Below are 288,358 nucleotides of genomic sequence, written 5' to 3' on the forward strand. Positions count from 1 at the left end.
GGGAGAAAAAAAACCAGAGGACATGGGTTAAGGGTGAGGGGGGAAAAGTTTAAAGGGAACATTAGGGGGGGCTTCTTCACACAGAGAGTGGTGGGAGTATGGAATGAGCTAACAGACGAGGTGGTAAATGCGTGTTCTTTTTTAACATTTAAGAATAAATTGGACAGATACATGGATGGGAGGTGTATGGAGGGATATGGTCTGCGTGCAGGTCAGTGGGACTAGGCAGAAAATGGTTCGGCACAGCCAAGAAGGGCCAAAAGGCCTGTTTCTGTGCTGTAGTTTCTATGGTTTCTATGGATCTCAGGATGTGACGAGATCACTGCTGGATAGTGTGAACACACCCATGGACCCTGGGTTGGACTGAATTGAAAATGAGGAATGGGAGTTGGGATCCACATGGGATGCAGAACAAGACGTGGATGTGGGAGCAGATTTTGGTCTAAAGCTTATTGAAGACAAGGGAAAGAGAAACTACTGAGGGTAAGCGAAGCACAGGAGACAGATGGAAAACCCATGAAGGGAGAACTTCAAAGTTGGCCTTCTGAGAAGTGACAGTCAGTATAATTGTAAATCAAAGAAAATCTACAGGTGTGGGCCATCCAAGATAAAAACAAAACTGAGGCAGCCCTCGTGGTGCTGGTTTAGATCAAGGCCAATGTTTTCGATTAGAGACCCTTTATCAGAATTGGGAAAGGGTAAAGGAGCAGAGAAGAGGGATGGACAAGGCCAATAATATCTGTGACAGGCAGGGCCAGGTTAATAGAGGCAGTTTGCAGGTGATTGTGCCTTTATTGCATTTTATCCGTGGTATGTCACAGCCATGTGGAGCAGATAGATCAAAGTAAATTTACATACGTCACCATATACGACCCCAAGATTCATTTTATTGCGGGTATGCATAGAAAATCCAGGAAACACGATAGAATCAATGAAAGACCTCATCCAACAGGACGGACAACAACCAATTTGCTAAAGACAATAAGCTGTGCAAACACAAAAGAAAAAAATTTAATAAATAGAGACTGAGTTGAAGATGGGGCAAGTGAAAGTTGATTGAAGTTATCACCTTAGGTTCAAGAACCTGATGGTTGACAGGTAATAACTATTCCTGAATTTGGTGGTGTGGGTCCTGAGGCTCCTGTACCTTCTTCCTGTTGGCAGCAGCGAGAACACAGCGTGCATGGATGGTGGGTAACATTGGTAATGGACGCTGCTTTCCTGTGACAGCACTCCATGTAGATGTGCTTAATGGTGGAGAGGGCTTTACCTGTGATGGACTGGGCCGCATTAAAAAGGAGAGAAAACCTGGACTCACATTACAGACGGAGAACTTGGGAGAAGAAATGGCAAATTTAAGTACAGGCAGAAAAAAACAAGTTGGAGGACTGTATTTGGAAGGAATGCTGGAGCCTATGAAATGATAACAGGTCCTTTTAAAAATAGGATCAGACAACATCAACATGGATTTAACATGCACTTTCTTTGGTTTAATATCAGACTAAGAGCAAAACCATTTGATGCAGTATTTGGTCATTCAGGTTTTCAAACTAAAAATTAAACCCATTTAGAGATAAGGGAGCAGGGTGCAATTCTCTCACCGGTTCAGAGCTGCAGGGATCTGTGTGGGATCTAATCTAGATCAAGGATTCGGATGAGGAAACGGTGTCATATCTCCAAGTATGCCGATGAAACAGAATTGGGAGCTGGTATGGGTTGTGAATAGTGTACAGGACTACTGGGTATATCGAGAGAAGGTGGCAAGTGGAATAAGGTGGGAAAGTTGGAGCTCAATCCTTTCAGTAGAAAAAATAGAAAGGTCCTTTTTTTTAAAAAAATGGTGAGAGGCTGGAAAGTATTGGTATTCAAAGGGATTTGAATTACTTGAACACGAATCAAAGCCCACATTGAATTGACTTTATTTCTTACATCCTTCACATACATGGAGTAAAAATCTTTACACGTTACATCTCCATCTAAATGTGAAATCATAGTAATTTATAATAAATATAACAGTCAATGTAACATAGAAATACACTCAAATAAGCGTGAGTTAATCAGTCTGTGGCCCTAGTGGAAGGAGTCTGCTGGTCCTGGCTTTTCCCGTTTGGTAGCAGCTGGAATAGATTGTGGTCGGGATGGTTTGGGTCCCCAGTGATCCTTCGGGCCCTTTTCACACACCTGTCCTTGCAAATGTCCTGAATCATGGGAAGTTCATATCTACAGATGTGCTGGACTGTCCACACCACTCCCTGCAGAGTCCTGCGATTAGGGAGGTACAGTTCCCATACCAGGCAGTGATGCAGCCAGTCAGGATGTTCTCAACTGTGCCCCTCGAGAAAGTTCCTGGGAGTTGGGGACCCATACCAAACTTCCTCAACCACCTGAAGTGAAAGAAGCACTGTTGTGCCTTTTCACTACACAGCTGGTGTGTACAGACCACGTGAGGTCCTCGGTGATGTGGGTGCTGAGGAACTTGAAGCTGTTTACCCTCTCAACCCCAGATCCATTGATGTCAACAACCAGGTCCTCTGTTTTTGTGACATTGAGGGAGAGGTTGTTTTCCTGACACCACTATGTCAGAGAGATGACTTCTTCCCTGTAGGCCACCTCATTATTGTTTGAGATTAGACCAATCAATGTAGTGTTGTCAGCAAGTTTATTTAGCAGATTACAGCTGTGGGTGAAATTTTTAAAAAATTCAAATACGAAAACTTGTTTTTATACAATTCCAATAATGTAAACAACCCAGCCCCCATTTCTGTGAAATCGGGTCCAAATTCCAGCTATGCACAACTTGTTTGTTTTGCTGTTTATGAGAGTCTTAATTTCAAAGCAATGACCCTGCGTTGCCTGACCCCTTCAATATAACCCCCTTTTGATTTGCTGTTCACCACTCCTTCCACACCACACCCAACCTCACTATCAAACCCACAGACAAGGGCAGTGCAGTGCCATTGTAGTTTGGCAGACTGACAGAGGCCACGCAGCAGCTCTTGGATATCTCATCGTAGCTACCCCTAGTCCTGCACTCCAGTGGGAATCAGGCCACTGTCTTTTTCATCACTGACCTGCAGAGATCTCCCCAGTAGCATTATTCCCCAACCCCACAACACCCATTTTTATCTTTTTCCCTCTGTAGCTTTGTACTTCTTTCTGCAAATTGTCTCCAGGCTGTGGGCCTGCTTCAGGCTCTGGCCTTCGTGCCTATGGACTTACTTTCGCTCTAAATGCCGTTTGCACGATTTTTTCCCTCTGCTCATTGGGTGTTTGTTGGATTTTTTTTAAAATTGGGTTCTTTTGGGTTTCTCGTTTTGTGGCTGTCTGTGCAAGGAGACAAATCTCAAGGTTATACTTTGCTGACAGACATACTTCAGAATGTATGAAGGGTGCAGGCAGCAGATCTTTCTGCATGAAGTTACACAGCCACAACAGTACGTTGCTGTTTTAACCACCTGCCTCTCGGATGCTAACTGACAAAGGCACTTGGATTACGAATCTGGATCTGGGGACACCCCACTCCTTCCTCACCACTGTGGCTCTCTCACAGCCTCACCCCACATTTTTATAGAGCCTGTAAAAGATCGGAGAGACAGATTTGGTTTATTGTGAAAGTGATTTAATTTATTGGTCTGTAGTGTTTGCAGTGGCATCTCATTACATTCTCAATGACACAATTGGCTACAAAAATAGGCTCCAAGGGAGCACCTTTGCTCACTAAAACCATCTGTTAAGTATGAAAATATTTCCTCAATGTTTACTACAATGTAAAACGATAACAGCAGCCACCAGAAACTAAATTATACATATATTAAATATCACTAAATGTTCTGTAATTTAAAAAACATTCTAAATTTTCATTTTCATTCAAAGTTTAACTCCCTTAGAAATATCTAAAACCATATAAAAGTCATTAAGTGGTATAAAGCTCCCCCATTAAAACTATTCGTACCCAGGAAATTATTTAAAATCCATCATTTTCCAGTGACTGTGCAAAGAGACAGGGAAAAGAAATGAGGAAAGTATTCCAGAGGGCTGAAGCGTAGTGAATTAGGCACTAAACGAGCTGGCATCTCCCCACATCGCAGTCTGGTTCCAGGAGCTGCCTTCTCCCCCAACAGCCGTCCCTTGTCCAATGGTATAACGTGTAGTGTTATGGCACAAAGCACTCCAACTGCTCCCATCAGTATTTGTCAGCTTAATCTGACGAGGAGGAGTAATACAGTTAAAAACAAAGCACAATAAGCATTTACATCAAACTGCTAACAAAATGCAGGAAACACCATTGGGCTGGGGATAGAACATGTGTGACTGTCACCTTGCTGAAATGGAGCAAAAGTGGCCTTTTGGGGACCCCTTGTGAGAATGAGGGGGAAGATGCAATGGGTAGATGGAGGCACAGGCATGAGGGGGAAGATGCAATAGATGACACGTGGTGAAGTAACTTTGTGGGGCTGAACTATGGCGTGGTGGCACAGCGGCTAGCACATCGCTTTGCAGTGCCAGTGATCACCAGTTGGGGTTTGATTCCCACTGCTGTCTGCAAGGAGTTTGCACGTTCCCACAGTCCAAAGGCACAGGGTCAGGGATGTGCGCCGTGGCCTTGCTATGTCGTCACTGGAAGTGTGACAACACCTGTGGGTTGTCCCCTCCAAAATCCTGTTGGTCTTGGCTGCTAATGACATTTCACCATGTTTCAATGAACATGTGACAAATAAAATCTGGAAACATTTTTGCCAGGTGGATCTGGACAAGGCGAATGTACGCAGTACAAAAATGCCAAAGTTTCTAAAGTGGAGCCTGTAGTAACTGTGGGACTAGGTAAATGCTGGTCTGTAAGGGGAAACAATTAAAATCCAGGAACATGATCCAACTGAAACAGACAGCAGATTACGTGGGTGGGCGGGGGAGAGGGTAGGAGGTGTTTCTAAAAGATGGGCTAGACTACAGCTGGAGGACTGTGTGCAGGTGAACCTCACCTGGATGGAGTGTCTCAGTAATGAGGCAAGAGTGATGTGTATCGTTGGTACCGAGGCTGAGGGATACATGACAGAGGTGTACAAAATTACAAGATGTAGATAGGGTGAACTGTAGGAACCTTTGACTACAGCCGAAGTGAATATGACCAGAGGGAATAGCTTGGAGTTAAGCAGCAAGGGGTTTGGAGGGAACTTGAGCAAGAATCTCTTCACCCCACATATCCAACGAGAGAGTGGTTGGAATCTGGTTCACACTGCCTGAGGGGGTGGTGGAAGCTGAGAATTAAGTACAGAACTTCAGAGTTTAAAAAAAACACCCATCTGGATGAGCATTTGAATCACTATGGCACAGAAGACCACGTGTTGGTGAATGGGATCAACATAGATAGGCACTTGATACCAGCAAAGACGAGCGGAAGGTAGGGATTGTTTCTGTATTGTATGATTCAAAGGCCAAGGGTAGCAAGTACACATAAATACCAGACCTTTCCAAAGAACACCTAATCTGTAAATATGTTACTATTCCTACATCAATACCCAGTTCAAGTGCTGGAACTCCCAGTCTAACAATGCAGCAGAGGGGCAGGTACAAATCAGTGTGGCAGCTCAGCACCACCACTTCTAGAGATGGACAACAAACACCAGCCTGCCCAGATTCTCCCACACCGAATTAAGATACTACTTGATTATCCGGGGAGGCTGTGTTCAATAACTTTGAGAGGGTTTGAGGCCATCCTCCTCACTGGGCTCAGGAGTGGTGACAAGTCACATTTTTGAACTCAGCACCATCACCATCTAATTGGTGATGGTGCCGTGTGGTTCACAGTTCTGAGGTCGTCATCAGCAATCACTAGCAGTCGAGTATAATTCTTCTCTTGATGGCTGATCTGGTCACTTGTGGGTCTTGAGATGACTGAAGAGGCCGATTCGGATCCGCAGTGTTGGCAGGTGTAGACGGTGGTGGATGGAGCCGTTTGGGCCTTTCCCAGTCTCTCCTTGCATTTAGTCTCAGCGACACAGTGGAGGTATTCTTCGAGCTGTGCAGTTCCCTCGTAGACAACCCTCCTGCAGCTTCCTTATCCTGTGCTAATTTCTCCCATCCATTCAGGATGATGTGGCACCTCCTCAGGTGGGTCGTGATATTGTCCTTGAACTGCTTTTCCTGCCCTCCAGGAATGTGCGTTGCATCCTTGAGTTGGCTGAACAGGAGGTGTTTTGGGAGGTGGGAGTCGGAAATCAGGCATATAGACGATGTGGCCGACCCATTACATTTACGAGCGGGGCCAATGAAAGGGAACTTGCAGAGATATTGTACATGCCTGCTACCTGTTTACCTCCTACCCACAGAGGAGAAGCTTTGGCAAGTTGGTGCAGCACTGAGAGAGGTAAATATTACTATGGATGCGACCGAGTGTCCGGTTGTGTAACTGGGCGGGCGGGTGAGCTGGGGCTGTGTAACCGGGTGGGTGACCTGGGCTCAGCCTTGGCTGGCAGCCAGCCTAGAAGGACAACTCGGATTCGAAGCCCGGGTAGATGGGATTCATTAACCTTGTCAGGCAGTCTGTCTAGGAGAAGGAAAACTGATACTCAACCTACAGCCTTGTGGCCTCAGCTCAATTCTTCATGCTCACCAATCCTCACTATAGACCTATGCAGTGCAGAAGGAAAGAAAAGTCCTACAGGGATGGAGAAGGGGCCAAAATTCCCCCTTGATCTTCACAAGCGAAGAACCAGCCATCATCATCATACATTGCTACCAAGCAATACACGTGGAGGAAAAGCATAATCAAATTGCCAGCTTTGGCAGGTTCAATCATCAGGGCTGCACCCATCCAGCCTCAGGAGAAAGCATTCTCCCACAAGCTTGACTTGCACCTGTTGATGACAGAAAGACAAAGACAAGTACCCCAGCAACCAATTATCCAGATAGTTTTCACCTGTCCCAGATGTATCTAGTCAATTGGGACTTGCAGAGGTCAATGCTGGAGTGGGGGCGATTGGATTATGTCAAGGGGAGGTGTTAGACTCCAGTGCCTATTGGGAAACAGTTTAACACTTAACTCACCTTCATAATGTGTGCAAAGAGATATATTGATGGTACCCACCTCCATTGATCATTCTTTGGCCCTGGGATTGTACCCCAACCACATTCTTAGAGTTCCTGTTTAGATGTCCAAAGCTCCTGTAACAGAGTTATACTAATCAATTCTACTTCCATGGTGACACATGCAGTACCAATTAAAGTATCATCAGGACGTTGCCCAGCACCCCTACATACAAAGCTACAACAATGTCGAGAACCTTGTTAATTACAATCCCTGCCTCTGACCGTCACCAGTGCTCTCAGCCCTCCCCCCTCACCACCCCAGCAATACCTACAGTCTATCAGCTGAGGTGGATTCCGACTCCAGTGTGCTCTGAATCTCCAGCAGAACTCCTGAAAATGAGTCGAGAGAGATCAAATTCAACAGCCAGCCACATGTTCTAGAGGCACATTCACACCCTTCCCCACAGCCCACTCTCGGAGGCACATTTTACATGCAGACACCAGTAACGGCTGGATGACTGTACGACAGTACTCACTCTCATCATTGAGTAATGCATGCTCCATGATCTCCACTGTCTTCTTTCCTGTAAGATGTTAATACCAGATCAGTCTGAGCTACCAGACACCCTCTGCAACATCACTCACCATTTTCCAGCCCACAGCCTCAGAAACCTGGCTCCAATCCCAACCCGAGGTACATCATCTTCCCATGAACTCTTTGGGGTGTAGAAGGATATCTCTCTTTACGTTTATGAATGAACTTCAGATGAACTTACCACTGCCCTCACTCCCAGTACTAGCCAGCTCACTTAATCCGCACTTCTGTTGTGATTGCACTGGTTCCCTGTGAATGAACAGTATAACAGCATCCTATTAAAAAGCAACCATCTTCCAACAGATATATTTGGCAGATTTAGTGGGGATGGGTATATCAGAACACAGGCAGGAGTTACCTGGCTACAGGTACAAGTTGCTCATGGCATATTGAACTGTAAATACCTTGCATTTAAGCAACTTTCTCAACATCATCATGTTCCACAGAACCTTACAGCCAATCATACAAATACACAGCAGAGATGAACGGCTAGCTAGTGCTGACTCAAGAATCATCTTTGTGATCCTTGCAATGTACTGAGAGCTCTACCCTACTGTGCTGTTTAATTAGCGGCCAACAAGCCCAGCAGCAGAAAGTCAGGGTCTCAGCAGGATAACAAATCAGATGGAGCACAGTCTCTGGATGGTGTCTCCTCAATCAGGTTAGACAGCACCATGAAAAGTCGACAATGATCCATCAGGACGAATGAGACCCTCCATCAGAAAACACAGCATTGTGTGTTGCTCGAGATTTCCAGCATCATTTGTGTGACACAGCACAACACCCAACAGGCTCTCACACCTGTTGCTGTTCCCCTGGAAATACAACCGCATAATGAGAGGGCAAGGAGTCTGAACAATTCAGTAAGTTACGAAGACAATGTTTTTTGGCCAGGCACACAAAGCTTACGTTGAGTTGGGCGTAGTGACAGGTCCATCTTGTGGAATTCTCTGTTGAGAAGTCCTGGTTCCCAATCCCTCATCAATGTCAATGACGCACCTTGGTTCCACCACAAACTTAGAGGAAACAGAGAACCTCTCAAATTCAGAAGGAGAGATGAGATAAAAACCTGAAAACAGCAAGTTAGATTTGGTCAGAAGGACATTTACTTCCAGCTGTAGGTGATCTCAGCAAGATCAGGGGTGATGGGGAGCTTGCTGAACTCAGGAGGAAGAGACAAGAATCAGTATGGTGAGGCAAGTTGCGTGGATTCACTCAAGGGTTCAGGTTAGGATGCACACCGCAGCTTTACGCAAATAGTTTATAGATTACTTATTAACTTCTAATTTTCAAAGTAACATTTAATTAGAAATTAATCTTTAGTTCAACAAGGACTGAGGTTTTTCTATTTTTACCTTAAAAATATCACCCCAGAGCTAACAATTCCATAAGGAATTAGAAGGAAAATGTCAAGATAATTATGGGGGATTTTAATATGAAAGTGGATTGGGAAAGTCAGGAAGGTACTGGATCTCAGGAGAGGGAGTTTGTAGAATGCCTACAGGATGGCTTTTTGGAGCAGCTTGTCCAGAAGCCCACCAGGGGACCGGCTGTTTTGGATCGGGTGCTGTGTAATGAACCTGAGGCAATTAGGGAGCTGGAGGTAAAGGAACCCCTTGGAAGTAGTGATCATAATATGATTGAGTTCAGTTTCAAATTTGAAAAGGAGAAGCTGGTATCAGGTGTATCGATATTTCAGTGGAACAAAGGAAATTACAGTGGTATGAGAGAGGAACTGGCCCATGTAGATTGGAAAAGTAAGCGAGATAGAGGGACGGTAGAGCAGAATTGGATGAAATTCCTACAAGAAATAAGGAAAGTTCAGGAAAAATATATCCCAAGAAAAAAGAAAATCATGAATGGAAAAATGGCACAAATGTGGCTAATACGAGAGGTTAAGGCTAAAATAAAAGCAAAAGAGATGGCTTACAAGGAAGCAAAAATTAGTGGGAAAACTGAGGACTGGACGACTTTTAAAAACTTACAGAAGGAAACTAAGAAAGTCATTAGGAAAGAAAAGATGAATTATGAAAGGAAGTTGGCGATTAACATAAAAAAGGATACTAAGTTTTTTTTAAAATATATGAAGAGTAAAAGAGTGACAAGGGTAGATACGGGACCGATTGAAAATGATACTGGAGAAATTATAATGGGTAACAAAGAGATGGCGGAGGAACTAAATGAGTATTTTGCATCAGTCTTCACAGTGGAAGACATTAGCAACATACCTGATAGCCAGAGGTCTCAGGGAATAGAATTAGGTACAGTCAAGATTACTAGAAAGTGCTTGGGAAGCTAAATGGACTAAGAATAGATAAGTGTCCCAGACTGGATGAGGTGCACCCATGGGTTCTGAAGGAGGTGGCTTTGGAGATTGTGGAGGCATTGGAAATGATCTTCTAGGGATCAATAGACTCTGGCATGGTTCCGGAGGACTGGAAGGTAGCAAACGTAATTCTGCTGTTTAAGAAAGGAGGGAGGCAGCAAAAATAAAATCACAGACCTATTAGTCTGACATCAGTAGTTGGAAAGTTATTAGAGTCAATCCTCAAGGACGAGGTTATGAAATACCTCCAAGTGCATGACAACATAGGCCCAAGCCAGCATGGCTTCATGAAGGGAAGATCCTGCCTCACCAACCTATTGGAATTTTTTGAGGTAATCTCGAATAAGATTGACAAGGGAGAGGCTGTGGATGTTGTGTATTTGGATTTTCAAAAGGCCTTCGATAAGGTGCCGCATATGAGGCTGCTTAATAAGATGAGAGTCCATGGAATTATAGGAAAGATATTGGAATGGGTGGAGCATTGGCTGATAGGCAGAAAGCAAAGGGTGGGAATAAAGGGATCCTATTCTGATTGGTTGCCGGTTACTAGTGGTGTTCCGCAGGGGTCGGTGTTGGGGCCGCTTCTTTTTACAATGTATATCGATGACTTAGATCATGGATTAAATGGTTTTGTGGCTAAGTTTGTGGATGACACCAAGATAGGTGGAGGAGCAGGAAGTGTTGAAGAAATGGGAAGGTTGCAGAGAGACTTGGTCAGTTTAGGAGAATGGGCAAAGAAATGGCAGATGAGATACAATGTTGAGAAATGTACGGTTGTACATTTTGGAAGAAGAAATAATTGGGTAGATTATTATTTAGATGGGGAGAAAATTCAAAATTCGAAAGTGCAAAGGGACTTGGGGGTCCTCGTGCAGGATGCCCTAAAGGTTAACCACCAGGTTGGATCAGCAGTAAGGAAAGCGAATGCAATGTTGGCATTCATTTCAAGGGGAATAGTGTATAAGAGTAAGGAGGTGTTGATGAGGCTCTGTGGGGCACTGGTGAGACCTCATTTGGAATTGTGTGCGCAGTTTTGGGCACCCCATCTTAGAAGGGATGTTCTGATGTTGGAGAGAGTTCAGAGAAGATTTATGAGGATGATTCCTGGAATACAGGAGCGTTTGTCAGCTCTTGGACTGTATTCATTAGAGTATAGAAGAATGAGAGGGGATCTCATAAAAACATTTCGAATATTGAAAGGGTTGGACAGAGTAGATGTGGAAAGGCTGTTTCCCTTGGTGGGTGAGTCCAGGACAAGAGGCCACAGTCTTAGAATTAGAGGGTACCCATTTAAAACAGAGACGAGGAGAAATTTTTTTAGCCAGAGGGTCATGGATTTATGGAATTCGTTGCCACATACAGCTGTGGAGGCCCGATCATTGAGGGTGTTTAAGCAGGAGATTGATAGGTATCTAATTAGTCAGGGTATCAAGGGATATGGGGAAAAAGCCAGAAATTGGAACTAGATGGGAGAATAGTTTAGCTCATGGTGGAGAGGCAGAGCAGACTCAATGGGCCAAATGGCCTACTTCTGCTCCTTTGTCTTGTGATCTTGTGAAGATATTGTGCTTCCTTGCAACAACTATAAGTTTCCAGCTTGGTTGAACTATTATACAATAATAAGAACCTTACTCATCTCACTGACAATTCCAATATTTGTGCCCAATGTGTAGACTGCTCCAGCGCACTACAGAAAGCAGCTGGTACTCCAACCCCTACCTTGGCCAGACTTTGTGAAGACGCAGGATGCAATTCCGCTCACATCCTCTTTCCTGATGCACTCATACCGAACTTGATTTCTAAGGGTCGGGAGAGAGATGACCTGGACATCACCAAGGTTTGTGAGCACCAGGAGCCCATTTTCATTGTAATCATCTGCTCGACTGCTGCTGAAATTGGCCACCGACACTTTCCGCACCCGGGACCCTTCCACTGCCGTCAGCTTCAGCTTGGTTTTCGTGCTGACTTTTGGTAGTGTGAATATCTGTCAAGAGAACAGAGCAGAGATACAGTACCTCATGACAGAACCGACCTTGACCACGTATGGTATGGAGCAGGGGTAGAGTTGTTTAAGTCACTGTAGAATGCAGGGAACGTAGCTCATACCCAGAACACTGCCAAACATAAAAGAAAAAAAACAGTTCCAGATCTGGAAAACATTGTTATTCCAGCCACATTGTCTCCAGCTTAGTCTGAGATAAATGTGACATCCAAAGGATGGGAATGGAGGTGGATCCAGGGATAACATTTTATTCCTCCCCCTGGATATGTGGTCGTTGCCTTAGGTCACACGTATTGCCCATCCCATTTACCAATCAAAATGAGTTACTTGGTCCTGGATCGTGTTGCGGTGCTCATGATGGTTGAGTTGCACTCAGAGACAGTCATGCAAATGTCACACCACTCTTTAAGGAGGGAGGAAGGCAAAAGAAAGGAAATTATAACCTCAGTGGTTGGGAAAATGTTATTAAGGATGAGGTATCAGGATACAAGTCAAAGTCAGCATGGTTTCTGTAAAGGGAAATTTTACCTGACAAATCTGTTAGAGTTCTTCGAGGAAGTAACAAGCAGGGTGGACAAAGAAGAGGCAGTGGATGTCATTTACTTAGATTTTTAGAAAGTGCGAGGCTGCTTAACAAGATAAACTATTATGGCATTGCAGGAAAGATACTGGCATGGATAGAGGAATGGCTGACAGGTAGGAGGCAGTGAGTGGAAATAAAATGGGCCTTTTCTGGTTGGCTGCCAGTGACTAGTGGTGTTACTCTGGGGTCAGTATTGGGACCACTACTTTTCACATTGTTTGTCGATGATTTAGATAATGGGATTGATGGCTTTGTGGCAAAGTTTGCGGATGATACGATGATAGGTGGAGGGGTAGGTAGTGCTGAAAAAGCAAGGCAATTACAACAGGACTTAGACAAAATGGAAGAATGGGCAAAAAAAGTGGCAGATGGAATACGGTGCTGGGAAATGTATGGTAATGATTTTAGTAGAAGGAATAGTGCAGACTAATATCTAAATGGTAGAAAACTCAAACATCAGAGGTGCAGAGGGACTTGGGAGGTCTTGTGCAAGACTCCCAGAAGGTTAATTTACAGGTTGAGTCTGTGGTAAAGAAGGCAAATGCAATGTTGGCATTTATTTCAGGTGGAATAGAATATAAAAGCAAGGAGATAATGCTGAGCCTTTATAAAACACCAGTCAGCAATATCGTCAACAGTTTTGGGCCCCATATCTCAGAAAGGATGTGTTATCATTAAAGAGTCCAGAGGAAGTTCACAAGGATGATTCTGGGAATGAAGGAGTTAATATATGAGGAGCATTTGGCAGCTTTGGGCCTGTACTCACTGGAATTTAGAAGAATGCAGGGGATCTGATTGAAACATACCAAATGTTGAAAGGACTAGATAGAGTAGATGTGGAGAAAATGTTTCCTGTGGTGGGGTGTCCAGAACTATCGGGCACAGCCTCAAAATTGAGAGGGATCTTTTAGAACAGAGGTCAAGAGGACAATTTTTAGTCAGAGAGAAGCTCTGAGGAATGCTGTGCCACAGACTGCGGCAGAGGCCAAGTCCTTGGGTATATTTAAGGTGGAAATTGATAGTTTCCTGGTTGATCAGGGCCTCAAAGGATATGTTCAGAAGGCAGGTGTGTGGGGTTGAGTGGGATCTGGGATCAGCCATGATGGAATGGCGGAACAGACTCGATGGGCTGAATGGCCTAATTCTGCTCCCATGTCTAATGGAGTCAGAGAACCACAGCATGGGTAGAGTCCCTTTGGTCCATTTAAGGCATACTAACTATTGACCACACATATACACGGAAACTAATCCCATTAAAAACTCTCTCCACATTCTTGTCAACTTTCCCCATTTTATCATTTGCCTAAACACTAGAGGCCAATTTACCTACAGACCTGCATGACTTTGGGACGTACCTAGGGCAGACCCACAGTCACAGGCAGAAGGTACAAACTCCATGATGAACCTGATCATCTTTACTAACATTCCACCACATTCCTGACTTGTAGCTCATACCTCATTGGCACACAAGTGATGTGGGGAGAGCGAGATGGATAACCAAATCACCGCCAAGCGCAATTTGGTCAAATGCTCAAAGTTCCTGTAGGTCCTTGCTCAAGTCATATAGGAAATGCCCAGCAGTGGAACGCCAACATCCTGCAGCTTCCCAACTGAAGCTGGATACTCTGGGTACTGAACATATGCTGGTTCTTACAAGCTACAAACTCAGTTCCATGCGGTGTCAGGACAGCAAGAAATGGCCAAATGGAGATAGGTAGGATTTGGGTAATTTAACAGCCAATTAACAATGCTTCCTGAATGAGGGGGGTCTTATTGAAACCTTGATGGAGTGGATGTGGAGAGGATATTTCCTATAGTGGGAGAGTCTAGGGACCAGAGGACAACTATTTACAAACTTAGAACAGAGATGAGGAGAAATTTCTTGAGCCTGAGGGTGGTGAATCTGTGGAATTCATGGCCACAGATGGCTGTGGAGGCCAAGTCATTGAAGCCCTGACTAAACAAGAGCCTATCAACCTCTGCTTTAAATATACTTAAAGGTTACAGGGAGAAGACAGGAAAATTGGGTTGAGAGAGATGATGGAGAGGAGCAGACTCGACAGGCTGAATGGCCTAATTCTGCCCCTATGTCTAATGGTGCAGTTTGTTGCAATCATTGAAAATGTATGGCATGTGAAGAGGCCATTCATCCCACGAACATCCAAAGAGCCTGCTGCTCAAATATACGTCAAGGGCTTTACGTGGCAAGGATTTCTGCTACTTCCACTCTATCCTTATACCATTTATATTAAATCTAAGCATGTTTATTGACCCCTCAGCAATGGGAAATAAAATAGTACAGATGAGTTTGGGGTTCCTCATTCAAGTCTGTTCCAAAGAGAACAGCCTTTGCTTTTCCAATTTTCCCTCATAGCTACAACTTTCCAGTTCTGGTGACCTTTTCATTTTTAGATAAATTGGTCATACCTCAGTTAGAACCTTAGTTTCCACCTTTTTCCCTAATTATTCCAATGACAACCAGAATATGATCAAACCCCTCCTCACAGAAGTGCTCTCCACTCTGCCCAATATTCCCAAAATCAACTCCATAGTCCCCTTCCCAACCTTTATTTTTATGTTAGGCTTGCTGTACACTGGCTGAACAGTTCTGGATACAATTTAGGGATTCTGTAGCCTGTATATTGACTGTACTCTGCCAATACTTAGGAAATTAAAATTCCCCATCATCTGTGCCCTAATGTTAATTCATTTTCAGGAATTTGAGGTTAAATTTCTCTTACACAGGCACGAGACCACCTTTTTTGCTCTTTACTTCAACCAAATGGCCTGAGTTTACAATCTTTTTAACACATTAGCCATTTCACAATTCTGATTAATGAGGCGATAGAGCCATCTCTCCTTCATCCTATCATCTCATATGAAGAGCCTACCTGGGGATATGAAGCTGACATCCCCACGCTGTAACTGCTAAAGCACACTTCCACATGTCCAATGCACGCAAGCACCATATTTATTTTGGTTTATGTTCCAACATTTGTCAGCCGTCTTCCAATCTCATGAGAAATAGCAGGAGTAGGCCACTGGGCCGTTAAGCTTACTTCATTATTCAGTAAGATCTTGATTCATCTGGCCACGGACGGCTCCCCTTACCTGCCTTTTTCCCCATAATCCCTAATTTCCCTACTACGTAAAAATCTAACTTTTCTACTTAAGGAGGAAGCCTCTATTGCTTTTTTTTTTGCCCAAAACATTGACTATTTCTCTCCATAGACGCTGCCTGATCTGCTGAGTTCCTCCAGCATTTTGTGTGTTGCTAGAGAATTCCACCTCACCTTCATCCTAAATCTACTCCCCTACATCTTGAGGTTACGTCCCCTAGTTCTAGCCTCACCTATCAGCAGAAACAAGTTCCCTGTCTCTATCTAGTCTGTACCCTTCAAAGTTTTGTTTCTATGAAATCCTCTCATATTCTTATGAATTCCAGTGAGTGTAGATCCAGGCAACTCAATCTCTACTCAAAAGCTAACCCCCTCTTTAAAACCCTTTTATGTTCATATCCGCATTTCTCTCCTCCAATCTTCCATAAGGCTTCCCATCCACTATAAACCAGTTTAAATTCTTCCCCACAGCACTAAAAAGCCTGAGACCTAGCAAGCCTCAGTTCTGTAGATGTGCAACCAGACGAGCACTTTCTAGTTCCAGAATTGGTGCTAGCTCATTAAATTCTACCGCTGCATCTCACCCTTTAGATGCTCTTACCACTGGAGCACTCACAACATCCTTGCCTGTCAATACCAGTAAGGCACCCCGTGGCTATATCTTGAGCACCACTCTTGTATATTGGGGATTCAGATAAATTGTCTCCACCTCAACATATAGTATCTGACCTGGTTTTGTAATCACAATCCAAGGCTGAATATTGAAAGGGCTGGATAGAGTGGATGTGGAGAGGATGTTTCCAGTAATGGGAGAGTCTAGGTTCTGGGGCAAAGCCTCAGAATATAAGGATGTCCCTTTAGTACAGAAATTGAAAAGGAATTTCTTTAGCTAGAGGGTGGTGAATCTGAGGACGACTGTACAGGCCAAGTGATTGGGTATATTTAAAGAGGAGGTTGATAGATTCTTGATTAGCAAGGGTTTTGAAGGTTACCAGGAGAAGGCAGGAGAATGGGGTTGAGAGGGAAAATAAATCAGCCGTGATCAAATGGCGGAATAGAGTCAGAGGGCTGAACGGCCTCATTCTGCTCCTGTCCTGTGGCTTAAGGCTCAATCAGTTAATTTTCAAGTCATTGATACAGGTTGACCATAGGGGAAAGTTAGTGATGGGTGAGTTTTCAAGTTTCAAAGGGTGGTAGTTACTCCTGTGTAGGTTTCGGTCATCTGCAAGCACTTGGACTGTGTCACTGCCACCGTCAGGCCACACCTCAAAGTTGCTTCAACATACTGTCAGTACAGATTACAGTGGACTGCAGACCGATATGACTCATCTTTCTCATGGGATTACTGACAAAGCTGTGATGCAGTACACGCAATTCCGGTTTAAGTAGATACAACACAGATTCCTTAATTTGAGATTCTGAAATAAATCTTCAAAATTTGCTCAAAAGCCAAATTTAACAATTTTTACCAGAAACCCAGATAATAAGGAAATCAGAGTTCTGTGATATTATATTAAATAAAGACTACATTTTTTTTTGTCAATAACTCTGAAATGGAAACTTTTGCATCTGCAGTAGTATTGAAGGCTGGAAGAACATCAAGACAGACCCAGACTGTTCTCTGAATTTGCTGGATAGATTGAACAATTACCTTGAACTGTTCTTCAGATATGACCAACAGCATGTGGTTCCCATGCATGTCAGGGCTTCTGGAAAGGTCATGAGCTGCTTCTAGAGGTTCAGGTAGAAAAATCCCCCGAGCATCCAGAATAAAGATACCAACCACAGGGGCTCTGTGCATTAGCTGAATTTCCTTTGCTGTGAAGACATTAGAATACGTTGATCAGAACTGAAATAATTCAAAATTTCTGCAGCTTGTTTGCAAAGGTCAAAGAATTAATATTAATGCAATATTTTTTCCAAAAAAAGGGATTGTGTATTATGATTGTGTATATATGTATTAATATTACTATATTCTTCCATTTATTCTTTGATAATCCAGTAGTTGAATCAAGCAGTACTGTTTGATTTATCAGGGAACTAGATCCTGCAAAGATTGTTATCACAAGCAGCTCAAGGGATGATTGAGGACAAGGTGGTTGCCAGGAGATTTGTGAGCACAGTTCACGCTACAAATTCTATTAAGCTCAGGTAATGAACTGAAAGCAGACAGCCAATAGCACTGTGCTCATTCAGTAACCATTTTCTATGGTTCCTTAAAGATTAGGATTAGAAATAAAATGGCTTTGTTCGAAAGTCTTAAGCAGTTCAACAGCATTAGGACAGGGTGGCACCACTCGTGGCATTAATCACCTGTCACAGCTTTGGCAACCTGTCCACTCTTCTTGGATGAGATTAGACTGCACGTGTGTGTGTGAGAGATGGATATTTGACAACATCATGATGACACACAGTAAAAGTGAGAATCAAAAGTAGTCTAATCAGCATTGATAAAGTTGGAGGCACTAAGCTACAGGCTCAGGGCTATAACATAGTATCACACATCCTACAAGGGATGGCAGTGTTCAGCTTACTCACCCTGTGTTGCAGTGACTGGCTCTTCCATTCTCCTCTCGACTGGAGGGACGTGAATAGCATAAGCAAATACAGTTCCACCGTTGGTACCAGCCCATAGTGATGGCTCATGATAGGAACCTGCAGAACCAAAGTAAAGTCCACTCAGCTTCAAGAAATGCAGCTCAGTTTCTAGTCCAGCCACTGTTGTGTTGATTACAGTAACAAAAACAAAATTTACACACGAGATGAGCAGAACAAAAAGATGCACAAGATACTGGAGATAGTCTTCAACAATGACAGTTTGTCTGTTCAACAGGAGATACTGGAGAGGGATAGAAGATATACTCCGCGTGATAAATAGGCATTACTCAAAATCCAGTCGAGATGCCAGAATTGATTTATTAAAAAACAACTATTATTTCATAACAAGTTGTTTTACAGAATAGAATGTTATACTTTTAAATGTGTAAAGTAGGATGCACAGTAAGTGGAATATCGATAGACAGAGCTTACAGGGGAACATTTATTGATGTGATTGTCCAAAAGCCACAAAGGATCGTGGAATCCCACATTCCACTACGTCCAATATCTGTACCTGGCCAGATCACCCATGAATCATATGGGCAAAATCTAACACAGAAGACAACAGTGCTGAATTTATTAATAGTTCTTTTGCATTGAAGACTCCAGCCCATGTACAATAAACTCCAGGAGGTGGAAAGGAGCGGTTTAGTTCCAGACACAACCCACTAAACTTGAAATATTAAACCTCACTGACATATTGATCGAGGCATGAACTATCTTTTGTGTGACAACTCCCCAGGATCAACAGCTCAATAAGCAATTTTCCCTCACCATCTCTTACAAAGGAATCTGCAAAGTAAAGTGATCGGACAAATCCAGTGAAGGAGTCATCAGCAGAACGAGCCTCAATCCTGCGCTGCACGGGTGCTAGCTCCATTTCATTCAGTGCTTCTCGATCCATCCTGGCATTAGCCTCCTGCACCTGGAGGCACAGAATGATCACATTACATCAGTGGTAGGACAGGCACAGTAACAGACCACCTAGAACTTCCGTTTGTCAGTTAATGAGGTTTTACTTAAGCAAATTATGTTTTACAAATCCGAATCTTTAAGAAGGTGCAAAGACAATGTAGATAAGATGGAAATGAGTGGATAGTGTGCTACAATTTTCAAAAGTAATTTCATAAAGTGCATCACAAAACAGGTTCATAAAATAAAACGGCTTGTGCATCTTTTCTAGGATGGGGCTGAGATATCAGTGAGGAGAGGTGTAGGGGAAAGTAGGAATAAATGGTTCCTTTTCATGCAGATAGACAGGAACAAAAGGATGCCATAGGATTCAGTTCTGAGCCCTTAGTATTTACTATGATAACTTTAATGAATACAGTGAAACACGTCCAAGTTTGCTGATGATAAAAGGTAGGTGGGAGAGCGAGTTGTGAGGAAGTCTACACAAGGTCTAATAAACAGATGAAATAAGAAGATGGGAACATAATGTGGGAAACATGAGGTTATGCACTCAGATAGGAAAACAAAAACTAGCAATAACATTTATTAATATTATTCAGAAACTAATAGAATGAATGGAAAACAAATCCTAGTGTGCTGATCCAAAAGATGCACAAAGTGATGTGAGTACTTAGAGAAATTAAAGTGGCAAATGACTTGTTCTTCATTGCATGGAGAACAGAGTACGCAAGGAGATCTGCACTACTGTGTGTGGTTTTATTATTTGTATTAAGTGTTGGAACCAGTACAAGGGAGATTCTCCAGACCAATCCAGGAGAAAGTGCTTGTTCTACAGGGAAAATTTAAGTTGACTTATGCTCCCTAGAGTTAAGGAAATGAACAGATGGTATTGAAACATAAGAGGAGTCTCAGATATTGCCAGGATTACGTGATGAAGTGAAAGGCTCATCAGATTGAAATGAAGAAACCCCTAGAGGGATTCTACATTCTAGAGGGCTTTAGGTGTCTAATCGTTTAGATGTACTCAATTCCAAAATTAATATTTAACTTAAAAGTCAAAGAGATACTGCAACAATTCATTATCACAACATAGAAGACCACTCAGATCATTAAGTCTATAACACCTCACAGTATTCCCAGTCCTCCACTCTGCACACCACACACACTTCCACGCTGGAGCCTATTCTCCATCAATCATCTCCACTCTGATATGTGTGATTTGAGAGGGGTGGATGGAAGACGATGGCGGTGATGGTGGGACTGGTTTACTTACAGAATTGAGGCCTGTAGAATTGAAGAGTCATTCACAACATGGACAGGAAATCAGTTCACAAGCAAAACAAGCAACAGTAATAAACTTGCCATTGCCAGCATACATCAGAATTCCTGCACCTGTCCTGCAGTCTGATCAGCTGCAGTTAACCAGCCCCAGCACCACTTGCATCACTTCTATAATATTCAGCTCTGATGCCAGCTCATGGGTTTGAAGCAGGGACTGCCACATCATTTTATGTTTCACTGCAATTACTAAAAAAAAATTAAGATTGTCAAGCTTTACTTTTTTTTTCTCTCAATGTAGAGGAAATCTAGTCAAAGTAGACTGATTTTTTTTAAGCAGCAATGAAGGACTGAAGGATTGGGTGGGAAGGAACGTGGAGATACTAAACTAGCTATAACATGGAGCAGGACTCAGCAGCCATGCGGACTACTCCTGCATAGCTTGCACTACTGCAGTAAAAGGCGGGTGTAGAGTGACACTACGTTCACATCAAAGGAATATCAGCTGTTCAGCAACTCTGACACAAGCACGAACACACCTCCATCACCTTGTAATCCTTCAGATATCGAGTAGGTACAGAACATTTTCAATCGCTGAGATGCACACAGAACTCCCACCCTCAAACCCAATCAAAGATGCAGACCTCCTCTAACCTTAGCTGCACCGTTCCCAGGTACCGGCCGCTTCCTTCCAGACGTTCTGGTGCCCCGGATCCGACGGAAGGATTGCCGCAGTGATTTCTTAATCGACTTTACTCGTGACAGGGGACCTTCGAGTGCCAACTGGTCACTGGGGTGCAGTGTGCATCTACAGCAGGACAGAAGGATAGCTGTCTTTGAACCTGGTAAAATGTGCTTGAAAACTTTTATATCTTCTGCATGATGGGGGGCGGTGGGTAGGAGAGAGAATGGGTGGAATCTTTGATTATGCTGGCTGCTTTCCTCAAGCAGCAAGAACCGTAGGCAGAATTCATAGAGCGGAGGCTAATACACTTCATATAGATTTCTGAGGCATTTGAGCAAGTTCTACATTAGTAAGCTTGTAAAAACTGGATCTCATTGAACTAAAAAAAGATCTGGTTAGGCAGTAGAAGATGGCATTCGCAATGGAAACAAATGATTCTTGTGTGAGTATTCTGTGAATTTGATAGACAAACACTCAAAGTGGAAACAAAAGACTGGAAATATAAATAGTATAAATTCTTAATTTATTTAAATAAGAGCCAAATAATCAAATTTGTTTTCATGAAAATTTCTGAATATTTACAAGGGAGGGCTGAATTATAGGGAGAGGAGGGGCAGGTTAGGACTCCCTTATTTACATATAGCGTGGAATAGGCCCTTCAAGCTGCATTATTTAATCCTAGCCCAATCATAGGACAATTAACAGTAACCTATTAACCTACTAACTAGTAGGGAGGAAGCCCGAGCAGCCACTGACAAAATGTACAGGCAGTGGAGGGAATTGAACCCAGGTCGCTAGTATTGTAAAGCGTTGTGCTAACCACTACACTACTGTGCCGCCCTAACTCAGAATATTGGAGACTGAGGGATGATCAATAGGATGTAAAAAAAAAATGGTCCATGGTACGATGAATGTACAGTCTTATTCCAAAGAAAGGGGATTAAGAAACTAAAGGACATAGGTTAAAGGTGAAAAGTGAAAGATTTCAAAGGGACCTAAGCAACAGCTCCTTCATGCATAGAGGGATGAGCTGCTAGTTAAAGTGGTTGAGGCACATACAATAATCTTATGAGAATAGGTTTAGTGAACTCAGCCTTTTCTCCTTGGAGCGACGGAGGATGAGAAGTGACCTGATAGAGGTGTACAAGATGATGAGAGGCATTGATCGTGTGGATAGTCAGAGACTTTTTCCCAGGGCTGAAATAGCTAATACGAGAGGGCACAGTTTTAAGGTGCTTGGAAGTAGGTACAGAGGAGATGTCTGGGGTGAGTTAATTGTTTTTTTTAAAAAACGCGGAGAGTGGTGAGTGTGTGGAATGGGCTGCCAGTGGCGGCGGAAACAATAGGGTCTTTTAAGAGACTCCTGGACAGGTATATGGAGTTTAGAAAAATAGAGGGCTATGGGTAACCCTAGGTAATTTCTAAATTAAGTACATGTTCAGCACAGCATCGTGGGCTGAATAGCCTTTTTTTTTTTTTAGGTTTTCTATGTTTCTAATAATATTTAAAAGACAATTTGAAGAAAGGGGTCTAGAAGGATAGGTTGGCGGTTTGAGGGACCCATTTCCACACTCTATTGATGTACGTCTCTAAACTGATGTACATAGGACCAAAAAAAAAAATGAACGGATTTCACTGCAGTTTAGTGCCTGGTCTTCCATATTGTATCAACAAGTAATAGATCAGAATATCATTTAAGTGAACAGCCAAAGGCAGCAGGAGCTTCAAGGATATTCATCAGTTTTCATCTACGAATCACTGAAAAAGTTAGAAGGCAATTAAATATTAATTATACTCCAGTTATAAACGGAGGAAGTTTTGATATACCTATACTGAGAGCTAGTTGTTAGATGTTTACTGGCTGCTGGTCTTGCTAAGAGTACAGTGTGTTCATTGTAGACCCTGTTGATTATGGGGGATGATTACATAAACTATGGGTTGCATTCCACAGAACGTGTAGTATTAAGAAATATGATGAACATGCCTTGGGCTGTGAAGCATTCAGGCACCATGCCTTCACACAGTAGAGGCTAGAGCTGAACTCTCTCCCACAGAGTAAACGTTGGCTCAATTCCAATTCCAAGGTTGATAAGTTGTTGATAGACAAGTTGTCAGGCCAAGTGCTGGAATTCAGAAACAGATCAGCCTTCCTCTCAATAAATGCCAAAAGTGCTGAACAGCCCACTCGTTCCCATTTCCCTTAACACGAACATAGGAGAATAGGAGGAAGAGGACAGCACCCCCCTCGGCCTGTCCTGCTATTCAATACAATTATGGCCAATCTCCTCTTCTGTACCAATTCCCAATCATCCTGAATTCATTCACCTCTCAAAGGTTTACCTACCTCTTCAAATACCTTCCATGATTTACTCTCCACAATTCTCCGGGGTGGAAAATTCCAGAGAATCACCCTGCAAGAAACTCTTACAGCTTTAAATAACCATTTCCTGATTTTGTAACCATGTCCCCTCATTTCAGGGACTCCCAGTTGTACAGACATTTCAGTATTTACTCTATTATATCCTCTTAGGACCTTGTACGCTTTCAAATAATATTACCACCGATTATTCTAAACTCCAAAGGATACAACATCTTCTCTAACTGCTCAATGTAGGGCAACCCTCTGATTCAGAGGTAAGTGGGAACGGGAAGTGTGATCCCCAATGTGCCTGATTCACACTGGGAAGTCACTCCCAGCTACAGCCTTGCATGATGGATGACCTGACGCAGCGAATTGATGCTGTGTTCTTTCTTAAGGAGACTATAACTGTACACAGTATGTACACCCTACACAATTGGAAAAATACTTCATTTCCCAACTCCAGCCTTCTCAGTAAAAACCAAAATGCCCTTTGCTTTCCAAACTATTTGCTGTATGTGCCTGGTAACTGATTCATGCACAAGGACACTGAGATCCCTCAAATTATTTCCAATCTACAATAGTCTGTTTTTTAAAATGATTTTAGAAAGCGCACAACCTCACTTTCCCACATTAACCTTCAGTTGCCAAGATTTTGCCCACTCACTCATCTACATCCTTTTGCAGTCAAAATCTCCTCACTGCAACCTATCTTTCCAACTATTTTTAATATCGTTGGCACACTTGTATCGCTTACAGTCTGCCCAGTTCTCCAGTACATTACATACAAACTTCAACTTTCTAACGTTGTTTAATTGGCAACCAATGTGCAAATTAGAGGTGAGAGGGTGTTTCAGTTTGAGATGAAACAGGGCAAAAAAAAAAAAAAAAAGCAGATCCAATGGAAACTCAGATTAAAGTTTGCATTACAACTGTGGAATTCCCTGTCACATGGAATATGAGGAAATGATTTCAGGGACAAGATGGATGAACAAGGAACAGGATAATGCGGATGGGATTTCATGAAAGAAATCAGAGAAGGTTGGTGCACATTATAAATGCAAGCATTTGCCAAAAAGCCTTTCTTTATGCTGTAAGTGCTCAACTTAGACAAAACACAAGATTCAAAGAAAAATTGCTGCAGCCACACAGGACTGAGTATCAATTTAAAATGGGATCCAAACTAAAGAGCAGAGTGAATGTCATGCCCCAACTCGATAGGACAGACCATTTCTTCAACTGACCTGACCATGACAGTACGTTTTTGTTGATAGTCATAGAGGCCAAAGCCATGACTTGTGCCAAACGTTACCAGCTTCCATTCTGAGTGCAGGGCAAGCGACGTGACAACAGCTGGAGGCTGGCACTGCACGAGGGCAAAAGGCTGGAAGCCAGCGGGAAAGTGAACCAAGTCCTCGTGTGGGTTCAACCGCTCATGCCCTTTCCACTTGAAAGTGTCCTGGTCCTGCAAAATGTCGACCAGAGTGCAGGCCACTGTCTGGTCCACAGCCTCATCGTTCAGCTCCATGACCAAAACCTGCCAGAGGAAAACAAGGTCATCAGTGTGACAGGACCAGCAAGAGCCCACCTCCACACCAACATTCTGCAGCCACGCAAGCAGGTTCTGACAGACACTTGATACACATCTACACAGTACAGGATTTGACTCTCGTAACAGAGGCTTGTAGCAAAGGGGCTCTTCTATTTAGGAATATAGTCAAACAAAATTTATGTGGTTTGTTAATCGAGTAGGCCAAAAACTTGTAGTGAAACAGTAATAAAATGTGACAAGACATAGCAAACCATGTGTGAAGGTCAGACTGGTACACACAGACTGATAATAGGGTACACACAGATAAAGTATAGACGATAAGCTTCAGCAGATGGCCAGAAACAACATCAAATGCACAAGGGCAGCAAGGACATGGGAAATCTCAAGGCTAAAAAAAAAATGATAGATGTAGAAGCTCAGTATTGGAGAGAAAAAATAAACAGGCTTTCAGGAACTTAAACACAACTAGAGGAAGCACAAGAGATTCTGCAGATGCTGAAGTCAAGAGCTACAGACGCTAATAAAGGAATCTGACTTAGGAGACTATACATGTCCTAACTGACTTTGAATTTGCAAAACAAAAAAAACCAAAAACAGACCAAGGTTAATAATGACAGGCACAACTCAGTTACAGAGTGTTTACAAGCACAGGCCTGACAGAGCAAAAATGAATAACAGAAGGCTGAGAGTTGTTCAGAGCATAAACCCAGAAGAGGGTGCACCGAGATGGGAACTCGATGCAAGTTATTAGCTTCTCTTTGAATAAGTATTGTTGCATCTCTTATACATCTTCCAATATCAATTTTAAGTACAAAATTTTGGTAACAGACTCAGGAGGAAAGACGGAGTGGTGGGCATGAAGGGATTGTGGAGGTGTTGGAACCATCAGAAATATATAGCTTTTGTGTTACAGTTTTTGAAAATTTATCTTGGTATTGATACACTTCCATTAATTAGGTGTGTGTGTGGGGGGGGGGAGGGGGAGGGGGAGGGGGAGGGGGAGAGGGAGAGGGAGAGGGAGAGGGAGAGGGAGAGGGAGAGGGAGAGGGAGAGGGAGAGGGAGAGGGAGAGGGAGAGGGAGAGGGAGAGGGAGAGGGAGAGGGAGAGGGAGAGGGAGAGGGAGAGGGAGAGGGAGAGGGAGAGGGAAAAAGAAAAACAGGAGGGTCCCTGGGAGAAGAGTAATTTACAGGGGATCACTGGGGAGGTTCTGAAATGCTGAAGGTTCTCAGAATGGTTGGAGATGTGAAGATCACCGGTGCTCACTTGTCCTGCTGTGCCGGCTACTGCCAAGTGGCTGCTGTACTTGCACAAGTGAATCTTCTGGATGCCCAGCCTGGGATCATCACTGTATGGATCAAAGCAGCCTACCTGTAAAAACAAACACAGTCTTAACCAATCTACTGCACACAGCTAATGGAAAACCTCCAGACCTGGCGTGGTCCTGACCTCAATATAGCTGGATGTCTCGTGCACTTGAAATACTGCCACTTACTCAGACAAAAGTAAACCCCGTTTCAGAGCCATTGCAGATTTAACTGCACTCCATAAAATTACTGAGAAGACAGACACCCTTGCCTCTTAGGCAAGCTGATAAACAATGTACTCATTTTTCAGTATTTTAATGCTGGTTAGAGCAGCTTTTTTTTTGCCCATTCTTGATTGCCCTTAAGATGCTGGTGGTAGTAGTCTTCCATCTTGAACTACAGGAGTTCAGGTAAAGGTAGTCCCTGACTGTTGGTGAACAAGTTCCAATATTTAGACAATGGACCAGCAATATACGACTTCCAAATTGGAGGGGAGTCTGCAGGTACTGATGCTCCGTGCACCTGTTGCTCAGCTTTCATGGTGGAGTTGATAGGTTCATGAGGTGCTGGTGAACTCAGTAACATCGTTCGTCACGTTTTGCAAATGTTTGGTGAAGGTGCTGATGGTGGGCAGGATACTGGGAAAACGGTGATGTTTACAGTAAATAGGGACAGTAGGAATGACGCAAAAATTTCACATTGACATTCAGCGAGATGATGGTGTGAGTAGGAAAGTTTGTGCTCCACTTCACATTTAGTACGTGCATCCAAAACAAAAGGAGTGGCAGAACCTGAGGCTTCGGAACCATCCAGCCCCCTGGGGTAGATCCATCCGGCCCCCCCGGGGTAGATCCATCCGGCCCCCTGGGGTAGATCCACCCCGCCCCCGCCCCCCGGGGTAGAACCATCCAGCCCCCCCCCGGGGTAGAACCACCCAGCCCCCTGGGGTAGATCCACCCAGGCCCCCCCCCCCCCCGGGGTAGATTCAATGTGCAGGGCTGTGCTCTTCCTGAATCAGGTCTGGGTTTTACTGATGGGCAGGCTTAGAGTTCCCTGCATTGCTGCTGATCCCTAGTTACAGATGCTCCACGTTTTAGTGCAAACAGACAGCTCATACCTTCCTCAGGGGCGGCCACTCATCCTCTGAAGAGTGATTGAGGTTGTCGTTGTGATCGGCATCTGTGACAAATACATTGACTGTGCTGAGTTTATACAAAGGCTTTAGACACACGCCTGATGCATCCCAGAAACGAATCGTCCCATCTTCATGCCTGCAGTGGAAGAGCAAATGACAACACAGACAGTGATGCAGGACAAGTAATTCCAAGAATAGTCATAGTCATACTTTATTGATCCCGGGGGAAATTGGTTTTCGTTACAGCTGCACCTTAAATAATATAGTAATAAAACCATAAATAGTTAAATAGTAATATGTAAATTATGCCAGGAAATAAGTCCAGGACCAGCTTATTGGCTCGGGGTGTCTGACCCTCCACGGGAGGAGTTGTAAAGTTTGATGGCCACAGGCAGGAATGACTTCCTATGACGCTCCGTGTTGCATCTCAGTGGAATGAGTCTCTGGCTGAACGTACTCCTGTGATGAAATTCCATTTTGATCCATGCGGTGACTTGAAAAACGTCAGGTTAGGCATGAAACTACCTATGAGCTCGAGTTGTAACATCTATCCCATATCCTGGGCTGATCCAGCCAGCAATGGCAGAACACTGTCCTCTACCAACAAACTCCAGTCATAAAGCCAACCCAAACATGTGAACTAAAACTGGCTTCTTACCTCACACACTTCCAATGGAGCCTCTATTTAGCACCCAAACCCTTTCTCTCAGCAATTCAAGCAGAGCTCAGACACACTGTCACCATGTGGTATTTGGCTTTGGAGAAAACATTTGAAGGAAGAGTGTTCCCTTCACTTCAATAATAAAAAGCCCACAGGTTCATAGAATTTAGTTTTGCCACTTGTCTATTTTAAATAAGAAAATAAAAGCGCCTTAGGGACAAGACCCAGTGTTTGTAGCTATGCCTAGAAAGTGTCGTCAGAATCACACAGCAAGTGTGTGCTTGGAAATACACATTTCTGTGAGCTTAGGCAGGCTCTACAGACTAACGCAACAAGCTGCCAGATAGAGCTTTTGCCTTTTACATGAGAAGTCACAGCTAGGTCTGACCTGCAGCTGGAGAGAAGTCCATGCGTTCACATTACTAACTTACCAAGTATTCCACTCACTTGCTTGGAGACATTACTGTACACACACTGGTTGCTGTGCCTGTTTATTCAATGGGAGCAGAGTGGCGCAGCCAGTAGGGCTGCTGCCTCAGTGCCAGAGAGCAGGTTTGATCCTGACCTTGGGTACGGGGTACGAGTCTGCTCGTTCTCCCTGCAATCTCATGGGTTTCCTCTGGGACCTCTAGTCTCCTCCCACATGTGGTAGGCTAAATCACTACTGTCAATTGCTCCTAGTGTGTAAGCTGTGTGATAGAACCTGTGGAAAACTTTGAGAATGTTGTGACAATGACCAAGTGTTTAATATGGGATTTGCGTAAATGACTGACTAGTGGTTGGCACTGACTCAGTAAGTCACTGGGCTTTTAGTTCTGATGGAAGTTATATACAAGCCTCCAAACAGTAGTCAGGATGTGGGATACAAATTACAATGGGAGACAGAAAACACACATAAAAAGGACATTATTATAATAATGGGGGATTTGCAGGTAGATTGGGAAAATCAGGTAGGTGCTGAATCCCAAAAGAAATATGTAGAATGCCTACAAAATGGCTTTTTAGAGCAGCTTGTGGTTGAGCCCACTAGGGAAAAGGTGACTCCTGATTGGGTGTTCAGAGGGGACACTAGCAAGGATGACAACAGAACAGCAATGGCTGGAGTTTCTGGGAGAAATTCAGAAGGCACAAGGTAGACACATGCTAAAGAAGCATTCTTAAACGGAGGATGAGGATTACTGTGACTTACAAGGAAAGTCAAAGACAGCATAAAAGTAAAAGAAAAGGCATATAACATAGCAAAAATTAGTGAGAAGCTAGAGGATTGGGAAGCTTATAAAAACCACGAGAAGGCAACTAAAAAGCAACAAGGAGAGAAAAAAAAATTAAATATGAAGGCAAACTACTCTAATATAAAAGAGACATCAAAAGGTTTTTTTGAGATATACATGAAGAGTATAAGGAGAAAGAGAGTGGCTATCTGACCACTGAAAAATGACACTGGAAAGCTAGCAATGGGGGATAAAGAAATGGATGAACTTAAATATTATGCATTAGTCTTTACTGTGGAAGACACCAGCAATATGCCAGAAATTTGAGAATGTGGGGGGACAAAAGTGAAAGTGAAAAGTGAATGCCATTAATAAGGAGAAAAGTCCTTCGGAAGCTGAAAGGTCTGAGGTAGATAAGTCACCTGGACCAGATGGACTGCACACCATTGTTAAAGAGGTAGACTGAAGAAATTGTGGAGGGCATGAGTAGTGATCTTTCAAGAATCACTAAATTCAAATGGTTCCAGAGGACTAGAAAATTGCAAATGTTACTCGACTCTAAGGAAAGCAACGGACAGGAAGCTATAGGTCAGTTAGACTGACTTCAGTGGTGTGGTTGGCAAGATGTTGGAGTTGACTGTTAAAGAGGTGGTTTCTGGGTACTTGGGAGTCACATGATAATATAGGCCAACATCAGCATGGTTTCCTTAAGAGGAAATCTTGCCTGACAAATCTGTTGTATTTCTTTGAGGAAGTAACAGGTAGGATAGGCAAAGGAGAATTAGTGGATGTTAACACGAGGAAGTCTGCAGATGCTGGAATTTCAAGCAATGCTGGTGAACGCAGCAGCCCAGGCAGCATATCTAGGAAGAGGTACAGTCGACATTTCGGGCTGAGACCCTTCGCCAGGACTAACTGAAAGAAGAGCTAGTAAGAGATTTGAAAGTGGGAGGGGGAGAGGGAGATCCAAAATGATAGGAGAAGACAGGAGGGAGAGGGATGAGCTAAGAGCTGGACAGGTGATTGGCAAAAGGGATATGAGAGGATCATGGGACAGGAGGCCTAGGGAGAAAGAAAGGGGGAGGGGGGAACCAGAGGATGGGCAAGGGGTCTAGTGAGGGGGACAGAGGGAGAAGGAGGAGAGAGAGAAAAAGAGTGCATATAAATAAATAAATAACGGATGGGGTACGGTGGGGGTGTGTCTAGGGAGAAAGAAGAGGGGAGGGAACCAGGGGATGGGCAAGGGGTATAGTGGGGGGGAAAGAAGGATGTTGTTTACTTTGATTTTCTGAAGGCCTTTGACAGGGTGCCACATGAGGCTGCTTAACAAGTCAGGAAGTATTACAGGAAAGATGCAGCATCGATAGAAGATCAGCTGAATGACAGGAGGCAAAGAGTGGGAATTAAGGAAGCTTTTTCTGGTTGGCTACCAGTGACCAGTGGTGCTTTGTAGAGGTCAGTGATGGGACTGCTTCTTTGCATGTTATTTGTCAATGACCTGGATGATGGCTTTGTGGCTAAGTTTATGGATGATACAAAGATAAGTAGAGGGGCAAGTAATATTGAGGAAGTGCAGAGGCTACAGAAGGACAGACAGATTGGGAGAATGGGCAAAGAAATGGCAGATGGAATACAGTGTCAGGACGTATATAGTCACGCACTTTGGTAGAAGGAATAAGGACAGACTATACTCTAAATGGGGAGCAAATTCAAATATGGGAGGTGCAAAGGGACGTCCTCATGCTGGATTCCCTAAAGGTTAATAATAATAATAATAATAATACTACTTTGTCCCGATAGTATATCTACAATTGGCATCATCCCAAAGTCACCGCACAATAACACTAAACAATTAGGACTATACAGAGATATTTATGTAAATCTTCAGAAAGCCACAATACTGAACACCAATACAATAGTCTGAAAGTTTCCAGTAATTGAGAAATGAATGTGCTTAGCTATGCCCATGCCTCAGGTTTTCCCAGCATGAGCTGAGAAAAAGACAACAACTTTAATTATAGAGCATTTTCCATACAGATGCTGTAGTTCAATGTGCTTTACAATGGGATAAAAGTACAAACATGAAAATTTTATTATCATGTTTTTTAAAAAAAAAAATCAAAAGATGTTAGTTAAAAGCAAGGTTAAATAAATAGTTGGCATTTAAAATTGTCAACTGAGTCTGCATCCCTTACAGTTTGAATTCAGTTTAGGAGCGTAGTTCGAAAAAGCTGACTTGCCAATTATCTTTTGAGGGAGACTGTTTAAATTTTAGAGACAGGTGGAAGACAACCTGAGAGCTTGTGCAGGATTATAAAACAAAAACAATTGTGAGATGTACTCCAGTCCCAGAGCATTAAGAGCTTTAAAAACAACTTAAAATCAAATCTAAGAGAATCAGAATCAGGTTTATTGTCACCGGCAGGTGACGTAAAATTTGTTAACTTAGCAGCAGTTCAATGCAATACATAATATAGAAGAAAAAAAAAGTAAATCAATTACTGTATATATTGAATAGATTAAAAATCATGCAAAAAAACCCCCCAGAAATAATATATATTAAAAAGTGAGGTAGTGTTCACTGGTTCAATGTCCATTTAGGAATCAGATGGCAGAGGGGAAGAAGCTGTTCCTGAATCGCTGAGTGTGTGCCTTCAGGCTTCTGTACCTCCTACCTGATGGTAGCAGTGAGAAAAGGACATGCCCTGGGTGCTGGAGGTCCTTAATAATGGATGCTGCCTTTCTGAGACACCTCTCCTTGAAGATGTCCTGAGTACTTTGTAGGCTAGTACTCAAGATGGAGCTGACTAGATTTACAACCTTCTGCAGCTTCTTTCAGTTCTGTACAGTAGCCGCCCACCCTGTACCAGACAGTGATGCAGCCTGTAGGAATGCTCTCCACGGTACATCAATAGAAGTTTCTGAGTGTTATTTGTTGACACACCAAATCTCTTCAAATTCCTAATGAAATGTAGTCGCTGTCTTGCCTTCTTTATAACTGCATCGATATATTGATAGGTATTAAATGTTGAGCTATAGTTGATGAAATGCTTCATGACATAGACCACCTGGACAACATATACACCCAAGGCCTTGTGAAGAGCAACTGAGATTGCATCTGTTATTAACCTATTGTGGCAATAGGCAAATTGCAATGGGTCCAGGTTCTTGCTGAGGCAGGAGGTCAGTCTAGTCATGACCAACCTCTCAAAGCATTTCATCACTGTAGGTGTGAGTGCCACCAGCGAAGTCATTAAGACAGCTTACGTTATTCTTCTTAGGCACTGGTATAATTGTTGCCTTTTTGAAGCAAGTGGGAACTTCCGCCCATAGCAGTGAGAGGTTGAAAATGTCCTTGAATACTCCCGCCAGTTAGTTGGCACAGGTTTTCAGAGCTTTACCAGGTACTCCATCGGGACCTTCTGTCCTACAAGGGTTCACTCTCTTTAAAGACAGTCTAACATTGGCCTCTGAGACGGAGATCACAGGGTCATCAGGTGCAGCAGGGATCTTCACAGCTGTAGTTATATTCTCCCTTTCAAAGAGGGTATAGAAGTGTTGAGTTCATCTGGTAGTGAAACATCATTGCTATTCATGCTATTAGGTTTCGCTCTGTAGGAATTAATGTCTTGTAAAGCCTTCAAGAGTTGTCATACATCTGATGTCGCCTCCAACTTTGTTCGAAGTTGTCTCTTCGCCCTTGAAATAGCCCTCCACAAATCATACCTGGTTTTCTGGTACAGACTGGGTCACCAGACTTGAATGCCACAGATCTAGCCTCCAGCAGACGACGTACCTCCTGGTTCATCCATGGCTTTTGGTTTGGGAATGTACAGTAAGAGATACAGGAAGCCAAATCAGAGCAGCTGGGATGGGAGTGATATGTTCCTTCATCCTGGTTTCAGTTAAAAGTCTAGCAGGGATGGTCTGAATGAGTTGAAGTTTGTCAATAGATTGCTTTGGAAGGCCAGTAAAAAGAGCATTGCAGTAATCTAGTCTATTCGATATAAAGGCATGAATTAGTTTTTCAGCATGACAGAAATGGATGCACCTTTGCAATATTTCCTAAGTGTAAAAATGCTGTTCTGGTCAGTTTCTTTATAGGGATTTAAAATTCAGATCTGAATCAAAGATAATACTGAAGCTAGCTAATGCCCCACCTCCCCCTCGTACACCATCCGTTATTTATTTTTATACACACATTCTTTCTCTCATTCTCCTTTTTCTCCCTCTGACTATACCCCTTGCCCATCCTCTGGGTTCCCCCCCACCTTGTCTTTCTCCCCAGACCTCCTGTCCCATGATCCTCTCATATCCCCTTTGCCAATCACCTGTCCAGCTCTTGGCTCCATCCTTCCCCCTCCTGTCTTCTCCTATCATTTTGGATCTCCCCCTCCCCCTCTCAAATTTCTTACTAGCTCTTCCTTCAGTTAGTCCTGACGAAGGGTCTCGGCCCGAAACGTCGACTGTACCTCTTCCTAGAGATGCTGCCTGGCCTGCTGCGTTCACCAGCAACTTTGATGTGTGTTGACTGAAGCTAGCTACTGATTTTACAAGGGGAGCCAGGTTCCCAAGTTTATCGATAAGTTTATCCCTTTTAGCTTTGGGATCAACTAGAAGTATTTCAGTTTTATCTTCATTTGGTTTTAGGAAATTACAATAAACAAATGAATGAGCAGTAGTTATACCAGAAGTCAGAGAAGATGGGGTGTTATCATCAGGCTCAGAGATATACAAATGTGTGTCATCTACATCAGTGGTCCCCAACCTTTTGCGTACCGCGGACCAGTTTAATATTGACAATACTTGACAATATTCTTGTGGACCGGCCGACGGGGGGGGCGGCGGGGTGTTCAAGTTCAACAGTGGGCGTGACAGGGAGTGAGGAAAGGTAAAGCTGACTCATGTTGTTTCCTCGCGGCCCGGTGGTCGGGGACCACTGATCTACATACTGTGGAAATCAAGTTGAGATGGTGGTAAGGAAGACAAAAGAAACCCTAGCATTAATTTCAAGAGGACTGGAACGTAAGAGCAAGGTTTGTAATGCTGAGGCTTTAACAAGGCATTGGTCAGGCCACACGGCATATTGTGAGCAGTTCTGCACCATTTATCTAAGAAGGGGTGTGGTGGCATTGGAGAGGACCCACAGGAGGTTCATGCGAATGATCCCGGGAAGGAAAGGATTAGCGTCTGAGGAACACTTGTCGGCGCTGGGAAATGATCCCGGGAAGGTTCATGCGAATGATCCCGGGAAGGAAAGGATTAGCATCTGAGGAACACTTGTTGGCTCTGGATGCGTACATGCTGCAGCTAAGAATGAGGGGGAGCTCACTGAAACCTAAATATTGGAAGGCCTAGATAGAGTGAACATGGAGAGGATGTTTCCCAAGGCACAGGAATCTAAGACCAGAGGACACAGCCTTAGAATAGGAGGACATCCTCTTAGAACAGATGAGGAGAAATTTCATTAGCCAGGGGATGATGAATCTGTAGGATTCATTGCCAGAGATGGCAGTTAAGGCCAAGTTATTGGGCATATTTAAAACAGAATTTGATAGGTTCTTGATCAGTCCGGGAGGGCGTCAGGGAGAAGGCAGGAGAATGGGTTTGAGAGGGATAATGAATCTGCCGTGATCAAATGGTGGAGCTGGCCAATTCCACTCAGCCTTGTGGTCTTATATCTGTGTTGCATCCCTTTAACATGTACTGAGCTTTCAAATACCTCACAGGAACGAACTTCAATGAAAAAGACGTAATCTAGGCACATTAGACTCAGCATCACTGTGCAAGGTCCCATTCAGCTGAAGACCTTTGATAGTCTGGCCTTACCCTGTGAGGAGGAGGTCCCTTTGCAGAGGTTCAGGAGCAGTGCTGTACCCACCATCGATAGGCCACGGCTGGAAAGACAATAGAAACGAGCAGCAATAATTCAAGCATCTTCCTGACACCTACTTTCATGTGGATTTTACGAACAATTTCACCATGTCACACTACAGAGAGTGGAAGGCACAGCTCAGCACATCACAGAAACCCGTCTCCCCTCCATGGGCTGATCCTGCTGGCTGCTTCATGAGGCAGTGAGAAATGTAGACAAAGACCACGTCCACCCCAGATATTCTCTCTTCACTGGGCTGGAGATACAAATGCCTGAAAACGTGGCCCACCAGGCTCAAAGACAGTTCAACCCACTGTTATAAGACTATTTAATGGTTCTGTAGTTTAATACCTTGACTTCAGCCTCACAATTTACCTTGTTATGATATTGCACCTTATTGTCTACCTACACTATGCTTTCTTTGTAGCTATTGCACTTTATTCTGTACGCTTTTATTGTTTTGCCTTGCACCATCTCAATGCACTATGTAATGAACTGATCTGTATGAACAGGATGTAGGACAAGCTTTTCACTACATCAGTACACGTACATTAACAATAATAAACCAATTCCAATGTCGGCAGTGACCTCCTTCACCAGCAGAGGGCTCTTTGCCCAGATTCCCCAGTCTAAGCATTGCCTGTGCTTAACCTGCATTCACATGCCCCTAATTTACACACTGCCCTTTTAGACATGCCCAGCAAATTAATTAGATGAAACTAGAGTTTTATCCTATATAAACCTGGCCCCACAAACCCACCAGTTCCCCTACACAACTACATCATCACCAGCCTAAATTAGTGTTAAAACCTCCACATCCCACTCATCATGACACCACGCAGCTCCTCTTTATTGCCTCCAAAGTCCACATTCTCTCCAGGCCAACTATCACACTCACCTCAGCACAAACTAATCCCAACACCAAACCCCTTTGCAGTAGCTCCTCGCCAGCCAAATGCCCCATGATTTCTCCCTAACACAGCCTCTCTCCCCCATTTGGTGCTCTGTGAGGACATATCAATTACCTGTTCTGGGACCTCACTTCTCTTAAATGTTAAAATCAAACACTTGTGCTGGCAGGTCGTTTCACACTCTCACCACCCTGAGTGAAAAGTTCCCCTCATTTTCCCCTTAAACATTTCATCTTTCATCCTTAACCCAAAGCCTCTAATTGTAGTCTTAACCAACCTCAGTGAAAAAAGCACATCCTATCTATACCCCTCAATTTTGTATAGATCTATCAAATCTCCCCTCAGTTTTTTATGCTCTAGGGAATAAAGTCCGAACCTATTCAGCCTTTCCCTATAACTCAGGTCCTCATGTCCCAGATACATCCTTGTAAATAACGATGAGTGAGTGCAGAGAAAATTTACATCTTTCCTGTAAGCAGGTGACCAAAACTGCACATAGTACTCCAAATTAGTCCTCACCAATGTCTTGTACAACTTCAATACAATATCCTATTTGCTGTTTTCAATACATTGATTTATCAAGGCCAATGTTCCAAAAGCTTTCTTTATAACCCTATCTATCTATGAAGCCACTTTCAATGAATTATGGATCTGTACTCCCAGATCCCTCTGTCCTACTGCTCGCCGTCTATGACCCATGTTTGGACCTCCGAAAGTGCAACACCTTACACTTATTTGCATTAAATTCTATTCGCCATTTTTCCAGCTGGTCCAGATCTTTGACCGTCTTTCCCGCTGTCCACTGCATCCCCAATCTTGGTGTCATCCACAAATGTGCTGATCCACTTTACCACATTATCATCCAGATCGTTGATATAGATGGCAACCAACAGTGAATCCAGCAGCACACCACCAATCACATCCTGAATGTCAATTGACTGAACCTTCTTGACCAACTTCCCATGCAAGACCTTGTCAAAGGCATTACTAAAGTCCACGTAGACAACATAAACCGCCTCGCCTTCATGAACTTTCCTGGAAACTTCCTTGAAAAACTCTAAAATTGGATAGACACAACCTGCCACGCACAAAGCCATGTTGACTATCGAGAACCGGGAGCTGGAGTCCCCAGGGCAGTAATACATTGAGCTCAATGCTGACTGGCAACCCCTGCAACTCTGCTGGTACAAAATTATATCTGTCTCTGCCATTCCTTTGGATTCATCAGCTGCATGGAGAGGGGAAGCCTGTAGCATGGGCAACAACTTGCTCTCTATCTAGCTTGTGTATCATATAAACAGTTGGCAAGCAACATCCATGGTTGACCCTGACCAATGAAGAGAAAAGACCTTCCAATAGCTTTCCCACTACTGATGTCAGGTGCACAGGCCTTTAATTTCCTGGCTTATTTTTAGAGCCTTTCTTAAACAACGGAACAACATTGAAAACCTCCCACCCGCCGGCACCTCACCTGTGGCTAAGGATATTTTAACTCTCTCTGTTAAAGCCCCTGCAGTTTTTGCACTAGCCTTCCACAGGATCTGAGGGAACAGCTTGCTAGGTCCTGGGGAATTATCCATCCCAACTAGCTTCAAGATAGCAGACAGCATCTCCCTGGTAATCCATGACATCACTGCTTCACTGCCTCACATCCAGAGAATGTTTCTATCGCTCGAGTAAATACAGACGCAAAAAAATCCATTCAAGATCTCTTTGCCCCCACCCCCCATGTCTTTTGGCTCCACACATAATTACCACTTTGATCTTCCAATGGACCAATTTTGTCCCTTGTAATACATTTGCTCTTAATGTATCTGTAGAAGCTCTTAGGATCTTCCTTCACCTTATCTGCTAGAGCAATCCAATGCCTCCTTTTAGACCTGATTTTCTTAAGCGTTCTGGTGCATTTCTTATTCTCCAGAACCTCATTTGTTCCTGCCTGCCTAGACCTGCTGTATACTTTTTTCTTAACCCAGGCCTCAATATCTGTCAAAAAAAAAAAACAAGGGTCCTTAAAACTGTTATCCTTGCCTTTTATTCCAATGGGAACATACAAACTCTTGTACTGCCAAAATTTCTGGCACAGACTTAATCATCCCACTACCAAGTACACCCTTACCAGATCCCTTCTGATACCATCAAAATTGGCCTTTCTTCAATTTAGAATTTCAACCCAAGGATCAGACCTATCCTTTTCCATAACTACCTCGAGACTAATGGCATTATGATCATATGGTGCAAAGTGTTTCCCTGCACAAACCTCAGCCACCCACCCTGTCGCATTCCCTAATAGGAGATCCAGTATCACACTTTCTAGTTGGGACTTCTATGTACTGATTAATGAAACTTTCCTGAACACATTTGACAAACTCTTTCCCATCTAGCCCTTTTACAGTATGGTAGTTTCAGTCAATATGTGAAAAGTTAAAATCACTTACTATAACAACCATCTGTTTCTTGCAACAGTCTGCAATCTCTCTACGACTTTGCTCTAAATCCCGTGGTCTGTTAGATGGTCTATAATATAATTCTGTTAACCTTTCTTATTCCTCAGTTCTATCCATAAAGCCTCACCAGACGAGCTCGCCAGTCTGTTCTAACCAAACACTGCTGTGACATTTTCTCTGACTAGTAATGCCATCCCTCTTGCTCTTTCATGTCTAAAACAATGAAACCCCAGAATACTGAGCCACCAATCCTGCCCTTTCTGCAATCACGTCTCACTAGCGGCTACAATGTCATAACCCACATGCCAATCCACACCCTTAGCTTATCTGCCTTTCCTACAATATTCCTTGTATTGAAATTGCCACTCATCATGTTTAAAGCATTACTCATCCATAAAAAATGATCATCCCCGTGCATATAGTGTACACATACATACATATAGTGTATACACTCACAATAGTAAACACCAAACCATAGGTTATCAAAATACCTTTCAAGCATTTGCAATCCCCTTCCACTGAATTATTTACCCATCTGCACCAGTTGTCTCCAATTCCAGACTAAGGATTTTGGTTCCTCTAAGTTTCTCTTTTTTTGACATTCTCCAACTTTCAGCTTCCAGTTTTCTGTGTCAAGACTCTCAATGGTTCAGTGGTAAGCTCTTATTTGATTACACCCCCCCTTGCCCGAAAGACCTTCGTCAACAGCTCAGTATTGTCTACAAAGGCTAGTGGGTGCATTAGCTGGCAGTTTCAGTTAAATGACCACAGAAGAGCCTCCTTTTCTTGAAGTACCACTATCACTCCTTCCTCCCCAAAAGGGTATGCCATGAAGCTGTACCTTGCTGGAGTAGTGGGTGGTCTGTTTGCTGCCTGCAGCAATAATTCTCTCCCAGAGTTTAATGGGAATGTTGGAGACATGGTGGGAACAGGTTATTGCTGAGCAGTGGAGAGGTATCAGGTATGGAGACTGTATCACTGGCCATGAAGGCGTCTTTAGGTCGATGGCTACCAGCTCCTCCTCTGCTAGAACCAGCAGAGCACTTGGGTCATCGCAATCTAGGAAAAACAAGATGGAGATTTCAAGGAGAAGCACATTCTCATGATATCAACAATAATAGTGGGACTAAATAAACCATCACCACCCTCCATATGTACAGCAATAGAAACATCGATTGCGGCAACTAAAGAATTGAAATCACTAGCCATTTCTGTAAGTCCATTGGAATAAACATCAGGGGTGACCATTACCTGGAGCTCAGGCAAAGCTGAACATGGAACTTTGGGAGCATTTGGACAACAGGTCTTTCATACCACATCTTTCAACTGTGAATACCAGTCACTAACTTGCAGGGATAAATCTAATATGAAGTCAAGGCAAAGGGAGTGGTCTTAGTGACCTCGAAACTGCCAGCTACAACATTTTCAATGGATTAACTTGGCATAATCTGCCCACCTGTTTCATTACCCCAATGTTACAAGAGAACCTATTTCAGCAGAGACAAACAATTTCTAAAGTTTCTACATACCCTGGTTTCAACCTGTTCATTTACACTCACTACATTAAATGATGTCTTTGTCTTTTAAACAAAGCAAATTTAAACCTCTGTAACACACACAAAATGTTAGTAGAACACAGCAGGCCAGACAGCATCCATAGAAAGAAGCACAGTTGACGTTTCGAGACCCTTTGTCAGGACTAACTGAAAGAAGAGATAGTAAGAGATTTGAAAGTGTGGGGGGATGGGGGGGGAGACTCAAAACGATAGAGGACAGGAGGGGGAGGGATAGAGCCAGGAGCTGGAAAGTTGATTGGCAAAAGGGATACAAGGTTGGAGAAGGGAGAGGATCATGGGACGGGAGGCCCAGGGAGAAAGAAAGGGGGAGGGGAGTGCCAGAGGAAGACGGAGAGCAGCAAGGAGTAATTGTGAGAGGGACAGAGAGAGAAAAAAAAGAGGAAAAGGAAAAAATAAAAAATAATAAATAAATAAGGGATGAGGCAAGAACGGGAGGAGGGGCATCAACAGAAGCCAGAGAAGTCAATGTTCATGCCATCAGGCTGGAGGCCACCTAGACGGAATATAAGGTGTTGTTCCTCCAACCTGAGTGTGGCTTCATCTTTACAGTAGAGGAGGCCATGGATAACCTCTGCAGGTTTAACTAATGTGGCAAAATTAAGGGCTATAACAATACTTGGTTTTACATAAGCAAATGCTAACATTTACAGCTGTCAAAAACAAGTATGAAGATAACCAAGTATTGTGAAGACCTAACTAGCAAGAAACAATTTTCTTCATTTGAGGCACACAAACTAATGGGGAGAATTAACCTGTAGTCTTGCTTGCTTGTGACAAAACAAAGAACCATATAACAAGTACAGCACGGAAACAGGCCATCTCGGCCCTTCTAGTCTGTGCCGAACTCTTACTCTCACCTAGTCCCACCGACCTGCACTCAGCCCATAACCCTCCATTCCTTTCCTGTCCATATATCTATCCAATTTAACTTTAAATGACAACATTGAACCTGCCTCAACCACTTCTGCTGGAAACTCGTTCCACACAGATACCACTCTCTGAGTAAAGAAGTTCCCCCTCATGTTATCCCTAAACTTTTGGCCTTTAACTCTCATGTCCTCTTGTTTGAATCTCTCCTATTCTGAATGGAAAAAGCCTATCCACGTCAACTCTATCTATCCCCCTCATACTTTTAAATACCTCTATCAAGTCCTTCCTCAACCTTCTACGCTCCAAAGAATAAAGACCCAACTTGTTCAACCTTTCTCTGTAACTTAGGTGCTGAAATCCAGGTAACATTCTAGTAAATCTTCTCTGTACTCTCTCTATTTTGTTGACATCTTTCCTATAATTCAGTGACCAGAACTGTACACAATACTCCAAATTTGGCCTTACCAATGCCTTGTACAATTTTAACATTACATCCCAACTCCTATACTCAATGCTCTGATTAATAAAGGCCAGCAAACCAAAAGCTTTCTTCACCACCCTGTCCACATGAGATTCCACCTTCAGGGAACTATGCACCATTATTCCTAGATCCCTCTGTTCTACTGCATTCTTCAATGCCCTACCATTTACCATGTATGTCCTATTTTGATTAGTCGTACCAAAATGTAGCACCCCACATTTATCAGCATTAAACTCCATCTGCCATCTTTCAGCCCACTCTTCTAACTGGCCTAAATCTCGGGGCGGCTGGAGACACTCGCTAAAAGAGAGAGCGCATGGTCTCCAGAATGAAACAGACGCTGTATATGTTTGTATTTTTTTTAATCAACAGTTTTCACCATATGATGTTACTGTGGAAGAATGCACAGTAAATGGTTAACTTTACTACGACTGTCTTATTGGCTCCGGTTTAACTTGGTGTTTAGTAAGAGTTTCAACTCACTGCACGAGAACACTACAGTATAGAACAATAGAACAAAGAACAACAAACAACACTATAGAACAACGGAAAAAGGCAGCAAACCCAATACAAGCAGTTGAGAGTGTTTATATAGTGATTTCCTTCGGGAAAGACTCTGTGTCTTGAGGATGTTCGGATTTGAGCTGCCACCTGTTCTGTGGTCTATCGGCAGCGCTAATGTTACTGACGGCTCAGCTACTCGGAGTGGATCTTTTATATTTCCTCATTCAGAGTGGCTCCAAAGGAGATTCAGCAGAAGGCACTTAACAAGTACAAGTTAAATCATATTATAGACTAATTAAGGAGGACAAAACAAAACTTTGCCACTGATTTGTATATAGACAAGCAAGGCCACTTACCAGATTCTGATCCACCTTCATCAACAACAAAGAAATCAATAACTCGAGAGGTGAAGTCAAATGCAATCTGCTTGGACCCATGTAAAACAGAAACACAGTGCCGGTCACCGTAGCTGGCACGAGGCATTCCTCCTTTGAAAATGACGAATGGAGCCCTGTAAAAAATATTTCCTCCTGCTCATGAATCTACTTCAGTGCTACATTACAAGACAGCAGTGACCATGGCACAGACTTACTACAATGCATCTCACCCCACTACCACAAGCAATGTTCTGTTTAAAATATCTGTACTATCACTGTCTGTTCAATCCCACACGCTTTTTACAAGGAACATTTTGTTTATTCTTCATTTTCCCAAAAACCTTAATATTGTCATCAAGTTTTGTCTCAGTACCTCTCTCAGTCATTCGACAGACTGCCGAAAAGCTGTTCGGGATACTCCTCTTAGGGAAAAAAGTATCATTCACAATTTTCAGGTACTTCAGTAGGATCGAAAAATTCTGACCAGAACCTCCACAAAAGCCACCCTTACATATTCATGTTACAAGCCACCAGGAGCATAGGACAAAGTGATTTTCATACCTTCAGCAGGTACTGAGTTAAGTACCTCCAGCAGTTTGTAAATCTATCTGGCATTATTACTTTTCCATCCTGTCCTACTTTTTGATGATCTGAAATCAAAGGAATTTGGAGGAAATGCTGGAAATTTGGAATGAAAATGTTGGAAGTGGCTATTATCTGATTTGTTAAACACTTACATTAAGGCCCAAAGGTTGTAATGTGCCTTGCTGGATGATTGTGTGCTCTCATTGGGCTCGGTTCAAATAGTTTAGAACGGGCAGGCAGTGTGAAACTGACTGGGGCAAGTGACAACAGTCAGAAGTATAGGGATTATATGAACAGAAATAATATTTAAAACAGCAACTTGCTCCGTAAGAGGTGAAATACCACATCTAAGGTAGCACATTTAAATTACTGGTTCATGCAGGAAGTGCTGGGGGATCGCGATGGTGAGCAGACAGCAGATAGAAGCAGAGATTCTGTAGTTACATGGGATGCTATGTTATCTACCCCTAGGGTTCATATTTTCTGTGCACTGTCACTTTAAAATGTTGGGAGAATGAAACTGACTTTTGGACACTGTTTGCAGGGGGGGGAGGGGGGAGGGAGATGGAGTTATTTGATGGAAAATAATGCTATGGTTTCTCTGCAGCTTGTTTTGAATATACAAGGACACACAGGCACACACAGTTAGAGTTAAGATGGATTTGGTCAATGGAAGACACCGGTGAGTCGGTCGCTGGTTTAAACTTTCAGCAGCCCAAAAGGGGTGAGTTGAGATCGATCCTGAGTATTGATAAATGACTCTCACAAGTTTTCTGCAACTAGAACAAGTTTGTAGGAAGAGAAGAGAGGAGAGATAGGTTTGAAACAGAAGAAACCTAGGGACAAAGAGATCACTGTTTGGACTCTCTCTCTAAGTAGCCCATGAGGGTGAGGTAGTTTCCATTCGACTACAAAAGTGTGATTGTCACATAGTTAATCCACAGCAGTGGGTTCTCTGGTGAGGGGGAAACCTTTGTGAATACCACTGGTGTATTTACCCTTTGCCTGGGTGTGGTAGTTCACTGAAGAAGGCACCCGTGGCAAATCACTGTTGGAGCTATTTCATATGTTGTGGAACTGGATAAGTGGCTATCACGTTGTGTGTTTGGGGAATCCTTGTGGAATCTACCAGTGGGTCGACCCTTGCCTGGGTGGGGGTTCCCTTGAACAGGGTCCCCTTTGTGATAAGCTACTGTTGGTGATAATCCATACGTGGATTTTGTTTGAGTGTCCTGTGGCCACCACTTTGAGATGTCCCGTAGCTGAATTCGGGGGTGGTACCACTTGTGTTGAAAGGATATTCGTTGAAGATCACTGTTGTTGATATTTCGTGTGTGAAGTGGACAACTTCAGAGATAAAACCTACTACTATTGTTATCTTGTATTGCTGTCATGGAATCTGTGGAATATCGATGTAATTGCCTTCCCACAACATTCGCCTTTGGATTACAAACATCTCGCATTAATTAACCTGTGCATCTGAACTGAACCTTCGTAAGGCTGCATCACTTACCACCTAAGCTTGAAGGAGTTTGGGTTTTATATTTCCACACCTATATATGCATAAACTCTGCTAACCTGTTTGATTTATCTGGTTTTATGTTACTTTATCACGTAGTTACTAATAAAATACAATTAGTTAACAGCAAAAGCAGACTCCAGGTGTGTTGCATTTCTGCCGGTTCTTTTAGCCCGTTACGGGGTACGCAACATGCTATTTAATACTTAGTGATACAGCTAAGTGGGAGGTGGGGTGGAGGCAAGTCTCTGCCAAAGGGGGAGTAAGGTGCTCCTCGACTCCACTAGCCTGCAGGGTGCAGCATGCCCGGCTTAGGGTCACATGAAGCATGGGAGGTGGTGCTGGATGGTCATATGAGCAGCTGGTTATGTGATCACTGACACCAGGCAGACAATCTCTGAAGGAGTATTGTTAATGGTTGGGGTCACCTACTTGTAAAGACACTGGCCAGAGAAGGCAATGGCAAACCATTTCTGTAGAAAAATTTGTCAAGAACATTCATAGTCATGGATAGAAACCATGATTGATTGCCTACATCATATGACATAGCACGTAGTGGAAATGAGCTGAGTAACCCCTTAGAGCCACAACACCCCAGCAATCTCGGACAAACCTGATTAACCCTAACCTAATCACGGGACAATTTACAATGACCCTTCCTGGTACGTCTTTGACCGTGGGAGGAAACAGGAGGACTGGAGAAAACCCATGCATTCCACTGGGAGGATGTACAGAGACTTCTTATAGAATGGCACCAGAATTGAGCTCTGTAGGCCCTGGAGCTGTAATAGTGACACGCTAACCGCTACACTACAGTGGTGCCCATGGAGTGGAGCAGGTATTGATAGAGATCCAGAGAATCTGGTTGAGAGAGGGAAGAAGGGGGCGAGGAATTCAGACTGGAGGACCTTCTCCACCTGCTTAAATTTTAAAACCGGTCCTCTTTATTTCCATTCCTGAACAAAGGTCATCCACCCAAAAACCATCTTTCCAAAACCCATTCTGACAAATTATGCCAAGAGTTCAATTTTTTATTTATTTTAGGTTTCCAATTGGGTGGAGTGGGGACAGGGAGGGAAGGAAGTAGTATATGTTGTTCGTCCATTGTTGATGTCGATGAAGACCTTGTCGATGAAGGTCCTGACGAAGGGTCTCGGCCCGAAATGTCGACTGTACCTCTTCCTAGAGATGCTGCCTGGCCTGCTGCATTCACCAGCAACTTTGATGTGTGTTGCTTGCCACCATTAGTCACTTTGAGACTGGATGCAGTGTGTCTGAAGATGACTGGTCAGGCCGATTCGGGCACGGAATGTCCTGGCACATGTTGGGCAGACGTGTGTAGGCACTGCAGTTGTTGCGCTGGTGGCTCTGGACTTGCGCAGCTCGCGCTTATGTTGTGCTTCAGCAATGTGCATTACTTCGTAAGCTTGACAGCCCTTGTCGATGAGGCCGCGCCAGGTCGGGCGGTTTTGTGCCAGCATTTCCCAGGTGGTCATGTTTATCTCAAGCGACTTCAGGGAGGCCTTTAGTGTGTCTTTGTAATGTTTCTTCTGCCCTCCATGCGAGTGTCTTCCAGCAGACAGTTCCCCAAAATGTAGCTGCTTGGGTATGCGCTCGTCCGGCATGCGGATGACATGACCATTCCACCGGGTCTGTGCTCTCATCAGCAGTGTGTGGACTGATGGTAGACTTGCTCCAGAGAGAACTTCAGTATCTGGTACTTTATCTTGCCACCTGATGCCTGATATTCTGCGAAGACAAGTCATGTGGAAATGGTTGAGCTGTCTTGCATGCTTTCGATACACAGTCCACGTTTCACAGGCATACAAGAGGGTAGTGAGTACCACGGCTCTGTAGACCTTCAGTTTTGTTGCTAGGCTGATTCCTTGGCGTTCCCATACAGTGGAGTGCAGTATACCGAAAGCAGAAATTGCCTTCGCTATTCTGCAGTTAACTTCTGTATCAATAGTCACTGCTTGGGAGAGGGTGTTGCCAAGGTAAGTAAACTGGTCAACTGCCTGTAGCTTCTGTCCTTTGATCTGTGTACGGTGCACGACTTCAGTCTTTTTGATGTTGATGGTGAGTCCATGGAGAATTTGTCCATATTGACTTGTGTCTCTGGCTCCGAGCCAGCATACAGGGTGCAGTCATCGGCAAAGAGGAAGTCTCTCAGAACAGTCTCCTTCACATTGGTAATAGCTTGAAGTCTCCTCAGGTTGAAGAGCTTCCCATCCACTCTGTACCTGAGGCTGATTCCAGCATCACTGTCCTGGAAGACATCATTCAGCATGGCAGAAAACATCATGCTGAACAGTGTGGGTGCGAGCACACAGCCCTGTTTGACACCATTGGTGACTGGGAACGCCTTAGAGGGTTCTCCACCGTCCAGCACTCTGGCCATCATGGAACTGGCGTACCATCTGAATGAATTTGGTGGGGCAGCTGTACTTTGACATGATCCTCCACAGGCCTTGTCAGCAGACAGTGTCGAAGGCTTTCATGAGGTCAACAAAAGTTGTGTAGAGTTCACGATTCTGCTCTTGACACTTCTCCTGAAGTTGGCGCGCAGCAAAAGTTATGTCAATAGTCCTACGACCTATGCTAAAGCCACACTGTTACTCTGGCAGCAGGCCCAGCTCCAGATGAGTGTCCAGGCGATTTAGCTGGACTCTTGCAAGGGTTTTTCCTGCGATGGAGAGCAGTGAGATTCCTCAGTGATTGTCGCATACTTGTTCATTGCCCTTCCTCTTGTAGAGGTGTACGATGGATGCATCTTTCAGTTCCTGAGGAATGGATCCTTGCTTCCAAAAAGACTGGAACAACTCAGTGAGCTTCCCTATAAGTACAGGACCACTGTCTTTGTAGATCTCTGTAGGTATGGCGTCTGCCCCTGGGGCTTTGCCACTGGATAGCTGGCTGACAGCTCCGTGACTTCGGCTACTACGGTGGGTCATCCATGGTACTGTTGATGTCGACCTGGGGAATCCTGTCCATCGCCTCATTGTTAATAGATGACGGTCGGCTGAGGATGGCTTCGAAGTGTTCAGCCCATCTCTGCAGGATCTGAGCCTTCTCTGTAATGAGAGCTGTACCATCTGTGCTCAGGAGGGGGGAACTCCCGAGAGACTGAGGTCCGTACAGTGTGTTGAGGGCTTCATAGAATCATCTCAAGTCGTCTCTGTCAACGTATCCCTGTATTTCATCTGCCTTGGCACTCAGCCAGGCATCTTGCGTTTTACACAGTTTATTCGGGACTGTCCTGCGAGCACTGGTAAAGGCGTTTTTCTTGGCAGCTGATGATGGGTCGTTCTGGGCACGATGAAGATGGTGCTTTTCAACAAGTAGAGCCTGTATCTCCTCATTATTCCCATCGAACCAGTCATGCTGCTTGCGGGTAGAGAGCCCTAGCATCTTCAGTGCAGATGAATGGACAGCATCCCTGAAGCGATCCCAGTCGTCCACAGCGCTGCCTGCAAGGTGTAGGTCAGCAAACTCGGTTTCTAAATCTTCAGCCAACGCTGAAGCAATGCTGGGGTTCTTCAGCCTGGCCACATTGATTCTTTTCATAGCCTTGCTTCCTTGTGGTCGCCTCTTGGGTCTGATACGAAGCTTCATTTTGGAGACAATGAGCCTGTGATCTGTCCAGCAGTCAGCGTCACACATGGCCTTGGTCACTCTGACATCCCGCCTGTCTTTTCTCCTGACAATGACATAGTCGATAAGATGCCAATGCTTAGAGTGGGGGTGCATCCAGGAGGTCTTGTTACGAGTAGGCAGGCAGAAAGTTGTGTTGGTGATGAGGAGGTCGTGTGCTGCACAGGTCTTCAGTAAGAGTAGGCCGTTACTGTTACACTTGCCCACTCCATGTCTCCTAACGACTCCCTGCCAGGCTGCAGAGTCACACCCTACTCTTGCATTGAAGTTGCCGAGCAAGATCAGCTTGTCGGTGTGATAAAGTTTAAGGAAATAGGGGATTCTCAGATCCCTGTAAACAATGGATTAAGTACTAACTATGTCTGTGACTGCAGTGTGTTTGAATAATGCCTCACAGCTGCCTTCTTTGGAGCAAGATAATTAAGTCTGCCCAGATCCACACAAGATATCTCTGGGCTTTTCACACCTTTTGATTTTGACAAAAAGCAGTACCTGATGGAAATTAGACAGAACATTCCTTTCTTAATTAAAGCATAAATTTGACGGATGTTCTTATCTTTGTCATTAAGTTGTGGCTCCAGCAAACCAGGTAGGACATTCTTTTCTTTAATTAAGGTGGCTGGACTGTCTAACAAACTGATTGTCCTTTTGTATCAATAGTCCATTGACTTGACCATAACGGTTATCAAACTGATTGTTCTCTGTATCAATAGTCCATTGACTTGACCAGAACGGTTATCAAACTGATTGTTCTTTTGTATCGGTGGCCTTATAACTTCCGACAATTCTGACATCGGGCAGTGAACTTGTAGAACCACCGGGGAGATGAGAAAGGCTCTCTCCCTGATGTCGGGTCCGAGTTCACTAACCGGCTGAGCTCGAAGAAATAAACAGGTGAAAAGATAAGTAATGATCTTTTTATGCTGTCGTTATTTGATCCAGCAAAGTTACATTTACAGGTGCTGCTCACTGCTGATAGCAGGGCGTCTAGTTCTTCTTTTGTCACGTCTGGGTTGGTTATTGTGGGGGCACAGGCACTGATCAGAGTGGCTTGACTTCTGTTCTGTAGCAGAAGCTGTAGTGTCATGAGCCGGTCATCCACACCCTTGGGGAGACTGGCAAGTTTCCGAACAAGGTGACTCCTGACAGCGAATCCAACTCCAGCATCACGACGCTCATCGCTGCCACGATCGCTCCAGAAAAAGTGTATCTGCCTCCAGTTTTAGTCAGTTGTCCCTATGTTGGCAAGACAAGTCTCACTCAGGGCTGCAATGACAATGTTGTATCTTGCAAGCTCTCTGGCAACTAAGGCTGTTCTTCTCTCCGGTCTGTTTGCTGTAGGGTTGTTCAATAGCGTGTGAACGTTCCAAGTGTCAATGGTGAGCAGTGTCACCTTGCGGTTTGTGTTTGTTTGACCGCCAAGGTAGGATCCCCACCAGCCGCGGTAAACTGGCCAGGGTGTAATGAAGCAGGCAATGTTTAGGGCACCTTTTCTAGCCCCTTCCTCATACTATGGAGGTAAGCAGAGCGTTCCTAAAGAGGGCTGCTCAGTCGCCCAGGTAGATGCCAAGTTTCACTGCTGCTTCGGTCAGCGAAAAACGACCATTAGACCTGAGCCGTCTGCGTGCAGGTTCGTGACTACAACTCTCAGAGTATCCACACCTGCTGCTTCGTCCCTCGCCCATCGCCACAGGACTTCAAAGGTTAGAGGGTGGTGATGGTGTTAAGACAAGTGCTTGATTTGGATTTAAGTGAGGGAGAGCTGCGCAGCGTCAGCCTCACTCTCTCCTCCCAACTCCCATCTGGATCCTGTGGCAAGACAAAAGTCAAGACGGCTGGAGATGAGACTAGACGCAGTGGATGACCAGGATAACTTTTGTGTCTTCTTGTGCTCTACACGTTCCACAATGCTCGCAGAGACCACCTTCTCCAGGGGTGTATGGGGTGTCAGGGAGGGGTAGCGCCTCTGGTGGAGTAACATGTTGCATCCTTTTCAAGGCGGTTAGTCCACCTTTGGTCCTCACCTGACACTCAGCTCTCACCTATGGCTCCCCGCACCTGTTTCCATGTGACAGCGGCCACACCCCGGGCAACGGCTTCCACAAGCCGGCTAAACCAGGTGAGGGTAGCCAACAGGTCTAAACCCTCGGTGAGATAGTGAGTTGTCTATCCCAGCATGTGAAGGCAGACTCTGGTGGGGACGAGACCAACGGAAGGTCCAACAGAAGTAGTATAAGGTGGTAGGTGATAGGTGAAACCAGGAGAGGGGGAGGGGTGGTAGGGAGCTGGGAAGCTGATAGGTGAAAGTGGTAAAGAAGGGAAAAGGGGCTGGAGAAGGGGCAATGTGATAGCAGAGGGCAGAAGACCATGGAAGAAAGGGAAGGGGAAGGAGGTGACGGGCAGCTGAGATGAAATGAGGTGAGAGGGAAAATGAAGTGGGAAGGGTGAAGGGGGTGTGGGGGCAGGGGAGGGCAATTACCCAAAGTTCGAGAAATCAACGTTCATGCCATCTGGTTGGAGGCTGCCTAGACAGAATGCAAGGTGTTGTTCCTCCAACCTGAGTGTGGCCTCATTGTGGCAGTAGAGGCCATGGACTGGCATGTCAGAATGGGAATGGGATTGGGAAGTAGAATTGAAGTGGGTGGCCACCAGGAGATCCCGTTTTTTCAGGCAGATGGAGTGTAGGTGCTCAGCGAAGTGGGCTTTCCTTCCTCCACCAGCAACACTGCCCTCACTTGCATCTCTTCCACTTTGTGCAAGTCTGCTCTCATCCCATCTTCCCGCCACCTGACCAGGGATAGGGTTCCTCTTGTCCTCACCTACCACCCCAGTAGCCTCCACGTACAGCACAATTCTCCATAACTTCTGCCACCTCCAACAGGATCCCACCACCAAGCACATTTTTCCCTCTTGTCCCCCCTTCCCCCACACTTTCTGCAGGGATCGCTCCCTACATGACTCCCTTGTCCATTCGTCACTTCCCAACGATCTCCCTCTCCTGGTACTTGTGCTTACAAGCAGAACCAGTGACATATGGGCCTGTACATCACCCCCCTCACTACCATTTAGGACTCCAAACAGTCCTTCCAGGTGAGGTGACACTTCACCTGAGAGTCCGTTGGGGCCATTGACTGTATCTGGTGCTCCGTGTGGTCTCCTGTATATCGGTGAGACCTGATGTAGATTGGGAGAGCATTTTGCCGAGTACCTAGGCTCCGTCTGCCAGAAAAAACAGGATTTCCTAGTGGCCACCCACTTCAATTCTACTTTCCATTACAACAAGTCAATCCGTGGCCTGATGAGGCCACATTCAGGTTGGAGGAGCAACATCTTATATTACATCTGGGTAGTCTCCAACCTGATGGCATGAACATCGACTTCTCAAACTTCTGGTAATTTCTTTGCTCCTTGCATTCCCGTTTCCCTCTCTCACACATCTCCTTATCCACCTACCACCTCCCTCTGGTGCTCCTCCCCTTCTCTTTCTTCCATGGTTTTTTACCCTCTATCAGATTCCCCCTTCTCCAGTCTTGTATCTCTTTCACCTATCAGCTTTCCAAGGACAGAACTGCCTAGGAGAAATTCTTTGGGAGTAGCGGTCAAAGGAAAAGCAAGTTTCTTTCACTTATGTGGATTTTCTTTACCGTTGGCAGTTAGACTTTGGTTTTTTCCCCTTCACTTTCACCCTATAAACTGCTATCAACACTATGGTCAAGTGGGTCAATTTCCCTCGTCATGATTCCTACACATTCGGTGTGATGACAGAAACTTTGAGTAGGAAAAGAGTCGAGTACTTATACAGACTGACCTAGCGCCCGGGATGCATGAAAGACGTGCACAAATATGTTGGTGTAAATGTCGGGGACACTTACACAGGTCAACCTAACATCTGGGAAGCATGAACATTTTCTGAGGTAATATGAGAAAGAAAATTAGTAAACTATCCAATAATGAAAGGGTGTCAGAGACACTGGGCGATGGAACTAAATACTAAAATTTGTTAAACCCTATAGGATGCTGTAGTGAAATCTGTCAAGTTGATAGAATACTGGTAAACATAGAGAACAAAATAAGGATAAGGTAAAAGATGGGGCAGGCAGTGTCTTTCCCTGATCCAGAAAGAGAAATCAGCACATGAAAATAAAAGTAACACTGGGAAATCATACAAAGTGCTTAAAGCAGATATAAAAGTTGCAGGGCCAGCTTGCTGCACAGAGGAATATGTGCTTTTGGATCTGAAAGAGGGAGAGAAGATGAATATGGAATTACAGATTGGAATAAGTTAGCAGATGAGGTGACCAGATATGGTTGTGACGAAGAGCCCCCTCTTGAGGATTTCCTCCACTGATTTACAACCAAAAGGAGCCTGTGCTACAGGCTGCACAATTGGCCCCCCTTACTTACCATCAGAGACGGAGAAGCCAGGGCAGGAAATCAAAACCAAAATATAACATGCACTACCCTGATCGGGGTACAGTAGCTCAGGATATCTGGATACATGTACCAGTGGATGATTCTGGAGAGTTGTTCCAAGTCAATAGTTACTATCGAGAGCACCCTGGCTGGCTGTGTCACCACCCGGTAGGGAAATTGTTCTACCCTCAATCGCAGGCACTGCAGAGAGTGGTGTGGACAGCCCAGTGCATCTGTGGATGGGAACTCTCCTCTATTCAGGACATTTACATAAGCAGGTATGCAAAAAGGGCCTAGAGAACCATCAGGGGCTCCAGCCATCCCAACAACGAACTGCTTCAGCTGCTTCCATCTGTCAAACAGTACTGCAACAGGCTCCGGGACAGCTTCTTTCACCAGGCCAACAGATTTACCAACACTCATTTATCTGTTTGCATATCTGACTGTACATTGTATTTGATTGTACACGCTTATACAAAACAATTATGTATACAATCTTGGTGTTTAGGTAATATCCTCCCACATTTCCCTTCCTTATTGCTTGTACATAGCAACGCAGATGCAACATAAAGATTTTTACTCCCTCATGTTGTGAGACAGATGTCAAAAAATACTCTAATTCTAATTCAGAGAGCAACACAGTCTCAGTGATAAATGATAAAAGGAGATTGGTTATAATGTGCTTGCATCTGAACATACACATCACTTTGTCAGAAACACAGCAACATGCTATGGGAATAAATGAGGAATTAAAGAATATAATACTGGCTGTTCTGGGTAATAACAATAGGGATCCCAAAAGATGAGTTACCTAAATGTTACCGGGGAAAGGAGAGCACCCTGCTGCATTATAAACGGTGAATGGCGTTCCAAGGATCAACAACAAATCTAGAATATTTACAGTCAGCATCCACAAATAGACAGTTAAGAATATTAGTGTCTCATAGCACCAACAAATCTAGAAAGATGTGGGAACTGCTTGATCCCAGTGACCCTACACATACCGAGGCACGGGTACTTAGGAAAGTGATTAGAGCATAGGAAAAGGAAGTGCAGGAGTTAATTCTAATTTTAGGAATGCCTCAGAGGCAGCTGAAGTGTTTTCCCTTTGAGAAAATACACAGGACATCTTGTGGGGAAATGCAGGGCTAGGGAGAAGCCAGCAGAGCAACTGTAGAAAGGAAGTAACACAGTGCTGGGGTGTGCCTTCACCCAGTCAGGGAAGCCATTGTCAGGAGCAGTACAGCGCTCAGATCTGCTGTTTCATCCATTATGCCTGGAACTGTACTGCAAGCAGTTCATACAATTCAAAACCTAACAAAAATGAGATTGGAGTCCACGATTATAATATGTTAGTTAATGCGGGAATTTCATGCTTTAAACTTGTTGAATGTTGTTTCCTTGTGCATGATGAATAACTTCCAACATTTCTTTGTTTTAAAGTCTTAGAGTAACACATTTCCTCAAAGTTGTTGAATTGTAACTGAATATTGTTGTAATGGTTTAACACTTAGGAGCAAGAGATTTTCTGAAATAAGTGTGAATGGTTTGCATGTTTCTAATGTGTAAAGTGTAGCCACACTAACTTTATTTGAGGTAGTGTATGTGTTTGAGAGAGAGAGGCAGAGAGGGTTGGAGATAGCGAACAAAGGCTTTTTTTTAAGATACTGTGCCTTTAACAGGTTGCAATGTGTTAATGTGTCAGGGGCCTCCACCTAGCAGTCCCCCCACCCTCTTCTTCGGTTCTTTGAAAAATGTGTGAAAGCTTTCCATAGTGGGAGTTAACCGTCAATTTTAATTTTTTCAGCTACTTGTGAGGAAGAACAATGCAGGCATTTTTTGTTTGTTTTGTCTTGTCCGTTGGTTTCATTTTTGTTTCTTTTTTCCATGGATTTGATTTTGGATAACCTCAGATTCCATACTGGCCAGATGTAATCTGGGGTGAGGTGAAAACTTGTGCATCTGTATTCCAGATATGAGATGCCTACATTTCTGAGGGAAATGACCATTTGGGGGAAATTGCTCATTGGTAGATGATTAAATTCTGAATTTGAAATTAACAATTTTGGAAAGATTCGAATACTTTTGGGAACAATTCTAAAAGTTGCTTTACTAATAAGACTTTCTTTTTTAAAGAACATAAAAGATGTTCTCCGAGGCCTATGCCATATTGATTTTGAGTTTGAGATTACTTGAAAAATAGCTTTGACGCAATCAGTTTTTTGTCATGTAAAATACAAATGGAAGGTGGTAAAGAGTTTCCCCAGGGGGGTCCACTCTAATACAGTACATGGATAACCTCCTGTTGACCTTCCCAAGCAAGAAAATTTGTGAGCAGGACTCCCTCTACCTTTTACATAAACTAGCTAAGAAAGGTCAGAGTACCAAAGCAGAAACTACAGTTTGTAGAAGCTGAAGTTACTTATCTGGGACAAACCCTATCCCAGAAGACAAGGTCATTGAAGCAATAATTAAAGCACCACGGCCAATGGCTCAGGGAAATGAAGCATTTCCTGGGGATGACTGGGTATTGCAGACAGTAGATTTTAGATTACGTCACTTCTGTCCGTCCCCTCCAGAAAAGACCTTTTCCTAGCCAACCAGATCTGTTATGCTGGACCCCGGAAGCTGAGGAAGCAGTTAAAAGAAGCAATGATATCCACCTCAGTTTTGGGCCTCCCAGACTATGGTCAGTATGACAGGAGCCTAAACAGACTGTGATTATTAAATGTGCAGCACATACTGGGGAGTTGGATGAGCTCTCCAAGGCCAATAAAGCAGCAGATTGTTTCAAAAGAGGCAGCAATTAGGCCACCCTTTGTTGTGCCAGAAACAAGCACCCCAAGCAGTTGGCCCTGATGACATCTCCACTGTGGAGGACATATGAGCATACCAGTCCACTGCTCCATCCGACAAGAGGGTTGTAAGCAGCACGATGGCATGTGGCTTCACCCTGATGAACTCACTGTGGCCCCAGGTAAACTGGTACCATGGGTTGCCTGATGTGTTCACAAGTTCACACATGCAGGCAAGAGGGGAATGACTAATCAAATAAACTAAAGTTGGTATGCCCCTGGAGTATCTCAAGTTGCAGAGCAAATCTGTAGACCATGTGTGACATGTGCTTTACATAAACTGGGAAAATGGTACAAGTAACAGGGGCTCATACCCCGCCATCAGATGGCTCTTTTGTACACTTTCAGATGGACTTTATTGAATTGACTCAATGTGAAGGGTACAAGTAGGTATTAATCATTATTGAGGTGTTCTCACGATGGGTTGAAGCATTTCCTTGTAGAAAGAATGATGCAGTTACCAGTAGCAAAATGTTTGTTAAAGGAAATAATCCCGCAATTTGGGATTCCCTGGAAACGATCTAGTGACAACTATCATCACAGTTGCTGGTGAACGCAGCAGGCCAGGCAGCATCTCTAGGAAGAGGTACAGTCGACGTTTCGGGCCGAGACCCTTTGTCAGGACTAACTAAGGAAGAGATAGTAAGAGATTTGAAAGTGGGAGGGGGAGGGGGAGATCCGAAATGATAGGAGAAGACAGGAGGGGGAGGGATGGAGCCAAGAGCTGGACAGGTGATTGGCAAAAGGGATATGAGAGGATCAAGGGACAGGAGGCCCAGGGAGAAGGAAAAGGGGGAGGGGGGGACCCAGAGGATGGGCAAGGGGTATAGTCAGAGGGACAGAGGGAGAAAAAGGAGAGAGAGAAAGAATGTGTGTGTATATATATATATATATATATATATAAATAAATAAGTAATAAATCTTTTTCTCCCTCTGTCCCTCTGACTATACCCCTTGCCCATCCTCTGGGATCCCCCCCCCCTTTCCTTCTCCCTGGGCCTCCGGTCCCATGATCCTCTCATATCCCCTTTGCCAATCACCTGTCCAGCTCTTGGCTCCATCCCTCCCCCTCCTGTCTTCTCCTATCATTTTGGATCTCCCCCTCCCCCTCTCAAATCTCTTACTAACTCTTCCTTCAGTTAGTCCTGATGAAGGGTCTCGGCCTGAAACGTCGACTGTACCTCTTCCTAGAGATGCTGCCTGGCCTGCTGCGTTCACCAGCAACTCTGATGTGTGTTGCTTGAAGTTCCAGCATCTGCAGAATTCCTCGTGTTTACATAGTGACAACTATACCCATTTTATTGGTAAAGTAATTAAAGTATGTAAAGCCTTACAGGTGGATCAACATTTTCATCCTCAGTCAGTGGGTCTAGTGGAAAGGATGAACAATTAAAAATAAACTTAGCAAATGTGAGAAGAAAGTGGACCAAAGTGGAAACAGGTGCTGCCTTTGGTTCTGATGACCATTCAAGCCACTGCTAATAGAACCACTGGCTTGTCCCCACATGAAATCATAATGGGATGGCCCCTGTGCCTACCGTCTGACCAGCCACTGGGAGTTAAGTAGCCGATGTGGATAACCTGGACGAGGGTATGCTGAGGTTATTGCCCTAACAAAAAAGCATTACCAAATATCATCCACAGGTAAAGGAAGCCCAGGAACCAACAGCAGACACCATGACATCGAGCCAGGAGATCATGTCGTGGTGCGGACATTTAAAAGAAAGAACTGCTGGAACCTTGATTTGAAGGACCCTTTCAGGGAATTCTGGTCACTAATACAGCCATCAAGTTAAGAAAAAAGCTGTCATGGATTCACGCTTCTCACTGTAAGAAGGTGAGATGTGAGGAAAAATATAAAACCACTAACAGTCCCAACGACAGCAGTTGTTTCAGCCCTCATCTTTTCTATGACATATCTTACTGCCATTTCTTACAAATGGGCAAACAGGACCAATGCTCTAAACTGCTGGGTTTTTATGGATGTCCAAGCACATGTAGAAATGGGTGTGCCCTTTAATGGAACAGACCCTCTGCCTTGGACATGTTGGTACAATGGTGCTGATACTCAGAAACATAAACCCTTCTTCTCTTTATTGGCACAGCCAGAATGTCACTGGGGAAAGATGGGGATACAAATTTGGAAACAAGCAGGGTTTTACAGGATGATGTACATCTTCATACAACAATGCCAACTCCAAAATAAAAGGAGTTGTCCTGGGGAAGGTAACACTTGCCTATAGAACTAGTAAAGCAGTATGGAAACTAATTAAGATGGCATTAGCCCTGGAAAAGTTAGCAAATGAAAATGCATATGCTCTCTTTCAAATCCAACAAGCAATACCTAAATGGTCTGCAGAATTGGTGGCAGTTTGCACAGTGGCACTGCAAAACTGAACAGCTTTGGACTTACAGTCAAGTTTTATCCAAGAAAGGAGGCATATGTGACCTGATTCAGCATGTTACTGAACGTACAAGGGAACATGCCATCTTAGATCTAATCCCGCGCAATGAGACAGGTAAAATTAGTGATCTTGTAGGTAGGGATCCTCTTGGAAAGAGTGATCACAGTATGACTGAGTTTCTCATACAAGTGGAAGGTACAATAGTTCAATGCATTATGCCTAAACAATAGAGACTACAATGGATGAAAGAGGATTTGGCTAGTGTTGATTGGGAACACCATAGTGTATATGGTGGGGCGGTTGAGGGACAGTAGAAGACTTTCAAAGAGATATTTCACAGTGCTCAAAAAAAGTATATTCCAGTTAAAAGCAAGGACAGTAAGAGTGGAGAGAGCCAGCCTTGGTAACTAAGGGAATAAAAGGCGGCATCAAACTAAAAGCTTGTGCATACAAAGTCACCAGGAATAGTGGGAAACGGGAAGACTGGAAAAACTTTAAAAAGCAACAAGGAACCACTAAGCAAGTAATAAAGGCAAGATGGATTATGAAAATAAACACAATATAAAAACAGAGTAAAAGTTTTTATAATTATATAAAGTGGAAAAGGGTGGCTAAAGTGAATGTAGTTCCCTTGGAAGATGAGAAGGGGGAATTGATATTTGGTAATGAGGAAATGGCCGAGGCTTTGAATGACTATTTTGTGTCGGTCTTCATGGTGGAGGACACGTCCAACATGCTAAAGAGAGATGTTATGGATGTGATGGGAGGTGAAGACCTCGATACAATAGCTATCACTAAAGAGGTAGTGCTGAGCAAACTTGTGCACCTGAAGATAGACAGGTCCCTGGTTCTGATGGAATGTATCCCTGGGTACTGAACGAAATGGCACAAGTTACAGCAGACGCTTTGGTGATAATTTACCAAAATTCTCTGGACTCTGGGCAGGTCCCTGCAGATTGGAAGACAGCAAATATCACACCACTGTTCAAAAAAGGATGTAGGCAAAAGGGAGGTAACTATACGCCAGTTAGGTTAACATCTGTAGTTGGGAAAATGCTTGAAGCTATCATTAAAGTAGTAATAGCAAGGCATCTGGAAAGAAATGGATCCATCAGGCAGATGCAGCAAGGATTCAGCACAGGCAGGTTCTGTTTGACAGACTTACTGGAGTTCTTTGAGGATATAATGAGCACAGTGGATAAAGAAAACAGATGGATGTTATTTATTTAGATTTCTGGGAGGCGCTTGATAAGGTGCCGCATAAAAAGACATCCATAAGATAAGGATGCAGAGAGTTGGGGGTGATGTATTAGCATGGATAGAGGATTGGTTAACTAATAAAAAGAAGAGCATTGGGATACATGGGTGTTACTCTGGTTGGCAGTCAGTGGTGAGTGGTGTGCCGCAGGGGTTGGTGCTGGGCCAGCAACTGTTCACAATATACATTAACTATTTGCAAGAGGGACCGAGTGTGGTGTATCCAAGTTTGCCGATGATACTAAATTCAGTGGAAAAGCAAATTGTGCAGAAGATATGGAGTGCCTGCAGAGAGATATAGATAAGTTAAGTGAGTGGGCAAGGGTCGGCCAGATGGAGTACAATGTTGGTAAATGCAAGGTCATCCACTCTGGAAGGAAAAATGTTAGAGCAGATTATTATTTAAACAGTAAAAAATTGCAGCACGCTGCCATGCAGAGGGACTTGGGAGTGCTTGTGCATGGATCACAAAAGGTTGGTTTGTAGGCGCAGCAGGCTATCAAGGCAAATGGAACGTTGGCCTTCATTGCTAGAGGGATTGCTAGAGCAGGGAGGTTATGCTGCAACTGTTGAGGCCGCACCTGGAGTACTGTGTGTAGTTCTGGTCTCCTTATTTGGGAAAAGATATACTGGCTTTGAAGGTCATGCAGAGGAGGTTCACCAGGTTGATTCCAGAGATGAGGGGTTTAGTCTATTGGGAGAGATTGAGTTGCCTGGGACTGTACTCGCTGGGATTCAGAAAGATGAGAGGAGATCTTATAGAAACATATAAAATTATGAAAAGGATAGAGAAGATAGAGGCAGGAAAGTTGTTTCCACTGGAAGGTGAGACTAGAACTAGGGGATGTAGCCTCAAGATTCGGGGGAGTAGATTTAGGATAGAGATGAGGAGGAACTGCTTTTCCCAGAGAATGGTGAATCTGTGGAATTCTCTGCCCAATGAAACAGTGGGGCTACCTCAGTAAATATGTTTAAGACAAGGTTGGATACATTTTTGCATAGTAGGGGAATTAGGGTTATGGGAAAAAGGTAGGTAGGTGGAGATGAGTCTATGCTCAGATTAGCCATGATCTTATTGAATGGTGGAGCAGGCTCGATGGATCGTATGGCCTACTCTTGCTCCTATTTCCTATGTTCTCATGAATGTTGTATTTGTATACCAGATGAATCCAAAGACGTGACTCATTTTGCGGTTCGTATCCAAGAGACCATTGAAAAGATTAAGTGGGAGATCAGTTTCACAATTGTAACACTCCAGGAAGAGGATGAAAGGCAACCATCCTACATTATGATATAATCATGGGTATAATTCTTTGGTGATTTTTGTGTAGTATAGGACCAAGGAGGGGAGAATATTGAAAATGGGTACTTATTGATCCGGACTCGGAAAAAGGGAGTTTGTTTAGCTAAAGTATTGAGACTGTATCATTACTTGAATATTCAAAATCACTTTGATGACTGTATTCATACCTTGACAATTGTGTTTTGATGATTATGGTGTTGTCAATGACAAAAAGGAAGGAATCGAATCTGTAACACTGAAATCTTCATGAATTTCTAACTTTTGTAAAATGTAATGTAACAAAATAGAACCCATGAAATCTGAAGGTGCTTTGCAGGCTTGGATGGGAGGCTTACAAGTCAGAGTTTTAAGATAAAAAGCTACATGTTCTTCTTATTTTGGAGATATGTTGTATGGTGGAGGGAGGGGGGGGAAGAGATGTTTTGGCAATAGAGGCAAACAGGAGAGAGCTTCTAAAGAACAAATGTCAGAACTAGTTAAGGATGAAGATAATGCAGGAATGGAGTAACCTAATTACTGTTCTGTGAAAGGTATGAAAGTACTTTGTTTGAGACACCAGATGAAGCTATTTTCCAGGCAAAACAGCTGGAAAATAGAACTTCCCTTGCAAGTAAAATAATAAATGTGTTATAATTTGATCTACTCTGAATGTGTTGTAGTTTGTAACTTTATATTAGAAGATCTAGCTGAATGGTACATGACATCCATCTGCACCTCGGACTTTTCGAATTTCTGTCTGTTTAGAAAATAGTCTATGCTTTTGTTCCTTCTGCTAAGTGCATGGCCATACACTTCCCAACACTGTCTTCATTTGCCACTTTTGCCCATTCTCCTAATCTGTCAAAATCCTTCTGCAGCCTCCCTGCTCCATTAACATTACCTGCCCTTCTCCTATCTTCGTATTGTTCGCAAACTTGGCTACAAAACCATCAATTCCATCATCCAAATCTTTGGCATGTACGTAAAAAGTGGTCCCAACAACTACTGCTGCGAAACATCAACAGTCGCCAGCAGCCAACCAGAAAAGTCTCCCTTTATTTCTGCTCTTTGTCTTCTGTTAATCAGCCAAAGCTCTATCCATACTAGTATCAGTCTTGTAACACCGTGGTCCCTTGTCTTGTGAAGCAACCTCAAGTGCAGCACCTCGTCAAAGGCCTCCTGAAAATCCAAGTACACAACAACCACTGACTCTCCTTTGTCCATCACGCTTGTTATTCAGGTGCTTCACCAGTTCATTCCTGCGTGATGGATTGCCAGATTTCCTTGACATAAATAAATCCTCTAATGTACCTTAATTATAACCAAAAATAGGGTTATCACTTAACATTAGAGCTCTGCAGAGCCGTTGTGAGCTTTTCAAACAATACTTCCACTCTTCTAAATAACCTGCAGGCACTAATATCAAATTCCCAAGACTTTCCCGGTGAAGCAGATGACACAAAGGTTGGTGGTGTTGTGGATAGTGTAGAGGATTGTCGAAGATTGCAGAGAGACATTGATAGGGTGCAGAAGTGGGCTGAGAAGTGGCAGATGGAGTTCAACCCGGAGAAGTGTGAGGTGGTAAACTTTGGAAGGACAAACTCCAAGGCAGAGTACAAAGTAAACAGCAGGATACTTGGTAGTGTGGAGGAGCAGAGGGATCTGGGGGTACATGTCCATAGATCCCTGAAAGTTGTTTCACAGGCGGATAGGGTAGTTAAGCAAGCTTATGGGGTGTTAGCTTTCATAAGTCGAGGGATAGAGTTTAAGAGTCGCGAGGTAATGATGCAGCTCTATAAAACTCAGGTTAGGCCACACTTGGAGTACTGTGTCCAGTTCTGGTCGCCTCACTATAGGAAGGATGTGGAAGCATTGGAAAGGGTACAGAGGAGATTTACCAGGATGCTGCCTGGTTTAGAGAGTATGCATTATGATCAGAGATTAAGGGAGCTAGGGCTTTACTCTTTGGAGAGGAGGAGGATGAGAGGAGACATGATAGAGCTGTACAAGATAATAAGAGGAATAGATAGAGTGGATAGCCAGCGCCTCTTCCCCAGGGCACCACTGCTCAATACAAGAGGGCATGGCTTTAAGGTAAGGGGTGGGAAGTTCAAGGGGGATATTAGAGGAAGGTTTTTTACTCAGAGAGTGGTTGGTGCGTGGAATGTACTGTCTGAGTCAGTGGTGGAGGCAGATATACTAGTGAAGTTTAAGAGACTACTAGACAGGTATATGGAGGAATTTAAGGTGGGGGGGGTATATGGGAGGCAGGGTTTGAGGGTCGGCACAACAATGCGGGCTGAAGGGCCTGTACTGTTCTACGTTCTATGAAGCAGCAATGATTCATTTGTACTTCTTCCTCTCTAGGGCTTGATGTTTACAATGGCTGGAGAACCCAATTGCAGACGGAGTGATTACTTTGCAGATCTCCCGTGTTCAGTCTGCAGGAGGAACCCTGAACTTTGGGTTGCCTGCCACTTTAATTCTCCATCCCACTTTGACCTTTATCTCTGGCCTCCTGCACTGTTATAACAAAGTCTAACGCGAGCTCAAGGGACAGCAGCTCATCTTGCACCTGGGCATATCATAGCCCTTCAGGCTCACTCATGATGTTCTCCAGGTGAGGCATGGGAGCACAGCGGTTAGTGTAACACTGTACAGCACCAGTGAAGCAGGGTCAGTGCTACCACTGCCTGTACGGAGTTAGTATGTTCTCCTCATGACTATGTGGCTTTCCTCTGGATGTCCCCATTTCCTCCTACATTCCAAAGATGTACGGGTTAGTAGGTTAATTGGTCACATGGTGTAATTGAGGAGCACAGAAACTTTGGGCCAGAAGGGCCTGTTACTATGTTGCATCTCTGAAATATTCACCACTCCACTCCCAAACCCATACCAGAACTAACTGTTTCTGCCAATTATCCATATGATATCCTGGCAGTTTTTCCTCTCCCCACTAGTATAGTCTGGCCTTCAATACGCCCCATAGCCCTGCTATTAATATTTGTGCTCCCCCACCTTCTCTGCAAGTGATAATGCTGCCTGACTTACTTCTTCTTGTATTTTCTGGCTTTATTTCAAGTTCTTAGTCTTCCCTTGGAACTGGTTCTGTTATTTCCAGAATTCTGAGCTCCAACATACAATAAAGCACTGCCCGAGTCAGTGGTGGAGGCAGATACACTAGTGAAGTTTAAGAGACTATTAGACAGGTATATGGAGGAATTTAAGGTGGGGGGTTATATGGTAGGCAGGGTTTAAGGGTCAGCACAACATTGTGGGCTGAAGGGCCTGTACTGTGCTGTACTATTCTATGTTCTATAACTTTGGCAATTTTACTATGCACTTTAAAGGTGCATGTATACTCCAATTAAGCCAGCACTGTATTTAATCTTTTCTTTGAACCATTCACCTCACTAGGTCATCTCCACACAAAATGCATATGAGCTCATGACATTGCTTTTCTATGAACAGCAACAAAAGGACTTACCTTTGCTTGCTGGTTAACCAGATAATCTTTGGAATTGCTTTGCAGGGGTAGGGGCCTGTGGACAAGGAGGGGAAGAGAAGTGTTACAACAAATCTGAGGATTCCAAATCTTGTACAACACTCAAAGTCTATTCCTTGCATCCCCACATTTATGAATGCATCTCCTATTTAGCACTACCTGCACAGCAGTGATTTACTACAGCCCTCTTGTTCCTAGAGTTCAAGCAGACACAGGTACATACCTCACCATGCTTTAAAAGGCCTCTACTCCAGCTGTGTGCCGCTGTAATGAAAACTAGTTGTCCCTACAGCAACAGAATGATGATCTCACCACCCAATACAAGGCAAACCACCTGATGTTCAGAGACTAATGATGGAAGGGCAACCAACATGGCCACTTGAACTCAGAGTTGCACTCTGGTCTGCACAGCAAGAGTGGGCACTGCTGGGAACTGGCAGCACCTGCTCCACATGTTGACAGACCACTGCATCCTCTCATTACTCGTCACCTCCTGATGGGGGCTGCTGTCTCTCCCCACTCCAGAAACATCCAGTTAGTTAAAAGCTCAGTTTTTATTCATATCCATAACATCTGTTGCAATTTAGGAATCTCTGGGCTGGGGAGAGTTGTGTAGCCAAAGAGAAAGACTGTAGGATCTGGGTGACTTGCCAACAGCTGCCACCACACCTCAGCCATGAGCTGCACTTGCAGTGTTGATCAGGATGCAGCCCACAGTCACAGCCCTGTATCTCAACACCAGGCAAATGAAACACTCAACCCAACCCACTTAACGCTAGTCTACTTCACCGCAATGGGAGTATCAGCAGTGAGCTAAACCCTGAACCTAGCTGGGAGAGCAGAGATTCATGGCATGCTCCTGACACAACCATGCTCTCAGTCGCACATCTCCTACTGGATCCTGTAAATGCATCTTCCTGAATATCAAACAGGATACAAACAATCATCATGCAAGTTTGCTTTGACATTTTACATTTATTTCAAAGGACAAAATTTCTATTTCAATTTTCTCTTCTGGGATTTTCTAGCCTGTGCTGCCCAGGAATATCACTGCATCCACTGATTGGAGGTTTACTGGTAAAGTAATGCACACCTCCAATACTGTGCCCTTACATCAGAGGAATACAGTCCTGCAGACTGTATCCCCATTACCCATCCAACAGATGTCCCAGATATTCCTGGAACACTCAAGTAAAAAAAAATTGAAATGAAGCAATAACTTTTCCTTTAAAGATAAAGCATAACAAGGCACATCGTTTTGTTTCAGGAGTTCATGGTCCAAGTTTCCCCAGTTAAGCTTTTTAAAAAAAAATGTAATTGTTTGCTTTTCTGTGTAGGTTTCATTCCTTCATCAGTACATACTGACCATAAGGCACTGTTTTTTCCAGAGGTTGTGGTAATCGGTCACTTGAAACAGGCCACTGATAAAAACTGCCATCACTGTGTGAGCTGATGACCTGCCGCCCATCTCTCTGCCACGTTACACTCTCCAGTTGCTGTGAACAGAAATAATCAAGAGGTGAATATGTAGTTCTCAGCTCAATATACCTGGAACTACACAGCAGCAAGAATGATTCTTGTCCCACCAATAGCAAGGTGAACACACCATTTTCTTCCTAAAGACTCATGGGTGAACACCACAAGGTAACACCACTATCCGGGTCATGCTCTCTTGCTACTGCCAACAGCAAGGTTGCACAGGAGCTTCAGGACCCACAGGACCCACACCACCAGGTTCAGTTACAACTATCACCCTTTAACCATCAGGCTCTTGAACCAGAGGGGATAATTTCACTTGCTCCATCACTGTCATGTTCTCACAACCTATGGACTCATTTTCAAGGATTCTAGAATTAATTTTCTTGAGATTTATTGCTTATTTATTTTTATTATTTTGTTTTCTTTTTCCCATTTTATCCTTGCAGTTTGTTGTCTTTTGCACAATTGTTGCCTGTCATATTGGGGGCAGTCTTTCATTGATCCTATTGTGTTTCTTGTACTTACTGTAAATGCCCATAAGGAAGTGAATCCCAGGACTGTATATGGTAACATACATGTACTTTGATAATAAATTTACCTTGAACCATGGAAGTGACATCTTTACTAAAAGTGGAAGCAGCACTTTTACCAGCTACCTCAGCAATTCCAGTAGCCACGTGAATTTCTCTACTTCTCACATTCACCCTTTGTCTTACAACACTCAAATATTTACACTTATGTTGCTAAACTTAAAACTAATCTTTCTGAACACAAAGACAGAAGTTCATTCACTGCTAATTGTGCACTTCGATATTCCCAATGGAATGGATGTACTCTGATCTGTCTTTATACTTGAAAACTGGAAGTCATGATGCAAATGTACAGGATGCTTGTGCTCCGTTTTAGTTGCCCTGCTATAGGATGGATGTAATTAAACAGAAAAAGAGTGCAAAAAAAATTGACAAGGACATTACCAGTACTTGAGGGTCAGAGTTCAAGGTGGGGCTCAGGGCTCAGACTTGACCGTTGAGCTTAGGCCAGAGACCACTGATGACAGAAGGCAGAATACAGACTGTATGGCTTAGGCCAGAGGCCATAGACCACAGACCATGGAGCACACATGGTAGGACTTTGAGCAGAGACCATAGAGCTAAGGCCAGAGTCCAATGACCACAGACCAGAAAACATAATCCATTGAGCTTTGGTCAGAGATCATAGATGACAGGTCATACTCCTTGGAACGTTGGAGACTAGAGGTGATTTTAGAGTGTATAAGATCATGAGGGGCATCAATATGTGAATGCACCAAGTCTTTTTATCCCCTCTGGGTTGAGCAGCCAAGAACAAATTGGATTTAGGTTTAAAGGTGAGAGGGCAAACAACTTAATGGGAAATTGAAGGACAACTTTTTTTTAATATATAAAAGGTTGGTACGTATGTGGAATGCACTGCCAGAGGAAGTGGCTGAAAGCAAGTATATTTACAACTTTTAAGAGCTGAACAGGCACGCAGATCGGAAAGATTTAGGTCATCAGCTATAAAGCTAGCTAATGGAACTAGCTTGGATGGGGCATCTTGGCCAGCACGTCAGCCTCTCTCTGTGCTGCACAAACCCTATGAAACATGAGTCATAAGCACCAGTTGGTTCACTGTTAGTCTTTGCAAGACACTATAGTTCTCATTTGATTTGGTCTGCATACAACTCTAGCCAAACAGCAGAATGGCTGATTTTTCATTATGTTTTGGGTTGTCTGACACAACCATTAAAGTTATGCATGAACTGCACTAGCCCTTAGATTCCAGCAGACACAGTAAATGATCATGGTCAGAGACGGATTCACAAGTGAGCAAGTACCTGGTCACCGAGAAAGTGGTGCGTGGCTTGGTTGGCCTGCAAGTCCCACAATATGACAAGGCCTCTACTGTATCCAACCAGAATCTGATGGGGGTTTTTTGGGTTCTCCTGGAGGGCTTCAACAGACCCCAGTGAGCGTCGACTTCGATAATCATCAGGTACACTGGAGAGAAAAACAAAAATAAGCCACTCATTTTAAATCTCCCTATCTGTCCCCACTGACATATCCATGTACAACTAAAAGGCCTTCAACAAGGGAGATGGTCATTGAGAGGCTACAAGACAGGACAGACAGAAGTTCCCATGAAGTACAGTGTCTGCGAATCATTCTCTGAATAACTGAAAGATTTTTGAAGTTTACATTCTAGCTCAAAGCTCAAATTTATTGTCAAAGTATATATACAATATACAGCTTGAGATTCATCTTCCTGCAGGCACTCACAAAACAAAGAAACAATAGAATTAACTTTTCAAAATAAAGACCACCACATTTCTAATTTACAAAAGAGGACAAATCATACAAATAGTAAAATAAAAGGTGATGAGGCCACATTTAAATTGGAGGAACAACAGTTGTATTCTGTTTGAGAAGCCTCCAACCTGATGGCATGAACATCGAGTTCTCAAACTTCCGGTAATGCCCCCACCCCCCTCCATCATTTCCCAACCCCTTTTCCCTCTCTCACCTTATCTCCTTGCCCACCCATCACCTCCCTCTGGTGCTCCTCCTCCCCTTCTTTCTTTCTTTCATTGCCTTCTGTCTCTTTCACCAATCAACATCCCAGCTCTTTACTTCATCCCTCCTCCTATAGGTTTCACCTATCACATGGTGTTTCTCTCTCCCCTTCCCCACCTCTTAAATCCTCTCCTCAGCTTCTTTCTCCAGTCCTGCTGAAGTGTCTCAACCCGAAATGTCGGCTGTACTCTTTTCGTAGATGCTGCCTGGCCTGCTGAGTTCCTCCAGCATTGTGTTGCATCAGGTTGTTTAGTTGGTTCAAAAAGTACATCCTTAAAAAGGAAATTACAGGCTGCAGACTGCAGCAATTGCAGTTCAAAGTACCAGTATACTTACTAGAGTGTTTAGTAGTGCTATGACTACTAGACAAATTTAGACAATGTTTCATGACTGATTCTAGACAATTCCCAATAATTTGCAATGACAACCCTTCCAGTGTTACTTGTAACGTGCTTTGTTATCTTATACTAACAGTACATCTGGATTGCCCCCAAATACAACTATGAAGCAAGCCAAACAAGGACTAGATAGATCCATTACCATCCAATTATTTGGTCTGACCTGATAAATACCTCCAGAATTTGTGTCCAGTGTCACTTTGCAACAATTTCCAAAGGAAATAAATATGCTCCATCTAAAATGGAGTGGAGCAAAGTAGTCACTTGGGATTTATGTAGCTTGGATTCGAGCCATTTCAAGCTGAGGCAGGTGTGGAAGAATATTAAATCATAAGGTCTGTGAAAACATCATGTTTTGATTTGTAATACTTGTTTCAGTACTGGAGAAGGAGCAGTTGTTTGCAAAGAGTGGATAAGATTAGGTGAGGAGGCAGGGGAGGTATTTTGGCACATAGTCATAGTCATACTTTATTGATCCCAGGGGAAATTGGTTTTCATTACAGTTGCACCATAAATAATAAATAGTTAAATAGTAATATGTAAATTATGCCAGGAAACAAGTCCAGGACCAGCCTATTGGCTCAGGGTGTCTGACCCTCCAAGGGAGGAGTTGTAAAGTTTGATGGCCACAGGCAGGAATGACTTCCTATGACGCTTTGTGTTACATCTCAGTGGAATGAGTCTCTGGCTGAATGTACTCCTGTGCCCAACCAGTACATTATGTAGTGGATGGGAGACATTGACCAAGATGGCATGCATCTTGGACAGCTTCCTCTTTTCAGACCCCACCGTCAGAGAGTCCAGTTCCCAGTTCCATCCCCACAACATCACTGGCCTTACGAATGAGTTTGTTGATTCTGTTGGTGTCTGCTACCCTAAGCCTGCTGCCCCAGCACACAACAGCAAACATGATAGCACTGGCCACCACAGACTCGTAGAACATCCTCAGCATCGTCCGGCAGATGTTAAAGGACCTCAGTCTCCTCAGGAAATAGAGACGGCTCTGACCCTTCTTGTAGACAGCCTCAGTGTTCTTTGACCAGTCCAGTTTATTGTTAATTCGTATCCCCAGGTATTTGTAATCCTCCACCATGTCCACCCTGACCCCCTGGATGGAAACAGGGGTCACCGGTACCTTAGCTCTCCTCAGGTCTACCACCAGCTCCTTAGTCTTTTTCACATTAAGCTGCAGATAATTCTGCTCACACCATGTGACAAAGTTTCCTACCGTAGCCCTGTACTCAGCCTCATCTCCCTTGCTGATGCATCCAACTATGGCAGAGTCATCAGAAAACTTCTGAAGATGACAAGGCTCTGTACAGTAGTTGAAGTCCGAGGTGTAAATGGTGAAGAGAAAGGGAGACAAGACAGTCCCCTGTGGAGCCCCAGTGCTGCTGATCACTCTGTCAGACACACAGTGTTGCAAGCACACGTACTGTGGTCTGCCAGTCAGGTAATCAAGAATCCATGATACCAGGAAAGCATCCACCTGCATCGCTGTCAGCTTCTCCCCCAGCAGAGCAGGGCGGATCGTGCTGAACGCACTGCAGAAGTCAAAAAACATGACCCTAACAGTGCTCGCTGGCTTGTCCTCAACGATGGCATCCTCAACTCCTAGTCGGGGCTGGTAGGCGAACTGGAGGGGATCTAAATGTGACCTGACCATAGGCCGGAGCAGCTCCAGAACAAGTCTCTCCAGGGTCTTCATGATGTGGGAGGTCAATGCCACCGGTCCGTAGTCATTGAAGCACAGCGTCTTCAGCACAGGGACGAGGCAGGACGTCTTCCACAGTACAGGAACCCTCCGGAGCCTCAGGCTCAGGTTGAATACATGGCGAAGTACTCCACATAGCTGAGGGGCACAGGCTTTGAGCATTTGAGGAGGAAAGCAATAACCAAGGAGAACCACCAAGAATATCAGATATCATTGTGGTCTGGGAAACAGGTAGGGTGGTAAGCAGTTAATGGGAATCTGGTCTAGTTCAAAGACAAAAGTGGGCTCAGTGGTCATCCTCTGAATAAAACATTATTTTCTTGAAGAGGAGATAGAAGGGGTGTAGGCAGAGCAGCTGGTTCAAAGGTTCAAGTTTTGGAGACAACATGACCACAACCTCATTAACTGTTACACTGGAGGCAATGGTGGAGGAGACACTGCAATCGGCAGTAAAGACCACTACAGCAAAGTTTGGGGTTTTCTTTAAAACCACAATGTTCTTTTGGGGGGGGGGGGGAGAGGAAGCACTTTAGGTCATAATGGTCCAGCCAGGTGTGGTGCAAAATGGTTAAACAGGTTGTCTGCCGCAAACACAGATGTCTATGGATGAGGAACATTCAGGGGTAGATAGAAACAGGACACAGAGATCAAGGTAAGAGAAATTAATGTTTATGGTCATGGCATCCAGAGGGAAAGAACGGAAAGGTGGAAAAATTTGAGATCTAATACAGTAGGTTGGGCAGCAAAATAGATCGTGTAAAGTTTAAATAATTTCACAAACATTGCTAGGCAGACACCAGCACCAAAGTGTCACCAACTGCCTTCAATTACTTGTCACTCATTTATTTCAATAATTTAAAACAGAAATTACTAAGTGGCAACAAGCTGATGATTAATAATTTGTACCCCATACCATCTCAGTACAAGCTCATTGGGTGACATAAGCAGATAGGAACCAGACCTGGACGGAAAAACACTAAGGAGCAAATACTTACTTCTGTAGAACAGCTTCCTGGGTGATTGTTCTCTCTTCCTGCTCTCTAAACGACGGTTGTTCCACCACAAACACACAGCCACCTTCTGTTCCCAGAAATAACATATCACCAGATGAATGAGGCAGGACCACAGTTATTGTGGTGACACTTGGTGGAGCACTGTAAACAGGAATTTAGATTAGAGATAGATTTAGTTGAACCAGAGAGCAATAATGAAACAAACCACAGCACTGCCTGGTGTGCATACAAGTAATCTTTAAACAATGTGCACCAATTCTCTCAGAGAGCATACTGCAGCTCTGAGAAGCATAACCAGTGAACAGAATAGAAAATGATCCCATCATAACATTGTTGTCTCCAAAAGACCAAGCAACTTTGATATGGATTCCCCACTTTGGTCTCACCATTACCTCTTCTCTTCACCTACCTATCACCTCCCCCAATAGCCCTCCTTCCCTTTCTCCCATGGTCCACTCTCCTCTCAGTTTCCTTCTTCTCCAGCCCTTTACCTTTTCCACCCATCACCTCCCAGCTTCTTACTTCATCTCCCTCCCCCACCTACCTGGCTTCACCTGTCAATTTCTAGCTTGTCCTCTCCCCCCCACCTCACCCCCACCTTCTTATTCTGGCATCTTCCCCTTCCCTTTCCAGACGTGATGAAAAGTTTCAGCCCAAAATGTTGACTGTTTATTCACTTTGCATAGGTGCTTGCCCTGCTGAGTTTATCCAATTTAAACACTAACCCAGGCTGTCCTCGTAGATCGAAGTGAGTCTCCTCTTTCAGGATACTCAGTCCATCCAAGCTCTTCTTCAGCTTCCACAAGTGCAAGCTATTGTCATCCAGGAGTGTCACCAACTGACCCTGCAACAAAGATATTTCACATCAATACATGCTCGGCTAATGTACCACAATCAGTGCCGTGCAGTCTCTGCCCCACACAGCAGATTTGGGAAAGAATCTCTTATTCCTCGTCATACCTTCCTGACTGAATATTATTTAATTAACTTATTAAGCACTGCACCAGCACCCTTGTCGCTCAAGTTACCCCAGATATGGAGAAAGTGGTGTAGAGTTAAAAAACCTAAAGTGGGGGTAAGAGGGATGGAGGATGGAAAATATTAAAAGGGGGAAGGCGGCAGGGAAGTGAAGAGGAAAAGAAAAGAAAATGAAGGGCAAGGATGAAAACACCAATACCTGTTCTGGTAGGAAGTGAATCTGGGTGACTGCTGCATTCTCTTCATGTAAGCCCATGATCTCCACCTCAGGTGCTCCATAGCTGCAGCCTCATGTTAAGGACTTTTGGCTTAAAATCTTGTGCTGAAATCCAAGTAGACAACTGAATTGTTAGGTTGGAAACATTTCAAGTCATAGCTTTACAGAAAATCTCAATTTCATAAACAGTCTTAGTAGAAAGAGGATTTAACAAGTCAGAATAGTGTGCAAGTTGGAGGAGATACTGTGACAATATTAGCCACCTGCCCTTGCCTTTTTCGTAACAAGTTGTCAGTTTAACACATAGAACAGTACAGCATGGTAGCGTAGCAGTACAGTAATAGTCATGCTTTTACAACACCAGCGACCTCGGTTCATTTCGCACTGCTTTCCATGAGGAGTTTGTACGCTCTCCCGTGATAGCGTGGGTTTCCTCTCGGTGTTCGTTTCCCTTCACGTTGAGGTCAGTTGGTTATTTTGGTCACATGGGTGTAATTGGTGGCATGGGTTCACTGGGCTGGAAGAGCCTACTACCATGCTATATCTCTAAAATAAAACACAAAGCATAGCACAGGACCTTTGGTCAACCCTTTAACCTATTCCAAGATCATCCTAACCCCTCCCTCCCACACAGCCCTCCATTTTTTCTTTCATCCAAGGGTCTCTTAAATGTCCCTACTGTATCTGTCACTACCACCAGCTCAGAGTATTCCAAGCGCCTCACACTCTTCGTAAAAAACAAAACTACTTCTGACATCACTCTCTCCTCCAATCCCCTATAAAACACAAAATACTCTGCAGATGCTGGGGTCAAAGCAACACACACAACATGCTGAAGGAACTCAGCAGGTCGAGCAGCATCCGTGGAAACGAACAGTCAATGTTTCAGGCCGGAACCCTTCGTTAGGACTGTAGAGGGAAGGGGCAGGGGCCCTATAAAGAAGGTGGTGGGAGGATGGGAAGGAGAAGGCTGGTAGGTGCCAGGTGAAAAATCTCATATACCGTCTGGGTAGTCTCCAGCCTATAAAACACTTTTATTGAGCAACTTATAGTGCGCATATGCCGGTCGTGTATGCAGCCTGTTACAGCCGTTCCGACGAGTATTCTTACTTTTTTAACGTGTTATTTTTTGTATTTTTTTCTCCTCGGTAACACGTCGAAGCTGCACCCTCTCTAACATGCTGGTAGAGAGGGTTTTATTTGGGTTTTTAGCGCTGGAAATAGTTACATTCGGACATGTCTCATTAGCGGGACAGAAGCACGGTCACATTGTTTATTCCAGGGACCAGCTGATTGAGCTTATGTCGGCCGGTTTAGCGAGCAGAGCGGCAGACACCCCTGCTGAAATCTGGGAGAAAACACACAGAGGATGCAGAGGGGGATCACAAAGGCAAGGAAAGAGGACCGGGTCGAGACAACAGAGACTTATGGAGAAGAGGAGTTCGGTGGGTAATAAAATAGATGAGTTCACAGCGCTAGCCAGGCGTCAGAGAACATTTTGGAAGTGCAGTATTATGTGTTTTAATGGAACGGGGCTGCACGAGGACATACCCGATCAAATCTTTTCCATGGATGGCTTCCAGACCGTTTGGGCTGACCAGAAGTGCACTGAGAGCGGTAAGCGTAAAGGAATTGGGGGCTTACTGTTCTGGTTAACAACGGATGGTGCAATCAGAGTCATATTACGATCGAGGAACGTGTTTGTAGACCGGATACTGAACTTTTTGCTGTTGGACCCTGGCCATATTCCACCGAGATACAACACTGGGCGTCACGGGAGGTTGTTTCTGCCTGTGGCCATCGAACTTTGCAGCTCCTCCCGTGGAGGGTCAGACACCCTGAGCCAATAGGCTGGTCCTGGACTTATTTCCATCTGGCATAATTTACATATTATTATTTAATTATTTATGGTTTTATATTGCTCTATTCTTGGTTGGTGCGGCAGTATCGAAACCCAATTTCCCTCAGGATCAATAAAGTATATCTATCTATCTACCTTGAATTTATGCCCCCTTGTATTGGTCAATTCCCACCCTGGGAAAAGGGTGCTGGCTGTCCACTTGATCTACGCCTCTTATCATCATGTACATCTCTATCAAATTACCTCTCATCCTCTTTTGCTCCAAAGAGAAAAGCCTTCGCTTGCTCAACCTATTCTCACTAAGACATGCTCTCCAATCTAAGCAGCATCCTGGTAAAATTCTTCTACTCCCTCTCTAAAGCTTCCAAGCATGGTCTGAGAAGAGTTTTATAGAGTTGCAATATTACCTCATGACTCTTGAACTCAATCCACTGACTAAACGCCTTCTTAACCCTATCAACTTGTGCTGCAACTTTGAGGGATTTAGGCATGTTGTTGAGTATGCACAGAGCAAGAACTGATTAAACGTTTTCACTGAGTCATGTGAATAATGGTACATCTTCAGCAACTTGCTGTGTGGGAGTGACGAACTACACCCAGCGAGACAAAAACATGCTCACTCAAAAGCCCACACCCAAAAAAGAGAATCCCTCCCCCTCTGTACATGGGAGAGGAAAACAGGATAAACAGAAGAATGATTAAGTGTCTATCCTGCTTGGTTGTGGTCAACTGGCTGGCACACTCTTCCACACTACCACCGGCGGGGGCCGGGCGGGGGGAACGCTTCTCTCCCTCTGCCTTCCTGGTTAGCCGATGTTGAGGCCAGTGGTCTCTGAATCTCCTCTTCCCTTAGTGAAACATCCATGGGTTTACCTGCATCATCATCAGAAGTCACTTCCCGTGCTATCATACCTGATCCAATTGTTACCCAACTACACTACCGTGGCCTTGGGCAACTTGGGAGTGTAGCAGTTAGCACAACACTATTACAGCTCACAGCAGAGTTCAATTCCAGCTCATCTGTAAGCAGTCTATACGTACTCCCCCGGAATGTGTGGGGTTTTCCGGGTGTTCCGGTTTCCTCCCAGTCTCCCCTGGAATGTGTGGGGGTTTCCTGGTGTTCCGGATTCCTCCCAGTCTGTACGCACTCCCCTGGAATGTGTGGGGTTTTCCAGCGCTCCAATTCCTCCCAGTCCAAAAACATACCGGGTAGGTTAATCGGCCTTTGTAAATGATCCCATGGTGGGGTTCGAGATAAATCAGGGTTGCCAGGGGTCGCTGGGTCAGTGAAGCTCCAAGGACTGGAAGAGCCGATTCCATACTGAGTCGCTGAATAAAACAATTAAAGACAATTCGCCCATCTGTTAGCCAACATTCTGCTACTTGCCCATAATCCTGGATGACATCAGAAGCCAGTTTTCTTCCTGCTAGATACAACTGTAGACTGTCTCTAACAGTAAACATTCGCAGCCTGATGTGCGTATCATTTTTTTGTTTCATGGCCTCTTGCTTGCTGCAAATTAGCCCCTGGACAGCTGGCTGGAGATCTGCTCCCTGTAGTTGGTCAAATCCTTCTACCATATGGCACTGGGTGGGACTTGTAAAACTTGAACTTACTCACTGGACACAGAATTAATTTAAAACTTCATCTTGGAAAACCCGCTGGTGGGTTTTGTAATAGAGAGTTCAGTGTGGGTTCCTCCAGCCTTGCTGCTGGTGTTAATTTTGGTTGGAGTTCATTCTAGGGCAGGAAGGTTGTCTTCCATTGTAACTAGGCTCTAGGAGTCTGTTTTGCCGTAGCTACAGCCCACAATGGATTGGGCGCCTGGAGTAAAGAGACCATTCTTTTCTTTTGATCCTCGTTGCCAGAATGTTATGTATGCGTGGAGCAAGTAGTATGATTAAAGCTTTTACAGAGCCACATGAGTAAAGGTATGTGCTGGGGTAACATACAGTGTGGGAACGACGAACCAGGCCTGCCAAGACAAAACATGCACACACAAAAACCCTTGCCCAAAAGAGAGCGCGCCTCCTCTGCATTGAGGCCCAATTGATCAGCCACATGCATACTAACCACATTCTTGCAATCGATCTGATACAGTGCGTATGGCTGTGTTCCTCCATACTACCTTTAACCCTGCATTCTGCCTTCAAGTTCAACCTTCCAAAGTTAATCACTTCACACTTTTCTGGATTGAATTCCATCTGCCAGTTCTCAGCCCAATTCTGCATCCTGCCCAAGTCCCCTTGTAATCCATGACAACCTTCTGCACTATCCACAACTCTAACCACCTTCATCTCATCTGCAAACTTACTAACCCAACCATCCACTTCCTCATCCACATCATTTATAAAAATCACAAAGAGCAGGTATCCCAGAAATGATGTGGAACGCCAGTGGTCACTGATCTCCAAGCAGAATACTCATTTATTACTACCCTCTACCTTCTGAAGGCAAGCTAATTTTGTATCCACACAGCCAAGTTTCCCCGGATCCCGTGCCTTCTGACTTTCTGAATGAGCCTACCACGTGGAACCTTGTCAAATGCCTTACTAAAATCCATGTACACCACATCCACTGTTCTGCCTTCAATGTTTTGTCACTTCTTCAAATAATTCCATCAGGCTCATGAGGCACGACTTGACCCTCACAAAGCTATGTTGACCATCCCTAATCAGACTAGTAAATTTAGACCATCCTGCTGCTGGAGTAACCTCAGTGAGCAGCAGTGTACAGTGCAGCTATTGTCCATTTGCATGGATACAGGAGAATATTTCAAATGATTGCCTCAGCTTTGCCACATGCAGGTATGGACTGTTTCATTCATTTGGAAACAGGAACCAAATATTGCACAATCAGCAGCAAACATCTTACCCTCCAGTGAAGGCAAGTCAATGATAAAACAGTTGAGGATGGCTGGGCTAGGGCACGGCCCTGAAGAACTTCTGTGGTGATTCCTGGACTGAGGTGGCTAACCAAAATCAGAGCAGTCTTTCTTGGTGTCAGGTATGATTCCAACCATTGGAGTGCTTTCCCCTTGATGCCCATTGACTCTTTATACCAGTATTCAGTAAGGGTCATATTTGGTCAAATGTTGCCCCTGAGTCAGCAGTAGTCACTTTCACCTTCTTTGCAATTAAGTATTTTTGACCCAGCTTGGAATGAGGCTTGAAGAGATCCTGGCTGAATCCAGGAAATGTACGCAGGTCATTGACAAGTGCTATTTAACAACATTGTAGATGATACCATCCCACACAACGCAGTCTGCTTAACTGTCACCCCATCTAGCACCTTAAACACTGGAGTATACACAAGTTTTTTTTTCTGTTAAATAATATCCCCAAAATCCACATTATCTGTTTCCAAGACAAGTCACCATTTTTCCCATAAGATATAGGAGCAGAATCATTCCATGTGGAACACAGTATGCCCCATCATTCCATTATGGCTGATTTATTATCCCTCTCAACCCCATTCTCCTGCTGTAAAGTTACCAAACACTACAGCACAAAATCAGACCTTTTAGCCCATCTAGCGCATGCCAAGTCATTAATCTGCCTAGTCCCAGCAACCTGCACCCAGACTCTCCATACTCTTTCCATCCATGTACTTATCCAAATTTCTCTTAGATTACATCCTGTACTTTCTATTTCAATGATCATCTTTGAACCAACTAAACAATCTGGTGCTTTTGTGACCTCTTAGGGGATTTGGTGAGGCCAACAGCAGAGTGTGCAGAGGTAGCCAACGATCCCTAATGGCAGAATGCAACCCCGTGGTCGGTTCCATTACTCCGCACCAGTTAAAGCGCCAAGCAAGATTAAAATTGACGAGGAGGAGAATGGAAAACGAGCAGGATTTCAGCTCTGCACTGTCTGTGCTTGACCAGGCTCCATCTTGCTGCTGCTGACGAAAGCTGCAGGCGTCTTGGGTCCTACGCTGCGAGATTTGATCACCTTGGCAACTTGTGCCAGTGGACTCAATTCTCTGGAGTCCACAGCTCATTTTCCATGTGCTGTTGTTTACTCTTTATTTTAAAACTATCTGCGATTTGATCCAAGGTGCTTCGGTGTAACATTCAACATAGCACTGAACTGACCGACTTTGTGACAATGACTCCTGGATTACCTTGGGGACTCTGCGGTTAGACGGTTAATGTTCTGTGCTATTAGCCCATTTTTTGCTGTTTGTGTGATTTGTTCTTTTTTGCCATGTGTTGGGCGTTTGATTGTCTTTGCTGTGTGGGGATTTTCTTTAAACTAGTTCTGTAGTGTTTCTTGGTTTCATGGCTGCCTGCAGGAAGACAAATGCCAGGGTTGTATATTATAACGTAATAATAAATGTACTTTAAAACTTTAAATGTTGAAATCGACCCTGCATCCACCACTTGTGCTGGCAGCTCATTCCTCTGAGTGAAGAGATCCCCCTCATGCTCCCTTTAAACATTTCACCTTTCATCCTTAACCCCTGACCTCCAATTATAGTCTCACCCAACTCCAGTGGAAAAAGCCTGCTTAAATTTACCCTGTCTATACCCCTCAATTTTGTATACCTGTGTCAAATCTTCCAGCAATCTTCTACGTTCTAGGGAATGAAGTCCTAATTTAGTCAGCATTTCCCTATATATCAGGTCATCCAGTCCCGGCAACATTCTTATAAATTTTCTCTGCACTCTTTCAATCATATTGAAATCTTGACCAAAACTGTATACAGTACAATATTCCAAACTGGGCCTTACCAGTGTCTTAAACAATTTCAACATAACATACCAACTTCTATACCAACATTGATTTACAAAGGTCAATGTGCCAAAACCTCTCTTTACGGCCCTATCATCCGGTGACAACATTTAGCACCTGCATTTCCAGATCCCTTTTTTCTACTGCACTCTTCAGTACCCTACCATTCACTGTGTAAGACCTACCAAAGTGCAACACTTCACACTTGAATATATTAAATTCCATCTGCCATTTGTCAGCCCATTTTTTCAGCTGGTCCAGACCCTGCTACAAGCTTTGATACTTTTCATCACTGTCCACTACACCCTGTCTTTGTGTCATCTGCAAATTTGCTGATTCAGCTTCCCATATTACTATTTTTTAAAAATTCATTTACATGATGTGAACATCACCAGCTAGGCCAGTATTTACTGCCCATCCCTAGCTGTCCTTGAGAAGGTGGTGAGGAGATGCCTTCTTGAACTGCTGCGGTCCCTGAGGTGTAGGGACACCCACAGTGCTGTTAGGGAGGGAATTCCATGACTTTGACCCAGTGACAATGAAGGAATGGCGATATGTTTCCATGTCAGGATGGTGAGTGATGTGGAGGGGGATTTCCAAGTGGTGGTGTTCCCAGGTATCTGCTGTTCTCGTTCTTCTAGATGATAGTGGTTGTGGGTCTGGAAGGTGCTGCCTTAGGAACTGTGGTGCGTTGCTGCAGTGCATCTGTAGTAGACAGTACACACTGCTGCAACTGTTCATCGATGGTGGAGGGACTGGATGCTTGTGGAAGGGGTACCAAACAAGTGGGCTCCTTTGTACCGGATGGTGTCAAGCTTATTGAGTGTTGATGGAGCTGCATTCATCCAGGCGAGTGGCGAGTATTCCATTACACTCCTGATCTGAGCCTTGTAGATGGTGGACAGGCTTTGCGGAAAATCTGGAGGCAAGTTACATGCTGCAGGGTTCCTAACCTTTGACCTGCTCTAGTGTTTATATGGCAAGTTTCCTGTCAATAGTAACCCACAGGATGTTGATAGTAGGGGATTCAGTGATGGTGATGCCACTGAATGTCAATGGACGATGGTTAGAGCCTCTTTTGCTGGAGATGGTCATTGCCTGGCACTTGAGCAGCTCGAATGTTACCTGCCACTTGTCAGCCCAAGCCTGGATATTGTGCAGGTCCTGCTGCATCTGGGTACAACTGCTTCACTATTTGAGGAGTCACGAATGGTGCAGAACGTTGTGTAATCACCTGCAAACATCCCTACTTCTGACCTTATGACAGAAGGGCCATTGATGAAGCAACTGAAGATGGTTGGTCGTAGGACACTTCCCTGAGGAACTCCTGCAGTGATGTCCTGAGGATGAGATGATTGACCTCCAACCACCACAACCATCTTCCTTTGTGTCAGGTATGATTCCAACCAGTGGAGGACCCCCCCCCGTCCCCATTCCCACCGACTCTATTTTAGCTAGGGCACCTTGATGCCATACTCGGTCAAATGCTGCCTTGATGTCGAGGGCTAGCACTCTCACCTCTGGTACTTAGCTCTTTGGTCCATGTTTGGACCAAGGAGGTGATGAGATCAGGAGCTGAATGGCCTTGATGGAACCCAAACTGGGCATCCGTAAGCAGGTTATTGCCCAGTAGGTGCTGCGTGATAGCACTGTTGATGACCCCTTCCATTACTTTGCCGATAATTGAGAGTAGGCTGATAGGGCGGTAATTGGCTGGGTTGGACTTGTCCTATTTCTTGTGTACAGGACATAACTGGGCAATTTGCCACATTGCCAGGTAGAAGCCAGTGTTGTAGTTGTATTGGAACAGCTTGGCTAGTGGCTAGTATCCATATAGTTGATATAGACGACAAACAACAATGCACCCAGCACTGATCCCCACGGCACACCACAAGTCACAGGCTTCCGGTCAGAAAAGCAAACAACTACTAGCACTTTCTGGTTTCTGTTGAACCCAATTTACTATCTCTTGAGTTCCAAGTGACTGAGCCTTCCTAACCAACCTCCCACGCGGGACCTCGCAAAGGCCTTGCTAAAGTTAATGTAGACAATATCCATTGCCTTCCTGCCAACTTCCTTGAAAAACTGTAAGATTGGTTAGACATGACTTACCATGCACAGCACCATGTTGACTATCCCTAATTAGTCTGTCTATCCAAATCCTTATATATCTGGTCTCTTAGAATACCTTCCAATAACTTTCCCACTACTGATGTCAGGCTCACCAGCCTATTCCTTGGCTTCTTCTTACAGTCTTTCTTAAACATCGGAGCAAAATTGGCTATCCTCCAATCTCCAGCAGTTCAACTGTGGCAAAGGATGTTTTAAATATTTCTCCTAGGGACCCTGCAATTTTTGCACTAGCCTTCCGAGGAACACCTTGTTAGGCCCCGAGAACTTATCCACCCTGATTTGCCTCACGACCGCAAGTAATTCCTCCTCCAAACTGTATGAGGTCCGTCACCTCACTGCTGCTTTGCCTCTCTTCTAAAGACTCTGTGTTCGTCTTCCGAGTAAATACAGATGCAAGAATCCATTTAAGATCCCCATCTCTTTTGATTCCATGCATAGGTTACCACACTGATCTTCAAGACGACTAATTTTGTCCCTTCTTCCCATAACTTTTGATATCCTTACTCAGGGGTCCCCAACCTTTTTTGCACCACGGACCGGTTTAATATTGACAATATTCTTGTGAACCAGCCGACCGGGGGAGGTGTTCAAGTAGGGTTAAACTCACCTCAATATGTCTTTTACAATTAAGGTTGCCAACTTTCTCACTCCCAAATAAGGGACAAAAGTTGCAGTCAAATACTCGACACTTATGTTTACCCCAAGAAAGACTACCATAATCATGAAACCTTGCGCGGGCACCTGTGTGCGCATATGTGACCTGCACATATGTGACGTGCACATGTGCGTACGTGCCGATTTTTTTTTCCCACAAATCGGTTTTGGCTTAATCTTCCCGACTACACTGTACATACATTATTTCTACTTTATATAGGCTGTGTATTTATATTATATCATTCCTGCTTTTACGATACGTTAGTGTTATTTTTGTTTTTTTGTGTTATTTGGTAGGTTATATTTTGGGTCCGAGAATGCTCAAAAATGTTTCCCATATAAATAAATGGTAATTGCTTCTTCGCTTTACGCCATTTTGGCACGAAAGGTTTCATAGGAACATTCTACCTTAGCGGGGGAAATACGGGATAAGGGCGGTCCCATATGGGACAAACCAATTTAGCCCAATATACAGGATGTCCCGGCAAATACGGGACAGTTGGCATCCCGATGTTCAAGTTCAACAGTGCATGACAGGGAATGAGGAAAGGTGCAGCTGACTCATATTGTTTCCTCGCGGTCTGGTGGTTGGGGACCGCTGTCCTTACTAACCAAGAACCTATCAACCTCCAGTTTAAATATACCCAATGACTTGGTCTCGACAACCATCTGTGGCAATGAATTCCACAGATTCACAGCCCTCTGGCTAAAGAAATTCCTGATCACCTCTTGTAATGGGACATCCTTCCATTGAGGTTGTGCCCTCTACACCCAGCTCCCAAAGTCATGCACACACCTGACTTTTTCATTGTTCTTTCACGGTTGCTGAGCCTGTAGTTCCCTCCACAGGAATACTTTCACCAGGCTACAGTGGCACAAGCTGGGTGCTTACCATCAAAATATAATAACAACTCCTACATGACAAGATTAATCCAAAACATCAGTAATCCATCATACAGCATGACTACTGCCAATAAATACTCCATCCATTACATCAGATTTTTTTTCACTCACAATCCCACTGCTACAGGGTACATGGAATTTAAAAGTACACCTATTGCTCAGAAGTGGCACTGGCTCCTGCTGTGGCTGGATTTAGACACAGCAATGCATAGGAATAAATAAAAACTTCAAGCTGAGATGGGTGATGGCATGTGTACAGTTAGATTCACAGAGCACAAGAGCAACTATTTGCCCTTTTATACCTGTACTGACACAGCCATTTCTCCACACATTGTGAAAATGACCAACTCAATGAACAGCTAAATAGTCACGAAAAATTTGGAAACAATTGAGACAAGAGACTGCAGATGATGAAATCTGAATACCAGTACCAAGGCTACTCAATGCACTTGCTTTGCAAGGGGCCTGTGTGCTTTGATGCTGCTGAAAATGCAGCTCTGAGCTGTTCATATTCCTGGCGTAGTCCAAATGTATACTTTATTCACTCCCATTTTGGTTTCTTTGTCATTTTTGGTCAGGAATTCTATGCCCTAAATCTCTGCTTTTAAAATTCCAATCTCTCCACCCACTATACTCGATCCAGGACTTGATTTGCAGAGCATGAACACATTGCTCTAGGTAGTGACAATACTTACCAACAGCTTGGAGACAGACTCCAACTGATTCACCCATCCATTCATCCACCCATTTGAGATATTTATCAAGTGTGATGCATAGGCAGGGCCCTTAGTATTGTCAAATGATCCCTCCATCTGTTCAACAATCTTTCTGAGCTCCTACCATCTGGCACAAAGTACTGTAGCATTAAGACAAGAACTGTTAGGATGGGAAACAGCTTCTACTCCCAGGCTATGAGGCTACTGAACTCTGTCACCACCCAGGTCTCATCATGTATGAAGCACCAGTTGTGTAATACTGTTCACTTTCAACATGTAGTAAATGCATCTTATTATTCATTAATTTATTTGTGCTAATATTACTTGGTGTGAGTTATATGTACCATGTTGTGCATCGTTTCCTTTGGTGATGATATACACATATACTGTTTAATGAGAATAAACCTGAACTTGACTAACAGAGTTAAAAACTGTGACAGTACTCCAATGTAATATTAAGGAGCATACAATTTCTCTTCTTTTAAACCTGGCTTAAAATCAAAATGAACTATGCATAGGAGTAAAGTGGTTATTCCCCTGCATCAAGACTCAGTTGAAATTCACTTGCTCTTTTTGTTACTATTTAAAAGAATCCAACGTTTGTATTTTGTTGTTCCATTTTATAGAACCTACTCAGTGAGCGCAAGTGACCAAAAAGATCACCAACTTGTCACAGTCCAGTTTGTGAATGATTTGTCCCTGTATTTGGTTCCAAGCCGAATCCAAAAGTACTTGGCTTCAAACCTCACATGAAAAAGATACATCTTGAAGGCTCCTGACCGGCTTCCAATGGCCATGAGCTGGAGAACAGAACTATAAGCCAATGCACTGGGCTGGTGTGGAAACCCATGCTCCACTGTCTGTAGGAAAGATAGAGATAACATCATGTAAGTAACTGCAAAAAATTGGTGAAGAAAGCTTACAAACTAGAAGACTGCATAACACGTGGGTTATAATCTAAGCAAATGTCATCCCATTTACAACTCAGATAAGAAAAAGCAGTGTACATCTCAAAAGTCACAAACATATTGGCACACAAGCCAATTTAAGGAATTGTATATTTTTGCAATTGCAAAAAAATGTACCTTAAATTTGGAAATCTGAACAATGTTATTTGCATTGGTATAATCCAAAATTGCTTTCTCATAATTGCCATTGATCCTTTAAATTAGCTACGATGTCATTAATATTAAAATATAGTAAAAATGATAAGGCAGAACACACAACACCCAGAGTCTGCTCTACCATGCAATAAGTTGCAGCTACTTTAAATACAAAACTTAATTCCTTTCCAGAATGATCTGTGGAACTCCTGTCATTCAAAAACCTGCCCTTCAATAATTCAATCTGCAGAGTGCTTGGGGAGAAGGGAGGAAATGGAAGAAACGAATCCTCAGGAGGTATGTAAATCTTAGTCGTCATCAACCTACGAAGAACCATATCTTTGCAACTCTGCCTCTTAGATCTAGATTTCTCCAAGAAAGGAAACTGTCAAACTGTCAGGACTTGCGCACCAGTGCCATCTACCCCAGTGCGTGCAGCACTCCAAGCAAATTTAGATCAATTTACTTACTCCAAGTCTCATTTGAATCTTGTTTCAACAGATTACCCACCATTCTTTAAATAGTTAAATTCTCAGGATTAACCCTAATAAGAATGAGGCAGGAACAAATTTTGAAAAACTTGCCCAACTAAATACATACCATAAGACATAGGAGCAGAATTAGACCTTTGGCCCATCGAATCTGCTGCGCCACTCAATCATGGTTCATTCTTTTTTTTAAATATGGTCGAATCGGTATTAAGAAGCAGAGAGACCTTAGCAGAAATGTCTTAAGATCCCTAAAGGTGGCAGCACAGGTAGATATAGTGATGAATGTGACAGATGGGATACTTTACGTTATTAGCCAAGGCTTCAAATACAAGAGCAGGTAGATTGTGTTACAGCTTTATGAAATATCATTTTGGCCGCAGCAGGAGTACACTGCACAGCTGAAGTGTTGGAGGTCTGACTGAGGTACACAAAAAGTGAGGCAGAGCTAGATAAATAATAGCAAACTTTTCCCAATAACAATGGCATTAAAAACTAGAGAATGTAGGTTTGGGCAAGAAAGGAGGGAGAAGATGGTGGTGTGACGTAGCGCGCGCTGCCGTTCCGAATTGATATCGTATCTGTGAAGTAGGATGCTGTGCACAATCCTGATTTGATGGAGACAGATGTGAGAAGCACGGAGGAACATCTGGAGAAACTTGTGAAATGCCCGCTTCGCTGTCGCTGCTACTGTGTGATCGAGAATCTCCGGAGGGGAAGGCCCCAAATCCTCGGCCTTGCCTGTTGCCGGGGCCGGGGTTGAAGCGCTCGGCGGAGATGGTGCACGGTGCTCGGTGTCGGGGAGCTGGTTGGAGGCTCGGAGTTCTCCGACGGACTCGGAGTTGGACTGTGGTCGGATGCTTCCGGGATGCTGCATCCGCAAGTTGGCAGCGCTGGAGGTTTACCGTCTGCGTGAGATGATGGGACTTTCGACAGACTCAGACTTTTACTGTGCCATGGTCTGTTCTTATCAAATTACGGTATTGCTTGCACTGTTATAACTATATGTTATAATTATGTGGTTTTTGTTAGTTTTCCAGTCTTGGTTTGTCATGTGTTTCTGTGGTATCATTCTGGAAAAACATTGTATGATTTCTTAATGCATGCATTACTAAATGACAATAAGAGGACTGCATGTCCTCAATTTAATCTAAGAAAAAAGAGAAAGAAAGATGTAGATTGGAGGAACAAGTTTTTCTAGCTAAAGGTTGCTTGGAATCTGGAACTCACTATTGGATTGGGATTTGGAGATACATATTCTCACTAGTAATGTCTACACAAATACTTGATTTGCCAAGGCAGAGGCGCTATGGACCATGTATTGGAAAATTGGATTAATGATTATTAGGTTATGGAAATTTATAGTTTTTTTTAAAATTATGTACTACTGCTGCAAAAGAACAAATTTCATGACATATGCCAGTGATAGTAAATCTGATTTTGATTATTGGCGTGGATACAGTTGGTCAAAGAACTGGTTTTTATGGTATATGACTTTCAGTGTCAATGAGACCAGGCCCAAACTATTTTGGTACCTCATTAAAGAAAGACCGACCATGATCAATACCCATTAATATTGTTTCAAATGATCAGAATTGTGGGAATAGAAATCCAAGACACAGCATTTAAAATGAAAGATTTAGATTCAATGAGTAAGATGCTGATTAAATTTGCTTCCAGAATACCATGAGTCAGAGCCACAGGTCATTAACAAGGTAAAGAGCTTGAAATGGTATAACAGTATGACAAATAAATAGCCCTGTTAACAAAAGTATCATGACACATGATAAAACTACCATCCCGGTGGCTGCTGGTGACTAGTGGTTTTCCCGTAGGGATCAGCGTTTGGTCCACTACTTTTCCCATCATACGTTAATGATCAGGATGGCTCTGTGGTCAGATTTGCCTGTGATACAGAGATAGGTGGGGGCAGGTGGTATTGAAGAAGCAGGGAGTTTGCAGAAGGACTTGTATAGATGAGGAGAATGAGCAAAATGGCAAATGGAAGACAGCATGGTGTAGTCATAGTGTGTGGGTCACACAGTCTGGTGGAAGGAATAAAGGCATGACCTATGTTCTAAAGAAGGAGTGAATTCAGAAATCAGAGGCACAAGGAGTCCTATTGCAGGATTCCCTAAAAGTTAATTTACAGGTTGAAGGAAGGCAAGTGCATTCATTTCAAACAAGAGGAATTCAGCAGATGCTGGAAATTCAAGCAACACACATCAAAGTTGCTGGTGAACGCAGCAGGCCAGGCAGCATCTCTAGGAAGAGGTACAGTCGACGTTTCAGGCCGAGACCCTTCATCAGGACTAACTGAAGGAAGAGCTAGTAAGAGATTTGAAAGTGGGAGGGGGAGCGGTAGATCCAAAATGATAGGAGAAGACAGGAGGGGGAGGGATGGAGCCAAGAGCTGGACAGGTGATTGGCAAAGGGGATATGAGAGGATCATGGGACAGGAGGCCCAGGGAGAAAGATGGGGGGGGGGATCCAGAGGATGGGAAAGGGGTATAGTCAGAGGGAGAAAAAGGAGAGAGAAAAAGAATGTGTGTATAAAAACAAATTATGGATGGGGTACGAGGGGGAGGTGGGGCATTAGCGGAAGTTAGAGAAGTTAGAGAATAAGGTGGATGAATTGAAAGTGCAGATTGTTATTAATGATTATGATATAGTTGGGATCACAGAGACATGGCTCCAGGGTGACCAGGGATGGGAGCTCAATGTTCAGGGATATTCAATATTCAGGAGGGATAGACATGAAGGAAGGGGAGGTGGGGTGGCGTTGCTGGTTAAAGAAGAGATTAATGCAATAGAAAGGAAGGACATAAGCCGGAAAGATGTGGAATCGATATGGGTAGAGCTGCGTAACACTAAGGGGCAGAAGACGCTGGTGGGAGTTGTGTACAGACCACCTAACAGTAGTATTGAGGTCGGAGATGGTATTAAACAGGAAATTAGAAATGTGTGCAATAAAGGAACAGCAGTTATAATGGGTGACTTCAATCTACATGTAGATTGGGTGAACCAAATTGGTAAAGGTGCTGAGGAAGAGGATTTCTTGGAATGTATGCGGGATGGTTTTTTGAACCAACATGTCGAGGAACCAACTAGAGAGCAGGCTATTCTGGACTGGGTTTTGAGCAATGAGGAAGGGTTAATTAGCAATCTTGTCGTGAGAGGCCCCTTGGGTAAGAGTGACCATAATATGGTGGAATTCTTCATTAAGATGGAGAGTGACATAGTTAATTCAGAAACAAAGGTTCTGAACTTAAAGAGGGGTAACTTTGAAGGTATGAGACGTGAATTAGCTAAGATAGACTGGCAAATGACACTTAAAGGGTTGACGGTGGATATGCAATGGCAAGCATTTAAAGGTTGCATGGATGAACTACAGTTGTTCATCCCAGTTTGGCAAAAGAATAAATCAAGGAAGGTAGTGCACCCGTGGCTGACAAGAGAAATTAGGGATAGTATCAATACCAAAGAAGAAGCATACAAATTAGCCAGAGAAAGTGGCTCACCTGAGGACTGGGAGAAATTCAGAGTTCAGCAGAGGAGGACAAAGGGCTTAATTAGGAAAGGGAAAAAAGATTATGAGAGAAAACTGGCAGGGAACATAAAAACGGACTGTAAAAGCTTTTATAGATATGTAAAAAGGAAAAGACTGGTAACGACAAATGTAGGTCCCCTGCAGACAGAAACAGGTGAATTGATTATGGGGAGCAAGGACATGGCAGACCAATTGAATAATTACTTTGGTTCTGTCTTCACTAAGGAGGACATGAATAATCTTCCAGAAATAGTAGGGGACAGAGGGTCCAGTGAGATGGAGGAACTGAGTGAAATACATGTTAGTAGAGAAGTGGTGTTAGGTAAATTGAAGGGATTGAAGGCAGATAAATCCCCAGGGCCAGATGGTCTGCATCCCAGAGTGCTTAAGGAAGTAGCCCAAGAAATAGTGGATGCATTAGTGATAATTTTTCAAAACTCGTCAGATTCTGGACTAGTTCCTGAGGATTGGAGGGTGGCTAATGTAACCCCACTTTTTAAAAAAGGAGGGAGAGAGAAACCGGGGAATTATAGACCGGTTAGCCTAACGTCGGTGGTGGGGAAACTGCTGGAGTCAGTTATCAAGGATGTGATAACAGCACATTTGGAAAGCGGTGAAATCATCGGACAAAGTCAGCATGGATTTGTGAAAGGAAAATCATGTCTGACGAATCTCATAGAATTTTTTGAGGATGTAACTAGTAGAGTGGATAGGGGAGAACCAGTGGATGTGGTATATTTGGATTTTCAGAAGGCTTTTGACAAAGTCCCACACAGGAGATTAGTGTGCAAACTTAAAGCACACGGTATTGGAGGTAAGGTATTGGTGTGGGTGGAGAGTTGGTTAGCAGACAGGAAGCAAAGAGTGGGAATAAACGGGACCTTTTCAGAATGGCAGGCGGTGACTAGTGGGGTACCGCAAGGCTCAGTGCTGGGACCCCAGTTGTTTACAATATATATTAATGACTTGGATGAGGGAATTAAATGCAGCATCTCCAAGTTTGCGGATGACACAAAGCTGGGGGGCAGTGTTAGCTGTGAGGAGGATGCTAAGAGGATGCAGGGTGACTTGGATAGGTTGGGTGAGTGGGCAAATTCATGGCAGATGCAATTTAATGTGGATAAATGTGAAGTTATCCACTTTGGTGGCAAAAATAGGAAAACAGATTATTATCTGAATGGTGGCCGATTAGGAAAAGGGGAGGCGCAACGAGGCCTGGGTGTCATTATACACCAGTCATTGAAAGTGGGCATGCAGGTACAGCAGGCGGTGAAAAAGGCGAATGGTATGCTGGCATTTATAGCGAGAGGATTCGAGTACAGGAGCAGGGAGGTACTACTGCAGTTGTACAAGGCCTTGGTGAGACCGCACCTGGAGTATTGTGTGCAGTTTTGGTCCCCTAATCTGAGGAAAGACATCCTTGCCATAGAGGGAGTACAGAGAAGGTTCACCAGATTGATTCCTGGGATGGCAGGACTTTCATATGAAGAAAGACTGGATGAACTGGGCTTGTACTCGTTGGAATTTAGAAGATTGAGGGGGGATCTGATTGAAACGTATAAGATCCTAAAGGGATTGGACAGGCTAGATGCAGGAAGATTGTTCCCGATGTTGGGGAAGTCTAGAACGAGGGGCCACAGTTTGAGGATAGAGGGGAAGCCTTTTAGGACCGAGATTAGGAAAAACTTCTTCACACAGAGAGTGGTGAATCTGTGGAATTCTCTGCCACAGGAAACAGTTGAGGCCAGTTCATTGGCTATATTTAAGAGGGAGTTAGATATGGCCCTTGTGGCTACGGGGGTCAGGGGGTATGGAGGGAAGGCTGGGGCGGGGTTCTGAGTTGGATGATCAGCCATGATCATAATAAATGGCAGTGCAGGCTCAAAGGGCCGAATGGCCTACTCCTGCACCTATTTTCTAAGTTTCTAAGTCGATGTTCATGCCATCAGGTTGGAGGCTACCCAGACAGAATATAAGGTGTTGTTCCTCCAACCTGAGTGTGGCTTCATCTTTACAATAGAGGAGGCTGTGGATAGACATGTCAGAATGGGAATGGGATGTGGAATTAAAATGTGTGGCCACTGGGAGATCCTGCTTTCTCTGGCAGACAGAGCGTAGGTGTTCAGCAAAGCAGTCTCCCAGTCTGCGTCGGGTCTCGCCAATATATAGAAGGCCACATCGGGAGCACCGGACGCAGTATATCACCCCAGCCGACTCACAGGTGAAGTGTCGCCTCACCTGGAAGGACTGTCTTGGGCCCTGAATGGTGGTAAGGGAGGAAGTGTAAGGGCATGTGTAGCACTTGTTCCACTTACAAGGATAAGTGCCAGGAGGGAGATCAGTGGGGAGGGATGGGGGGACGAATGGACAAGGGAGTCGTGTAGGGAGCGATCCCTGTGGAAAGCAGAGAGAGGGGGAGAGGGAAAGATGTGCTTAGTGGTGGGATCCCGTTGGAGGTGGTGGAAGTTACGGAGAATTATATGTTGGACCCAGAGGCTGGTGGGGTGGTAGGTGAGGACCAAGGGAACCTATTCCTAGTGGGGTGGCAGGAGGATCGAGTGAGAGCAGATGTGCGTGAAATGGGGGAGATGCGTTTAAGAGCAGAGTTGATGGTGGAGGAAGGGAAGCCCCTTTCTTTAAAAAAGGAGGACATCTCCCTCGTCCTGGAAGAAAAGCCTCATCCTGAGAGCAGATGCGAATCAGTAGATAAGCTGTCTCCAGAGACAGAAAGATCTAGAAAGGGGAGGGAGGTGTCGGAAATGGACCAGGTAAACTTGAGGGCAGGGTGAAAGTTGGAGGCAAAGTTAATAAAGTCAATGAGCTCAGCATGCATGCAGGAAGCAGCGCCAATGCAGTCGTCGATGTAGCGAAGGAAAAGTGGGGGACAGATACCAGAATAGGCACGGAACATAGATTGTTCCACAAAGCCAACAAAAAGGCAGGCATAGCTAGGACCCATACGGGTGCCCATAGCTACACCTTTAGTTTGGAGGAAGTGGGAGGAGCCAAAGGAGAAATTATTAAGAGTAAGGACTAATTCCGCTAGATGGAGCAGAGTGGTGGTAGAGGGGAACTGATTAGTTCTGGAATCCAAAAAGAAGCGGAGAGCTTTGAGACCTTCCTGATGGGGGATGGAAGTATATAGGACTGGACATCCATGGTGAAAATAAAGCAGTGGGGGCTAGGGAACTTAAAATCATCGAAAAGTTTAAGAGCGTGAGAAGTGTCACAAACATAGGTAGGAAGGGATTGAACAAGGGGGGATAAAACCATGTCAAGGTATGCAGAAACGAGTTTGGTGGGGCAGGAGCAAGCTGAGACAATAGGTCTGCCAGGACAGGCAGGTTTGTGGATCTTGGGTAGGAGGAGGAAACGGGAAGTGCGAGGTGTGGGAACTATAACGTTGGTAGCAGTGGATGGGAGATCCCTGAGCGGATAAAGTCGGTGATGGTGTGGGAGACAATGGCCTGGTGCTCCTTAGTGGGGTCACGATCGAGGGGTAAATAAGAGGAGGTATCTGCGAGTTGTCGCTGTGCCTCAGCAAAGTAGAAGTCAGTATGCCAGACTACAACAGCACCCCCCTTATCACCCTCGTACCCCATCCGTTATTTATTTTTATACACGCATTCTTTCTCTCACTCTCCTTTTTCTCCCTCTGTCCCTCTGACTATACCCCTTGCCCATCCTCTGGGCTTCCCCCACCTTCTCTTTCTCCCTAGGCCTCTTGTCCCATGATCCTCTCATATCCCCTTTGCTAATCACCTGTCCAGCTCTTGGCTCCATCCCTCCCCCTCCTGTCTTCTCCTATCATTTTGGATCTCCCCCTCCCCCTCCCACTTTCAAATCTCTTACTCACTCTTCCTTCAGTTAGTCCTGACGAAGGGTCTCGGCCCGAAACGTCGACTGTACCTCTTCCTAGAGATGCTGCCTGGCCTGCTGTGTTCACCAGCAACTTTGATGTGTGTTGCATTCATTTCAAGAGCATTACAATATAGAAGCAAGGGTGTTAACGCTGCGGCTTTATAAATCATTGGTCAGTCTTCATTTGCAGTATTTAGAGCAGTATTGGGTCCCATATCTAAGGAAGGCTGAGCTGGCATTGGAAAGGGTCCAAATGAAGATAATAAGAATGATCCCACAGATGAAAGATTAATGCACGAGGAGGATGTCTAATATTGTTCTGTTGTTTAAGAAAGGTTCTTAAGAATTAGCTGGCAAATTACAAACTGACGAGCCTGACATCAGTAGTGGGTAAATTATTAGAAGGTATTCCAAGGGTCTGGATATACAAGTATTTGGATAGACAGGGCCTGAAAGGGATAGTCAAAACAGCTTTCTACATGGTAGGTCATGACTAAACTATCTTAAAAGTTTTATCGAGGTTACCAGGAAAGCTGGTGAAAGAAAGGCAGTGGGTATTGTCTACATGGACTTTAGCAAGGCCCCATGTAGGAAGCTCAGTTGCTTGGCATTCAGGATGAGGTAATTAACTGGGACTCAACAGTGGCTTTGAGGGCGAAACCAGAGTGTGGTAGATGACTGAAGGCCTGTTACTAGCGGAATGCCGCAGGGGATCAGTACTTGGGTCCTTTGTTTTTTGTCATCTGTATCAACAATCTGGATGACAGTGTGGGAAAAACAGATCAGCAAATTTGTGGATGATACATTTGGGGGCATAGTGGATAGTCAGGAAGGCTAACAAATTTGTAGTGGGATCAGCGAGAAAAATAGGCAGAAAAATGGCAGATGGAATTTAATGCAGACAAGTGCAAGGTGTTGCAGTGGAAGGATAAACCAGAGTAGGACTTGCACAATGAACTGTAGGGCACTGAGGAGTGCAGTAGAAGAGGAAAATAGGAATAAAGATCCATAATTCATTGAAAGTGGCATCATAGGTTGATAGGGTCATAAAGAGAGCTTTTGGCTCAATGGCCTTCATAAATCAAAGTACTGAGTACAGAAGTTGGAATGTTATGTTCAAGTTGTATAAGACATTGGTAAGGCCTAATTTGGAGTATTGTGTGTAGTTCTGATCACCGAATTACAGGTGAGATTATCAATAAGACTGAAAGAATAGAGAAAATTTACAAGGATGTTACAGGGATTTGAAGATCTGTGTTGGATAGATTTGGAGTTTATTCTTGGAGCACCAAGTGGAGATTTGGTTGAGGTATACAAACTTACGAGAGGTACAGATAGGATAAATGTAAACATGAGGAAATCTGCAGATGCTGGAAATTCAAGCAACACACATAAAAAATGCTGGTGAACGCAGCAGGCCAGGCATCATCTCTAGGAAGAGGTACAGTTGGCGTTTCGGGCCGAGGCCCTTCATCAGGACTAACTGAAAGAAGAGATAGTAAGAGATTTGAAAGTGGGAGGGGGAGGGGGAGATCTGATATGATAGGAAAGGACAGGAGGGGGAGGGATGGAGCTAAGAGCTGGAAAGTTGATTAGCAAAAGGAATATGAGGCTGGAGAAGGGAAAGGATCATGGGACAGGAGGCCTAGGGAGAAAGAAAGGGGGAGGGGAGCCCAGAGGGTGGGCAAGGAGTTATAGTGAGAGGGACAGAGTGAGAAAAAGAGAAAAAATTATAATAAATAAAGGGATGGGGTACAAAGGGGAGGTGGGGCATTAACAGAAGTTAGAGAAGTAGAGAAGTCAATGTTTATGCCATTAGGTTGGAGGCTACCCAGACAGAATATAAGGTGTTGTTCCTCCAACCTGAGTGTGGCTTCATCTTGAAAGCCATTCTGAATGGGACGTGGAATTAAAATGCGTGGCCACTGGGAGATCCTGCTTTCTCTGGCGGACAGAGTGTAGATGTTCAGAGAAACGGTCTCCCAGCCTGCGGCGGGGCTCGCCAATATATAGGAGGCCGCATCGGGAGCACCAGATGCAGTACATCACCCCAGCCAACTCACAGGTGAAATGTTGCCTCACCTGGAAGGACTGTCTGTGGCCCTGATGTGAGTAGATTTCAGCAATGAAGAAATTTGGATAAGTACTTGGATGGGAGGGGTATGGATGGCAATAGTTCATGTGCAGGTTGATGAGACTAGGCATGGACTAGATGGGCTGAAGGACTGCTTCTGTGCTGTAGTGCCATATGACTGAGGGTTTGATGACTCTAAGCTTCTACTTACCTAAGTTCAGAAGGATTGGGCGAGGGGAGAGGGGTGGAATCTCATTGAAATCTACCAAATATTGTAAGTGCTAGATATAGTGAAGTGGAGAGGATATTTCCAATAGTGGAAAAGTCTAGGACCAGAGGGCATAGCCTCAGAATAGAAGAACATCTATAGAGAATAGAGAGGAGGAGGAATTTCTTTAGTCAAAGGGTGAGAAGTCTGTGGATTCATTGCCACAAATGGCTGTGGCGGCCAAGTCAATGTTCAAAGTAAATTTATTAACAAAATGTTAACATATACTACCTTGAGATTCACTTTCTTGCAGGCATTTACGGGAAAAATACTACAGAATTTTCCAAAAAGCTATGCATTTACAGAGATCTACAAACACCAATGATTAAATGACAAACTGTGCAAATAAAGTTAATACTGAGAACATGGGCCGTAAAGAGTCATGATCGGTTATATTTTGAGTGGAGGTTGACGGGTACTTGATTACTAAGGATGCCAAAGGTTGAAGAGAAAGCAGGTGAATGGGGTTGAGAGTGAAAATAAATAAATAAACCACGATCAAATGGTGGGGCAGATACAATGAAGCATAGATCCCCACAAACCAGTAAGGTTCATTTTACATATGGGGTGGCCTGGGCGAAGGGTACTGGTGGAATTGGCCAAGTGGGAGCCTTTGGTGATTCCGCTCCACTTCAGGATGGTCAGCACTAAATGTAACAGATGCCAGGAGGCACCAAAGAGATTGAGACTAGACACCCTGCTGAGTGAGGGAGTCATTCGCCCTACTATCACCCCCAATAACAGCCCAGCGTGACCAGTGCAGAAGGGAGACAGGACATGGCACATGATGGTTGATTATCAACAGTTGAATAAATACACACCACACCTCACAGCCACTGTTCTGGATGTGGTGACCATTATTAAGGACAGAGGGGGTAAAGGAGGGGAAGCATTGGTTTGTAACAGTGGACCCGGCCATGCTTTTTTCTCCATTCCCAAGTCCTGAATAACAGGATCAGTTGCCTCCACGTGGAAGGGTCGGCAGGCCACCTTTTGCCACCCCAGGGGTATACACACAGTCCTATGTTGTGTCACAGCTCAGTAGCATGACATTTACAGAGGATACAGCTAAATCCTAGTTTCTCCATGCCCCACTATATAAAGAAAGTGCTGTTGCAGGGGCCTCACAGGAATTAGTGAAGCAGGCACTGGATGGAGTGGTTACCTCCCTGAGGAAACGGGTTGGTCCATCAACCCCAGTCAGAATGTTCTACTCTTGGTTACACAGAGGCATTCTGCGTAGTGGGAGATACCTGATAAGGCCACAAAAAGATCGTTTTGCAATGGGGTCCCGAACAGCAACCGGTCTTTGAGGCTGCTAAGCAGGCAGTGGGAACCGGCTCTCCCATTTGCTCCTTGTCAAATATAGTTCGAATACCATCTATAAATTTACTGATGATACAGCCATTGTTGGTAGAATCTCGGGTGGTGACGAGAGGGCGTACAGGAGTGAGATATGCCAACTAATGGAGTGGTGTCGCAGCAACAACCTGGCACTCAACGTCAGTAAGACAAAAGAGCTGACAGTGGACTTCAGGAAGGGTAAGACGAAGTAACACAGAGGGATCAGAAGTAGAGAGAGTGAGCAGTTTCAAGTTTCTGGGTGTCAAGATCTCGGAGGATCTAACCTGGTTCCAACATTTTGATGCAGCTATTAAGAAGGCAAGACAGCGATTATACTTCATTAGAAGTTTAAAGAGATTTAATATATCAACAAAAACACAAAAACTTCTATATATGTACAGTAGGGAGCATTCTGACAGGCTGCATCACTGTCTGGTATGGGGGGGGGGGGGCTACTGCACAGGACCGAAAGAAGCTGCAGAGGATTGTAAATCTAGTCTGCTCCATCTTGGGTGCTAGCCTACAAAGCACCCAGGACATCTTCAGGGAGCAGTGTCTCAGAAAGGCAGAGTCCATTATCAAGGACCTCCAGCACCCAGAGCATGCCCTTTTCTCACTATTACCATCAGATGGGAGGTACAGAAGCCTGAAGGCACACAGTCAGCGATTCAGGAACAGCTTCTTTCCCTCTGCTATCCGATTCCTCAATGGAGATTGAACCCGTGAACACTCCCTCTCATATTATTTCTGTTTTTTTGCACCATTTTTAATCTATTCAATACATGTATACTGCAATTTATTTATTTTTACCTTTTTTTCTTTTGATTTTATGTATTGCATTGAACTGCTGCTGCTATGTTAACAAATTTCATGACATACGCTGTTGATCTGATTCTCATAATCAAAACAGGGAAGTGAGTGGGCGACCACTTTAGGGGTTGTTGTTGTTCGTCCATCGTTGACGTCGAAGAGGACCTCGACACCATAATGATGGTGTCGAGACTAGCGCGTGATTTGGATTTAAGTGAGGGAGAGTTGCGCAGCGTCAGCCTCACTCTCTCTTCCCAATTCCCATCTGGATCCAGTGGCAAGACAGAGTCTAGACGGCTGGAGATGGGACTAGGCGCAGTGGATGACCAGGACGTCTTCTGTGTTTTGTCCTGCTCTACATGTTCCACGACGCTTGCGGAGACTGCTTTCTTGACCGTTGGACCTTCCATTGGTCTTGTCCGCTCAATCCGCCGGAGTCTGTCTTCACATGCTGGGATAGACAACTCCTTATCTCACCGAGGGTTTGAGACCTGTCGGCTACCCTCACCTGGTTTAGCCGGCTTGTCGAAGCCGTTGCCCGGGGTGTGGCCGCTGTCACATGCAAACAGCTACGGGGAGCCACAGGTGAGAGCTGAGTGCCAGGTGGGGACCAAGGGTGGACTAATCGCCCTGAAAAGGACGCGACATGTTCCCCCACCAGAGGTGCTACCCCTCCCTGACACTTTAGGGGTACCCCTATTGGGAACGTATCTGGAGAGAGGCATACCAGATTACAGTCCACTATGTAAATGCCTACACTTCTCAGGACACTGAGGAGACCATACATAGCGCTGTTGTGGATAGAGTAGCAGAGACCAAGATGGCCACGTATACTCTGAGGAGGGCGCAGTTGATTGGCGGTCTGCACATACCAGAAAAGCGGGCACTTGGGGGTTGTTGGAATTGGTAGTTTTTACTAACACAGATCGTATTTTTAAACAGCTCTTATTTTCACGGTGTGGTGTTTGTCTCTGCCTACTGGTGGCAAAGTTGTATAGCAGTCACATAACAATTTATCACCTTATTTTTCATTGGCCAACTGTTAGCACATGACACATGTACTGTGACTGTGATTTTAATAGAACCTTTGCTTATCTCAGGAACGTGCCTTTTCTCAGTACAAATGCAAAGGTCTTTGCAAAATTGCCATCTTAGTTCATGTACTTCCTGTATCTGTTCCTTTGTTTAAAACTTTAAAATAAAAGATTGTAAAGCCGTAAATTCTCACTCATTCTTGGAGTCCTAAAAGCACCTGGTTATCAAAAATAAAATCACAAGACCCCTCAGTGGACGAGACAAGAAAATGGGCAGAGGTTTAAGGGGTGATGTTAACTTATGAGGAGGCCAAAACAGCAGCCACAAACTGCTGGACTTGCCAACATGTTAAACCAGGGTATGTCCGGTGGGCCCCTCAGGACACACTCAGAGGCGTACAGGAGCCAATCAGATAGATAACACTGGGTGTTGTCACGACAAAATAAAAAAGGTATGTGTTGACAATGGTGGACACGTATTCTGAAGTCCTGGTGGTGGAGCCATGTGCATGTGGCCAGGAAAACACAATTAAAGGGTTACACCACTTGTCATCCATGTATAGGATCCCCTAGGAGATTCAGTCAGACAATGGCTCACATTTTACAGGAGCTAAGGTCCGGAATTGGGCCACAGAATCCGGTATTTCACGGGTGTTTCACTCCCATATTCCCCACAGACAGCGGGTCTAATCGATTGTATGAGTGGGTTGTTGAAACAACAAATAAAGCTACTGACCCCTACCTGCACCCCTGAGGGGAGACTGGGTATGCTGCAGCAAGTGGCGGATCACCGGAACTCCCTGCCAGCGAGACCAGGCAGGTTTGGGTGCAGCAACCACAGGGCTCATTGGGGCGGGGGGAGATTGTGACGCGCAGATGGGGAACAGGCAGTGGGTAGTGTTACCAGGAAACTAGGAATGACATGTCTGAATTCCCAGTGATTAACCAAGAGAGAGTGTGTGTGTGTTTCCCTGCATTACAGAATGGCAAAGTGGTGGATGCTGGCAGCAGTAGTGATGATGCCAATCTGTGGTGGGTGGTCCTGTAACACGATCCTGTGGATGGCACATGAATATGCAAACAGTACCAATGTGTCGGACTGCTTGAGTTGTAGGAGGACTCCTAACCACACTGTGGAAGGAATGGCATTAATACCAATCCCTTTCGATGACAAAGAGAAAGACTTTTGGGGAAAAGAGTCCAGCTTCTTGGGTTTTGGCATTCTGTTTTGGGGGAAGCCAGGAGGGAGTAGTCTTTTCCAGCCAACCTTGCTCCATATTATGGAAAAGTATGAGCCTTAATAACTTCCAGTGGAATAAGTGCTTTAAGAGCTGGTATTCCCCTACACACGATTTGTGTAACTCACAGGTTCCTAGTCTGAAAGTGATTTCTCCACCCGACAGGAAGGGAAAGGAAGGTTGGTGTGATATGATGAGCACAGGTACAACCAACCAGTGGGAATGGTACCCTAGGATGACTGCGTCTATGCCGAATGGTGCTGTGAAAGTGGGCACCCAATGGCAGTTAGGGGATATGCGGCTTCTGGGCCTACCCATGGTTCCCCATGGGGTGGGATGACTTAGCTATCTGGGATATGTAGCGCTATACATACAGTGCCTCAGATGAGCACCCTGCCTATGTTGGTCGGCATAGGAATAGGGCAGCGGTCCCCAACCACTGGGCCGCAGACCGGTATCAGGCCACAAAGCATGCGCTACCAAAGCTATATGATTTGGTGATATGAGTCAGCTGCACCTTCCCTCATTCCCTGTCACGCCCTGTTGAGCTTGAACACATGCGAGGTTATTAGCCGCGCGTCATCAGTTTCAGCATGGGAAGGAGATCCAACTCCTCGAGCTTGCAAATGACGACGGGCTGGAAAGTATGTTTGGAATCTCTGTCGGCATTCTGGATCAAAGTCAAGGCTAAAAATCCTGAGATAGCCACGAAAGCACTGAAAACGTTGCTTCTATTTCCAACATATCTCTGCAATGAATGCAACGAAAACTAAACTGCGGAATAGACTGGACATAAGGAACCCCCTTCGAGTATCGCTGTCTCTCGTCACCCTTTGATAGGACCGTGTTGTTGCAGGAAAACAAGCCCAGGGCTCCCACTGATTCAGCGATATTGGTGTGTTGCAATCATTTTATATGTTCATACAGGAAAAACATGTGCTGCGTGTTTAATATCCAAACGTTACTGAAAATGTTATGATGCTATTGACTTATATAACCATATAACAATTACAGCATGGAAACAGGCCATCTCTGCCCTTCTAGTCCGTGCCAAACGCTACTCTCACCTAGTCCCACCAACCTGCATTCAGCCCATAACCCTCCATTACTTTCCTGTCCATATATCTGTCCAGTTTTTCTCTGAATGATAATATCGAACCTGCCTCTACCACTTCTACTGGAAGTTCGTTCAACACTTACTTCAAGCTCCCCTGTCCTCCCCTGATAATTGACTTATCACTGTATTCATGCGAGGAAAATATGCGCTGTGTGTTTAATATTAAATTCGTTAGATAAACCCTTTTAGAAACAAAATTGACTGTATTAGCCACTTATCACCGATATTCCGGTCGTGATTAACACCGCACCCCCCCCCAAACAGAATCACCAAAAACAATTTGTAGAAAGAAATCGTACACGTATGCCAAATCACGCATGCACACTGGTGCCCGCGCAAGACTTCATGGTCATTGTAGTCTTTCTTGGGGTAAACCCAGCGTATTTGACTGCTACTCTTGTCCGTTGACAACCCTCCCCCCCCCCCCCCACCCCCCCGTCGGCCAGTCCGCAAGAATATTGTCAACATGAAACCGGTCCGCAGTGCGAAAAAGGTTGGGGACCCCCGGAATAGGGCTATCACGGAGGTTTTGGATGATAGCCTTTCTCATGTATGGTACAGCCAAGCTATCCCGAGAAATTATATGCATGGCCTCTACAATAGAGATGCAGGCTAACGAGACAGCCATAGCTCTGAAGCATACGGAGGAAGCATTGACCTGGGTATTGGCTGAAATATTAGCTATTTGAATGGGTACCTTACAGAGTTGGATGGCCTTAGGTTACCTGCTTGCAGAGAAAGGTGGCACCTGTGCTGTTATTGATCAAGAATGCTGTACCTATCGTGCTGATGAGATGAAGAACATCACTTATCTACTGTAATTGATCACATTAGACAGTTGGATAAGATTAAGAAAGTGGGGGGGGGGGGCAGTTCCAGGACTATTACACTCCAGGAGGAAGCTGGGCTTTTGTGGTGCTAGGAAGCTGGTGGACAACTGCAGTTTACTGGGAGGGGGTGACTATAGGGCTTATAATAATGGGCATTGTACTTGTGTTGTACCTGCAGTTCAATGGGGGTGTCTGCGGACATTTTACTAGCATGAGAGCTGAAATGTTCATGGCGTCGAGTCTTTTGAGGGGTGAAATGTCATGTAAGGGGTTGGCTTATTTGTCGGTTAAATGCCGCTTTTGCCACGTTAATCATCGAGTGTCCCATTCGAAAGATGCAGCAACTCTTTCCCGTTAGTTGCCTTGCGTGCCATGGTGCCAGTTCCTGGTTTCAGGCATCTCAGGGTACAAGAATAAAACATGCGAGAGACTCATTCCCTTTCCTTCAACTCCAGGGTGCACTTCAGGCTGAATTCGCGACCAGTGCTGAAGGACCATTGGGAAAGAATGTTTCCGATGTAGACAGGCCCCCTGCATTTACTTAGTGAAGTACTCATTCATAGCATGCTTAGTTTTATAACTTGGGGAACTTTACTGGAGTATTCATCGAGTTAAAAGGGTTACCGAATGTTTAGTATTGTAGTTTTGTGCAGCTTAGATGAGCACTTGTTTACCTTAAAGTCCAGTTTAGTGTTTCACTGTGTCTACAAATAAATACCATGTTCACTTGCAATCCGTGTCATCTGTTCCACTCAATGAATCCTCAAACCTACTTCCACATTACTGCCAACCAAAAGACAGTGCATTCACCCTATGCCCTCATGATTTTATACTCCTCTGCTAGATCACCTCTCACTCTTAGTCAGTCTGAGGAATAAAGCCCTAGCCTCTCCAACGTCTCCTCATAATTTGGTCCATGAAGTCCTTGTTATTAAACTGGAAGGACTGCAGAAAAGACTTACACCTTCTCTATAGCAGGACAACCAAAACTGAACATAGTAATCCAAGTGAGACCTCACCAGTGTCCTGTACAACCGCATCATGACCTCCAGCTTTCCTACTCAAACGCCCTGACTTAAAGGCAGCCAGTCTGGCAAAAGCTGCTTTTACCACTATCTACCTATGACTCCACTTTCAATGACGTACTTGTACTAGTGTTCCTCTGAGGATGCCCTGCTATCTGCTGTGAAAAGTCCTACTTAGATTTGACTTTCCAAAATACAAGACCTTGTACTTGTACAGATTAAACTCCATTTGCCATTGCTCAGCCCACTTAACCAGTTGACCAAATCCTGTTGTTAACAATAACTTTCTTCACTGTCCACTATACCACCTATTTCAGCATCAGCTGCAAATTTACTAACTGTGCCCTGCACATTCTTATCCAAACCATTGATATAGATGACAAAATATAATGGACCCAGCACTGACCTGAGACACACTACGAGTCATGGGTTTCTAGCCCACAAAATAACCTTCCACCTTCACCCTCCACTTTCTACCATCAAGCTAAATGTGTATCCAATTAGCCAGCTCTCCTTAAATTCCATGCAGTCAACCCTTGCCGTGCAGCCTAATACATGGAACCTGAGAGACTTTACAGAAATCCATGTAGACCATATAGAAACATAGAAAATAGGTGCAGGAGTAGGCCATTCGGCCCTTCGAGTCTGCACCGCCATTCAGTACGATCATGGCTGATCATCCAACTCAGAACCCTGTACCTGCCTTCTCTCCATACCCCCGATCCCTTCAGCCACAAGAGCCATATCTAACTCCCTCCTAAATATAGCCAATGAACTGGCCTCAACTATTTCCTGTGGCAGAGAATTCCACAGATTCACCACTCTCTGTGTGAAGAAGTTTTCCCTCATCTCGGTCCTAAAAGGCTTCCCCTTTATCCTCAAACTGTGACCCCTCATTCTGGACTTCTCCAACATCGGGAACAATCTTCCTGCATCTAGCCTGCCCAATCCCTTTAGAATTTTATGTTTCAATAAGATCCCCTCTCAATCTTCTAAATTCCAACGAGTATAAGCCTAGTCCATCCAGTCTTTCTTCATATGAAAGTCCTGCCATCCCAGGAATCAATCTGGTGAACCTTCATTGTACTCTCTCTATGGCAAGGATGTCTTTCCTCAGATTAGGGGACCAAAACTGCACACAATACTCCAGGTGTGGTCTCACCAAGGCCTTGTACAACCACAGTAGTACCTCCCTGCTCCTGTACTTGAATCCTCTTGCTATGAATGCCAGCATACCATTCGCCTTTTTCACCACCTGCTGTACCTGCATGCCCACTTTTAATGACTGGTGTATAATGACACCCAGGCCTTGTTGCACCTCCCCTTTTCCTAATCGGCCACGATTCAGATAATAATCTGAGTTCCTGTTTGTGCCACCAAAGTAGATAACCTCACATTTATCCACATTAAATTGCATCTGCCATGAATTTGCCCACTCACCTAACCTATCCAAGTCACCCTGCATCCTCCTCACAGCTAACACTGCTGCCCAGCTTTGTGTCATCCACAAACTTGGAGATGCTGCATTTAATTCCCTCATCCAAGTCATTAATATATATTGTAAACAACTGGGGTCCCAGCACTGAGCCTTGCGGTACCCCACTAGTCACTGCTTGCCATTCTGAAAAGGTCCCGTTTATTCCCACTCCTGGCTTCCTGCCTGCCAACCAATTCTCTATCCACATCAATAACCTTACCCCCAATACCATGTGCTTTAAGTTTGCACACTAATCTCCTGTGTGGGACCTTGTCAAAAGCCTTCTGAAAATCCAAATATACCACATCCACTGGTTCTCCCCTATCCACTCTACTAGTTACATCCTCAAAAAATTCTATGAGATTCGTCAGACATGATTTTCCTTTCACAAATCCATGCTGACTTTGTCCGATGATTTCACCGCTTTCCAAATGTGCTGTTATCACATCTTTGATAACTGACTCTAGCATTTTCCCCACCACCGATGTCAGGCTAACCGGTCTATAATTCCCTGGTTTCTCTCTCCCTCCTTTTTTAAAAAGTGGGGTTACAATAGCCACCCTCCAATCCTCAGGAACTAGTCCAAAATCTAAAGAGTTTTGAAAAATTATCACCAATGCATCCACTATTTCTTGGGCTACTTCCTTAAGCACTCTGGGATGTAGACCATCTGGCCCTAGGGATTTATCTGCCTTTAATCCCTTCAATTTACCTAACACCACTTCCCTACTAACATGTATTTCACTCAGTTCCTCCATCTCACTGGACCCTCTGTCCCCTACTATTTTCAGAAGATTATTTATGTCCTCCTTAGTGAAGACAGAACCAAATTAGTTATTCAATTGGTCAGCTATGTCCTTGCTCCCCATAATCAATTCACCTGTTTCTGTCTGTAGGGGACCTACATTTGTCTTAACCAATCTTTTTCTTTTCACATATCTATAAAAGCTTTTACAGTCAGTTTTTATGTTCCCTGCCAGTTTTCTCTCAATCTCTTTTCCCCTTCCTAATTAAGCCCTTTGTCCTCCTCTGCTGGACTCTGAATTTCTCCCAGTCCTCAAATGAGCCACTTTTTCTGGCTAATTTGTATGCTTCTTCTTTGGAATTGATACTATCCCTAATTTCCCTTGTCAACCACGGGTGCACTACCTTCCTTGATTTATTCTTTTGCCAAACTGGGATGAACAATTGTTGTAGTTCATCCATGCGATCTTTAAATGCTTGCCATTGCATATCCACCGTCAACCCTTTAAGTGTCATTTGCCAGTCTATCTTAGCTAATTCACGTCTCATACCTTCAAAGTTACCCTTCTTTAAGTTCAGAACCTTTGTTTCTGAATTAACTATGTCACTCTCCATCTTAATAAAGAATTCCACCATATTGTCTTTAATACAAGAAATTCTAGAGATGCTGGAAATCTACAGCAACATAGAAAATGCCAGAGGAACTCAGCAAGTCAGGCAGCATCTCTGAAGATGAACAAACAGTCAACATTTTGGGTCAAGATCCTTCATCAGAACCTCTTCACTTCTCTAAGGGGAAATCTTGCTAGCAAATCTCTTAAGGAAATAGCAGGTAGGATAGACAAAGGGGAATTAGTGGATGTTGTTTACTTGGATTTTTAGAAGGTTTTTGACAAGGTGCTGCACATGAGGCTACAAAACAAGTAAGATTCCCAAAATGGCACTGGCGATATACAGTGAAGTTTTGTGGGCAGCTCACAAAACTACTAGCTATTCTATTAGGCGACACTGTAGTGTAGTGGTTAGCACAATGCTCTACAGTACAGGCAACCGGGGCAAAATTCCCACTGCTGCATATAAGGAGTTTGAACGTTCTCCCATGACCGCATGAGTTTTCTCCCACAATCTAAAGACATACTGGTTGGAAGGTTAATTGGTCATTGTAAATTGTTCCTTGATTAGGCTTGGATTAAATCGAAGGATTACTGGGCTGCGTGGCTGGAAGGACCAGAAGGGTCTATTCCACACAGTATATAAATAAATAAGTAAAAACTTCATCTGGATTATGATCACTGCAATACACTCTAATTCCGACCAGCACCTCTCCGGAGCAGACAACCACACAGAAGTGACGGCAGAGACCTCAAGGTGCCCCAGACGCTTCCCCGGAGTGACCACCATAAAGCCCCGTCGGTGGCCATCCACAGTTGCCAGAAATGAAGCCTCCGCCACTGACCTCGGAAATCGAGCCCGAGGCTCGACTGGAGCGGAGGCCTCTGCAACTGTGACTCGGCTTAAGGGGTTGTTTCAGCCAGGAGACCAGCCATCCGGGATTAAGTGTCGGCTTTGGGGCCCAACCAAATTGACAACCCGGGCACCTGGCAGCTAGAAGTGGCAGCAGAGCCTCCCCCGTTACTCGACCCAGAGCGCAAGAAGACACGACCCACCGATCAATTCCCTCGGGGCGTGTCCACCAACATCAAAGAGCTGACAACAACACACTGCATCGATGGAGACCTGGAAAGATGTACTACTTACCGAGGAAGCGTGGGAAAAGAGCTGGGCTGCTGGTCAGATTGAAGCTGAGGGGCTTCAGGGTCCCTATGCCCACCATCCTACTAGCTAATGTGCAAGCCATAGAGAACAAGGTGGATGATCTTAAAGGGAGACTCACCTAAAGGGAGATGCAGAACTGCTGTGTATTCTGTTTCACCGAGGCCTGGCTCTCCCCTGCCACCCCCGACTGTGCCATCCGACCGAAGGGATTTTCGATCCATTGGACGGACCGCACGGCGTCTTCGGGCAAGAGGAGGGGAGGAAGTGTCTGCCTACTGATCAACACTGCGTGGTGCTCGGACACAGTGGCATTGACAAACTCCAGCAGCCCAGACCTGGAACACCTGTCGGTGAAGTGTCATCCCTACTATCTGCCACAGGAATTCACCTCGGTCATACTGACAGCAGTCTACATTCCCCCCAGGCGGACGTGGAGTGTGCTCGAACATACTGTATGCCAACATCAGTGAACTTGAGACCAGGTATCCGGAGGCTTTGCTCATTACAGCCGGGGACTTTAACCTGGCCAACCTCAGAAAGGCACTGCCAAAGTTATACCAACATGTCTCCAGCCCCACTAGAGGCCCGAATATACTTGACCACTGCTACACAGCAGTTAAGGATGCCTACAGTTCCGTCCCACGACCTCACTTCTGAAAATCGGACCATCAGGCCGTACTCCTCCCGGCTTACAAACAGAAACTGAAGAGGGAGGTCACGGTGTCAAAAGTAGTGTCGTATTGGATGGAGGAAACGGATGAGATCCTCCGTGACTACTTTGAATCGGTGGACTGGTTAGTATTCAAGGACTCGGCAGCTAACCTTGATGAGTATGCCTCAGCTGTCACGGACTTTATCTGGAAATGCACAGAGGACTGTGTGTCTCGCAAGATGATCTGGGTTTTCCCTAACCGGAAACCTTGGATGAATTATGAGGTCAAGTCCCTTTTAAAGGCTAGAGCTGCGACTTTTAGGTCCAGGAACACCAGTCGCTACACGGAATCCAGGCATGAACTCCGGAAAACAATTAAGGGGGCCAAGAGGCAATATCGAGCCAAGTTGGAAGCCCAGGTTAATCAAAGAGATGCCAGTAGACTATGGCAGGATCTAAGTGAAATCACTGGGCGCAAAGAAAAGGCTGGGAATATCAATAACTATGGCGCTTCTCTTCCTGACGAACTTAACGTATTCTACGCAAGATTTGAACAGAAGAGGAGCGTCCTGCTCCCTCTGGATGAACTGGACCTGGTGGCATCGAGATTCATCGTCACCAAGGACGTTAGACGTGCCTTCCTGAAGATAAATCCAAGGAAGGCGACGGGCCCAGATGGCGTCCCGGGACGGGTTCTCCGGGCCTGTGCAAGCGAGCTAGCTGGAGTGTTTGCTGATATCTTCAACTGCTCCTCGCTTCAGTCTAAGATCCCCTTGAGTTTTAAGAAGGCAATGATAATCCCAGTGCCGAAGGAGAGCAAGGTGGCATGCCTGAAGGACTATCCACCTGTGGCTCTGACATCAATAGCTATGAAGTGCTTCGAGAGATTGGTTTTGGCACACATTAACCACAGCCTACCGGTCAACCTCGATGCTTTGCAATTTGCCTACCGGAGCAACAGATCAACGGCAGATGCCATCTCTCTGGCCCTACATTCCTCCTTAGAACACCTGGAGAATAAAGATGCATACGTAAGGCTCCTTTTCATTGACTACAGCTCTGCCTTTAATACCATCATTCCAAATAAACTGATTCCTAAGCCCTGGAACCTGGGCCTTAGCACTCATATCTGCAGCTGGATCTTCAACTTCCTCACAGACAGGACCCAGGCTGTAAAAATAGGGGACAAGCTCTCCTCTACAATCACTCTGAGCACCAGTGCCCCACAAGGCTGTGTACTCACCCCCCTGCTGTACTCACTGTACACCCATGATCGTGTAGCCAAGTTTCCATCAAACTCAATTTATAAGTTTGCTGATGACATAAGAATTGTAGGCCGTATCTCGGGTAATGATGAGTTTGAGTACAGAGGGGAAATTAAGAACCTGGTGGCATGGTGCAAAGACAATAACTTATCCCTCAACGTCAGCAAGATGAAGGAATTGGTTGTTGACTTCAGAAGGAGTAGCGGACTGCACGACCCAATTTGCATCGGTGGTGCGCAAGTGGAACAGGTCAAAGGCTTTAAGTTCCTCGGGGTCAATATCACAAATGACCTGACTTGGTCCAACCAAACAGAGTTCACTGCCAAGAAGGCTCACCAGTGCCTTTATTTCCTGAGAAAACTAAAGAAATTTGGCCTGTCCCCTAAAACGCTCACTAATTGTTATAGATGCACCGTAGTAAGCATTCTTCTAGGGTGCATCACAACCTGGTATGGAAGTTGTCCTGTCCAAGACCGAAAGAAGCTGCAGAAGATCGTGAACATGGCACAGCACATCACACAAACCAATCTTCCGTCCTTGGACTCACTTTACACCGCACGCTGTCGGAGCAGTGCTACCAGGATAATCAAGGCACAACCCACCCAGCCAACACTTTTCGTCCCTCTTCCCTCCGGGAGAAGGTTCAGAAGCTTGAAGACTCATACGGCCAGATTTGGGAACAGCTTCTTTCCAACTATGATAAGACTGCATGAACGGATCCTGACCCGGATCTGGGCTGTACCTTCCAAATATCCGAACCTGCCTCTCGGGTTTTTTTGCACTACCTTACTTCCCATTTTTCTATTTTCTATTTATGATTAATAATTTAAATTTTTAATATTTACTAATTTTAGCTAATTTTAATATCTTTAATATTTAATATTTGTAATCCAGGGAGTGTGAAGCGCAGAATCAAATATCGCTGTGATAATTGTACGTTCTAGTACCAATTGTTTGGCGACAATAAAGTATAAAGTATTTTCCATTGTGAGGTGCTTTTGAATCATCTGAACAATTGGTGTTCTTGCAGTCTCCTGAAGGATTAGGCAAACTGAACTCTCGAGAATGCAGGTACAGTTGTCATTACGGCAACCATTGCTGGGGCAAACTTTCAGCTGGACTGAAAAACAAATCAATGTTTAGCCAAATTAAGCCCCGGGCCAGTTTAACAAGATTAAGATGTTGAGGTCAAATCGGTGTTCAGTTCACTTCTCCATGTCAGCCACTTGAGCCTATCCCCTCTGCCTGGGTTTGATCTGTCCTCCACTCTTCTCACTACAACCATCAGGCGCCTGGTGTAGTAGTCTCAGGTCCATGCCGCCAGGTTTGGGAATTATTGCCCTACAGCTGTCAGGCTCCTGCACCAGCTTCACTCGCCTCAGCACCAAAATGGCTCCGTGTCTGTGGACTCACTTTCAGAGATTCTGTGGTTCATGCTCTGTATTATTTATTGTTTAAAAAAAACACACCATTTGTTCTTTATTTTCACATAGGATGTTGGTCTTTGTTGTGTGAGGCTTTTTTCATGTTGTGTTTCTTTGTTTTGCTGCTTGTAAGAAGTTGAATCTCAAGGTTGTATCTAGTATGCATACTTTGATAATAAATTTACTTTGAACTTTGAAGAAACCATGATGCTACATGAAAGATACTAGCAATGGATAGAAGATTGGCTGACTGGCAGGTGGCAAAGAGTATGAATAAAGGGCATTTTCTGGTTGGCTGCCAGTAACCAGTGGTGTTCCACAAGGGTCAGTGTAGCTTTTTGTCACTTGGATGATGGAATTGATGGGTTTTGTGGCCAAGTCTATGGATGATACAAAGACAGGCAGAGGGGTACATAGTGGTGAGGAAACAGGGAGTCTGCATAAGGACTTAAATTAGGAGAATGGGCAAAGAAGTGGCAGATGGAATACAGAGTAGGTGACTGTATGGTCATGCAGTTTGGTAGAAAGAATAAAAGCCAAAGATTATTTTCTAAATAGACAGACAATTCAGTAAATCAGAGATGCAAAGACACTTGGGAATCATTGTGCAGTATTCCCTAAAGGTTAACCTGAAGGTCGAGTCTGTGGTGAGGAAGGCAAATGCAATGTTTGTATTCATTTCAAGCGGACTAGGCTAATGCTGAGGCTTTACAAGTCACTGGTCAGATAGCATTTGGAGTATTGTGAGCAGTTTTCAAAGGTTCAAAAGGTACATTTAGTGTCAGAGAAATGTATACAATATACATACTGAAATTTTTTCTTGGCAACCATCCACGAAAACAGAGGAGTGCCCCAAAGAATGAAAGTTAAATGTTAGAACCCCAAGACCCCCCACCCATGCATAAGCAGCAAAGCTACGATCCCCCCTCCCCCACCAAGTATTGGCACCCCCCCCCCACTGAGCACTCAAGCGTGCAGCAAAGCATCAATAAAGACACAGACTTGCAGTACCCCAAAGACTACTCGCTCACCCAGTAATTCAACTTACCACAGGCTCTCTCTCCCTAATAAGGGAAAAAGAGGTGTCCTCATTTCACAGAGGGGAGATATATCTAAGAAAGAATGTGCTGGCATTGGATAGGGTCCAGCGGGGCACGAGAATAATCCCAGAAATGAAAAGGTTAATGTTTGAGGAGTGTTTGATGCCTCTGGGCTTGTACTCTCTGGAGTTTAGAAGAATGAGGGGGATTTTATTGAAACCTATCAAATATTGAAAGGCCTAGATAAAGTGGATATGGAGAGGATGTTTCCTCTTGTGGGTGGCCTCAGAACAGAACGACATCCCTTTTGAACAGGGATGAGGAAGATATTTTTTAGCCAGAGGGTAGTGAATCTGTGGAATTCATTACCACAGATGGCTGTGGAGGCCAAGTAATTGGGTAAATTTAAAGCAGTTTGTTAGGTTCTTGATTAGTAAGTGTGTCAAGAGGTTACATGGAGTAGGCAGGAGAATCGGGTTGAGAGGAACAATAAAGCAGCCATGATGGAATGGTGGAGCAGACTATGAGCCAAACGGCCTAATTCCGCTCATTCAATTTAGCTACTACTTTAACCCTATGCATTCACAGATAGTTCTCCACTAGCCAGCAGAAGTCAACTCCTAGTTTTCCTTGCTTGGCCTTTTAAATCAAATAGCAAATAGGAGTATTTCTTAAAAATTAGATAGCATTATCTAGCCCTTGTAGCAATATGTTAAATTCTTCAAGTTTTTTTTGCCTTAATATACAAAATGCTATAATTTGGGCAGTCTTGTATTTTTTTTTTTAAAAAAGATTTTGAATGCTACAATAGTTAGGTTAAGAATTCATTCCAAAATCATGGTGATCAAGACCAAACAGATTAAAGTACATTTCAACTAAAAGGTAGAATGCACTCATCCTGTAAGCCATTTGAGGTTGAAGACAAGAGCTTAGCTTTATTGCTTCAGGCACAATATACAAGTTTAAGTGGAAATCAGTGAACTTGCTCAATGAAATCTATCACTATAATCAAGCAACTGCAGAGAGATGAAGTCTTCTAAAGGACATTTAAAAACTTCTATAGGTGTGGAGTGGAGGGTATATTGATTGGCTACATCACAGCCTGTTATGGAAACACCAATGCTCACGAACAGAAAATCCTACAAAAAGTAGTGAAAATGGCTAGCCCATCATGGGCAAAACCCTCCCAACCATTGAGCACATCTACATGAAAGAAGCATCCAACATCAGGGATCTACACCTCCCAGGACATGTTTTCTTCTTGCTGCTGCCATCAGGAAGGTGGTACAGGAGCCTCAGGATTCACACCACCAGGTTCAAGAACAGTTACTGTTCCTCAACCAAAGAGGATAACTTCACTCAATTTCACTTGTTCCATCGTTGAAATGTTCCCACAATAAATGGACTCTCTGTCAAGGACTCTTCATCTCATGCTCTCAATATTTATTGCTTATTTATATTTTTGTACTTGCACAGTTTGTTGAATTCTGCACTCTGGTTATACGCCCTAGTTGAGCGATCCTCATTAATTCTATTATAATTATTCTATAGATTTGAGTATGCCCACAAGAAAATGAACCTCAGGGTTGCATATAGTAACATATATATTTACTTTGAATATACTACATGGAAAAACTCATGTGAGTGTTCAGTTGCATCAACCTACTAAACAGTTTATAGCAAGCCACCCTGCCTGCAGGAATACACTGCACGAGAATGTGCTGGAAGGAGGATCACTGACAGCATTTAAGTATCTAGACGGGAACTCCAATCGCTTAGGCAAAAGGTCTATGGGCCAAGTGCTGGACTGGATTAATATGGACGTGCCCAAAGGTTATCCTCTATGTGGGCAATGAATGGCCTGTTTCAAACAAGGAGCAATTTGCCTTACAACTCTTTACAGCCTTTCAGTATGCGATGGAATACAGCATATGCCTGGACGAGTACAGCTCTAAAACCAATGAACAAACTCGACAGCATTCAGAATCAAACACTTAAATGATACCTCCTCACTTTCTCAACACCCAGAGGCACTGCAGTAACCTATCAATGCTCGAACGATGCGGCACAAACCCACAGTGTCACTGCTTAAGGTGGAGGGCGACAGCCACATGAACAGCACTGCCTTCACACTATCCCGATTTGAAAACATGCTCCTCCTTACTGGCAGCATGTGAAAAATCATGTAACTCCTTACAATCTGCATCAGGGGGCTTAGGCTTAAGGCAAGAGGAAAAAATTTAATGATGGCCCAAGAGGCAAGTTTTTCCACACAGAGGGTGGTAGCTACATAGAACAAGACTGCAGAGGTTCGTGCACTGCTTAAGGGTTGGGATGATTGGGAGACAAGACATCTCCAAGGTCAGCAAGAGCCGCGCTCTCACGTGTCATCAGGAAGGCAAAACGATAGTACTCTCAGAAAATTCACAGGCATCTTTGTGATACCAAGAACATGTGGCAACTGGTTTAACCTGAAAAAGGGTATCTTATCATATTAGGTGGATAAGCAGAGGGGTAATTTGGAAGCAAAATATGTAAAAAAATTCCTAATTTGTAAATATCTAAAAAAGTGTGCATTAGATAAATCATATTTATCCGCTCAGTGAAAGGCATTAAACAATCCCCTATAAACAAATCTGAAAAAGTTATTATTCCTTTGGTTTTCCAAATTAAAAAGGCCTGATCTAAAATTGATGGTTTAAAAATAGTTAAGATGGATTTTACTAGAAAGAACAAAATTATTTGACTCAAAAAAATCTGCAAAACTGAAACCAATTGATAGCTACAATTTATAAATGGTTATTGAATTTACGAATGATATCTAATGATAAGATTAAAGGTGCTTGGGAATTGGAATTTCAAGAGTTACTTTCAGATAATCAATGAAGCAAAATTTTTCATTTGGTAAATACTTCATCTATTTGTGCCCATCATTCCTTGGTACAGTTCAAGGTCGTGCATCAGGCACACACGTCAAAGGATAAATTAGCCCAGATTTTTCCCAATATCAATCCTATTTGCAATAGATGTAATATTGAGGTGGCCACTTTAACTCATATGTTTTGGTCTTGCATAAAGGTGGATAATTTTTGGAAAGACGTCTTTAAAACTTTATCAAAAGTCTTGGATCTGGACTTACAACCAAATTTTGGGACTATTCCATTGGAAGCAGGATATATTCCTGTTTCCGCTCAGCAGATGATAGCCTTTTCAACTTTATTGGCTAGGAGAGCCATTTTACTCAAATGGAAGGATCCTAATCCACCTTTTTTATTGGCTTTCCTCCATCATGTCCTGTTTAAGTTTGGAGAAAATAGGTCAGACATTTGATATATCCTTTAAATTTGAAGAAATCTGGCGACCTTTTATTCAATATTTTCATATGATTTCATTTATTGATTTTTGTACTGACTCTCTTCCAGTTATTTTTCTGAAGTTTTAAATTTGATTAGAAAGTCTTTCTTTTCTTGGTTTTACTCTCAGGATGGACTCCCCAGTCCTTTTTTTTCTTTTTTTGTTTTTGTTTGCATAGAACAGTGGGGTTTTTTTTCCCCACATAAAAATTTCAAAAAGTCTTTTTTCCATGAATGGATAAGAGGAGAATTAACTATTTTTTCCTTATTATACATTCTATATCAGATTAATGCTATGCATGATTTATTTCACCTTCTTTATCTATTGTTATTGATATATATATTTGAGATAATTCTCCTCATTTGTATATATGCTCTTTTTAAATCAATAATAAAAAAACAAACATGTGGCAAGGTTTACAAACCATAGAAGGTTACAAGCCCACCCTGGGTGTCAACGACAGTGATGTCTCCCTTCCTGATAGGCTTGAATGCCATCTATGCATGATTTGACACAATGAATGTGACATCAGGGAAAGCTCCCTCTGCCCAAGGAACAGGCATCCTGTCTGGCCACAGCCAAGCTGAAGAGAATCTTAGCCAGGGTAAACCCACGCAAAGCTGCAGGGTTGGACAACATACCTGGTCAGGTGCTGAGAGATTGTGCGGCCCAGCTAACAGAGGTCTAAACAGACATCTTTAATATCTCTTTGCAACAGTCCACTGTCCCTGCAGACTTCAAAGCAGCAACATTATTTCAGTGCCCGAGCAAGCGACAGTACCTGGTCTAAACGATTACAGCCTAGAGACACTGTACTCAACAATCATGAAGTGCTTTGAGTGCTAGTAATAGATCGCGTAAAATCCCACCTTCCAACTTCCTTGGACCATTTGCATTTTACCTACCACTCAAACCGGTTCGCTGATGATACTAGATAGATAGATACTTTATTTGACCCTAAAGGAAATTACAGTGTCACAATAGCATTACAAGTGCACAGATACAAATATCAGGAGAGAAGTAGAAAGAATAAAAAACAAGTTACCACAGTCTAACAGGAGGGGGTCATCACTTCACTGGCTACAGGTTGACTCATTAGAGAGCCTAATGGCCGAGGGTAAGAATTACCTCATATATGCTCTTTGGAGAGTACAGTTGTCTTAGTCCATTACTAATAGTGCTCCTCTGTTCAGCCAAGGTGACATGTAGAGGGCGAAAAACATTTGTCCAGAATTGCCAGGATTTTCTGTAGGGTCCTTTGTTCTACCACAGCTTCCAGTGTGTCCAGTTTGACTCCTGTTACAGACCTAGCCTTCCTAATCAGTTTACTGAGCCTGTTGACATCACCCGCGTTGATGCCATTGTTCCAGCACACACTCCGCATAGAAGATTGTACTGACGTCAACAGACTGGTAAAACATGTGAAGGAGAGGCCTGCATTCTCCAAAGGACCTCAGTCTCCTCAGGAAGCAGAGTGACTCTACTTGTACTTAGCCCTTCTTGTACACAAGCTGTGTTGGTGCTCCATTTAAGTCTGTCATCCAGGTGCATCCTCAGGTACTGTAGGTCCTCACCACACCCACACTATCAATAGTAACAGGGAGCAATGCAATCTTAGTCTTCCTGAAGTCCATCACCATCTGCTTTGTCAAATGGTGCAAGCTGAATAATCTCCAGCTCAACATTAGTAAGACAAGGTCCTCCACCAGGGCCTGCATTTGTCCTCCTGTCCTCCCTTTATGCACCCATCTATTGCTGAGTCAGAGAATTTCTGCAGATGACATGACCCAGTATTGTATCTGAAGTCTGAGGTATACAGGGTAAACAGGAAGGGAGCCAATACAGTCCCTTGTGGGGCCCCAGTGCTGTTTACAGCCACTGTGGTATATAACGGTGGTTGGCCTCTAACAACAATGAAGAGCTGGCACAAGGAGAGGAGGTAGATGGGTTGTTGTTCTCACACCATTTCACAAGTCTAAATCTCAACGTGGACAAAAGAGATGAATGTTGATTTCAGGAAGGTCACTCTCCATTGCACATCAATTGCTCTGCCACGAAGAAAATGAAGAACACCAAGTTCCTTGATATGTGCATAACAGACCATCTAACCTGGGCCCACAACATCTCATTAGTCCAGGCAGCACAACAGCATCTACACTTCCTGACAAGATTGAGGCACGCAAGGCTCCCAATCCCCGTTCTAATAGCCTTCCACCCCAATCCCCGTTCTAATAGCCTTCCACCCCAATCCCCGTTCTAATAGCCTTCCACAAGAGCACCTACCATCAAGTGTGTCCTGTCTGGTGGCCTCATTGTGTAAGGGGGTTTCGACTTTTATGTTACTGCGGAGGCTAATTAAAATGGCATCTTTGTTATGTTAATCTGGGGAATCCGGCTTTGTTGTGTTAAACACTGAGAAAGTTTGCACTAGCAGCTTGTTTTGGTTTAGAGTGTGATAAGAAAAACGTTATTAACCAATTGGGATAGTTGTTACGTTCTTGGTTTATTTGAAGATACTGTATGTGCGGGGTTTTGGGGCAGAAGGCGGGAGAGCGAGACAGAGGATGGACGATGTGCTGTGATGTCCGCTAACGGGGTTGGACCCCGAGGAGGGCGTTTGGCGAGGAGACGGAGACGGACTCGTGTGGAGCGTCTGGTCGACCACCGTTGTTGGTCCCAGGCGGCTGGTCGAGGTGGTCCGAGGGGGTCGCAGGGTGAAGAAGAAGGTCCTTGAGCTCCAACGGTTTTGTGCACGAAGAGATTGAACTTTGATAAGTGTGGCGCCTTTTATTTTTCTTTTATATTTTATTCTCTCTTAATTATATAGTTCCAGTAATATCTATAAACTGTAAATCATTTAATCGTATCTGGTGTATTGTCTGTTATTTGGGCGGGGTGGGGTACCTCACACAGCATCCACACAAACTAATTACCCAGTTTGGAGGGGCCGAGGCTGTTTCCCTTGACGACAGCGAGCCGAGCGGCCCTGAGGGTGGCCGGGGGTGGGGGTGGGGGGGGGCTGCAATTGTATGATACAGAAGCTGCAAGGCAGTTTGTGAAAGGCCTGAAGCGTTGCTGGGTTTCCCTATAACCCATCCCACAATCTCTTTGACCCACTGTCATCAGGAAGGTGGTACAGGAGCATCAAGACAAGGATTGCCAGACTGGGTAACAGCTTCTTCCCTCAGGCTGTGAGACTGAAGAATACCCCATCACCACCGAGGTCTCATCTCCATGATAGCGAGCTACTTACCTGTGCTGCATTTGGAATTATATTTATTAACTTGCTTGTGATAATATTTAATATGCTGTGTGTGATATATGTTTTGTAGGTGCACCATGGTCCAGAGGAAAGGTTCTTTCGGTTCTATACATGTATGGTTAGATAACAATTTTAACTTGAGGAAATTTTTGGCATATTTATATATTATTAGCTAGCTTGCATTCATATTCCATTCCCCTCCACTTATTGCTTTTTAGTTACTTTGTTGGTTTTTGAAAGCTTCCCAATTGTTTTTGCAATATTGCCCGTATGCCGTTTTTGGCTTCCCTTGTCAGCTATGGTTACCTCATCCTCCCTTTAGGATGCTGCCATTTCTTTGGCATTAAATTATCCTGTGTCCTCCAAATTACTCCCAGAAAGTCTTGCTGTTGTTACTCTGTCATCTTGGTTAGGGTCCTCTTCCAATCAACTCTGGTCTCGTGCAGCTGTAGTTATGCTACGTAACCGAATACAAACACATCTGGATTTTAGCTTCTCAACCTCAAACTGCAAGGCAATTTCCATCATTATGATCATTGTTTCCTGAGGGTTCCCTTACCTTAAGATCTCTAACCAGATCTTTTTCATTGCACAACACCAAATTCAGAATTTACTTTTCTTTAGTATACTTGCCCCAAGCTTCTCTAGAAAGCCATCACATAGGTATTCTACAAATTCCTTTTCTTGCGATCCAGCTCGAACCTGATTTTCCCAGTCCACCTGCATACTGAAGTTCCCACCTTAAGACTGTCTCTTACATATACTTTCTACCTCTTGCTGTAGTTTGTACCCCAGACCCTGGCTACAATTAAGCGGCCTGTATACATCTCCCATCAGGGTATTTTTACCTTTGCAGTAATAAATGAAATAACAGGAGGCTGAACAATAAATTGTGGCAGCAGTTCACATCCATTTTGATTTAAAGACAGCACAGTAACAGGCCTTCTGGCCCGATGAGCTTGCACCATCCAATTACATCATTGTGACCATTTAACCTACTACCTGTATATCTCTGGAATGTGGGAGGAAACCAGAGCACCCAGAGGAAAACTACACAGTCACGGGGAGAATGTACATACCTGGGTTGCTGAAACACAATAGCATATGCTAACTGTGCTGCCCTACATGCATTTTCAGAACACACACACACACACACACACACACACACACCAGGATAAACAACAAATTGGGCCCATGGAATACAGAGGTGAATATCACAACAGATATAATACAAAGGCATATAGCAGGGTGATTGTAAATAATCTTCTTGAAAACTCTTGATATGATCAATAATGATGCTCCTCAGGAACTATCACTAGATTTGTTTTTTTTTTGACATGCATTAGCGATTTAGAAATGGATGTCAAAGACTACAGTGTTCATGTTTTGTTATCCATATACAGTGGATACTAGTTAATTAGGACACATTGGGACCAGTTCATTTTTGGCCTAATTAAACAGCTATCTCAATTAGTCAATGCTTCACTGAAGTACTTAAAAATGTATTAAGAAAACCATATAACTGAGAAACAAATTATGTATTTAAATGATATACATAACAATTTAGAATACCACCACTACTACAGTACTCTACAAAACTGTATTAGATCCTAATAGTTATTAATGGAGGAATTCATCCAGTATATGTTGTGGTGTTCTTATGATTGACTGCAAATGAACAAAGTCAGCACCTTCACTAGGGTGTGCTGTACAATTGTCAATAATCAGAAGAATTTTTCTTGATTTCCACTGTAGCTCCATATCACAACTCATCCAAAATTAAATAGACTAAATCATCCACACATTGGTAAACACTCCATGACACTTCTTAAAAAAAGGACAAAATAAAAAAAAACAAAAAGCACTTAAAAAAAATCTGCATCCGTTGGCTAAAATGGATAACATAAAACAAGCACACCCAACTGGTGCAATTTTAAAACTGTTCTTTGCTCTAAGCACTATAGTGTCTAACGGCCACACTAATGTATGTGACTGACACTAGTTAGAAACTATTTGGCTACAGTCTCCTATCCCAATTAAGTGGCATAGTGTCCCAAATGAACAAAGAGAATCTCAGTTATTTTCTCAATTTTTTTTTGCTCCTCAAGAGTTGTCTCAAATAAGCAACTGCCCCAATTAAAAGATGGGCCAATTAACAGAATCCACTGTTTTTAGAAATGAGCCAAGCACAAGGAAAGTGATAACTGCAACTTGACTAGATAGAATGGTTAAATAGGTGCAATCACAAAGAATGTGTCAGTAACTTTACTTTCTTAGGGAGCTAAGGAGGTTCAATTTGTCACTGAACACTTCAACAAACAAAGATGTTAAAAACATCGTGATTAGCATCACAATCCATCCAGTACAACAATTTGAATTTTCAAGAACACAAAAGCTGAAAAGAACAGTGAACTCTGCCAAATACATCAGCACCACATCCCTCTCCATCATTGGTAGTATCTACAGGAGGTGCTGCCTCAGGGGCAACATCTAAAGATGGCAATCTTCTCACAGCTTTAATCAGACAGGCAATACAGAAGCCTGAAGTCCCACATCACCATATTCAGGAACAGCCATTTCCTTCCAACTATTTGGATCTTGAACCAACTGGCATAACTCTAAAATCTCTTAAATTTAGCAACACTATGACAACTTTGATCACTTTCCACTAAAATGGACATCGTGTTTTTGCTCTAGTTGTATCCTTTCTTGTAATACTTATGTAAAAACTATGTTTAATTTATGCCTTTGTGACTTCTACTTATATGATGCTATGTAACCGCGATCGTGGTGCAAGGAAGTTTTTCATTGCGCATACATGTAGTCGTGCATATGACAAACTCAACCCGGACTTTTTGTCCTGGACGATGCTCTGGTTCCTGAATTTCTGCAGCCCCACTTATTCAAGCTAGTGGAGATTATTCCATCACAATTCTGACTTGAGCTTCGGAGTTGCCAGATAGTTTCCAGTCAATAACCACCCCAAGATGATTTGGTGGTTGGGGTACTGGGCAATACTTATTCAGTGCATCTGAATGCCGAAAGGTAGGAAGAACATTTATTGGAACTAATCATCACCTGATATCTGTTACACATTATTTGGGACTTAATCCTGCTTTGTGTAGACATGGACTGCTTCAGCTTCTGAAATATCATGAATGGTTTGTACATTGTACAATCACCAATATTCCCACTTGAGCTATAAACTGGAAACAAGATGGTGTGGAAAGAGAAACAGAAATAACGTTTCAGAACCTAGACCAATGTCAGAACTGGGCGGGGGGTGGAGAGGGAGAAGAAAAATTAAAAGCTAGTTTTCAGTACCAGAGGGAGGGGAGGGTTATGTAGAACAAATGGTGACACTAAATGTTTGATGTGTCTGTTAGTTATCTTATAATTAACAAAGGGGCAACCAGTGGAGGTGGTGTATTGGGGTTCCAGAAGGCTTTTAATCTGCTGCGCAAGAAATTATTAAACCATACTCACAATGTAATGTACTGGCATAGATCAAGGATTGTTTAATGGCAGAAAGCAACAGCAGGAATAAAGAGGAGACAAAATGGAAAGGTCCTGATGGAATGATTCCTTCTTGCTCTCCATGCACATGCTCAACTTCAAGACTTTATATTAAGTTCAGCAATTGCCCTCTTAAGGACGTGTTTGACCTTTGTTTCAACTGTTAATTCTTACCTTAATGTTAATCTGAGTTTAAACAGACTTCCCTTCTGTCCTTTCCACTTCTCCCTCCTCATCTTAGCACATTTGCCTTCTCATCCAGAACGTTGCCTCATTTCATTCCCGACTGTTGCTGTCTAACCTGCTGAACGCCTCCAGCATTCCATTTCGTTAAAGTTGATTCCATGACTGACACTCAACAAGATCGGTATGTTCTGGAGAAATTATCAAATTGACTCACCTTATTAAACTGGAACAGGTCCTGCTTGACACGTTCTCTATGCAACTCATTCCCATGTCTTCGAAATCTCCTCATTGCACTTCTTCAGAGGTGACAAAGCAGCTTCAGCACAACAACCAAATGAGCAGCTCCTGTACAAAAGATGACACAAATGGTTAGTTCACAGCTGAATGCATGCCAACTCCTACCCTTTTTCTACCCTCTGGTGACAGGGTACTCTCAATTAAACCATACGCTGCCCATCATCAGATCCTGCAACATCAAGTCCTTTGTAAAGCTGTATCTAACCAAGTCACAGCTGGCTGGCATTCAGTTGGCAATAATTAACCTCCATGTTTACAAAGGCACAGTTCAAATAGTGTTTCTTCCACATGACATCTGATAGACAGAACAACTCATTACAGTCCTACCAACATCATTTAGTTACTGGGTTTTCTGGATGCCTGGCTCCCTCCTACTGATCTCTCCTGAAAACCTTTCTATTTAAAGACGTCATTTCAGGCTGGGCTGTAATTGCACTGGGAAAACACAACAGACTATTTAGCTCTTTAAGCCTTATTTCATTATTTAATATTCATCTGTAACCAAAATTCATTTAGATGCTTTTTTTCCACATTTCAAATAGAGGAAAAAAAATCAGATTTAAAATTAATATCTCCTTCATGTCTTGTGCTTTTTGGAAGGGTTCATTACTTCTACCATGCTGTGTAAAGGCATTCCTTCCTTCATTCCCAAAATGCCTGTCTAGAAATTAAGACCAATGTCCCAGTTTTAGACTTGTTAATTAGTAAGCTCATCAAACCTTAATTCAAGGCAACTTGCAAAGGCCACAGGGCTCATTGAGACAATACGGATCTTATTTTAATCCTTGAAATTCCAATTTTATTCAGATAAAGTTTGTGCGCTCCCCCTGTGGATTTAGCTTATGCACATTCAGGCAAAGACCAATATGTTGCAAGTGACATGCCAGGCACTTTTGTACCATGGAATGCCCACTTTAACAAGACTACATTTAACCACCTCTCCACATCATTCTATAACATCACTCATGCCAAGGCCCCCATTATCAATATTCCAAGGGGTCATCGCTGACCTGAGCTCAATGGATCAGGTACAGAAAAAGGTCAGTTTCTGTATGAGTAGCTCACTCCCCGGCATTATACATGTTTTCCACTATTTGCGAAATGCGACAAATGTGTGAATAGGAATACCCTCCACGTATTTGGATGACAGCAGCCCTAGTATTCTCACGCTGCTTATTAGCACCTAGATCAAAGCAACCCACCAGACTGGCACCCATCAGTAGCCCTAAACTTTCCTGCTACCATTGCAGTGGCTACAGTATGTACCATCTACCAAAGGCATTGGTGCTACTCACTCAAGGTACCCTGAAAGCACCATTCAAGCACAACCACAGCAGAAAGAATCAGAAGAACTGACATGTGACATGAAATTTGTGTGGAAGGGCATCAAGTGCACGTCCATGTTACACACCATGACATCTCAGAATAATTTGTTCTTTTATAGATGCCATGTCTACACCCTGGAATTCATACCTAATATTATGGGAATACATTTACCACAAAGATGTAGTAGCCAAAGCCAACAGCTCACCGCCACGATTACCCACACATCATTTAGTGACTGGTACTAAATGCCAGCCCTGTGAGCAACAGACAGATCCTAAGAAAGTAAAATTTAAAAGTTGTAAGCTCCCTACAGGATACCCAGTTCTATGTATTAAGTACATTTTTTAAAAATCTAGAGTGGTTTTATATTGCTAGTGTAATGGAAACAAGTACACTTCATGAAAAAGAATCTAGTCTTTTCCTGGTGCATATGACAAATATACTCTTCTCGGGCTTCCAGCTGGGTACAGATATCAATTTTAACCGATGTTTCAATGACAAACGTTGCCATCTTCATCAGGAATGATGCCTATGCATGTTGAATTCTGTGGTATATATTACCTTGTCATCATTCCTCCTGATGGGATGAGGACTAACTGATAGAGGTGTATAAGATGATGAGAGGCATTGATCATGTGGATAGTCAGAGGCTTTTTCCCAGGGCTGAAATAGTGGCCACAAAAGGACACAGGCTTAAGGTGCTGGGGTGTAGGTACAGAGGAGATGTCGGGGTAAGTTTTTTTACTCAGAGTGGTGAGTGCGTGGAATAGGCTGCCGGCAACGGTGGTGGAGATGGATACGATAGAGTCTTTAAGAAACTTTTGGACAGGTACATGGAGCTTACAAAAAAAAGAGGGCTATGGGTAAGCCGAGTAATTTCTAAGGTAGGGACATGTTCGGCACAACTTTGTGGGCCAAAGAGCCTGTATTGTGCTGTAGGTTTTCTATGTTTCTATAACTAACCAGATTGTAAACAAGGAGGGACAACAGAAACCTGATTGGTTGAGGACTAACCAATCAGGAGTGATGGAGGACGGGGGTATATATACCACCAGACTAGACATGCCCAGGCATCACCCCTGATGAAGGTGGCAGAGTTTGTCATTGAAACTGTGGTTAAAATCAATACCTGAACCCAGCTAGAAGCCTCAGAAGAGTTTAACTACAGTTCATGTTTATGACAGAATGTCTAAAGGCAATGTCAACTCCAACTGAGCCTTTGGAAAGTATAGACTCACATGCAATTATTGGAATGTGGATCACTCAGCCTGATAGGCCAGGATGGAGAGCATTGGCGCAGCTTTGGTCTACAGTCTAATCAATGAGCCTATAATTTTCAAACTGGACACCAGGTGGCCCCAAAGACTAAAATGGTGTCTACTACTGGGCAGTGGGTACATGTACATCCAATTGTTACTCCTTTAGCTCACTGGCACTAGTTTCCCTTTGGATTGCCACCTGCCCCATAAGGACTCGAGATTTTATTTGTACATAATGGCATTGGCATCCAAAATTCTACACGGTTCCTGAGAATCAACTCTGACCCAAAGGGCAGGAAGTTGAATTACTCCCCCCCCGCCCCTATAACACTATAAAGGAGTGTTTCACATTTGAATGTATATTGTTAACAAGCCTGCAATAATAGAATAATTAAATAATGCTATGGAGGATAAAAGACAAGTGTATGTAATAGGAATGGAGATGGGCTACAACGAAATTAAGCATTCTGAACCATCCGGCCTTAGCCACATCCTACAATTACAATCTCAGAATCTAAATCAGGTTTATTATCACCGGCATCTGACCTGGAATTTGTTAACTTAGCAGTAGCAGTTCAAAGCAATACACAATATAGAAGAGAAAAAAATAAAAAATAAAAATAATAAAAAACATACTGCAATTGATTTACTTGTTTTTATATATTGAATAGATTAAAAACATGCAAAAAGCAGAAATACTGTGTATTAAAAATAGTGAGGTAGTGTCCAAGGGTTCAATGTCCGTTAGGTATCGGATGGCAGAGGGGAAGGAGCTGTTCCTGTATCAGAGTGTGTGCCTTCAGGCTTCTGTACCTCCTACCTAATGGTAACTGTGAGAAAAGGGCATGCTCTGGGTGCTGAAGGTCCTTAATAATGGACGCTGCCTTTCTGAGACACCGCTCCCTGAAGATGTCCTAGGTACTTTGTCGGTGAGTACTCAAGATGGAGCTGACTAGATTTACAACCCTCTGCAGCTTCTTTCGGTCCTGTGCAGTAGCCCCCCATACCAGACAGTGATGCAGCCTGTCAGAATGCTCTCCACGGTACAACTATAGAAGCTTCTGAGTGTATTTGTTGACATGCCAAATCACTTCAAACTCCTAATGAAGTATAGCCGCTATCTTGCCTTCTTTATGACTACATCGATATGCTGGGACCAGGTTAGGTCCTCAGAGATCTTGACACCCAGGAACTTGAAGCTGCTCACTCTCTCCACTTCTGATCCCTCTATGAGGATTGGTATGTGTTCCTTCGTCTTACCCTTCCTGAAGTCCACAATCAGCTCTTTCATCTTACTGAGTGCCAGGTTATTGCTGCGGCGCCATAGTTGGCATATCTCACTCCTGTACGCGCTCTCGTCACCATCTGAGATTCTACCAACAATCATCAGCAAGTTTATAGATGGTATTTGAGCTATGCCTAGCCACACAGTCATGTGTATAGAGAGTAGAGCAGTGGGCTAAGCACGCACCCCTGAGGTGCGCCAGTGTTGATCATCAGCGAGGAGGATATGTTATCACCAATCTGTACAGATTGTGGTCTTCCGGTTAGGAAGTCAGGGATCCAATTGTAGAGGGAGGTACAGAGGCCCAGGTTCTGCAACTTCTCTTTCAGGATTGTGGGAATAATGGTATTAAATGCTGAGCTATAGTCAATGAACAGCATCCTGACATAGGTGTTTATGTTGTCCAGGTGGTCTAAAGCCACGTGGAGAGCCATTGAGCTTGTCTGCCGTTGACTTATTGTGGCAATAGGCAAATTGCAATGGGTCCAGGTCCTTGCTGAGGCAGGAGTTCAGTCTGGTCATGACCAACCTCTCAAAGCATTTCATCACTGTCGATGTGAGTGCTACCAGGCGATAGTCAGTAAGGCAGCCCACATTATTCTTCTTAGGCACTGGTATAATTCTTGAGTTTTAGTAGTAAATGGGAACTTACGCCCGTAGCAGTGAGAGGTTGAAAGTGTCCTTGAATACTTCTGCTAGTTGGTTGGCACAGGTTTGCAAAGCCTTCCGCCTTGCGAGGGTTCCCGCTCTTTAAAGACAGCCTAACATTTGCCTCTGAAACAGAGATCACAGGGTCATCAGGTACAGCAGGGATCTTCACAGCTGTAGTTGTGTTCTCCCTTTCAAAGCGGGCATAGAAGGCATCAAGCCTGTCATGTGCTTATGTAGCTTAATCAACTTTCCTTCACCCTGTTCTTTATGCTGTAGAGATAAAAATCTAGTCTTTATACCAAAGATATACATGGTATGGTGCTATCATTGTGGCAATAGGATGAACTTGGAACAAATTTAGCAATACAGAATTGGTATCCATTAGCAGATGAATTGTACTCTGCTACAAATCAGAAATCTCAACCTTGGTACTGCCTCTCTTAAGCAAAACAATCAAATCTGTCCAATGGAGAGCACAGAAGTGCTGGTGGAGAGTAGCACCAAGTATACCAAGAATAAGATGCAAAGCATGACAACAGCACAGGAACAAACTCTTCAGCCCACAATTTTGTGCCAAGTGATTCAATTAGTAATCAATGGCTAACTAAACTACACAATGTCAATATTCTTCCATTTTCCTCACATTCACATGCTTATCTAAATGGCTCTTAAATGTCTCGAATGTTTTTGCCTCTACCACCACATCAAGCAGCATGTTCCAAGTACCCAGCACTCTTTTTTTAAAAAAAAATACTTGCCCCTCACATCTCCTTTGAAGTGACCCCTTCTTACCTTAAATGAATGCTCTCTGCTATTAGACATTTCAACTCCAGGAAAAAGATGGTGTCTGTCTACTCTAGCTATGCCTCTCATAATTTTATAAATCTCTATCAGATCGCCCCCAGCCTCCCACATTCCAGAGAAAACAACCTAAGTGTGTCCAACCTCATGTTATAGCACATGTTATAGCACATGCCTTCTAATCTAGGCAGTATCCTGGTATGCCTCTTCCACACCCTCAACATCCTTCCTATAAATGAGATGAACACAGCTCTCTGCAATACTCCAAATGTGGCCTAACTAAAGTTTTATAAAGCTACAAAATAGCTTCCTGACTTTTGAACTCAATTCCTCAACTAACAAAGCCAAACATGCCACAAGCCTTCAAACTCTATCAACCTGTGTAACCACTTTTAGGGAGCTATGAATTTGGACCCCCAAGATCCCTCTGGCATTCAACACTGTTAAAGATCTTGTCTTTAACAGTGTACTGTCTCTTTGCATATGACCTACCCAGATGTAACACTTCAAATTTGACCAGGTTTAATTCCATCTGCCATTTCTTGGCCCATTCCTGCAACTGATCTATATTCTTTGCCAGTTTTCTATGCTATCCACAACTCCACCAATCTTCGTATCATCCACAAATTTACTAATCCACCCATCTAGGTTTTCATCTGGGTCACTGACATACACAGACAGCAGCGGTCCCAGTACAGATCTCTGCAGAACACCAGCGAGTAGATCTCCAGTGAGAACAAGTCCCTTCGACCACTACCCTCTGTCTACCCAAACCAGGAGCCTTGGATAAATAGTTCAGTGCATAACGCCCTCAGTGCAAGGGATGAAGCCTTCACCTCTGGAAACCAACAGGAGCTTAAGAGATGGCACTATGATTTACGTAGAGCCATCAAGTTGGCAAAACAGCAACACAAGGATAAAATCCAGTCACAACTCTGAGGCATGCAGCTCACGGCAAGGACTACACATCATCGCAGACTCTAAGAGGAAACACAGCAGTATAACCAACATTGCTGCCTCACTCCTGGATGAGCTAATTTTTAAAAAATATAAAATGCTTGATTCGAAGTTGATAACACTAAACCCAGAGGACAGCTGCCGACGAGACCTGCTCCTTGGTCATCTCCGAGACTGGAGGCACGTAGAACATTCCAACATGTCAACAGCTGCTAGGCAGCAGGGATGGATGGCGTCCCAGGGCTGCTCCTCAAAGTGTGTGCAGAACAGCTGGCTGGAATGTTTATGGACATTTTTAAATTTCTCCCTCTCCAATGTGTAGTGCCCTCTTGTTTCAAATCATTTATCACTGTCCCTGCACCTAAGAAAACCAAGGTAGCATGCCTGAACGATTGGCACCCTGTCGCAATCACCTCAATTATAAGCAAATGCTTTGAGGGGCTGGTTAAAGACTACATCTGCAGCATGCAACCATCCACACTGGACCCCCTACAATTCGCCTACCAATGGAACTAGCCAACCAATGATGTCATAGCCACAGCACTATACTGTCCTCACTCACCTGGAGAAGAGGGACGTATACGTTAGAATGCTGTTCCTGAACTACAATTCAACATTCAACACTATAATTCCCTCCAGGCTTGACAGGAAGTTCAGAGACCTCGGCCTGCACCCCACCTTGTGCAGTTGGATCCTCGACTTCCTATTGGATCGCCGACAGGTGGCAAGGATGGGCTCCCTCACCTCTGTCCCCCAACTCAGGTGCCCCCAGTGTTGTGTCCCGAGTACCCTCCTCTACTCCCTTTACACCCACGACTGTGCTGCCACACACAGCTCCAATCTGATCAAATTTGCAGATGGCATTGTTCAACCTTATACCCAAAAGTGACAAAACAGCTTACAGAGGAGAGATCAACACCCTGACACAGTGGTGCCAAGATAACAACCTCTCTTTCAATGTCCAAAAAACAAAAAAGCTGATTGTGGATTACAGGAGGAACGGAGACAGGCTTGTCCCAATTAACATCAGTAGGACTGCAGGTTGAGAGGATGAGCAGTTTCAAGTTCTTTGGTATACACATCACCAAAGATCTCACCAGGACTGTACACACCGGTTGTGGGGCAAAATAAAGTACAACAGCATCTCTTCCGCCTCAGGCAACTAAAGAAATTCGGCATGAGCCCCCAAATCGTCGAGTCCTTCTGCAGGGGGAACATTGAGAGGATCCTGACTGGCTGTATTGCCGCCCGGTACGGGAACTACTCCAGGCTTGATCACTGGGCAGTGCAGGGAGTGGTATGGACAGCCAACACATCTGTGGTGAATTGCCCTCCACTGAGGACTTTTACAGCAGCAGGTGCAGAAAGAAGGCCTGGAAGATCATCCGGGACACCAGTCACCCCAACCATAATCTGTTTCGGCTGCTTCTCTCTGACAAAAGGTACTGCAGCATTAAAGCCAGGACCAACAGGCTACGGGTCAGCTTCTTTCTAAAAGCCATTATAAATTCACGTCTGTACAGTCCGACAGTCATACGCAAAGATTTTTTTTACTCCCTCATGTTGTGGGATGGATGCAAGATTTAAATAAATTCAAAAATTCTTCTACAGTTAAGCCAGTTCTGAATCCAAGTGCCTAATTCACCATGGATCCCATACATCTTAATCTTCTGAATAAGCCTCTCATGAAGGACCCTGTCAAACGCCTTACCAAAGTCTAGATTATGAGAACACTCAGTCCTCTTTTATTGTCATTTAGAAATGCATACATGCATTAAGAAATGATACAATGTTTCTCCAGAGTGATATCACAGAAAACAGGACAAACCAGAGACTAACACTGACAAAACCACATAATTATAACATACAGTTACAGCAGTGCAAAGCAATACCATAATTTGATGAAGAACAAACCATGGGCATGGTAAAAAAAAAAAAAAAAAAAGTCTCAAAGTTCCCGAGTCGATCGACTCCCGAGTGTCCGATAGTAGGCGGCAAAAGGGAGAAACTCCCTGCCATAAACCTTCAGGCACCGTCAACTTGCCGATGCCTTGGAAGCAGCCGACCACAGCCGACACTGAGTTCGTCTGTCCGAAAACTTCGAGCCTCCGACCAGCCCTTCCGATACAGCCTCCTGAGCGCCATCAACCTAACCCCGGCCGCTGAAACAAGCAAAGCCGAGGATTTGGGGCCTTCTGCTCCGGAGATTCCGGTTACCACTCAGTAGCAGCGGCAGCGAAGCAGGCATTTTAGAGGTTTTCCTGATGTTCCTCCGTACTCTCACGTCTGTCTCCATCAAATCAGAATTGTGCACGGTCCCCTACTTGATAGATTACAGATATCATTCACCGGAGAGGTCACACGCACTGTCGTCGACAACATCTACAGCTCTACCTTCATATATCGGCCTCATCAAAAAAAACAAACAAACCTCAATCAAGTTAGTAAGACAACTGCCCTGCACAAAGTGATGCTGGCTCTCCCTAATTAGACCACGGTTTTCCAAATGCTCATAAACTCTATCCCTAAAAATTCTCTACAGTAACTTCCCTCGCACTGAAGTGAGACTCACCAGTCTATAGCTTACAGGATTATCCCTTGTTCTCTTCTTGATTAATGGTACAACTTTAGTTAGTTTCCAGTCCTCTAGAACCTCGCCTGTGGCTAGAAAGGATGCAAAGTTATTGGTCAAGGCCCAGCAATCTCTTCACTTGTCTCTCTCAATCGCCTGGGGTACAGCTTATCAGGCATGAAGTCCTAATACTCCTTAAGGTACCCAACCCTGCCTCCTTTTCCTTGCACTGATCTCCCTGTCCTTCTCCTTGGTAAATACTGATGGAAAGTACTCATTAAGGATCTCACCCACATCCTCTGCATCTATGCAAAATGTTCCCCCCTTTATCCTGAGGGGTCCTATTCTCACCCTATTTATCCTCTTGCTCTTGATGCATGTGCAGAATGTCTTTACACTCTATACATTATTGTGCAGAAGTCTCAAGCACCCCAGATTTTTTTTTTTGTATGGTTTCAGATGGTATGGCCTCCATAAAGCCCTGATCTCATCAAGGCTGTCTGGGATTGCCTGGAGAGACAGAAGGAAGTGAGACAGGGAAAGTCTGCAGAGGAACTGTGGCAAGTTCTCCAAGATACTTGGGAACAACCTGTTAGCCGGTTTTCTTACAAAACTGCACAACAGTGTACCTAAGAGAACTGACGAGTTTTAAAGGTTTTCACACCAAATATTGATTTTATTTAGTCCTTTTTACTGTTTACTACTCTTTATAATATTTTTAGATATTTAGAATCCTTTCAACTTTTCATTCTTGAAAGCATCTTCACTTTACAGAATTTTTATTTTTTTTTAAACACATTTTTGAGCCTTTTGTACAGTCCTGTACATACACCAAGAGCAAGTGGACAATTTGAGAAAGGGTAGTTATCCTTTCGGATTCTGTTTAATCCTACTTGCCAAGGACTTCATGGTCCCTGTTTACTTTCCTAATTCCCTTTTTCAGTTCTTTTACAAAACATCCATTAAATGGCCTTTCCTGATCTCCTTATCCTGTTTATAATTAACCTGTTCATATGATCACTTTTAAGTTTGATTACTGACATTTGCCCATGTGACTGTTCTGCTAATTGTTGATTGCTCATAGCTGTTTGCACTGTTGTCTTGTAAACTCATTCTGATATGTCTATCCACGGCCTCCTTTACTGTAAAGATGAAGCCACACTCAGGTTGGAGGAACAACACCTTATATTCCGTCTGGGTAGCCTCCAACTTGATGGCATGAACACCGACTTCTCTAACTTCTGTTAATGTCCCACCTCCCCCTCGTACCCCATCCGTTATTTATTTTAAAAAATATATATTTTCTTTTTCTCTCTCCGTCCCTCTCACTATACCCCTTGCCCATCCTCTGGGTTTTCCCCCCTCCCCCTTTTCTTTCTCCCTAGGCCTCCCGTCCCATGATTCTCTCATATCCCTTTTGCCAATCACCTGTCCAGCTCTTGGCTCCATCCCTCCCCCTCCTGTCTTCTCCTATCATTTTGGATCTACCCCTCCCACTTTCAAATCTCTTACTAGCTCTTCTTTCAGTTATTCCTGATGAAGGGTCTCAGCCTGAAACGTCGACTGTACCTCTTTCTAGAGATGCTGCCTGGCCTGCTGCGTTCACCAGTAACTTATGTGAATTGTTGGGTGCTATTGTGTTGTCTGTTATGGTATCGTCCTGTGTTTCATGCTCAACACCGAACCACAATCAGTTCTGATACGTTTCATGTACTGGCAATAAAGTAATTCTGATTTCTGGCTACTTTATAATCCTCAAGGGCCCTATTCCATTCCAGCTTCCCAAGGTTAACATACTTTTCCTTTTTCTTGATTAAATTCAATCACCTCTCTTGACATCCAAGGTTTTCTTACTTACCATCCTTGTCCTTCTGATTGGAACGTACCAGTCCTGTACTCTGTGTAGTTGGTCTTTTAACACCCTCCACATGTCAGTTTGTGGTCTTGCACAAGAAAAACAGCTGTTCCAATTAACTCTCCCTAGTTACTGCCTAATGCTCACATAAATTGGAGCCGGACAAATTAAAACTCTCCAGCAGGGTCCATACTTATCCCTATCTACAGCTATCTTAAAACTTGAGTTGTCTCACTGTTCACCCACTGAAAGGTCAGTCACCTGGTCAGGCTCATTACCGAACACCAAGTCCAATACAATCCCTATTCTTGTTGGACTATTTACATATTGACTTAAGAACCCTTCTTCAATGCAATAAAATGTCTTCCCTAATATAAACTGGGACCTACTGAGAGCAGGAGGTTTAGATGGTGAAGTTGAAGTCCCCCATGACAACAACCCTATTGTTTTTATACTTTTTCCTTACTCTGCCTGCATATTGGTTCCTCAACAGCTATTGGGAAGTCTATAGTACAATCCCAGAGGGATTTTATTTTTAGTTCTACCCACATGAACTCAGTGGATGAGCCCTCCATGATGACCCTCAGAGCCTGTGCAAAGACAAGCAGTACACAGAGTTCAGTGACCATCTCAGAACTCTGGAATCCTGCTCACCAAGGTAAGGGCAATTAAACATCTAGGGGGCAAATAAACAACTACAGAAGGCAGCAACTTCAAAAACATTCCCAAGTTCACCTGAGCCCTGCATCTGAGTACTGAAGTTTGAAACCTTTGCAATTATGTTCAGCAAGATGTATTAAGTGATGACCCAATTCAGCCAAAGATTCCTACCTTAGGAACTCATCTTCAACCAATTTGAATCAGTCTTTGATAAAGCAAAAATTACTAGACCAGAGGACACCTTGGCTGCCGCACTGAAACCTTGAGGCCACATCTAGGTACGCTACCAAGTTATTTCTGTGTAGTTACACCACAAGATATCCAAATTGGAAAGATGCCTAGCAGGATAGATCTAATATGACCAATCATCCAATTAATCAATGGACAAGTGAAGAGTGATGTTAACAAGGCCATCAAGCAGCACTTGCACATGAAAAGCTTCTGATCAATATTTATTATGGGTTTTCATCAGGAGTGCTTGGATCCAGACTTCACAGCTTTAGTCTAACATGAACCAAAAAGTGCAGAATTCCATAGAAAAAGGTGACTGCTCCTGACACCAGGTTGGTGCAACATTAAAGAACCTTGGAAACGAAGTCAATCAGAATCACGAGGTAAATATTTTTTTAAAAATGACTTGAAGAACTCAGCTGATCCAGCAGCATCTGTGGAGGAGAGAAGCAGACAGATCACGTCATGGATTAAGGCTATCTGGGCTGATGACTGCCAACTGTCCGTTATTCACTGACTGTCTATTTCCCTCCACAGATGCTGCCTGACCTTTCCAGCATCTTGTTTTTTGTTCCAGGTTCCAGCATTTGTGGTTTATTACTCTACTGTAAAGTCCCTTCAAGGTATGCTCACTTTGAAGAAGTTTTCCTCCTTGCTTCGACCGGAGTTGTGCTGATGATTTCTGCCACTCTTCTGCCACATTGTCACTATCAGTCATGCATCTTTCCTCCTGTCCAGATGAAAGGTCTCATCCTGAAATATTGATAGCTTATTTCTCTCCACAGAGCTGCCTGATCCACCAAGTTCTTCCAGTATCTTGTTTTTCTTTTGCGCGAAAGATTTAAAAATTTGTAGTCTCGTATGTGTTTTCAAACATTCCAATGGCTGCACGAAGGAAGTGTGTTGTGGTTGGAAGTCATTCATGCCACTGCAGATGAAGTTGTCAGGACATTGTGTTAGGTCTAAATACCATTAACTATTGCCATAGTTTTCCTTCCATAATATTAGGAGTATTTGTTGCCAATTGGTTTGTTTAGTTTTATTTTCTGTTCCTTAGAAATTGAGCAGTTCAAATCAAGTGCCAAGCTATATTTGTGATGCACAGGTGCTAGGTAAGAAGTTTCTCTAACAAGAATCTAACCACCCACCCTTTACTTTCAGTAGTATTACTGTTATACTCTTCCACCTGTGAGGACCTACCACTGAACAAGCCACAAAGTTGGTGGCATCATGCAGAAAATGACTCACTTACTGATACACCAAAACTTTCACTTACAATACAGGAGTGTGGAAGACTGATTGTACATCTACTGAAGAGCAACTTCAACAAGAGCAGCTCAACACTATTCAAAACAAGCCAGCCTATACGATTGTTCTGAGTCAGATGAAAAGCCACTTCTTTCTTCCACTGGCTCATCAGGCAAACAGAAATGCATCTGCAGGTTCTTAACATGCACACCATCCCAACTTAGAAATATTCTTCTGATTGTCAATTCTAAATACTGGATCATGATACCCATCACCGTGGGTGCGCCTTTGCCACAAGAGCAATAGACAATAAGTGCAGTAGGCCATTCGGCCCTTTGAGCCAGCACCACCATTCACTGTGATCATGGCTGATCATCCACTATCAGTATCCAGTTCCTGCCTTATCCCTATAACCTTTGATTCCGCTATCTTTAAGAGCTCTATCCATCTCTTTCTTGAAAGCATCCAGAGACTTGGCCTCCACAGCCTTCTGGGGCAGAGCATTCCATATATCCACCACTCTCTGTGTGAAAAAGTTTTTCCTCAACTCCATTCTAAATGGCCTACCCCTTATTCTTAAAATGTGGCCTCTGGTTCTGGACTCACCCATCAGCAGGAACATGCTTCCTGCCTGCAGCGTGTCCAATCCCTTAATAATCTTATATGTTTCAATAAGATCCCCTCTCAACCTTCTAAATTCCAGAGTATACAAGCCCAGTCGCTCCAATCTTTCGACATATGACAGTCCCGCCATCCCAGGAATTAACATTGTGAACCTACGCTGCACTCCCTCAATAGCAAGAATGTCCTTCCTCAAATGTGGAGACCAAAACTGCACACAGTACTCCAGGTGTGGTCTCACCAGGGCCCTGTACAGCTGCAGAAGAACCTCTTCGCAGCAGTGGTTGAAGAAGGTGGCTCACGACCATATTTTCATAATTATATAATATAGTGTATTCTGATTAATTTGGACATCAGTTAATCAGGCAGCTGCTTACAGAACAAAAAACTAATTGAGAAAATAGCCAGGATTCCCTTCATTTATTTGGGTACAATGTTGCTTAATTGGGATAGAATTGTTGCCAAAGAGCTTCTAAACAGCATCAGTGGTCATAACACACTACACCGTACTTGGAGCAAACAGTTTTAAAATAGCATCAGTTGCTGGCTTGTGTTGTTATCTACTTGGGACAACGGTTGTTCCACATTTCATTTAAACACATAATTTGCTACTCAGTTAAACAGTAGTTTGTCTTTTTATACTGTGTTATTCCCATGAAACTTTGGCTAATTGAAGCAGCTGCATAATTGGGCCAAAATATTCTAGTCCCAATTAACCGGAATCTGTGGAACACAGGAAACTGTGTCATTACATTCACACACACACACACACATCTATATCCATCAAAGGCTGTTCCTTTAATGTTTTGAGCCAAGTCAAAAGCAAAACATAACGTGGGATAAGCAGCCTTAAGAACATTAACCTAGTAATGTCCCATTGAAATCAAACAATCCTTGCAAATATTGGGCAGGATTATAGCTAATTTCAATGGGATAACTAGATTAGATTAATGAGATGAAAAACATGAACCTGAAGATATTTAAACTCAAGATACGTCATACAGGACACACCTGAATGGATATTAGAAGAAAATGGTAGAGTTTACAAAGGACTACTGACTCATGAGAAATAACTTTAATTGTAAGACTATTCACTTTTAATTGTCTTGCAATTGAAATCATTTACTGCAACCTCATTTTTCTTCCCTTTACCCATATCCTTTATTTTTCAAACATAATTAATTCTCAACCAAGTCAGAAGAGGACCTCCCTTATTGTAGCTTTCAGTTTAATCATTCAAAGAAACTCTCCTTTTCAAGTTCAAGGCAAATTTATGGATAGTGATTTGATGCAGGATGCCAGATTTGCTATATGAAGTATCATCAAGCAAAGTGCAGCTTTAGTCTACTTTAGAGGAATTGGGAGTTCCCTTTAAAGTGTACAAACTACTAAGGAAGTTCAGCAGGGTGATGAGGGATAAGATTTTATGGGAAAAAGACAAAGGGGCAGGCGGGTGAAAGAGAATCTCTTCATATAGAAGCTTAATGGGAGAAGCCAAAACGTGGTAATACATAACTGTCTCTCTGACTGGAGGTCTACCGGTTATTGGTGCTGGGTTTGTTGTTGCTATCTACAGTATATTAATGACTTACATGATAATAAGGTAAACTGGATCAGCATATTAGTTGAAAACCGCACGATTGGGAGTGTAGTGTACAGTGAGAAAAGACACCAAAGCTTGCAATATCATCTGGACCAAAGAAGTAAACTGGCTGCAAAATGGCAGATGGAATTTAATACAGACAAGTGTGAGGTGTTGCACTTTGGGAGGACAAACAAAAAGGAAGAAACAAGTACAGTGAACGGTAGGCCACTGAGGAGTGTGGTAGAACAGAGGGATCTGGAAATACAGGTCTGTAATTCCTTGAAAGTAGCAACACATAGTAAATTGACTTATTGGTCTTTCATATATAGGCCATTGTGTACAGGAGTTAGGATGTTATGTTGAAGTTGTACAAGATGTTGGTGAGGCCAAATTTGGAGTATTGTGTGCAGTTCTGGTTACCAACCTACAGGAAAACTATCAATAAGCTTGAAAGCATATGTTGCTGGGAATTGAGGACTTGAGTTTAGGAGAAGTTTGAATAGACTAGGACCTTATTCTCTGAAATGCAGGAGAATAAGGAAAGCAGTATACAAAATTGAGGGGGTATAGACAGAGGTGAATCTTTGCAGGCTTTATAGCATCAGGTTGCGTTATACTAGAACTAGGGGCTTAGGGTGAAAGGTGAAATACTTAAAAGGGAATCTGAAGGGGGAACTTGTAGGAAGGGAAGGGAAGGGAAGGGAAGGGAAGGGAAGGGAAGGGAAGGGAAGGGAAGGGAAGGGAAATTCAGAGTCCAGCAGAGGAGGACAAAGAGCTTAATCAGGAAAGGGAAAAAAGATTATGAGAGAAAGCTGGCAGGAAACATAAAAACTGACTGTAAAAGCTTTTATAGATATGTGAAAAGAAAAAGATTGGTTAAGACAAATGTAGGTCCCTTACAGTCAGAAACAGGTGAATTGATTATAGGGAACAAGGACATGGCCAACCAATTGAATAACTACTTTGGTTCTGTCTTCAGTAAGGAGGACATAAATAATCTTCCGGAAATAGTAGGGGACCGAAGGTCTAGTGAGATGGAGGAACTGAGGGAAATACATGTTAGTAGGGAAGTGGTGTTAGGTAACTTGAAGGGATTAAAGGCAGATAAATCCCCAGGGCCAGATGGTCTACATCCCAAAGTGCTTAAGGAAGTAGCCCAAGATATAGTGGATGCATTAGTGATAATTTTTCAAAACTCTTTAGATCCTGTATTAGTTCCTGAGGATTGGAGGGTGGCTAATGTAACCCCATTTTTTAAAAAAGGAGGGGGAGAGAAACCAGGGAATTATAGACCAGTAAGCCTGACATCGGTGGTGGGGAAAATGCTAGAGGACAGTTATCAAAGATATGATAACAGCACATTTGGAAAGTGGTAAAATTATCGGACAATGTCAGCATGGATTTGTGAAAGGAAAATCATGTCTGACGAATCTCATAGAATTTTTTGAGGATGTAACTAGTAGAGTGGATAGGGGAGAACCAGTGGATGTGGTATATTTGGATTTTCAAAAGGCTTTTGACAAGGTCCCACACAGGAGATTAGTGTACAAACTTAAAGCACACGGTATTGGAGGTATGGTATTGATGTGGATAGAGAATTGGTTGGTAGACAGGAAGCAAAGAGTGGGAATAAACGGGACCTTTTCAGAATGGCAAGCAGTGACTAGTGGGGTACCGCAAGGCTCAGTGCTGGGAACCTGGATGTTTACAATATACATTAATGACTTAGACGAGGGAATTAAATGCAGCATCTCCAAGTTTGCGGATGACACGAAGCTGGGCGGCAGCGTTAGCTGTGAGGAGGATGCTAAGAGGATGCAGAGTGACTTGGATAGGTAAGGTGAGTGGGCAAATTCATGGCAGATGCAATTTAATGTGGATAAATGTGAGGTTATCCACTTTGGTGGCAAGAACAGGAAAACAGATTATTATCTGAATGGTGGCCGATTAGGAAAAGGGGAGGTGCAACGAGACCTGGGTGTCATTTTACACCAATCATTGAAAGTGGGCATGCAGGTACAGCAGGCGGTGAAAAAGGCAAATGGTATGCTGGCATTCATAGCAAGAGGATTTGAGTACAGGAGCAGGGAGGTACTACTGTTGTACAAGGCCTTGGTGAGACCACACCTGGAGTATTGTGTGCAGTTTTGGTCCCCTAATCTGAGGAAAGACATTCTTGCCATAGAGGGAGTACAAAGAAGGTTCACCAGATTGATTCCTGGGATGGCAGGACTTTCATATGATGAAAGACTGGATCAACTAGGCTTATACTCTCTGGAATTTAGAAGATTGAGGGGGGATCTTATTGAAACATATAAAATTCTAAAGGGATTGGACAGGCTAGATGTAGGAAGATTGTTCCCGATGTTGGGGAAGTCCAGAATGAGGGGTCACAGTTTGAGGATAAAGGGGAAGCCTTTTAGGACCGAGATGAGGAGAAACTTCTTCACACAGAGTGGTGAATCTGTGGAATTCTCTGCCACAGGAAACAGTTGAGGCCCGTTCATTGGCTATACTTAAGAGGGAGTTCGATATGCCCCTTCTGGCTAAAGGGATCAGGGGATATGGAGAGAAGGCAGGTACAGGGTTCTGAGTTGGATGATCAGCCACGATCATACTGAAAGGCGGTGCAGACGCCATGGGCCGAATGGCCTACTCCTGCACCTATTTTCTATGTTTCTATGTTCATTCAGAGGGTTGTGCAAGTGTGGACTAAGATTAAAGATTAGCTTTATTTGTCACAGGTACTTTGATACAGTGATGGGTGTCAATGACTAAGACATTCGAGGATGTGCTGAGGACAGCCCACAGTGTCACATACTTCCGGCGCTAACATAGCAAGCCCATAACTCTAACCTGCAAGTCTTTTGGAAATGTGGGAGAAAACTGGAGCACCCAGAAAACACATTAACCATGGGGAGAACAGAGAGCAGCAGGAATTGAGCCACAGTCTTCCAAATCACTGGCACTGTAAAACATAACACTATCTGCAATGCTACTCTCCTGCTGGGGACATAGTAGATGCACTTGTAACATGAAAGAGAAGTTTGGATAGGTGGATGGATAACAAGGGTATAGAGCATAAAGCCTGGGTGCAAGTATATGGGACTAGGCAGAAGACCAAGTTGGCATGAATTAGATGGGTCAAAGGGCCTTTTTCTGTGCTGTAGTGCTCTGACTATGGTGGTTTGGAGTTCTTTATCCAAATAAGCTGTGAAGACTCAAACTGCTGAATACAGTCAAGATTGCATCAATACAATTTTAGGATACTAAGGGAATCAGAGTCTTGTGCGGATAAGTGGTGCTCCAGCAACTTAAACAATTAAACAGAAACAAGGTCCGAATGGTCTTCCAATTCTTAAATTAGAGGAGAGTAAGATCTCATGGAACCTGGACCAATATATCAGGTTCACCAAGAACTTAATTTTCTTCCACTGATTGTTCTACAGAGCACAGCCAATTGCCCATCTGAGGAGAATAGCCTGGACCAGAAATATAGAAGCATTAGTGAATATGTTGTACGGGAATGGGGAGAGGAAGGGGGTTAGGGAAGGTACGTGCGTTGGTGGTTTAATAGCTGCAGATGTGACATTAAGATGGCATACTACCTCACTCAACATTAGGGTCCAAATGACCAACTGTAAATCAAAATGCCAAGCAGGTAGAGTTGTATGGAAACTAGAAGGGGAAAAAGCTTGTAGGTTGTAAGGACTGAGGAAATTCATAATATTAAAAAGTGGGACCTCAAAGGGGACCTAGAGATTACTTTAAATGACTTGTAATTGTGGGAACACAAGGTGTAGAGTGTTGGTGCAGAAGGAAGAGTTATGTTCCTGACAAATTGAGAATTTTGTCAAATGTTGTAAATTAGACATAGTTGGGATCAAGATTTTCCAAGAGTGTTGGTTTGTTAGTGGTAATGGTAAGCAGAATTTTCAGAAATATAGATACTAGTAAAGGGAAAAAAATAATGGGAGTGCATAAAGCAAGGATGACAAAACTGACAAGGCAATGAGGAAGCTGGCACAATTTACATCAGTATTAAATTTCAATGCAAGGAGGGGCAGGATTAATGAAACGATTAAAGGAAATCTGTACTGGGCCCTTTTGTTGATCTTACTGGACTTTGGGGAATTAAACTGAGCATGTTAAGGAGTTAGTAGTAGGAAAGCATTTTGCTATGAGGAAATCATAATTAAATTTAGCAGAGTTATTGGAAAGGACAAAGATCAGAGACAAAAAAGCGCTACAGGAAATGTGACCTCTACCCTATCACAGACTCTGGCTTCTATCCTCTAGCTCTCATCACTTCCTCTGCAATTTACAGCTTGTTTTACTTGCAACTTACTCCAGTTGTAATAAAAAGTCATTAATCCAAAACAATAGTTTCCCTTCATCTTTGCTACCAGCTGAGAACTTCCACTAATTTGTCCCATTTTGATTTCAGTCTGGAGTAAATTCAACAATTCAGCAGCCACAGTCCTCACAATCCTCTTTTACAAAAAGCCTCATCTCTGCTTCAAGTAGCTGACCTCTTGTTCTGAAGCTATGGCATCTCATTCTGTTTAGCAGTTCTATGTTAACTTCTTCCATGAATTTCTTCAAAATATCAACTATTTTCCAGTACCTAATAATATTTCCACAACCCCTGTACTCAATATCCTGACTGATGAAGGCAAGCACTCCAAATGCTTTCTTCACCAGCCTGTCTACCGGTCATCACTTTCAGGGAGCTATGTGCCCATACCCCAGGTGTCTCTGTTCTACAAAGTTTGTACGACATTCACCACATACTTGTCCTTTACTATGCAAGTCCAGTCCTGGTTTAACTAACCAAAATGCAGCACCCACAGCTTGTCCAAGTTAAACTCCATGCACTATCCCTTGGCTCACTTCCCCAGTTCACTCGATTCTGTTGTAATCTTAGACACCTTTCATCACTATTCACTACAGTATTAGTTTTTATTTCATCTACAAACTTATCACGATTACAGTATATAAGGGTAACAAACAGGAGATCTAGCACCAATCTTTGTGGCAAACCACAGGTTACGGGTCTCCAACCTGGAAAAACAACCTCTGTAACCAAACCTTCAACCAGTCAATCTTGTATCCAATTGTCTAGTTCCACTAGATCCCACGCGATCTAACCTTTCAGACTAGTGAACCATGCAGAACCTTGTTAAAGGCCTTGCTAAATCCATTTTGACGATTTCTGCTTCAAGTTCAACTGTCACTCAACATGTGTACAGCCAAATGAAACAACATTACTCCAGGGCTAAGGTACAGAACACAGCAGATATAGGCATGATAGCAGTGTCACAAATAAAAAGCATCCCGGAGCAGCATGACCTGAAGATTGATGGTGCATGGTGTGTTGTTCGGGACCCACATTTCTAAAGGAACAAGCACGCAACAGTTCCTCATCTTGCGCTGGGTCAGCCTCAGATGAATGAAATCCAGTTAGTCTTCCAGGGAACGAAAATGGGAGAGCTGGCCAGCCCCAACCCAGCACATCAGCTGTTTCTTGCCCTTGTTAGTCATAGATCCTGTTCCTCATAAACAGGTAATGTTAATTGATAAGAATCATTAATGTCTACTGTTGCTAGCAACAGGATTGAAATAGATGTGCTACTTCTGCTTAATGCAAAGCTTAAGTGGAAAACCTTGGTGACTATAGAGAAGGGAATGAGGGAACCATACATCAAACTACAAGTACAGCAAGTCACCGATGCTAATAATCCCACACTCCACATCAATATTTTGCTTAAGCTTCACTAGTCCAAATCAGCAAGTACTTAAACATTTCCAGTGGGGCTGACAAAACTGAGCAAATCATGTCAAACAAAATTTTTGTGATGCTATTAAGCTACCAAATTATGCTCATTCACCAATCATTTTAATGCTAAGAAAGACTATTACATGAACACAGATCAATGATTTATGAAATACTCAAAACATAAGGACAATGCTTGCAAGAAACACACCAAACCATCCATTGAGAATCAAGCTGTTCTGTACAGTCACTGCAGTAAAGAAAGAACACACAAGGGCCAATGTATGTAGGTACATTAAAACAAGTGCCCATGGCTGTAATTTATTTCCCTGATGCTAATTTCCAGATAAATATTAGTCAGAATATTTTGAAAATGCTCCTGCATTAGAAAAAACAAACTACAGATCCTAGAATTCCGAAGACAAAAAAAAGACAAAAAATGCTGCAAATCCTCAGGTCAGGAAGTCTCTGAAATATTGCTTCCCCAAAAATCCTAGCACTTAAACAATAGAACATAGAAAACCTACAGCACAATACAGGCCCTTCAGCCCACAAAGCTATGCCGAACATGTCCTTACCTTAGAAATTACCTAGGGTTACCCATAGCCCTCTTTTTCTAAGCTCCATGTCCCTATCCAGGAGTCTCTTAAAAAACACACAAAACAATGGTGTATATGTGAGAAAATTCCACCTGTGCTCCAAGATACTTTATTTTCACATGCCTAAAGACTGCAGGAAACTTAAACAAGCATCTCAAACTGCATTCAAACTTTTACAATTAATCTTTCGAGTAATGTGCAAGATAGGCTGAGGACAAAAAGCATCAAAGCAAGAGAGTGTTGGAGCAAGAACACATATCATGCTCTTTAGTAGTGAGAAACCAAATGCTGGGGTAACAACAGGTGAAGCAGCAGGAACTGCAGAGGAAGTTGTGGTTAGAGCAAGAAACAAAGACAGATGTGGGAGTCTCCAAATTACATCAATGAGAAAGCAACAGAAGGCAACCAAGGTAATGTGGAACATTGAGGTGTGTACCAGAGAACGGGGAGCAAGGACATGTCAGAGATTTAGTCATACAGCACGGAAACAGATACGCTAGCCCACTATGCCCACGTCAACCACTGCACCATCTATACTAATCACATCTACTCACATTACAGGTGGTCTTCAGGTTACCATAGTCATTTCATGAGAATTGCTCACAACTTTCATCACCTTGCTCTATAGTGGACCTTCTATTCCAAATGTATTCTTTATTGTAAAAACCCTGTCTGTTTAACTTGTGTTTTTCTTGTGAATTCTGGGTATATAATGCTATATGGTTGCGATGCTGCTGCAAGCTCTCTTTTCATTGCACTTGCATGTAAATGTCCTGTACTTGTGCAGAATAAACTCAGCTTTGACTTTAGCAACACACAAAATGCTGGAGGAACTCAGGCTGGGAGCAAAATAAACAATTAGGGTTTTGAGCCGAGACCCTTCATCAGGACTGGAAAGGAAGGGGAAAGATGCCATTAAAAGGGAGGAGCAGAAGTTGGCAGGCGATAGGCGAATGCAGATGAGGGTACGGTAGGCGGGTGGGGAGGGTTGAAAGGGAATGATGTGAGAAGCTCGGAGGTGATAAGTGGAAGAGGTAAAGGAATTTGATAGAAGGTACAGTAGATCATGGAATTAAGGGGAGGTAGGAAACCAGAGGGAGGTGATGAAATATTTGGCTTCTGTCCCCTTCCTTTCCAGCCCTGAATGGCTCAGCCCAAATTACTTGCCCTCCATAAATGTTGCCTAACTGGCTGAGTTCCTCCAGCATGTTGTGTGTTGCTTAAGGTTTCCAGCATCTGCAGAATCTCGTGTCTCCTCTGGCTTTAAAGGTTGGAAATGAACAGAAATCGGTGTGTCAGCAGCAAGCTGTGACACAAAATGCAGATACAAGCCAGCCTTACCAAGCACTCAGTGTGCCAGTCGGACGGCTCAAAGCTGCCAGGTACTTGTGACCTGCGGAGGACCTGTCCTCATACAACACAAAAATGGCAGAACAAAGCAGTTGCCCTGAATGAATTAACTGAACAGCTAGGGAATTATTGCACAACAATAAGGATGGGAGAATCCACCAAAAGTGAAACTCTACCAACCCCACAACAGAACAAGCACAAGTGAACAAACCAGTTCTGGGAAGGTGGAACGAAAGCACAGTGGGCCAGATTTCTAAAACCGCAGCCAGCGTATTGTTTTGCACCCGCCCTTTTGATTAGTGCATTACTCTGGTCAATCAATGTTTCAGTTGTAAAACTTTAACCGAGAACGCCTGGTATAGGACTGTGATACAGTAAATCGTTTCATGTTTATCCTTTATGATTGTTTAATTATGTCAGGAACACCAAGTAAACCTGAGGCAAAACAGATAAACTTTGGATCTGCGGCATGAATGGGATTCAAGCTCCTATTTAGTTTGATGGTGAGCAGCATACAGGTTTATAAACTATGAATAAATTGAGACCACTTGTAAACGTTTTTCCTAATCAGCTAATTTGGGGATGGAATAATTTGATTTTAAAACAATGCCCTCTTGTTCAATAGGTTAACATTATTTTATCATTTTCAAAGTATAAGAAACTTAAATTCTCTGATGACAACTTAGAAGTATGCAAAGTTAATCAATCTCACAACAGCAGCAGCCCTTCAGTACTCTGGTATCACGCCTGCGGCCAGAAAGGATGAAAAACAGAGGCTGTGTAATTTCCTTCCCTGCTTTAAGTCTTGAATATATTTCACCCAGGTCTGATTATTTAATCTATTGTTTATACCTCTTACCTTATTCATCCAATCCAGTATTCCACAAGTTCCTCAACTACACAAGCATCATCCAATAAAAATTGAACTATTTGACAGCACTCCAACAATTGTTATGAAATTTGCAATTTTAAAGTGACCTTGTTTCAGAGTTCATTCTGCCATTTTGGCACAATACACAGATGAAATAGATAATTGGAAATTTGGAGCAAATGGGAATGATTAATCTGTATTTCCAAATTTAATTTTGTCATTTACCCAGGGAAGCTTACATCACCAAATGGAAACAAGTTTTTGAACTGGTTTAAGCTATCCACGTATAATTCAGCAACTGACATTTCTGAATCAGATTAAAAAGAAAGTGTAGCTTAGTTATTAACTATCAGTTATTATAAAACTTTGTTGGGAAGACTATCAATGCTAACAAGCATATGGCATTAACTTTTGTTAACCTAACCACTGGCTGAATTATTGACATCAATGGGATGATTCCGGTCAAGATGGCGCAAGTGTACAATGCTCCCTTGGTCGATAGCTTCCAAATAACCCATGAAAATGTTTTACTTTTACGTCTGTTTTTCATCTTTAAAGTGTTTCTGGAACTGTTAGAGCCTGCAATTTACAGTCTGGAGGTTATCTGAGTGATCCACTGCTTTCTTATCTTCAAGATTACAAGAAGTGAGCACATACTCGGATGGACCCTACGCGAAGAAACTTAGTGGCAGGGAGCAAGCCGACGTTCGACTCCATTTTGCCCATTAAAACATCGAGGAAGATCGAGACATCTATGCATATGTGAAAGGCAAGCGCGAGTTCAGCGCTGAACAGCTCCTTTTGTTCGCTGCCAGAGAAGGAATCTGCAAACTGTGCGGCTCGCTGTGGCAGGTGGGTAGGACTCTCCGTTTATATGGTGTCTCTCTTTCAATGATGGAGAATGTTACCGTGGTTCAGTGTTTATGGATTGGACTATTGTGTTTATGGACTGTGGACTTTTGCCAGTCTTTATGGTTTTTATATTGTGTTTTTTGCCCATTCTTTTCTGTTTAATTGTGTAGGGGAGGGGGTTTGGGGGTTGGTGTTCCTGTTGAGTTTTGGGTGGGGGTTTGGGGGGAGGGGTCAGTGTTCTTGTTGAGTTTTGGGCAGGGAGGGGACTTGGGGGTCTGTGGTCTTGTTCAGTTTTATGCGGGGAGGGGGGTATGGGCGTGTTGGTGTTCTCGTTGAGTTTTGTGGGGGGAGGGTGTTTAAGGGGTCGATATTCTTGTCGAGGTTTGTGGGGGAGGGGTTTTGTGTTCTTGTTGAAGTTTTGGTGGGGAGGGGGTTGGGGGTCAATATTCTTATTGAGTTTTGGGCTGCGACGAGGTTTGGGGGTCTCTGGTCTTGTGGGGAGAGGGTTAGGGGGGTCGGTGTTCTTGTTGAGTTTTGGGTGAGGGAGGGGATTTGGGGCGCAGTGATCTTGAGTTTTGTTGGGGAGGGGTTTTTGGGGGTCGATATTCTTGTTGAGGTTTGTGGGGAGGGGGTTAGTGTTCTTGTTGAGTTTTGGGTGGGGGAAGGGGTTGGGGTGGGTTGGTGTTCTTGTTGACTGTTGCGTGGGGGAGGGGCGTTTGGTGGTCAGTAGAGTTTTGGGTGGGGAGGGGGTTTGGTGTTCTCGTTGAGTTTTTTGGGGGGTTTAAGGGGTCGATCTTGTTGAGGTTTGTGGGGGTTTTGTGTTCTTGTTGAGGTTTTGGTGGGGAGGGGGTTGGGGGTTAATATTCTGGTTGAGTTTTGGGCGGTGACGGGCTTTGGGGGTCTGTGGTCTTGTGGGGGAGGGGATTGGGGGGGTTGGTGTTCTTGTTGAGTTTTGGGTGAGGGAGGGGTTTGGGGCAGTGATCTTGCTGAGTTTTGTGGGGGGAAGGGGTTTGGGGTTGATATTGTTGAGGTTTGTGGGGAGGGGGTTAGTGTTCTTGAGTTTTGGGTGGGGAAGGGGTTGGGGGTGGGTCGGTGTTCTTGTTGAGTGTTGTGTGGGGGAGGGAGGTTTGGGGGTTGGTATTGAGTTTTGGGTGGGGGTGGGCCAGTGTTCTCATTGAGTTTTGTGGGGGAGGGGGTGTTTAGTGGTCAATATTCTTGTTGAGGTTTGTGAAGGGAGGGGGATTAGTGTTTTTTTTTGAGGTTTGGGTGTGGAGGGGGTTGGGGGTTGATATTCTTGTCAAGTTTTGGGCAGTGACAGGGTTTGGGGGTCTGGTATTGTGGGGGAGGGGGTTGGGGGGGGTCGTTGTTGTTGAGTGCTATGTGGGGGAGGGGTTTTGGGGTCAATATTCTTGTTGAGATTTGTGGGGGAGGTCAGTGTTCTCGTTGAGTTTTGGGTGTGAGGGGATTGGGGGATCAGTGTTCTTGTTGAGGTTTTGGTGGGGAGGGGGTTGGGGGTCAATATTCTTGTTGAGTTTTGTGGAGGGAGGGGTTTGGTGCTCTTGTTGAGTTTTGGGTGGGGGGGTTGGGGGTCTGTGGTCTTGTTGGGGGAGGGGGTTTGGAGGTCGATATTCCTGTTTGAGGTTGGGGGGAGGGAGATTTGAGGGTCTGTGTTCTTGTTGAGTGTTGTGTGGGGGAGGGGTTTAGGGGGTCAGTGTTCTCGTTGAGTTTTGGGTGGGGGAGTGAGTTTGGGGGTCAGTGTTCTTGTTGAGTTTTGTTGGGGGAGGGGGTTTAGAGGTCAATATTCTTGTTGATGTTTGTGGGGGAAGAGGTTGGTGTTCTTGTTGAGGTTTGGGTGGGAAGGAGGTTGGGGGGGTCAATATTCTTGTCAATTTTTGAGCGGGGATGGGGTTTTGGGTTCCGTGGTCTTGTGGGGGGAGGGGGTTTGGGGTGGGTCGGTGTTCTTGTTGAGTTTTGGGAGGGGATTTGGGGGTGTCAGTGTTCTTGTTGAGTTTTATACAGGGGGGTTGGTGTTCTTGTTGAGTTTTGTTCGGGGTCGATATTCTTGTTGAGGTTTGTGGGGGAGAGGGGTCAGTGTTCCTGTTGAGTTTTGGGTGTGGGTTGATGTTCTTGTTGAGGTTGGTGGGGGGTGGAGGGTTTGGGGGTCAATAGTCTTGTTGAGTTTTGGGTTGGGGAGGGGAGGGTTTGGGGATCTGATCTTGTTGAGTTTTGCGGGGTGTTTGAGATTGATGTTGTTCTGTTTTGTGCAGGGGGAGGGTTGCTGTTCTTTTTGTGCAGGGAGTTGGGGTTGATGTTTCTTTATGAATGATTTGTGTGCTTTCTTTGTTTTGTGGCTCTGAAGATGAATTTCAGAGATGTAAATGGATATATACTTTGATAATAAATTACCCTTAGAACCTTGATTAGCCAGGTTCTAATTTGTCCTGAGCTTTTGGCAAGACCACCCAAAAGTCAAAGAGGAGCTTGGCAGATGATGTGGCATCATACCATTCTGCAGACATAAAGCCAATGGCTGTCAGAAGCAATAGACAAATGGAAATACATAGCAAGATTGCTCTGAAGAACAGTTGTTTGACATGTAGTTATTGAAAAGAGCACAACATAAAAAAATTAAATGGCTAAGGAAATGAAGGCAGTTGAATCAAAGTACAGCATATTCCACAAACAGATTTTGAAATAACAGTATCACACACATTAGATTCTTGAGTATATTTTTTAAATGGCTAAAGGAACAATGAAATTGATAAGTGGCAGGCTGCAGCAGAAATGGTTGTGTCCTGGTATGTCACTTGCATAGTCAACTACACCTTTAAACACAATTGCCAGTATTCAGTATTATAGCTTGTCACTGTTTTTTTTCCCCCATCCTGCTGCTTGCCCTGAAGGAACGCTTTAAGAAGTCAAATAGGCTAAGTGGAAGATCATTCTCCTAAATGAACTTGTGCCAAAATGTAGGTGAGCAAAAGTAATGCGCACGTGATTTTCAGACAGATCTGTCCCATTATAAGGTGGTCTTTGTCTGCATCAATATACAAATACTGAGGGTTGGTGATCCTAGAGCGGGTTAAGAAATATAAAATCCTGTACTCAAGAGTATGAGACTGCACTCTAACTCAACTGAGTATCATTCGTTTAATCTAGAAAGGACACTACAAGACACTTGTTGTGGGAAAGCTCTCAAAATGAGAAATCTGATCAATTTTAAGTTGATACTTAATCTGTGTCAGCAGTTAAATAATAAGGCTACACAGACACAAAATGACCAAAATCCTCTGGTTGTGTACATTAAAGAACCAAACAGTTTTACAGGCCATATTCAATACAATATTTAGATTATTATTAGGAAATAAAGTTTCAATAAAGACGTGCTTTGCAGTAAGCTTGGAATTTTAATTTAAGGTTTCAGTAGCGATCAATTAGTACCTCAGGATAACAAGTAGTTCTAATCAGAGTTTCAAGCTATCTGCTAGCCTCTGCAAGAGGTGATAAAGGCATGTTCTACAACTGCAGTTGAATCAAAGTTAATAATTCTCCTAAATGAACTTTGGCATTCAGCTCAGCAGGACCTGAGGCTGGAAAAATTTGGCCCTCAACAGCACAGTCTATGGCTAGATAACTAAAAGATAAAAAAGGTATGCCTGATACAAAATCCTATTTTAAAAGGACAAATATTTCACATGAAGAAAAGACTATGCCATAGCTTTACACTCAAGGGCTCTCTAGCAGATGCTCCAAGCTGATCAAAACATTGGATACAGGCCTGCAATTGACGAGAGCAAGTATTTACCAACTGTCCAAATAGGTCCAGTAACCATTCAATTAATAACTAGGTTTAATTTGCAAGGGCCAATTAAAAAAAAAGAAGTGGGGTTTGAGGCAGTGTTAGAGGGGTCAGGTTTTGGCCAGAACAGATGCAGGCTGGTGCTCAAGTTTGAAAAGTTGTAGGCAGGATGGTAGTAGTTCAGACGGTGGAATGCTCCTCCTGTGAGATTCGGGATTTCAAGGTACCCAACAATCTCCCTGATGACTACAACTGCGGGAAGTGCACCCAACTTCAGCTCCTGATTGACAAGGAGCTGATAAGGAGCTGGAACTGAATGTACTCAGGAGCATCTGGGAGGCTGTAAACTTTATAGACGAGCCCTTTACAGAGTGTAGGTTTCAAATTGAAGATGGGTGACCCCCAGAAGTAAGGGGAATAGGCAGTCAGTACAGGGTTCCCTTGTGACCATTCTCCTCAGCAACAAGTATACCCCTGGATACTGCTGAGGGGATGACCCAGAGTGCAGCAGCAGTCAGGCCTGCAGTGCTGTGGCCAGTTCAGGCTCAGCATGGAAGGGTAAGGTCAGACAGAATGATAGTGACAGGACACTTGATTATTAGCGAGCCAAACTAGAGATTCGGTGTCTGCAAAAAAAAAAAAAAAAAAAGAGAAGCCAGGATGGTGTGCTGCCTCCCAGATGCTCAGGTCCAGGATGCCTCAGAGCAGCTACAGAAGATATTTTCAAGAGGGAAAGTGAGCAGCCAGAGGTAGTGGTGCACATTGGTACCAATGGCATAAGTAGACAAGAGGAAATAGGTCCTGCACAGTGAGTATAGGGAGTTAGGGAAATAGTTGAAGAACAGGACCTCCAAGGTAGCAATTTCCATATTATTCCCAGTGCCACGTGCTAGTCAGGGCAGGTATACGAGTGGCTGAGGGAGTGGTGCAGGGTTTCAGAGCTTTAGATCATTGGAATCTCTCCTGCGGAAGGTGTGACCCGTACAAAAAGAATGGGTTATGCTTGAACCCAAGGGGGACCAATATTGTTGCCGGCAACTAAGTTGGCAGATGGGAACCAGAGTGATAGAGCTGAGGATGGGACAGATGGTATCCAAGTCAATACAGTCTATAGTGAGACTGAGGATGAATAAGCGGATGATAGGGCAAACTTGCAGTGGGATGAGGCAAGTGTTACATGGGGGGTAAAGTGAAGAACGGTGATGAATACAGGACGGAAGGTGCTATATTTGAATATGCAGTATAAGGAATAAGGTAGATTAATTTTCAGTGCAATTGGAGATTGGCAGGTATGACATGTGGGCATCATTGAGATGTGGCTAAAAGAAGATCGTAGTTGTGAGTTTAACATCCAAGGATACACATTGTATCAAAAGGCCAGGCTGGGAGGCAAAGAGAGTGGGTTGGCTCTGTTGGTAAAACATGAAATCAAAACCTTAAAGAGGTGACATAGGATTAGAGGATGTAGAATCCTTGTGGGCAAAGTTAAGAAACCACAAGGGTAAAAAGTCCCTGATGGGAGTTGTACAGCATTTGCCCCCCCCCCCCACCCCGAACAGTCACCAGGATGTGAGGCAATACAAATTACAATGGGAGACAGAAAAGGCATGTCAAAAGGACAATGTTAGAATAGTCATGGGGGATTTCAACATGCAGGTAGATTGAGAAAAACCAGGTTGGTGCAGATTCTGGGTCCCAAAGAAAGAATTTGTAGAATGCCTACAAGATCACTTTTTAGATTAGCTGGTGGTTGAGCCCACTATGGAAAAAACTATTCTGGATTGGTGTTGTGTAATGAACCAAATTTGACTAGGGAGCTTAAGGCAAAAGAACACTAGTGAACATAATGATAGAATTCACCCTGTAGTTTGAGGCGGACAAGATAAAGTCAGATGAATCAGTATTCCAGTGGAGTAAAGGGAATTAGAGGCACGAGAGAGGAACTGACTAAAGTTGATTGGAAGGAGACACTAGCAGGGATGATGGCAGGACAGCAATGGCTAGAGGTTCTGCAGAAAATCCAGAAGGCACAGGACAGATACAGCCCAAAGATGAAGTAGTTTTCTAAAGGGAGGATGAGGCAATCGTGGGTGACAAAGGAAGTCAAAGACAACATAAAAGCAAAAGAGAGGGCATTTAATATAGCAAAAAAAGTGGGAAGTTAGAGGATTAGGAAGCTTTTAAAAACCAGCTGTAGGCAACTAAAAAGCCATAAGGAAAGAAATGACAAAATATTGAAGATAAGCTAGCTAAAAATAGAGGATCCCAAAAGTATTTCAGAGAGAGGATATTTTATTTATTTTTATATAAAAAATAATAAAGAGTAAAAGGGATGCAAAAATGGATAAGTGACTGCTGGAAAATAATGCTAGGGAGGTAGTAATAAGGGACAAAGAAATAGTGGACCTACTGAAGTACTTTGCATCAGTCTTCACCATGGAAGACACTAGCAGTATGCCAGAAATTCGAGTGTGCCAGAGTAGAAATGAGTTTAGTTGCTATTACTAAGGAGTGGAGGGTTGGGAAGTTGAAAGTCTGAAGGTAGTTAAGTCACTTGGACCAGGACTATACCCAAGTTCTGAAAGAGGTAGCTGAAGAGATTGTGGAGGCATTAGTAATGATCTCTCAAGAATCACTAGATTCTAGAATGGTTCTAAAGGAATGGATAATTGAAAATGTCACTCCACTCTAAGGGAGGGAGGGAGGTAGGAGAAAGGAAATTATAGGCCAGATAGCCCAACTTCAATGGTTGAGATGTAAGGATGAGGTTTTGGGGTACTTGGAAGCACATGACAAGATTAGGCCAAAGTCAGCATAGGAAAACCCTTAAAGAAAATCCTCAAGGGGAAAATCTTGGTTTACAAATCTGTTTGAATTCTTTGAAGAAATGACAAAGGAGAATTGGTGGATGTTGTTTACTTGGATTTTCCAAAGGCCTTTGGCAAGGTGCCACACATGAAGCCAATTAACAAGATAAGAGCCCATGGTATTCAAGGAAAGATACTATCATGAATACAATATTAACTGATTGGCAGAAGCAAAGAGTTGGAATAAAGGGGGCCATTCTGGTTGGCTGCCAGTGACAAAGTGGTGTTCCGCAGGAGTCAGTATTGGGACTTGTTCTTTTCACATTACAAGTCAATGATTTAGATGATGGAATTGATGGCTTTATGGCCAAGTTTGCAGAGGATACAAACATAGGTGGAGGTAGCACTGAGGAAGCAGGGAGTCTGTAGAAAGATTTGGACAGATTGGGAGAATAGTCAAAGAAGTGGCTGATGGCTGTATAGGGATGTGTACAGTCATACATTTTGGCTGAAGGAATAAAGGTGTAGACCATTTTTTAAAATGGGGGAAAATACAAATATCAGGTGCAAAAGGAATTTGGGAGGATTACCTAAAGGTTAACTTGCAGGCTGAGTCAGTGGCAAGGATTCTGAGGCTTTAGAAGTCATTGATCAGATCACACTTGGGGCATGGTGAACAGTTTTGGGCCTCTTATCCAAGAAAAGATGTGCTGGCATTAGTGAGGTTCCAGAAGAGGTTCACCAGAATGATTCTCAGAAAGAAAGGTTTAACATATGAGGAGTGTTTGATTGCTTGGGACCAGTACTCAATGGAGTTTAGAAGAATGGTGGTGGGGGGGTGGGGGGAGAATCTTATTGAAATCTATAGGATATTGAAAGGCCTTGATAGAGTGGATGTAAGGAGGATGTTCCCAATAGTGCGAGAGTCTAGGACCAGAGGGCACAACCTCAGAAAAGAGGGCCATCCATTTATAACAGATGAGAAGGAATTTTTTTTTAAAGCCAGAGGGTAATGAGAGGGTGGAGAGCAACTCATTGGGTATATTTGAAGTTGATAGGTTCTTGATTAAATGTTATGGGACAGAATTGGGTTGAGAGGAATAATGATGGAATTTTGGAGCAGACTCGATGAACAAGTGACCTAATTTTGCTTGGCCTGAAACATCAACTGTCTACTCTGTTCTATAGAAGCTTCCTGGCCTGCTACATTCCTCCAGCATTGTATGCTGATTGCTTGGATTTCTAACATCTGTAGATTTTCTCTCGTTCGTAATTCTGCTCCTGTCCTTTGGTCTTATTTGCCCATGAAAAGTTACTGCTGAGTTTAGGTAGACAAGTGTTCCAGATTATCTGTCTTTTAAGGCAAGCTAACATTCACCTGCAGGTCAAATCCAAGTACCAAATCACAATAAATCTGTTGGTTTAAAGTTCATTTACCTTCTGAGAACATACAGCATTATGCACACCAAGAATGCACACTACAAAAACCAGCACAAAATCACATTTATATGAATCTTGGATAAGTACATAGAGGAGTGGGTCTTGGAGAGATATGGGCCAAATGCAGAAACTTTGTACTAGCTTGAGGATGATGTAGGCGGCATGGACTGGTTGGACCAAAGAGGCTGTGTCTGCGCTCTATGGATGCCACAGTAGCAGAAGTTTGTGTAATGCTACTACAGCTTACGGCCTTTCTGTAAGGGTCCTCGCTGCGTCCTCCCACTGTGCTCCAGTTTCCTCCAACAGTCCAAATTAGTACTGGGCAGGTTAATGGGTCATTGTAAATCATCCTGTGATTAGGGTTAATCAGGCTGTGAGGCTGCTGGGAAGGCGTGGCTTGAAGGGCTTGCATTGTAACACTAAATAAATTATTCCCATCTTCGTTACATTCCAGAAGGGTTCAAATCACTACTCATTACTAAACAGGCTTCAGGATGACTAGCACGAAGAAATCTGCAGATGCTGGAATTTCAAGCAACACACACAAAAAATACTAAAATGACTAAATCCTGACGAAGGGTCTCGGCCCGAAACGTCGACTGTACATAGATGCTGCCTGGCCTGCTGCCTTCATCAGCGCTTTTTGTGTGTGTTGTTCAGGATGACTAGATTCATCTCTATCCCAGTAAATATCTCTTGACCTCTAGCTTGGCTACTGAACTCAAACATATGCAACTGGTACCCTTGCCCCAGGAGCATCACAGATCAGCTCAAATCAAGTTTTAAATTCATGGCCTTGCAGTGATGTGACAGAACAGATTGGCTGTAAATGGTATAATATTCCCTTTACCAAGACAATGGAAACAGAGTGCTAAAACAGGGAGAAAAAAGCGGCAGTAGATGTTGCCTAACCAGCTGAGTGTTTCCAGCATAGTATTTATTTCTGTCAACTATGAAATATCCCACTGGGCACATATTTCCTTGCCCACTTACCCACCCCTACAGCAATTAAGCACATCCATACAAAGACCATTTTTCCCTATTTCTGCACATACCTATCTTTAGCAGCTTGATCGGGTACGACTGCGCAACTGCGTGGACGTCAGCCAGTGAGAACAGCAAGAAGAGCTTAAAAAGTAGACAGCCTTATAATGTGGGCGACAGAGTAGGAAGGCTTTGGCTGAATGGGGCTTAGGTGTTAACGGGTCGAGGCGAGGTAGGTTGCCTGAGTAGAATACAGACAGGAAGTATGTGTGAGGCTGATTTTCTGAGCTCGGTGTCAGACGTGGGAGGTCCGGGAGACTCCCAGTCTCCCAGACAGCCACATCTGCACCAGGTGTGTCAAGCTACAGCTCCTTAGGGAACGTGTTAGGGAACTGGAGATCCAGCTCGATGACCTTCGTCTGGTCAGGGAGAGTAAGGAGGTGGTAGCAGCTATAGGCAGGTAGTCACACCGGGGCCTGGGGAGACAGATAAGTGGGTAACAGTCAGGAGAGGGAAGGGCAGGAGTCAGAGGCTAGAGAGAACCCCCGTGGCAGTACCCCTTGACAATAAGTACTCCTGCTTGAGTACTGTTGGGGTGTTTCTGATCGCATCCAAGATATCCTGAAGTGGGAATGAGAACAGCCAGAGGTCGGGTACATATGGTACCAACGACATAGGCAGGAAAAAGGAGGAGGTCCTGAGAGCAGACTACAGGGAGTTAAGAAGGAAGTTGAGAAGCAGGACCACAAAGGTAGTTATCTTGGGATTACTGCCTGTGCCACGTGACAGTGAGAATAGGAATAGAGTGAGGTGGAGGATAAATGTGTGGCTGAGGGATTGAAGCAGGGGTAGGGATTCAGATTTCTGGATCATTGGGACCTCTTTTGGGGCAGAAGTGACCTGTACAAAAAGGACAGACTGCACTTGAATCCCAGGGGGACTAATATCCTGGCGGGGAGGTTTCCTAAGGCTGCTGTGGAGAGTTTAAACTAGGATTGCTGGGGCGTGGGTACCAAACTGAAGAAATGGAGGAAGAGGTGGTTGGGTCACAAATAGAGAAAGCTTGGAGACAGTGTGTGAGGGAGGATAGGCAGGTGATAGAGAAGGGATGTGCTCAGACCGATAGTTTGAGATATGTCCATTTTAATGCAAGGAGTATTATGAACAATGCGGATGAGCTTAAAGCGTGGATCAGTACTTAGATCTATGATGTTGTGGCCATTAGAGTCTCGGGGCAGGAACGGCTACTTCAAGTGCCAGGCTTTAGATGTTTCAGAAAGGACAGGGAGGCAGGCAAAAGAGGTGGGGGTGTGGCACTGTTGATCAGGGATAGTGTCACGGCTGCAGAAGAGGAAGACATGGAAGGATTGTCTATGGAGTCTCTGTGGGTCAATAACTCTACTGGATGTTTTTTTTTTAAATATATGGACCACCCAATAGTAACAGGGACATCAAGGAGCAGATAGGGAAGACATATTCTGGAAAGGTATAATAATAACAGGATTGTCGTGGTGGAAGATTTTAATTTCCCAAATATCGATCGGCATGTCCCTAGAGCGAGGGGTTTAGATGGGGTGGAGCTTGTTCAGTGTGTTCAAGAAGGTTTCCTGACACAATATGTAGATAAACCTACAAGAGGAGAGTCTGTACTTGATCTGGTATTGGGAAATGAACCTGGTCAGGTGTCAGATCTCTCAGTGGGAGAGCATTTTGAAGATAGTGATCACAATTCTATCACCTTTACCATAGCACTGGAGAGAGATATGACAAACAAGTTAGGAAAGCGTTTAATTGGAGTAAGGGGAAATATGAGGCTATTAGGCAGGAACTTAGAAGCATAAATTGGAAACAGATGTTCTCAAGGAAATGTACGGAAGAAATGTGGCAAATGTTCAGGGGATATTTGCTTGGAGTGCTGGTAGGGTACAGGAACCGTGGTGAACAAACGCTATTGTAAATCTAGTCAAGAAGAAAAGAGCTTACAAAAGGTTCAAAAAGCTAGGTAATGATAGACAGCTAGAAGATTATAAGGCTAGCAGGAAGGATCTCAAAAAAAATTAGGAAAGCCTGAAGGGGCCATGAGAAGGCTTTGGCAGACAGGATTAAGGAAAACCCCAAGGCATTCTACAAGTATGTGAAGAGCAAGAGGATAAGCTGTGAGAGAATAGGAGCAATAAAGCATGACAGTGGAAAAGTGTGTATGGAACTGGAGGAGATGACATACAGTGGACTGAAAAGCTTGAGCATGTAGATATTAAGAAAGAGGATGTGCAGGAGCTTTTGAAAAGCATCAAGCTGGATAAGTCACCAGGCCCGGACGACATGTACCCCAGGCTACTGTGGGAGGCAAGGGAGTAGATTGCTGAGCTGCTGGCGATGATCTTTGTATCATCAATGGGGACAGGAGAGGTTCCGGAGGATTGGAGGGTCGCAGATGTTGTTCCATTATTCAAGAAAGGGAGTAGAGATAGTCCAGGAAATTATAGACCAGTGAGTCTTACTTCAGTGGTTGGTAAGTTGATGGAGAAGATACTGAGAGGCAGGATTTATGGACATTTGGAGAGGCTTAATATGGTTAGGAATAGTCAGCATGGCTTTGTGAAAGGCAGGTTATGCCTTACGAGCCTGATTGAATTTTTTGAAGAAGTGACTAAACACATTGATGATGGTAGAGCCATAGATGTAGTGTATATGGATTTCACCAAGGCATTTGATAAGGTACCCCATGCAAGGCTTATTGAGAAAGTAAGGAGGCATGGGATCCAAGGAGAAATTGATTTGTGGATCCAGAACTGGCTTGCCCACAGAAGGCAAAGAGCAGTTGTAGACGGGTCATATTCTTCATGGAGGTCGGTGACCAGTGGTGTGCATCAGGGATCTGTCCTGGGACCCTTACTCTTCATGATTTTTATAAGTGACCTGGATGAAGAAGTGGAAGGATAGGTTCATAAATTTGTTGATGACACAAAGGTTGGGGGTGTTGTGGATAGTGTGCAGGGCTGTTAGAGGTTACAGCAGGACATTGATAGGAGGCAAAACTGGGCTGAGAAGCGGCAGATGGAGTTCAACCCAGATAAGTGTGAGGTGGTTCATTTTGGTAGGTCAAATATGATGGCAGAATATAGTATTAATGGTAAGACTCTTGGCAGTGTGAAGGATCAGAGGGATCTTGGGGTCTGAGTCTATAGGACACTCAAGGCTGCTGCACAGGTTGACTCTGTGGTTAAGGAAGCATACGGTGCATTGGCCTTCATCGATTGAGTTTAACAGCCAAGAAGTAATGTTGCAGCTACATAAAGCCCTGGTCAAACCCCAGTCGGAGTACTGTGCTCAGTTCTGGTCGCATCACTACAGGAAGGATGTGGAAACCATAGCAAGGGTGCAGAGGAGATTTACAAGGATGTTGTGGATTGGGGAGCATGCCTTATGCTAATAGATTGAGTGAACTCGGCCTTTTTTCCTTGGAGTGACGGAGGATGAGAGGTGACCTGATAGAGGTGTATAAGATGATGAGAGGCATTGATCGTGTGGATATCAGACGCTTTTTCCCAGGGCAGAAATGGCTAGCACGAGAGGGCACAGTTTTAAGGTGCTTGGAAGTAGGTACAGAGGAGATATCAGGGGAAACGCAGAGAGTGGTGAATGCGTGGAATGGGCTGCCGGCGACGGTGGTGGAGGTGGATACAATAGGGTCTTTTAAGAGACTCCTGGACAGGTAAATGGAGCTCAGAAAAATAGAGGGCTATGTGTAACCCTAGGCAATTTCTCAGGTAAGGATATGTTCGGCACAGCTTTGTGGGCTGAAGGGCCTGTATTGTGCTGTAGGTTTTGCATGTTCCTATCTATCCTTGCCTCAGATTACCTGCTGAAGTGCTCACTAATCTATTACCCAAGATGTGACCATTGGAGACATATTCCTGGCTGCTCACTGCTGTAGGAAGACTCCAGTTCATCTGAAATTCTTCTGCTGTGACTCAAGTTGCACCAACTGCTGACATTGGTGGGACTCATAATAACCAAATAAAGTTGCAGTTTGAAGTTTACAGCAGGAGAGCATGATGTGGTGGTTATAAAATTGTCACATTAGAGTCTGCAAGAAAATGGTGGACAGGTATGGAATTGTCTTGAAGATAATATTGAAATGACTTCAATAGAAAAAAAAGAAAATCAAGCAGGCAATTGAGTCAAGCCAAACATATGCAGCCCTTTAAAACCCAGAAATTGCTGGTAATTATCAGCAAGCTAGGGGTCATCTGGTGAGAGAGAGAAATGAAGTTTCCTAGAGACGCTGCCTGGCCTGCTGCGTTCACCAGCAACTTTGATGTGTGTTGCTTGAACTTCCAGCGTCTGCAGAATTCCTGTTGCTTGCATTTTAAAATTCACTACTGCGAAGCCCCTTCCGGTGATGCCTACACCGAAGTTTAGGTCCTCTCTTCGACGGGAGTTCAGTGAAACCATCTCTCACTGCTCCCCATCTGTAATTTCCTTGGCTCTTCAACTTTTCGACCACATTTTGACACCCCTTTGCCAATCACCTGTCCAGTTCTTGGCTCCATCCGTCTCCCTCCTGTATTCTCCTATCATTTTGGATCTCCCCCTCCCCTCCCACTTTCAAATCTCTTACTAACTCTTCCTTCAGTTAGTCCTGACGAAGGGTCTCGGCCTGAAACGTTGACTGTACCTCTTCCTAGAGATGCTGCCTGGCCTGCTGTGTTCACCAGCAACTTTGATGTGTGTTGCTTTAATTTGACATTAACCTGTTTCTTCAGACAATATGAAAGACCACCTAGTAACCACAGTGAAGCACACATTCATTATTAAACAAAACCGGTTACAATGGAAGAGTGCCTTTAACAGAAATTTTATTTTCATATTGACAAATTCTGTAAGGTTGTTAACACTGGAGGTTGTAATGAGGACAAGCTCCCACTACTGATGAAATGCTCCCAATGGCGAATAGCCTTTGACAACCAAGTTCATCTTCTGGCCTTCACATGTGGCTTAGGTACCAACCCCAGCAGAACCATTCCCACTGGCAGAAGGGGCAAAGGCGGGTTATTTGCACCTTAAAACCAGTCGCTTCAGGCAGATGGGGCTCATCAGCTATAGTTGGTAGCTCATTTAAGAGAAAAACTGATCTCAAACCTCCGTTGCCTTTTGGCTATACCCACTCATGGGAAGGCTTCAGGAGTAAACTCAAGAGGAGAAAAAGAAATCCAGAGCGGGAGTCCCTAAGGCAGTCCTACATTGCGTTCAATGCTGACTGGCAACTCCTGCAACGCTGCTGCTACCAAACTGTATCGGTCTCGGCCATTCCTTTGGGTCCATCAGATGTGTGAAAAGGGGGAGCTTGCTACATGGACAACAGCTTGCTCTCCATATTGTACTGCCCTGGCTTGCATATCTAGACAGCTGGGACGCAATATCCATGGCCAACTCTGACCAACAGAGGCCCTTGACTCAATTGACCAACTGAGGACTTGCTTATTCCCCTGGACAGTGTTCTACAGCATCTTACAATAAAGGCTGTAGACCTTATAAGAACTAGCACTGAACAGAATTTACTTAATGTAAAACACAACAGTAACCAGCCAGCTCTGCCACTCAGAGACATCACTCGTTGATCTTAAATATTCCCCTATAACCTTCAATTTCTCTCATCTCAGCCTTTACAATCTTCAACATCCTGGCCTCCACGGTTGATTGGGATAGAGAACTCTGATTCACTAACTTCAGAATGTTGGTTTCCTGTAAAATATGCCCTCTAGTTCTACATTTCCCTACTAGAGAACATTCTCAAATCATCCACCATTAAACACACCCCACCTGCACCACCACAAGCCTGCATTTCTCACTCTTCCAGAAGAGGATAAACTCAACATTTTCTTCAAAGCCAATTCCATCACAGAAACCCACCCACCGAAGGCTCTGAACAGCCTCTACTGCATGTACATCTTTCCTTAAACACCAAGATCTCACCAACATTAGTTGTAGCAAGACTTTTCTAACTTTATACTTCACTCCATTTGCAGTTAATGTCTACATTCCTTTTAATTATTGATTTTCTTGCATGCTTTCCCAGTATCTTCATACATGAAATGCAGTTTTCTGTATGTTGTTATAGGTTCTCAATGTAAACAATGTACTGCATTTCTATTATTCTCACTAAAGCAGGTAACCCAAAGAATGATGAAAAGCTAAAGCATTGGAGACAGACTTGCGATGGACAGGGGCGCAGTGCACGTCGCAAATGCAAACTCAGTGGGTAATAGATTGCTAACATTTGCCTGGATTGGGGAGCATGCCTTACGAAAACAGGTTGAGTGAATTTGGTCTTTTCTCCCTGGAGCAATGGGGGATGAGAGGTGACCTGATAGAGGTGTAAAAGATGATGAGAGGCATTAATTGTGTGGATAGTCAGAGGCTTTTTCCCAGGGCTGAGATGGCTGCCACAAGATGGCACAGGTTTAAGGTGCTCGGGATTAGGTACAGAGATGTCGGGGGTAAGTTTTTTTTAAACAAACACGGAGAGGTGAGTGCGTGGAATAGGCTGCCGGCAACAGTGGTGGAGGAGAATACAATAGGGTCTTTTAAGAGACTTTTGGATAGGTATATGGAGCTTAGAAAAATAGAGGGCTATGGGTAACCCTAGTAATTGGTAAGGTAGGGACATGTTCAGCACAACTTTGTGGACCGAAGGGCCTGTATTGTGCTGTAGGTTTTCCATGTTTCTATTTGTACTCCACTCCTCCCAGATATAAAGGGGTAAAATTACAAATTCCTGAAGTACAATAAGCAGTTCTGGATACCAGGCTTTTGAAAAGCCAGACCATGGAAAATTTATAAGATTAGCATTAAAGCTTAAATATCAAGATTACATGAACTTTGGTCAACTCTCAATAATACAGACAGTTAAGGGGCAATTTGGCAGTGTGGTTTAAACACAGAGGTTGTGAAAAATTGCACCTGTTCCACAAATAGCCATTGATGCCCAATATTCAGTTTCAATCTGGTCATAGTTCCTTTAGTTAACAAAAGCCTTTCTGCACAGAGAACGTGTGCACGAATAACCTAAATTGTATTGAATAATGGAACAGGCTTGAGGGGCCTCCATTCTATCCGTGTAGATTAGTGGTTGGCGGGAGAAATTCTGTGACCACCGGGCAAAATAACTAAAGATAACAAATTTTATGTATCAAGGAGCTGCAGTGTAAACCTGATATATGCTAAATACACGGCCTGATAAAGCGCAATCAAAAATTGTAACACTGAACAAAAAGCAGAATGGAAAACTTTTAAAGAGAGCTGTGGATAAAGAGCAGAATTGCAAGACTAATTGAAATTAAGAAAATGCTGGAAAAAAGCTTAGTTCAGGTGGCATCAATGGAAAAACCAGATAATGTTTCAGGAATAGGGGTTTTCATCAGAAATCAGAAAAACAAGTTAATCTAGGTGGCAGAGAAGGTAGAGGAGGCAAGAGTGAAACTAAGGGAATTTGTCCATTAGAGAAATAATGTAGTTAGGGGCAGTAATGATCCTTTGACTGTGGAATATGCTGTTATGTACAGTAAAGTCTGACATACCCAGCAGTACAGACCATACAAAATGAAAGCAATAAAAAAGAAATAAGGTGTGGCAGGCAAAAGGTGGATGGTCCTGATAAAAACAAAGTTATTTACAGTTGGAGAATTTAATAGAGTACTGCAGGCTGCAACATGCCCAGAAGTGCAAGATTAATTTACAGTTCTCCCAAGGAGCCAGAGCAGAAAAGGGCCAAATCATCTCCTTCAGTGCTTTATCATCTTGTGACAATGACGTTGATGAAAACTAGACTCACACCAATAGCGGAGTTAGGTTCAGTGCCTATCCTGCCACATTAATATCTGCATATCAGTATACCACACTGTGCTGTGCACAGATTTGGGAACTGCAAAATCTTTTTTTAAAAATAAAAAAGTTTGAACAATGACCTTTGCCTGTGAAGGTCACAAGTTAAGCTCCCACCAGATCACTTATTAAAAACTGCACTCACACAGGCTGATCAGGCTCCAAAATCACCATAGCTCTCATCTTGGAGAGGAAAAGATGGCGGCGCGATGCAGCACGCAGCAGCCACTCCAGTGATGAACATCTGTTATCTGTCAAGTAGGGTGCCATGCACAATCCTGATTTGATGGAGGCAGACATGAGAGCACAGACGAACATCCGGTGAAACTTCTGAAATGCCTGTTTCACTGCCACTGCTACTGTGTGATCCAGAATCTCCAGAGCGGAAGGCCCCGGGTCCTCGGCTTTGCTTGTTGCTTGGCGGCCGGGGCAGGGTCGAAGCGCTCGGCAGAGATGGTGCTCAGTATCGGAGGGCTGGTCCGAGGTTCGAAGTTTTCAGACGGACTCAGAGTCAGCTGCTTCCAGGGTGCTGCATCGGCACGTTTGCAGCGCTGGAGGTTCATGGCAGGGAGAGTTTCTCCCTTCTACCTGCAGATCTCTGTTACATTGTGAACTCCTGCCAGTTTGTCCGAATCTGGTTGCACTCTCTCACAGGACAGTTGGCGGCCTAAGAACTTCATCTCCAACTTTGTAAATTCACATTTCTTTTTGTTCAGGTGGTTCCAGCCTGTTTCAGTTTCTCCAAGGCAGATTCCACTCTTTTGTCATGTTCCTCACTTGAGTCTCCGAAGATGAGTATATTGTCTATATGGCAGACTACTCTTTCCAGTTTCTCCAAAATGTGGTTTAACCACATCTGAAAGAGTTCAGGGGCTGACAAAATGCCAAAAGGCACAGCATCCATATGGTGTGATAAATGTTGTGAGCTTCTGTGACTCAGGAGTTAAACGAATCTGCCAAAACCCCAAGTTTGCATCTAGTTTGGTGAAGAACTTTGTTCCATCCAGCATACCCAATGTGTGATCAGAGGATAGAATAAACTTCTTCTGCCTCACTGCACTATTCAGTTTTGTTAGATCAACACAGATCCTCACTATGCCATCTGACTTGGGAACATGGAACAATGCCCGTTGGTCCATTCACTCCAGTGATGTCAAGAGCCTCCATTTTCTTCAGTTCAGCTTTGATTTTGTTCATCAATGGAACTGGTATATGCCTCACTGTGGAGGGAGGGGAGGGCGTCACTCTTGGCCTCAGTTGTACAAGGTTCTCTTGTTTCAGTACCCCCAGGCCTATGAACAACTCTGGGCACTTCTCCTGCTACTGAACATTGTTTAGTGAATCCAACCTTGCAGTGAGGTTCAGCTTCTCAATGGCATGTTGTCCCAGTAGTGGTGAGAAGAGATTCTGGACATAGACATCCCTCTTATCTGCTTCTCATTTTTACGGATTCAAGTAATAAACATTCCTTTCACACTGAGCTTATGTTTCCCTGGCCCCATGAGCACTTTCTTTGTTAGGGTTAGCATAATGCCAGTCTTCCTCGCCAGCTTTGTGAACAGACATATAACATCTGCCCCAGTGTCAATTTTGAACATCACTGCCTCATTTTGCAACTGAACCGTATACACCAGCCTTGTCTATTTGAATCTAGAGCTCTAAGGAAAGCTCCCTTTGTCTGAACCATGGTCTTCTTTGACCTCCTGAAGAAGTTTTTGAGTGACACCAGCTTTTATAACAGCCAACTCTACTGTACTGGTGGCATTTCACTTCTTTTGCCGGACAGAGCTGTTTGACCTAGAATGGAGACTTGCCACATCTCCTGCGGTTGGACATTTTACCTGCTCTCTGTTTCACTTAGCTGTTTTGTTTGAGCCGAGGTCTGCTCTCCCCCTTTCAGTAATCCTTCTGACTGCACATCGTTTCCTCTAACACATTTTGCTTCTGTGAAATATTCTTTGAATTTGTCCTGCACTGTTTTTTTCCCCACTCCCTTTTCTGAGCATCTATCAGTCCTAATCAATTCACACTGTCATCTGCTTTGTCACCCATGCAGTATATCTGTGTGCTTACTTGATGCTGTTCTGAGGCCAGAGTTTGATTGCTTGCAACCCCAAATCTCTCAAAGGCCTGGTTGAGAGAAATCAAATATCTTGGGTGGAGAGGGCTGCTTATTAAGGATTTGTTCCATTTTCCTGGTTTGTTTGTTTAGTATTTATTTATTTGGACTACAAAAGTCTTTTCACTCCCTGAGAATTTGACCGACTTTTCTGCTGTGTCTGTGCCTCTGTGCACTTCCCCAGGCTAGTAGCCGCAGATTATTACAACGTATCCTCTCTTGGGCGCAGCATGAGGGCATTGCCTAGCGACCATGGCCCTAGCTCAGCTCAGCCTCATGGTGCATACAATTAGCAAACTAGCATAGGCAGTTTAGGTTGAGAAGTCTCTGGATATCTTTTATATAAGTACATAAAAACAAGAACAGCCTTATTGTAAATTTTCTTGTTGGAGATTTCACTTGTACTGTTCATCAACTACTTCTCATGTTGTGTTTGTTATTGAGGGAAAGTGCACAGCACACCAGGATGCCAGCATGCAGGCTGCTCAACTAACTTTAATGACAACCCAGCTTGTACAGTAGGTGAACTCTCCCACGTGAGAGTGGCTAACTGCATGGCAGAGGAATACAGGTGTCCCCCGCTTTTCGAACGTTCGCTTTACGAAACCTCACTGTTACGAAAGACCTACATTAGTACCCTGTTTTCGCTTTCAGAAGGTGTTTACACTGTTACGACAAAAAAGCAGCGCACGCCCCGAGCAGCCACTCTCCCCCGGATTCAGAATGGCATTGCTTTAACACGTGCCTGTGAGCAGCCATTTGCAAGATGAGTGCTGAGGTATTGGAAAAGCCTGAAAGAGTAAGGGTGTTACACTTAGCGTAAAACTAGCCATAATTAAGCTTTTCAATCATGGTGAACAAAGGACAACGTGAGTTTGGCTTGTGGAAGCTGATGAAGATGATGTTGAAGAGGTTTTGGCATCCCATGACCAAGAACTGATAGATGAAGAGCTGATGAAATTGGAAGAGGAAAGGATAACAATTGAAACCGAATGCAGTAGCAAAATGAACGTGACGCAACTACGTGAGATTTTCGCTGCAATGATAAAGTACGACTTTAATTTTGAAAGGGTACGTAGGTTTAGGGGATATTTGCAAGATGGTTTGAGTCCTTACAAAGAACTGTATGATAGAAAAATGCGCGAGGCTCAGCAGTCAAGTAAGCCTTCCACATCAGCCACAGCAGACGACGAACCTCGACCTTCGCTATCGAGGCGGGCAGTCAGAGGAGATGAGCTGCCTGCTCTAATGGAAAGAGACGACAAGATGACATCCCAGTGTCCCACCACCCCAACCCCCGGGCCACGGACAGATACTGATTCGCGGAGAATGCAGCAGTAGCCGGGAGGCACACAGCACATCTTTAAGAAAAAAGCCAAAATAAACATGCTAATTAATTAGGTGCCGCCCCACACGTAAACGTCAGCCCAGATCAGAGGCGATGCAATCGACAATTGTCTCCACTACATGATAATCCCCAAAAGGAAGGAAATACAGAAAATGCTGAAGAGCATGAACATTTAGGTATGAATTTTGGGGGAACCGAAATTGGGACACTAATTGGAGTTGAACTATTATATTGTGAAAAGCTTCATTTTGCTTGCCATTCAGACTTTCATGCCATACATAATTACAAGTAAAAGAAAATGCAAAATAGAATGTTGCAGTTACAATGTGCAGTGCAGATAGTCAGATACAGTGCAAGTACAGATGAGGGCAATCAGGATATCAAGAGTTCAGAAATTTATCATTTAGCATACAAGACGTACATTCAAGAGTCAGATAAGTGGGATGATGCTGTCCAAAGTCTGGTGATATGTGATCAAAGTTTTGCCTCTGCTCCACAGGAGAGGGGAGAAGAGAATGGCCAGGGTGAGAGGAGTCCTTGATCATATTTGCTGCTTTCCGTGTCAGCTGGAAGTGTAGATGGAATCAGTGCAGGGAAGGCCAGCTTTGGTGATGGACTGATAGATGGAAGCAAAAGGCTGTTGATGTTGGAATGTAACAGGGAAGGATGGTGGCACATAGAACCAAGGGAAGTGGGCTGGGCAGACGGAGTGGGTAATAAGGAAAGAAATAAAGCAGGGAGGTTGGCTGGCGTGGATATACGAGGAACTAGGTAGAACAGGAGAGTGGTTTGTGAAGGGTAGGTCATAATGAATTGTCCTTATAAAACAACAGGGAAATAAAGGCATATTTTTCAGACAAGTTAGCCTGATATCAAGAATTAGAAAAATACTGGACTCTAAAGAAATGGTAGCAGAGTACTCTGGAAAGAGTCACAGATTTGTGAAAGGAAATTATTTGTGACAAATTAGGTTGTTTTTCAGAGCAATAAATATTGGAATAGACCAAGACAAGTCAACATTTGTGTAATATTAAAGTTCCAGACAGCCTTCAATAAGGTTATAGATGAAGGCTACAGAGCAAAATTGTTCAGAGAGAAAACAGTAGGAATAAGGTCATTTAAACTAAGAGGCCAAAATTGGTAGATGCTGCAGCAATGTCTCAAGGCCCCCCAGGATTTACAAGTTGCATTCATAGACATAGGTCAAGTGTTACAAATCCAGATTTTGCCAAGGATACCAAGATGCGTGCCGGTGGTTACAAGGGAGATGCAGAGGCAATACAGGGGAAGCTAGATCAGCACAGCAGATGGAAATCATTACACATTGAGAGAACGCAAGATACAAGAGTTCATCCACTTTGGTTGAATAAATAGAAAAACAACATTTTTTTAAATGATTAAGATTGCAAGTTGGTGATGTTCAAAAGGATCCCGAAGGTGCATAACCTACTCCTGCAACAAAGTTCTATGTCCTTATAGGTGAATCACTGCCAGTTAACACGTAGCAAATGTTAGGAAGGCCAATAAATCACTACCTCCGTATTACAAAAGTTGAGCTGCAGAGAAGTCTCAATGGAACTATATATAGGGTCCTGGTGAGCCTGGTCTGAAAAAGTACATACAAATTGGATTCCCACAATACATTTGTAATCCAGGCAGTGCAACGAAGTGAATGGAAGTCCAGCAGAAGGCTCACCAATTTGCCGACTGGGGGTGGGAAATGGGGCAATGGGTAGAAACTGACCCAAATGCAGTCTTGATGACTGAACCATAGGAAACAGATATTCAAGAACCAAAAGGAAATCTCAATGGAAATACAAAATCCTTACAGCTTGACAGGGTGGATATATGGATGGCAACTCTCCTGTCCAAGGTGTCTAGACCTAGTATCATAAAATCAAAATAAGGAATCAATTATTCAGGACTGAGATAAGATTGTGGAAGATATTTTAGATTATGAGAACACTCGGTCCTTTTTATTGTAATTTAGAAATGCATACATGTATTAAGAAATGATACAATGTTTCTCCGGCGTGATATCACAGGAAACAAGACAGACCAAAGACTAACACTGACAAAACCACATCATTATAACATATAGTTACAGCAGTGCAAAGCAATACCATAATTTGATAAAGAACAGTCCATAGGCACAGTAAAAAATCAAAGTCTCAAAGTCCCGAGTCGATCGACTCCCGAGTCCCCGAAGCAGCGGCAAAAGGGAGAAACTCCCTGCCATAAACCTCCAGGCACCGTCAACTTGCCGATACCTTGGAAGCAGCCGATCACAGCCGACCCCAAGTCCATCCGTCCGAAAACTCTGAGCTTCTGAGCAGCCTCTCCGATACAGCCTCCCGAGCGCCATCCTCTGCCGAGCGCCTTCGACCTTTCCCCGGCTGCTGAAACACGCAAAGCCAAAGATTTCGGGGCCTTCAGCTCCAGAGATTCCGGTTTCCACACAGTAGCAGCGGTAGCAAAGCAGACATTTCAGAAGTTTTCCAGATGTTCTGCTGTGCACTCACGTCTGTCTCCATCAAATCAGGATTGTGCACGGTCCCCTACTTGACAGATAACAGATATTCATCACCGAAGTGGCCACGCGCGCTGTCGTCTCGCCGCCATCTTCTCCGCTCTTGAGAAAGGTAAACAGCAGATTCTGTAATTTTCAAAGGTCTGGGAAGGACTACAATGAGCACACTTTACTAAAACTCATTTTCCAGAGTATATTCTTGAGTATTCCCAGGAATAAAGAATTCAATAACAGAGAGACATTATGTAAACCAGTGTAGAATGGCCTGGAATGCCAAAGTATTTTACTGATTTCCTAACACTGTGAAAGGAATGGTGGCATAGATATACATTCTCTGCGATGATATAATGGAAAAATTAAGGGGGTGAAACCCATGAAGAGCCTTGGTATTCAGATGTTAAGAACTGAATCTTCACACAAGGTCTGTCATGTTGAATTGTTCCAGAATGAGAACTGAGTGAATTATTTCAAATCCAAAATTCACGCATGCTCATTTTGCAAAAATGTAAGGGACCCACAAGGAGCAGGCTGGTTCTTCAATGAAGTAGTGAGACCTTATATTGCTACTTCATCCTTAATACGGTTTGAAGTTTCATCCAGATGAAGGACGGGTGCTGCAAATGTCAAACAATCTGCTGCTGGGGGAATTCTATAGGTTAAGCAGCATTTGATATTTCCAGTAAAAACCCAACATCAGAACAAGAGTGTGGGGAGCGGGGGAAGAGATTGTCAGTGTAAATAAGATTTCTCTTCTCTCACAGCCCAGAAACGATAGCAGACAGTGTGTGCAAGTGTTTTCTCCCCCCACTAAACTCCAAAGCAAACTCAATGACTGAAGATCATTCAGAACAATAAACTCGCCAGCTTTACTTTCCACTGTGTGACTACTTCATATCATTAACTTCCCCTATTCTAACAAGGGCAAAAACTTGCTGTTGAAATCCTTCTAAGCAAGGTTAAATATTCTCTCAGAAGTGGTTCAAACAAATATAAATGACAAGCTATTCCAGGGTAATACAATGAGCAGTCAGCTGGGGTTACAATTAAATGAAGGACAATTATCAAATGCTTACTCAAGCTAAATTATGAATCAGTTTACACACAAATTTACATCTGCACCATGGTCCTGCCAGATGGAAAATCTATGACTAATTTTCTCAGTGACAGGCAAAATCAGAGAGGTATTTCCCGCACAGAAAATGGTAAAAATGCCAACGTTTGTCATCAGCTATACAGCGCACAGAAATAACTTTTTTTAGCCTAGCTCGGCAATTCAAGTAGTTACATAACAGGATTTTTTTTCCCCACAAAGACTATGTTACAGGACCAAAGGCAAATACAGACACATTCAATACAAAATGTAAATATACTACAGCAGATCTGGTCCACAGCAAGGGTGTGGACCAAGTACGTCCAGAGGGGCAGATAGTCGGGCAGTGTATCCATCTTTTGCAAACCCTTCAGTAGTTGCATAGACACCTGAAGAGTAGACTATCTGTTGGATGGAAGTGACCAACAACCCTGATAGAGGCAGATGCCAAGTTTTTAAGCTCACCAGTCGGAGGTGGTGCTTTAGCACTGCTGGCCCACCACCTCGAGGGAGTCTTGATCATAAGCAGGCCGAAATCCCTGAAGACAGGTGGCAGATCAACTGATGATCCCACTGGTGATAGCACAGGACAGTTAACATCTTAGTCCACATGTATTTTCAATTCAATACCGCAGTAGATCTGGCAAACACTACCCAGAGCAGCATTAAAGTGAGTCCTACAAAATAAAAAAAAAAATTCTCAACTGACCCCATCACATTAAGATAGAGTATAAATGGACATCTCCCGCAAGTTACGGGTCAGAAGCTAATTGCAGCTTCTTTACTGTCAAATGAAAGCAGGTAACAAAGAAACAATCCTTTCTGAGACTATCCAAACTTAATACATATAATGGCACCACACATAAAAGTTGCTGGTGAATGCAGCAGGCCAGGCAGCATCTCTAGGAAGAGGTACTACAGCAGATCTGTAGTACCAGGCAGGTCTAGAAATGCTGCCTGGCCTGCTGCGTTCACCAGCAACTTTTATGTGGGTTGTTTGAAATTCCAGCATCTGCAGATTTCCTTGTGTTCACATATAATGGCACACTTGCTCATTCGTGACAAATCATTGCGTTCAGCAGCAAAAAACAGCCACTGACCTGCAATTTCGAATCCGCTCAGCTCAAGTTGAGGAAAAGTTTGTATAGGTCAACATTCACTAATCCGACTATCTGTAATCCAGTTCCTTTGATAATCCACACCGATTTCAAATTTTCCACGCAACTGCAATTTCAGATTTTCCAAGCCACCGTACCAATCTACTGCACATTGCTTGGCTGTGCTAGATCTGTTCACGTGTTGGCGCGCTCTTGTAAGCACAGACAGGCGATTCCTGCTTGTTTTCCTGCATTTATTAATATCATTTGCGCGAGGCGCAGCCACCCAGCACCCACCCGTCTCACCCTCCAGTGGCGGGGGAGCTGGCGCGCACTGGGTCAGTCCGCCCTCTCGCCCGCCTGCCGGCAGTCGCACACTGCCCTCCAGCGTCGTCCGTTCTCTTCTGCCTACAACCTCAGATCAGATGTGGTGACCCGCTGAATTTAAGCACGCTACTAAGCGGAGGAAAAGAAACTAACGAGGATTCCCTCAGTAACTGCGAGTGCATTGTCGCCTTTGGGGTAACTGCAAGTCTGTGTCTTTGCTATCGCTTAGCTCACGCCTGAGTGCTGGTAGTGGATGTGCTTTATTTTTTGCCGGTGGTGAGGGGGGAATTGTTGCTTGCTGCCGCTTACGCACGGGAGGGAAGGAGGGGAGTGGGGGGGGTGGAATTTAGGGGTTCTAACATTTAACTGTCATTCATTCTTTGGGGCACTCCTCTGTTTTCGTAGATGGTTGGGAAGGAAAAGCATTTCAGCATGTATATTGTATACATTTCTCTGACATTAAATGAACCTTTGAATCCTTTGATATTTTAAAGGTACGATGAGGCAGTTAGCTGTTGTTTAATGTGATCCTTCCGTAATTCGGCATTTTCACTAATCCGGGACTCCTCAGGTCCCAATGGTGCCGGATTATAAAAGGTCAACCTGTACTAAGTCAGCACCATGGTTTGTTCTAAATTACTACTTCATAAGGGAAAAAAAAAAATCAAAGGATGAGGTTCAGACTTTGAAACTTGCATTGGCCTTTTAACTGTTGGCAAATATCTGCACTTCTGGTAAGGTGGCAGCACGTGCAAATGTAACAGCCTCTCTGGGACCAACCAAAAGGTGCTTTTTTTTTTGTAACATTTATGATTTTTTGTTTTACAATTCAGAGACAATTCTACTCCAAGAACATCGGGTACTGCAGGGCACTTCAGTGAACCTACTGGTGCGGTGGAGCAGACCAGGTCGCTGCCTGCTACTGGGAAGCATCAGAGTTGGTGCAGTATAACCGTAGGAAATTGTCTCGGACATCTCACTTGCGATCACAACACTCTGTTGGATAGTGATAATGTAAGCTGCCACAGGCCCGTTACCCTTCTCTGGCGAAGGAACAGTCAACATGGAAGCTGCGTAACCTCAGTTGTAGCAAGAACTAGGCTTTAAGCCTTGGGCTTACCTGCTGCTGCAGACCAAGGGAGAGACGCAGTGACACTAGCGTGGTTGAGCTCGGCTGGAGCCTGGACTCGCCCCATGTTGCCCTCCCACGTTTGAGTGGTGCATTGCCAACATTGGTACACTGCTGGAAGACTGTACCATCAACTGCTGGACAGGGTCTTGGGCTACTTTTTTTTTTAAAAAGATGAGTGAATATGCTACTTTGCTGATACTTCGAATTATGTCACTCATTATTTTTGAGTGTTTCCTTGCTCTATTGAATGTTTGCACCTTGGCTCTACAGGAACGCTGTCTTGTTCAGCTACATCTATGTATGGTTTGAACGACAATTAAACTTGATTTGTTTAAATCTATAGTTGTACTGTGGAGAGCATTCTGACAGGCTGCATCACTGTCTGGTCTGGAGGGGCTACTGCACAGGACCGAAAGAAGCTGCAGAGGGTGTGAATTGGGATGATGTTTTTGCAGGGAAATGTACTATGGGCATGTGATCGATGTTTAGGGATCTCTTGCAGGATGTTAGGGATAAATTTGTCCCGGCGAGGAAGATAAAGAATGGTAGGGTGAAGGAACCATGGGTGACAAGTGAGGTGGAAAATCTAGTCAGGTGGAAGAAGGCAGCATACATGAGGTTTAGGAAGCAAGGATCAGATGGGTTTACTGAGGAATACAGGGAAGCAAGAAAGCTTAAGAAGGGGTGAGGACAGCAAGAAGGGGGCATGAGAAGGCCTTGGCGAGTAGGGTAAAGGAAAACCCCAAGGCATTCTTCAATTATGTGAAGAACAAAAAGATGACAGGAGTGAAGGTAGGACCGATTAGAGATAAAGGTGAGAAGATGTGCCTGGAGGCTTTGGAAGTGAGCGAGGTCCTCAATGAATACTTCTCTTTGGTATTCACCAATGAGAGGGAACTTAATGATGGTGAGGACAATATGAGTGAGGTTGATATTCTGGAGCATGTTGATATTAAGGGAGAGGAGGTGTTGGAATTGTTAAAATACCTTAGGACAGATAAGTCCCTGGGGCCTGAAGGAATATTCCCCAGGCTGCTCCATGGGGCGAGGGAAGAGATTGCTGAGCCTCTGGCTAGGATCTTTATGTCCTCGTTGTCCACGGGAATGGTACCGGAGGATTGGAGGGAGGTGAATGTTGTCCCCTTGCTCAAAAAAAGGTAGTAGGAATAGTCCAGGTAATTATAGACCAGTGAGCCTTATGTCAGTGGTGAGAAAGCTATTGGAAAAAATTCTTAGAGATAGGAACTATGGGCATTTACAGAATCATGGTCTGAACAGGGACAGTCAGCATGGCTTTGTGAAGGGCAGATCATGTCCAACAAGCCTGATAAAGTTCTTTGAGGAGGTGAGCAGGTATATAGATGAGGGTAGTGCAGTGGATGTGATCTACATGGATTTTAGTAAGGCATTTGACAAGGTTCCACACGGTAGGCTTATTCAGAAAGTCAGGAGGCATGGGATCCAGGCGGATTCAGAATTGGCTTGCCTGCAGAAGGCAGAGGGTCGAGGTGGAGGGAGTACATTCAGTTTGGAGCATTGTGACTAGTGGTGTCCTACAAGGATCTGTTCTGGGACCTCTACTTTTCGTGATTTTTATTAATGACCTGGATGTGGGGGTAGAAGGGTGGGTAGCAAGTTTGCAGATGACACAAAGGTTGGTGGTGTTGTGGATAGTGTAGAGGATTGTCAAAGATTGCAGAGAGACATTGATAGGATGCAGAAGTGGGCTGAGAAGTGGCAGATGGAGTTCAACACGGAGAAGTGTGAGGTGGTACACTTTGGAAGGACAAACTCCAAGGCAGAGTACAAAGTAAATGGCAGGATACTTGGTAGTGTGGAGGAGCAGAGGGATCTGGGGGTACATGTCCACAGATCCCTGAAAGTTGCCTCACAGGTAGATAGGGTAGTTAAGAAAGCTTATGGGGTGTTAGCTTTCATAAGTCAAGGGATAGAGTTTAAGAGTCGCGAGGTAATGATGCAGCTCTATTAAACTCTGGTTAGGCCACACTTGGAGTACTGTGTCCAGTTCTAGTCGCCTCACTATAGGAAGGATGTGGAAGCATTGGAAAGGGTACAGAGGAGATTTACCAGGATGCTGCCTGGTTTAGAGAGTATGCATTATGATCAGAGATTAAGGGAGCTAGGGCTTTACTCTTTGGAGAGAAGGAGGATGAGAGGAGACATGATAGAGGTGTACAAGATATTAAGAGGTATAGATAGGGTGGATAGCCAGTGCCTCTTCCCCAGGGCACCACTGCTCAATACAAGAGGACAAGGCTTTAAGGTAAGGGGTGGGAAGTTCAAGGGGGATATTAGAGGAAGTTTTTTTACTCAGAGTGGTTGGTGTGTGGAATGCACTGCCTGAGTCAGTGGTGGAGGCAGATACACTAGTGAAGTTTAAGAGACTACTAGACAAGTATATGGAGGAAATTAAGGTGGGGGGTTATATGGGATGCAGGGTTTGAGGGTCAGCACAACATTGTGGGCCAAAGGGCCTGTACTGTGCTGTATTATTCTATGTTCTATGTTTAAATCTAGTCAGCTCCACCGTGGGTACTAGCCTACAAAGTACCCACGACATCTTCAGGGAGTGGTGTCTCAGAAAGTCAGCGTCCATTATTAAGGACCTCCAGCACCCAGGGCATGCCCTTTTCTCATGGTTACCATCAGGTAGGAGGTACAGATGCCTGAAGACACAACCTCAGTGATTAAGGAACAGCTTCTTCCCCTCCGGCATCCAATTCCTAAATGGACATTGAATCTTTGGACAATACCTCACTTTTTAAAAAAAGTATTTATGTTTTTCACGTTTTTAAAAATCTTCAATATATGTAATTGATTTAGTTGTTTATTTTTTTTTCCCCCTCTCTGCTAGATTACGTATTGCATCGACCCATTGCTGCTAAGTTAAAAAAATTTCACGTCACGTGCTGGTGATAATAAACCTGATTCCGATTCAATTTGAAATACTCCTACAAAGTAACTTTTCTTCAATGAAAAGGCCTTTAAACTGGGGGGGGGGGCAAAAATGTGAAACAGATTCTGATCTGTGGATTCTAAACATCAGAATCAGCTAACATGAAGGAACATATAGAGCTGCAGATCCAACTAGTCACACAAAGCACAAAGTTTCAAAACACTGAAATACAATAATTGCCCATGCACAGGGCCCCCAGGTGTTCTGCTCAAATACCGTTGTACAGAACATATTGTTATTTTTAAAAAGAGAACTTAACCTATAGGCCATTCCCAATCGCTGCCCTGGTAATAAATTATTGGCAAATTTCCAGAATGAAAACAGGTAATTTCCAAAATCAGATGCGAGAAAACTAGTCACAGATTTCTCACCAAACAAGTGATACTGTACAGGTCAGAACAAGCATTGATGACACCAAGCACCAGGTTGTGCAACAGGCACAGAAAAGCACATACTCAAACCTGGTACAGCACACTTTATCCAATTCCTGATGTACAACCCTCTCAGGGATACTTGCACTCGATAACATTTTTGTATTTCATTACCAATAGTAGTGTCAAAAGTCAAGCCGATAAAATGACTGCTACAGACCTATAGGTGTCAAAGTGGTTGTTGTGTCACGTTTAGTGTGGTAGCGTTTGTCGCTCTCACTTTCAGATTTCACTGCCAGCTAGCAGTCTTACAAAAAGGAGAGCTGAATGTGTAAGTCTCTCCCTGCCAGTACATAGCCTCTCCAACAAAAATCCTCATGTAGTGCCTCCTCTAGGAGGGAGGAGGAGATGGCGGCGCGACGCAGCGCGCACAGCCGTTCTGAATGAATATCATATTGTGAAGTAGGATGCCGTGCACAATCTGGATTTGATGGAGGCAGCCCTGAGAAGCGCGGAGGAAGATCTGGAAAAACTTCTGAAATGCCTGCTTCACTGCCGCTGCTACTGTACGATCGAGAATCTCCAGAGACAAAGGCCCCAAATCCTCGGCTTTGCGTATCGCCTGTTGCCGGGGCCGAAGCGCTTGGCAGAGATGGTGCTTGGTGTTGAAGAGGTGGTCAGAGGCTCGGAGTTTTCGGACGGACTTGGAGTTGGACTGTGGTTGGATAGTTCCAGGATGCTGCATCGGCAAGTTGGAGGCGCTGGAGATTTACTGTCTGCGTGAGATGATGGGACTTTCGAGAGACTTTGAGACTCCTACGGTGTCATGGTCTGTTCTTATCAAATTACGGCATTGCTTTGCACTGTTGTAACTATATGTTATAATTATGTAGTTTTTGTTAGTTTTTAAGTCGGTTTATCATGGGTTTTCGTGATATCCTTCTGCAAAAACATTTTTATCATTTCTTAATGCATGCATTACTAAATGACAATAAAAGGGGACTGCGTGTCTTCATAATCTAATCCAATCCTCACTGGTGATACAGAAACTGAACTCCTTTCAGACTCAGGCAGTACTACAGAGGACAGGGAGGAAACCTGGCCCCTGCTCACATAGCACGCAGGCCCACCTGTGTGTGGACACGCTCTGGTGCTCATGAACAAGATCCAAGATCCCCAGCTACAGGTAAATAGCCCCACTGCCTGTGGACAGCCTTGGGAGAGACAATGGCTTCGGGAGTAAACCCATTCAGTAAATCCGGACTGGAGTCCCTAAGGCTGCTGGACGTCACTGAACATCCTTCTGGCAGCTCCTGCAGCGAAGCTGGTGCCAAACGTATTGCTTCATAAGCTTTCCTTTGGACTACACTGGTGAGGTCAAGAGGGAGATCTTGACAACTGGGAATCTCAGGATCTTCACAGCTTCCACCCAGGCTTATGGTGGTGGTGGTGATCATCACCCATTATCCTTCGAGACAGATGGATGCCAACCAACAAACCTATAACCAGAGCTGGGATTGATTCTGAAGTGATGAATTGAGATCACAGAGACAGCATATGCAATCACAAAGGAAAAGCAAAATTGATGCTAGTGCCTGAATGGTAGTATAGCGTAGGGCAGCACAGTAGCACAGCATAAAGCACAATGCTTTACAGCACCAGCTGCATAATCAGAGTTCAATATGCACTGCTGCCTATACAAACGTTGTACATCGTCCTGTAACTTCAGATTTCCTCTGGGTACTCCAGTATCCTCACGTATTACTAGGATGTACGAGTTAGGGTTAGTAAGTTGTGAACAGGTTAGGTTGGCACCGGAAGCGTAGCAAAACTTGTGTGCTGCCCCCAGCACAGACTGTGCTGGTCATCGATGCAAACGACACATTTCACTGTATGTTTTGATGTTCATATGGTAAATAAATACTTTCCCTCCTACGCAGTTCTCTACTACTGCATCAGATCACTAGCACATATGCTTTTGACTGCCAAAGCCAACTCTAGACTAAATGGAACAACCTTTTTGCCAGTCTCCCCAAACCTTCTGTACCACTCATTAAATAAATGCAAGTGCCAATTGTGCACTTTTAACTGACAATATTTATCTCATTAAGACCACAGTTCAATTCATGGTTTAAAATTAAGGACCACATTGAAGAAACCTCATTTATATCAAGTCTGATCATATTCAGAGTTCCAAAGTCCTCCATATAATCAAAATTGGCATACTCAACTGTGTACAGCGTGACCCACAAACACCACACAGGGAGACCTAAAGGTTATTTATTTGTGGTATTTATAGACATTGACAGGCTCAAATTTCACACATCTCCACCCTGACTGTGGCCATAAATATGACAATCCTAATGCATACCTGATTAAGGGCAAACACTTCAATAATCACATAGAATAGTACTAAAGATACCATGCTGTGCTAGATAAAGCAGAGCCTAGCCAATATGACCCAACCCACATGATTCATCAGAGTGCACACCCAGTATTCATGGTTGCGTGCTGCCAAGCTTTGGTCGGACATAACTTGAACACAATTTTCACAGTGCTACTCAACTATACAGACTGGATTTATACCAGTGATTTCTGAGGTCTGGTAGGTTAACTACATTGTACTATGGTACAACAGTAGCCAGCAATTTACCACCGTCTTTAAGGGAAAGTAGAGATTAGCAATACGTGGTCTTGTACATGTACAGTTGCAAGAAGAAGTTTGTGAACGCTTTGCAGTTACCTGGTTGTCTGCATTACTCAAAATGTAGTCTTATCTTCATCTAAGTCACAATCTTCCTAAATTAATAACACACAATTGTTTATTGAATACATTTTTTAATTATTTACAGTCCATGCTGGGAAAAGTGTGTGATCCCCTGGTAGAACCTCCTTTAGCAGCAATAACTTCAACCGAGCATTTGCTGTAATTGCTCATCAGACTTTCACAACAGCAAGGAAAAATTTTAGACCATTCCTCCATACAAAACTGTTTCAGTTCATCAATATTTCTGGGGTACACTGTGGAACATTCCTCTTTGGGTCAAGCCACGACATCTCAATTGGGTTAAGGTCTGGACTTTGACTTGGCCATTCCAAATCACAAATTCTCTTATTTTAAACAGAATTGTTGTTGATTTACTTGAGTTTCTGATCAACAAAGCAGCCCCAAACCAAGATGCTCCTTCCACCATGCTTCACAATTGGTGTGGGGTTTTGATGCTGGTGTGTAGTGCCCCTTTTCCTCCAAACACAGTGGTGCCAAAAAATTCCAACTTTTGTCTCATCTTTCCACAGAACACTGTCCCAGAAGCGTTGTGGAACATACAGGTGTTTTGTTTTTTTTTTTTTTGCGAACTTCAGGCACACAACAAATTTTTTTGAAGAGCAGAGTAGCAGTTTCCTCCATGGTATCCTTGCATGAACACCATTCTTGTTCAATGTTTTTCTTAGTGGAAGCATGAACAGAGACTTTAACAACTAGAGATTTCCGCAGGTCTTTCGCTGTTACCCTTGGGTTCTTTTTCAGCTCCTTCACCATTGCACATTGTGCTCTGGTGTGATCCTTGCAGGATGCCCACTCCTTGGGAGAGTAGCAACAGTACTGAATTTCCTGCATTTGTAGACAATTTCTCTTATTGTGGATGGGTCTTCAGAAACGCTTTTGTAGCCTTTTCCAGTTTCATGCTGCTCTACAATTTTTCAATCTAAGGTCCTCTGAAAGTTGTTTTGATCTAGGCATGGTGCACACAAACAGATTTTTCCTGAGAAGAGCAGGTTCTATCAGCAACCTTTTAATAAAAAAAAAGTCAGGCAGGGCCCTTCTGCAACCCAACCTCATCTCATTGATTGGAATATCCAGCTCCAAATAGCTTTTGTAGAAGGCATTACCTCAGATGTTCACAAACTTTTTTTTTGAACCAAGACTGTGATTGTTTAAAAGGTGTACTCAGTATTGACGAGAAGCAGAGTTGTTTGTATGTTATTAGTTTAGGTAGATTGTGTTTGTCTATTATTGTGACTTAGATGAAGATCAAATTCAGAATCAGATTTATTATCACCAGCATGTGTCATGAAATTTGTTAACTTAGCAGCAGTTCAATGCAATACATAATATTGAAACAATAAAATAATAAATCAATTACAGTATACATATATTGAATAGATTAAAAATTGTGCAAAAACCAGAAATAATATATATTCTAAGTGAGGTAGTGCTCACAGGTTCAATGTCCATTTAGGAATCGGATGGTAGAAGGGAAGAAACTGTTCCTGAATTGCTGAATGTGTGCCTTCAGGCTTCTGTACCTCCTACCTGATGGTAACAGTGAGAAAAGGGCATGCCCTGGGTGCTGGAGGTCCTTAATAATAGACGCTGCCTTACTGAGACACCGCTTCTTGAAGATGTCCTGGGTACTTTGTAGGTTAGTACCCAAGATAGAGCCGACTAAATTTACGATCTTCTGCAGCTTCTTTCGGTCCTGTGCAATAGCACCCTGCCCCCCCCCATACCAGACAGTGATGCAGCCGGTCAGAATGCTCTCCATGGTACATCTATAGAAGTTTTTGAGTGTATTTGTTGACATATCAAATCTCTTCAAAACTCCTAATGAAGTATAGTCACCGCCTTGCCTTCTTTATAACTACATCTATGTTGGGACCAGGTTAGGTCCTCAGAGATCTTGACACCAGGAACTTGAGGCTGCTCACTTTCTCCACTTCTGATCCCTCTATGAGGATTGGTATGTGTTCCTTTGTCTTACCCTTCTTGAAGTCCACAATCAGCTCTTTCATCTTACTGACGTCAAGTGCCAGGTTGTTGCTGTGACACCACTCCACTTAATGGCATATCTAGCTCCTGTACACACTCTCTTCACCACCTGAGATCCAACAATGGTTGTATCATCAGCAAATTTATAGATGGTATTTGAGCTATGCCTAGCCACACAGGCATGGATATAGAGAGAGTAGAGCAGTGGGCTAAGCACACACATGAGATGCACCAGTGTTGATTGTTAGTGAAGAAGAGATGTTATCACCAATCTGCACAGATTGTGGTCTTCTGGTTAGGAAGTCAAGGATCCAATTGCAGAGGGAGGTACAGGTTCTGTAACTTCAGTCAGGATTGTGGGAATGATGTTATTAAATGCTGAGCTACGGGGGGGTGATTGATAAGTTCGTGGCCTATGGTAGAAGGAGTCAATTTTAGAAAACCTAGCACATTTATTTTTCAACATAGTTCCCTCCTACATTTACACACTCAGTCCAGCGGTCATGGAGCATGCAAAAGTGCCAGGTTGTATACGCAATTCCAAAGCTCTAATCCGACAGGGAAGTTGCGGTTCGTTGATTGCAGTGATAGTTTAATCAGAAAAAGCATCAGTAATAAAGTAGTTTGTAATTTTGTTTGTTCTCAATAAGTCGTCACTGTGCTTCACCAACACCATGTTCCTTTGGACGCCTTCCAATGCTTTTTTTTTAAAAAAACCACAACTACACAGTATTTCAGGAGTTGCCTTGCCAACATTGATAGTTATAACAAAATTTCACCATTTCTGAATTCCAACCGCTTTGCAATAAACATCAACCTTACACTTGATTTGTTAACTACTCCCTTCACCTACCAAACTCGTGATTCATGCCCATGAACATCAATTTCATTTTCACTTCACCCATTTGCAATTTCTCCCCATTCAGATAAAAATCTGCTTTTTGATTTCCCTCTCACTTTACCACTTTAGATTAGATTCAACTTTGTCATTGTGCCAAGTACAGATACAAAGCCAATGAAATGCATTTAGCATCTGACCAGAAATGCAAAGAATAGCATTATTTACAGAATAACTGCGAATAAAAAAGTGCTACAGCACACAACTATAAAAGTACTGAGACAGTACAATACGGATGCAATACTGCTTAGCGCTGTGATGTGAGGTTCAGCAGGGTCACAGCCTCAGGGAAGAAGCTCTTCCTGTGCCTGCTGGTGCAGGAGCGGAGGCTCCTGTAGCACCTACCAGATGGGAGGAGGGTAAAAAAGTCCATGGTTAGGGTGAGATGCGTCCCTGATAATGCTTTTCACCCTGCCCAGGCGGCATTTATGGTAGATGTTCTCAATGGTGGGCAATTGGGTGCCAATAATCTACTGGGCAGTTTTCACCATACACTGGAGTGCTTTGTGGTCCGATAAGGGACAATTGCCATACCACACTGAGATGCAGTTGGTGAGTACGCTCTCAATGGTACAGCAGTAAAAGTCCATCAGTATCCTGGGACAGAGCTGAGCTTTCTTGATGCTCCGCAGGAAATAAAGGCACTATTGCGCCTTTTTGATCAGGATAGAGGAGTTCAGGGACCAGGTGAGATCCTCAGAAATGTGGACACCAAGGAATTGAAGCTTGATACACGCTCCACTGCAGTTCCGTTGACGTAGATGGGACGCGAGTGTGACTCCTGGCATGCCTGAAGTCCACAATGATCTCCTTGGACTTCTGGGTGCTAAGGGCCAGATTGCTGTTGGCACACCACGCAGCCAGGTGCTGAACCTCATCCCTGTAGGCCGTCTTGTCATCCCCTCTGATCAGACCAACCACCGTGGTATTGTCTGCGAACTTGATTATGGAGTTAGAACCATGTACAGGAACGCAGTCATAGGTGAAAAGGGAGTACAGAAGAGGGCTCAGCACACAGCCTTGAGGCACGCCGGTGTTCAGGGTGAGAGTGGAGGAGGAGAGGTTGTCTAACTTAACTGATTGGGGTCTGTTAGTCAGAAAGTCCAAGGTCCAATTGCAGAGGGATACGCTGATACCAAGCTGGCGAAGTTTGGTGATCAGCTTCGAGGGGATCACAGTATTGAATGCCGAACTAAAGTCAATGAACAGCATTCTGATGCAAGAGTTGGGGCTGTCCAGGTGGGTCAGGGCAGAGTGAAGTGCCGTGGAGATGGCATCCTCTGTTGACCTGTTGGTGCGATAGGCAAATTGATGGGGGTCCAGGGTAGTGGGCAGACAGGATTTCAGATGTGTTTACAGGTTAACAGTGAAAACCGTTTTCAGGTTTTCACCCATCATTCAAGCTGCATCGCCTTGCAATGTCTCAATATTCTCATCACAACTTGCCCCTCCACTATTTAAGTAATCAACAAATTTGCTCACCTTAAATGCTGCCCCTCCTGCAGGTCATTAATATAAATATTAATAAGTGAGGACCAAGAACCACATCCTCCAGGTGTTACACTAGTCATATCATTCTAGTCTCAAAAAATGTATTTATTCCAACCGTTGTAGAATACACCTTCTGGTGCTACTTGGACACGTCTTCAGTAATGAATCCGGGGTCATAGGGTGTTTCGGGTCTTTAATCATCAGACAACCTCGACCGGGCGACCCAGCCGGGGGGTGATCAGCCCCCAACTTGTGTCCCAGTGGCGCACTAATCCGCAGATCCCCCTCCAGATCCACAGCCACTGCGAGGCCTTTTCAGCAGCCTCCAGAATGTTTTTGGTGGCTCTTCTGCACTGCAGTCCTTTAACTCCAAGGAGTTTTAGAGTCCGCTGAAATGAATGGCCAGCAAAGCCCCAGCACCCAACTTCGACTGGCTCACAGCCAGCTCTCCAGCCATCACTCCAGCATTCTGCAGCAAGATCTGTGTATCTAGCCCTCTTGCGCTCGTTGGCCTCTTCAATCCGGTCTTCCCAGGTAAGTTCCAGCAGGACCACTTGCTTTGTAGACTCCGACATTAACACTACGTCTGGGCGGAGCGGAGAGGCTGCGATGTTCTCTGGGAACTTGAGCTGCCTCCTAGGTTGACTTGGAGCTGCCAGTCTCATGCAGTGGCAAGAAGCCCTCCCGGGAGCTAGGCTGATGTTGAGCCTTCTGCCCCACTCTAAGGTGATGGTCTATTTGGGAGCGTGCTGATTTTTACTGTCTTGAATCGCTGTGCTGATTGCGTTCGCCATAGGCCTTAGGACCTGGTCATGGTGCCAGCGGTATTGCCCTTCCCCAAAGCCTTCAGGCAGCAACTTAGGATATGCTCCAAGGTGCCCCCCTTCTGGGACAGTTGGCATGCCAGAGTGTTTGCCATGCCCCACCTGTGCAGGTTGGCCGGGCTTGGGAGAACGTCATAGACTGATTTTGGATGAGAAACGATGCGCAATTCAGGTTACCCACTTTGTCTATACCCGAGCCCTTAGCTTGTGCAGCAACATTTTGTGGCACCTTGTCAAAAGCATTTTGGAGACCAAATACATTTACTGGCTCCCATCTATCTACTCTAATTATTACAAGTTCAAAAAGCTGTTAAACATTTCAGGGTCCTGTAGAAGGGTCGACTGTTAATTCATTTCCATAGATGCTGCCTGACCTGCTGAGTTCCTCCAGCATTGTGTGTTGCTTTGGATTTCCAGCAACTACAGACTTTCATAAAGGCACATTGACCAGGTTTGATTATCTTCATCTTTGAACTGCTTCACCATTTCTTGGATTACTGGTGGTAGCATCTTGCCGACAATAAACGTTCAGTCTTTTGTCTTCCCCTTTTTGGAACCAGGGAGCGACATTTGTTCTTTTCCAATTCACTTTCATCCACTTAGAATTCAGATTTCGAGAAACTTCAACAATATGTTGACAATCTCTGCAGTCACTTTTGCAGAAAAGATCAGTGCAAAAAATTAACACATCTGCCATTTCCTTATTTTCTGATATAATTTCCAACCTTATTCTACACTACACCAACTTTAAAATCTGTTTTTATGCACATAAACTTACAGCTCATTTTGATATTACATGGAAGTTTTTGCTTTTGATCTTTTTAAATCTGGTTCCTGAAAGGTTCAGTCCTCTTGTCTACCACGAGCCCCTGCCCTACTTTTTGATTTAACATTATCCTTGACTAAAAGGATCAGCATTAGCAATAAAGTAACCTAGTTCTGCTTCTATTTTTATTGTTCCAAGACTAGGACAGAAATGTCTTCATAATCAACAGGCATCTTTTTAGGCACTTCTTACGATAACTTGGAAACATCCTCCAGAACCTCTGATGTTCTGCCTATTATTTATCCCCTAAAGTAGAGATTTATCAGGTGCATTGGTAAATGATGCCTGGGCTAACAACCCAGACAGCCAAATTCAAATCCCATCATGGCATCTACAGAATTTTAATAATGTTAAAAACCTGTAATTTTAAAAACAAGATATAGTGAGCACTAAAAATAGAGCCTGCTCTGGCATTTATCACAGCTTATCTTTACCTCAAGAAGTATATTTAATGGCAGAAATGTATACAATATACATCCTGAAATTCCTTTTCTTCACAAACATCATCGTGCGCTATCACAATATCCCTCCATTTTCTTATACAGGTTTCCCCCGCCATCCGAAGGTAGAGCGCTCCTATGAAACGGTTCGTAAGCCGAAATGTCGTAAAGCAAAGAAGCAATTACCATTTATTCATATGGAAACATTTTGTGAGCGTTCGCAGACCCAAAAATAACCTACCAAATTATGCCAAATAACACACAAAACCTAAAATACCAGTAACATATAGTAAAAGCAGGAATGATATGATAAATACACAGCCTATATAACGTAGAAATACTTCTCTACAACGACTGCCTGCACAGATCTCCGTAGCAAAAATCTCACACAAGCGTTCTCGGCAGAAAATCTCACGCAAGCGCTGTTGGCATAAACGCGCTCTCCAGTAACCTTTAAACTATGAAGCTGCCAAATCTACCAAATAACATGTAAAAATACACAGCCTATATAAAGTAGAAATAATGTACGTACAGTGTAGCATCACTTACAGGAATTGGGAAGACATTGAGCCACTGATGATGGTGTGTTAGCCTGAGTCGTCGCAGGTTGGGTGGTGCAGTGGCCCCCACCCTCCAGGCTGCCGACTGATACATTGCCGCGAAGCACGCGGGGTAGCCGGGAGGCACACAGCAGCGCATAAATGTCAGCGCAGATCAGAGGCGATTGCCGATTGCATCGGCACTGATCTGGGCCGACAATTACGTGCTAGGCGGCACCTAATTAATTAGCATGTTTATTTCAGCTTTTTTCTTAAAGATGTGGTGTGTGCCTCCCAGCTACCGCTGCATTCTCCGCAAATTGGTACTGTATCTGTCCGGGGCCCGGGGGCGTCATCTCATCGTCGATCAGGGCAGGCAGCTCATCTTCTCCTATGACTGCCTGCCTCGATGTCGAAGGTCGAGGTTCGTCGTCTGCTGTGGAAGGCTTGCTTGACTGCTGAGCCTCGAGCATTTTTCTCTCAAACAGTTCTTTGTAAGGACTCAAACCATCTTGCAACTATCCCCTAAACCTATGTACCCTTTCAAAATTAAAGTCGTACTTTATCATTGCAGTGAAAATCTCACACAGTTGCTTCACGTTCAGTTCCTGGACGACTTCACTTTCGCTACTGCATTTGGTTTCGATTGTTATCCTTTCCTCTTTAATTGCATCAGCTCTTCATCTATCAGTTCTTGGTCATGGGATGCCAAAACCTCAACATCATCTTCATCAACTTCCACAAGCCAAACTCACTTTGTCCTTGCTTCGTTCATCACAATCGAAACGGTTAATTATGTCTAGTTTTACGCTAAGTGTAACACCCTTACGAGTTCTTTCAGGCTTTTCCAATACCTTAGAACTCATCTTGCTAACGGCTGCTCGATGCAACGTGTTTAAGCAATGCTGGCGAGAATCCGGGGGAGAGCGGCTGCTCGGGGTGCGCGCTGATTTTTTTTTATTGCGCGCTGCCTTTCTTCATAACAATGAAAACACCTTCTGAAAGCGAAAACAGGGTACTAATGTAGGTCTTTCATAACAGTGAGGTTTCGTAACGCGAACATTTGAAAAGCGGGGGACACCTGTATTCGGTTTCAATCTGTTTTGAATGCAAACACTGAACCTCCACAGACCACTCCCCCACCCCCAGGCAAAGAGTTCTAAAGACCCGACACCTCATGTGAAAGAGGTTTCTCCTCCTTTTACTAGGCTTCTGACATCTAGTTGTGAACTCATTAAGACTCCACAGTTAGGGAAAACATCTTGTATCAATTCTATCAAACCCTGCTAGAGTTTTATAAGTTTCAATTGTATCATTTCCCATTCTTCTGATCAAGACAATACATTTTCAATATACCCACTCTGTCCTTGTGCAGCAAACCCAGCCTCTGAAACCAGACTATTGAGCCTTCATCGCACTCCTACTGCACCAAGTACATCCTTCTAGGAAATGTAACCAAAATTCCAGTGCATTCTCACCAAGACCCTATATAATTACAGCAAAATATTTCACCCCTATATTCAAATCCTTTCTCAAAGGCAAACATACAATTTGTCTTCCTAAATATTTGCCATACCTATGTGTCTGTCTTCCATTACTTGTGTATAGAGATTCTTGACAACCTTCCCAATCTGTCACCATTTAAAAGGGCTACTTTTCTGTCCTACCACAGTATAAACCCCACATTCTACTTGTGCAGTCTTTTATCCACTCAATAAGCTTATAGCTGCAAGAAAAAGTTGGGAAACCTTTACAAACATCTGCTTTTCCGCAATAACTACTCATAAAATGTGGTCTGATATTCATCCAAGTCACAATAATAGACAAACACAATCTGTCTAAACTAATAACACACAAACAATTGTACTTGTCAATATTGATTACACCTTTTAAACAACCAAAGTCTAGGTTCAAAAAAGTGTGTGAACCTCTGGGGTAATTCCTTCTGCAAAAAGCTATTTGAGTCAGCTGTTCCAATCAATGAGATGAGACTGGTTGGGTTGTAGAGGTGCCCTGTACTTTTTAAAAAAAAAAGTCAGGTTACTGAAACAGCCCGCTCTTCTCAAGAAAATTCTGTTTATGTGCACCATGCCTAGACCAAAACAACTTTCAGAGGACCTTAGAAGAACTGCAGGGATGCATGAAGCTGGAAAAGGCTACAAAAGCATTTCTAAAGACCTGAATGTTCATCAGTCCACAATATGAGAAATTGTCTACAAATGGAAGAAACTCAGTACTCCCTAGGAGTGGGCATCCTGCAAAGATCACACTAGGAGCACAACATGCAATGCTGAAGGAGACGAAAAAGAACCCGAGGGCAAAACCAAAAGAGCTGCCGAAATTTCTAGAGCTTGCTAAAGTCTCCGTGCATGTATTCACTAAAAAAAAAATGCTGAACGAGAATGATGTTCATAGAAGGACACCACAGAGGAAACCACTGCTCTCCAAAAAAATTTTTTTTTTTTTTTAAAAAAAAAACAAACATTGCTGCACAGCTCAAGTTTGCTGAAGATCACCTCGGCTCCACAATGCTCTTGGGACAATGTTCTGTGGAAAGATGAGACAAATGTTGGAACTTTTTGGCAGAAATGCACACCGCTCTGTTTGGAGGAAAAAGGACACTGCACACCAACATAAAAACTTCACACCAACTGTGAAGTATGGTGGAAGGAGCACTACGGTTTGGGGCTGCTTTGCTGCCTCAGGGCCTGGACAGCTTGCAATCGTTGAGGGAACAATGAATTCAAAATCGCATCAAGACATTTTACAGGACAATGTCAGGGTAGCAGTAAATCACCTGAAGTTTAATAGAAGTTGGATGATGCAACAAGACAATGATCCGAAACACAAGAGTAAATCAACAACAGAATGGTTTAAAAATAAGAAAATTTGTGTTTTGGAATGGCCAAGTCAAAGTTCAGACCTTAACCCAATTGAGATGCTGTGGCATGGCCTGAAGAGGGCTGTTCATGCAAGGTATCCCAGAACTAATGATGAACTGAAACACTTTTGTATGGAGGAATGGTCTAAAATTCATCCTCGCTGTTGTGAAAGTCTGATCAGCAGCTACAGCAAATGCTTGGTGGAGGTTATTGCTGTTAAAGGAGGTTCAACCAGTTATTAATTACAAGGGTTCACATACTTTTTCCAGCCTGGACTGTGAATGATTAAACAATGTGTTCAATAAAGACATAAGAAGTACAATTATTTGTGTGTTTTTAGTTTAGGCAGATTGTGTTTATCCATTATTGTGACTTAGATGAAGATCAGACCACATTTTATGAGTAAAAAAATGCAGAAAAACAGGTAATTGAAACGGTTCACAAACTTTTTCTTGCAACTGTATACAAGAGAAGCCTTACGGCCTCTTCCACAGTCACAATCCAACATGATATTATCTGCAAATTTGATCTTCTTAGACAAATCATTGATATTGATCAGACATACCCATGGCTTAGCACCACCCCTACAGGACATCATACTCACAATCTGCCAACTTGAGAAAGTAACGGGTTTGTTAGCTCACTCTCAATCAATACTAGCATTCCATATTCTGTAACCTTGTTGGCCAACCTTCTGTGTGAGACTTTATCAAAACCTTCAAAAATTCAGAACTACCTCATTCACTGGTTCCCTTTATCTACTCTGCTAGTCATATCCTGGTTCCTTAAGGATGTCACAGAGTATTGAATTGAATTGACTTTATTTCTTACATCCTTCACCTACATGAGTAAAAATGTTTGTCTCCATCTAAATGTGCAATCGTAGTAATTTATAATTCATAATAAATAGAACAGTCAATGTAATATAGAGTACACTCAAATCAATGCGAGCTCATCAGTCTGATGGCCTGATGGAAGAAGCTGTCCCGGAGCCTGTTGGTCCTGGCTTTCATGCTGCAGTATCATTTCCCAGATGGTAGCAGCTGGAACAGATTGTGGTTGGGATGGTTTGATGATCCTACCGGCCCTTTTTTCACACCGGACTTTGTAAATGTCCTGAGTCATGGGAAGTTCACAATTACAGATGCACTGGGCTGTCCGCACCACTCTCTTCAGAGTCCTGCGATTAAGGGAAGTACAGTTCGCATATGAGGCAGTAATGCAGCCAGTCTGGATGCTCTCAATTGAGCCCCTGTAGAAAGTCGTTAGCATTTGGGGGCCCGTACCAAACTTCCTCAACTGTCTGAGGTGAGCTGTTGTGCCTCTTTCACCACACAGCTGGTGTGTACAGACCACATGAGGTCCTTGATGGTGTGGATACTGAGGAACTTGCTGTTTACCTCTCAACCCCAGATCCATTGATGTCAGTAGGGGTTAGCCCGTCTCCATTCCTCCTGTAATTCACAACCAGCTCCTTTGTTTTTGCGACACTGAGGGAGAGGTTGTTTTGTTGACACTACTGTGTCAGAGAGATGACTCCTACCCTGTAGGCCACCTCTTTATTGTTTGAGATAAGGCCAATCAGTGTAGTATCGTTGGCAAATTTAATTAGCAGATTGGAGCTGTGGGTGGTGACAGAGTCATGGGTTTACAGGGAGTAAAGGAGGGGACTCAGTACACAGCCCTGAGGGGCTCCTGTGTTGAGAATGAGAGGGTTGGAGGTGAGGGAGTCCACTCTTACAACCTGCTGGCAATCTGACGGGAAGTCCAGGATCCAGCTGCACAAGGCAGGGTCAAGGCCGAGGTCTCTGAGCTTCTTATCGAGCCTGGATGGAACTATGGTGTTGAATGCTGAAATGTAATCCAAGAACAGCATTCTCACATAAGTCGGGGGAGATAGTAGGGATAAGCTCCCATTATTTATTAAATGCTCCCAGTGGCCTGCGTCTCAATAGCCTCTGACAACCAAGTCCGGCTCCTGTGGCTTAGCTATTAAGCCTCCTTTCTACTGAAGGGAGAAGGAGCAAAGGCAGGTTACTGGCATCTTGAAACCACTAACTTCAGGCAGATAGGGTCATTTGCCGTGGTTGGCAGCTCATCTAAGAAGAGATAGAAGACTCTGATCTCAAACCTCCATTGACGCGGCTATTCCCACTGAAGTGGCCAAGGAAGTTATCTGGTTGTACCTTAACCACAATATTAAAGTAGAAAATAGAACTAGACAGAATTAGCATGAACTCAGGTAAAATAAAATCACTCTGCCTGTCAAATTGGATGATAGAAAAATGGAGAGCTGTGTAAGAGGGAGCTGTCAGGCTGATCTGGGAGTAGGTTAAAAGATCGGCATAACATCGCAAGTTGAAGGTCCCGTTTTATGTTCTATCCTTGCAAAGGTTTCCTCAAACACCAAGCTGATCAGTTTGTGTGATAGCTCCCCCAAGACAAGACTCAAGCATCTTATACAAAGGATTAGACTTTATGCAAACTCCATTCCAATCCCCACGTCATGTCCCATCCACAGGGGAGACAGAATAAAGTTTTCAGATTGAGAGGCATGGCTCTTGAGATGTTAAAGTAAAACTGTCACTCTTTCCATATTGTTAAAAAGCCTTCTCCCTCAAATGATAAATCAGTGTTCCTCTATATTCAGCAGCTCTTTGAAATACTGTAACTCGAGAGCACAGAATGAACTTTGACATTGACAAACGATCAAGGTATAAAACTATTTGACTTTCTTCAAATACATCAATGACAAGTAACTGATGCATGGTACATATGGAAATAAAACTCACCTTCATCCTTGCCATAGAGGGAGTACAGAGAAGGTTCACCAGATTGATTCCTGGGATGGCAGGACTTTCATATGAAGAAAGACTGGATGAACTGGGCTTGTACTCGTTGGAATTTAGAAGATTGAGCGGGGATCTGATTGAAACATATAAGATCCTAAAGGGATTGAACAGGCTAGATGCAGGAAGATTGTTCCCGATGTTGGGGAAGTCTAGAACGAGGGGCCACAGTTTGAGGATAGAGGGGAAGCCTTTTAGGACCGAGATTAGGAAAAATTTCTTCACACAGAGAGTGGTGAATCTGTGGAATTCTCTGCCACAGGAAACAGTTGAGGCCAGTTCATTGGCTATATTTAAGAGGGAGTTAGATATGGCCCTTATGGCTACGGGGGTCAGGGGGTATGGAGGGAAGGCTGGGGCGGGGTTCTGAGTTGGATGATCAGCCATGATCATAATAAATGGCAGTGCAGGCTCGAAGGGCCGAATGGCCTACTCCTGCACCTATTTTCTATGTTTCTATGTTTCATATTGTGAGGCATTACATTTGTATCAAGTGGGATAGACTCAGAACAGATCTGGGTGCTTAAGACTCTGGACCATGACACCTCACAACCCAGTACATCCCTTACTTCTATCACCAATTAACCTTAGTTCAATTAAGCAATGGCACACTGGGAGCAGAACAAGGTGTCCTCAAGCCACACAGGTCCACATGCAATGGACACAGCAATGGACAATCATGACCAACAGATCAGGTCTGCAGTTTTGCCACATCTAGCAGCAAATAGTGTACAATTAGCAGAAAATGGGGGGAGGTGGCCCCAAGGATAATGTCCTCAACAATGACGAGAGAGAGTACACATGGACTAAAGATATGAAGCAGATGCAATTGTATTGTCAAATGGGAGACTCATCACGGTTTCCTCAAAACCATAACAAGCCAGACTTCAGCCAATTCAATTCACTCTACAAAATATCAAGAAATCGCTGAGGGCAGCAAAGAGTCAAGGACCAGGTAACATCCTGGGTACAGAGCTAAGCCTGGCCAACAGCACATCAAGCTCTGAACATTGGCACTGGCCGACAGTGGAAATTTGATCGGGCATGCCCTTTCACAAAACAGAACAAATCCAGTCCAACTAATTACCGGTACTGCCTGATCTACTCAAGCACTAATGATTTGAAACATAGAAACAGAAAACAATACAGGCCCACAAAGTTGTGCCGAACCTGTCTCTACCTTAGAAATTACTAGGCTTACACATAGCCCTCTATTTTTCTAAACTCCATGTACCTATCCAAAAGTCTCCCAAATAACCCTATCGTATCCGCCTCCACCACCGTTACCGGCAGCCCATTCCACGCATTCACCACTCTCTACGTAAAAAAACTTACCCCTGACATCTCCTCTGTACCTACTCCCCAGCACCTTAAACCTGTGTCCTCTTGTGGCAACCACTTCAGCCCTGGGAAAAACCTCTGACTATCCACACGATCAATGCCTCTCATCATCCTTTGATGGAAGGTGTTGTCATAGTTGGTGCTTAGACATCAATAACTGGATCACTAGTTTGTATTACGGCCAGACGATTCTGCTCCAGACAACTGGTAATACTGAATTATCCATGATTAACATTTCAAAGGGCACCACCAACCAGAGAAAAACAACCCGACCATATCTGGGACAATGCCTCTGTTACTCCATCTACGACCTTGATTATTCACTCCTTCCACAGATACCCAAAGGAGTAAATAAGTACAGTGTGCAGAATGCACCACAGTTACCTGGTGAGGCCATTCCCAAACATCCAGGAAGACAAGGCAGGAATGGGAATATAACCTGCATGTAGCCCTTCAAACTGCACATCTGTCATCATCTACGGAGGGAATAAAGGATCTCAGCCCGAAATGTCAACACTCTATTCCCCTTCATAGATGCTGCCTGACTTGCTGAATTCCTCAGGCACTGTATGTTGCTCAAGACTTCCAGAATCCACAGATTCTATTGTGTTTGTCAGCATCACTGGGTTGACATGCTGTCTACTCCACGGCCGTGACAGTACCTTCCCTTAAAGGCCAGAAGCAATTCAAGGTGGAACTATTAAAAATGTCAGAGGAATAGGTGATTACCGCTGGCCTTAACAGTAACATCTAAATCCTGAAAAATAACTAACAAGGCTTTGACTTACAATTTATCAGAGTGAGGTGTGCACAAATTACACAACACCTTTCTTGCATTATGTTGCACATGTAGACGCAACTGAAGGGCTTTTGGACACTGAGCTTGCGAAGCCACTGCATACCTGTTTCTCCCCCCCACCACCATCCTGAATTTTCAACTACAAATACCTTCCTCAGCTCAAGAATCAGGAGAGAATTTAAAAGTTGATTTCAAATCTTAAATACTCATAGCAGCATTGGGACAAGTTTCATTTCTCTTCGGCTTTTAAACACAAGTTACAGAAATAAATGGAAGCTTCATCATATACTCAAAGCATTGACAATAGCACAGCACAATTCCACAACTGAGACAAGCCAAGCCACACTTACATTTACATGTCTGATAAATGAATGGGCACATTCACATTTCAATGTACGCAATTTTATATCCCCCAACTCTAGTAGTAGTGTTGTGAGAAAGACCAATAGCTCACCGGACCACTCCCTGAGAGCAGAACAGCACCTACACCAGCACTGCCCCCTCCTGGTGGCATCAAGGCCCACCCAAAACACATACAGTAAAATATTTCGCTGACTGGAGAATCCCGTACTGACCCTCTTCAGGAAACAATTTCAACTTTTCCCCCTCATACACCCCCAGACTGACTCAGTCATTCTGAGAGACAAAAAGCCAACAATTAAACCACTAGCAAACTAACAATAAAGGAAAAAAAACATTTAGGCACACATTACATGCAGAACACAAACTACACAGCTACAGCTCCATAGTACCCTAAACCATCCACCATCTTCAAAACACCCGCTGACCCGCAGGAATTCACTCACCCCTTCCAATGGGCGGCCAAGGGACAAGGAAGAGACAGCGGGGAAGAGATCATTACGTCGTGCAAGAAAACACGCGAACTGAATTGATCAATTCCTCCAAGTTTATTAGTAACCAAAAATCACACAAACTAGTCTCAACAGTTAACCATTTAAGCTCTTGTATCTGGTTACCTACATGGCTCAAAAGCTCAAACAATTTTTAACATAATTATTACCTTCTGCCAATTATTACACTTCTATGCTAGTTATATCAACAAATTAGTTACCACTATGGGTAAAGTACCCACTTACGCTTCCTAATGAAGGGTCCCGGCCTGAAACGTCGACAGTTTGTTCATTTCCATAGATACTGCCTGACCTACAGAGTTTCCCCAGCGTTTTGAGTGTGTTACCCCTTCAGACAGCTAGATCTCACAGTACCGGACAAGTTATCCGTTACGAAACTAGCAGCAGCATTTACCCAGCTGGATCGCGGCCTGGTCAACACCTCTGGTCGAACGCTCAGCTGCAATATCACCCGGCTCCGCACAGTCACCAGAGCCTCATTTCTCCCTGACAACCGAGCCCGAGGCTGTGCCTTCCATCCTAGGCCCCAACCCGGGCAGCCCAGCCAGTCGCGCTAACGAGCCGGGGGGAGGGTGTGTCGCCCAGCCGCTCGCACTTACCTAGGTTCTTGGCAAAGTAGCGCTACCTCCGAGCCCACCTCTAGGTGTGTCCTAGCCGGATCCAGCGTCACCCTTTCCGCCAGCCAGGTGTAGGCTCCAGGTAGCCTCTTAAAGGGGCTGCACCGGCTCCGCACCGCGCAATCAGAGCAGCCGGCAAGCGGCGCCTCCGACGCACCTCCCCTTTAATGTGGCTCACAACAACAACTTGTTCTGAGCAGCGCCCCGAACGTGTCTGCTAACGAGAAAACGGTAAAGCTGTGTTCAGATGCACCAAGCAGAATTTTCAATCACAATAGTTAACACATGCGGCAACAAATGTCAGGAGTATCTGCACTGATTATTCTAAGAGCCGAGGATGAGGTGAGAACATAAGAGGGAGTTACAGAAACTGGAAATGGGGAAAAATTGTAAAGGCTGGAAAAAAAAACAGCCTTATATGAGAAATTAACACAAGAGTATTAGACTGAATACCATCTGTTTGAGCTGTATTGCCTTTCATCATTTAAGGAACACAGGTGCTTTTGGTAGAAATGTCAGCCTTTGATCCCAGAAAGAGTAAAAGAGAGGCAACATATGTCCAAATAGGGATGATAGATGACTTGAAGGATATAGCAGGAATATAAATGTGGTTGTGTGTTACGGAGTCATAGAGTGAAACGGAGGGACACTAATCCTGTGGCCCAAAAAAGAACATGCCAACTATCAAGCACCTACTGTTAAGGGTTAGACACTGTTAGAAATTGGGCATCTTTGGGGGTTACGTAACAGGCACAGCAGGTACAAACACAAAGACCACCCAGTCTCAAAATCCCTTTTGGAATGTACAATACACACTGTAATCAGTTTTGGAATGAAATTGTGTCAACAAACAGGGTTTGTAACCACGAGATGTTATGGGTTGCATCAACCAAGCATAAGACAATGGGGCTATGCATAATTGGCCTACATCAAACCAACTGCCTCTCAAAGTCCAACCTTACACGACAGGTGGGAACAGGTAAGGCCGGCCAACAGGGCTCTGGTGAAGCTGTACAGGCCAATCCCCTGTACAGTGGATACAATGGATTGCAGAAGAGTTAATGAATGACCTCCAACCATACTATCAACTTCAGAGGACGATGGAAGTAGGACATCATAGAACATAGAACTGTACAGCACAGAACAGGCCCTTCGGCCCACAATGTTGTGTCGACCCTTAAACCCTGCCTCCCATATAACCCCCCACCTTAAATTCCTCCAGATACCTGTCTAGCAGTCTCTTAAATTTCACCAGTGTATCTGCCTCCACCACTGACTCAGGCAGTGCATTCCACGCACCAACCACTCTCTGAGTAAAAAACCTTCCTCTAATATCCCCCTTGAACTTCCCACCCCTTACCTTAAAGCCATGTCCTCTCGTATTGAGCAGTGGTGCCCTGGGGAAAAGGTGCTGGCTGTCCACTCTATCTATTCCTCTTATTATCTTGTACACCTCTATCATGTCTCCTCTCATCCTCCTTCTCTCCAAAGAGTAAAGCCCTAGCTCCCTTAAATTCTGATCATAATGCATACTCTCTAAACCAGGCAGCATCCTGGTAAATCCCCTCTGTACCCTTTCCAATGCTTCCACATTCTTCCTATAGTGAGGCGACCAGAACTGGACACAGTACTCCAAGTGTGGCCTAACCAGAGTTTTATAGAGCTGCATCATTACCCCATGACTCTTAAACTCTATCCCTCGACTTATGAAAGCTAACACCCCGTAAGCTTTCTTAACTACCCTATCTACCTGTGAAACAACTTTCAGGGATCTGTACCCCCAGATCCCTCTGCTCCTCTACACTACCAAGTATCCTGCCATTTACTTTGTACTCTGCCTTGGAGTCTGTCCTTCCAAAGTGTACCATCTCACACTTCTCCGGGTTGAACTCCATCTGCCACTTCTCAGCCCACTTCTGCATCCTATCAATGTCTCTCTGCAATCTTGTTATTTCGGTTATTTTGTCACTTAGCATATCAAACATGGTCATGGGCGTATTTGCTCCATCACAGCAGTAATTTTGGTTGTTTGTGTTTTCTGTCCACAACAAATGACTCTGAGGGTGTCAGAAATTGTGAGGAGGCTTGACCTAAAAGCTTGAGATGATTTAGCAGTAAACGATACTTTACTAATAAACTGCAAAGTAACAAGCCACAAAGAGCCACAAAACAGGAGGGAACAGATATTAAAGAAACAAGGTAACAGAAGGTTAGGAGCGATTGGTTGAGATGAGCTGGTTTGATGAATGAGCAAGGGCTGTGAATGAGAGCTGGGTTTAAATAGGCTGCAGGTGACAGGTAATTCCTTTTAGCTCGGTGGAGACTGGGAGTGCTTGTCTGTGCAGGCCTGACAGGATCTCCTTCCTACGTTGGCATCCGACAGCCCAGGGCAATTCAGATGGGTCAAGCGAATTCCTCGATGAGCAATGGATCCAAAATGAAGCACATGATAGCCAAGAGCTCTCATACAGACCTGGTGTTCCTCCCGGTCAACCAGGTACTGCACACCCCATCCATGATGACATGAATCCATCAACCAATGAACCATGTACACTGGACCACCTTCCACCATCCTAGGTGCAGGCTCGGGTGGATTGAGTGATCCATGAGCAACAGGCTTGGGGCACAGCACGTGGAAGGTAGGTGTGATGCTGCGGGGTGGTGGTGGCTGGAGACAGAAAGTGATGCGATGGGTAATCTTGAAGGGATCAATGAACCAGGGGAGAGCTTCCAGGAGTCATTGTGCAGGGGACGACCTCGAGTGGATGGCCAGACACAGTGCCCAGACTGGAGTAGTCTGGCTGGGTGCCACGAGGGGTTAGCCTGGTGACGCTAGGCATGGTGCCAGTTAGGATGGTCCTCCATGGCCTCCACCAAGCAGACAAACCAGGGCCCTGGTGGATGGAACCACCATCATTGGCTCCTCCGTAGGGAGCAAAGGGGATAGGTAGGCATGAAGCACTTCAAAGGGTGACATACTCACAGCAAAGGAGACATGTAAACTGTGGGGCAGCTCAACCCAGAACAGTTATGTCTCCTCTGAGAAGGGTTAGAGGTGGCAAAGCATCACATAAGTCTCTCCACTTGCTGATTGGCTCTTACTGACTGACCGTTGGTCTGCAGATCATAGCCAGAGGACAGACTCACTGAGGTGTGGAGGAGGGAACAGAAGGCTCGCCAGAAATGGGAGATGATTTGTACACCCTGGTCCAACACAGTATCTTGAGACTAGTCATCAAAACGAACTACATGTTGGAGAACCAGGTCCGCTGTCTCAGTGGATGACAGAAATATGGGGAGGAAAATGCAGCGGGCTGCCTTGAAGACCCAATTCACCACAGGCGAAGGGCTTCGGCCTGAAACGTTGACTGTATTTGCTTCCGTAGATGCTGCCTATCCTGCTGAGTTCCTCCAGCATTTTGTGTGTGTTGCTCACCACTGTCATGATCAGCGAGGCCCCATCAGACGGTGAAAACTTGTGAAATGCATGGGGATGTGGGACCACGAGCGTCACAGGATCGGTAGGGATCACAGGAGCCCATTGGAGAATTGGACTGGCCATATTGAGGGCAGGTAGCAAAGAACCTCTGATCATGATGGGCCACCAGGACCAGCATTGCAAAAGGTTCAGAGTTGGTCGTGAGCCTGGACGGCCAGAGAGGGTGCAGGGCCCATTGGAGTGCTCCAGAGTGCATGGCTGTCAGCGTGTACATGTGCCGTCAGTCAGAGCAGGTTCAGAGTGCACGACCACCAGATCGTTCAGAGTCCATGGCCCCCAGAGCGTTCAGAGTCCATGGCCGCCACAGCGTTCAGAGTGCACGGCCGCCAGCTCGTACAGAGTGCACGACTACCAGCGCGTACAGAGTGCATGGCTGCCAGCGCGTACAGAGTGCACGGCCGCCAGCGCGTACCGAGTGCACGGCCGCCAGTGTGTACAGAGTGCACGGCCGCCAGTGTGTACATGTGGTGTCGGTCAGAGCAGGTTCATTCTGTAAGGCAGAGAATGGTGCAAAAACAAAAGGAAAACATCCGGTGAGTGGCAACTATGTGGGTAAAAACAACTTGTTAATGAGAGAGGTCAGAGGAGAATGGCCAGACTGGTTCAAGCTGACAGGAAGACGACAGTAACTCAAATAACCACGTGTTACAACAGTGGTGTGCAGAAGAGCATCTCTGAACACACAGCCAGTGCATTCAGAGATGTGGATATGGGCTACAGCAGCAGATAACTACCAACATACACTCAATGGCCAATTCATTAGGTACAGGACATATATGATGAAGTGACCACTGCATGTACATTCTCAGGGTATAAATATCATGAAAATTAGATCTTTTTTCAGTAGTGCAGTACATTACAAACATAATTTAACACAAACATAAATTAACGTAAAATGTACATGACTTGCAAGACACAATAAACAAAGATAACATAATGACATTTGTGCAAGTTGAGAGAAATATTGTCCAAGGTAGAATCACGGATTTTCACTTGTTGGCAGTAGGGACCAACAAAAGTGTTTGCACCTTCACTGTCAGTTACTGTAAATATGTAATTTGTCGGACACAAAATACTGAAGTAAGCAATGCTCTTGTAACTATAGAAATTGTGTTGAATCACTAGAGTTACCTTTGATCTTGAGAGTATAAAAATCAAAAGATAAAGATTAGCTTTATTTGTCACACGTGCGTCAAAACATACCATGAAATGTGTCATTTGTGTTGAGTCAAATCTGCAAGGATTGTGCTGTGCAACTTGCAAGTGTCACCATGCTTCTGGCATCAATATAGCATGCACGCAACTCACTAACCCTAACCATTACACTCGCTAACCCTAACCATTACATTAGCTAACCCTAACTATTACACTCACTAACCCTAATGATTACACTAAATGCTTCACTACTGTGCTGCCCTGATGTGCTTTGAGTTGGGCAAGTTCTGCAGAGGGGATATCCAAGAGAATGGATACTTGTTGCAATGAATAAAGACTTACCATGTTCTCCAGTGACTCAGGCCGTAGTCCCAACACCCACTTACACTCAACTTGTGCTAATCCTGTTTGTTCACCCACATTCATTCCATCAACTCTCTTGCCCACCAGACTCGACTGCTTACTTACACACCAGAGGCATTTTACAGCAGCTAACCCACTAAACCACACCAGAAAGAAGATCACACAGTTGCAGGAAGAACATGCAAACTTCAACGTTCAAAATTAAAAGTAAATTTATATCATAGTATGTATATATAATCATATACTACTCCGAGATTTGTTTTCTCGTGGGCATTCACAGTACAACGATGAAATACAATGGAATCAATGAAAAACCACACACAGAGCAACCGATGTGCAGAAGAAGACGAACAAAACTGATAATAAGTGAATAAACAATACTGAGAACACCGGTTGTAGAGGCCTTAGAAGAGCGTGCATAGGTTGTAGAATCAGTTCAGAGCTGAGGTGAGTGAAGTCATCCATGCTGGTTCAGTAGTCTGACGCACAGACAGGAAGTCGGGATTAAGCCCAGGCTGTGGGAGCCGTGGGACTGCAGCTGTAACAACTACGTTGCTGAGAGTCACATAGGCCAATATATTGTGGGAGACTCTTAAATCAACAATCGGGAGATGATAGTGATCAGTGCACGGAGAGTCACCAATTGCATGAGAGATCGGAATTATCTGTAGATGGCAGCCCATGATATTCAATACGCAGGAGAGCTCGTGCAAGTGTAACACATCATAGAAGATGAACGTGCGAGAGCACAGAAATCATTAGATTTAAAATGGGAAATTACTGTGAAAGCTATATGTGAATTCAATAAACTACATGGGAGTTAAGAATGATTAATATGTGGGTGATTAGTCAAACCATCAGCTGGGAGATCCCAGTAATCAGTGCACAAACGATCATTGTAGTTAGTGCATGAAGTACAGAGAGAGCACTGTATTCAATACATCGGAGGACTCAAACAGGACTCACCAGAGTAATTAGAACATTGAGGATCCCAATAAATGATTACACAGCCATTAGGAGAGCTTAATACTCGGCATAAAAATGAAAACTTCAATCTCACAATTGAAACAAGCCAATGGACAATTTCACTGGTCTGCTCTGGGTCATGCCAGAACTTTCATTTATAGATCATCAAATAAACCACACGGGGACAACACTCTGACTGGAAACATATCTTATGCACTCAGGTGACTTGATGGAGGCCAGTGGTTCTATAGAGACCTGCTATATAAAAACCATCAACAATCACTGGGACAAACAGTAGTTCCATCACCACCATTATCTGTGTATTACCAGAGGTGGAGAAAACAAAGTCCTTGATGGGGCAAAGACCTAGAGAGGCTGAATAACACAAGGAGTCTTGGTGCTCTCGGAGAGAATGTGCAAAGGTTTGTTAGACAAAGCTGAGCTGCTTGGAGAGTGAGGAAGATCTAGAAAAGGGTGTAAGGGTTCATGTCGAAATTCATCCCGAGCAGCTGTGTAACAGGGGACTCGTGAAACGTACTGGATTTCCAACACAATGAGATACCCATAAGGAAACACTGACAACTGTCTGCAGGAGTATGTGCTGAGGGACATGTGCTGCGCAGGTTGACTCTGTGGTTTAGAAAGCATACAGTGCATTGGCCTTCATCAATCATGGGATTGAGTTTAGGAGCTGAGAGGTAACGCTGTAGCTATACAGAACCCTGGTCAGACCCCACTTGGAGTACTGTGCTCATTTCTGGTCATCTCACTACAGGAAGGATGTGGAAACTATAAAAAGGGTGCAGAGGAGATTTACAAGGATGTTGCCTGGATTGGGGAGCATGCCTTATGAGAATAGATTGAGTGAACTCGGCCTTTTCTCCTTGGAGCAATGGAGGATGAGAGGTGACCTGATAGAGGTGTATAAGATGATGAGAGGTATTGATCGTGTGGATAGTCAGAGGCTTTTTCCCATGGCTGGAATGGCTAGCATGAGAGGGCACAGGTTTAAGGTGCTGTGGAGTAGGTACAGGGGAGATGTCAGGGAGTTTTTTATGCAGAGAATGATGAGTGCATGGAATGGGTTGCCGGTGACGGCGATGGAGGCGGATACGATAGGGTCTTCTAAGAGACTCCTGGACAGGTACATGGAGCTCAGAAAAATAGAGGGCTATGGGTAACCCTAGGTAATTTCCAAGGTAAGGACATGTTCGGCACAGCTTTGTAGGCCGAAGGATTTGTATTGTGCTGTAGGTTTTCTATGTTTCTCTGATGTGCTGAGGCCTGAGGCAGTCTTTCCTCCTCATTTTGGGGGAGACTGCAGTGCAAGATCCAGCCCCTACTGGACACTGAGGGGCTGGGACTTGTTGAAAAGTCTCTCCAAACCTCTAAGTATGTATTGTCCAAAGACACCATGAAGGGGTCCTTGTATATAGAATATAGTAACATTACAAATGAATAGACTTGGTAACATTATTAATGTATAGACTGGAGGACACTGACTGTAAGAAAAGCTATGCTTTGCTGCTTTTGCATTATTGGTGTACTGAATATTATTTGTGAATGAAGTTTAATTTGCAATTAAACACAAGATACCAAATCTCTGCGGATGTGTGGTGGAGAGCATTCTGACTGATACGGAGGCTCCAATACACACGATCAAAAGAGGCTGCGGAGGTTTGTCGACTCGGTCAGCTCGATCATGAGTGCAACCCTCCCCACCATCGGGGACACCTTCAGGAGGCAGAGCTTCCAGAAGACAGTCTCCATCATTAAGGACTCTCACCACGTGGGACATGATCTACCATCAGGGTTTTGAAGACCTACACTCAGTGTTTCTTCTCCTCTGCCCTCAGCTTTCTGCACAGATTCAGAGTCCAATTCGTTTTTCACATGTACCCTGCCCCAACCCTGATGTGTTGTTTGCTTTAACCAACACACCTAAGTGTGTGTGGCGGGCAGTTTGCGAGGGTTACCACACATTCAGGTGCCAACAGAGTATGCTCACCTTGCTGGCAGAACAGAGAACACAACATATCAAGTGATAAAACGACAATAACAAAACAAGCCCTGCTCCCTACCCCCCCAACTCGTTTGAATATGGGGTTAATGTCGGAAGGTCATTCACAGTGGCGAAGGGCTGAATGGACACCTGCTCTTGTTCTTTGCGTTGATTTGGTTTCTCTCCAAAGCTTGACTTGCCGACCCTGAGACCTGGAAGCACTGGAACACCGGGCAGTATTCACCGCTGTCCTCAACCCTATACCTCCCCCTTACCATCTACTATCAACTCTAACCCTCCACCTGCCCTAACCTCAAACCTAATCCTAAAATCCAAGGGGACACACACCCACACTGACCCCAGGCACACCCCAATTAACCCTGGCCACACTCCCACAAACTTGCAGCCACTACACTATCCTATCCGCCAGAGCCCCACAGACCTCACCACACAAAATTCCACACCCATATGTTTCCCAACCCAACATATACCTCCGCCAGCCCTGCCCTCAAACCTAATCCTAAAGTGCAAGGGATCACACAGCCACAATGACCCCAGGCACACCCCGATTAACCCTGGCCACACCCCCTCAAACCCGATGACTTGTGTAAGGAGAGCAAGGTCCAAGAAAGGCAAGTGTTAATGAAGGCGTGGGCCTGATCAAAGTGGCAGGGTTGCGTGACACTGAATCTCGAGTGACGAGATGAAGAATCACGGGGGGATTATACTCTCCAGCCGACACTAACCCGGACTCTCGCCCACTGTCACCGCCAGGCGGGAAGTGCCCTCCCCTTTAAAGGATTTCCTGCCGACACTCCCAGAATGCTGTGCAGGGCGGAGGCCGGCCTGGCGGGACTTGGCTCAGTGATGGGCTTCCCTGGAAACGGGAGGCCGGAGGGTTCTTCCCTTCCCTCCCGGCACTGGCTGCCATCGGGTCCCGCCGCGCTGCTCTTCGTCTTCGTGGCCTCTGTTTACCTGCAAACACTGCACCGTGCGGTGCCGGGCGGTGACTCCGGTCAGTGTCGGTGGGGCTGAGGGAGGGTAGCGTCGGGGAGAGGGAGAAGGGTGGGGATGGAGGGTGAGGGGGAGAGGGGTACTGGGTGGGGATGGAGGGTGAGAGTGAGGGGTGTGGTGGGTGGGGAGGGAGGGTGAAGGTGAGGGGGAGAGGGGTAGTGGGTGGGGAGGGAGGGTGAAGGGGAGGAGTGTGGTGGGTGGGGACAGAGGGTGATGGTGAGGGGAAGGGGTGTGGTGGTGGGGACAGAGGGTGATGGTGAGGGGAAGGGGTGTGGTGGTGGGGATGGAGGATGAGGGTGTGGTGGTGGGGATAGAGGATGAGGGTGAGGTGGAGGGGTGTAGTGGTGGGAGGGAGAAGAAAGGGATTCAGATGCAGGGAGGGTGAGTTTAAGGGAACTGGGAGGGTTTGTTGGAAGGGTACTGTGATAGATTTGTTGAGGGTGTTGTGGGGATCAGTGTTGGGTAGGTAGTTGTATAAAATAGAACTGAGAGAACTGATGTACTGTACTGTAGTGAATCGAAGGTAAGTAGGTGGATTGAGAATTTATGAGGTGGAAACAATGAGCATATAAAGAGTTTGATATGGTTTATTGTTGTCTCCTGCACTAGGGTACAATGGTAAACTTGGTTTTGCAAGTCGTTCAGGCTGATCATTTCAGAAATATGTTCTTTGAGGCAGTTCAAGGGAAAAGCAGTAAGAATGCCGAATCTGGTGTTACAACAGTGGAGAGTGCTGAAGGATTGGACAAGAAGCTGGCAGATGGAGTATGATGGAGAAGAAGAAATTAAGAATGAAAAAGTAAATTACGACTGAAATATAGTGAGAGTACAACATGTGATACCTAGGTATCTGAAGGATATAGTGCGTGAAGTATTGTGTAATGTATGTACATGAGGAAATTGTGAAGGGTGATGGATGGAATGGAGTGTGTGACCGTTGCTGGAGCAGACTTGGAGGTAATTTGATGCTGCAGAGGCGAGGCAGAGTTGAGACAAAGCCCAAGCTTAAGGGTGACGTTTGATCTATCTGAGCACCAAGCCGAATTGGAAGGGTTCAGTTCAAGTTGAAATGGGACAGCAGGGTTCAGGCCCAAGAGCATATCGAAGTGGCAGGGTCTGGGTCTGAGAGTGAGAAACGGCCAACGTTTGAATGATTTGAGCGACAGGCAGGCCAGATTGAGAAGGTCAGGGTGTCGGGGCCAGAGGTGAGGGACAGGCCAGTTCAGGTCGCTACCCCACAAGGTTTTATTGTCTCTGAGCTCAACTGAGGTTGTGGCCTGTAATTAAGGGATTCGAATGGTCTGTGGACTCACTTTCATGAACTTCAGTTCTGAATGCTATTCATTTACCTTTACTGTGTGCAGTTTTTTTCTCTCTGCACACTGGGTATTTGCCTTCTTTTGTTTCAGTGGGATCTATTGGGGTTCTTAATTTGTGGCTGCCTGTAAGGACATGAATCTCAAGGTTCTATAAAGTATACATACAAATTACCTCCAAGTCTGCTCCAGCAACGGCCACACATTCCATCCATCACCCTTATCAATTTCCTCATGTACCTACATTATACAATACTTCCGGCACTATGTCCTTCAGATACCTAGGTATCACATGTTGTAGTCTCACAAAATTTACTTTTTCATTCCTAATTTCTTCTTCTCCATCATACTCCATCTGCCAGCTTCTTGTGCAATCCTTCGGCACTCTCCACTGTTATAACATGAAATTGATAATATTGTATTGACTTTATTTCTTACATCTTTCACATACATGAAGAGTAAAATCTTTACTTTACATCTCCATCTGAATGTGCAAATTATAGTAATTTGTTTTAAATAGTATGTCCAGAAAGATATATAACAGAACAGACAATATAGCTTAGAAATACTATTGTGTCAGCATGAATTAATCAGTCTGATAGCCTGATGGAAGAAGCTGTCCCGGAACCTGTTGATCCTGGCTTTTATCATTTGGTACCGTTTCCTGGATGGTAGCAGCTGGAACAGTTTGTGGTTGGGGTGATACAGGTCCCCAATGATCCTTCGGGCCCTTTTTACACACCTGTCGCTGCATATGTCCTAGATAGTAGGAAGTTCATATCCACAGATGGACTGGGCTGCCCACACCACTCTCTGCAGAGTCCTGTGACTGAAGGAAGTACAGTTCCCGTACCAGGCAGTGATACGGCCAGTCAGGATGCTGGCCATTGTGCCCCTGCAGAAAGTCCTCAGGATGTGAGGACTCTTGCTGAACTACTTCAAGCATCTGAGGTGCTTTTTACACCACACAGCCGGTATGTACAGACTACGTGAGATCCTCGGTCATGTGTATGCTGAGGAACTTAAAGCTGTTCACCCTCTCAGCCTCAAGTCCATTCATGTCAATAGGGGTGAGCCTATTTCTGTTCCTCCTGTAGTCCACAACCAGCTCCTTTGTTTTGTACTTGGAACTTTGAATATGCCCTTTATTGTAAAGGCAATGGAGTGTAAGGTAAGGAAATTTTAACCTGAATGGAAGAGCTGTTGAGATGGTACCTTGAGTACTGGGCGCAGGTTTGACCTTTGTTTGAAGGACGGATGTATTTGCAAAGATGAAGGTTCACCCGGCTGATGTAATGTTGATGTAAGGAAATGAATCAAGCAAACATTCTAGTGAATATGAAGTAATCTTGCGGGGTGGGGGTAGTGTGGGAGTGTGGTATTGAGACAGATGATCAGATTGAATGGACATCCTACTTGTTTGATGATTATATTTATTATATTATGATTTCATTCTCCGAATCAGCTGTTCAGTCCATCCCGTGTATCGATAAGCCTCCAGGTCTTACCAATACGTCTGGCATGTCTTGAGTGAGCAAGGTCCCCGTGAAACATGGAACGCAGCATTATCTCCTTTCCCTCTAATACAGCAATCTTGCCCTTAGGTCCACAGTCTTGTTCTCCAGTAACTGTACATTTGCTAACGAGATGCTGGGTACAGGAACTTCAGCTGCTTTGCATTTCAGTTTGCTTTGGAGTCCTTCCCCTCTCCCTCTCTTCAAGCCATGGCGATGTACCTTCATCTACTTAAAGGTGTCGTACCTGCATACTTGAGAGTTAAGTCCACTGAGTCCTTGAGAAAATCATGAAATTACTAGTTCATTAAGATTGTTCAAAAATACGTTGTTTAAAGGGAAATTACAGGCACAGATTGCAGTGTTTCAGAAGAGCTATATTTAAAAGTTTTATAAGCAGCTTGCAACTCGTTGCCATGATTCACTGGCACCATCTTAATAGAAAACATAGAAAATAGGTGCAGGAGTAGGCCATTCGGCCCTTTGAGCCTGCACCGCCATTCAATATGATCATGGCTGATCATCCAACTCAGAACCCTGTACCAGCCTTCCCTCCATACCCCCTGATCCCTTTAGCCACAGGGGCCATATCTAACTCCCTCTTAAGTATAGCCAATGAACGGGCCTCAACTGTTTCCTGTGGCAGAGAATTCCACAGATTCACCACTCTCTGTGTGAAGAATTTTTTCCTAATCTCGGTCCTAAAAGGCTTCCCCTTTATCCTCAAACTGTGACCCCTCGTTCTGGACTTCCCCAACATCGGGAACAATCTTCCTGCATCTAGCCTGTCCAATCCCTTTAAATAAGATCCCCCCCAGTCTTCTGAATTCCAACGAGTATAAGCCGAGTCAATCCAGTCTTTCCTCACATGAAAGTCCTGCCATCCCAGAAATCGATCTGGTGAACCTTCTTTGTACTCCCTCAATGGCAAGAATGTCTTTCCTCAGATTAGGGGACCAAAACTGCACACAGTACTCCAGGTGTGGTCTCACCAAGGCCTTGTACAACTGCAGTAGTACCTCCCTGCTCCTGTACTTGAATCCTCTTGCTATGAATGCCAGCATACCATTTGCCTTTTTCACCGCCTGCTGTACCTGCATGCCCACTTTCAATGACTGGTGTATAATGACACCCAGGTCTCGCTGCACCTCCCCTTTTCCTAATGGGCCACCATTCAGATAATAATCTGTTTTCCTGTTTTTGCCACCAAAGTGGATAACCTCACATTTATCCACATTAAATTGCATCTGCCATGAATTTGCCCACTCACCTTACCTATCCAAGTCACCCTGCATCCTCTTAGCATCCTCCTCACAGCTAACACTGCCGCCCAGCTTCGTGTCATCCGCAAACTTGGAGATGCTGCATTTAATTCCCTCATCTAAGTCATTAATATATATTGTAAACAACTGGGGTCCCAGCACTGAGCCTTGTGGTACCCCACTAGTCACTGCCTGCCATTCTGAAAAGGTCCCATTTATTCCCACTCTTTGCTTCCTGTCTGCCAACCAATTCTCTATCCACATCAATACCTTACCTCCATTACCGTGTGCTTTAAGTTTGCACACTAATCTCCTGTGTGAGACCTTGTCAAAAGCCTTTTGAAAATCCAAATATACCACATCCACTGGTTCTCCCCTATCCACTCTACTAGTTACATCCTCAAAAAATTCTATGAGATTCGTCAGACATTTCTCCCTGTGACTGTGGGTTTCTGTTTTTTTCCATTTCCAAAGGGTGTGTGGGTTGGTAAGTTAATTGGTCACTTTCCCCCAGTGTAGGTGGGTGATAGAATCTGCAGGTTGGAAGGGGGGAGAGGGAATAATGTAGGATTAGTATAGAATTAATATAAATAGGTATTTGATGGTCAGTACAATCTTGGTGGGCTGAAAGAGCTGTTACTGTGCTCTATCCAAGGCAGAGATAACCAAGCTTTTAATATACAAGGGTGTTGAGGGTGAGAGAGAGCTGGAAAGTGATATTGAGGCCAAGATCAACAAACGAGGGAGCAGGCTTGAGGGGCACATTGGTCTACCATTGTCCTTGTTTATTACATTTGTACAAAGATGGGAGCTGAGTTAGTTGAGGGGATGAGGGAGGCTTCAGGACTGAAAGGAATGAGAAATGAACGGAGGATGGTGGCAGGGTAAGGGGGAGGGCTGAAGATTTGTGCATATAGTAATGGGAATTGATTAGAGGTAATGGCAGGGGTCCAGAGGTTGAGGGGTAACCTCTTTGGATGTTGGTTAGGGAAGAGTCTCTTTCTTGTTCCACTTTGTCAATAATTTTGTCATTTTTTTTATAGGTGAGTTGTTGACGGCTGCCTGTGAACTGGGGGTGAGTGGCTGCCTGTCTTACACTTGTGGATTGAGCTGGGGAGAGGCTGGACCATTTATTCACTTTGCTGGAGATTGTTGGCGTGGGCTGGATGGGGTGTTTTCGGGTAATGAATCAACGGTAGATGTGGCTTTTCAGAAAAACAACAAGCAACAAGTAGCCTCTGGCAGCGATGGACAACCTGGTAGCTAGGCTTTTGGCGGGGGTGTGTTTTGGGCATTGGTCAGTCTTGTGGTAATCAAGATTGGGGTGTTGGTGGGGGTGCAAGCAAGTGGGTGGGCAGAGACTGGCCTGGGTCAGTGGTCAGAACAGAGGCTGGGTGGTGGGGACAGTGGATATTGAGTTGGTGTTGAAGAGTCTAGTTATAATGAAAATCTGACTGGAGATTGTGTACAAAATAACTTGTGGATTTATTGGAAGGGTAACAGTGTTACGTATGTGAAGCATTACTGCTTTGGTTTAGGTTAAGTCATGATTTTAAAAAAGCGGACCAGGATTTTATCTGCTGATTATCAAAACTATATAAGAACTAGGAACAGGAGTAGATCATTTGGTCCATTGAATTACTTCCTAGCCATTAAAGTCACGGCAGATCTTGCATCTCCTTATCCATTAATATTCCAGAAATCTGTTGATCTGTTTTGGATGAACTGAATAACTCCAGAGCTCCCTCAATATTCACTACCTTCTGGGGGATGAAATTGCTTCTCAGCTCAGCCCTGTATGGCCAAGCCTCTGGTCATACAAATGTTTGGATTCTCAACCCTGGTTCTAGGCATCCAAATATCCTCCCTGTATTTGGCCTGTTGAGCTCAGTAAGTGTATTCAAGTTTCACTGAAACATCCTTTCATTCCCCTAAACCAGGGTTCCCAGTTTTTTTTATATGTGCCCTGGACCCGTATCATGAACCGAGACTTTCACTGACCCCAGACTGGGAACCTCAGCTCTAAACTTTAAAGATTAGACAGACTTGATCTTTGTTTCTTTACAACAGGGAAAGAAGCCGCTCAGTTCATCTGCACCCACTCACTAAACAATTCTATTACCTTGTAACCTTGTCTTTCACATATGCCTGCCAACATTCCATTCTCCCATCAACTGTATGGTGCAACTGTAATGAAAATCAATTTCCCCCTGGGATCAATAAATTATGACTATGACTATAGTCAGTCTTGTGAATGTTTTGCTGCATTTCCTTTATGGCAAGTATCTCCTTCTAGTTCCTTGGGTAAGGAAACTAAAATTGCACAAGGTAGTCCAAATGCAGCCTCACAAAGACCCAAAGTAATGACAGTAAGATTTAAATCCTCATATAGCAAGGAACAAATGTAGCGTGCAACTTTGGCACAGGTCACTGCAGCTGTAGGTAGGTTTTCGGTGATTTGTGTACTGGGATATGTGGGTCCCTTTGGATGTCAATACTGAGGGACTTGGAACATTGATTTCAGCGACTGGGGAATGGTAGAATGGAAAATGTAAGGAAATCATATTAGTGGACTGTATAGTGTGGCAAGTTTGTGCAAGGGCCAATGAGCCCATTTGTTGGAGCTGTAAGAACAGGAGAGGCAGGAAGGGGAAGAAGCAGTTCCATCCCAGTGGGGAGTAGTGTTTCTCCGCACTAACTGAAGACAGTTGGGCAGGGGGGTTATGTTATGTTGGGGTGTGCGTGAGCTGTAGTCAATTGTACTTGACGTCATGTATTAGTGCTCCATTTTTGTGCATCCCATAATTTGCCAGATTGCCTTTCTGTTGATCAGTGCCATATCTACTGCTGAGAGAGAGGTAGGCTGGGAACATGCAGTCTCCTACATTATGAATACTGCAAGTGGTTTCACATCCTCCTGTCTTCCCTTTGTTGCAGGTAGCACATCCTCCTGGGTATCCATTGTTCACTCTTCTGGCAAGGCTAGCTATGACCATTCTCCCAGTGGGCTCTCCTGCTTTCAGAGTTAATGTATTGAATGCAATACTGGGGGCAGCTACAGCACCTTTGCTCTTTGAGACAGTTAGCAGGTGAGTCCAGGCAGGAACCAGGGGATCTGTGGATGTTTTGTCGGGGCCATCAATGCCACTCTCTGATGACTACTGTGAGTGACAAAGCAACAAGAATGTTCCATTGCATTCTTTGAACCTAGTTCACCATTCAATTAGAACATGGACAATCTGCATCTTAATTCTCTTTAACTCTGTAAAACTTACTGTCATATGTAATATTGGAGTGTTGCACAATTAAAAACAATTTTTCTGGAAAACTTGAGTTATTGATGGCTTTAATTATACTTCTAAACCGTAAATGAATAGCAATATTTTTGTAGTCTGAATAAAAGCTTTAATTACACAATTTACAAACAAAGTGCAATCATAAATCACTCACTCTTTGGAAAGCTGTTCTGAAAAATTGTTATGACTTTACTGTGAATAGTTTCATTCTAATTTTAATGTCAAATTTTGGCATCGTCTGTATATTATTCAGACTCCATTATCAAAGAAAATAATTTCTCTCTGCTCAATCAAATCTTTTTAATAGTCTTAAACACCATAATAGGATCAGCGTTAATCTTGTAAAGAAAAGGGATTGCAAGCCCGGTCCAGGGGACCTGTCTTCATCATTTAACACTTTTAGAACTATTTAATTGTTAATTTGTTCCAATGACACTTGGGATGATGTGCCATACTGAAGGTACAAAATATTTTGGTCAGTGTATTCTTCCTTAGGTGCAGTGTCCAGACTCAACACATGGGTTTTAAAACAACTTCAGCATCATTCTTTTTGCAATCCAATCTTCTTAAAATGGAGGCCATAGTTCATTTAGATTTTCAAATTGCTCTTGGTACCTGTACACTGGTCTTGTGCTTTTTTTTTTGTTTAGGGATTTGGGTCTTGAAATATGTGCATTCTTTTTGGTACTTTACCTTTTATAGGCCTTGGATCACTTTGATTGGAGACAAAGGGGAAAGGGAAAAACTGCTTACTGCATTTCTGGTATAGCTGCAATGACGTGTCTAGTTCCTTTGGGGGTTGCAGAAGACGAAATTACACAGGGTATTTACTTAGAAGAACACCGGAAAGGTTTTCTCATTACTTGATGCAGGGCTTTGATTCCTCCCACAAATGGTGCCCTTGACCAACCCACAGTTCCTGAGTAGATTATTTGTTGCTCCAGTTTCCAGGCTCTCATTTATCGGGTTATCTCATTATTTGATTTCTACAACATTTTTGGTTATACTTCATACTTCAAGTAACTGCAGTTTGCTTTTCAGCCATAGTAACAACAGTCAGAGTAGGTCAGAAGCTGTGATCTGCAGCAAGTGACTCAGGCATGTTGTCATGGAATACCCTTTACTTTCCTAGTTGAGTGCAGTGCACCATACATATTTCCTCCCTATATCATTAGTATACTGTGGCTGCAATGTATACAATCTATAAAATGCATTGCAGGTATTTGCATACCCTAACAATATTTTGTCAAACCTGCATTCTCTATCTAGCACAATGGGCAGCTGAGGAGGGAGCAATCACCAGTTCTGCTCTGATTGACACCTTGGAAATGTACTGACATCTCTTCATTGTAATTGGGCATACATCCAAGTAAACTAATTGAAGATCATGAAGAATTAACTGAAAACCATAAAACTAAACCCAGGATATTTTAATAAAGCAAAGATGACCAAAAGATAAAAGGAGAAAACCTGGAACATGAAGCTGACAATGCATACAAGACAGATTTCAAGAGGTCCTGAGGATATTAATAAAATGAAGAAGCTATGAAAGGGAATGGTAATGTAGTAGAAAACAGGACCGTGCTGTACCAAGGTGTAGGGAGAGCAGCAGAACAAAAATAGAATTTTGCAAATGTGGAGACTAAAAATAAGTAAAGTCTATAGTTATGTTTTTATAGGAAGCAAAAATAGGAATAAAAAAGAGAGATAAGTGGAACTAGAGAGCCAGAACAGTTAGTGGAGAGGTTGTACAGAGGGATGTTGGTTAGACCTCAGACAAAGTCAGGAACCAAAAGGCTGAGCATGGTGTGACTAATGTCTTGAGCTCCAAATATTTCAATGCAAGAAACATCTTAGGAAAGGCAGATGAGCTCAGCATAGAGCAACACCTGGAATTATGATATTGTGGCCATTAGTAAGACATAGTTGCAGGAGGGGCAGGACTGGCAGCTTAATATTCCAGAGGTTCGTTGTTTTAGACACAACAGAGTGGGGGGAATTAAAGGAGAAGGGCTGGTGTTACTAGTCAGGGAAATGTCATGACACTGCTAGATCAGAACAGACTGGAGAACTCGTCTAGTGAGAAATTATGGGTGGAACTGAGTAATACAAAAGGTATGACCATGTTAATGGGGCTATATTACAGACCAGCCAATAGTCTGAGGGATTCAGAGGAACAAATCTGTAGAGAGATTGCAGACTGTTGCAAAAAGTAAGATTGTTATAGTAGGTGATTTTAACTTTCCGCGTATTGACTGGGACTCCCATACTGTAAAAGGACTAGATGAGATAGTTTGTCAAATATGTTCAGGAAAGTTTTCTTAATCAGATAGATTGATAGATTTTTGGATTATACTTCATACTTCCTGTCAGTCTTACAGAGTCGTAGAGAAGTACAGCACAAGCAGGCCCTTCAACCCTTCTAGTCCATGCAGAAACATTTAAATTTCCTAGTCCCATTGACCTGCACTGGGACTACACTCCTCTACACCCCTACCATCCATGTACCTATCCGAACTCCTCTTAAACATCGAAATTGAGCTGTCTTCTACACCTTGAATCTTGGTATCATCAGCAAATTTTCTCATCCATTTAACCACATTATCATCCAGATTGTTGATATAGATGACAAAAAACAATGGACCCAGCACCAAATCCTGCGGCACACCACTAGTCACAGGACTCCAATCGGAGAGGCAACCATCTGCTACCGCTCTCTGGCTTCTCCCACAAAGCCAATGTCACATACAATTTACTACCTCATCCTGAATGCCAAGCGATTGAACCTGCTTGACCAACCTCCCATGTAGCACTTTGTCAAATGCCTTACTGAAGTCCATGTAGACAATCTCCACTGCCTTGCCTTCATCATCTTTCTGCTAACTTCCTCGAAAATCTGCAAGATTGGTTAGACATGACCTACCGTGCACAAAGCGATGCTGGCTATCCTTAATCAGTCTATGTCTATCCAAATACTTGTATATCCAGACCCTTAGAATACCTTCCAATAACCTTCCCACTACTGATGTCAGACTCAATGACCTATAATTTCCTGGTCTATTTTTAGAGACTTCCCCGAAAAGCGGAATAACATGGGCTATCCTCCAATCCTCTGGTACCTTACCTGTCGCTAAGGATGATTTAAAAATCTCTGATAAGGTCCTGGCAATTTCTGTACTTGCCTCCTGCAGAGTCCAGAGCATAATCCAAAAATCTATCAAAAGCATGTTAATTGAGAAGAGGAGAGGTGGGACAAAGAGGAAGGGCGTGCAACTGAACTGCTAAATGAATACTCAAGTTTCTAAATAAAGATGTAATTGATACATTGAATGGACTAAAGCAGGTTGAAGAAACATCAGGTTTAAATGTATAAATCTTTCTATCCAAAGGGGATATCTCCCAGGTTTTTGGGAAAAATAAGGGTGGAAATTCCAGAGGTAATGTCCACAGTCTTCCTTCCAGGTATATATATTCATGGATGATGCCTAAAGAACTGGAAATGCAAGACCTTTATTTAGCAAAGAATATGTGAAGTGATTATCAGAGGCAGGTTAAATCACAGTGTTCAAAAAGCCACTGATAAGTAGCTGAAAGGAAAACTACTGTGCGAGAATGGAGGAAATGGGACTGGATTAATTACTCTTGCATGGACTTGATTGGAAAAATGATTTTCCTTATAATCTTCATTGATTCCAAGTGAAAGGGAGAACACAACTACAACTGTGAAGATCCCTGCTGCACCTGATGACCCTGTGATCTCTGTCTCAGAGGCCGATGTTAGACTGTCTTTAAAGCAAGTAAACCCTCGCAAGGCAGAAGGTCCCGATGGAGTACCTGGTAAGGCTCTGAAAACCTGTGCCAACCAACTAGCGAGAGTATTCAAGGACATTTTCAACCTTTTTCTGCTACGGACAAAAGTTTCCACTTGCTTCAAAAAGGCAACAATTATATCAGTGCCGAAGAAGAATAATGTGGGCTGCCTTAATGACTGTCTACACTCATATCTACAGTGATGAAATGCTTTGAGAGGTTGGTTATAACTAGACTGAACTCCTGCCTCAGCAAGGACCTGGACCCATTGCAATTTGCCCATCACCACAACAGGTCAACAGCAGACGCAATCTCAGTGGCTCTCCACACAGCTTTAGACCACCTGGACAACACAAACACCTATGTCAGGATGCTGTTCATTGACTATAACTTAGCATTTAATACCATCATTCCCACAATCCAGACTGAGAAGTTGCAGAATCTGGGCCTCTGTACCTCCCTCTACAATTGGATCCTCGACTTCCTAACTGGAAGACCACAATCTGTGCGGATTGGTGATAACATATCCTCCTCACAGACAATCAACACTGGCGCACCTCAGGGGTGTGTACTTAACCCACTGCTCTACTCTCTATATACACATGACTGTGTATAGCTCAAATACCATCTATAAATTTTCTGATGATACAACCATTGTTGGTAGAATCTCAGATGGTGATGAGAGGGTGTACAGGAGTGAGATATGCCAACCAATGGAATGGTGCTGCAGCAACAGCCTGGCACTCAACATCAATGAGATGAAAGAGCAGATTGTGGAGTTCAGGAAGGGTGAGACGAAGGAACACATACCAATCTTCATAGAGGAATCAGAAGTGGAGAGAGTGAGCAGCTTTAAGTTCCTTGTGTCAAGATCTCTAAGGATCTAACCTGGTCCCAACGTATCAATGTAGTCATAAAGAAGGCAAGACAGCAGCTATACTTCATTAGGGGTTTGAAGAGATTTGGCATATCAACAAATACACTCATAAACTTCTATAGTTGTACCATGGAGAGCATTCTGACAGGCTGCATCACTGTCTGGTATGGAGGGGCTACTGCACAGGACCGAAAGAAGCTGCAGTGGATTGTAAATCCAGTCAGCTTCATCTTGGGCATTAACCTACAAAGTACCCAGGACACCTTTAGGGAGCGGTGTCTCAGAAAGGCAACATCCATTATTAAGGACCTCCAGCACCCAGGGTATACCCTTTTCTCACTGCTACCATTAGGTAGGAGGTACAGAGCCTGAAGGCACAGACTCAGCGATTCAGGAACAGTGTCTTCCCCTCTGCCATCCGATTCCTAAATGGACATTGAAGCCTTGGACACTACCTCACTTTTTTAAATATACAGTATTTCTGTTTTTGCACATTTTTAAAAAATCTATTCAATATACATAATTGATTTACTTGTTTATTATTATGTTTTATTTTATTTATTTTTTTTCTCTCTCTGCTAGATTATGTATTGCATTGAACTGCTTCTGCTAAGTTAACAAATCTCACATCACATGCCAGTGATAATAAACCTGATTCTGAAGTGTTCATATAGTGTCCATGGAGCTGTAGCCATGAATACTCAGGAATATGATGTATTAACAATAACTGAAATACTTTTCAAAAATGAATAGGTATACAATCTTTATTTCTGGAAATGCGTTTAAAAAAACTACAGGAAAAGGGAAAGGGGGTACTGGTTAAGATAGTATACTCTTGGAGAAGATGATATCCATGTGAGATCAAGGAAGGATCCTGTGGATATTCTACAGACCAATAAATTGTGATGGGGAGATAGAGAGCAACTTGCAGTGATATTAGAGAACTTTTATCATTTGTTTTTGGGATGGGAGAACAGGTGGCAAGATGAACATTTGTTGTCTGTCACTTGAAAAAGTAATGGTGAATCTTCTTGGAAATTTTGGAAAGTTCTTTTGAAAAAATTTTGGAATAAAATGGTAGTTAACTTAAAAGTAAACCTGAATGACTTTATTTCTCTAAGTGCTTAAAAAGTTTGCACCAACTATGATGAAAATCTAACAAATGCCATCTACCTGCACATGGTCTGTATACCTTTATTCCATGCCTGTTCATGTGTCTGTGTAAATACGTCTTAAACATTACTATTATATCTGCTTTTGCCACTTCTCTTGACAGTGTATTCCAGGCATGCTGTGTGGAAAAAGAGCTTGCTTCACACATCTCATTTAAACTGATTAAAATCTATGTCCTGTAGTATTTAACAATTCCATACTGTAAATAAGACTGACTTTCTATCCTATCTATGTCTCTCATAATTTTAAATATTTCTATCAGGTCGCCCTTAATTCCCCCCCCCCCCCAGTGCTCCAGAGAAAACTACTGACATTTGTCCAACCTCTCCTCATGACTAATATGTTTCAATCCAGGCAACATCTTGGTAAACTCTTCTAGACTTTTCCAGTGCCTCCACCCCCTTCCTATGTTGTGATGACCAGAACTGCACAGAACACTCTAAGTGCTTTGAATGAGTCACCTGGGTTGCCAAGGGAAGTTAGTCTGGAACATTTAGACATTCATAGTTTCCAATGCTCCCTCAATACATGGAAGGTAAAGGATGTGAAAATATCCTTAATCAAAAAGGACGTGCTTGGAAACATCAATTGATTATTTTGCCCTTGAGGCTGGAAATTTTCAGAAGCATTTTATCTTCTAAAAGGCCCTTGGAGAGGTTAGCATTTATAATAGAGTACTGGCATGGATTTGTTAAAAGCAGGTCCTGCTTGACTAACTGAATTGTTGCAGTAAGAAAGCTGATGAAGCAAATGCAATCAGTATTGTTTGCATTGATTTTTAGAGGGTGTTTGATAAAGTCCCACTGGGAACTGGTTAGCAAAATTGAGGTTCTTAGAACGGGGCTCACAGGTGCTTCCCAGCTTACAAAGGTCCAACTTATGTGCAGTCCATACGTATGAATGAGTGTTCAGGAGGATGGATTTATCAGTTGCTGCTGTGTGGGAACTCAAATCACGGCCACATTTCTGACTTGCAAACTCTTTGGGTTATGAACTCTTCACTGGACTCATACAGGTCCTCCCCATAACCTGGAGTGGAGCTGTATTTGATTCATGAAAGATGTGAAGGTCCCAGAAAAAGTGTGGAAGCAATTTATTAGAATGATTCCAACAATGGGAATGTCTGCCTTACAGCAACGTTGGGAGGATATCTGATAGGTGTACAAAATATTGACTGGTTTAAACAGGCTAATTGGCTACTATTTACCGTCACAGATATTCAAGGACAAGAGGGCATGGGTTCAACACGCTGAGTATAAGATACAGAGGAGGTGTGAGGAAAACTTATGCAAAAAGTGATTATGATTTGAAATTAATGTCCTGTAACTTGTGAGAATCAGGACATCTGAAAGCATATTGGAAAGGCAGTTGAAGGAAAATAACAGATGAAAGGTTGAATGGAGAGTTTGAGGGACTGAACTGACCAGATTCTCCTGCACAATGTTGGTATGGTGGGTAAGCTGGTCTCCTGTCCAGCTATGATTCTAGGCAAGATGGGAGATTTAGAGATCGATGTAGCAGAAATAATGATGAAATGGTTTGATGGGTTAAAATATTTTGTACCTCCTATTATGCACAGTAAATGCATTGTGGATATTGCAGCATAAAACAACTCCACAAACTTGGTAGCTTTTACATCCATTGTATTTCCTATGAGATGGAAATAATGTCATACAAGGTGGATGAAGTGTGTCTGGTGTTTTCTCTAAGGGTTGAGAATCATTGGAGCTCTGAGTGCAAATCAGAAGTTGAGATTAGAGATAGATTAGACATTGTCTTCATTCAGTCGTGGACGCAGGCTTGTGATCTATTCCTGCTCCTATTTCCTATGTTCGTATTGATAGATTAGTGGGCAAAAATAAGACAGGTGACAAGGGCAAAACCATTTGCCTGACTTCTTTTTGTCTGCCCCTCCACGTTGCCTTTCACATACTCAACCACTCAATGGCTTTTGCATTCAGGTCTAAGGTCTCTTTCATTTATTTCTCTGTCTTTCTATTCATTTCTCAGAGCACAGCAGGTCAGGGAGACTTGTGTCAGAACAGTGAGCTTTCTGTATTAGGGTAGAGACAGGTCTGTGCCTCATTTGTAGGAGTTACGAGGCATTTAACCTTTCAGTGTAGCATGTGTGAGACTGGGGCTTGTTGGGTGCCTATTATTGGGAAGGGCTGTGGGCTGTATGGGTTTCTCATGCTGGGTATCCTTTGTGCATTGTTTTGTGTTCACATCTCATTCCCATGTGTTTCAGACTGTCAGGATCCAATGCCGGAGGGATTCTCTCTGCAGGTCTCTTTGCCTTTTCCAGACTGGGGTGGCAGTGGTCAGTTACAGCTGAGGTTTTCTCCTTGAACAATTTCTTCATCAGCCTCCTCATGGTGTTAACTGTTAGATTCAGCACAGCAACAACCGCAAGGGAAAGGTCAAAGGTAAAACGTGTACAGACCTGTTTGCTCTAGTGTATGAGACTAAGTATCCTGGCTTTAGACTAGATTACTAACTGTTGATGTAACTGATGTAAAAGGAGATGGTAGTCTGTGAGGTCGCTTTTCAACTTTGTCAAGTTTCAGACGCAGAGCACATCATGATTAATTACTCTTGGCCTGGGAGGGTATCCTGAGCTGCCTTGGCCTTCCTAACACCCATCCTTACACTCCCTGGTCTGTATGCTTGGTAGAATCAGAATCAGGTTTATTAATACAGTCGTATATGACACATTTTTTTTGTTTTATTACAGTGGTACAAAGGTTCATTTATTATCTAAGTATACAGCTCTGAAGTTCTTCTCCGGGTAGGCATGAAACCAAGAAAGAAAATAAAGGCAGCATAATCAGCCCCCACACCCCACCTTCCCGCACAAAAAAGCAAACAAAAACAGACTGGGCACATCAACCCTCAAATCCCCCCTCCCCACACAAAAAAACAAACAAAACAGAGCAGCCACATCAGCCATCAAATCCCCCTCTCGCACAAAAACAAAAGAGAAAGATTGGGTGAAAAACACAGAAAATTGAAAACTATAAGACTGAAAGAAGTCCATAGTCCAAGGCCACATTCAAGGAGCAGAAAATCTGGGCAACCTTCTCTGGGCACAGTGACAGGCTCTTCTCTCTCCACTGGCATAGCAGAGTGATCTTCAGTGATCAAAAGGTGTTCACGTTTCACATTCGCCGTGATGTTTCAATATCCCTTGTCACTTTAATCAGTGAACAACAGAAGCTTTGATCAGTGAAATGGAGTCAAATATTGGCTTGTGCCCCACCCCACACCATGCCTGCCACGAAGTTCATGCACGCTGCCTCTGTTTCCCGGAATTCTCTCGGAGACTACAGAGCACTGAAGCACCCAAACGATCTCCAAGCTTCCGCACAAACAAGAGAAAATCTACAGATGCTGGAGATCCAAGCAACGCACACGTTGCTGGAGGAACTCAGCAGGCCAGACAGTGTCTATGGAAAAAAGTTCGGTCAACGTTTCGGGCTGAGACTCTTCAGAAGGACTGGAGGAAAAAAAGCTGAGGAGTAGATTTAAAACGTGGGGGGGGGGGCGGGTAGAGAAACTCAAGATGATAGGTGAAACCTGAAGAGGGAAAGATGAAGGAAAGAGCTTGGTTGATTAGTGAAAGAGATACAGGTCTGGAGAAGGGGGATTCTGATGGAAAAGGACAGAAGGCCATGGAAGAAAGAAAGGGGGAGGGGAGGAGGAGCACCAGAGGGAGGTGATGGGCGGGCAGGGAGATAAGGTGAGAGAAGGAAAAGGAGGCGGGGGCACTACCAGAGTTCAAGAAATCGATGCTCATGCCATCAGTTTAGAGACTAACCAGACGAAACATAAGGTGTTGTTCCTCCAACCTGAGTGTGGCCTCATCGCAACAGTGGAGGAGGCCCTGGACTGACATGTCGGAATGGGAAGTGGAATTAAAATGGGTGGCCACTGGGACATCCCACTTTTTCTGGTGGACGGAGTGTAGGTGCTTGGCAAAGTGGTCTCCCAGTCTGTGTCTGGTCTCATTGATTTACAGGAGGCCACACTGGGAGCACCGGACACAGTAGGCAACCCAACAGACTCGCGGGTGAAGTGTCGTCTCACCTGGAAGGACTATTTGGGACCCTGAACAGTAGTGAGGGAGGAGGTGTTGGGACAGGTGCAGCACATGTTCCACTTGCAAGGATAAGTGCCAGGAGGGAGTTCAGGGGGGAGGGATGAACGGACAAGAGAGTTACGTAGGGACCGATCTCTGTGGAAAGCAGAAAGTGGGGGGGGGGGAGGGAAAGATGTGCTTGGTGATGGGCCAATTGACGAACGATGGAAGCTTTAATCGGCGAATTGGGATCAAACATCGGCGTGTGTGCCGTCTCGCAGCCTGTCCTCCTTGAGGTACATCCATGCTGCCTCTACCTCCCGGAATCCTCTCGGAAAATGCAGAGCACTGGAACACCCAAATGATCTCCAAACAGCAAATCACTGTCTTTAACATTTACAGAATCACATCCAAAATGAAAAACTAATGTAAAAGACTTAAAAGAAGTGAAATATATGATTTCATGATCTATCTAGACGATGTTGACTGAAGGAGTGTTGTATGCAGGCACCACCTTGACAGTGCAAAGACATAACATTTCTATAAATTACAAAGCAAATACATAGTGCAGACATTTTTAGAAAAGAAATAATGAGGTTGGGTTCGTGGACTGTTCTGAAATGTGATGATGGAGGGGAAGAAGCAGTTTCTGAATCGTTGAGTATGGCTATTAAGGCTCCTGAAATTCTTGCCTGACAGTGGTAACAGGAAGAGGGCATGTCTTGAATGGTGAGGTTCCTTTGTGAGGGATGGCTCCTTCTTGAGGCCCTGTCTCATTAAGATGGCGGCAAGGACTTTGCCTGTGCTGGAGCTGGCTGAACTCTGTGTGGCCTTCTGTGAAGCATTATGGAAGCATTGGAGCTTCCATACCTGACAGTGATGCACTCAGCAACAATGCTCTCCACTGAACGTCTGTAGAAATTTGCAAATTCCTAACAACGTGGAGATGCTAGAGGGCCGTCTTTATGATTGCATCCATCACTTTTTGGGTCCAGGAAGATCCTATGAGATGTCGACACCCAGGAACTTAATGTTGCTCACCCTTTCCACCACTGAACTCTGAATGAGCACTGTTATATGTTCTCCCGACTTCCTTTTTCTGAAGTTCACAATCACTTCCTTGGACTTGCTGATGTTGAGCGTGAGGTTGTTGCTGCGATGCTACTCTACCAGCTGATCTGCTGCAGTCCTCTATGGCTTCAGGTTAGATGGTGGCAAACCTGGATGCAGCAGCCACTCCAGGTCGAATCAAAGATGAATTTGTTAATCCTGTACATCTTCTTTTATGATTGCAAGTCACTGGTGGGTATTAAGAACGTCGAGTACTACAGGACTATCCCATCAGTGGGTTGCTTGATACTGATGAAACTGGACTTACTGCATACTGTTGTGTTGTCGCCTGAACTTGTTGTGTCCCATTGTGCTGTGATTGCTTTGGACATTTTTATTGGGATCACAAGACCCTGTTGGACATTGGGAACATAACATACTGCAAGTCCAGTTCACTGGTTCAATGGCTGTTGGCGGGGAAGCTGTGCTGTCTCGGTTGTGTCAAGGACTATGTCAAAGCCCTGGGTTGCTCGCCTGTTGCAGCCACCCAGGAGAGGCTACTCCAAGGCAATGTGAGAGAGCCTGTGTGGACACACTGGAATTGGTACTGGGTTAGGACCTGACCTCTTCCTTCAGTGCTGTCCTTCAGTGTTAGCTCGTTACTGCCCTCCGGTGTTTCTTTTGTGAAAGAACAAGCTGGACAAGACTGCAGTCATGCCACTCAGAGACTTGGGCTATATTTTTTTTTACTTTGTGGCTGCATGTTTTTCAGAAATTGGAGCCATATGTGCTATTTGTGCTATGTGCTCTGTGCAGCTGGTAACGTGATTTGTACCTTGACCCCAGAGGAACACTGTTTTGTTTGACTGTATTTATGTAAGGTTGAATGACAATTAAACTTGAACTTGAGTGGTGCCACCTGTGAGCCTATAAGTGGCATTTGGACCATGCTTACGACATGGCCATGAGTTACAGAGAGACTAGAGCAGTGGGCTAAGTACGTATCTGTGAGGTGTAAGAAGAAAGCCCTTAACTCCGAGTGGAGTCATCGGGACGCCGTCATGACGGCGTTTTTCTAGCAGGCTTTCTTATTTTTACGAGGTCGAGTTGCTAGCTCGACGCTCAGCCCAGCACGGATGGAAAGTGTGCAAAGGAGCCGGCTGGATTTGAACTTGGGAGCCTTCGCTCCGAAGTCCAGCGCTGATGCCACTACGCCACCAGCCGGCAATCTGTGAGATGTACCTATGTTGATTATCACTGAGGAGGGGATGTTATCACTGATCCTCACTGACTGTGATGGGCCGGGAGCAGCACCAGCCCCACATGCCTGGCAGATCAGACAAAGCAAACGTATATAGCTTGTCATGTGAAATGGAGGCAGTGGTGAAGACTCTCCTCTGACATGCCTAGGAACATGTAACAGACAGGAGACATGATAGAGGAACTGGTCATCTCAGCTTCATTTATTGGCTCCCCATAAAATCTTCTATCATTCAAACATATAACTTGTTTGAACATGTCTTCTTACACAAAAGAAATCCCTTGTTGTCTTTTTAAGACCAGACTTGAAGTATTGTGTACACTGTAAGAAGAATGTGGTTGCACTGGAGAGAGTGCAGAGGAGAGTCACCAGGATGTTGTCTGGATTGGAGAACTTTAGTTATAGTGAGAAACTGGATAGGCTGGGCATGTCTTCAATTACCTAAAAGTATGCCTTACACTTCAAACATGATTGGCATCTCTATCAAATCCTTATCACTGGGAGAGTCTTTGGGCATTTGTTAAGGCAACATGACTGTAATAAGTGTGTTTTCTGTTTACAGATTTCTCTACTGGGTGCATTCTGCTGTGGCCTGAGTCTCTGTAATCAGCACACAATTATTCTGTACGTGATGTGTATTGTTCCATGGGTGTTGCTTCGATTATTCAGAGAAAAGGTAGAATATTACTCACAGATGCCTTTTGCATCTCCCAACCTCTGCCAATGACATCTCTATTCTCTTCTCTTCCCCACTCTCCCTTCTACGTTCTTCACCTTTAACTTCCCTCCCTCTCCCTGCTACGTTCTTCACGTTTAACTTTTCCTCTCTCTTACCTTACACTTTCCTCTTCTACTCTGTCCCCCACCTTCTACGGCTGCTCTTGATCTTGTACTCTCTGCCCTGGCCATTCTCCATTCTCTTCTGTTTGATTGCAACGTCGCTGCTATCTCTGTGTTTCTGTCCCCCTCAACCCTCCCTTCCCTTCCCCCATCCTCCCCCCTCCACTCCTATCTCAGTGTTGTGTTTAGCTGTGTTATGTTTGTATTATCCTGACTGTGGAATAGCTAAGTCAACATTTCTGTTCCATTCACATCAGGAGTTGTCCATGTGTGCTGTCCAGTGGTTGGGCATGAGTTTTGGAGCTGGCCTGCTGCCTTACCTGTATCTGCCCATCTCATCTTACCTCAATCAGGCACGCTGGAGCTGGGGAGACCAAACCACCTTGAGAGGCTTCAGCACCCACCTGCTGCGGGAGGAGTATGGCACCTTCAATCTGGTACAGTCTATCCTCTAAGTGCCTCTCTGGGCTTTAGGAGCTGCGGCGTTATAGACCCAAATTAGAAGATCAGGGCTGTACACCTATACATGGGTTTGGCAAGTGTTAGTAACTTAAGGAAAAATAGTGAATTCCCTCCAGTATTGATCAAACCAAAATTTGCTTGTTGGTAATCCAGTGACAATATTCCAGTGCTAGTATTTTCCTCAATCCTGCTAGTCCACAGACGAACTGTGGTACACAATGTCCTTCATGCCAATGTCCATTAGCAATGTGATAACGTTTTTGAATTGGATACATCTTTTAAATTCACTCATTTGCTCCTCAGATGCACAGTCCCAGCATTTCACTCACCATCATTTCCACATTCCCCACATTCCCCACACCGGCTTGCAGAAACTTTTCAGTCAGTGCCTCAACTTCCTTTGAACTTTCAAGATCCCCCATAATTGATCAATGGATTTCTTGCTTCTGGGGAATCTATACAGGTGGAGTTCTTTAAAATCAGAAAGGTTAATGAAAATGTTTCCTGATTGAACTTCATTTGTTTCTAGGCCAAATATGAGGCGAGTTCAGGACTTCTGCATGTCTGGAGGTGAGTGGAGGGTGATGTTTCTACATTTGCTCAGTCTGTGTCCTCGGTGTCCTTGTTAACACACTCTGCTCAGTCTGTGTTCAGTCTCCATGTTTCCACACTCTGTCTGTGCCCCCGGTCTGCACACTAACCCAGGCAATAGTACATGGCTGAGACTCATTTATTGTTATTGAACAGAAAGGAAATTCATTTAGTGTCCATTGTATCGTCCTGGTCTTTGTTTATAAAACAAGTGTTGTTAACTGAGTTTTTGTGCTTAATTTGAGTGGAACTGAATTTTGTTTAGATTATGAAATGTCAAATTGCTCTCCTATTCGCTTTTAACTGCACCTGTGGGCAATGTTACAGCATGTGCTGAGAGAACTGAATTAGAGACGGTAATATAGGTCAGTGGGGTATGGGGTTGGATTCGATGCCACACCCACCAGTGTCACTGGATGGGATAGCATTGTGGAGTCACCAAGAGCATGGACACAGGAACAGCATCTACTGGCATAACACAGTGGGGTGAGTAACAGCTCTCCCTGCAAGTATCAGTGGATTGTCCAATAGAAACACAATACAAGATTGAAATCTGAGGGATAGTGAGTTGCTGCCTGACAGTACCAGGATGAAAGTTCAGCTCTGACCTCAGGTGGTGTCTGTGTGGAGTTTGTACATCATACCCCCTAACCTCACAAGTGTCCTCCCTGATCTCAAAGCCTTGTGGGTTCATAGGTTAGGTGCCTGCTGGAAATTGACCTTGGTGTGTAGGTCAATGGTAGAAATTGGAATCTCTGAAGAATAAAAATGATGTTAATGTGGAACAGGTGGAGGTGGACAGTTGATGGTCAGTCTGGACTGGGTGGACGAAGGATCTGCTTTCGTGCCATCTTCTTTCATAACTCACTATGTTTTGTGCAAGTGACTGCTCTCGGGTACAATTTCATATTTGTCCTCCGACCTTTTGTATACTCTGGCTATTGTGCCGTATGTGTTTTGCTATTTTAAATGCTGGTTGTTTTTGTATTGAAGGGTCTACGTGAATTAATGTGAGGGGACAGAGCAGTTTGTATATTTAACTACCTAACATTAAAGTTGAGTAGAAGAAGGAAAGTAATCACAGTGAACCACACGGTCACAAAGTTAATGCCTGTATTCTTCTGCTCCCTGTAGTTACCAGATGATGCAAATAAAGACTGAGCTGACAGCATTTGGGGCGGCCTTGGCACTCGTGGCCATTCCGCTACAGGGCCTTAAAAGGTATGACCCATAGTTCCTGACTGTGCACAATCTCTGTCTTTGTACTCCATTTTCCCCATCTCTAAGCAGGACATGTGCTCACCAGCCACTGGCATCCCTGCAGTCGCTGTACATCTTTATTTAGAGGTATAGTGCGGTTTCAAGGGCCTTCTAGCCCAACAACCCCCGACAACCTCGATTTAACCTGATCACAGTTTCAACGACCAGTTAACCTACTCGGTATGTCTTTGGACTGTGGGAAGAAACTGGAGGAGCCGGATCAGACGCATGGGGAGGACATAGAGAGACTCCTTGCAGTGGATGCTGGGATTGAACTCTGAACTTCAGTGCCCTGAGCTACAGTGGTGTGGTGCTAACTGCTACACTACTGTGCACCTCATCGATCATTAAAGTGTCATAACAGGGTCCAGGAAATAATGAAAAAGCTTGTGGAATGCTAGTCGTTATACATAGAGGACTAGAGGACTAGAGAACACGATGGTTGTCGTGAAACTGCAGCAGTACAAAGCCCTATCTGGGCCACACTGGAGTTCTGTTGAAGTTGAAGAAGGCATTACACATTGTGTGGAGTATAGTGCACACAGAAAGTGACCTCAGTACCACTTTCCTGTATGAACTCTTATAACTTGCTTCCTTCAGTAACAGAAATAAACATAAGAACATAAGAAATAGGAGCAGGAGTAGGCCATCCAGCCCATTGAGCCTGCCCTGCCGTTCAGTAAGATCATGGCTGATCTGTCCTTCAACTCAGCTCCACCTACCTGCCTTTTCCCCATAACCCTGAATTCCTCTATTATGTAAAAATCTATCTAACTGTATCTTAAATATATTTAGTGAAGAGGCCTCAACTGCTTCCCTGGACAGAGAATTCCAGATTCACCACTGTCTGGGAAAAACAGTTTCTCCTCACCTCCGTCCTAAATCTTCTCCCCTGAATCTTGAGGCGGTGTCCCCTAGTTCCAGTCTCACCTACCAATGGAAACAACTTTCCTGCTTCTATCTTATCTATCCATTTCAAAATTTTATATGTTTCTATAAGATCCCCTCCCATTCTTCTGAATTCCAGAGAGTACAGTCCCAGGCGACTCAATTTCTCCTCATAGGATAACCCCTTCATCCCTGGAATCAACCTGGTGAACCTCCCCTGCACTGCCTCCAAAGCCAGTATATCCTTCCTTAAGTATGGAGACCAGAACTGCACACAGTACTCCAGGTGCGGCCTCACCAGTACCCTGTGTAGTTGCAGCATGACCTCCCTGCTCTTGAATTCAATCCCTCTCGCAATGAAGGCCAACATTCCGTTTGCCTTCTTAATAACCTGTTGCACCTGCAAGTCAACTTTTTGGGATTCATGCACAAGCACTCCAAAGTCCGTCTGCACAACAGCATGTTGCAATCTTTCACCATTTAAATAATAATGCTCTTCTATTTTTCCTTCCAAAGTGGATGATCTCGCATTTACCAATGCCGTATTCCATCTGCCAGACCTTGGCCCACTTACTTAACCTATCTATATCCCTCTGCAGACTCTCCACATCCTCTGTACAATTTGCTTTTCCACTCAGTTTAGTGTCATGAGTAAATTTTGCTACATTACACTTAGTCCCCTCTTCCAAATCATCAATGTAAATTGTAAACAGCTGCAGGCCCAGCACTGACCCCTGCGGCACCCCACTCACCACTGACTGCCAACCGGAGGAACACCCATTTATACCAACTCTCTGCCTTCTATTGGTTAACCAATCGACTATCCATGCCAATACACTTCCTCCAGCTCCATGCATCCGTATCTTACTTATAAGTCTTTTGTGCGGCACCTTATCGAACACCTTCTGGAAATCCAAGTATACGATATCCACCTGTTCCCCTCTATCCACTGCACTCATTATGTCCTCAAAGAACTCCAGTAAGTTTGTCAAACAAGACCTGCCCTTTCTGAATCCATGCTGTGTCTGTCTAATGGAACCACTCCTTTCTAAATGTTTTGCTATTTCTTCCTTAATGATAGCTTCAAGCATTTTCCGGACTACAGATGTTAAGCTAACTGGCCTATAGTTGCCCGTCTTTTGCCTACATCCTTTTTTTCTTAGTCTGTCTTGAATATATTGAATAAGTAAATATATTAAATAATCCTTGTAGGCTGACTGATGCTTCACAAGATCCGCCATTCTTCAGGTGCTTGAATTGGATTTCTCATCTCAAGCCTGAATGGGTAACTCTTATTTTGAGACTGTGACCCTTGGTTCAAGACTCCTCAGCCGGAAGACACATCTGTTAAGCCCGATGAAAATCTTGTCTATTTCTGTCTGATCCACCACGATCTTACTGAATATTAGAGCAGACTGAAGGTGCTACACAGCCAGTCCCTGATGCTGTTTTGCCTGGTCTTGGTTACCACATCATGAGCAGCAAATGCAGTACTCTAACAAACCTCCACATCACCTGGAAGGGGGACAGGGAACCTTTAAATTGGAACACATGAAGTGTGGCATCCCCCGCCCTTAACGTGGTGTTGCCATGACTAAAGAGGAGAGCAGGGGATGGTCATATAATGAGAGAATCAGAGGATCATACAACTCATGGCATGGAATGTGGGGATTCTACTCTCTGTATCCATGGTAACCAAAAACAGTTGGTTAAATCCCACTTCATAGCTTCTGGTCCCTAGCATTTTGGGTTTTGGGCAGTGTTTAAAATGTGGTGAAGGTTTCTGCCACCACTGCCTTTTCCAGCAGTCAGATCCAGAACTTTGCTGTTTATTGAGTGGGGGTGGTGGGGGGGCTTCTGCTGGTGCAAGTGAGGGGGATGGTGAGGGTTGATGCTTGTGGGAGTGGGGAAGGGGGGCTTTGGGTTCTGATATTACACGATTCATTCTTTGGGATTCTTGTTTTGTGGATGTCTCTGAAAAGTAAGAATTTCAGGTTGTATACTATATACATTATCTGATATCTTGAATGCTTTTAACACTTCTGTAATTCAGTTAATTACCAAATCAGGCCCTTCTAGTTAATGCCCTCTCTGCTAAGGGGAAAGGGACATTCCTCTCTCCCTATCTAACACCCTCCTTGATCTGAACTGTCTTTGTCCCCCGTCTGTGAAATGTTGTCATGCTCAGAATGTAGATGTCTAGTGGTTTGTGGCTGTGATGGAACAGATGGACTTGTTGAGGGTCTGAATTGTTATGTGTTTGCAGGAGCTCCCCTCAGTCCTCGGTCTTGTGGCTTTTCACTGTGATGCTGTGCTCCTACTCCTTGTTCTTCTCCTGGAGAGCTAACCTGGACATTACCAAACCTCTCTTTATCGGTGTGGTGAGTGTCTTAGTGATTTATCGAGTGTATTTGATAATGCGATGAGATGTGTTTAGCGTGTGATTCACTTTGTAGTGTGCTATAACTCCAACTGATTTACAGTACATTTTGTACAGTGCCAGTGCTACTGCTTTATTGGTTCCATATTACCTGACGTGCCAACTGTTCACGCACACACGAGGAAATCTGCAGATGCTGGAAAATCAAGCAAACACACAAAATGCTGGCAGAATGCAGCAGGCCAGGCAGCATCTATAGGAAGAAGCACAGTCGACGTTTCAGGACGAGACCCTTCGCTTTCAGTTAGTCCTGACGAAGGGTCTCGGCCTGAAACGTCGACTGTGCTTCTTCCTATGGATGCTGCCTGGCCTGCTGCATTCCGCCAGCATTTTGTGTGTGTTGCCAACTGTTCAATCTGCTGATCACATTTTTCCAGGTATGAGCCAGCATAAGTAAACAAAAACAAATGACCACAGCGTCACTGAGCCATTGGTAAATTTATTGAAATAAAAGAAAAGCAGGTGGCATGTTGGAGCAGCAGTCATCGCTGTGAACCCCAGGGTCTCAGGTTGCCGGCCACGATGTTCTCCCTGTGATCGTGTGCGTCTCCACGAGGGGCTCCTCTTTCTCCTACATCTCAAACGTATGCTAGTAGATTCATTGGGTTCTATCAATTACCTTTGGTGTAGGTCAGTGGCAAAAATATCAACAGGGAAGTTGATGAAAGAGGAAAAGAGGGGAAATGGGATTGCTGTGCTGGGAACTAACATGGACCTGATGGAACAATTAACGTCATATTGAAGGATATGCTATAGTTTAGGCACTGGATGGTCATTCAGTAGTCGTGTGTCTCTCTTGAACCTGCTGGGTGGAAGACGCTGAATAGTTAGAAAGGTCGTCAGTCTCCGTAGACCCTGTAATTATCCCCATGGCACATGCATCTGCTGGTTAGCTTTCATATTCAACTCTCGGAGTAAACAAATCCTGAAATCAACCTAAACTTCCCCTTGTGTCTTGCTTCCCTTTCTTATGCTCTTGGTTCACTTTGGGGTTAACCTCAGTATATTTTAGGTCCCTCCTGCTTCAGGCTCTGACCCAGAAGGTCAGTTTCCTAGTTCCTCTCGGCACTGCTGTTAGGGCATGGTTTACCTGTATCTTGGTGACAAAATCTGAATGCAATTCGAGGTGCTACCAAGATTGAAGCCTAAAGGTCAGCATTCTCTATTCTAGTTCATTTATTGTTGTCATAGGCAATAGACTCAGGGTATAAATGCCTTCTTATTTAGCATATTGAAGCAGCAGCGCAGTACATTGCAAACATGACAATATTAATTTAATTTAAATATTTTAAAAATATTTGTGCACAAAAACTAAACAAAAAAAATCAAAATAACTACTTGTCAGTTCTGCTGCAGAGAAAGTGATTGAGGTGTCATGCTGTTGTAACAGTCTGGAGTTGAAGTAAGACTACTAGGTGAAATTTAGCCCCAGTGCTGCAACGGATTTGAGGTTGTAGCATTTGACCACACTAGACCTGGCAGTGTAATGAGATTGGCAGTGAGCTGCCTTGAGGAATGGGGTTGTAGAAAACAGAACTTGCTGTGCTTCACAATGTGGAGGGGAGAGAAAGGGAATGTCAGACAAATGAAAATGTTCAGTGAAAAGATGTTGCTTCTGTTGTTGCTGACCTGCCTCACACTTTCTGTTATTAAATGTTCTTCTGTTTTATAATAATTCCAAGAAGGAGTGAATATTCACAAGTGGAACTCCTGCCTCAGCAAGGACCTGGACCCATTGCAATTTGCTTATCGCCACAATAGGTCAACAGCAGATGCAATTTCAGTGGCTCTCCACGCGGCTTTAGAGCACCTAGACAACACAAATACATATGTCAGGATGCTGTTCATCGACTATAGCTCAGCATTTAATACCATCATTCCCACAATCCTGACTGAGAAGTTGCAGAACCCAGGACATCTTCAAGGAGCGGTGTCTCAGAAAGGCAGCGTCCATTATTAAGGACCTCCAGCAGCCAGGGCATGCCCTTTTCTCACTGTTACCACTAGATAGGAATTACAGTAGCTTGAAGGCACACACTTAGTGATTCAGGAACAGCTTCGTCCCCTCTGCCATCCAATTCTTAAATGGTCATTGAACCCTTGGCCACTACCTCACTTCTTTTAATATATAGTATTTCTGTTTTCTGCACGTTTTGTAATCTATTCAATATACCTATACACTGTATAAGGTATACTGAATAAGATTTATTTCTTTCTTCTATATTATGTGTTGCATTGAACTACTGCTGCTAAGTTAACAAATTTCACGTCACATGCCAGTAATAATAAACCTGATTCTGATTTTAGCTCAGCTACAGTGTTGCTTTAAGTGGTCATCACTGGGGAGGGAACTTGAGCTTAAAATGACGTAACCAAGAGATGTAACGCAGGAAGAGACTATAGAGATTGTAATGGGGTTGGAGAACACAGGTTGCGGAGAAAGGGTGGGTCAAGGCTATTGCAAGACATGAAACCAAGAAATCCAGTTATAAAATAAACACAAGCTGGTGTTGATTACCAATTACAGTGGATTCCAGTTAATTGGGATCAGTGGGACCAGTGCATTATGGCTCAACTAAGTGGCTGCCTCAGTTAGCTGAAGTTTCATGGAAGTTGTTAAAAAGACAAACTACCATTTAAATGAGAAACAAGTGAGAAATACTGAACAAATTAAAACACTACCAAAACTACTACAGTACTATAAAACTGTATTAGTTCCTAATAGTAATCGATGGAGGAATTCATCCAGTGTACGCATTCTTTTGATTGCAATGAACAAAACCAGCATAGACATCTAGTTTAGATAATGGACCGCCTTTGTACAATGTTTTTGTTGATTGCATCTTCCAAATCTTCATTTTCATTGTAACGTTAAAGATGATTACTGATACCTTCAAATTCTTCGTAGTCCCTAACCTGTTTAAGTAGTGAAATACTTTTGTTTTCACTTTATACTTTATTGTCGCCGAACAATTAGTACTAGAACGTACAATCATCACAGCGATATTTGAATCTGTGCTTCGCACTCCCTGGATTACAAATATTAAATATCAAAAATATTAAAAATAGTTAAAATTAGTAAGTACTAAAAATTTAAATTATAAATCATAAATAGAAAATAGAAAAATGGGAAGTAAGGTAGTGCAAAAAAACCGAGAGGCAGGTCCGGATATTTGGAGGGTACGGCCCAGATCCGGGTCAGGATCCGTTCAGCAGTCTTATCACAGTTTTAGATTATTTTAGGTTATCATTTAGATTATCAGTCCCGGCCATTTGTGACAGCTGCAAGCCTGAGTGCTTGAAACCACAAGTAAGCAAAGCAGTTCTGAATTGTCTTACTGCATATTGCTCACCAGTTATCAGTAACAAATATCACTGCTTTCTGAACACAAACACATGCAACTGATGCTATTTTAAAAATTGTTTGCTTCTAAACACAGTGCAGGGTTTAACGGCCACACAGGTACACGTGTTGACACTGGTTAGAAGTTGCCCAGCAACAGTCTCCTGCCCCAATTAGGTGGCATAGTGTCCCAAAGAAATGAAGGGAATCCTGGCTATTTTCTCAAGTAGATTTTGTTCTTCAAGAGCTGCCACGATTACCGATGGCCCAGGCCCAACTAACTGGAATCCACTGTATATGGATGGTGGTTGAACAGATTTTGGTACAAAATTTTGAATAGAAATGTCAGTTTTAGATGAGGTTGTTTTACTTTATGGAAGATAGTGCATTGCAGTATTTGGGTTTGAGGTGACAAAGGCATGGACAAGTGGTTCGGCAGTGGATGCTCTGGGTGGGGGTGCACAATATGGTACAGAGGTAGATTTGGTTAGTTTTGATGATGTAAGATGGGACATTTATATGATGTCAACCTCAGTGCATGGGGATGGAATAGAATTATTTGCTGCAAAGTTGAATTTGTGGAGGATACCAAAGACAGTACTTCCATTCTATTCAACTTTTAACTTCAGAAGGTTTCAACCGATACACAGACTGAGAGCAAGCATGGCTTGTTTTATTTGACTATATACAATTAACACAAATCATTATTAATGTGATAACTCTTTTGGATCGGAGGGCTTGAGTTATCAAGAGACATTGAATAGGTTGGTTCTTTTCCCCCTGGAATGAAGGTGACATGATTGAGGGATATAAATTATGAGAGACGTAGCCAGAGTCTGTTTCCCTTGACGGGATATCAAAAACTACAAGGCATAGGCTAAAGGTGAGAGGGATGAGTTCTGAGGGGCACATTTTTCACACTGTATAGTCGGTAGTTGCGGAGCAGACCCGATGGGACGAATAGCCTAATTCTGCTCCTATGCCCTGTGGTATCTGGAATGTGCTGCCAGAGGAGAGTGATAATAGTTTAGAGCCATCTTCACAAGAACTGGAATAAGCAAGGCATAAAGGGAAATGGAATTAAACCAGACCACTGGGTCCTGACGAAGGGTCTCGGCCTGAAACGTCGACTGTACCTCTTCCTAGAGATGCTGCCTGGCCTGCTGCGCTCACCAGCAACTGTGATGTGTGTCACTGGGATTTGTGTAGTTGTTACAGATGCAGTGGGCCAGCAGAACTCTGTGGCTGTAAGAGTAAATCGAATAACAGGTAGTGAAGAGAACAAAAGAACATGAATGAAAGTTAGTGAACCTGAAAAGAGATGAACCCCCAAGGTCCCCCAAAAATGAGAGTGAGAAATTATTAATTATAACTAATGTAGCATCTCATTTAGAGCATTCTGTATGATTTCGGTCTTCCTTTATTAAACAAAATGTACTTGCACCGAGTGGGTGCAGTCAATTTAAAGAGTGGTTTCTGGAATTGCAAGCCTGTGATCTAAAGAGAGTTAAGTAAGTTCTCTGGAGTTTAAAAGATTGTTTTGTTTCATGATTTTTTTTTCTTTCAAAGCAGTACTCCCCAACCACCAGGCCGTGAGGAAACAATATGATTTGGCGATATGAAACGATATGAGTCAGCTGCACCTTTCCTCATTCCCTGTCACGCCCACTGTTGAACTTGAACCCACGTGAGGTCATTACCCGCACGAGGTTATCAGTCAGTCATTAACCTACAACTACTCGATGAGTAAAAAACAAACATCGCTTGAGAGTTTCTTTGGAAGAGGTGGTAGGGGACATAAAAGATACAAGATGGCACCAGTATCTGGCGACTCTGTGCGTGCTCTCCCAAACAAACTGCCCTCTACACTATCCTATACCTGAGAAACCCTTCCTAACCTCCAGTCTGCTACATCTAGCAAGATCAACAACACCCTGGCGAAGCTACTGACCCAGCTGGAGACCACCACGCCAGAATTGCTTCTTCAACTACAGACCGCACCTGGACCCGACCAGCGAGGCCTGGTCTGAGGCCCACCAAGTTCCCAGAGACCCGTGGCCTGCTACCGTGCCGGAGCGCTTGGAGACACGGCCCATCCCGAATAGCACCTCTGGAGCAGAGGACCACACAGAAGTGACGTCGGAGACCTCAAGGTGCCCCAGACGCTTCCCCGGAGTGACCACCATAAAACTCCGTTGGTGGACATCCACAACTGCCGGAAGTGAGGCCTCCGCTGCTGACCTCGGAAATCGAGCCCGAGGCTCGGCTGGAGCGGAGGCCTCTGCAACCGTGACTCAGCTCACTGACTTGTTTCAGCCAGGAGCCCAGCCATCCGGGATTAAGTGTCGGCTTTGGGGCTCAACCAAATTGACAGCCCGGGCCCCCGGCAGCTGGAAGTGGCAGCGGAGCCTCCCCCGTTACTCGACCCAGAGCGCAAGAAGACACGACCCACCGATCGATTCCCTCGGGACGTGTCCACCAACATGAGAGAGCTGCCAACAACACACTTCATCGATGGAAAGCTGGAAAGATGCGCTCTTTACTGAGGAAGTGTGGGAAAAGAGCTGGGCTGCTGGTCAGATTGAAGCTGAGGGGCTTCAGGGTCCCTATGCCCACCATCCTACTAGCTAATGTGCAAGCCATAGAGAACAAGGTGGATGATCTTAAAGGGAGACTCACCTACTGCAGGGAGATGCAGAACTGCTGTGTATTCTGTTTCACCGAGACCTGGCTCTCCCCTGCCACCCCCGACTGTGCCATCCGACCGAAGGGATTTTCGATCCATCGGATGGACCGCACGGCGTCTTCGGGCAAGAGGAGGGGAGGTGGTGTCTGCCTACTGATCAACACTGCGTGGTGCTCGGACATAGTGGCACTGACAATCTCCAGCAGCCCAGACCTGGAACATGTTGGTGAAGTGTCGTCCCTACTATCTGCCACGGGAATTCACCTCGGTCATACTGACAGCAGTCTACATTCCCCCCAGGCGGACGTGGAATGTGCTCTGAACATACTGTATGCCAACATCAGTGAACTTGAGACCAGGTATCCGGAGGCTTTGCTCATTACAGCCGGAGACTTTAACCAGGCCAACTTCAGAAAGGCGCTGCCAAAGTTATACCAACATGTCTCCTGCCCCACTAGAGGCCCAAATATACTTGACCACTGCTACACAGCAGTTAAGGATGCCTACCATTCCATCCCACGACCTCACTTCGGAAAATTGGACCATCAGGCCGTACTCCTCCTTCTGGCTTACAAACAGAAACTGAAGCAGGAGGTCACGGTGTCAAAAGTAGTGTCGTGTTGGACGGAGGAAACGGATGAGGGCCTCCGTGACTGCTTTGAACCGGTGGACTGGTTAGTATTCAAGGACTCAGCAGCTAACCTCGATGAGTATGCCTCAGCTGTCACGGACTTTATCTGGAAATGCACAGAGGACTGTGTGTCTCGCAAGACGATCCGGGTATTCCCTAACCGGAAACCTTGGATGAATTATGAGGTCAAGTCCCTTTTAAAGGCTAGAGCTGCAGCTTTTAGGTCTGGGAATACCAGTCGCTACACAGAATCCAGGCGTGAACTCCGGAAAGCCAATCAATAACTGTGGCGCTTCTCTTCCTGACGAACTTAATGTATTCTACGCAACATTTGAACAGAAGAGGCACGTCCCGCTCCCTCCGGATGAACTGGACCTGGTGGCATCGAGATTCATCGTCACCGAGGAGGATGTTAGAAAGGCCTTCCTGTAGATAAATCCAAGGAAAGCAACGGGCCCAGATGGCATCCCGGGACGGGTTCTCCGGGCCTGTGCAAGCGAGCTAGCTGGAATGTTTGCTGACATCTTCATCTGTTCCTTGCTTCAGTCTAAGATCCTCTCGTGTTTTAAGAAGGCAACGATAATCCCGGTGCCGAAGAAGAGCAAGGTGGCATGCCTGAATGACTATCGACCTGTGGCTCTGACATCAATTGCTATGAAGTGCTTCGAGCGATTGGTTATGGCACACATCAACCACAGCCTACCGGTCAACCTCGACGCTTTGCAATTCGCCTACCAGAGCAACAGGTCAACGACAGATGCCATCTCTCTGGCCCTACATTCCTCCTTAGAACACCTGGAGAATAAAGACGCATACGTAAGGCTCCTTTTCATTGACTACAGCTCTGCCTTTGATACCATCATTCCAAATAAACTGATTCCTAAGCTCCGGAACCTGGGCCTTAGCACTCAGATCTGCAGCTGGATCTTCAACTTCCTCACAGACAGGATCCAGGCTGTAAAAATAGGGGACAAGCTCTCCTCGACAATCACTCTGAGCACCAGTGCCCCACAAGGCTGTATACTCAGCCCCCTGCTGTACTCACTGTACACCCATGATTGTGTAGCCAAGTTTCCATCAAACTCAATATATAAGTTTGCTGATGACACCACAGTTGTAGGCCGTATCTCAGGTAATGATGAGTTTGAGTACAGGGAGGAAATTAAGAACTTGGTGGCATGGTGCGAAGACAATAACCTATCCCTCAACGTCAGCAAGACGAAGGAATTGGTTGTTGACTTCAGAAGGAGTAGTGGACCGCATGACCCCATTTACATCGGTGGTGCGCAAGTGGAACAGGTCAAAAACTTTAAGTTCCTTAGGGTCAATATCACAAATGACCTGACTTAGTCCAACCAAGCAGAGTTCACTGCCAAGAAGGCCCACCAGCGCCTTTACTTCCTGAGGAAGCTGAAGAAATTTGGCCTGTCCCCTAAAACCCTCACTAATTTTTATAGATGCACAGTAGAAAGCATTCTTCTAGGGTGCATCACAACCTGGTATGGAAGTTGTCCTGTCCAAGACTGGAAGAAGCTGCAGAAGATCGTGAACATGGCGCAGCACATCACACAAACCAATCTTCCGTCCTTGGACTCACTTTGCACCGCACGCTGTCAGAACAGTGCTGCCAGGACAATCAAGGACACGACCCACCCAGCCAACACACTTTTTGTCCCTCTTCCCTCCGGGAGAAGGCTCAGGAGCTTGAAGACCCGTACGGCCAGATTTGGGAACAGCTTCTTTCCAACTGTGATAAGACTGCTGAACGGATCCTGACCCGGATCTGGGCTGTACCTTCCAAATATCCGGACCTGCCTCTTGGGTTTTTTTGCACTACCTTACTTTCCCTTTTCTATTTTCTATGTATGATTTATAATTTAAATTTTTAATATTTACTGTTGATTTGTACTCCAGGGAGCACGAAGCGCAGAATCAAATATCGCTGTGATGATTGTACGCTCTAGTATCAATTGTTTGGCAACAACAAAGTATAAAGTATAAAAGGCCTAACGATGATGATAATCAGAGACAGCTGAGGCTGAGACTGCAAAAAAACAGAAAGCTTCCTTCAGCAGAATATACAACGAGTCGCTCATAAAATATGACTTTATTGCGACCGGTGACTCGCACGCTCCAAGCCCCCTGGGTGTGATATGTGGAGACAAGCTGTCTAATGAGGCAATGAAGCCCTCAAAATTGCTTCGGCACTTTGGGTCCAAACACCCTGCACTTAAAGACAAACCGTTGAGTTTTTTGTGCAGAAAAAACGTGAGCAAGTGGGACAGAAGCAAGGCTGAGAGCCACTACCTCCACAAATGCTGCTGCTCTGAGAGCGTCGTACTTAGTGGCTAGCCGTATTGCTAAGGCTAAGAAGCCTTTCACTGTTGGTGAAGAATTGATTCTGCCTGCTGCCAAGGACATGTGCGGTGAACAGTTGGGAGAAGTTGCAGCTAACAAGATGGCACAGGTTTCTCTTTCAGCTACCACAGTTTCAAGGAAAATCGATGACATAGTGGAGGACATCAAAGCACCGCTATTGTAACGGCTTAACGAATCACCATGGTATGCTATCCAGGTCGACGAGTCTACCGATATCGACAGCAAGGTTTATGTGCGATATATATTTCAAGACGATGTGCACGAGGATATGTTGTGTGCACTGCCGCTGTCAACTGGGGCAGAACTATTCAAGTCTTTGGATGACTACATGTCAGGCAAACTGGACTGGTCATTCTGTGTTGGAATATGCACAGACAGGGCTGCAGCTATGACTGGTCGGCTGTCTGGTTTCGCTACCCCAGTCAAAGAGATTGCTCCTGAATGCCAGTCTACACACTGTGTCATACACAGGGCAGTGCTGGCTAGCCGAAAAATGTCACCTGATCTTAACAACGTATTGAGTGACGTTGTTGAAGTTATCAATCACATCAAAGCAAAAGCCCTTAACTCGCATCTGTTTGAGCAGCTTTATGAGGAAATGGATGCAGACTACAAACACCTTCTCTTACACACTGAAGTCAGGTGGCTATCAAGGGGGAGAGCCCCGGCCAGGGGTTTTGAGTTAAGAGAGCAGCTGCAGAGATTTCTTTCAGGAAAAAAGTCACCACTAGCAGCACACTTCAGTGACGAGGAGTGGACAGCAAAACTCGCTTATCTGTGTGACATCTTCAACCTGCTCAATGAACTCAATTTGTCACTTCAGGAGAGAATGACAACTATCTTCAAGTTGGCAGATAAAGTGTCTGCTTTCACAGCCAAACTGGAACTGTGGGGACGGTGAGTGGACAGGGGCATATTTGACATGTTCCCAACATTAGCTGGGATTTTGGGAGAGACTGAGGCTGCGCCGTCCTTCTCACAGCTGGTGCACGATCACCTATCTTCACTGTCGACAGAATTCGGAGTGTTACTTCCCAACCACAAATGATCCAAGATGTGCAAAGGAATGGGTCCGTGACCCATTTGTGAATGTCCTCGGTGAATCATCCATGTCAGAGCGGGAAGAAGGTCAACTCTTCGAGTTTGCAAATGACGGTGGGCTGAAAAGTATGTTTGACATAACATCTCTGCTGGCATTCTGGATCAAAGTCAGGGCTGAATATCCTGAGATAGCCACGAAAGCACTGAAAACGTTGCTTCCATTTCCAACATCATATCTCTGCGAAGCGGTGTTTTCTGCAATGAATGCAACGAAAACTAAATTGCGGAATAGACTGGACATAAGGAACCCCGTTCGAGTATCGCTGTCTCCCATCACCCCTCGATGGGACCGTCTTGTTGCAGGGAAACAAGCCCAGGGCTCCCACTGATTCAGCAATATTGGTGTGTTGCAATAATTTTATATGTTCATACGAGGAAAATATGCGCTGTGTGTCTAATATCCAAACATTACTTAAAATGTTATGATGCTATTGACTTATAAGTGACTTATAACTGACTTGTCACTATATTCATGCGAGGAAAATATGTGCTGTCTGTTTAATATTAAATTCGTCAGATAAACCCTTTTAGAAATGAAATTGAGTGTATCAGCCGCTTATAAGTGACTTATAGTTGACTTATCACCTATATTCCAGTCGTGATTAACACCCCGTTGGCCGGTCCGCAAGAATATTGTCAATATTAAACCGGTCCGCGGTGCAAAAAAGGTTGGGGACCCCTGAACTGAAGCATTACCCATCCCTAATTTTTATTGAGAAGGCAGTGGTGAGTTGCCACCTTGAACCACTGGTGAAAGTGTTCCTGTAGAGGTGATAAGGTGGCAATTCCAGGACTTAGACCCAGCTGCAATGTAATAGGAGAAGGCAACGTGTGTGGCACATTGGTGCAGCTGGTAGAGCCTCTGCCTTTTAGTGCTGGAGACCCAGATTCAATCCTGATCCTGGGTGCTTTCTGTCTGAATGCCTCTCCCACCATCCAGGCCATGCTCTCTTCTCGCTGATATCAGCGGCAAAGAGGTTCAGGAGCCTTAAGTTCCACATCACCATGTTCAGGAACAGTTATCGCCCTTCAAGCATTAGGCTGCTGAACGTATGGATAATTTCACTCACCCCAACACTGAACACAACCTTTTGATTTTCTGTCAAGCACTCCAAAACTTGTCTTCTCGGTATTATTTATTTATAGACTTAACTTCTTATTGTATTTACACAGTTTGTTATCTTTTGAACATTGGTTTCTTGCCGGTCTTTGTTGTAGTTCTTCACTGATTCTATTTTATCTCTTTGTTCTACTGTGTATTCCTGCAAGAAAATGACTGTCAGGGTAATTATGGTGACATATGTGTAATTTGATAATAAATTTACTCTGAACTCTGGTAGTAAGAATGGACCCATAGGCCAAGTCAGAATTTATTATTCTATGTCAATCTGGAATTATTGGAAAATGAGACATGGGAAAGAGTGTTTCAAACCTCTAAGCTATCCTATCTTAGTGTCTGAAAAGCTGCTAATTTTTTGTTTCTCTTTCTTTTGTCATACTTGTGGAATCTCTTGTCATCTATTTTTATATTCCTTGCTAAATCACCCTTGCATTGTATTTTCTGTAACTCTTTGTGTGAATTTACCAAACTTGAGGCCTGCCAGTATTTTTCTGAGCACTCCGGTTATTTAAATAAAAAATTAGAAATACAGTAACAGGCCCTTCTGGCCCATTGAGACTGTGCCACCCAGTTGCACTCGTGACCAATTAACCTTCTGTCTTTAAAATGTGGGAGGAAACGGGAGCGCCTGGAGGAAAACCATACTGTCGCGGGGAGCACGTAGAAATTTATTAAGTACCGCAGTGGGAATTGAACCGGTGTCACTGGCACTGTAATGAGCACTGTGCTACTGTACTACTCTTATTGCGTGGGGTTTCAATCCAGATCATGCTCCTGGATCACTGCTCAACCCTCATTCTTTCTGTTGTGTCAGCAGCCCTCGTCTCTGTGGGTGTTTTCCCATGGAGTTTGATTCCTTTGTTAACCTTTTCTATTTCCCATGGTCTCAGCTAAACTACAGAGTTCACACCTGACTTTATCCTTTACATTATCATTTTACTCTTACATCTCTTGCAGGTGCATTTATTCCTGTAGGAATGGGCAATATTGTATACCAAGCCCCAGTAGAAGTTATGTTCTCTAGGGGTTCCCAACCTAGGGTTCCACAGACCTCTCAGTTAATGGTAACGTTCCATGGCATTAAAAAGGTTGGGAACCCCTGTAAACCTTTCCATAACAAAGAGAGACTACATTTATAGTGCGTGTGCTAACTGCCACTCAGGAGAGAAAGTAACACCTTTGCAGAGACACAAGAGATTCTGCAGATGTTAGAATTTTGAGCAACACACAAACAATGCTGGGGGAGTTCAGCAGGTCAGGCAGCGTCTATGGAAGGAAATCATCCTGATGAAGTGTCTCAACCCAAAACAACAACTGTTTAATTCCCTGTAAGTATGCTGCCAGACCTGCATTTCGTGTGTGCACCTTCTTTCTAGATTAGGGTGATTCAAACAGACAAAAAAATCATTGGCTTTAAGCTGTTTGTGAGTGTGTGATGCCCACCTGCTAACTTTCCACAGCTTGAATTTTCCCTCTTAACCCTTCATTATCAAAAGTAGAGCTGTTCGTAACCCTTAGTATTCCAAATAAACCAACCCAGCTGATGTGCTTTACATCTTCTAGCACATTCTGGAACACAGTTTGGGGCAACGCAGTGGCATCTGTTTGCACTGCTACTTCACTGCCATGGAGATCTGGGTTCAGTTCTGACCTTGGGTGCTGCCTGTGTGCAGTTTGTATGCTCTCCCTGTGGTCTCGTGGATTTCCATTGGTGCTCTGGTTTTCGCCCACATCTCGAAGAAGTATGAGTTTGTGGGTTTACTGACCGCTGTGTAGCTGTGGATGGCAAGGGAATATTGGGGGGCAGGGGAGAGGGCTGATAGGGTGCAGGAGGGAAAACAGGATTAGTATAGAGGGATACTTGATGATTGACATGTTTATGCTGTGCCATGAGGCCTCTTCCCATGTTGTGTGACAGTCAGACATTGTTCATTTTCTTTCTACAGGTTGAAAGGTTCTGGCTGCAGAGTAATTTGGTGGTTTGTGTTCTGGCAGGCTGTGGTCTAGCTTCAGTCTGCCCTTTGCTGCAGAAAATAATGGGCAGTCACTCACTGTGGCACTGGGCAGAATGGCTCCCACCCGTTCTCCTCATTGTCTTCCAAATCCACCTCAACTACAGGTAAGGGCAGTTTTATAAGTCATCCTGACGGAGTCAGCTAGGTCTCGGCTCAGTGGAGTTATTGTTGACCCAGTGTGGGAATTCAGTATCAAGTCCAGTTTATTGTCATGTGCACAAATAGGCGCGTATAGGTGCAATGAAACACTTGTAGCAGCGTCGTAGGCATAGAGCATTAGGTATACAACATTCAAAAGAAAAACATAAATTGTACAAAAATTATACAAGAAAAAACATGATTAGAAAAAATGTCCATTGTGATGCAAAGTGAGGATAGTGTTGCTAAACTTTAGTGCTTAGGGTAGCGCTGGTTTGTTCAAGGATTGAATGGTTGAGGGGAAGTGGCAGTTCCAATGGAGTGTGACTTCAGGCTTCTGCACCTGCTGCCTGATGGTAGCTGTGAGAAGACGGCATGGCCTGAATGATGGGTTCTTTGAGGCAACACATCCTGTGGATATGATTGATAGTGGAGAAGGCTGTGGCCAGGTTGTATTGGGCAGAGTGACTACTCTCTGCAGCTACTTATTCTTGTGCATTCGAATTGTACCAGATCGTAATGCATCAGTCAGAATAATGTGGGTAAAGCTGAGGGAGCTTCACACTATCAGTGCAAATGTTTTCTGCAGTAACATTAAAGTGAGTCTGCTTGCCTTCTCAGAGAGACCTAAACAGTCCTACATAATTTAAGGAAGCTTTCCTAGTGTTTGGGCTGGCTAGTGTGCTGGTTATTCCACTGATGTTGGGTCATGGCCCTGTACACAGTGGCTCACAGTTTTTCAGATGACTACTTTGGTTCAGTGGTAATCTTGAGGATTCAAAGGGAATGGTACAAATTTAGAATTGTTCTTTTATTTCTTTAACAATAAGGAACTATTCAAACACGAGGAATTCTGCAGATGCTGGAAATTCAAGCAACACACATCAAAGTTGCTGGTGAACCTCACTCCCTCCACGCTAATCCTAACCTTACTATTAAACCCGCCAATAAGGGGGGTGCTGTTGTAGTCTGGCATACTGACCTCTACCTTGCCGAGGCACAGCGACAACCCGCGGATACCTCCTCTTATTTACCCCTCAATCATGACCCCACTAAGGAGCACCAGGCCATTGTCTCCCATACCATCACCGACTTTATCTGCTCAGGGAATCTCCCATCCACTGCTACCAACCTTATAGTTCCCACACCTCGCACTTCCCGTTTCTACCTCCTACCCAAGATCCACAAACCTGCCTGTCCTGGCAGACCTATTGTCTCAGCTTGCTCCTGCCCCACCGAACTCGTTTCTGCATACCTTGACATGGTTTTATCCCCCCTTGTTCAATCCCTTCCTACCTATGTTCGTGACACTTCTCACGCTCTTAAACTTTTCGATGATTTTAAGTTCCCTGGCCCCCACCGCTTTATTTTCACCATGGATGTCCAGTCCCTATATACTTCCATCCCCCATCAGGAAGGTCTCAAAGCTCTCCGCTTCTTTTTGGATTCCAGACCTAATCAGCTCCCCTGTACCACCATTCTGCTCCGTCTAGCAGAATTAGTCCGTACTCTTAATAATTTCTCCTTTGGCTCCTCCCACTTCCTCCAAACTAAAGGTGTAGCTATGGGCACCTGTATGGGTCCTAGCTATGCCTGCCTTTTTGTTGGCTTTGTGGAACAATCCATGTTCCAAGCCTATACAGGTATCTGTCCCCCACTTTTCCTTCACTACATCGACGACTGCATTGGCGCTGCTTCCTGCACGCATGCTGAGCTCGTTGACTTCATTAACTTTGCCTCCAACTTTCACCCTGCCCTCAAGTTTACCTGGTCCATTTCCGACACCTTCCTCCCCTTTCTAGATCTTTCTGTCTCTATCTCTGGAGACAGCTTATCTACTGATGTCTACTGTAAGCCTGCTGACTCTCACAGCTATCTGGACTATTCCTCTTCTCACCCTGTCTCTTGCAAAAATGCCATCCCCTTCTCGCAATTCCTCCGTCTCCGCCGCATCTGCTCTCAGGATGAGGCTTTTCATTCCAGGACGGGGGAGATGTCCTCCTTTTTTAAAGAAAGGGGCTTCCCTTCCTCCACTATCAACTCTGCTCTCAAACACATCTCCCCCATTTCACGCACATCTGCTCTCACTCCATCCTCTCGCCACCCCACTAGGAATAGGGTTCCTCTGGTCCTCACCTACCACCCCACCAGCCTCCAGGTCCAACGTATTATTCTCCGTAATTTCCGCCACCTCCAATGGGATCCCACCACTAAGCACATCTTTCCCTTCCCCCCCCTCTCTGCTTTCCGCAGGGATCGCTCCTTACGCGACTCCCTTGCCCATTCATTCCCCCCCCACATCCCTCCCCACTGATCTCTCTCCTGGCACTTATCCTTGTAAGTGGAACAAGTGCTACACGTGCCCTTACACTTCCTCCCTTACCACCATTCAGGGCCCCAGACAGTCCTTCCAGGTGAGGTGACACTTCACCTGTGAGTCGGCTGGGGTGATATACTGCGTCCGGTGCTCCCGATGTGGCCTTCTATATATTGGCGAGACCCGACGCAGACTGGGAGATCGTTTTGCTGAACAACTACGCTCTGTCCACCAGAGAAAGCAGGATCTCCCAGTGGCCACACATTTTAATTCCACATCCCATTCCCACTCTGACATGTCTATCCACGGCCTCCTCTACTGTAAAGATGAAGCCACACTCAGGTTGGAGGAACAACCCCTTATATTCCGTCTGGGTAGCCTCCAACCTGATGGCATGAACATCGACTTCTCTAACTTCCATTAATGCCCCACCTCCCCCTCGTACCCCATCCGTTATTTATTTTTATACACACATTCTTTCTCTCTCTCTCCTTTTTCTCCCGCTGTCCCTCTGACTATACCCCTTGCCCATCCTCTGGGGTTTCCCCCCCCTCCCCCTTTTCCTTCTCCCTGGGCCTCCTGTCCCATGATCCTCTCATATCCCCTTTGCCAATCACCTGTCCAGCTCTTGGCTCCATCCCTCCCCCTCCTGTCTTCTCCTATCATTTCGGATCTCCCCCTCCCCCTCCCACTTTCAAATCTCTTAGTAGCTCTTCCTTCAGTTAGTCCTGACGAAGGGTCTCGGCCCGAAATGTCAACTGTACCTCTTCCTAGAGATGCTGCCTGGCCTGCTGCGTTCACCAGCAACTTTGATGTGTGTTGGTTGAAGGAACTATTCAGAAGGTTTGAGACTAACTACAACACAGAGAAGATTGGACAGAGTTAAAAGAGGAGATGAGGCAAATCAAATCACGTCAAGGTATGATTCCAAAATTTTGTCTAATGTTAGAGGCTGAGGGACAATGAACTTCACAGGTATAATCCTGAGTTGGAGGAGGTGATGGTGGAGTCAGTCTGGAGTAGACAGACAGACAGACATACTTTATTGATCCCAAGGGAAATTGAGTCTCGTTACAGTTGCACCAACCAAGAATAGAGTATAAATATAGCAATATAAAACTGTAAATAATTAAATAAGAAGTGGATAACATGTTTAATAAAACATTGGTCCTATGTTGGCAGGAGGGTGGGAGGCTGGAAATGGAGATAGAATTCAGTGGTAGCAGCATGGCAGAGAGCATATTTTATTAAAATACACGAGGCTTGACAGGTAAAATGGATGAACTCATGGACTGCTACATTGGATTGGGATATTAACAGTCTGTTGCTCAATGGTAGCAAAACTAAAGATGGGATTGTTGACTTCAGGAAGGGGACTATGTGCCAGTCTACAGTGGAGAGAGTTAGCAGCTTTCACGGATGTTAACGTATCAGCTGACCTGTCCAGCAGATGTAATCATAACAAAAGCACACCAGGACCTTTAATTTCTTAGGAGGGTGAGGGAATTCAGCTTGTCTAACAAATCTCTACAGGTCAGTGTTGTGGGTATCCTGAGTGGTTGCATCATAATCTGGTATGACAATTCCAATGTGCAGGAACACAAAAAGCTGCAGAGAATTGTGGACTGAGCCCAATACATCATGGACACATCCCTCCCCACCATTAGTAGCATCTACAGAGGGCGCTGCTCGGAAGGCAATATCCATCATCATAGATCCTACCATCTGGACCATACCTTCTTTCCTCATCTCCCGTCAGGCAGGAGATATAGAAGCCTGAAGTCCAACACCACTAGTTTCAAGAACAGCTACTTCAGTGCTTGAACCAACTGTAAAAACCCTAATCACTTCTGTTTAGCAACATTATACCTATACTATTTTTGTTTTAATTGTAATTCTTTCTTGAAAAAATTGATAAATTTATGATTAGATTATGTTTTACCAGGTGCTATAGGTGGAATAGAGGTGGAGGAGAGGTGGGAATGTTGCATTAAGGGGAATGTCATGGAAGTAGTCCAGGATGAAATTACTGAGGTTTTGTGCAGTGAGGCCTTATTGGTGGAGCTGAGAAACAAGGGGATGATCACGTTGTTGGGTTTGTACTCCAGACCCCTAATAATCAATGGGAGTTAGAGCAACAAATATGCAAAAAGTGACAAGAGTAATAGGGTGTTGTACTAGGGGATATTAATTTTTCTAATATAGACTGGGACAGCCATGGTGCTAAGAGCTTAGATGGGATGAAGTTTGTTCAGTAGGTTCTGGAAAGTTTCCTCGGGCAATTTATTGAAGGCCATACCAGGGAGAGGGCAAAGCATGACCTACTCTTGGGGAAATTGGGAAGGACAAATGACAGAGGTGTCAGTGGGGGAACACTTTGGCGGCAATGACCATGGAAAGGGACAGATCTGGGGTCCACAGGTTAGTTCTAAATTTGGCAAGGTTGATTGGAGTAGGTTGTTTCCAGGCAAATGGACATCTCAGAAGAGGAAGACTTTTAAAAATGAGATATTGACAGTTGAAGATATGCATGTTCCTGCAGGAGTGAAGAGCGAGGCTGGCAGAAGTAGGGAACCCTGGATGATGAGGAACATTGAGGGGTCTGGTCAAGAAACGGGAGGCAAGGGTCATATACAGGCAGCTGGGATCTGGTAAATGTCTGGAGCTTGGGCAGAGAAGATTAAAGCAAATCCAAAGGGATTTTAAAGGAAAAAGAGCAACTGAAAGAGAATAGATCAATGTGGACATCTGTGTTTGGAGTGTTTGGGAGATGGATGAGATCCTCAATGATTATTTCTCCTTTTTATCATAGAAAAGGGCAAAAAGACTTTGGAACTTGAGATATAGAAAAACATGTTTCTATTCAGTGTTTTTAACCATTAATGGTTTTTTTTCTTCCAACAATCTCATGTTATACAGGATCTGTGACAAGAGTAACAATGATGTCGTCGATAAGTTTGGCAGAAATCTTTTGGGCAGCATGCCTCCTGATGCCATCGTCCTGCTCCGTGGAGACCTCCCAGGAAACTCCCTGCGATACCTTCACTACTGTGAGGGGCAGAGACCTGACCTCAGCCTGGTGGATCAGGAGGTAACAGAGACGAGGGTTGCTGACACAACAGAAAGGATGAGGGCTGGGCAGTGATCCAGGAGCATCATCTGGATTGAAACCCCATGCAATAAGAGTGGTACAGTAGCACAGTGCTCATTACAGTGCCAGTGACACCGGTTCAATTCCTACTGCTGTACTTAATAAATTTCTACGTGCTCCCCACAACCATGTGGTTTTCCTCCGGGCGCTCCCGTTTCCTCCCACATTTTAAAGACAGAAGGTTAATTGGTCATGAGTGCAATTGGGTGGCGCAGTCTCAATGGGCCAGAAGGACTGGTTACTGTGCTGTGCTGTATTTGTAAATAAAAAAAATTAAAATCTGGTGACAAGGAAGCCATTCAACCCATCAAATCCATGGCTGTTCCCAAGGGAGTCCTATCCTGTTGCACTCTTCGGGGATAGGATGGGATGGGAAATTGTTTACAGATTAAAGCAGATCTTCTAAACAGATGAGTAATGAGTTCAATAAAAATCTGATGGTTCAGCTTCTCACTCACCATCTGACACCCCATGGTTCACCACTGGCTCTATTGAAAGAAAGGAATGAGCAAATGGACAGGTTGGTACCCAAACTGGGTGATTAATTGCCTCGGATGATGTTTGCCAAATACTTCCCAGGGCCCTGGTTCCAGTTAACTCTTTAAACTCAGCTTGTTTTGTTACCCACACTCGCTTGAAATGGAAGGTACATTGAAAAGTGTGTTATTCTGCTCCTGCGACATTTAATAATGAAATAAATGAACTGCATGATGGAGATTTAATAAACTAACAAGGCTGTGGGAAGCTACATCTGAAGAAGTTGCCATTTTGCAAGGAAGGACACCATTCTTATTGACTTGTCTCACTGCCCTGGTCCTATCTCTTTATTGTGATTATCAGATATAATGTTATTCTATTCACTATTTTTAAATTATTAAACATTTCTTTTCCTCCAACAACCTCGTTTTACTCAGGAGCTATGACTAAACCAGCAATGATGCTGTAGACAAATTTGCCAGAAAATTGTCAGTCCTGACAAATATCCTGAGTGTTTCAGATTTTTGCTGTATGTAGATTGGTATTGATACGTGAGGTGCCTCCTCCCTCTCTCCCCAACACACCTGCTGGAAAGGGATATTGGGAGTGGTGGGGTTTGTGGCCGGGGGGGGGGGGGAGCTGAATGAAAATAAAGGTTCAGATGTGGAGAAGTGTTTTCACTGGGGAGGGTGACAGAGAGGGTCATTATCCTGACGGTGAGAGTTCAGTAAAAGAACAAGGAACATAGGGAATGATCAGAAGAGCCTGGATTCTGGGTTGGAGAGGGAATCCCTAGCTGGGTAAGAGTGGACATGGGTCCAGACCTGTCCAGGTGAAACGTCTTGACCCAAAAAGTTGTTTGTACATTTTCTTCCATTGATGCTGTCTGTCCTGCTGAGTTCCTCTAGCGCAGGGAGTTCACAACCTTTTTTTATGCCATGGGCCAATACCATTAAGCAAGGGGTTTGTGGAACCCAGGTTGGAAACCCCCGTTCTAGTCTAGTATTTTGTGTGAGATTGGGGAGGTTGGGTAGTTGGGAGAATGGGTTGTGGCAATGGGGAATGAGAACGGGGGTCAAAGAGGTAAGTTCCTATTGGTCAGCAGCTTTTCAGATCAGAGCCTGTTCTTGCTGTGTATCCGTCACATATCCTAAAGCTCTTTGATCAGAATAATCTGCATTCAGCAACAAGTAGGCCCTATTTATTTATTATTATATATTTCTTGCTGTAACTTAAAGTAATTTTATGTAGTGCACTGTACTCCTGCCATCAAACAATAAATTTCATAACATACTTGTGATGATAAAGATGATTCTGATGCAAAGGCACAAACGGCCATTTTTAAGCATCATTGATTTATAGTTGTTCCTTGACAGTAAAGAAAATAACTTCAGGTTGCTTGCTTTTCAGATGATGACTTACAACTGGTATTTGCCAAAGTTGGCCAAACACCTACCCAATGTGCATTTCCCTGGCAATCGCTGGCAACCTGTGGACAGGGAGGAATCTGCTGGAATTGTTACATTCAACCTGCATCAATTATTCAATGAGAACAGAGAGTGAGTCACTGATGGAAAAACACCATACTCAATGAGGATGAGTCATTCAGCTCCTTCACCCATCCAGAGATAGTCACCCCCACATCAGGGCACATGTTGTCCCTCTGGAAAGCTCTTCTCTCTGGATCTGTTTGAAATGTGCTGGATGTTTTTTAATCATAAATTAGCGTTGGGAGTAATTTAGAGATCAGTGGGTGAACAGATTTGTTATGAGTAGGGGCCACAGTGATTAGCACCAGACCTTCAGCTGAGCATAACTTCTATCAGTGATTTAGAGGAAAAGGCAGAGTATAAAGATCAGGTTCACTGCTGCAACCAGAGGCCTACAGAGCATGTATACTGGAAATGGAGCTCTGTGGGGCAGGTAAACTGTCTGGAAAAGTATAGGGATTGCTCCGGAGGATGTTAAATGAAGTTCAATACGTATGTGTAAATATGACGCTACTGATCTCAGTGAGGAGAATATTTTTGAATCAGTGGCAAAACTGAAATGTTGTGTTGAGGGATCCTACAGTGTTTTATCAGACAGACAGTAAGCAAACAAATGGTCTGCTGGAGGAATTCAGTAGGTCAGGCAGCATTTGTGGGAGGAAAGGAATTGTCAGAGTCTCTGGTTGAAACCTGCATCAGAGCTAATGGGCTTGAATGCATTTGAGACAACAGGTACCACCCACATCCTGCCCCCCACACTGGGAGTACCAGGACAGTGATCTCAGTGAGGTCCACAGATGGAGGAGGGTGTAAGAGCAGAGCTTCCCACAACTTCTAGCTGCTCCAGAAGGGAAATAGCTTCCTTGGTGTAAAGCGTACATGCTGCAAAACTTCAATAGTCTGGGATTACTGCCATATTCTGATGTAGACATCTCTGTTCTTCCAGGAAGGAGATCTTCGTGTGCATTGGTCTGCATGAAGGAGACCCCAGCTGGAAGCAAAGTTACTCCCTCTGGCCATGGGGAGTGTGTGAAAAGCTGGTCCACTCCACCAGTCTGTTCAGCCCTGAGAGCTGGATTCAGCATACCAGGCACTTGTACAACTGGACAGAGGAGTATGGCAGGTAGGTATTGTTGATTCTCAGGAGACTGAAGCAGGACGATTGGCATCACATTACCAGGAGCTGTATCTTGGGGATTGGTGGATGTGCCCTTGTTAGCAACCTCTCCGATATATTCAGAGGTGACTTTTGCTCCAGACAGTCTGCCATGATGATCACTAATCGTGGTGGTCAAAAAGAGTACAGGACAGGAAGCATTGAGCCCTTTGGGTCTGTGCACCCTTTCAAAGCACACCCACAATTTCAATTCCAGCTGTTTCACAATACAACTTTTAATTATTTTCTTTCAAGCATACAGTACATCCGTTTCATGAATGCACTTTGAATTGAAGAGTTGTGGGGACCATCATTTTGATTTTTTAGTTCTCTACCCCTCAAGTGATGTCCACATTTTATAGCCTTTTCGATGGACAAATGATCTGAGTACAATTTGACTGATGCTGATGCATCAGGAAATCAACTCCTCTCAAAAGCTGAGCAGTCTTAACGATCCATGGTGATCTCAGCTTCACATTTATCAATACTGGAGCTACCCCTGTCCGCAGGGGTTTTATCTGTCCCATCGCCTGAGGGACAATGGGTTTGAGATGCATTGCTGGTGTGACATCAGATGGCTTCTGTTTTTCAGCTACGACGAATTTTCATGGGAAGCCGTGGCAAATGAAGAGATGTGGCAAGCCAGGTAATCTTTTCACCCCTCAAGCACTTACCTAATGGTGTAATTGTATTTCCCTGCACCATCCTCTACCTGTCTCAGTGCCTCCCACCCACCCCCACTGATATTTATTTCTGTTCAGAATTATTTCAGAAAATTCTTTGCAACCAGAGTTTGTGGCCTAAAGAGTGCAAAGCTTGGCCCCTTTAAACCGTTCAATTTTAGAACTGAACAGACTAATTTTATTATGAATTCACTTGCGTAGAAATACAGTATATTTACAGTATACTGTTAGCAGCTAGCAGGCACTCCGACAGGAGGTACGTGTGTAGAGATATTAGATATGTACTTGATCTTGGAGGAGGCCCAGAGCAGTGCAGCAATGCTGGGCTGCTAACTCTTCACTTTGGATCAATAAAGCTGGCTCTGGTTATTGTTTACGAGTGAAATTCACCTTGGGCTTTGACAGAATTAAAACATCTGTTTTACTTGAGTTGGAGAAAGCCAGCCTAGCCAGAATAGAAATTATTCTGTACGATTCTTGTCTGTACATGTACCACATTTAAGAAGGCTGTTGGAAGGTTAGTCTTCAGAACTGAAGGGCTAGAATATAAAGTGAAGTTTTGCTCTAGGTTTTGCTCAGTTCTGTTTAGACACATCTGTAGTATCTTCTACACTTTTGGTCTATGTATCTTTGAATAATGGTTGGACTTATTAAAGATACTACAAAAACTGAGCTGCTGCTCCAAGGACAATACAATACTAACAGGAGACTTTGTTGCAAAGGATGGTTAATATGAAACTATCTCTCCCCAAAAATCAATTTCTATAATTGCTTTTAAGATCACAATTGAAGACAGAGCATTGAATGTGGTGCATATGGACTTTAGTAAGGCATTTGACAAGGTTTCCAAGTTAGGCTCAGTCAGAAAGTCAGGAGGCATGGGATCTAGGGATTGTGTGGATTCAAAGTTGGTGTGCCCACAGAAGGCAGCAGGGAGTCATAGAGAAGTACAGCGCAGAAACAGGTCCTTTCACCCATCTAGTCCTTGCCAACGCATTTAAACTGCCTACTCCCATCGAGCTGCACTGGGACCATAGCCCTCCATACCTGTGCCATGTACCTTTCCAAACTTCTCTTAAAATTTGAAATCAGGCTTGCATGCACCACTTGCTCTAGCAGCTCGTTCCACACTCTCACAACCCTCTGAATGAAGAAGTTTCCTCTCATGTTCCCCTTAAACTTTTCACTTTTCAACTTTCATCCTTAACCCATGACCTCTCACCCAGCCTCTGTGGAAAAAGATCGGTTTGCATTTACCCTATCTGTACCCCTCATAATTTTGTATTTCTTTATCAAAGCTCCTCTCAATCTTCTACATTTCAAGGAATAAAGTCCTAACTTCTTCAGTCTTTCCTTACAACTTAGGTCCTTCAGACCCAAAAACATCATTGTAAATTTTCTTTGTAATCTTTCAACCCATTTACATTTTTCCTGTAGGTTGGTAACCAAATTAGGCCTCACCAATGCCTTATACAACTTTAACATGATATCCCATCAGCTGTACTCAATACTTTATTTTATAAAGGACAGTGTGCCAAAAGCTTTCTTTATGACCCTATCTACCTATGACACTTTTTCAATTGATTATGGACCAGTATTCCTAGATCCCTTTGGTCCTCTGCACTCCTCAGTGCCCGACCATTCACTGTGTAAGACCCACCCTGGTTAGTCCTACTGAAGTGCAACACCTTACACTTTCTGCATTAAATTCCATCTACCATTTTTCAACCCATTTTCCAGCTGATCCAGATCCAGCTGCGGGCTCTGATAGCCTTCCTCACTGTACAGTTAACCACATTATCATCCAGATCATTGATATAGATGGCAAACAACAATGGACCCAGCACCAGTCCCTGCAGCACTCTGATAGTCACAGGCCTCCAGTCAGAGAGGCAACCACCCATCATCACTCTCTGGCTTCTCCCACAAAGTCAATGTCTCATCCAATTTTCTACCTCATCTTGAACGCCAAGCAACTGAAACTTGTTGACCAGCCTCCCACGCGGGACCTTGTCAGATGCCTTACTAAAGTCCGTGTACTTTCCTGGTAACTTCCCTGAAAGTCTCTACAAGACTGGTTAAACACAACTACCACACACAAAGCCATGTTGACTATCCCTAATCAGTCCATATCTATCCAAATACTCGGATATCTGATCCCTTAGAATGCCTTCCAATAAATTTCCCAGTACTGATGTCAAGCTCACCAGCCTATAATTTCTTGGTTTATTTTTAGAGCCTTTCTTAAAAGCAGAACAACATTAGCTATCCTCTGGTCCTCCAGTGCCTTACCTAAGGATGATTTAAATATCTCTGCTAGGGCTCCTGTAATTTCTGTACTTATCTCCTACGTGGTCCAAGGGATCATCTTGTCAGGCCCTGAGGATTTATCCACCCTAATTTGCTTCAAGACAGCAAATAACCTCCTCCTAATCTGTACAGGATCCATGACCTCGCTGCTGCTTTGCCTCACTTCTTTCGACTCTGTTTCCGTCTTCCAAGTATACTTTGTCTCTTACAATCCTTTTGCTCTTAACATATCTGTAGAGTCCCTTAAGATTCTTCTTTACCTTGTCTGCTAGGGCAAACTAATGTCTTCTTTTAGCCCTCTTGATTTTTTCTAAGTGTCCTCTTGTATTTCTCACAATTCTTCCTACCTGCCTGTACCTGCCATGCACCTCCTTTTTTTGATTAATCAGGGCCTCAATATCTCTTGAAAACTAAGGTTCCCTAAATCTGTTATCTTTACCTATTATTTTGACAGGCACATACAAGCTTTGTACTCTCAAAATTTCATCTTTGAAGGCTTCCCACTTACCAACTACACCTTTGCCAGAAAACAGCCTGTGCCAACCCACACTTGCTAGATTCTTTCTGATACAATCAAAATTGGCACTTCTCCAATTTAGATTCTCAACCCATGGGCCAGATCTATCTTTTTCTATATTTACTTTGAAACTAATGGCATTAAGATCACTAGATGTGAGGTGCTCCCTACACAGACTACGATCACCTGCCCTATCTCACTCCCTAAAATCTGATCAAGTATCACACACCCTCTCATTGGGACTTCTATGTACTGATTAAGTCCCAAACACATTTGACAAACTGGTATAGGGGCCCCAGTCAATATGTGGAAAGTTAAAATCACCTACTGTAACAACCTTATGTTTCTTGCAACAGTGTGTAAAAAAAAATATATAAAAATAAATCTATCTACAGCTTTTCGCTTTCTCTCACACAAGCCCATCCTTGCTGAAGCCTTAAATAACCACTCTAACGTTGTCCACTCCAACAAAGGCTGCTCCGCTTGTCTCTACCTTATTTTAATTTGTTCTTGCCAATGAATCCCGATTGCTGATTGGCTGCTGCTCAAATAGATAGTTGTAGATGGATCATATTCTGCTTAGAGGTTGGTGACCAGTGGTGTTTTGCAGAGATTTGTTCTGAAACTCTTGCTCTTTATGATTTTTATAAATGACTTGGGATAAAGAAGTGGAAGAGTGGATTAGTAATATTACAGATGATATGAAGATTGGTAATGTTGTAGATGGTGCAGAAGGTGCAGAAGTTTGCCATAGGTTACAATGGAACACTGATAGCATGCAGTACTAGGCCGAGAAGTGGTGGCTGGAGTTCAATGTGGAAAAATGTGAAGTGATTCACTTTAGAAAGTTGAATACAGAATTATTGGCAAGATACAAGCTTAATGACAATATTCTTAACAGTGTGGAAGAAAAGAGGGATCTTAGGATTCATATTGATAGATCTTTCAAAGTTGCCGTGCAAATTGATAGGGTGGTTAAGAAGGCATATAGTGTTCCAATCACAAACAAGAAAATCTGCAGATGCTGGAAATCCAAGCAACACACACAAAATGCTGGAGGAACTCAGCAGGCCAGGCAGCATCTATGGAAAAAAGTACAGTCAGTGTTTTGGGACAGGACCCTTCGGCAGGACTGGAGAAAAAAGATGAGGAGTAGGTTTAAAAGGTAGGGGAGGGGAGAGGGAAACACAAGATGATAGGTGAAACCAGGCGGGGGACCGATGAAGTAAAGAGCTGGGAAGTTGATTGGTGCCAGAGATACAGGACTGGAGAAGGGGGAATCTGATAGGAGAGGACAGAAGGCCATGGAAGAAAGAAAAGGGGGGGGGGGAGGAGCACCAGAGAGAGGCGATGGTCAGGCAAGGAGATAAAGTGAGAGAGGGAAAGGGGGATTGGGAATGGTGAAAGGGGAGGGGGATTAAGATCAAGAAATCGATGCTCAAGCCATCAGGTTGGAGACTACCCAGACAGAATATAAGGTATTGTTCCTCCAACCTGAGTGTGGCCTCATCGCAACACTAGAGGAGGCCATGGCTGGGAGATCCTGCTTCTTCTGGCCCACGAAGCGTAGGTGTTTGGTAAAACGGTCTCCCAAACTACGTCCGATCTCACCAATATACAGGAGGCCACACCGGGAGCACCAGACACAGGAAATGACCCCAACAGACCTACAGATGAAGTGTCGCCTCACCTGCAAGGACTTTTTGGGGCCCTGAATGGGGAGTGAGGGAGGAGGTGTAGGGGCAGGTGTAGCACTTGTTCTGCTTGCAAGGATAAGTGCCAAGGAGATCAGTGGGGGGGGGGGGGAGAAACGGGAGATGAATGGACAAGGATGTCGCATTGGGAGCAATCCCTCTGGAGAGCAGAAAGTGCGGGGGAGGGAAAGATGTGCTTGGTGGTGGGATCCCGTTGGATTTGGCATCCAGCACATAATTCTCCGGACTCACCTGCCACCCCACCAGCCTCCACATCCTGATGTAATTCTCTGGAACTTCTGCCATCTTCACTTCACAGTGGGTCTGTTGGGGTCATTTCCTGTCTCTGGGGCTCCCAGTATGGCCTCCTGTACATTGGTGAGACCTGACATAGATTGGGAGACTGCTTTGCTGAGCACCTAGGCTTGGTCCACCAGAAGAAGCAGGAACTCCCAGAGCCCACCCATTTTAATTCCACTTCCCATTCCCATTCCAATATGTCAATCCACAGCCTCCTCTAGTGTCACAATGCCACACTCAGGTCAGAGGAACAGCACCTTATATTCCTTCTGATTAGCCTCCAACCTGATGGCATAAACATCGATATTTCAAACTTCCGTAATGCCCGCCCCCCTTCACCATTCTCCATCTCCTTTTCCCTCTCTCATCTTATCTCATTCCCTGCCCATCGTCTTCCTCTGGTGTTCCTCCCCCTTTTTCTTTCTTCCATGGACTCCTCTCCTATCAGAGCTCCCTGTCTCCTGCCCTGTATTTATTTCACCGATCAACTTTTCAGCTCTTTACCTCATCCCTCACCCTCCTGGTTTCACCTATCACATTGTGTTTTTTTCTCCCCTCCCCGCCTCCCACGCCTTTTAAATCTACTCCTCACCTTTTTCTCTCCAGTCCTGCTGAAAGGTCTCAGCCTACAATATTGACTGTACTCTTTTCCATAGATGCTACCTGGCCTGCTGAGTTCCTCCAGCAATTTGTGTGTGTTGCAAGGCATATAATATGTTAGTTTTGAGTTCAAGAAATGTGAGATAATGTTCAGTTCTGTAAGACTCTGGTTAGACCACACTTGGAATATTGTGTTCACTTTTGGTAGTCTCATTTTAGGAAGGATGTGGAAACTTTAGAGGTGCAGAGGAGATTTTAATCCAGGCAGCATCCTGGCAAAAGCACCTCTTATAAGGACAGGCTGAACAAGCTAGGGACTTTTCTCTGGAGAGCTGGTGGATGAGTAGTGACTTGGTAGAGGTGTACAAGATGATAAGATGCCTAGATAGGTGGACAGCCAGAGACTTTTTCCCAGGACAGAAACGGCTAGTACAAGGGAGAATAGTATAGGAGGGATGTCAAAGATAGTTTTTTTTAACAGGAAGATGTATGGAATACACTGCTAGGGCTAATGGTAGAAGCAATTAGGGACAGTTAAGTGACTATTAGACAGGCACAAGGGTGAAAGAAAAATGGAGGGCATGGAGGGAAGGGTTAGATTGATCTTGGAGTGGGCCAAAGGGTCTGTACTATATTAAAAATGTGTTTAGATCACAGAATTCATTGGACGATATTTGTCTAATTTGTATTGGGGTTTTGCAGAATGAAGACACCTTTCTTCTTATTTGAGTTGGCGGAGAGTCCAGCCCAGCCAGAATCATTAAAGTTCCAGCTATATACATTTGCCTATGAGGTGAGACTCCTGTCTTTTTACCCCTTATTCAGTTCCATTGGCCTAAGCTTGGTGTTTGCTTAAACAAATCAAAGGTGGTGATAAATCAGCATATAGGACGGAGATTGAAAACAGGCCTCCCAACAGTAGCTGGGATGTGGACACAGATTACAACAGGAAATAGAAAAGGCAATGTCATGATAGTCATGGGAGATTTCAACATGCAGGTCAATTGGGAAAGGATCCCAGGAGAGTGAGTTTGTTGAATGCCTAAGAGATGGCTTTTTAGAGCAGTTTGTTGAGCCTACTAGGGGATCCACTGTACTGGATTGGGTGTTATGTAATGAACCAGAGGTGATTAGGGAGCTTAAGGTAAAAGAACCCTTAGGAGGCAGTGATCACAATATGATTGAATTCAACTTGAAATTTGATAGGGAGAAAGTCTGACGTAGCAGTATTTCAGTGGAGTAAAGGAAATTACAGTGGTATGAGAGGAGTTGGCCAAAGTAAATTGGAAGGAGATGTTGGTAGGGATGACAACAGAGCAGCAATGACATGAGTTTCTGGAAAAATAGATGGAATATAGATTTTTTTCCAAAAACAAAGAAATACTTAAATGGCAAAATAGTACAACCATGACTGACAAAGGAAGTCAAAGCTAATGTAAAAGCAAAAGAGAAGGCATACAACAAAGCAAAGATTAGTGGAAATGTAGAGGATTGGGAAGCTTTTAAAAACCGACGGAGAGCAACTGAAAGAATCATTAGGAGGGAAAAGATTAAATAAGAAAGCATACTAGCAAAAACGAAGAGATGAGAGTTGATATAGGCCCCCTAGAAAATGAAGCCAGGGAAATAATAAAGGGACAGAGAGATGGCAGATGAACTAAATGAGTATTTTGCATCAGTCTTCAGTGCGGAAGACACTAGCAGTGTGCGAGATGTTGAAGGGCATGAGGAAAGAGAGTGAGTGCAGTTACTATTACAAGGGAGAAGGTGCTCAAAAAGCTGAAAGACCTAAGGCTACACTAGTCAACCGGGTCAGATGAACTGCACCCCCTAGGATTCTGAAAGAGGTAGCAGAAAGGTTGTGGAGGCATTAGCAATAATCTTTCAAAAATTATTGGACTCTGGCATTGTGCCAGAGGACTGGAAAATTGCAAATATCACTCACTACATTCTTTAAGAAAGGAGGGTGGCAGCAGAAAGGAAGTTATAGACAAATTAGCCTGACCTCAGTCGTTGGGATGATGTTAGAGTCGACTGTTAAGGACGAGGTTATGGAGTACTTGGTGACACCAGACAAGATAGGACAAAGTCAGCATGGTTTCCTTCAGGGAAAATCCTGCCTGACAAACCTGTTGGAATTCTTTGAGGAGATTACATGTAGGATAAATAAAGGGGATGCAGTGAATGTTCTATATGTGGACTTTCAGAAGGCCTTTGACAAGGTGCCACACATGAGGTTGCTTACCAAGTTAAGAGCCCATGGCATTACAGGAAAGTTACTGGCATGGCTGGAGCATTGGCTGATTGGTAGGAAGCAACGAGTGGGAATAAAAGGATCGTTCTGGTTGGCTGCCAGAATGAAATACAATGTTGTAAAATGCATGGTCATGCACTTTGGCAGTAGAAATAAATGTGCAGACTATTTTCTAAATGAGGAGAAAATACAAAAGGAACTTGGGAGTCCTTGTGCAGAACACCCTAAAGGTTAACTTGCAGGTTGAGTCGGTGTTGAGGAAGGCAAATGCAATGTTAGCATTCATTTCAAGAGGTCTACAATACAAGAGCAAGGATGTGATGCTGAGGTTTCATAAAGCACTGCTGAGGCCTCACCCTGAGTATTGTGAACAGTTTTGGGCTCCTCATCTAAGATGTGCTGGCATTGGAGAGGCTTCAGAGGAGATTCACAAGGATGATTCTGGGAATTAAAGGATTATCGTACAAGGAAAGTTTGATGGTTCTGGCTCTGTGCTCACTGAATTTAGAAGGATGAGGGTGGACCTTTTGAATGTTGAAAGGCCTAGACAGAGTAGATGTGGAAAGGATGTTTCCCATGGTGGGGGAGTCCAGGGCAAGAGAGCACAGCCTCAGGATAGAGGGGCATCCATTTAAAACAGAGATGCGGAGAAATTTCTTTAGCCAGAGGGTGGTGAATTTGTGGAATTTATTACCACAGGCAGTTGTGAAGGCCAGGTCGTTGGGTGTATTTAAAGCAGAGATTGATAGGTTCTTGATTGGACACGGCATCAAAGGTTACGGGGAAAAGGCTGGGGAGTGGTACTGAAGAGGGGAGAAAGGATCAGTGATGATTGAAAGGCAGAGCAGGCTTGATGGGCCAAATGGCCTAATTCTGCTCCTATGTCTTATGGTGCAATAACAACAACCTGTCACCAAAACCAAAGCAGAATCAAAGAGCTGATTATTGACTAACCAGAGGTCTATGAGTCAGTTCTCATCAGGGGATCAGAGTTGGAGAGGGTCAGTAACTTTAATTCCTTGAGTTAGTTATCATTTCGGAGGATTTGTCCTGGGTCCAGTAAGTGGCATTACAAAGAAGGCATGTCCATGCCTGCACTTTCTTAGAGATTTGTGAAGATTCAGCCTGTCATCTGAAAGTTTGACAAATGGAAATCTTTGCATGGTGAAAAATAAATATTACCTGGTTGCATCATAGCTTGGTGTAGAAACAGCAATGCCCTTGAATGAAAAGGTAATGGGCACAGCCCAATCCATCACAGGTAAAGTTCTCTCCACCATTGAGTGCAAATACAAAGAGCACTGTTGCAGGGAAACAGCATCTATCAAGAAAACCCACCATCCAGGTCGTGTTCAGTTCTTGCTGCTGCTATCTGGACAGAGGTACAGGAGCTTTGGATCCCACAACACAGGTTCAAGGAAAAGTTATTGCCCCTCAACCATCAAGTTCCAGAAACAGAAAGAATAACTTTACTTGCCCCGATGCTGAACTGATTCCAGAACCTATGGACTCAATTTCAAGGACTCTACAACCTATGCTTTTACTATTATTTTGCTTTTTTTTCTTTTTTGTATTGAAGCAATTGGTGTTTTTAGCACATTTGGTTGTTTACCCATCTTTGTGCTGGTTTTCATTGTGTTTCTTTGTATTTATTGTGAATAGCTGCATGAAAATGAATCTCAGGGTTGTATATGGTGACATACTTACTTTGAACTTTGAGCTCTTTACCATCTAAAGCAGCCTCAGTCTTTCTGACTGATGTTTATAAATTACTGATTATTCTGTTTAATGTAATCCTCACTTTCAAACTTTGATTTTTCTTCAGATGTATCAGGAGTTGGTCGCTGCAGAGAAGCATCCTGCTAATTGGCACAAGAACTATGCAATAGTCTGCGAGAGGATGCTGCGGCACTCTGCACAGGCTTTACCTGCTGCTGATCCTGAGTTTCTCCTGTCAGAAACCATCAAGCATTTCTCACTCTACGCAGGCAAAGCACCAGATGACGCACAAATAAACGCCATTGTTCAGGTAACTGGGCACCTGAAGGAGGAGCAGGAGCGGCTAAGGAAACAGAACAGAGGGTGACATCGCAAGACTGAAATGTTTTATTTCCCCTCAGTGAACAGCCAAGCAACCTCAGAAATCATTGACTGACCAATATTGTTTAGACTTGTTAATCAAGGTCACTTGATAATAGTTCTAATTTTCTTGCATGTGGACAAGTGACACCAGGATGTTAACTATGAAGAACGGATCACCTCTGATGAAATTGCGCATAGTTTTATACCGTATTTCAATAATGGTTGTTCTTTTTAATGGCAACTGAGATTCTTTTTAATGGCAACTGAGATATATTTGTTAAAAAAATGATAATGCTGTTCTATGCTCATTTCATAGATCACTGGGAGTTTAACTCCAGATATTTGACATTGATTTTTATCCTGATAACATTGGTACTTTGAAACCAGGATGACAGAAAAGATGGTTCAGCTTTTGTTGGTACTTGACACAGATATTTTGGGATTGCTTGCTTAGGCAAAGGCTCCTGAGTTCGAATCCAGGCGGCTCCCTTGCACGCTTTCTATCCGTGCTGGGTTGAGCGTCGACCTAGCAACTCAGCCTTGTAAAAACAAGAAAGCCTGCTTAAAAAAAAACACCATCGTGACAGCGTCCTGATGACTCCACTCAGAGTTAAGGGCTTTCTTCTTCTTGAACAGTAATAATGAATGAAGAATTATATATATAAATATATTAATAGAGGCTGAAGTATCGATATGGAATAGAATATGCGTAAAAACCAAGGGTGGGGTGGGGGCGGGCTAACTAGAATGGTTGATCACATTACCTGCTTCTGGGAAGAAACTTTTAAAGATGAAGTTTGTTTTAGTAGACCTGCAGTGCTTTCTAGAAGAAACTTTTGGAAAAGTTTGCTGGGTGAGTCATGTCCACAATGATTCTTCCTGTCCATGTCTTCATGTTAGAGACACATACAAGTCCTGCAGTGATGATGGACTGCATCCAATGACCTTTTCTGCTGTCATCATTTGCTGTAGTTTTTGTGTATTATGAGAGGATGCTACATCACACTAGACAGTAATGGCAGTGTAGAATTGCACCAGTTTGTACTGAGAAAAGATAGAATTTTACCAACTGCTGCAAAGTAACATTCAGTTGCTGTTGGAGCTGGCCATGGAAGTCCTAAATTTCTGATCCTTAATGAAGCCACGGTATCTATGCATCATCATTGGCACACTGGCCACCACATGGACTTAGACAGATTGGTGCCTTGATCCAGTGGCAAGAAGTCAAGTCAGTAGACCAGGCCCAGCTGCTTGAAAAGGATGCCCACATCCTAGTGGGTACACACGGGTGCTGGTAAACATTTGTGCCATGTCTATCATATCCTCACATACATACTACACAAAAGCACACATACAAAGTAATAACTTGGAGCACAAACACAAAAGGGCTAAGCACACATGCCCTTATTGCTTCCTCAGGAGATGTGTAGCAAAAATAGTAATTTTGAGCCAATTTTTTGAAATGCTTAAATGTACGTTCTTGAAGTGTTTGAAGATTTGCTTTTTCTGTCTTCTCTCTCCTTTACCTTCCTTGTACCCACTCTTCCCCTCGATTTACTGCTCTAACCATTGAAAAACAAGATTTATTACTGTGCTGATGAGCAGCTGGTGCACACAAGTCCTGGTGATGCAACTACTGACACCAGGCAATCTTTTAAGAGTATTAACAATACCTGCAGACACCAGTCTTGTAAAGACACTGCCCAGAAGGCAATGGCAAACCACTTCTGTAGAAAAATTTGCCAAGTACAATCATGGTCATAGACCATGATCACCCATTTCATATAATGATGATAATTTTGCTCCTTCAAACTTTATCATCCAACTCACTCCATCACGGGTGATCTACTTCAAAGGATAGAGGCAAGTGTAGAAAATTAGTTGATATAAAACATTATTTGAATTTCAGATAAATCACACACTGCATTTAGGATAATAGAAAAGTCAGAGTCCCTGTTTGCAATTTTCTAGTCCTCAGATGTATAAATTGTGTCCTTGGAACGAAGGGCGGCTCCCTGTAGCTCCTCTTAGAAGGCAGGTAAATCTTTCACCTAACGTCATGAGCAGCTGTGCTTCATCCCCGTTATTTGAGGTGGAACTACTGTACATTTAGTAATACATGGATTAACCAGTGTCAACATTTTTGTTAAAAATGGTCATGTCGACAGGTTATTTTTAAGTGACTGGCTTGACGTACAAATTGGAGTTGTATATAGATTAAACAATATTGATTTAAGGAGGTTGATTTAGAGATTATCAAGTGTATTGCACATTCTACTTAAAAGTGTTTAATGGATTTTTAAGCATTAGTCAGTTTTAGAGAACTAAAACAATTGACAATATTATAATAGCTATAATCGCTCTAAAATTGTACCTATTCATTCATAAAAAGTGGGTGTTGCTGCTGAGCCCAGCATGTGTAACCTACCACCTGACCAGAGTACCATGTCAACGTCTGTCAATTCTCCTGCTGTAGGTCTGGAGCCGGAGACCAGAGACCAGCAAGTCAGGTTTCCTTCTATGAAGATGTTTACTGAACAAGGTATTTTTACAGTAATCTGAGAGCTCCATGGGTTGTTATGGCTAAAACTTGATTTCCCCAACTGCTATAATGAAATTTAAACTTGTATCCAGGTCTCTGAATATTTGTCTAGTAATTTGTGAGGATGAAGATCAAAAGTAATTAGTAATTAGCTGGGACATCAGGTACAGTTTCCTGTATTTTTGTTAAGAGCTTTTACTGTCACCTGGATTACATAGTCATGTCTTCAGTAGGACTGGGCCCAAATTTGAGATAAATTATTGCAGTTTATGGCCATCTGGCATTCTACAAGGGCTTGATTGCAAAGATTCATTTAGAAAACGTAGTGGCAACTCTGGTTAGTGTTTGTTTACATCTACAGATATGGACTGTAAACAGGCTATTTTGTACACTTAAACGGTTATAAAAAGAACATACAGGAGCAACTGGAGGTTGGATCCAAAACATATGTAGACAAAACCCCAATTTTAATAGAAAAGTTAACACTTCCATAAACGTAAACACAAGAAATTCTGCAGATGCTGGAAGTCCAGTGCAGCACACACAAAATGCTAGAGATACTCAGGCAGCATCCATGGACATGAAGTCGATGTTTTGGGCTGGGACTTACTCAGGACTGGAAAGGAAGTGGGAAGATGTCAGAATAAAAAGGTGGGGGAGGGAAAGGTCAAGGGCTGGAGGATTCTGACAGGAGTGGAGCATGGACCATGGAAGAAAGGAAAAGGGGAGGTGTTAGGTGGGTAGAGGCTGGAGTGAGAGATAGAAGCGAGGAGGAAGGGAATTTTTTAACAAAAGGAGAAATCAATACAGTATCCGTGCCATCAGGGTGGAGGCTACCCAGATGTTGCTCCTTCACCCTGAGGATGACCACAGGACATGGACCAACGTATCAGAATGGGAATTGGAGTTACAATGTTGGGCCATTGGGAAGTTCTGCTTTCATAAAACATGCTGTAAAAATTTAACAGGTCAAGCCACATCTGTAAAAAGTTAAAGTTTCAGGTTGATAATCTTAAACATAAGAACTGGTAACGGTTAGATATCAAAGGTGCTTTAAATGGCACTTAAAGGTAAGGCACACAGAGCCCAAAGAAAATTAGTGATAAAACGGAGAATAAATGACACTGGGGTTCGAGCGAAGGGTGGTAAAAGCTTGTTACTTACCGCTTATCTATCTGAATAGAACGGGGAGAAACTGAAGGAACTCAGAAATAATTTATGTTAGAGATTATTGACCTTTCATCAGATCTGATAAATACTGACACAAACTGGAAAGGCTGTTAATGTGGAATTTATTATTAAGCCCGTGATATTGTTATTCATTGTACTGAAGCAACGCAAGAGGCTAAAGATGGATATTAAAATAATTAAAGTGATGGTTGCAGAAATAAAGGCACGAGGTCCTGAACACAACGCAGATCCATCCACCACTGTTAATACGCAGCTCAAAAACACATTTTTAAGTATTTCAGTAAGAAACTGCTCGACAGCTCTCACGGAGACCCTCGCTTTAGGGTTAGGGAGGGAGCTAGCACCCGCGGCGGAGCCGGTCAGCGGGCCCCGGGCCCCGGGCCAGTCTGCGGATCAGAATCGCCTCGATACTCAGCGGCCGGGCACAGCCGCAGCCTCGTCTATCTGATCGGTTCATCACATCCGCCGACCCGGGGCTTGGCCGCCGCCCGCTCACCGCCGGAGCTCACACGCGGCTTCTCATCACGTCGGCCCGGCGCCCGGGATGCCGGCCGATCAAATAAGATCAGTGTAGGGGGCGACGCGGTGTTAGCGCTCCACTCAGTCTCTCTGTCTCCCACTCGCTCTCACACTCACTCTCTCTGTCTCCCACTCGCTGACTCTCTCTCCCACCCACCACCACACTCACACGCACCGCATCGCCCTTCAAATGGCCGCCTGCCGCCTGCTCGTTCCTTTTATGTGTTCTCACTGACAACAATTCGCTCGATGAAAGAGATGCCGTGAACAGCTGATTTGCTGAATCTCCCAAAATAGCGCCCACAGCGGTCCCGGAGAGGAAAAAATCTTGGCTACCTTTACAAGTATAATTTAAAACAGAATCTTTGGAGAGTAATTAAAGATCGTTATTTGTAAATAATAAACCCGGATTCCAGTAAGTTAAAAAATAAGGAAATGGTGAATAATTGTAATAATTTTTTTAAGTTCAGATTCCAAGTAAGGAACACTGCAGAGTGCTATTAGTCAGATTGTACTCAACAAATGCAGTCAACAGAAACGTGCCAGGTCCCTTTGTGATTCCCTTATCCATTTGTCCCTCCCCACTAATCTCACTCCATATGAGAGGAATGCTGACACCTGCCTATTCACCTCCTCCCTCACCTCCACTCAGGGCCCCAAACAGTCCTTCCAGGCGAGGCAACACTTCACCTGCAAATCTGTGGGGGTTGTCTATTGCATCCAATGCTCCCGAATGAGGCTTGTCATAAAATGAGGGACCGCTTCGTTGAACACTTCTGCCCCATCTCCCACAACTGGGACTTCCCAGTGGCCAAACATTTTACTTCTGATTCCCATTCCAGTTCCGACATGTAGATCCATGGCCTCCTCTTGTACCAAGATGAGGCCACCCTCAGGGTGGAGGAGCAACACTTTATATTCTTTCTGGGTACCCTCCAGCCTGAATGCATGAATATTAATTTCTCCTTCTGGTGAACAAATTTGCCCTCCCCTTTCTCTAGTCCACGTTCTGACTTTCCACTTCTTCTCAACTGCCTACACCTCTCCCTGGGATCCCCTCCTCCTTCCCTTCCTCCTACTGCCTACTCTCAATAGACAATAGACAATAGGTGCAGGAGTAGGCCATTCGGCCCTTTGAGCCAGCACCACCATTCACTGTGATCATGGCTGATCATCCACTATCAGTATCCATTTCCTGCCTTATCCCCATAACCTTTGATTCCACTATCTTTAAGAGCTCTATCCATCTTTGTCTTGAAAGCATCCAGAGACTTGGCCTCCACAGCCTCCTGGGGCAGAGCATTCCATACATCCACCACTCTCTGGGTGAAAAAGTTTTTCCTCAACTCCATTCTAAATGGCCTACCCCTTATTCTTAAACTGTGACTTCTGGTTCTGGACTCACCCATCAGCGGAAACATACTTCCTGCCTCCAGCGTGTCCAATCCCTTAATAATCTTATATGTTTCAATAAGATCCCCTCTCATCCTTCTAAATTCCAGTGTAAACAAGCCCAGTCGCTCCAATCTTTCAACATATGACAGTCCCGCCATCCCGGGAATTAACCTTGTGAACCTACGCTGTACTCCCTCAATAGCAAGAAAGTCCTTCCTCAAATTTGGAGACCAAAACTGCACACAGTATTCCAGGTGTGGTCTCATCAGGGCCCTGTACAGCTGCAGAAGGACCTCTTTGCTCTTATACTCAATTCCCCTTGTTATGAAGGCCAGCATGCCATTAGCTTTTTTCACTGCCTGCTTGCTTCCAGTGACTGATGTACAAGAACACCTAGATCTCGTTGTGCTTCCCCTTTTCCTAACTTGACTCCATTTAGATAAAATCTGCCTTCCCGTTCTTACCACCAAAGTGGATATCCTTACATTTATCCACATTAAACTGCATCTGCCATGCATCTGCCCACTCACCCAGCCTGTCCAAGTCACCCTACATTCTCATAGCATCCTCCTCACATTTCACACTGCCTCCCAGCTTTGTGTCATCGGCAAATTTGCTAATTTTACTTTTAATTCCCTCATCTAAATCATTAATATATATTGTAAACAGCTGCGGTCCCAGCACTGAACCCTGTGTTACCCCACTGGTCACTGCCTGCCATTCCGAAAGGGACCCGTTAATCGCTACTCTTTGTTTTCTGTCAGCCAGCCAATTTTCAATCCATGTCAGTACTCTGCCCCCAATACCATGTGCCCTAATTTTGCCCACTAATCTCCTATGTGGGACTTTATCAAAGACTTTCTGAAAGTCCAGGTACACTACATCCACTGGCTCTCCCTCGTCCATTTTCATAGTTACATCCTGAAAAAATTCCAGAAGATTAGTCAAGCATGATTTCCCCTTCGTAAATCCATGCTGTCTTGGACCAATCCTATTACTACTATCCAGATGTGTCGTAATTTCTCCTCTCCTATCAGATTCTTTCTTCTCCAGACTTTGACCTTTCCCACCCACCTGGCTTCACCTATCACCTTCAGCTAGTCTCTTTCCTTTCCCCTCCACCTCCCCCTTTCCTTCTCAGTCCTGAAGAAGGGCCTCGGCCTGAAACATTGACTGTTTACTGTTTTGCTGACCTGTTGAGTTCCTCTAGCGTTTTGTGCGTGTTGCTTTGGATTTCAAGTGTCTGCCTTTCTCGTGGTGTGTGCCAGACTCAACAACTGTAATTCAAGAAGAATCAGTGTGAATCTGACTGGGCACCTCTCCTTCCTCATTCCCTCAACTCTGTACCTCTCAATAAGGTCAGGATTTGAAGGCCAAGATCTAGCCTGTCTATTCTTCCTTCATTTTTACACTAAACATCCAGAGGTCAAGGATTTTCTGCTAATTTTTCCTCCCTGCAGAAATACTACCCCTTACGATTAAGATCCACAAAGAGATCTCAGAAATCATGGACCAATCCACACCAGAGGTGGGTGAAAAGAGATACTTTTAATCAGGTCAGTGATTGAGATTTTGAAGGCAGAGTTTCGCGGCAGTTTTTCTGATTTGAGGAACGACCAATCTACAAGCAGCTTTGTGTAAAAAGAGTTACCTTTTGGTCAGATCCGTGTTCAAGATGTTTAAAAGCAAAGCTTCGAGCCAGTTTACTCTGAGTTGGACAATCCACACACAGAGTTTTGAGGCAGTTTCTCTGAGTTGAGGAGTGACTAATCAGTAAGAGAGATTTGTTAGAAAGGGCTGATAAAAATATAGTATAACCATATAACCATATAACAATTACAGCACGGAGACAAGCCATCTCGGCCCTTCTAGTCCGTGCCGAATTCTTACTCTCACCTAATCCCACCGACCCTCACTCGGTCCATAACCCTCCATTCCTTTCCTGTCCATATATCTATCCAATTTTACTTTAAATGACAATATCGAACCTGCCTCTACCACTTCTGCTGGAAGCTCGTTCCACACAGCTACCACTCTCTGAGTAAAGATGTTCCCCCTCATGTTACCCCTAAACTTTTGCCCTTTAACTCTCAACTCATGTCCTCTTGTCTGAATCTCCCCCACTCTCAATGGAAAAAGCCTATCTACATCAACTCTATCTATCCCCCTCATAATTTTAAATACCTCTATCAAGTCCTTCCACAACCTTCTACGCTCCAAAGAATAAAGACCCAACTTGTTCAACCTTTCTCTGTAACTTAGGTGCTGAAATCCAGGTAACTTTCTAGTTAAATCTTCTCTGTACTCTCTCTATTTTGTTGACATCTTTCCTATAATTCGGTGACCAGAACTGTACACAATACTCCAAATTTGGCCTTACCAATGCCTTGTACAATTTCAACATTACATCCCAACTCCTATACTCAATGCTCTGATTTATAAAGGCCAGCAAACCAAAAGCTTTCTTCACCACCCTATCCACACGAGATTCCACCTTCAGGGAACTATGCATCATTATTCCTAGATACCGCTGTTCTACTGCATTCTTCAATGCCCTACCATTTACCATGTATGTCCTATTTTGATTAGTCCTACCAAAATGTAGCACCTCACATTTTTCAGCATTAAACTCCATCTGCCATCTTTCAGCCCACTCTTCTAATTGGCCTAAATCTCTCTGCAAGCTTTGAAAACCTACTTTATTATCCACAACTCCACCTATCTTAGTATCATCTGCATACTTACTAAACCAATTTACCACCCCATCATCCAGATCATTAATGTATATGACAAAACAACATTGGACCCAGTACAGATCCCTGAGGCACGCCACTAGTTACTGGCCTCCAATCTGACACACAGTTATCCACCACTACTCTCTGGCGTCTCCCATCCAGCCACTGCTGAATCCATTTTACTACTTCAATATTAATACCTGACGGTTGAACCTTCCTAACTAACCTTCCGTGTGGAACCTTGTCAAAGGCCTTACTGAAGTCCATATAGACAACATCCACCGCTTTACCCTTGTCAACTTTCCTAGTAACCTCTTCAAAAAATTCAATAAGATTCGTCAAACATGACCTTCCACACACAAATCCATGTTGACTGTTCCTAATCAGACCTTCTCTATCCAGATGATTATATATACCATCTCTAAGAATACTTTCCATCAATTTACCCACCACTGACGTCAAACTCACAGCCCGATAATTGCCAGGCTTACTCTTAGAACTCTTTCTAAACAATGGAACCACATGAGCAATCCGCCGGCACCATTCCTATTTTTAATGACATTTGAAATATTTCTGTCAGAGCCCCTGCTATTTCCACAGTAACTTCCCTCAAGGTCCTAGGGAATATCCTGTCAGGACCCGGAGACTTATCCACTTTTATATTCCTTAAAAACGCCAGTACTTCCTCTTCTTTAATCATCATACTTTCCATAACTTTCCTACCTGTTTCCCTTACCTTACATAATTCAATATCCGTCTCCTTAGTGAATACCGAAGAAAAGAAATTGTTCAAAATCTCCCCCATCTCTTTTGGTTCCACACATAGCTGATTCTCTAAGGGACCAATTTTATCCCTCACTATCCTTCTGCTAATAATATATCCTTTTGCTAATAATATAACTGTAGAAACCCTTTGGATTTATTTTCACCTGACTTGCCAAAGCAACCTCGTATCTTCTTTTAGCTTTTGTATTTTCTTTCTTAAGATTCTTTTTGCATTCTTTATATTCCTCGAGCACCTCATTTACTCCATGCTGCCTATATTTATTGTAGATATCTCTCTTTTTTCGAACCAAGTTTCCAATATTCCTTGAAAACCATGGCTTTCTCAGAATTTTAACCTTTCCTTTCAAGGGAACATAAAGATCCTGTACCCTCAAAATTTCACCTTTAAATGACCTCCATTTCTCTATTACATCCTTCCCATAAAACAATTTGTCCCAATCCACTCCTTCTAAATCCTTTCTTATCTCCTCAAAGTTAGCCTTTCTCCAATCAAAAATCTCAACCCTGGGTCCAGTCCTATCCTTCTCCATGATTATATTGAAACTAATGGCATTGTGATCACTGGACCCAAAGTGCTCCCCAACACATACCTCCGTCACCTGACCTATCTCATTCCCTAACAGGAGATCCAACAGTGCCCCTTCTCTAGTTGGTACCTCTATGTATTGCTGCAAGAGACTTTCCTGCACACATTTTACAAACTCCAAACCATCCAGCCCTTTTACAGTATGGGCTTCCCAGTCTATGTGTGGAAAATTAAAATCTCCCATAATCACAACCTTGTGCTTTCTGCAAATATCTGCTATCTCCTTACAAATTTGCTCTTCCAGTTCTCGGTCCCCATTTGGTGGTCTATAATACACCCCTATAAGTGTTACTACACCTTTCCCATTCCTCAATTCCACCCAAATCGCCTCTCTAGATGAGTCCTCTAATCTATCCTGCCAGAGCACCGCTGTAATATTTTCTCTGACAAGCAATGCCTCCTCCTCTTGTCCCTCCGATTCTATCACACCTGAAGCAATGAAATCCAGGAATATTTAGTTGCCAATCACACCCCTTCTGCAACCATGTTTCACTAATAGCTACAACATCATACTTCCAGGTATCAATCCATGCTCTAAGCTCAGCCACCTTTCTTATAATGCCGCTTGCATTAAAATAAATGCATTTAAGAAATCTTCCACCTCTTTCTGTTTATCACTAACGGTGTAAACAACTTTACTATTTTCTTTTTCTTCCTTCTCCCGTCCATCTGTTCCTACACTCTGGCTCCCCTCCCCCCTTGTATCTAGTTTAAATCCACTGGAGCCTCTCTAGCAAACCTACCCTTCCAGTTCAGATGTAAACCGTCCCGCCAGAACAGGTCCCACCTTCCCTGGAAAACTGCCCCATTATCTATAAATCTGAAGCCCTCCCTCCTGCACCACGTCTTCAGCCACACGTTGATCTGCTCTATCTCACTATTTCTAAACCCGCCTGCACGTGGCACTGGTAGCAATCCTGAGATTGCTATCCTGGAGGTTCTGTCCTTTAACTTGGCACCTAACTCCCTAAACTCCCCTTTCAGGACCTCCTCACTCTTCCTACCCACGTCATTGGTCCCTACGTGGACCATGACATCTGGCTGCTCACCCTCCCTCCTGAGAATACCGAGAACTCGATCCGAGATATCGCGGACCCTGGCACCAGGGAGGCAACAAACCATCTGGGGTTCTCAATCTCTTCCACAGAACCTCTTATCTGACCCCTAACTATCGAATCCCCTATCACTACTGCTCTCCTCTTTTCCCTCCTTCCCTTCTGAGCTGAGGGTCCAGTCTCGGTGCCAGAGACGCAACCACTGCAACTTGTCCCTGGCAGGTCGTCCCCAACAACAGTATCCAAAACGATGTATGTATTATTGGTGGGAACGGCCACAGAGGTGCTCTGCTCATTCTGTTTACTCCCCTTCTCTCTCCTGACAGTCACCCAACTACCTGTCTCCTGAATCTTAGGGGTGACTATCTCTCTGCAACTCCTGTTTATCTCTGCCTCCCTGCCTCCCAAGTGATCCGAAGTTCATCCAGCTCCAGTTCCTTAGCTCGGTTTGTCAGGAGCTGCAGCTGGATGCACCTTTTACAGGTGTAGTCATCAGGGACGATTGTGCTCGCCCTGACTTCCCACATACTGCAAACGGAGCACTCAACTGCCCTAACTGCTGCCTCCATTACCTACTCCTAAGGTAATTAGATTTATTAAAGGAACTTACCCGGCCTTACCTCACTTGGAGTGAAGCTCTTCCTCAACCTCTGCTCGCCGAAGCCTTCCTACTCTGTCTCCCTCTACTCCATTGCCCACTGCATTAATCTTCTCTCTTTTAAATACTCCCGCTGCCTCACGGTCCGACTTACATGCGCTTGCGCAGTCGTGCCCCGTTCAACTGCCGAAAATAATTCAAGAGCAAGCGAAGTGGTCATCGTTCTGGTGTGTGCCGGTCTTTAGAGGCCTTTGGCTCTTCAGGCTTAGGTGAGGTAAAGTATCTTTAAAGTTACTCTCTCTCTGTTCTTATTTGTTTATTCCTCATCTATTAGTGCATTGTATAGTGAGACTGGCTCCAGGGCAGTGTTTTGTACTCTGTGTGGGATGTGGGAAGTCTCCCAGATAAACATATCTACACCAGGTGCACCAAGTTGCAGCTCCTGAGGGAACACATTAAGGAAATGGAGCTGCAGCTCGATGACCTTCCACTCATACGGGAGAACGACAGCAGCCACAAGGAGGTAGTTAGCCCTAGTTGCATAAGACTGGTAAATAGGTGACTGTATGGAGATGGAGGGAAAATGCACAGCCAGTGCAGAGTACACCTGTAGCCGTTACCCTCAATAAATATAAAATTTTAGATACTATTGAGGGAGATGACCTACCAGAGGGGAGCCACAGTGACTGGGTCTCTGGTACTGAGTCTGCTGCTGTGGCTCGGAAGACCAGAGAGGCAAAGTGTTGATAGGAGATTCCCAGTCAGAAGAACAGAGATGAGGTTTTGTTGGCTTGATAGAGACACCCGGATAGTATGTTGCCTCCCTGGTGTCAGGATCAGGGCTGTCTCAGATCGGATCCGTGGCATTCTCAAGGGTGAAGCTGAGCAGCCAGAAGTCTTGGTACATATTGGCACCAATAACACGTAGACAAGATGAGGAGGTCCTGAAGAGAGGTTTTATGGAGTGGGGTAGAAAGCTGAGAAACAGGACATCCAGGGTAGTAATCTCTGGATTGCTGCCTGTACCATGTGCCAGTGAGGATAAGAATAGGATGATTTGGCAGGTGAATGCATGGCTGAGGAACTGGTGCAAGGGGGAGGGGTTCAGGTTTATGGATCATTGGGATCTATTCTGGGGAAGGTATGACTTGTACAAAGGGGACAGACTACAGTGAACCCGAGGGGTCCAATATCCTTGCGGGCAGGTTGGCTACAGTTGTTCGGATGAATTTAAACTAATTTGGCAGGAGGATGGGAACTATAGTACTAGTGCTAAAGATGAGATAGTTGCTTTACAAACAGGCAATGTGTAGTGAGACTCCTAGCAAGTACAGACTGATAAGGCAGTCAGCAAGATAAGTTCCAACGTAAAAGAGGACAAAATCAAAAAGATGAATACAGGACTAAAGGTGATATATTTGAATGCATGCAGTGTACAGAAATAAAGTCGATGAACTTGTAGCACGTTTACAGATTGGCAAGCATAATGTTATAGGCATCACTGAATTATAGCTGAAAGACAATAATAGAGAAACTGGGAATTTAATGTCCAAGGATACACATTGTACCGAAAGGATAAGCAGAAAGGCAGAGGGGGTGGTGTGGATCTGTTGATAAAAAATGAATTTAAATAATTGGAAAGAGGTGACATAGAGGTTGGAGGGTGTTGAATTGTTGTCGATAGAGCCAAGGAACTGCAAAGGTAAAAATACCTTGATGAGAGTTATATACAGACCCCCAAGCAGGAGTAAGGATGTGGTCTACAAGTCACAATGGGAGATAGACAATGCATGCCAAAAGGGCAATGTTACAATAGTCATGGAGTATTTCAATATGTGGGTAGATTGGGAAAATCAGGTTGGTGCAGGATTACAGGAGGGAGAATTTCTAAAGTGGCTTTTTAGAGCAGCTTGTGGTTGAGCCCACTAGGGGATCGGCTATTCTGGACTGGATGTTGTACACTGAACTAGAATGGATTAGAGAGCTTAGGGTAAAAAACCCTTAGGGAAAGTGATCATAATATGATCAAATTCACCCTGAAATTTGAGAAGAAGAAGCTAAAGTCAGATGTATCAGTATTACAGTGGAGTAAAGGGAACTACAGAGGCATGAGAGAGGAATTGGCCAGAACTGATTGGAACACTAGCAGGGATGATGGCAGAGCAGCAATAGCTGAAACTTCTGGAAGCAATTTGGAATGCACAGGATATACACATCCCAAAGAAGAAGAACTGTGGCTAACAATGGAAGTCAAAACCAATATAAAAGCCAAAGGGAGGACATAGAAAGGAATGCCTCATCCTGGGAACAGATGTGGCAAAGACAAAGAAACTGAGAAAAGTGAAAGGCATTTTTACAGGAGACAGGGTGGGAGGAGGTATGGTCAAGGAACAGTAGCTGTTGGAACTGATGGGTTTATAATAGATATCAGTAGACAGGTTGGTCTTTAGTGATGGAGCCAGAGAGATGGTGAAAGTGGAGAGAGGTGTCAGAAATGGACCAGATGAATTCAAAGGCATGGTAGAAGTGGATGAAATTGATGAGCTCAGCGTGGGCATATGAAGCAGCACCAATGCAGTCGTCAATGTGGTGCAGAAAGAGTTGGAGAGCATTACTGGGGAAGGTTTGGCATGTGGACTGTTCCATGTAGGCAGCGAAAAGGTGGACATAGCTGGGCCCATGGCTATTCCTTGAGTTCGGAGAAAGAGGGAGGAACCAAAAGAAAAATAGTTAAGGGTAAGAACCGACTCCACTAACGGAGGAGAGTGGTGCTGGAGAGGAGCTGGTCAGGCCTGTTGTTGAGCAAGAAGCAGACAGCTTTAAAGCCTTATTGACGGGGTTGGAAGTGTATGGGGACCGGACATCCAGGGTGAAATTTAAGCAATCACAACCAGGGAACTGAAAGTTTTTGAGGAGATCAAGAACATGTGAAGTGTTACAGATATAGGTAGGAAGGGACTGAACCAAGGGGGATAAAATGTAGTCAAGGTATGTGGACACTATTTTTTTTCCAGTTGCCAAATCAAAGTGGGAGCAAGAGAGGAGGTGACCCACGGGTTCATGAGTGAGATTCAAAAAGGAGTATTTGTGGGCTTTCCGCATTTTCTGGCAGCTCAATCAATCACTATTCATTATCAAGGACAAACAAAAATGAGCTATGGGCAAGTGGAGTGGCCATTGTATGAGTAGGCTAGTGTTAGAGTGGGGAGGCCTTATCTCATCAGCCTTCAGCAAGAACAGGCGTGGGCGAGGTACGTAACTGGTAAGTTTCCTCTTCATTCTTCCTCTGTTAGTACATACAGCAGGGTCTGTGTTGTGTTCTTTGTGTGTGATGTGGGAATTCCGGGAGACTGATAACCACATCTGCACCAGGTGCATCGAGCTGCAGCTCCTTAGAGAACATGTTAAGGAACTGGGGCAGCAGGTTGATGACCTTCGGCTGATATGAGAAACGTGGAGGTGATAGGAGCTACAGGTAGATAGAGGCAGGTACCTGGGCAACTGTCAGGAGAGGGAAAGGAAATGGGCAGCCAGTGCAGAGTATCTCTGTGGCAGTTCCCCTCAATAATACGTATACTGTTTTGGATATGGGGGGGGTGTGGGGACCTATCAGGTACTAGCCACAGTGACTATGTCTCTGGGGCTGTGGCTCAGAAGGGAAGTGGGGAGAAGAGACTGCAGCAGTGATAGGAGATTCCATAGGCAGGGGAGTAGGCATGAGATTCTGTGGACACAGAAGAGGCACCCGGATGGTATGTTGCCCTGCAGGTCTCAGGGTCAATGACGTCTTGGATCAGGAACATGGCATTCTAAAGGGGGAGGGTGAGCAGCAAGAAGTCTTGGTACATATTGGCACCAATGACATAGATAGGAAAAGGAGGTTGTCCTGAAGAGAGTATTTTGGGGATTAGGTAGAAAGCTGAAAAGCAGGACATCCAGCGTAGTCACCTCTGGATTGCTGCCTGTGTTATGCACCAGGAAGGGTAAGAACAGGATCATTTGGCAGAGGAACGTGTGGCTGAGGAACTGGAGCAGGAGGCAGGATTTCAGATTTCTGGGTCATTGGGATCTCTTCTGGAGAAGGTATGATGTGTAGTAAAGGAGTGGGTTACACCTGAACCCAATGGGGACCAATATCTTCGCGGGCAGGTTTGCTAGAGCAGCTGGAAAGGGTTTAAAGTAATTTGGCAGGGGGTTGGGAAATGGAGTGATAGGGCTTTGGTTGGGGCAGTTAGTGTGCAAGCAGAGGCAATGTGTAGTGGGACTGTGAGGAAGGACAGGCATCATTTCAGTCAATGGGATGAGTTACAGTGCCATTGACTGCAAACTGGAAAAGGGTGACAAATACAAAGTTCAAAGTAAATTTGTATCAATGTACATATATGTCACCATGTACAACCCTGAGATTCATTTTCCTGTGGGCATACTCAAATTTATAGAATAATAACTATAACAGAATCAATGAACGGTCATCCAACTAGGGCGTTCAACCAGAGTGCGGAAGACAACAAACTGTGCAAATACAAAAAGAAGAAACAATAATAACAAGTAAATAAGCAATAAATATCAAAAATATGAGATGAGGAGTCCTTGAAAGTGAGTCCATGGGTTGTGGGAACATCTCAATAATGAGGCAAGTGAAGTTATCCCCTTTGGTTCAGGAGCCCTAAGGTTGAGGATAGTAATTGTTCCTAAAACTGGTGGTGTGAGTCCTGAGGCTCTTGAAACTTCTTCCTGATGGCAGCAGCATGAAGAGAGCCTGGTCTGTGTGGTGGGAGTCCCTGATGATGGATGCAACACTCACAACACGCTGGAGGAACTCAGCAGGTCGGGCAGCATCCGTGGAAAAAATCAGTCGACGTTTCGGGCCGGAACCCTTCGTCAGGACTGTAGAGGGAGGGGCAGTGGCCTGATGATGATTGCTGCTTTCCTGTGACTGTGCTCAGTGTTAGGAGGCCTTTACCCGTGATGGACTGGACTGCATCTACTACTTTTTGTAGGATTTTTCGTTCAAGGGCATTGTGTTTCCATTCTAGGCTGTGATAGAGCCAGCTCACTACACGTCTATAAGTGTCTCCAAGTTTTAGATGTCATGTCGAGTCTCCAGAAACTCCTAAGGAAGTAGAGGTTCTGCCATGCTTTCTTCATAGTCATAATCAGGTTTAAGATGGTGCTGGTGGCAAATAAGGCAAATAAAACAACTAAATGCATGTACGACTGGCATTTTTGAGGTAGTAACTGAAGTCTCGAAGGTGCAGGACAGCTGCGGTGAATTGAGGTTGCGGGCTAGGCTAGGCCAGGCCAGAGAGCGTCGAATGAGCCAATGTTTGGCCATTGTGTACTTGCAGGCAATTTGATGCACGGAAATGAGGTGAGGCAGAGTTGAGGTGGAGCTCGGGCCCAAGAGCGATTTGAGCACTGAGCTGAATTGGAACGGTTGAGTATGGGCCAAATTGAGGCAGCAGGGCTCGAGCCCATGAGCGTATTGAAGTGGCGGGACCCAGGTCCCTGAACAAAGAATGAGCCCAGCATTGGGCCGAATTGAAAAGGTGAGGCTGCAGTTTATCTGTCTCTGCACTGACTGTCAGCTTGCCGCTCCACAGGGTTACTCATCTCTACACTGAACTGAGACTGCGGCCTGCAATCAACAGGCTCCTGTGGACTCACTTTCATGAACTTCAGTTCTGAATCCTATTTGTTCACTTTTATTGTTGGCATGATTGGTTTTCATTTCTGTACATTGGGTATTTGACGGTCTTCTTTTGTTTTAATGGGTTCTATTTGGGCTTCTTTGTTTTGTGGCTGATAAATCTCAAGGTTGTATAAAATATACATAGTTTGATAATAAATGGACTTTGAACTTTGAATTTTAATTGCACTTGCATGCTGGGTCCAGAACAGGTCCTCCAAAATGATAACAGCGAGGAACCTGTCCTGCTGTGATCATCCAATGAGCACTGGCTTATGGACCTCTGGTTTGCTTCTCATGAAGCCTATAATCAGCTTCTTGGTCTTGCTGACAGGACTGAAAGTGTTATATCTGAATGCATTCAGTAGATGGAATAAGTTGGATGATCTTGTAGCGCAGTTAGAGATTGGCAGGCATGACATTGACGTTATGAGCATCACTGAGTTGTGGCTGAAAGAAACATAGAAACATAGAAAACCTACAGCACAATACAGGCCTTTCGGCCCACAGATCTGTGCCGAACATGTCCCTACCTTAGAAATTACCTAGGGTTACCCATAGCCCTCTATTTTTCTAAGCTCCGTGTACCTATCCAGGAGTCTCTTAAAAGACCCTATCGTATCCGACTCCACCACCGTCGCCGGCAGCCCATTCCACACACTCACCACTCTCTGCATAAAAAACTTACCTCTGACATCTCCTCTGTACCTACTTCCAAGCATCTTAAAACTGTGCCCTCTCGTGCTAGCCATTTCAGCCCTTGAAGATTATAGTTGGGAGCTTAACATCCAAGAATATACATTGCATCAAAAGGACAGGAAGGTAGGCAGATGGGGTGGCGTGGCTCTGTTGGTAACAAATGAAATCAAATCTTTACAAAGAGGTGATACAGGATCAGAGGATGTAGAATTGTTGTGGATAGAATTAAGGAACTGCAAGGGTAAAAAGACTCTGATGGGAGTTATATACAGGCCTCTGAAAGGTAGCCAGGATGTGGGCTACAAATTACAATGGGAGATAGTTATAAAAATAGCACGTCAAAAGGGCAATGTTGCAATAGCCACTGGGGGGAGGGGTCATTTCAATATGCAGATAGGTTGGGAAAATCAGATTGGTGTTGATTTTGGATCCCAAGAAAGAAATTTGTAGATTGCTTAGGAGGTTTTTTAGAGCAGCTTGTGGTTAAGCCCACTAGGGGATCAGCTATTCTGGATAGGGTGTTATGTAATGAACCAGAATTGATTAGGGAGCTTAAGGTAAAGGAATCTTTAGGAGACAGTGATCAAAAGATGATAGAATTCATCCTGCAATTTGAGAGGGAGAAGCTGAAGTCAAATGTATCAGTATTACAGTAGAGGCATGAGGGAAAAGCTGGCTAAAATTGATGGAAGACACTAGCAGGTATAACAGCAAAGCAGCAATGGCTGGAGTTTCTGCGAGCAATTTTGAAGGCATATAGTAGATACATCCTAATGAAGAAAAGTATTCTAAAGGCAGAAAGATGCAACCATGGCTGACAAGGGAAGTCAAAGCGAACATAAAATCAAAAGAGTGGCAGATGGCTGTATGAGCAGCTGGTGCATATCACAACTCCTGGTGATGTGACCACTGATGCCAGGGAGACAAGCTCTGTAGCGTATTGATAATGGCTGGGGTCACCTGTCTTGTAAAGACACTGACCAGAAGAAGGCAATGGCAAACCACTTCTGTAGAAAAAATTTGTCAAGAACAACCCTGGTCATAGACCATGATCAGCCACATTATATGACACAGCACATAATGAAGATGATAATGCCCAGATTAAAAGAGAGGTGAGAGTAGTAATCGGAGGTAGTAATGGGGGGCAAAGAAATGGCAGACCAACTGAATAAGTATTTTGCATCAGTCTTCACAGCAGAAGACACTCTCAGCATGCTGGAAGTTTGAGAGTGTCGGGGGCAGGAGTGAATGCTGTTGCTATTACTAGGGAAAAGGTGCTTGGGAAGCTGGAAGGTGTGAAAGTAGATAAGTCACTTGGACTAGATGGACTACATCCCAGAGTTCTGAAAGAGGTGGCTGAAGAGATTGTGGAGGCATTAGTAATGATCTTTCAAGAATCAATAGATTCTGGCATGGTTCCAGAGACTGGAATATTGCAAATTTCACTATATTCTTCAAGAAAGGAGGGCAGAAGATATGAATTTATAGGTCAGTTAGCCTGACCTCAGTATTTGGGATGATGTTGGAGTTGATTGTTAAAGATGAGGGTTCGGGGTACTTAGAGGCACATGAGCTGGACTTGGTGTAGATCATGCTTCTGCTTGTGTCAGAGAGGCTTTGGAGGAGTCAAGGAGGATGTACATCCGTCTAATAGCGAGCAACCATCTTAGTCACTTTTCTTGTGATCACAAGACCCTTTTGGACATAGTTAATGTGGATTGCTGCAAGTCGGATTCACTGAGTTATTGGCAGACAGCTGGGGAGCTGCATGACCTTGGTCGTAGTGAGGAATAGGTCTCAAGTCACTGTATCACCTGTTTACAGGCGCCAGAAGAGAGGCGTCGAAGACAGCGCACACCACCGGGGCGGCCTGGCTGTAGTTCAGGCTGCCTCCAACTCCCCCAGTATTCACTCGGCAGAAGACAAGCTGTATTTTGGTCAACTGGCATTCATGGGCTCAGGGTCTGGACTATTTTATTTGCTTGGCTGTATTTTATTGATATCTTAGATGTGCTTGCTATATTGTAAGTGCTGTGTGCGATCATTGGTAGTGTGTTTTGTATCTTGGCTGTCTTGTTTGACTGTATTCATGACTATTCAAATATGGTTGAATGACAATTAAATGAATTGAATTGAAAATAGGCCTAAGTCAGCATGGTTTCCTCCAGGAAAAATATTGCCTGACATATCTGTTGAAATTTTTTAGGGAATAACAAGCAAGATAAATAAAGGAGAATCAGTAGATGTTGTGTACTGGGGACTTCCTGCTGGCTGTGGATGGAATAACAGTATTTTGTAGTTGCTCCTAGTTTACTTTACTTTTCTTGCTTTCCAACCTGATTTGAAACCTTACTTTTGAATGCGATATTGTTCTACCATGGCTACCATGACTACAAGAACTGCTAAAGGTACTAAAAAAGAAGAAGGTCCTTCTACATCTTTGGATTCTATTATTGAATTGCTGCAAAAACATAGAAAAGAATCCTCCGAGGAATTTCAGCGACTCAGAAAGGAATCCTCCGAAGAGTTTCAACAACTTGGCTCTGAAATTAAACAGTTAAGTACAAAACTGGATTCTATTCAAGAAACCTTAACTGAGCACGATAAACAAATAAAAGAGAATGAAGAAATCCTGTCGATTCTGGATGAGAAAATGGACGACCTGCAAAAGCATTATGAAAAACAATTCAAGGTTAATGACAAGCTAAGACAGAATATTACTAATTTATTAAACAGAAGTAGAAGGAATGACGTAGGAATTATTGGTCTCGAAGAGTTAACTGAAGGTGATCATCCTACAGAATTTTTTGCAAACTTTCTGGTTGAGTTGTTTCCTGATATTTTAAAATCAACACCAATGATCGACCGAGCGCACAGAGTACCTGGGAACAGAATGTTTGGAAGCAAACCTCGTTCAGTAATAATCTGTTTTCATGAATTTCAAACAGGGGACCTTATAATTTGTGAATCCCGTCGGAAAGGTATGATGGATTATAATGATAAGAAGATTAGAATTGTTGAAGATTTCTTGGCAGAAATCATGAGGGAGTGTGCCAAGTTTAAAAGTGTCATGTCAGAGCTGTACAACAAGAATTTAAAACCTTCTCTATGGTATCCAGCGCAGCTCAGAATTACACTGCAGGATGGATCGGAGGAATGGTTCTGTTCGAGTCTCCAGGCCCAGAAATTTTTTAGAGTCAGTAAATTGACTGTTTATTATTTGTCACATGAATAAATGTCTATTTTACCTTTGGTAAACCTTGTACTTAAATTCTTTTTTAACTTTTTAAGCCTTTATTTTGAGAATAAGACTTTAATGTGCTAATACTTTGTGTGCTAAGTTTAAAAGTGTCATGTTAGAGCTGTTCAACAAAAATTTACATGAATAACTGAGTATTTTATCTCTGGTGAACCTTGTAGTCAACTCTCTTTTTGAACCTTTTAAGGTTTTACTTTGAGAATAAGACTTTAATGAGCTAATACTCTGTGTGTCCATATTATTTTATATTATACTTATTTCTCTAGAGTTCTTGATATCAGAATTAACTGTTTCTTTATTATCTGTTGTTTTGACTAGGTTGGAATACTTCTAACCTCGAAATTAATTTGGAGCTAAGCCAGCAGGATCTTTGGGTGGGGGGGGGATGTTGCTATTAGTTGTAGGTGTCGACTTCCTTTGGTTGACTTTCTCTCTTTGAGGTGGGGGAGGGTGCTTGGGTTTTTTTCCCTGGAAGCTGTTTTGGATTCTTAGTCAAACCTGTTGCTTGGTTACCATATCTCATCGGTCATTGTTCAGTTTTAATAATCATCTCAAGGATTATCTTTTTAACTTTTATTATAATATTAACTTACTTAGTCTTAACATGAAAGGGTTAAATCACACTTTGAAACGAAATAAGATTTCTGCCTATATTAAAAAACTTAAGGCCCGAATTATTTATTTTACAAGAAACTCACGTACGCAACTCTGATAATACACGCCTTTTTAGCTAATGGAGAGAATCGCACTTTCACTCTTGTTTTCAGGCCAAATCTAGAGGAGTTTCAATTTTTATAGAAAATACAGTTCCCTTTGTTCAACACAAGGTAGTTTCTGATACTAATGGGTGATTTGTTATAGTATCAGGGAAATTAGAGAATAAATTGTTGGTATTTGCCAATGTTTATTCTCCAAATATAGACGACCCAAAACTCTTTGAGCGTTTTTTTTTCATTTCTGCCTGATCTGCGTTTGTACTCATTGGTGACAGCAGGAGACTTTAATTGCTGGTTAGATCCAGTTTTAGATTGATCTTCTTCTAAAACAGTGACATTGAACAAATCAGCTTTGTTTATTTACTCATTTCTAATGAAATGTGGTATTGTTGATATATGGCATTTTTTACATCCAGCAGATAGAGAATACTCATTTTTCATTCATGTTCATCATACGTATTCCAGAATTGACTTTTTTTTTATTGATAACCAAATAATTCCATTAGTTCAATCTTGTAAATATAAAAAGATTGCTATCTCTGACCATGCTCCCGTGTTTTATCCATAAATCTTCCTGGTTTTCCTCAAACAAACAGATTCTGGCATTTTAATCTAACTTTGTTATCTGACAAGGATTTTTTTAAAGTTCTTGGAGAGGTAAATTACTCTCTTTTTTGAAGAGAATACAGTGGAGGAGATTTCTAGCCTTGTTATATGGGATGCCTTTAAAGCATATATTAGAGGACAAATTATTTCTTATACTGCAAGTGTTAAGAAAAAAGCTAATGAAGAGAGAATTAATTTAGCCAATCAGCTGAAACAATTAGATGAAGAATATGCCTTGACTTCAGATCGTGTTTTATATAAGAGACGGGTTGAAATTAAAACTAAATATGATTTTTATTAGCATATCCTTGAAACTCAACTCCTCAAGGATAAAAGTCAATTTATATTCATGGAGATAAAACAGGTAAATTATTGCCTAATCAAATTAAAACTTCTAGTGCTAAACAACAGATTAAAGAAATTTATAAAGCTAATGGTGTTAGGACAACTGATCATTTAGAAATAAATGATACCTTTAGAGAATTCTATTCTAAACTTTATAGTTCTGATCCTCTTAAAGATAATACTGTAATGAATAATTTTTAGACCAATTACATATTCCTATGCTTTCTGTTGATAACCGAAAACAGTTGGATCAATGTATTTCTCATGAAGAAATAGCCAAGGCTGTACGCTCACTACATTCAGAGAAAGCTTCAGGTCCTGACAGATTTTCTGGAGAACTTTATAAGGCTTTTTCTTCTTTGCTTATACTTCATTTATGTTCAGTTTTTTCAGATTCTTTTCAGTCAGATAGGTTGCCACAATCTTTTTACGAAGCTTCTATTTTGCTGATCCTTAAAAAAAAGAACCCAATTGATTGTTCTTCATATAGACCAATTTCCTTACTTAATGTTGATGCTAAAATCCTATCTAAAGTTCTGGCCTGTAGGATTGAAACTATCTTACCATCTATCATTTCTGATGATCAGACTGGTTTTATTAAAAATCAATATTCCCATTTTAATATTCACTGATTATTAAATGTTATCTATTCCCCTTCTAAGGAGGTATTGGAATGTGTGATATCCTTAGATGCTGAGAAGGCTTTTGATCAGGTTGAATGGCATTATTTATTTAAAATTTTAGAAAAATTTAATTTTGGGTCCAACTTTATTCAATGGATTAAATTACTGTACTTATCCCCTTTTGCTGGGGTTCTTACTAATTCTCAGAATTCTAAACCATTTAAACTTCAACGTGGAACCAGACAAGGTTGCCCTTTGAGTCCTTTGCTCTTTGACCTGGCCTTAGAACCTTTAGCTATTGCTTTCGAGAATCTAACGATATCACTGATATCTTACAGAAAGGTACTACCCACAAAGTTTCACTTTATGCGGATGACTTATTGCTTTACATTTCTAATGTCGAAACTTCATTACATTCTGTGCTTTCTTTACTATCTTGTTTTAGTCAGTTTTCTGGATATAAACTGAACCTACACAAGAGTGAACTTTTTCCTTTGAATAATTTGGTATCAAGTGATATTAACCTTCCTTTTAAAATTGTAAGAAACCAATTTATTTATTTGGGTGTAACAATTACTAAGAATTATAAATACCTATTTAAAGAAAATTTTCTTACTTTATTAAATTATACAAAAAGAACATTATCAAATTGGTCACCCCTTTTGTTATTATTGACTGGCCGAATTAATTATATTAAAATGAATGTTTTACCTAAATTTATACACCTTTTTCAAGTTTTACCCATTTTTATTCCTAAATCCTCCTATATATGGAAAAATAAACATCCTCAATTGAATAAAGTCCATTTCCAGAAAGTTAAGAAGAATGGAGGATTAGCTTTACCAGATTTTAGGTTTTATTAATGGGCAGTTAATATACGGAATCTTACATTTTGGTTATATTATATTAACCACGAGGACTGTCCAGGGTGGGTTTCTTTAGAAGCTACCTCTGTTAATAAATTTTCTATTATCTCTCTTTTGGGATCTTCACTTCCTTTATCCTTAAGTAAATTAACTGAAAATGTGGTAGTCAAACATACTTTGAGGATTTGGGTAGAAAACACTTTGGTCTATTGAGATTTTCCCTTTCTAGTCCCATTTTTTAAAACTATCTTTTTAAGCCTTCTATGACTGATGTAGTTTTTAAACAATGGGATGGATTGGGTATTACATGTTTCCAGGATCTATTTGATTTTAGCATCAACAGAAACACAATCACATATACTAATCAGTCCTTCCAGCACCCTACAATCCTCGCTCAACCTATATTCCAGGGAATAAAAGTCTAGTTCATGACCAATGCCAATCTTGGTGCCCTAATTGTATTCAGGTAAATTTGCACGGCTGTCTTGAAAAGGCAAATGCAGTTTTTCTTCACAAATTATCTGCAACTTACAGTTTGAAATTTGAACATCTATTGCCCATCTAAGCCTCTATATACAGTAATTGCAAATTTCTCTCATCTTTCTTTAAGAGGTAAAATATTTGATCTGTGAAGTCCAGAATTAAATACAATATATTGAAACCAGGGCTTTTGATAGCTTGACTGAAGGTTTGAGTTTCTGTATTAGAAGGTCACATGTTCAAATCCCTTTACTGGGATTGGATCACATTATCCAAGCTCACCCCCAAGCATGGCACTTCTGTTTTTCAGGTGACATTTTAAACCATCTATTTGCTTTCTCAGATTGATAATAATGATCCAACTTATCTCAAATAAGGCCAAGGAAATGCTTCTTCACAATGTACTAATGCAGAGTCTCAACCTGATTTGTCGACAGCTCCTTTCCCTGTGTTGCTCTGGTAGTTTTCTGTTTTTTGTTCTAGATTCCAGCATCATTATCTATGTCAAATGGCACATTTTGATTTGCTAACTGCTTTTGACATTCCAATAATACTCTTTAAAGGTCATGAAAACCTCTGTATAATGCAGGATATTTTCATTTTTATTTTGTTGCAAAATTTCTCCCTTCTTATATCTTAATCCTGCAGATATATATTCATTTTAATTTTGTTTTATACCTAATTCCAATTTAGTAATTTATATACATGGTATCTACATCTCTGTACTTAATTGCTCACTCTTTCCATAATGTCTTGGCAGCTTAAAAATGAATAAATCCTTCGGACCATATGAGATTATCACCAGCTGGTATAGAAGGTAAGTGAGGAGACTGCTGGAGCCTACCAGAGACTTTAAGTATTCAAAAAGGGCAGCAGGGATAAACTGGGAAATCTATTACCAGTGGTAGGAAAATTATTGAATAATTGAAGAATACAATTCACTTATATTTGTAAAGAGGATGATAAATCAAATTTATTCAGCACAGTTTTTCAGGATGATTCTGACTGACCAAATGAACTACATTTTCAGAGGCAACAAACTGTATTGATGACAACAATGTAATAGATGTAGCCTACACGGACTTAATTAAAGCATTTAACAAAGTCACATGTGAGAAACCAATCCAAAGGGTTTCAACCCATGGGATCTCAAAAGTTGGCAAATTGGATCCAAAATTGGCTTGGTAATAGGGAGCAGAAGTCTATGAAGAAGGGTTATTTATATGGTTAGAAACACGTGGGCAGAGGTTACCATGGGGATCAGTACTGGGACTCTTGTTTGTTATATCCATTTATGATTTGGATATGAATGTAGGAGATGTGATTGGTAAGTATGGAGATGATGTGTTGTTGATAATGAGGAGGGTAGTCTTAAGCTTACAGGATGGTAGGATGATACTGATCAGTTGGTATGATCAACAGAGCAGTGGCAGATGGAATTTAACTTGAAAAGTTTGTGGTTTTGGGAGGGCATATAAGGGTAGGACATACACAATGAATGGTAGGGCCCTGCTGAGGGACAGAAGGACCTTGATGTAGCAAGGATCCATGGAAGT

The 288,358-nt window shown here is 43.8% G+C and overlaps 2 protein-coding genes and 1 non-coding gene across 9 annotated transcripts; 1 reads left to right on the top strand and 2 right to left on the bottom strand.

Moving 5' to 3' along the window:
• Positions 1 to 1,997: 1,997 nt before the first annotated feature.
• On the bottom strand, positions 1,998 to 194,731 carry llgl2 (LLGL scribble cell polarity complex component 2). 7 transcript variants are annotated; one of them, XM_072241940.1, is made up of 26 exons: positions 194,534 to 194,728; positions 120,913 to 121,043; positions 84,023 to 84,120; positions 72,236 to 72,317; positions 71,784 to 71,902; positions 71,041 to 71,199; positions 67,198 to 67,360; positions 65,230 to 65,359; positions 63,846 to 63,900; positions 42,368 to 42,522; positions 39,421 to 39,638; positions 35,176 to 35,243; positions 27,457 to 27,610; positions 26,299 to 26,403; positions 24,728 to 25,020; positions 21,094 to 21,247; positions 19,024 to 19,174; positions 18,190 to 18,306; positions 17,303 to 17,469; positions 11,667 to 11,931; positions 8,531 to 8,690; positions 7,803 to 7,870; positions 7,563 to 7,610; positions 7,359 to 7,416; positions 7,085 to 7,161; positions 1,998 to 4,203 (listed from the first exon to the last, which is right to left on the bottom strand). In XM_072241940.1, the coding sequence occupies exons 2-26, from the start codon at positions 120,985 to 120,987 to the stop codon at positions 4,199 to 4,201; spliced, it is 3,144 nt and encodes a 1,047-aa protein (XP_072098041.1). In that variant the 5' UTR covers positions 120,988 to 121,043; positions 194,534 to 194,728; the 3' UTR covers positions 1,998 to 4,198. The 7 variants fall into 7 exon arrangements, with proteins under 7 accessions (XP_072098041.1, XP_072098042.1, XP_072098045.1 ...); XM_072241941.1 differs by lacking the exon at positions 194,534 to 194,728 and adding an exon at positions 194,329 to 194,497; XM_072241944.1 differs by lacking the exon at positions 194,534 to 194,728 and adding an exon at positions 193,869 to 193,888.
• An 8,625-nt stretch (positions 194,732 to 203,356) lies between these two features.
• tmem260 (transmembrane protein 260) lies at positions 203,357 to 264,688 on the top strand. Its single transcript, XM_072242057.1, has 16 exons — positions 203,357 to 203,551; positions 208,686 to 208,717; positions 210,580 to 210,731; positions 219,047 to 219,224; positions 223,750 to 223,863; positions 224,285 to 224,464; positions 225,019 to 225,059; positions 226,215 to 226,301; positions 229,495 to 229,609; positions 242,875 to 243,047; positions 248,318 to 248,489; positions 250,437 to 250,585; positions 251,463 to 251,639; positions 252,265 to 252,318; positions 258,479 to 258,569; positions 261,856 to 264,688. The coding sequence occupies exons 1-16, from the start codon at positions 203,359 to 203,361 to the stop codon at positions 262,114 to 262,116; spliced, it is 2,169 nt and encodes a 722-aa protein (XP_072098158.1). The 5' UTR covers positions 203,357 to 203,358; the 3' UTR covers positions 262,117 to 264,688.
• A 1,545-nt stretch (positions 264,689 to 266,233) lies between these two features.
• Positions 266,234 to 266,556, bottom strand: LOC140187444 (small Cajal body-specific RNA 2). Its single transcript, XR_011883096.1, has one exon.
• Positions 266,557 to 288,358: the final 21,802 nt, after the last annotated feature.

The sequence above is a fragment of the Mobula birostris genome, chromosome 24, assembly GCF_030028105.1.
Source record: "Mobula birostris isolate sMobBir1 chromosome 24, sMobBir1.hap1, whole genome shotgun sequence".
Classification (NCBI taxonomy): domain Eukaryota; kingdom Metazoa; phylum Chordata; class Chondrichthyes; order Myliobatiformes; family Myliobatidae; genus Mobula; species Mobula birostris.

Coding starts and splice junctions, on each gene's coding strand:
- llgl2 (XM_072241940.1), bottom strand. CDS start 120,987: ATGAGGAGATTTCGAAGACATGGGAATGAGTTGCATAGAGAACGTGTC. Junction 71,903..72,235: donor TTCACTTCCTACCAGAACAG/GTATTGGTGTTT, acceptor TCTTTGTTGCAG/GGTCAGTTGGTGACACTCCT. Junction 7,417..7,562: donor TGCATTACTCAATGATGAGA/GTGAGTACTGTC, acceptor ACTCATTTTCAG/GAGTTCTGCTGGAGATTCAG.
- tmem260 (XM_072242057.1), top strand. CDS start 203,359: ATGCTGTGCAGGGCGGAGGCCGGCCTGGCGGGACTTGGCTCAGTGATG. Junction 219,225..223,749: donor CCGCAAGGGAAAGGTCAAAG/GTAAAACGTGTA, acceptor TTCTGTTTACAG/ATTTCTCTACTGGGTGCATT. Junction 248,490..250,436: donor TCAGCCTGGTGGATCAGGAG/GTAACAGAGACG, acceptor CTTGCTTTTCAG/ATGATGACTTACAACTGGTA.